At 39.1% G+C, this 288358-nt stretch overlaps 2 protein-coding genes across 15 annotated transcripts in view; both read left to right on the top strand.

The window, feature by feature from the left end:
* The window catches only part of LOC139449330 (microtubule-associated tumor suppressor candidate 2 homolog), a 167510-nt gene extending 86224 nt beyond the window's left edge, over positions 1-81286 (top strand). For 4 of the 5 annotated variants that reach the window (XM_071230641.1, XM_071230639.1, XM_071230638.1 and 1 more), the window contains exons 7-19: positions 5427-5506; positions 6271-6379; positions 8069-8164; positions 49780-50018; positions 54487-54568; positions 55494-55715; positions 56097-56152; positions 56929-57034; positions 69185-69258; positions 73985-74083; positions 75089-75208; positions 76090-76187; positions 77138-81286. In XM_071230641.1, the coding sequence (XP_071086742.1) occupies positions 5427-5506; positions 6271-6379; positions 8069-8164; positions 49780-50018; positions 54487-54568; positions 55494-55715; positions 56097-56152; positions 56929-57034; positions 69185-69258; positions 73985-74083; positions 75089-75208; positions 76090-76187; positions 77138-77867 (2111 nt within the window). In that variant the 3' untranslated portion in view covers positions 77868-81286. The remainder of the gene's footprint in view (positions 1-5426; positions 5507-6270; positions 6380-8068; positions 8165-49779; positions 50019-54486; positions 54569-55493; positions 55716-56096; positions 56153-56928; positions 57035-69184; positions 69259-73984; positions 74084-75088; positions 75209-76089; positions 76188-77137) is intronic. The other variant, XM_071230642.1, reaches the window with a different exon arrangement.
* Positions 81287-117417: 36131 nt separating this feature from the next.
* LOC139450021 (protocadherin-9-like) lies at positions 117418-286376 on the top strand. 10 transcript variants are annotated; one of them, XM_071231651.1, is made up of 9 exons: positions 117418-117491; positions 123631-123766; positions 195791-195878; positions 225162-225194; positions 272918-275878; positions 279569-279736; positions 280177-280300; positions 281553-281618; positions 285007-285097. In XM_071231651.1, the coding sequence occupies exons 5-8, from the start codon at positions 273152-273154 to the stop codon at positions 281579-281581; spliced, it is 3048 nt and encodes a 1015-aa protein (XP_071087752.1). In that variant the 5' UTR covers positions 117418-117491; positions 123631-123766; positions 195791-195878; positions 225162-225194; positions 272918-273151; the 3' UTR covers positions 281582-281618; positions 285007-285097. The 10 variants fall into 10 exon arrangements, with proteins under 10 accessions (XP_071087752.1, XP_071087742.1, XP_071087751.1 ...); XM_071231641.1 differs by lacking the exon at positions 281553-281618 and having other exon boundaries at positions 285007-286376; XM_071231643.1 differs by lacking the exon at positions 281553-281618 and having other exon boundaries at positions 117443-117487; positions 285007-286376.
* The last annotated feature ends 1982 nt before the right edge of the window (positions 286377-288358 follow it).

The following is a 288358-nucleotide window of genomic DNA, read 5'->3' as shown; positions in this document are numbered from 1 at the left end:
TACAATGAAATGGCTCAGGCACCACAGTCTTGACAAATTTAAATTTCTGGGGTGCCCAAGGGACTCAACTCTGCATACCGAGTCGCGGCATCTTGGACGACTTTTTCCTGTCTGTAGTCTGTACTTGTGAACAAAGTGTGGCAAGGTGTTTTCTGTGGAGGCAGATTTGTATGAAAATATAACAATTAATTTATTACGGCCTTAATGTAGGTTAAAGATATGCTTAGCCTGCAGCAAATTTGCAGCGTAAGTTGCCCTCCATCATGACAACTACACTTGGTGTCTGCTGAGTCAGCTTTATGAACTAGATCAATCAAGCAGTAACTGATTACCTAATTACATGGAGACATTGCCTTGTGTCAGTGTCCCACATTAACTGTGACATAGACATAATCTACGTGCATGGGCACCAGGACGTTAATGAAACCTTGTGGTTCAGTCTGTGTGAAGTCATGACACCAGACCTTGTTGTTAAGCTTGTTTGAAGTCACATGACACCATGTGTTTCAGTTTGTATGAAATCACATGACACCTTGTGTTTCAGTTTTAATGAAGTCATGTGATACCTTGTTCAGTTTGTATGAAGTCACATGACACCTTGTCGTTCTGCTTGAATGAGGTCACATGACACCTTGTACATGAATTTGTAACACACCCCAGACATTGTACTATGGGTCTTTGGTCTCATCAGTACCAGGAATAAAGATTGATTGACACCTTGTTCAGCTTGAATGAGGTCACATGACACCTTGTACATGAATTTGTAACACACCCCAGACATTGTACTATAGGCCTTTGGTCTCATCAGTACCATGAATAAAGATTGATTGACACCTTGTTCAGCTTGAATGAGGTCACATGACACCTTGTACATGAATTTGTAACACACCCCAGACATTGTACTATAGGCCTTTGGTCTCATCAGTACCAGGAATAAAGATTGATTGACACCTTGTTCAGCTTGAATGAGGTCACATGACACCTTGTACATGAATTTGTAACACACCCCAGACATTGTACTATAGGCCTTTGGTCTCATCAGTACCATGAATAAAGATTGATTGACACCTTGTTCAGCTTGAATGAGGTCACATGACACCTTGTACATGAATTTGTAACACACCCCAGACATTGTACTATAGGCCTTTGGTCTCATCAGTACCAGGAATAAAGATTGATTGACACCTTGTTCAGCTTGAATGAGGTCACATGACACCTTGTACATGAATTTGTAACACACCCCAGACATTGTACTATAGGCCTTTGGTCTCATCAGTACCAGGAATAAAGATTGATTGACACCTTGTTCAGCTTGAATGAGGTCACATGACACCTTGTACATGAATTTGTAACACACCCCAGACATTGTACTATAGGCCTTTGGTCTCATCAGTACCAGGAATAAAGATTGATTGACACCTTGTTCAGCTTGAATGAGGTCACATGACACCTTGTACATGAATTTGTAACACACCCCAGACATTGTACTATAGGCCTTTGGTCTCATCAGTACCAGGAATAAAGATTGATTGACACCTTGTTCAGCTTGAATGAGGTCACATGACACCTTGTACATGAATTTGTAACACACCCCAGACATTGTACTATAGGCCTTTGGTCTCATCAGTACCATGAATAAAGATTGATTGACACCTTGTTCAGCTTGAATGAGGTCACATGACACCTTGTACATGAATTTGTAACACACCCCAGACATTGTACTATAGGCCTTTGGTCTCATCAGTACCAGGAATAAAGATTGATTGACACCTTGTTCAGCTTGAATGAGGTCACATGACACCTTGTACATGAATTTGTAACACACCCCAGACATTGTACTATAGGCCTTTGGTCTCATCAGTACCAGGAATAAAGATTGATTGACACCTTGTTCAGCTTGAATGAGGTCACATGACACCTTGTACATGAATTTGTAACACACCCCAGACATTGTACTATAGGCCTTTGGTCTCATCAGTACCAGGAATAAAGATTGATTGACACCTTGTTCAGCTTGAATGAGGTCACATGACACCTTGTACATGAATTTGTAACACACCCCAGACATTGTACTATAGGCCTTTGGTCTCATCAGTACCAGGAATAAAGATTGATTGACACCTTGTTCAGCTTGAATGAGGTCACATGACACCTTGTACATGAATTTGTAACACACCCCAGACATTGTACTATAGGCCTTTGGTCTCATCAGTACCAGGAATAAAGATTGATTGACACCTTGTTCAGCTTGAATGAGGTCACATGACACCTTGTACATGAATTTGTAACACACCCCAGACATTGTACTATAGGCCTTTGGTCTCATCAGTACCAGGAATAAAGATTGATTGACACCTTGTTCAGCTTGAATGAGGTCACATGACACCTTGTACATGAATTTGTAACACACCCCAGACATTGTACTATAGGCCTTTGGTCTCATCAGTACCATGAATAAAGATTGATTGACACCTTGTTCAGCTTGAATGAGGTCACATGACACCTTGTACATGAATTTGTAACACACCCCAGACATTGTACTATAGGCCTTTGGTCTCATCAGTACCAGGAATAAAGATTGATTGACACCTTGTTCAGCTTGAATGAGGTCACATGACACCTTGTACATGAATTTGTAACACACCCCAGACATTGTACTATAGGCCTTTGGTCTCATCAGTACCAGGAATAAAGATTGATTGACACCTTGTTCAGCTTGAATGAGGTCACATGACACCTTGTACATGAATTTGTAACACACCCCAGACATTGTACTATAGGCCTTTGGTCTCATCAGTACCAGGAATAAAGATTGATTGACACCTTGTTCAGCTTGAATGAGGTCACATGACACCTTGTACATGAATTTGTAACACACCCCAGACATTGTACTATAGGCCTTTGGTCTCATCAGTACCAGGAATAAAGATTGATTGACACCTTGTTCAGCTTGAATGAGGTCACATGACACCTTGTACATGAATTTGTAACACACCCCAGACATTGTACTATAGGCCTTTGGTCTCATCAGTACCATGAATAAAGATTGATTGACACCTTGTTCAGCTTGAATGAGGTCACATGACACCTTGTACATGAATTTGTAACACACCCCAGACATTGTACTATAGGCCTTTGGTCTCATCAGTACCAGGAATAAAGATTGATTGACACCTTGTTCAGCTTGAATGAGGTCACATGACACCTTGTACATGAATTTGTAACACACCCCAGACATTGTACTATAGGCCTTTGGTCTCATCAGTACCAGGAATAAAGATTGATTGACACCTTGTTCAGCTTGAATGAGGTCACATGACACCTTGTACATGAATTTGTAACACACCCCAGACATTGTACTATAGGCCTTTGGTCTCATCAGTACCAGGAATAAAGATTGATTGACACCTTGTTCAGCTTGAATGAGGTCACATGACACCTTGTACATGAATTTGTAACACACCCCAGACATTGTACTATAGGCCTTTGGTCTCATCAGTACCATGAATAAAGATTGATTGACACCTTGTTCAGCTTGAATGAGGTCACATGACACCTTGTACATGAATTTGTAACACACCCCAGACATTGTACTATAGGCCTTTGGTCTCATCAGTACCAGGAATAAAGATTGATTGACACCTTGTTCAGCTTGAATGAGGTCACATGACACCTTGTACATGAATTTGTAACACACCCCAGACATTGTACTATAGGCCTTTGGTCTCATCAGTACCAGGAATAAAGATTGATTGACACCTTGTTCAGCTTGAATGAGGTCACATGACACCTTGTACATGAATTTGTAACACACCCCAGACATTGTACTATAGGCCTTTGGTCTCATCAGTACCAGGAATAAAGATTGATTGACACCTTGTTCAGCTTGAATGAGGTCACATGACACCTTGTACATGAATTTGTAACACACCCCAGACATTGTACTATAGGCCTTTGGTCTCATCAGTACCAGGAATAAAGATTGATTGACACCTTGTTCAGCTTGAATGAGGTCACATGACACCTTGTACATGAATTTGTAACACACCCCAGACATTGTACTATAGGCCTTTGGTCTCATCAGTACCATGAATAAAGATTGATTGACACCTTGTTCAGCTTGAATGAGGTCACATGACACCTTGTACATGAATTTGTAACACACCCCAGACATTGTACTATAGGCCTTTGGTCTCATCAGTACCAGGAATAAAGATTGATTGACACCTTGTTCAGCTTGAATGAGGTCACATGACACCTTGTACATGAATTTGTAACACACCCCAGACATTGTACTATAGGCCTTTGGTCTCATCAGTACCAGGAATAAAGATTGATTGACACCTTGTTCAGCTTGAATGAGGTCACATGACACCTTGTACATGAATTTGTAACACACCCCAGACATTGTACTATAGGCCTTTGGTCTCATCAGTACCAGGAATAAAGATTGATTGACACCTTGTTCAGCTTGAATGAGGTCACATGACACCTTGTACATGAATTTGTAACACACCCCAGACATTGTACTATAGGCCTTTGGTCTCATCAGTACCAGGAATAAAGATTGATTGACACCTTGTTCAGCTTGTATGAAGTCACATGTCACCTTGTGGTTCATTGATGTCTAATGACACTTATTTGGCTTCTTACGACAACCACTGTGCCGAGTTGCATCCCTTGGGCACGCCAGAAACCTATGATTGTTGGTTTGAATCCCAGTTTGCCCCGATTATGTTTCTAGGTTTGTCAGCACCATACCCGTGCTCATGGGTTTCACAGTGTGGTAAACGTCTGAAACCTGCATCACTTCGGGTTTTCCTCTCACATCAGGCTGACACGACGTGATATAACTGAAATACTGTTAAAAGCTGCTTTAAACCCAACTCACTCACTCTTACGACACCCATAAGATCTGTCATGACAAATGTATAACCTCTCATGTGACCTGTAAAGCTTTCATGACATCTGCATGCTATATAACAGGGATAGATATTAACCTAGAAAGTCTATCATCCCCAATAGTGATAACATATAGGAACATCCCCAAAATGTTTGAAATTTTACTTGTCCTAAGGGGGCGGTGGGGTAGCCTAGTGGTTAAAGCGTTTGCTCGTCAGGCTGAAGACAAGGGGTCTATTCCCCACATGGATACAATTTGTGAAGCCCATTTCTAGTGTCCCCTGCTCGTGATATTGCTGGAATATTGTTAAAAGCGGCGTGAAATCTTACTCACTCACTCACAAGCCCTAAGGAAACCAATATCAGTAGTTTAAATGGCTCGGGCAAGCGGACTAGTGCTTATTTCTATCCCTGTATCATGACAACTGTTTGACCCATCATGATGCACTTAATGTTTCACATGACATTGGTTTGATCTCTTTTGACATCGACATGACTTCTCATGACAGCTGTCTGTGTTTCAGGGAATTCTACAAATCGTGTATCCAGCATTAAGACAGATCGGCCACCCAGCGTTGACAGCACACTGTCCGACACCTCTCAGGTGAGGGTTTCACTTTCTGGTATTCTCCAGCTTCACCCTGACTTGTTATATATTATAGTTTTGCAGTACCATATCTATATTAATGGATTCACCAGAGTGGTAAACGTCTTGGACCTGCATCACTGCAGACTTTCCTCCCTCATGAGACTGAAGTGGTGATATAACTGAAATAGAGCTTATTCTAATATTCTGTTATCATATGTTTCACTCATCATTCAAGGGGGCACGGGTGGCCCAGTCATCTAAGATGCCACAATTTGCTGTGCAGAGATCGGGCATGACCTATGATTGTGGGTTCGAATCCTGGTTTGACCCAATTAGGTTTCTAGGTTTGTCAGCACCATACCTGTGCTTGTGGGTTTCACCAAAGTGGTTAACATCACAGGCCTGCATCACATAACTGGAAAACTGTTGAAGGTGGCATTAAACCCAACTGGTGTCATAATATTTTGCTGAACTGTACTGTCTGTACTGAACGATGTGGCTAAAGGGGAATAACTCTGCATGATCAGCAGCCTTGTTCATTGGCCTTCAAGCTCATACTTTCTAAACTTATTTTTTACAGCAAATGTGTGAGAAAACAGTGTGACAATTAAATCGACTGCCTTAACTGCAAATTGCCGGAGTGTTTTTAAAAAAAAATCTCAGTCACAGCAAAGACACAAAAGTTAAGTTGACAATGATTTGAAGAAATAATATACGGAAAGCTGGATTGTAGTTCCTATACACAAATATGACATTTTTGGATATTAATCTGTTTTCAGGGATCTGTTAAGGTTAAAAATGCCAAGAATAAGAAGACCGACCTGCCGAAACCGGAAACTCCTCGTATCAAGAAGTACAGTAATGTCAAGAGCTCCATACCACCTCCAGGTAACCCCCACAAACTTGTACCTGATATACCTGTGTGTACCTGATATACCTGTGTACTGTATACATATATACCTATATACCTATATACCTACACCTAACGTCACTGTCAATATCCTTACGTTCATTCCTATATAGTTCAGTACATATTGTAACTAATATCATATTATTTATTCTATGTATTTATTATTTATTATATATATTTATTATAATGTATGACAAATACAACTATTATACCCTCCTGTTATGCATGATGCCGTGTAGGATGCAAAGCAGTTGTTACGAGAATTTTATGACATATGCATGTCAACCCAGATGAAGAAATGCTACATGCGCAACCTGCATGGCAAATTAACATTTAATCACGTTGCAATTATCATTTTTGTATGTGCAAAAACTGCAATCTGTTCTGAATCTTTGAAATCCAATTTATGTAAGTCATAATGTATGGTTTTAAGAGTGTCTTCATCAAAACTGTTAAAAATACTCTATTATTCATTATCATGACCTCCTCCCCCGTGGAGTTTCTGGGTTAGAACTTACCCTTTGTCTTAAGAGTCAAGGTCAGGCACAGTCACTTGGTTGATGGCATGACATCGTACCCGACGGAGTGGATCGATGCTTACAAAAATAATCACTGAATTGTCTGGTCCAGACTTAAGTATTTACAAGCCACTATCATAAAGCTGGAATATTGCTGAGCGTGGCGTTTAACAAAAAGCAAACTAACGAGTAAAGCCCTGTTGGGATTCGAGGGCAGAATATGTCCCCAATACTCATACTTGTCTGATGAGCCACTGAAATAGGTGGGGGCACGGGTGGCCCAGTTGTCTAAGGCGCCGCGATTCGCTGTGCAGAGTTGCGTCCCGTGGGCACGCCAGAAACCTATGATTTTGGGTTCGAATCCCGGTTCGCCCCGATTATGTTTCAGGTTTGTCAGCACCATACCCGTGCTCGTGGGTTTCACCGAAGTGGTAAACGTCTGAGACCTGAATCACTTGGGGCTTTCCTCCCACATTAAGCTGACACGCCGTGATATGACTGGAATACTGTTAAAAGCGGCGTTAAACCCAACTCACTCACTCACTCACTCACTCTGAAATAGGTATTGAGAGGTCACAATGGCAGCACAATATGAGAAGCACGTGGATCTGTGACATTGGGAAAGTCCAACTCAAAGCACGATTTAGTATGATCTGTGCTCACACGATCATAGTCTGCTGCTCATTTTGGACAAGTGGTTGATGTAAAATAACTAGATTTGGGGATAAAACAACTGGATTTAGATTGTTACAAACGGACTAATGGCTGTGTTTAATCCCAGTGTACAGAGCCAAGCATGACTGCGACAGTCTGAATGGATATTGCTGGTTATGGCTTTCAACTTAATGCATTCACTTTCAGCTGCAGCGAGGAAGCAAACTTTATGTCGCTTTAGCAATATATAGGACATTTAGGATTTCTCGGCTACAATAATAGGAGGAAATTAGACTCTAAGATGAGGATATCATGCATGTATCTATCGTACACCTCTCTCATCCTCTATTTCATATCTTTAAACAATGTAATAAAATACTCTTTCATTACGTTGTGGAAGTTTTTTTACCTTCAGTCAGCACATGAAGGTGGAGTCATGGAGAAACACGCGTCTAATGTCAACCACAATTTCATATGTTATAACTTTTAATTTAGCACCCAGGAAACCAGCTCCATCTAAAACATCTCAGAAAAAATCACCGGAAACATCTCACAAAGATGTTTCTAAAACATCCCCTAAGAAAAGTCTGAGTAAGTTTGACTAACAGGCTTATTACCCAGTAACCTGCATGGTTGTTTGAAAACACATCTGTGAGTCACATACATTGGGGTCATTTTCTGATTGAATTATGTAACAAACATCATTAAAAAAATTCTTTTTGTAAGGCTTGACCAATTTGGAAGCAAATTTACCAAGATGCAGAAGGCTAAATAAGAACATATGCTTGTTCTTTGTTGATTTTAAAACAATTTAATTGCTCAAGAGTATAATTTGGTTGATATTTCCTAAAATATATCTTTAAATAAACTTAAAACAAAGAAATATGCAATTTTCCAATTGTGTCAGTTGCTCCTAATTAACTCACGTAAGATATTGGCACACTCATAGAAACACAAGAAAATGTATTGGTCTGGCCTTCCCTTCAAAACTGAAAAGAAATATGAACTGTATGTGACTCAGGAAGCATGCTTTGTATAGTCTTTCAACCTGATTCAACAAGCCTCCTTCTCGCAGTGATATAAGGGAGACAACTCTTCCTGGCTTACAAGCTTTTGCCTATGCTGTCAGGAGAAGTTATCCTGAAGACATTCATATGTGTATTATTGCTTGGACAGTTTCTTTCATTTCAGTATTGTATTGTTGTTTAACTTTGTTGTGATTTTGAATAGTCTTTCAGCATGAAGTGTAAGCCTCAATATTTATTCTGATTCATATATGCCTGGTTTAATTTTGTCCATGTCATGTGTCGTCCAAATTATTTGTTTTCTTCAAAAATATAATCTTGCATGACAGTATGCATGATTGTTTTGTTTCAATTAAAATAAGATCAATATCATTTTTTCTGTAATTTTTCTTATATATGATTAATTCTTTATGAATAATAATTGCATATTGCAGTTAGAACTAGAAGGTGCCAAAAGTTTTGCCATAATCTGCCCAATCCTTTTAAGAACCCAAGCTTTGCTTAATGACCATCCAGCATTTCATTCCTGCGACAGCTTTGACAAATGACAGTCTCTAATCATTGCTAAATTCATTTGCTGCTTAAAAATAAAGGAATCTGTAATGTCCCATATATTTAACATTGGTTGGCAAACAAGACCAATTTCTTTAGTCTAGTCTTAGAATAGTAGTTTTGGTGCTTTATTTGACTTTGCAGTTTTGTATCATGTAGTATGTGATAGTCAAAGTGCCATGTGTTCATTGTTGATGCACAGTGATGAAAGGATACAGATGGAGACAATGTATAAGCTATATAGGCATGCGTTGTCCAAATACTATAACCATCTCGGATGAAAGCACAGTAACGTCTTGCTGAACTATCAACCAGGACCCTGTAGGGGTTCCAGATTGGAATAGGTCTCCAGCAACATGTGCTGGTTGTAATCCTGTGGGGTTCCAGGTTAGAATAGGTCCCCAGCAACCTCTGACTCAGTTGATTGCATGTCTTTGTACCAGACAGCCTGGATAGTTGCTCACGGTATTGATCAATGGATTGTGTGGTCCAGACTTGATTCTTTACAGACCATCATCAAAGAGCTGGATTATTGCAGCATTAAACAAGAACAAACTATAGACCAGGTTAATACAGGCTTGAAAAACTCTTGAATATGGATAACTGGTCTTGATAAGGTTTTAAATGTTGCAGTATTTTGAAAAGGCCTTACAAATTGGAGATGTAGTCTCATAAGGGCTTTGAATTTTGTGTTTTCATATATTTTCAAGTATAACAAAGACACATCAGTAGGATATGCAAACACTCAGATCGCTAACAGTGTATACGTAGAAAGTCAGATGATATTTTCACAGATTTTGTTCATAAGATAATAAGTTTATCTGATAAGGTCATGTTGTTAAAGGCTATACACCCAACTGGTGTTACAAAATATTTTTTTATAAATGAAAAAGAATTGGCATATGCTACAATCTAAACTATCCCATATACCAAGCAAGTCTAGATTTCTTCAATTTCAGAAAATAACAAGATTCTCTTGGTTCCTTTCTATTACCGGTACATATTAAAAGACAATTGAAAAAGCAATATCTTGAAATAATTTCTTTTGAGGGACTATATTTTGTTTTTAATCTAACAATTTTATATTTTCTTTTTAATATTGAAAATGCAAATTATGGCTTTGAAAAGTGCCAAGGTCTTTGGCTGAATTTCTGTTTGAACCAAGATCAAGCAGCTGACTGTTTCTGACATTGATATGCCTTATGAAAGAATGCTACAAATGTCATAACACCAGTGACCAGTTGTTGGAAAGAAGTACTCGATATGCTTAACATAGTAAATGAGGCAGTGAACTACCGGTATCTTGGATTTAAAACTGTGTTTACACTGATCCTTCTTGGTGAGTATGTATCTGCAGTATTGTTTATACCTGCTGTAAATACTCTTAGCATGTTTGCTGGACATGACAAGGGTGAAGGTCACCACATGTTTGTCATCACTGACAAGTGGATGAAAGTTGAGAACTCTCCTGTTTAGAAGTCAGATTGTATATCATAACATTCAGCCAATTAGATTGCCGGATAGACTCTATTTTATTTCTATTCTCTGTAGAGAAAAAAATCTTGAAATTAAATCTAATTTCAGTAGTATTTGTGTACACTTATCCTATAATATAATTATTTGAGGTTTAAAAAAATATTGTTGGATTATTAAAATGAAAAAGTCATTGTTGACAAATATGTTTATGTATTTACTACTTTTCACTTGTTTATGCCATTTCATATTAAAATCAAGTTAATTTGAATAAATGTTGCAGTATCACGAAAAAGCGGGTAATAAGCATATATTAATATATATATAGTATTAATAAATTAATATTTCTTTTATGAGTAACTATTATTTAACAAAGCATCAACTGTTTTATAACCATTCCCAGCTGCAATTTATGATTTTTAACCTACTTTTTATGCTGAAAATTTGTGTTTGAAAACTGATATCTTGGCTTCAATTGGCAAATTTAAACAAATGAGGAGCATATGACTGCAGCAGGTCAACTGGGGACAGCCCTGGAACACACGTGGTGGGGAGATTCATTATTTGGCCCCACAGGAAGTAGGAGATGAGTTTAGATAAGATTCTTCAGCAGTGGGAAGGAGGCCCATGTATGTCTAGTCCTGCCATTAACAGATGGGGCTTTGCTCCAACTGGTGCAATTAAAAAGACATTACAGGATAGGTCGGTGTGGTTTGAACTGTCAAATTAGGAGAGAGGGGTGCTAATTCCTTAGTCTCAGATATATTTTTGCAAGAATGAATCATTCTAAAAATAAGACGATACATAAAGAGATGTGATTTTTTCACAAATAATTATCTCTTTCAGTATATCACAAGATATATGATTATGATGTGATCATTCATTCATAGCCAATGAGACAAATTCATATCTTTACTATGAAATATACTCTGACATGTAATATACACGTTTTTGCCCATGTATCCATTGAATACACTCAATTAGAGGAGTAAAGTAAGAATCAGTGTAATTTTCTTTTCTTGGGTGTAGTGATATGTGTATTTGTAATATCAGTATCAGAACTGACCATTTTATGACAGCGTATAATCACACTAAGAAACAGTTCTTGAGATTTCCAAACACACCATCCTGCATAGTTTATCCTGAACTGGGCATTGGGAAGGCTTGAGTGATGGTTGCTGTTCATTCCAGAGGGCTGAGTTGGAATCCTTATGACAGTGAAGCTTCTAAAGTCTATTCTTAACATTCCAATAAAGTATCACATTGTTGCAGTATTGTTTTAATAAACCTATCATCCACACATGGCTTTCCACATAATTGTAGGTTTGAATCTCTATACCACAATAAATGGTTTGTGTGGGTAAGAATCCACATGAAATATGCATGAAGAATTCGGGAAATTTTTCCATGCATACCGTATATGACCGCAGATAAGCCGACCTCATAAATAAGCCGAGGTATTAAGTTGACCATTGAAATATGAAAGAACATGATATGACCTGTAGATAAGCCGAACGAGGAATTGAAAGGCAAAGACACACCGTGAGATGACTGCATGAATAAAGGTAGATACTTGTTCACTATCAATTTATGAACTTTGCAAAATGTATGTTATAGCTATTGGCGATTTCATCTGTGGATTATATATCATATCTGTGGATTATATTATCTGTAAAGATCGTGGAGTTTAGGAAGAATGATAAACCTTCAACATTCAATTGAAAACTTATGATCGGAAATAGTAACATGCATACAAAATTTTAATAATTGGTGTATAATATTAACTGTATTGATAATCTAGAACAATAATGGCTGTAGTCGTGGCAACTTCCAAACCTTTGGGAAGTTGTAATCTATCGGACCGTCATTCAGGCGATGTTTCTGACAGATAGCGATCTGAAAAATATTATCATGAAAGTGTATACCATTGATAAGCCAACCTCTTTCTACAGAATCTTTTTTCGGGTCCTCAATATTCAGCTTATCTGCAGACATATATGGTATATGCATATTATTCTATTATAACTGTTAACCCATCTTAATCTGTTTTACCAAAATGGCGCCAATGGTGCAATGAAGGGGATGAACACTTTGTATACTTCAACTGTACACATACATTATGGGATAACACTGCTTAATGATACCAGGCTCAAGATTTGGGTTCGGAATATAAACATCAGCTAATTGAGGTATCACTGCCCATAAAACAACCACAAATAGAATCATGGATAATGCTGGCGTCTTATTTCAAGATGGATAGGCACAAGACCAACAGCCTCTGTTGGAGTTTTTCATTGATGTCAATCTGCATTCATAAGATTGTCAGAAGTTTTGTTCCTAAAACAATCTTAGGAAGATTTTGTTGTGTGTGGACAGAGGTGAAGTTTTATTTCAACACCTGCACTTTCTTTGTGTTGGTGCCAACTTGGGTAGATTGGCATTATGGATAGATGGATTAATGTTTGTTGATTTTTGAGGATTACTTATCTACACCTATCATAAGCTGAAGAATGTATCATGTCTACAAAGATCTGATGGTGTACGCATATGTATGTATACATATACATATACGAGAAAATTTATATAGGGATTGGATAGTCAAAATGTCTGCTGATTACAAATTATCCTTTGCATGAAACGACCACTCTCAGCTGAGACATTGCTGTCAGAGGATCCATGGGCAGATCCAGAGGGGTGTCCAGGGTTGTACGGGGGGTCTGGACACCCCTTTTGAAAACCAAATGTAATATGTTGTGGGCAATAAAATTGACTGAGAGAGGATTTTGGTATTTTGGATCTCTTCCTGTTAAAAATGCTTGATCTGCCCATGGCATAGTACCCTGAAGTGAATCATTGGTCACACTGTTAACCACTGTTTTTTCTGTCACAAGTTTGGACAAGCAGGCACAGTGAAGTATCAATATTTCTGATTGGCTCAATCATGCCTCATGTCGGTGAGCTGGTTTTTAAGAAGGTAAAAACTGGATTTTACTGATCTTTTTGGTTTACACCACTTTGAACAATATTCAGTTACATCCTGGTGTTATCAGATTAGGTACGTGAGTGAGTATGGTTTTATGCCGCTTTAGCAATGTTCTAGCAATATCATGGCGGGGGACACCAGAAATGGGCTTCACACATTGTATCTATGTGTGGAATCGAACCTGGGTCTTCAGCTTAATGAGTGAATGCTTTAACCACAAGGCAACCCCATTGCTCTTATCAGATTAAGATAAGAACAAGAAGGTGGTAGCAGATAACTTATATACAGGTTTGCAGTAAACTGTGAAATAATGGTTACAAAGTTCTGGGGAATTTCCTTCCATGAAAGCTGATAAAAGAGAATTGGGCGGTTACAGTGTCTGGCTTTGAAGTGTTTGCTGATGGCCTGGATTAATGCTCATGCTGTCAACCCTTGGTTTATGTGGGCCAGATTCAATAATGTAGAAGCCATTGTGATAATATATAATGTTCCTGACGACAGCATTGAAGAACTTTCATTCACTCACTCACTCACGCACTCTACATCATTCAAAGTTATTCCCTATTAGGAAAGGGTTTTTCTGAAATACTGATTTTATCTTTCGGTCTGTTGCTAAGACAATATTAGTAATAGCTGCCTAGTGTTTTATTTGGCAGTAGTTTGTGTTCGTGACACCATTCTGAAGACCTGAATGTTTTCAGATATTTACTGGGTGTGGTGGAGAAACGGAGATCCCAGAAAGAAAGTGTTGACATTGCAAAGAGTTTCTGCATTTCCTCAACAATAGCCCTCGAGGCATGGAATCATGTATATTTGTAAACTGGAAAAAAAATCCATTTTATTTTTTTTCTGGTCGTTAAAGATAGTAAAAGGGAATGATAACATTCCTTGTAGAAATATCTGAAATATGAAGATATGTTTTTTAAGGCGCTGAAGATTGAAATGTTAAAACTGACAAGTTATTAAATAAATCTGTCATTGTTTTTTTTTTCATGTTGAACAAACTAAACATAAATGTAAGAGATGGCTAATTTTATGTAACTTTAACTCAGCTCTGTAATGCGATTAAAGATAACTAGCGACATCAATTTCAGGGGGCAATTTTACAAATTACCAAAATGGCAGCTATTTCCCATCTGGCACAAAAGAAATATGCTAATTTAAATTAAAAAAGTCAAAAATTGTTTTGATGAGATTGAATTTGTCACACAAAAAACAAGACAATAATTGAAGTCCCCTGTGTGCAGTGTTTAGTTTGTGCAGGGATGAATATTTTCAGACAATAAATGGACTCTATTTTGTCAATGTGATTAGCTTTCTGTCACAGAATATGATTTATCCTCAAGATGGATTGGGACACTGAGAATTATTGGAACATGTCTGTGTTGATGTATTGGAATGTGTGTCAAGAAGCCACTGAATCATGAATCGATGAAGAGGGCAATCCTGCATGATTCACTGTGAATCATCACCACCACGGCTAGAATCAGGGTGTCGGTGATCATTAGCGCTGTTGGTTTAGAGTAAGGAATCAAACAATTGGTTCAAGTATTCTGATATCTTGCTCTTCATTTTGGACTTAAACATTTGAATTAAGTTTTCATGATGTTTGTTATTACATTTATAGGTAAGTTGATTTTATGTTTTTAACTTAAAGTCATGTTTTGTTTGTTTGTTTGTTTAACGCCACACTATTACAGCTTCATGACGGCAACCTGTAAATTACTGAGTGAGTGAGTGAGTTGGGTTTAACGCCCCTTAAACAGTATTCCAGTTATATCGCGGCGTGTCAGCTTAATGTGGGAGGAAAGCCCGAAGTGATGTCGGTCTTAGACATTTACCACTTCGGTGAAACCCACGAGCACGGGTATGGTGCTGACAAACCTAGAAACATAATCGGGGTGAACCAGGATTTGAACCTACAATCATAGGTTTCTGGCGTGCCCAAGGGTTGCAACTCTGCGAATCGCGGCGCCTTAGACGACCGGGCCACCTGTGCCCCCTGTAAATTACTGAGTCTGGAACAGACAAGTCTGACCAACCGATCCATTTAGTGATGCCTTATGACTGTATGGGTCACTTTGGACCTATTCTAACTTGGACACCCAACAGGGTTAAAGATATGTGCATAATGACAGCTACTGAATGCTGATCCGTGTTGCTGTTGCTATTTAAAACAAAAACAGTGAAAATGGATTTTTTTAATGTTATTTTTTTTCTATCAGTAATCCTAGTTGTTATAATGATTACCAGTGATTGAGACCTGTGAATAGGTCTTCAGCAACCCATGCTTGCCCTAAAAGGCGACTATGCTTGTCGTGAGAGGTGACTAACAGGATTGGGTGGTCAGGCTGGCTGACCAGGTTGATGCATGTCATCGTATCTCAATTGTGTGGATCGATGCACATGATATCAGTCACTGGATTGTCTGGACCAGACTGGATTATTTACAGACTGCCGTCATATAGCTAAAATATTGCTGAGAGAGGCGTTAAACAACAAACAAACCAGTGATTGAAATATGATTCAAGGTCCTTTACATCAAACCTTTAAGTATAAGAATCAGTGAGTACAGGTTTAGTATTATTACATATGTATTTTATATCTATATATGTACAGTAAACATTGGTTATAACGAACTCAAAGTGACCACCAATTTTAGTTCGTTATAGCCATATATACAGCAAATGGACGGGACCAAAAACACAGTTAATTTTATCTGTCAGTTTGTTATAAGTGTGTTATACTCCGTGAAAGAGAAGGACCTCAGATTCCCATGCTTGTCTGAAGAACTGACTGAAGAGATTTGTTTGGTCCAGCTCTGACACTGGACTGAATGTCTTTCGCTGTGTGCCGATTGTTGCTCTTGCCAGAGACCATATACCGATATACCGGTATATGGTCTCTGCTCTTGCATTTGTCTGGTTGCCAATACTTGCCTTGTCCAAACTCCATTATTTATAGGCCACTGTTATATAACTTGAATTTTGTTGACTCCAGCTTTAAACAGCATTCGCTCACTCGCTCTATCTAATATCTCATGGTAACAAGACATGCTCTTTCCATTTAACTATCACCAAAAGTATTTGATATACACGTGAACTAGAGCTCAAGATGATATGCCATATATCAAATAGTCGGGTGATATGTTTTGGGAGGGAGAATATTTAAGAGCAGATAACAAGAACTCAGATCTATTGTAATTAGTTTGCACTTTTCATCTGTACTTGTTTTTTCTGCACGTATGTAACTTATTATCACACATTTTCCTCAAATGAATACAGACTAATCTACATATGTTGTTGATAATAACAAAGTTGCCAGAAAGGTAGCCGTGTTTTCTTTCCAATGTGGAGTTTGCTATAGGTGATCAGTAATTACTCCCAGATTGCGGAGCTTGAGGGAGTCCGGGTTTATTTTGATTAGTGAGGAAATCTGATTGGATTTCACATTGCCTTTGAGTTGAGAAAGGAAACTTTACATTTTCGGCAGTTTTGCTGTCTGGCTAATTGGTATTCCTGAACAGTTTTGGAGGTTTATGTTGGTGTCACATCCTTTGGTTTATTGTACCAGCTGGTTGATTTTACGTGTAATGTTTTTGTTCTTCGTGGAATACGTTTTTTGATTGTTGTAAAGGTGAACAAAAGGTTTATTTATGTGAAAGAATAAGAGAATGAGTGTTTTCAAGTTCACATGAGTCCGTGAAATGTCACAGGTAATTGTGGTTTGAAAGTTTTAGGAGGAGATAGTTTTACAGTTTGTTCTACACAATACACATGAAAGTTTTGTTGTCTTGACAGAGGATAACAGGTTATTATGAATTACCTGGAAAAATTGTCATTCATGTATGGTAGGTTTATTTCTGCAGTAAATGAAACAAGATGGGAATTACTTTTAATCATGTTTTTTTTAAATTTGAAGATGATTGAATGAGAATTGTTTTATGCTGCTCTTAGCAATATTCCAGCAATATTCCAGCAATATCAGTCCACTTTTTAGTCCACTACTCCTTATAATGATAACATGTAGCAAAACACTTAAAAATGGCAAATTTCTTCTCGTCCTTATGATACCTTAACTATTGGGCAGTTTGGCAAGGACTACAGGACAAGTGTCAATTTCTAATGCTGTATCATGACGGAGTATACCAAAAATTGGCTTCAAATATTTTGTACGCATGTGTGGAATCGAACCCGTGTCTGCTGCGTGACAAGCGAACCACTAGTCTACCCCACAGCCCCTATTTGAAGATGATATGGTACTTGTGGAAATCATTGAGTTCATATCCAAATGTCATATCTTTTTATATCTAAGATCTTTATAACTTTTACAAGTGACATTTAGTATTCATTTCACAGTAAATCAGTCTAAAATATTCTAAACTTTATTTGCATTCATAAAAAGATCACTGCATTTAGGTTAAATGAATGAAAGGAACTTGTTAAACTTATAAATATTTGTTGCAGATAATTCCAGGAAATGAATTTCACCATTTCCTTTAAATACTCTGTGCTCTAAGCCATTACAAATATCCTCTTGATTCCTGTTGAAGATACAGGCAAGATGAAACCCATCAGACACGTGCATTTGTTTTTGATAACTCCCGCGGGGATAGATATCCCCCAATTCCCAGAGGCTCTGTCTCACAAGATGAGTCTTGATCGAGTTACAATCGGCTGACATCATAACCTTACATACTGTCTCTGTGGTTGTGAAAATTTATACCTTGTGCATACAATTTGTCGAGATAGAAATGCATTGGAATAAATGGGGTCCTCAATGGGTGGAACAAGAAAGTTTGCTATCTTTTTTCAGGGTACAAGATGTTTCTATTCACTGACATTACCAAATCAATCATTGCAATAGAACAGTTCTTAGAAATAGGAATGTTTTGTGTGTGGTTTTTAATAATCATTACTGCATTCTCTGTGTGTTGCAAAACTGTGGTATCATATGATATGATATTTTTTAAATTAATTTTATACTTGCATACTTGGCTATGGTCAGTCATGTCTGAGATATTTCATGATTTTAAAATATTGTAGGAATTTTAAAAGTGTACACATGGATGTTGAGATCGCGGACAGATGCTAGTTGATGTTCGTTGTTTATGTTATCCTTGTCGGAGCCTCAGCATGAGGCCAGCCGTTTGGATAGAAAGTGATATAAGGATCCTATCAAACCTGAAAAGAACTACTGAAAGGTCAGAGTTTCCGAATAGATATATACAACCAACCCTTGCCAAATTTTCATCAGATCGCTCCTCATTTTCGTCAAACACTACCCCTCGTTTTCCTCCTCATTGGGTGTCTAAAAGCTCTTGAAAAACTGGAGTAGATAGGACGCACCTTGTCCATCTGGCTGATGATCTGCCGAGGATATTTTGGATTTTGTGAAAGACATTTCTGGAGGTAGTTGAAAGGAAAGTAGCCTTGTCTGTTGTTTTACATTTCTGGGTATATTTTCATTTGAATATTTGCATTTTCTTGAAAATTATTTAAGAATATTTAAATTTTGATGTAGTTTGCATCATCAAATTGACCAAATTGTTTGAACATTTTTCATTGACAAATTCTCTGCATCAATGTTGAGAAAAGATGTCATTTGAGTCGACTTTGGTTTAATGTGATATAAAATCAGTGAACCTGATCTTCGTATTTTCTTTTGTGATAGACCTTCATTTTACATTTAATCCCTGAGGGTTGATTCCAGGAATTCCATGTCGCATGTTGAAAAGAAAATATACCCCGATAGATAACAGAGGATATAGTAATTGAAGAGCAGAATACAAAGACGGTATTGGAGCTCTCTAGGCTGTGAAGTTAGTGAAGTGTGTCTTGCAGGACATCAATGGGCCACCCCTTCACCACCCGCCACATCAGGGGAATGTCAGTGTTGGCAACAGGCCTCACCATATTTGCAACGTTTATCGAGGGAATTGTCTACTTTTCTATGAGTTCCTTGGTGCTCACTTTTATGTGGATTGTTTTCGGAGATCGAACTCTTTCGTTTTGGAATTCAAGCAAGAAGCCCAAGCCTGTCATTCAGAATGGAATCTATGAGGGTAGGTGAAGCAGTGCCATGAACTTTCTCTATGTAAACAATCAAACTGTAGTTTTGACACATCCTGTTTCACTGTACAATTTCAAAAATATAAAAATATTAAAACCATGACTCACACACAATATTGGAAATGACTTGGCAACAAATCTGTTATTTTTTTATTATTTGTTTCTTAAAGTTGTGCATTTGACACTTGGGAATTTGACTGCCTGTTTTTACCTGTTTTGTTTACAGCAATATTGATTTATGTAAACAGGTATTCCGATCTAGATGTTTAACGTAGAAGTGTTTTGTATTACAATATGGGAGATGTTATCAGTACAGGGACGTATGTACACCTGAAAATTGAACTCTTCATAGGTATCGGCTAAACTTTGGGGAAACCAGGTCAGGTGTTTACAAACTAGATAAAGCCATAGATCATTTAGCGACACACTTTTTCCATTAGGGTTTGTGAATTGGTATGGCTGTATATATCAATGGGTTGTTTTCATCATGTTTTACAGTACATATATAGTTGATGTTGGAAGATTTTGCTGCATGAGATAGGGTTGTGAAAGAGAAAGTTAATGATTATTAGTTTTCATATTATCATTATTCAGGTTTTGGGTGGTCCTTGTACTATTATACATTTTATACATATGTATTCCACACTTATTCAGATGTCTTTACTCAAATGCTGTTTATTTGTTCTCAGATCAGTGGATCTGTATGCATTCCAATTATCATTGTCAACTCCCTGGGGAGTATACAACCCAAGCTGCCTACGGGCGCTAGAGGGTTTATACATCCACCTCACATTTTGGGTACCCACTCCCTGCTGTGTGAAAAGAGGCACATTTGAACTCCACCCTCCACACACATCACATTCCACTCCACTCCACACACCACACAGTCTACATCACACACACCACACACACCACACATCATATTCCATATCACACACACCGCCATCTTCCCGAGGCAAGTGAGTTCACTGACTATAAAAGCCCAGTTTCCACCCTTGCCGAACTAGGCTGGTATTATGGAGTAACATTTTGGCTGGACTAACGAGTCTATGCATAGTCCAATCAAAATCGCGCTCCAAAATCGAAATCCGGTTTGTAAACTGTCATACAGATTTCGGTCAATTGCAGGATTTGCAAAGCATGTGCACTGCTAACTCGTTGTCAACAGATATTTGTGAATCTTTTCATGTTTTTAATCAAGGTGCTCACGTGATTTGATGCACTTCGCGATGTAAGATTTGTTTTATCACAATATATAGCTCTTGATTGTCAATCAGATTGTCTTGACTGGGCGACGCAGTTTTGTTTGAAGCAAGTGCAAGTGACGCGAGAGGTGGAATCTGATTGGTCCATAGGAGAGACATAGAAGGGACATAACTGGTAATAGCCACTGGTGGCGCTACTATCGAGCCCAGGAATTTCAGCATAGTTCAGCAAGGGTGGAAACTGGACTTTTAAAGTCAGTTAACTCTCTTGCCTCGGGAAGATGACACACCACACACACCACACACACCACACACACCACATTCCACTCCACACACCACACACCTCATACCACACACTCCACACACCACACACTCCACACACCACACACCTCATACCACACACTACAAACCACACACTCAACACTCCATTCTCCACACACACACGCCTCATCCCCATAACATGAAATGGTGATCCTCTCTCACTTCAGAAATTGTTGTCCAATTGACAATTTACAGGCGTATTATTATAAATAATAATTAAAGCACACATTTCACTGTTATCTCATACATTATCTCAAATATTTACTCACCAGTGTCTACTTCATAATTACAGAATGTCTAGTAACAAATAAGTCATTATAATATAATTAATATTCAGTGAATAAGTCTTTTTAATGTACTTCTTTGTGCTATAGGGATTATACAGTATGCAAGATGCATTTGTCAATAGTCATGTACTGCTTTACAAGCAGTTGTAGGGGTTAGTTAATAAGAGGAGAATAAATTTATATACTCCAACAGTAGTATTGAATAACTATTCATTAACTACCTGCACTGTTGAGGCTTAATGGATCATATCAAATTTTTACAATCCGCAGTCTTAAGTATAAATGACACACTGACGCCCTGTTCATGATGCATTCTGGGTATGTGCATAGGTATTGTATGTGTTGAAAGGTGTGGAGTGTACTGCTCAAGACTCAGTTGAAACAGAATAAAGGCCTTTGTGTGGCTTTATCGTGGCATGACTTGGTAAATAACATTTGGCCATGATGCAGTGTGTTATACAGTCTAAATACATGCGGTAGAATACGGCGTCAAAGCGCAGGAACAGAAATTGTACATTGTTTCCATAAAAGGCACAAAACCTACAGCAAGAACTTAATTTGGATGAAGAATAACTGTTTCAGCTTCAATATGGGAATATAATGTCTGAAAGATTTTGCTTGAAGTTTGAACTTATCTGTGAATATTTTTTTATGAAAACATAATTTTCATATTTATAAAATATTTACGTTAACCTTAGCTGATGTCATTAAAAGTTTTTTGAAATGAATATGTTTGAAAAAGAATCTTGTAAATGTTCTTCATATACACTAAGGTATTCACAACATGTATGATTTAAATATGCTACAATGGATGGAATGTTATATACTTCAGTTGAACTGAAAAGAATATTCATTTAAAGCTATTCTGTGAGTGTGCCCTTTGTTAACAATTACTCGTGCAGAAATGATTAACTGCAGAGAAAGCTAGGATGTTAAAAGATAAACGAGGTGTTGAAGTGAAATTCATTTGTTGAGAAGTTTGTGTGTTACTGATTAAATCTGTCCATGTCCTTCAACTTCATGCATATTCTGATGTACACTATTTTGATTTGTTTCTGAGTTTCTCCTTGCTATATTTTTTTTATATGATTTTGTTTTGAAATGAAAAGTGCAGCAGATGTGAAGTATACATGAAAAAATGGTCCATGTGGTTTTTTGCTCATCATGCAAAAAATTGTGTTCAGTTTTCTGGTTTTGCAATACTCAAGAGACTTTAACAAATAGATGAATGTTAAAATTGTCAGGGTTTTATACATAATTGATAACACTTTATTCAGGAACATTATCAGTTTTGAAAACAATATTTAGCTTTCATAATTTTTTTTTATAAGAATCACTCATGCTGGACGATACAGTCTGTAACCCAGCAGTTCTAGCAACTAATTTTGGAAAGAGCTTCATTCAAACACGGTTCTACATTTTCCATTACCGATCAGTCACATAGATTGAGGGGTCAGGGTAGCCTGTTGGTTCATGTGTTTGCTTTGTAAGACCTCCACTGTTCAGTTCCCTGGCAACACAATATTGGAAGGAGTGTTACGAAACAGGTCTTTGCAACTTACAATGCCCCATGTTAATCTAGATAATATCAACAATCTCAAGGAACTGCTAAACAGCTAGTAAAACAACTAAAGCCTATGGTATTCAAGGGAGGCAACTTGTCTCTGCTAGTTAGCCAGAAAGACCCGTGTTATAATGCCGCGTAATGCACTCTGTTACTGTGATGCAAGGGGATATGTACTGTTACATAACAGCCTCTTTCTGATAGAGTACAAGCCTGGCACATTGACAGAATCTCTTTATATACCAGTGTCATCATGGGCTGTCATTGTACTCGTGCAATATACACCTGTCATTGGATACATACAATATACACTTGTCATTGCATACATCCCATGTACGCCTGTCAGTGACACTAAGTGGGATGTATGTGTTTTGTCATATCACAGTCTATGCAATGAAAGCTATAGGACAGGAGAACAACATTGTATGGATATTGGTAATGCATGGAGTTATTTTGTGTGGAATATATACAATATAACTGCTAATAGGAGAAATATGCACTATATTAATATGAAAGAGAAGATATATACTGGATACATATGGTTTCAGGGTCAGTTATTGCAGTATGGATATTACTTACAACATGTTTAATGTGTATCACAATATTGAAATAACACACTCAATAAGATTTCAAACAGCATTTATATTCAAGACAGGAAAGTAGTTTCCTTGATTAACATAAATAAGTTTTGAAAGTAATTTCTTTGACTGTGAGGTGTAAATTATGAATTCAATACAGTTGTACCTTGGTTTGTGAACACAATAGCTGTGAACTCCAGTTGTCCATCCCCAATATACCAGTTCAAATAGCTGAACTTCTTCAAATATTCCAAATAAGGACAAATATTGAAAGATGTTTCTATGGTTATTTTGGCATTTGACACCGAAACTTTCAAACTTTGATTTATGTTTTTTTTAGAAAAAGGAAGTTATGTCAAGAATTGCCTTAAAGCCTCTGGTAGTTAACATTTTCCACTGCTCAAATACAGGCAACATTTTTTTAATGCTAGCTATTCAGGCTTTAAAAGAATGATTTTCCTGTTTCCCGGTTCAGCCCAACATCATGTAACCTGATTCATCAAAGGAACCTTCTAAAGGTTGGACTTTGATTGATAATATTTCTGAAATTCTAAATCATTCATCAACACAACACTATTGATTTGGTGGGCTTTAGGTAGCATTGTTAGCCCAGTAGGTATAGCTGTTTAAGAAGCTAATCCTTGTTTATACTCGGCATTACGTCCAAATGTTAAAGATTAGGTTATTCCACTTCCATAGCAGGATCAGTCTATTGTTTTGTAGGGGGTGTAGGTTTGAGGGTTATGGAACAATTCCAAACTTTGGATGCAATTATGTTTTGGCAACCTGTCAATGTTGTCTAAGCAGCAACGAAAGCAGGCATTCCTTTTCAATCTGTGATTTCTGGTGGTAATAAAACCATTTCTCCGTCATCTCTCATCCCAACATCATTGAATCAGGGACATGAAGTAAAACTGGTTAGTGTGAGCAAGGATAACCTCAGATGTGGTCCAGTAATATGGGTCACTTGTATTTACAATCTACCACAACCTGTTCCCCTCTCAACTGAGATGGTATGACCCACAGGAGACAGAGAGCAGACGCAGTTTGGTCCAGCGACAGTTGTCGTCTGCAACTTGCCACAAGACAAATTTTTTTCTTGGTGACACTTTGTGACAAAGCTTTTGGAAGAATATTTTTGAGAAAATTTCAAGAAAAGTTATCAAGAGCATCCTTGAAAGGACATTGTGTTGTTTGTAAGTTGGATGAAGTTGTGAGGCAGTGGTTGTCATTGCTGAAGAGCATCAGATTTTTTTGTCGTGTCAAGTAACAGGTACCATGGCTGCTATTCCTTGTTCTCAGAAAGTGGAAGTTTCATCGATGGAGGGATTGTGCCATTTCTAATTGAAAAGTTTTATTGTTTGATATCAAACTGCCAATAGGAGTATTTGATATTTGTTGTGGATCTTAATTACCTTGAACAATGTCAACATCACGATATTCATCATCCCTTCGCAACCGACATTCATGGTATTTACCATATTCATCTTCAATAGATTATAATCGCCTGGATTATAATAAATTCATGCTTGATGGTAAGTGTACATTCCTATCTACTAAATATATATTTGGCCAATAATTTCCATTTATGCCGTTTGGATTCCTGGTGAGAATAGTTCCCACCATGTTGCAGCGTCTAAGTGGGTTGGGTGGTCAGACTTGGTTGATTCCATGTCATTGTACTCTGGTGGGTCATAGGACGTTGCTCATAATGTCATTCATTGGTTTGCCACTCACATATATTCATGCTGCCATGATACAACTGGAATCGTGCTGACTGTGGTGTTAAACATCAAACAAACATCAGTATGTATGTATGTATGTATGTATGTATGTATGTATGTATGTATGTATGTATGTATGTATGTATGTATGTATGTAAATAAGGTTTCAATACATTGTTTCAATTTTAATTTCCAGCCTCGTGCTAACTAGGACAATTTATTGGATGTTATTATATAATTATTCAAAAACATAAAATTCCAGGCAAGGCGTACAAATTCCATCCTTTATACGGTAATGTTTCCTCCTCCATAACTATATGGTACCGGTACTCTTCATACTACTGCTCCAAAATACATTAACTTTTGATAAATATCCTGGTAGTTCTAACAGTTACAGCCTTCTATCAAATTATGATTAAAATAGATATCATCATTGCATGCAGAACTGTTTGTTGGTTGACAATTATCCAATTTTCTGGTGTAAACTAGGAACAACGCTTAAACAATCTTTTGCAAATTCTCTAAGAATTGAGTAATCAACAGGTAGCGAGGAAGGCAATAGTGTCTATTTGTGTGTGGAATGCCATCAGCTATTTATGTGAAACATGCGAGTGGTAACAGTCTTCCTCTGTCTCTCCTGTGCTGAAGTGCCATTCTCTATGGCTTGTATACAAAGCAGCTTCTCTTCCTCGGCAATCTTCACAAATGCAGATGATAATTTATCTTAAACTGGTAATTGCATTTGGCAAATAGCAACATTGTTGGATTCATCCCGAACATTAGAGAGCATTCTTGTCTGGATGTGTATGCATTTTTTATTTTAATTAATTTAGTTGAAAACACCAGTGTCTTGAATGTGATAGATTTTTAAAAAATCTTTTCAGGAACTATCTTTTAAATCATTTGAAGGAGTGACTTCATACAACAATAATTTTGATTAACTTTACTCTGATAAACTATTTTTAGATTAACTGTAAATGATCTCAAGTAATACAACATTCAAGTTACATTTTTTTCTGGTTTATTCTTGTGGAATGCCTTTTCAAGTGCAGTCATTAATGCTGAAGACAAATCACTTTATTGCTCAAGCACAAGATAAAAAATATGTGCAAATTGCTGTTATTTATGCCATTGGCTTTCAAAGACCCTGAGCTATATTTAGTGGTCATTATTTGCTAATTTGATACCATGACATTTTGACATGTAATTGGCTAAAGCATTTTTACATAGTTTACCTTACTTCAACATTTACCCATGGAATATGGGTTTTTTATTGCCCAGCAATCATTCTTGGCCTTTATCTCCTGGATAGTGTACATTTATACAAGAGGGAGGAATCACAGAGGGTTTCATTTATCTGGGTGTGGGTTGGAGAAATGTTGCGCTGTATCCTGTTACTATCTATTAGCCAGATTGCCTTGGCAGTTGGTTGGGACTTCTACCAGGGGAGATAATCCTTGAAGAATACTAGGTGGCCCTTCACCCAAATCATGTTACAACTCTGTGGAATTACATACAGCTGACATTTCAAATGTAAATTTGTTGGAGCTTATTATTTATATTGCTATTTTGGTGCATTGGAATATTACTTTCATAGAACTAGATTTCAGGTAAAATATTTGAAAAATATATTGAAAATATTGAATAGTTTGATAGGCATTACTTAAAAGTTGACGGATGACAAAGTAGACACAATTTATGGATAACAACTTCTTTATTTACTGTAAACGATGTTTCAGTAAAGATCCTTATACCGAAACATATTGAGTACCAATATGAATGATACCTAGGTGAAAGTAAGACCAAGCAAATTTCTTTTCTTATGTCACTTTTACTGATTACCATATTCGATGTAATAAGCGCCCCACTCTAATAAGCACCCTCGGTGATATTTGATAATATATTGGCTAGTGAACAAACCCAATTAGCACCTCTTCCGATTGATCAATGTACACAAGACATATTTATTATGTTTAAGCTAATTTGCAAACCTATTCCCAATAATGTTTCAACCCATGCTTGCCGTAAATGGCAACTATGCTTGTCGTAATAGGTGACTAATGGGAACGGGTGGTAAGGCTCGTTGACTTGGTTGATGCATATCATCGATGCTCATAATGTCAAACACTTGAATATCTGGTCGAGACTCAATATATTTACAGATCACTGTCATATCGTTGGAATATTGCTGAGTGTGGCGCTAGCAAAAAACAAACAATCCAATAATGTTTGGGATGAATTGTCATCACAAATAAATTTGTTATAGTGAGTACTCAAGTGTTATTTTGAGGGATGTTTTATACCCGGGGAAGTGTTATGTTGAGGCATCCAGCATCACACAAACAATCACAAACTATGTATAAGCATTTGTAGTCATCTCGTCATGTTTCCTTTGAACTTTGGATTGGATGATAATACTTTTGTTCTTTGACCCTGCAGTTGGTTGGGAAATGTCAGTGGAAATGGTTCTTGGTAATTGTTTGCACCGGTTTGCATGTTGGCTGTCTGCCTGCTCCCCAGGCCGATAATTAGTTGTATGCCAAACAGTCATAAGGGGAGTAGTATTTACTTTGTCGATGCCAAGAATAAGACTTTATTCACTTGAGCTGCATAGAATCTTCAACATACTTGAGATGGTGTTTCATACTTAAAACAGTGATAAGACAATGGTAATACAATGGTAAGTCAATGGTAGGAGAATGGTAAGACAATGATAATACAATGGTAATACAGTTGTAGGAGAATGGTAAGACAATAATAGGACAAAGGTAAAACAATGCTTTTTTGTTTTGTTTGTTGTTTAACGCCGCAATTACAATATTCCAGCTATATGGCAGCGGTGTAAGACATTGCTAGAACCATGGGATGTTTCTTACCATAACATGACATATGAGTAAAGATTGATATAATTACATTGTATTTCTTGGACGCTGGATCACTAGATTTGTTTTAAAAGTTCTTGGAGTTCTTAAGGAGACTTCATTGTATATCATTGAATTTCCATGGTTAACACAAAATTCTTTCAGACCTGTTTCCAGCTACCCCCCCCAACCCTCTTCAGCCTGACCGTTGGTGTAACGTGTAAACAGGTAGACAAGGTCCTTGATCTTGTTAATGAGAATATACCTGTGTTTGAGCAGCAGGTGATTAAAGGATCACTTACCTTCGAGCTCCTGTTAAACTAGAAATTCTATACCAAGGTTCAGCAACCACCAGATTCTTGAGTGGGTTCGTGTAATTCCCATGCAGCATGGCTATAAATCTTGATTAATTTGTTTTCAGGTAAATAGCTTTGCAGATTTTTGTTGCTTCCATTTCTGTCAAAATTCATTAAGACAACCTAGGTTTTATACATAAAAGTAATTATGTGTGTTTAATCTTGAAATGTTTCAGATGAATATAATTAATTTATGATAGTATAGAATGTTTTCAGTGTTACATGAAATAGGAAGATATCTATATATAATAATTTGATTAATCACAAATTAAATACTACTATCCTAAAGCAACGACTTAATTAACAATTTATCAGGGTGGAAAATATAATTCTTCATAATTTTTAATGAGGTAACACAAGTAGACAGGTTATTACTTTCAAGTGTTAAGGAATTTTGTATCAGAGCTAGGATCAATTTATATCCCTGGCATTTGCTGGCAAAGCTTGTTACTCTTAAGCATGGAATTTGTGTGGGTGAGGAGCAAACTGGTTTCCTTGCAAATGTATAAATTCTGTGACATGTGCCCATCAACAACCCCTTTGATGCTAAATGCTGCGTGATAGGAAGTGATTCTACCACAAGGTGGTAAAAGTCAAAAAGAAGGTGGGGTTTAACGTCTTGTCCAAGATTATTGCACTTATATAGCGATGTGCCTGCATGTATGTGTGTGGCTGCTTTTACTAGTCTGGACTGATGCCGAATTTATAGTGCTAGCCCACTGAAATACCATGCCATGGTTTAACATGAATACCCCAGTCAGACACATTATACTGACTCCGAGCTGACCAGTCCTTGTTTTAGCCCCTTAATGCTGAGCACCAGGCAGGGTTAACAACAAGCATCATCTTTTAACGTCTTTTGGTATGATGCGAATGGGGATCGAATTCCGGACCTTTTGCTCTCCTGGTGGACGCTCAACCACTAGACCATGGAAGGGGTCAGAAAGCCTTCTATTTGATGTATATGGATATGAATCGATTTGTGTATGAATCTGTTTACTTATATCTGGAGTTTTTGTGTCTTTTCTTTTTCAAACAAACCTGATAAAAGTTTTGTAAATATTATCAATGTGAGCAAGGGGCAGTGGGGTAGGCCTGTGGATAAAGCTATAACTTGTCATGCTTAAGTCACAGGTTCTATTCCCTACATGGTACGCCGTAATGTAATGTGATCTGTTTTGGTACAGCTGGAATATTGCTTAAGATAGAATAAGACCAAACTCACTCACGCAATATGGTCATGTTAACAAATGATATATACATCATGGCTAAATTCTTGTCATTTTTCAAATGTCAAAGAAAATGCATCATCATCCCAATTAATTAACAGTAACGAGTAACCAAGCTTTAAGTACACCCTTCAACAAGTCGTAAATGTCAGAGAGGTGATCAACACGTAGAGAAGATTGTCACGAATGCTGGTGTGTATACCCTTCGAAGTGACTGGGAGGACACTCTGGTGAGGTGTTACACTCCACTGATAATACCTGTAAAACACTGACGGTCAGCACGTCCCTAGGGTGACCTATCACATGACCTGGTCAGAAGTCTCACCTTTCATTCTGTCCTTCTCAAGGTTGTTTGAAGAGTTATTATATATAGTTTTGGTGGGAACTTTGTGAAATTGGAAACAAATTATTATTTTATTTTTTATTATTTTTTGTTTCTTTTATATCATTTAGAACATAAGGAACAGGCATAAGTAATTACAGGAGTAATAATATGAAAAGAGAGTGTTTTGTTTGAAATGGCAATTTAACACTCCACCAAAAGTATCTTTTGTTTTTTACGCAAGCAAAATATACAGATTGAGGAAAATAAAGGAACAGCATCAATCAGAATACTTTTTCCTGTTGCTTTCAGTTTTAGATGCTTTATACTATAAAATCAAGAATAGGATGTCTTGTCTTTATTTGTCCCAACATTCTCCAAACATTCTTCAAGACCACTTCTCACCTTTGCCAGACCGTCTTCGTGGTCTGTATAGAGCAACTGCCCAGAGGGTGGAAGATTGGTGGTTTGATCTCCAGCCACATCAAACCAAAAAGATGGTACTTGTTTTTACCCTGTTTGGAATTATGGGGATAAAAGAAGAACTGATCGGCTCAGAAGTAATGCAGTGTGTCTGAGCAGGGCAGCATGGTATCTTAGTGGGCTAGCACTATAATACCAGTCATGACTTGGACAAGCAGCCCCACACACATACAGATGCACAAGACATGCACATTGCTATAAGTGCAGTAATGTTGAACATGATGTTAAACCCAGTTTCACTTCACCTCTCATCTTTGCAAGAGACATGGAATGAGATTTCAAACATACACTTCCCTTTATATCTGTTTCTTATTTCAATGCCATCAGTGTATATGCATGCTAGATGACCGACGGGTTAATTGATATCATTATGATAAGCAGTAGGCATATATAAGAAGGGAAGTCGCCCCATTGTTAATACAGATATAAGACAGTGTGATAGACAATCGGCACGGGCTACTGTTTGCTCTGTCAGTATTTCAGTGCGTCTTGCTGTATAAGTAAACAGTCCACTCTCCTCAGGATATTAGTGTGTTGTATTATTCACTGGTAGAAGAATATTCCCTTGTATTGTTCGCTGGTTGAAGAATATTCCCTTGTATTATTCACTAGTAGAAGAATATTCCCTTGTATTATTCACTGGTTGAAGAATATTCCCTTGTAATAAAGATACCCAGGAAAGGAGAGAGTTTGAAGATTATAACAGAAGTGTAATGTGTTTGTTGGTAATAACTGTTTCATTTAATTGGGTATCACTTTTTTAATACATTTCCTGTGAAGACCCTGGTTAGAAGTAATCTTCAACAACCCATGCTTGTCTCATGAGGTGACTAACAAGATCAGGTGTTCAGGCTCGCTGACTTGGTTGATGCGTGTCGATGCTCATGTTGTCAGTCACTGGATTGGCAGATTTGATTATTTACAGACCACTGTTATGACTATGTCACTGAGTGCAACAAGCGAACAATTTTGAGTATATTTTATGATTGACCTGAAGTATCAACTTTGTAGATATAGTTCAAGTGAACAATTTTGGGTATATTTGATCACTGACTTTAAGTATCGACTTTATAGGCATAGTTCATTACACACTGTTGCTGTTGGTAGAGACTAGCTGTTGTATTCCAATAGCTTTGATATAGCTGGAATATTTCTAAGTGTGAGATTAATCAACAAACATACAATAAGTATGGAAATAATACTGAATTTAATTTCCAGGTAGGGATTCTAGGTCAGGATGCACCCATTCTTCACAGACTGCTGTGACATAGCTGGTTTATTTTTAGCTGGCTAAGCTACAGACTGACATTTCCTTGTGGATGACCACTTCCACTATTAGGTAGATTGCACTCTGTAAAAGACTAGTAAAATATATAATTATTTCTAACTCCACAACAAGGTTTTCAGGTTCAATATATTTTTGAATTGTAACAAAACAAAATTTTGTTTGTTTACCTGAAAACTTTGTTTTAAACAAAGGAGATGACAAGATGTAGCTTGGTTTCTAATGAGAAATCTTTTTGGGGTTGTATGTACCATTTGTGTCAAACACACTTACTCATCTTCCCTCAACTTATCCCGTGGAATCCTTCTCGCCACATAATTCACTCTTTAACCGGAAGGCCCCCCCAAGCCTGTTTCAGGGCTCGGACAAGAGTTTGAGATGTACACAGATGTTTTAAACCCAAGTATGCACTGAGCAATACTTTCAAAGGCTTCGCTGGGTGAAGCTTCCTATCAATTTCATTCCCTTGTCATGGTTTTGACAGTGTGCAATGATACCACAGAACGTCATGCCATGACCTCCAGAACTATAGAATTGTATATACTTGTAGGAATGTCTCTCCGTGCTGACAGTCGACAGAGCGGATTATCATTAGCTCTGGTTCATGCTGTAACCTTTTGCGGAACACCGAACTTGAAAGCCATGAACCGACTGACACTTACGATTTATCTCTTCCTATCCAATGAGTTTGAATAGCCAGTCTTGATTAGGGTCCTGTTGTGTATATTGTGTAGGTAAACACTACGTAAGGTAAAAGGCTCAATATGGGTCAAATGTAGCATTGTAACGTTTGTGTTACTGAAGACGATTGAGTTTACTTTGAGGTCTTTTGGAAAAATAGCTTTCACTCAGTTGGTATAAGCAAAGAAGTACACATATATATGTCTGTGATATAAGTACTTTTATTTATAGGTTCCTTTTGAGTCGAGGAATAATTATGGGCTCTCTTTGGTCTCCTTTCATAGAGCATCATAATTCTACGACTAAGAGACAACAGTTGTCGCCATGATTATTAAATTATCTCTCTCTCTGTCTACCCTTCCTTTTTCTTTCGTACGATAGCTGTAGTAGTAAGATCACTTTGTAGAACTTGGCACGGGCAGGGTCAATCACCTTTTGGCCTGTCAAATTAGTTATATGTGGTTAATATACGGGGACTGTGTTCCCAATGGATACAGAGTATGAATAATGTGTTAGAAATACTTGTATGGTTATTAACTTTTTTTCAGATCTATATTAGGTGGTGGGGAGATTAAAGCATTCACTCATCATGCTGAAGGTCTGGGTTTGATTCTGAAATATTTTAACTCCCATTCTGGTGTCCCCCCCTCCCCATTGTGATTTGGTTTGACTATACCAATTTCTTACTTTTTAAAAAAAAAATCAATTAAGCAGTTTTTATTGCCCACTCTTTATTAAACACTGTTTTCAGATCTGTTTCCAAACCCATATATCAGAAGGGTCATTACAGTCCTATAAGGAGGGTCTTGTCTCCAGATTGTTTGAATGTCTATACTTAATGTATTTGTAAATCCATATAAGGTGTCTCGGTAGAAGAGAGCAAGTTAACTCAACAAGACAAACAGCTTTGACTTGACACAAACTGTTTTCATGTAGATGTTTACAGTTTTATCCGTTGTGACGTTCCATGCTCTGATTGTTTTGTTATTACTTTCCACACTTTAGCTTATCTCGCCTTGTGAAGAACGTTGCTCAATAACACACTGCTACCATAGTTGCCTCTCAGCCCCCTGAAACATCTCGGTTTGTTCTTGACGAGACTACAGGTGGGAGAACACAGCCTGACTGAATCTACAGCTGTGTTGTTGATGAAGCAAATAACTGATGGTCATGTAAACTGGATAGAAGATATGCAATCCTGTAAAAATCAGTGTCCTCCCAAAAGAGATTAAAAGATGGTACTTTTTGTTTCCCTGCCTAGTGCTCAGAATGTGTCTGGGTGGGGTATCCTTGTGAAACTGTGACATGGAATTATTTACAGACTGCCGTCATATAGCTGGAATATTGCTGAGCGCAGCGTTAAACAACAAACAAACATTGTTATATAAGTGCAATAATCTTAAATGTGACATTACATCTCACCTCAACAGAAATATCAACACAAACAGGAAACCATTCTGTCTCTTAATGAAGACGTTTATTGTATATCTCTTCTTTGTAGTCGCCCTATCTCTTCTTTGTAGTCGCCCTCTTTCAGTGTTCTACAACAGATGTTGACCATATTCACTGCCAGTAGATATACGAGACCATTCATTGTTTCCCTTTGAATATGGCTATATATATCCTCTTCCGTTTGTGGGTCAACAACTGATTTTATGGCCGTGACCTCCTTCCAGTGCTCTATTTTACCTATATACCTGGGTTTCATATAAAGTCCGTGAAAGGCTTAGGATTCTTTGTGAATGATATCTGATGGTTGGATTTATGGTTTTTTAAGATGAGTCACAAATTGTAGGCTCATTACTGTCTTCTCTGACAGAATCTTGTATTTGGGGTCCTTGTAACTCACTGACTATGTATATTACTTATAAAAGAGATGATGCATTGTGAAAACAGATAGCAATGTGATTTGACATGAATAATAATTCTGTCATGACTCTTGAATATTGTCTATATTGAATTTCTGCCTGTTTTCCTACTTGAAGGAAACAGTTCTTCCCTATAAAAATTGGAGTACAAGTGGTCCAGTCGTCTAAATCGAAGAACTTCACTGTGAAGAGTTCCCATATATTGTGGGTTCCAGCCTGGGTTCACCCCAGCACCATACCCTTGCTCGTGGGTACCACCATTGTGGTAAACGTCTGTGACCTGCGTCACCTCAGGCTTTCCTCTCATATTAAACTGACATGCAGTGACATAACTGGAATACTGTTGAAGCTGCATGAAACCCAACTCACTCACTCACTCACTGTAAGAACTGTATCAAGTCATATCAAAATTAGTTTTCCCCTTAGTAGTACTACTGTAAGAAGAACATGATTTCCTGAAAACTGTTTATTAAACCAACTCAACAACTAAATTTTACTGCTGTTGATTTTAATACTTTTCCTCTCTGGTACTTGTTTACGTAGTAGCATGGAAACAAACAATAAGAAACCTATGTTCTGGATCATTACACAGATTTCATTCCTATCTGTAGTGTTTGAAGAAAACGTCTTTGATTGATGTCAACAATTAAAACAAATGCAACATCATCATTTATTTTCGTAATGATTGGATTTGAAGATGGGCCTTGCATGGCATGGCTATGTTGGTAACTTCTAAAACAGACTCATAAACAACTTAAAATGTCTGCTTCTTTAATTTGTTCTTTAATATCAAAACCATTCCTAATTGCTTATAGCTAACAGACATTTGCAGTTTATGGAGTAAGTGAAAATCATGGTTTACTGGAGAACTCTTACAAGTGAAGTCCAGTGCTTTTCAGTCTGCCTCTCCAGTGCTGGCAGAGAGAAGCATATGGACACACAAACGGGGTAACTATCTGCTCTCTTGACCATGAATGGGGGAGGGGGGTACACAATGTGAAGAGCTTAACTCCACAGGCAGGAGCGACACCTCAAGTACCTATCTCCCCCTAGTGGTAGAACCTAACTAAAACTTTTATTTACACTTCTTCAAAGAGATTTGGGTGGGTCTATTTTTTTTCAAGGGGTCATTGTATACAGGTGGCGGCTGTGTGGATATTGGTTTGAGGTGTGCATTACGATATATATTCACACATGGTTAACTATCTGTATATAGTATCAAGCTGTAGTATAGCAGTCAATAATTACCGAGCTCACGTAACGCAGTGACATATCGCAGGAATAATAGGTCCTCCTTGTGGTCGGAATAGGTTTTGTGAAAGAATTCTCTCAGCGTCTATGAATGACGGCCAACTCTTCAGTCACCCAGGAGGGTTTACCTGGACGGAAACACCTGTTTGTTTTTCACCTGTTTATTGACGAGATTGCATAGCTGTAATTGACCTAATGGGGGAGGTGAATGAGGAAATGTATCAGACCAAGTACGTGCTACATTATTTGGATTTACTGGTTCGATCGAATGGCATACGTGTGCCTCTTTGTGAAAGGAAGGAATACTACACTGTGAGCGTGGGTAAGTCATTAAGTCTTGCTTAATTAACACACATAGTAGTTGATTGTTTTGGGAACATAATTAAGACTAATTGTTAGAAGTGTGATTGGTTGTCACTTCTCTGTTTGTGTCTACAGTTTAATGTCCTAATAAGCCAAGTTTTTTAATTTTTACTGTTTCAAGGACAATTGATCTAATGAAATTGAACATTTTCAATGGTGGTTATGATTTTTGTATTTTACAGATATACTGAAGAGAAAAAATTTGGGGTCATGACTAATTTAGGGTTATTTTTTTGTAGTGGAGATAGCACAAGATTACATAAAAATATCCACCCAAAATATACATGATCCGTAACTATTTTTGTTCAGTGTATTTGAAAAAGATCATTTATAAATAATCCGCAATTTCATAATGCAGCATGTTGACATAATGCATTTGTCAATTACAGCTGTATTTGTACATACTGTTCTGGACTCTAAGCTCTTTATTGGACTGATAAGACTATTGTTATATCTAAAAGGAAACAAAGTTACATTGTTATGTTAGGAAAACAAAATCTCACAAAATCTCCCTGAAAAGCTACCAAGGTGACGATAAATGCCAATTAGTTGATAGTTTGCCTCCAACAATGCCCACTTTGTACAGCCTGGCGATGTACTCAGGGTTGAATACAGGGCTTCTTCAACACACCCTGTTATATGAAGAAAAGAATGTAGCACTATTCACACATATCAACTGAAGCATGTGATAGTCTGTTGGGGATCAGTGCTTCCTATTCTTTCTAATTATAAGGAATTACGCCATTTGTGCTACTCACAGACACTCAAAGACAGATTCAGTTTGACAACAAGGTTCATTTGAATAGAATGTAAGGTATTTTGGAAAGAAATGTGCAGTGGTTGCACATTGCCCCGAACGTGTTTGTCCGATCTGTTTTCTGAAGGATTGTGGTTCTAACTTTTGCAACTCCGGGATGAAACTGAATTAAATTTTGTACGTTTTGGATTGTTTTTAATTATTTTGCTTGTGAAATAACTAAATGTCAGTTTGAACCTTTATACACAATTTCTTCACAGGTTTTACAGTGCTGTGTGAACACAATGTCGCAGACACCATGAACGTTTGTTATTTACAGTGTAAATTACTTTACAAGCCAACCCAAACATGAACTGTTTTTGAGTCATTTCATTGTGAAAATGTTTGAGTTTCCATTTCTGTTTTTACTTTTATCATTTATTTTACAATTCAGGTGATAATCATTTTGATATTTGTAAATTTGGATTTTGAGATTTCATATTGTATCTTATAGGTGTGGATAGTTAAAAAAAATAATAGATATTCAAATTTGGACTGAAAAAGGAATATTGATAATATTGAAAATTCTGAAAATTCTGAATCATTGAAAATCTTTTAAAATCTTTGAAAATCTTTGAAAATCATCACCATCATCACCACCACCACCATCGTCATCATCATCATTGTCATCATTGTTATCATTGTTATTCAGGGTTCATTGTGAAGGTTTCAGTCTTGAAAATTAATCTATATAATGTTCATTTTCAAAATGTCATCAACATAGCCAGTTTTTTGTATATATTTGATTTAAAGATAACTTATAAGTACCCTTCAATGTGATATGAAGTGAATCAGTTAGAAAAGTATTGCTGTACAACTTTCACATCATGCCCAGAAGAAGGTTTACAGTACAGAAATAGGGACATAACAGCTGGCTACTGGAAGTGTTCTATCATCACTCAAGAGCCTCTTTAAGACATGTACTTTACAACATGACATCATGAAAGGGCACTGACTCTTCCCTAAAAAACGTTTCATATACTGATATTTCCCGGACTACTTCACAGTATTGTTATACAGCATGTGCTTTATACAAGCACTCCACAACGTATTTGCTGTACGTGTGACACATGAAATGCTAAGTGTCTCCGTTTGTCTGAGTTGTTATTGTCATACAGTAAATAGCAACAGGTAGATTTTGAGTGCAGTCGGGGCGGGGCAGGTGACACTTACCGTGTTTCTGCCCTGGCTATACCAGAAATATCAGTGTTTGGTATGGGAACTGTTGCTGTCTTGTTTAGAAGTATTTGGTTAAGATTTTCCAATATTCTCCAAGGTACAGTTACAAAATATTGCTTTAAGTAGCTTAGTGGATGCTTATGCTTAAAGATGTAATTAGAAACTTTCAAGCATAGTCTTTCATCAATATTCATCTGTATAAACAGTCGGGGCGGTGGGTTAGCCTAGTGATGAAAGTGTTTGCTTGTCATTCTGAAGACCCGGGTTCGATTCCCCACATGGGTGCAATGTGTAGAGCTCATTTCTGGCGTCCCCTGCTGTGATATTGCTGGAATATTGCTAAAACCATACACACTCAAAGGCAAATCATGGGGGACTGGGTTATCACAATAGCTCAATGTTTCAGTATGATTTGATTTATAACCTAGCTGGCTAATTTTGTCTGTTTATTTTTCCTTATGATTTTCATTCATTCGACTGGTCCTTGACAGAATATGATATGCAGACTGTCCTTTTGTCAATCGGATACTGCCGAGTATGGTATACAACCCTTCACAGATTTAGGGTTGTATTTATTTACATGAATGCGTATCAAGCAGGGAATTGGTTTGTTTGAAAGTTTTGAACTATGAAACATCTGAATGTTATTACATGCTGTATGTTTCTCATGAGGATTTCATTTTGCAATTTTATTTCTTTAGTAGGTTACCAAAGTTTCAAACTAGACTTGCTTCTAATGTTCGACAATACCTGTGGCTTGAAGTGTGAATAAACATCGGGCATCAGACTAGGGGCTGAAGTCGCAGACTGCATTTGTAGCTATAACATGATTAATTACATGTATAATTTCAAATATTTCTTTTAAGATAGTAAAATAAATATTTGGTTTTTGAATTTGGTTGAAGAAGGGATGGATAAAGCATTATCACATGATTTATTGTCATCATTTACCGTTTCCTGACAAGAGATTCTAATACTGGAATACCTCCCCTTGTACAAATAAATAACAGCTGATTGACAAGGTGCTATAAATATCTATATCCTTTACCTGTTGGGCTTTTGGCAAGCTGCCATATGAAGCGTGAACAGGTCATGTCTGATCTGGCACTGATCAGGTCGATACAATCAATATATCCAGCGTGCTATATGAAGATTATACCATGTCTCAGTGATGTGTAGATTAACTGCTGATATATAGATATAGGGGTATGTCTGTATGTCAATGGGAACATTGTTGAACACTGTTTGATACTGGTGTCCAATGATTGTAAGGAAAGGAGTGACTATTTCTCATGAGCTACCAGGGCAACAATTAAAAAATACGCTATTGGGCACTGTGCTGCATGTGCTTGATAGTTAACTTCATTAGCTCTAGCTGTTGAAGAGGATATGTATTAAACATATATGTTATTGTGCTTATGAAGTATTTGGCCCTCAACATGGAGAATTAATGAATGGCTTTATTTCTAATTTATGAAGCTAAGACATGATGTATTATGAGTTGAATGTAAAAAGGCATATGTAATTAATTTGTTATTCCTAAATATGATATTTACGATATAGAAACCCACTTGACTAATGATAACTTTTTTGCAAAAGAAAACACAATTTACACAGCAGGAACTAAACAGTTGCTCCATTAGGTTTACGATATATACCCGACAAAACCTGGATACATCAAAATGATATTATGTTTGGTGTGGACATTCCTGCAATGTAACCATATATCAGTATATACTGGTTCCACAGTGCTGACTGTTCCTGATTACCCTGGTGTATAATGACTCATTATAGGCAATTGTGAGGAAGAATTGCCATAAATGCTTTGATTAATATCCTGTAGGGTCAGAATTGTGTTATCAGCTAGTTTTCACATTCTTAACAAGATAGTTTTCACATTCTTAACAAGATGTTTTCATCCCTCAATCACAGTTTTATGAATAACAAACATGACTCTTTCCACCTTCCTGTGTATCACATCAACACAAACATCAACCCTTAAGGGACCATCTCAAACATTTAAGTTTATTCTAAATTATCTCCATATTGGATTATCTTAGGCTATGTGTCAAAATGAATTCAGTTTACTATGGAAATATGGAAGGTCAGTCTGGATGAAAAAGGTTCAAGTAAATTGTTTTTACATCTTTGTGGTTTAAAATTTGTCAAGTAAATTTGTATTCTGAATCCTGAAATGTCCCCTCTTATGAGATAGGTGACTGCCTTCCCTTGTGAGGTTGTTGACATAAGGTTAAGATAAGGTAAACATGAGGGATTAGGACACTGTGTATAGAGAATGTAGCAGTCACAGACCACCTAGGCCCTTCTAAGTGTGATATTCCATTGGAGGCTTCATAGTTTCATATGGCCATTAAATTAAGGGGAGGTAGTTAATGAACAGTTACCTCCCTTGGCTGTATGACCCAGTTTGAATCTCAATTTAATATTTTCTTTATGGTTCAGGGGGTATGGGGGCCCAGTCGTCTAAGGCGCAGTGATTTGCTGTGCAGAGTTGCGTCCCTTGAGCACGCCAGAAACCTATGATTGTGGATTCGAATCCCGGTTCGCCCCGATTATGTTTCTAGGTTTGTCAGCAACATACCTGTGCTCATGGGTTTCACTGAAGTGGTAAACGTCTGAAACCTGCATCACTTCGGGCTTTCCTCCCACATTAAGCTGACACACCGTGATATAACTGGAATACTGATAAAAGCGGTGTTAAACCCAACTCACTCATTCTTAATGGGGGGCGGTAGGGTAGCCTAGTGGTTAAAGCGTTCGCTCGTCATGCCGAAGACCCAGGTTTGACTCCCCACATGGGTACAATGTGGGAAGCCCGTTTCTGGTGTCCCCGCTGTGATATTGCTGGAATAATGTTTAATGCGGAGTAAACCCATACTCACTCACTCACTCACTCATTATGGTTCATCTGTAATAGGACCTGGTTAGCATTTTGGCTCAGTATTGGTCCCTTGTACCCTCTTGTAAGAGACAACAGAAATGTTAAATGTGTGGTTACAGTGTCTGATCTGACTGTGTGTCTGATCTGACTGTGTAGATCGTTGCTCCTGCTCTCAACCACTTTTTTTGCCTGTCCCAGACTTATGATTTTACCAAGTCATATGGGAAGTTGGCTGTGTTGAGGTTTGGCTACCTGGTTGATTGCTTGTCAGATTGTAACCCAGTACTGTGGGACATTACTCATAATATCAGTCACTGGTTTGTCAGGGCCGTTGATATTTTTGGTCTCTCGATATTTCTCTCAGGACCTCATAAATCTCTTCTTGAAAGTAAATATGTTTTGATTATATTTCGAACTTAGCCTTTTATGTAGATGAATACGTAAATGAATATTGGTTGAATAAATATCTGAAATCAGTTATAATATATCATATTTTATGTAGATTGCTTTTGTTTCAATATTATTTGTATATTTTTATCAAGTTCTGGGTCTGTTTGATTCTGTAGTGCAGATGCCACTGGAATGCATACTAGGAAGTTTCCAGTGACCAAAATAGCCTTTAAATTAGGTTCTGACAGTCAAGGGCAGCTCCGCCTTGCTATAACTGACAGATTTAATCTCCTCCCTGTAAGTGACCATGGCCGAATCACCCAGGAGGGTAATGAAGTATACTTTCAGACAGGTGCTTTCTTGTTGTCGTGGTAACAGTAATGCACTGTCAAGATCGTTCAGTTCAATCTTGTACTTAATGTCTGCTTTAGCCTAGCAGCAGAACCGTTATGCAGAACCCAAGATAATTTGTCTTGAATGGTACTGACATTCCACCTGTATAGATCGTATGTTGTGGAAGTTTTTGAGTGGTTTTGATCATTCGATTATCATGCTTGTATTATAAATATAATTATGTTTATATTTGATTGAAATTAGATGTCTTGACATGGCTATGACAGTCCATCCAAGAAAATGTATACAATTCACCTTTCTCCTCTTTTCCTAGATTTTACTTTTTGCAAATGGGCTGTCATAAAAACAATTTAGACTGAAAGAAATTAGTCTTTGGAATAGCATCTGAAGTCACAAACTGCTTTATGTTTAAATCTTGTTATGTCAAACTCAAGCTTGCTGATGATAGGGGATAGCGTTGGAAGTTTCTCGAACCAACTGATACATTTGGAATCCTCATATAACTACCCAGTATATCCAGTTGCCTCTTACAATCAGCAAAGGTTGCTGGGGACCAATTCTAACCCAGAATCCCCACAAGTGATTTTACTTGTAAGAGCTGCCTAATAGGGATGAGAGGCTAGAATGTGTGACCTGGTTGACAGTGTGAATTGTTGCTCATACTATCAACCACTGGTCTGTCATGCCCAGGCTTGATGCTTCTCAGGTTGCTGTGAAAAAGTTGCTTTATTACTGACTATGTCGTAAAATAACACTCTCTCACTCTAAGTTCATGTACTGTCACAAGTACACGATGCGTCAACTTTCTCTCAACCATATAACCCCTGGAACCCAGAGTATGAGTAGGGAGGCATTCCTGCAACAGGCAGTTGTCCATTGTCTACACGTCTACATCAACAAAACAGTTGTTGATTGAAGATGGAAATACCTCATCTAGACAGACAAGCTGAGAACCAGGATTTGTAAGTTTGCCAGATTCTGCAAGCCGTTGATGTTTGTCTTGCCATCAACTTACGAGGGTTACTGTAGCTTTCCGTCTTCACCTGGTGGAGAATGCTTAGTCAGCATTAAATGTAGCTGGGTACATATGCACCAACATTTAGTCTCTGAAATGGAGGTTTTTTGGTTGTTGTTTTTTTCAAATTGTCTTTTTATATCTAATAGATTGGAGTCCAGAGAATCTCTTCATTTTCAGAAACTGAAAAAGACTTGCTCGACTTCCAAAGTGTGCTTGGCTAGCTTGGGAGTTTTCACATATTTTTGTTTCAGGGCCTGTATAAGGGACTAAGGTGCACAGAAATCTTGTGGTTACATGTATGGGTAATTTGGATATGTTCCTTTACCTTGACTGATATATTACAATTCAGAAAACGAAATGTGATCATGTTCTGTTTTAAACTTTAAACTTTTAAATCAAGGAGCACGTGCAAGGGACCAGCTTCTAATCAAAATCCTCTTTGGAGAGGGAGTTCTAATCCTGGTTCACCCTGATTATGTTTCTAGGTTTGTCAGCACCATACCCGTGCTTGCGGGTTTCACTGAGGTGGTAAATGTCTGAGACCTGCATCACTTCGGGGTTTCCTCACACATAAAGCTGACATGCCGTGATATAACTGGAATACTGTTAAAAGCAACTTTAAACACAGCTCACTCACTTTGGAGAGGGAAGATAGCTATAAAGATTTGTCTTTCTTCAAACTTAGGTTTGAACCACAAACCACCAGGTGAAATTATTCTGTGCAGCTTTTGACTCATCCCCTTTCATATTGGGACAGGAAGTCCGGGTATTGTAAGGCTACTGGGTCCCAGAGGTCGTGAGAAACTATTCACCTGGGGGAAAAGTCAAGCACCGCCCCGTACTTATTTTCATATATAGGGAACATCTATGTATCTGTGGGAATGCCCACATATGACATTAATCTAAATTGATGGGGAAGACTCTACCAATACCTAGTGAAGCACACAATACCTACACAAACACTGGATGACTTTTTCCAGACGTTTGCAGGTACAGATACAGTGTCATATATCATGCAAGGAAGCAGAGCAAGCAATTGAAAAGGTGTTTAAAATACACGAACCCGTGTCTTCGGCGTGACGAGCGAACGCTTTAACCACTAGGCTACCCGACCGCCCCTTATAGAACATGTGTCCAATAGGGATTCCAGGGTTTGAATTGGTTTCCAGCAAACTATGCTGGCTGTAAAAGGTGACAATGGATTGGGTGGTCAGGTTCGGGGACTTTGTTGACGGCATGTCGTCGTACCCCGACTGTGTGGATCGATGCTAATGATGTCAGTCACTGGATTTTTCTGGTCCAGACTCAATTAATTACGTGATGCTGTCATGTAGCTGGAATACTGCCGATTGGTGTTAAACAACAAACACATTCACAGACAAAACATGTTAGAAGATGGTCACTCTGTAAACGTACAAAATACAGGATATGATTTTAGACAATGGCAGTTTCATTTGGGAACATTAAATTTGCAGTGCTTAAGTATTTTCCAGGTGCATATGTGATGAAGTATTAGACAAACATCTAGTCTTTGAAATGTACATATCTTACAGAAAAAAACAGTTGTTAAATTATCTTAATAAAAATATAATAAAAAGGACCCCAGAGGCTTTCTTAGACTTTCCAAACATTATAGACTTGCATGGGCTGTATTGGATATATTTGTATCTGGGTCTGTATGACAGACTAGGGGAAGTATATGTGAAACTGATCTGTATGTCTCCTCTACGAATTTTCACCTTTTGAAATTTTGCCTTTATAACTTGGGGTTACCTGTTGTTCTATATTTAGTCTATAATTATATATATTTTTTCATCCATTTTATTTTGACAGTCTCAGTGTGATATGGAAATGTTCCAATACTAACGCAACATTCAACATTAACAATCCATGCAAATAATTATCAAAATCTGATAGGATAAACATTTCAATACATCACTTGTAAGCAACATAAACAGTGATTTGACATTTCAAGTATTTTTGCATCTAACCATATCAAATGTCAGATTGATCACAGCCACCACAGTTTGGGAAATGGTAAGGGAAATATTATCAAGTGTACGCTATCTATGTATACATGTTTTATGCACTGGTATGTCTGTTTACACAGATGTCAACAGCGGGAAATACGAAACATAATGCCTCATCAGTATCTAGAACATCACCAGAAGAGGGATTCTGTTGGTTCTGAGGCTCTGACAGCCCTCTTTGTTTGATTCAACACACATCTTTGGTTCAAGATGTAATACTTTGTTACTACACCTTTTCATAGTTAAAGAAGGGAATGTGCCAAGTTGTAAAACGTCATTCTGAGAACTAATTATATTTTCTCGATCTTTTAAATTCTTAAAAATTTTAAGCATAATTGTCTCAAAATATGAATGAGAAAAGAAAATCTCAACTGAAGATGACCACGGTGTAGTATACATCGATGTGATATTGAATACACAAAAGGAAACCAGGAAGTGCAAACCAGTTTCTATGTTTGTAGAAAAATACTTTGATGAAAAAAAACCTGTTTTGACATGATCTGTTGTGAGGTGTAGTCCACAGGGATCTCATGTCTTACATTCAGCTGATGTTATCTATGTGGTAAGATATTTCTCCCATCTCTTTCGACTCCTGGTGTTCTCCGAGGTGATTCACAATGAGTCACTGGCCCTGTAATCACCGTCAGTGGCTCCCATCGACCATACACTCACTATCATAACAAACAACAAACAAGCACCTGCTGCTGGGTTCTGGACCACAGAGTCCTTCTTTATACACAATAGACACGCATGATCAAGGCGGTAGACTTCTGTTAGACTTCATGTCACCGATAAATGTAGAGATGAACACTATAATTATTTGGTACACAGACGAAGTGAAGTCATAGGCCTTAAATTTGGACTTATAAATGCATATTATTCTATATTTAGATGTTCCAAATTTAGAGATAGTTGATCACTTCAGGGATAGATTTATGATTTTTCAATCTGATAATATCATGATAACATTTTTATGTTCTGATTGGACTATAGGCTAATTATGCTTAGGGAAATACTGTATTTTTACTTCCTTTTGTTGTCTGACAAAGACAAGATAATGCATGAATTTCTGGTGCACTTGTACCCCAGCTTACATAGCCAGTAACTCCAGGGACAGTTGTACAGTAGAAATATGGTTCGCTTGGCATGTGCATTCATGAAGTATATTTTTATATTTTTATGACCCTCCCCAGCTTTAATTTCCTTCGAAATCTACCACTTGTTAATTCAGGCTTGTACATACCTTAGGCATGAGGTGTGTGTGAATCACTGTTATATTATTGTTTCCTTCAGACTTGACTATTTTTGGTTTTGCCTTGGTGGCTTCGGTTTGCTCCTAGTTTTAACTTGACACTAAACAGTGAAAATAAAGAATACACTATGGTCAATATTAATAATATTGCATGGGTATTCCACTAAAGGACAAAAGAAAATTTGGTAGAAAATACAAACAGTTGTTGATTACTTAATGGGCTGTGGGGTATCCTTCTGATGCAAGCATCGATCCTGACACAAAAGGTGTCTATTCCCCACGATGGGTACAGTGTGAAGCCCTTGTAGTGTACCCCTGCTGGGATGCTGTTAAATCCAGCTGATTCTCTCACTGATAGCTACATAATAGTTACATTACCCTCCGGGGATTTTTTGTTTAAATTGGTCTCAAGCAACCTGTGTTTGTTGTATGTGGTGACTTAATGGATTGGGTAGTCAGGGACTGCTGTTTGGTTGATTTATGCCGATGACGTGGCATATTGCTTATAATATCAATCACTAGTTTCTCTTGTGCATTCTTGACTTTTCACATGCGTCATCTGTGTGAAAAACCAACCAACAAACAAAAGAAATACCTAGTTTACAGGTACGTCATGACTGATCACCAAGGAGACCAGCAATGCTTATTATTCTATAAGAAGTAAGTGGTGATATAAGACTCATAATACCTCTCTATTGTGGTATAAAGGCAAGGGAGATAATCAGGCAGATGGTGCAGGGATATTGTTGTGTGTGAGAATGCTAATGGATGTTTTTAAAGTCATTCCACACTGCCGACACTTTTCGTCCAATATTTTTGTTTTTGGCAAGACGTACTCGGATAGTACAGCATAACCTGTTAAACTTGTAATATTGGATTGTGGCCAGGGCTTCCATCATCTTGTATCATTTCAAGGCAGAGTTTAAAACTTGGATGATCTTCAAAATATACAAGCAGGCATGATATGGAGCCACCTCTACACCTACCCAGCCAGCATCTTGGCAGCTGTTTAAATATATCACCATTTCTATCTGTTTATCAAGCTCATAAATTATTCATTATGTCATGAATTTTATTTTTATCGGTTGAATGTGAATCATATAACACAAAACCACACTTGTGAAAAAAGAGATCTAATATGGAGAAGTAGTGTTTTTTAGATCATTTACTAACCTAATATTATTTCAACCAGTATCTCGTAAGAAGTTCACCCACGGGGATTCAAGGTTATAATAGACCCGAAGAACCTATGCTGGATGTAAGTTGCGACTAAAAGGATTGGCTGGTCAGGGTTGGTGACTTAGTCGATATTGCATGTCATTGTTCCCCCACTGTGTGGGTTGTTGCTCATAATATCGGTCACTAGCTGATGTCATATACCTGGACTGTTACTGAGTGAGGCTTTAAACAAACATACATCAGAAGTTCTTTTGTGCAATTGCATAGATAGATGCTCATGATGTCAATCACTGGATTGTCTGGTCCAGACTGGATTATTTACAGACCACTGTAATATAGCTGGAATATTGCTGAGTGTGTTGTTAAACAACAAGCAAGCAAACAAACAAACAAACAAACATAGCAGAAATAGAATTCCGTGCTTGTCACAAGAGCTGACAAATGAGCATTGACTAATTTTGGGGCATTGGACAGTACGGATTGGTGCTCATGCTATCAACCACCAGATTTGAATATTTACAGTGTGAGGTTGTGTAACTGAAATATACAACAGCCTAAAACAAAGATCATTCTCACCAGCATTTCTGATGAAGTGGTTGTGTTTTGTTTATCGGGCATCTTTATCTACAGACTATTTACTCAGCGTCGCTGTTGAGATACGTTGACGTTATGATACGTATGCAAACAACAACATACCAGTTTCCCCCCCGACACTTCTCCTAATGGCTTATTTCAGCCCCAGTGCCCTTCAAGGCATGTTTTTGTATAATGTTCTTCTAAACAGGTGTCTGCTTCACTGGCATTCCCTGTACAGTCTGGAAACATTCCTTACAAGACTAAATTAGAACCCTAATTGCTCGCTGTCCTAACGAGAGGAGAGGAGAGAAGCAGCAGAGAGGTAGTTAGAAACAGCTCCACCAGATGTAAGAAGGTAGTTGGTGGAGCTCTGCTAAACGTTACGATACCGTATTCACCATAAATTGTGCTGTATAGGACTGTAATCAACAATAAGCAATCATTATTACATAGATCACTGGATATTATCTTATCTGACGACCTTTTATTTAAGGGCGTGAAATGATTATTTGTTGGAAATACCAAACTGGAACTGTTTTCAAAATGTTCTCATAGTCCTAAGTGGTATTGGAGACTGTCTTTTTTATCATGACATCGTGACACCAGTTATTGAGTAAGTGGTGGCTGAAATATTGTCAGTGTGACGTTAAATATTGACTCACTCAACCACTATGAAGTGAGTGAGTTAGTGAGTGATTTTACGTATAATTTTAGCAATATTCCAGCAATTAAGATCTTAATTAGTGGGGACACCAGAAAGTCAGTTTGAAAACATGCAGTATAGATCAAGTCAAAGAAAGTAGGAGTGTTATTATTGCTTTTATGTATTACCTAAGAAATAGTATCATTAATTGCGGCAAATCTAAAATGGCCAACTGAATTAAGAAGCTGCTGAAGTGAAAACTAATTGTTATGGCTGTACGTGTTTTTACATCCATGCGTTTCTGTACCTCCATTACGGTAGCGGCTATAATGGTAGTGTGGGGTGAAGAAGGGCACTGATCGTCGTGATGTTTCTCCTTAGTATTCATGACTGGTTTAAAGGATTACCGAAGGTTTATGGTCTTGTTGTGGTCTTTGTTGGAGATGCCATCCATACAGAATAGTAATGTAAATGAGGGGATAGGAAGTGCTACTTTTGCACACAAGCATGATCCTTCGCTGAGTAAAACATGTGTTTTTTTAGTCATTGTTGTTTTTGTGTTGTACATAAGGATTCTGCATTATCATTGTTTTTGAGTACTGAGCTAGGCACTTTTTATTGACTACCTGTGTTATCGAGAAGAAAGGATATAAATTAGTGTTACATGCATTTGAAATCAAAGCAATTCTAATGACTAAAACATCTTTGTCTCCCTTTGAGTACAAATATTGTATTGATACTTCTGTAAATTATACAGTTGATATGGTTGCAAAGCTTATTATTTTATATCAACAACAGATCCTGTCAGTGGGAGTTGTGCAATGTGCATCATTCTGAGGACACTCATGATAAGATCAATAGTAATAAATATGGCTTGTCATCTGATAGTGTAGCAGTGGATATTGATAAATACTAATGAATAAAAATCACATTGCAAAACATTGTTTCAATTTCTGATTCAGCTGTGGAATTTTCTGTCACAGTCTTGTCTCCCCAAGTAATTGATATGTCAATGCCTGTAACATTCTAATAGGAATGCTTTTATTGTCTAATAATTGCTGACACAGCATAAGATGTGTTGGGTAATTTTGGAAACTGACATGTTATTATATGATGAAAAATGATAAATTTAAAAATGTTGCACATACACATATTTTTAGATTGATTGGCTATATTTTATCAAATGGTTATAAGGTTCCCCAGCACTATGCAATCAACCTCTATAAAGATCTGCAAATCTGTCAGTAAGCCAACAAACATGTTACATGTACTAATCTATTAGCAGCAAGAGTCAATATTATGACCCTGTTTTCCAACAGATTTGAATTGTGTAGAAATATATCTGATTGGAGATGACTGTTCAATATATACCCTTGCATTATTTTGGATTATTTTGTTCTTTCAGATCAAAATCGCAATCGTACAGTTCGGACCCCAAGTAAGACCAGCAACCATCTTAAAGGCAGTCATCAGCCAGATCTCGTCTCCAACTCACTACGGTCCAGTTCGGAGAAGGAAATCAGTCGTCTGGAAACATTATGCGAGTCTCGAACCAAGGAACTCAGTATCATCAGTATGCAACTCAAAAACAGCACACAAGCTTTCGACGCCATGTCCTGTCTTGTGAAATACTTAACCCAGGAAGTAAGTTGAAGACATGATCAGATAATGATAGAATACATGATCAGAATACATGATAGAATACATGATAGAATACATGATGGAATACATGATGGAATAAATGTTATCATGGCTCTACAATAAGAAAGGTGATGTTTTCAAGGAGTGCTAAGATAATGTCAGAGAGAATAAGATTATGAGAAAATTATTTCCTGCTCTTACCAAATTTTGATCAGACATTTTTATGGATTATTTCAAATTTTGAATAGATCTTTATGACATTTTGGATAACAATCATCATAGTCCTAAAATATGAATCAATCTGAAAACATGGGAGCAATTCATCAGGTAACCTTTTGAAAATAAGCAATGAAGACATTTGGAATGTACTTTTTATGCCTAATGACCAGGATTTTTTTAGAAATGATAAGTACAGAAATTAAAGAACATTACATTATTCTAGCTTTTTAGCAGCTTGGTTATCACATTAATAATGCTGATCCTTTTCTTATTGAAGAGAGAGAGATGTCTTTTACTAAAAGCCTAAGCTTGTCTAGATAAAACTGAACCAAGTCTAGTTTCCTTGATTCCATGGGGCGGTCAGGTAGCCTTGTGATTAAAGCGTTCGCTTGTCATGCCAAAGACCTGGGTTCGATTGACATGGGTACAATGTGTGAAGCCCATTACTGGTGTCCCCCGCTGTGATATTGATGGAATATTGCTAAAAGCGGCGTAAAACATCACTCACTCACTCCTTGATTCCACAGCAGAAGAAGAAAGGTTCTTTTGAAAAACATTACAATCATTTTAAAGAATTGTTTTCATAGATTACGTGTCATTCTCTCTTACAGACCCATGAGCAATTATTTTAGTAAACATTCACCTCTATCATATTTTCAACCCCTTTTCATTGCACTTTATGGAGTTAGTTCATTGAACCTTATACATTTGTAAATTTTGTTGTTGTTTAACACCTTATTCACTAAGTATTTAAGCTTTATGAAGGTAATCTGTAAATAATCAAGTGTAGATTAGACAATCCAGTGATTGTCATGGGCATTGTTCCAGGCAGTTGAGATGAGATGACATGCATCAACCAAGTCAATGAGCCTGACGACCGCCTACGTGGTCTAGTGGTAGAGCATCAGCCCGGAGAGCGGAAGGTCCGGGGTTCGATCCCTGGACTCGTCATACCAAAAGACGTTAAAATATGGTACTTGTTGTTACCCTGCCTGGCGCTCGGCATTAAGGGGCTAAAACAAGGACTGGTCGGCTCGGAGTCAGTATACTGTGTCTGAGTGGGGTATTCATGTTAAACTGCGGCATGGTAACTCAGTGTGCTAGCACTATAAATCGGCATCAGTCCGGACTAGCACAAGCAGCCATACACACACACGTACATACACGTCGCTATATAAGTGCAATAATCTTGGACGCGACGTTAAACACAATTTCACCTCAACTCACCAATGAGCCTGACCACTCTGTCCATTTAGTTGCCTCATACTACAAGCATAGGTTGTTGGGGACCGATATTCTTACATGGCGTCCCTACAGGTTGAACATTACTTTAATTTAGACAAACAAACAGTCCCCTATATATAAGGCCACACTTTTTTAATTTTATGTTTCACGGATTTATTCCAGCTTTTCCACACAAGGTCTGTCGAAATGAAAATAAAAATAGATAGCGATGTCAGTCATTTGTTTGTATGAAAGTGATGAAGACATTGAATTAATATAAAACACTTTCTATTGTATAGTAGGATCTATAATATTAGTGGGAGACATGATAAAAATAAATATTTTTATGTTTAATTTATTTCTTATAGAGCTGCTTGTCAGTGGGTCAGTTGAACGAAAAATAAAATATGTGTGGCCTTTGTATATTTTGTGGACTGTGTTAGTCAAACAGTAGAGTTTAAGGTGCCCTCAACATTATTAGGCCTTACCCTTTGACAGAGTGCTCTCAACGATTTAGTAACATTGTTGCATGTTTTCTTCAGCCTCTGATCACAATAGCCCTACCGTTTTAACCACAGGCATTTGCCTGACCTGAACAAAAAAATTCTCAAAATCCTTGCTGGCGAATCCTCCAAAAGTTAACTCACACTTTAATCAAAATCAAACAAAAACTCTCTCTTGCAACACCTGCACTAAACCCTGAACAAACAACCATTTTTTCCCATGTGTGACTTTCTTTCCCAACTCTTTAGAAGAAGTCCAAAGCAACAAGTGATAGGGGAGAAGAATGTACTTAGCTGACTGGGGAGTGAGAACGTGTTCCTAGTGTTCACAAGATGTTGTCTACTTTCACACTATTTCTGCGCGTCTTCTCAGTCCTTGAGATATGTGACAAACAATAGACATCTTGTACTGAAATTACAAAGCGAGAAATAATGAAAAAATTTCGGAAATTGATCTGGTCATTGGAGATCACGCCACCTGTCTCGTCTCAAATTGTTATGTGTGTGTGACAGGAAATCTGTGGAAGCATTCATCCTGTTTTTAATGTGAAATTGGATACTCTTTGAGGGAGGGGGAATAAAAGAGCAAATCAGCTGTTTTTCTTTCAGCTTTGGAATGAATTTGACCTTGATGAATGAAATCTGTTGCTCATGAAAAATAGATAGATATGTCAAACATGGCATCAGAAAGGATTTGTTTTGTGAAGTTTTATGATTTCAGGCAATAGAGGCTGGAGGTGTTTATATAATAAATGTATGAATAACTAAATATACAGAATTCGAATGAAGTGAGTAAAACCATTATGTAGTAAATTCAATTGCTTATCACATCCATACATTTTCATAACACATTGATTTATTGAAACAGTAGAAGGGAATGGTTATAGAAAATTAATATAATTAATGTAAACATTTAATGTACTCTAAAGACAATTAAAAGTTGTTTTTCAATGTTATTTACCAAATAATATCATTTTGCTCGGTGATATTTTGGTGGCATTAATTATTTTTGCTTTATTTATTTCTGGCAATAATATGTTCCTTTACCTGAATAGCCAGAATTATCATTATAATGTGTCCCCAGCAATCTTATTTTGGTCGTGAAAGATGACTTAATGGATTGAATGATTAAAAGTGGTGACTTGGTTGATTGCATGTCATTGTACCCTGACAGTGTGGATCTTTGCTCTAATATGAATCACTGGATTGTCTGGTCCAGCCTGGATTATCTACAATATGAAACACTGGATTGTCTGGTCCAGCCTGGATTATCTACAATATGAATCACTGGATTGTCTGGTCCAGTCTGGATTATCTACAATATGAATCACTGGATTGTCTGGTCCAGCCTGGATTATCTACAACTAGAATAATGCTGATGACTGCATCAAACAACAAACAATAACACTTAATAACCTTTCCTGTCCTTTGTGGAATCAATCCCATGTGTATATTCGAATTTAAACTTTTTTCTTTTACTTCCAAGAACCCAAAAAGGAATATGAGGTAGAGTTCATCCAAAGATACATATGTCTTTGGGGGCACGGGTGGCCCAGTCGTCTAAAGCGCTGCGATTCGCTGTGCAGAGTTGTGTCCCTTGGGCACGCCAGATACCTATGATTGTGGGTTTGAATCCTGGTTCGCCCCAATTATGTTTCAAGGTTTTTCAGCACCCGTGCTCGTGGGTTTCACCGAAGTGGTAAACGTCTGAGACCTGCATCACTTTGGGCTTTCCTTCCACATTAAGCTGACATGCCGCGATATAACTGGAATACTGTTAAAAGCGGCTTTGAACCCAACTCACTCACACTCATACACTCCCCCCAAGTCTAATGTACTTGTTGATTAAACGTATTGGGTTTGGGTGGGCACAATGGGGCTATTGATAGTACTTGCTGTGAGGCATGTATTGTTGGATTAAAGGTTTTGGGACATCATATGTTTTCAGACGGTTGCGATTATTCACGTTATTGTGTGTGTGAGTGAGTGAGATAATACAGACATTGTAAATACTCAGATGATGGCTTGTTTCTAAGAGAAAGTTGTCTTTTATAAGTGAATGAGATGTTTTACAGTTGTTAAAGATAGAAAACTACACATGTATATAATCGTCCGAAACCGTATAACACAGGGATATGCAACACCAACTCTTATTCTTGACTTGAGTCTTCTTTCACAACAGGAGTTAAGTGCTGGGACTGGTGTTAGAGTAGTTGTTGCACTTTGTGACACGGGCTCATGTAGTGTGTCATCACCCAGCGAAGGAATGGGTCAGGTGGTCAGGCTTGGGGATGTGTTTCGTGGTGTGTCATCGCAGCCTGACAGCATGGTTCACTGCTCACAACATCAATCACTTGATTGTCTGGTCCCGACTCGATTGTTTACATGCCACTGTCATATAGCTTGTACATTGAACAGCATTAAACACCGACACAAGAAGTGTGACATCATTCTTCCAGGTTGTCGATCAGTCAGTTACACCCTCTATTACTGTTTCTGTATGGTACTTTGATGCATATTTTCAGCTCGATGCCTTCTCGTGTCCATTCCTGGCTGAGGAACTGCAGAAAGCCAAGGAACAGCTTACAGAGGCAGAGGGACATATCGGTAAGGAGTCAGGCCCACTTAGTCGCAGTAAAAAACATTATCTTTCCGCTAATATTCACCTATTTAGGTGGAAAGATTTGAGAAAATGAAATTAATCATCAGGAAATATACAAATTGATGTTCTATTTTCTTGACAAGAAATGATACAAGCAAACACAGGCAGTATTCCTTCAGTGACAAGCATTCCTATATAGTCCTCTCTGCTGGAGTAGCAAACGAAAAGCAGGTTTAAATTCCCTATTTGCTCAACCCCTACATCATTCGAGTGTATATGAGGGTCCTTGTGGATTCTAGGTCAGATAAGTTTCTGTTTTATTGTTTTCTAAAATGAGGATTGGTTGGTCATGTTTTATGACCTATCCGTTCGGAATAGCTCTTTAGCAACCCATGCTTGCCGTAAAAGGCGACTGTGCATGTTGTAAGGGGGCGGTTGGGTAGCCTAGTGCTTTTAATGTTTTCGCTCGTTACACCGAACACACGTGTTCAATTCCCGAAATGGGTACAATGTGTGAAGCCCATTTCCGCCTTGATATTGCTGAAATATTGCTAAAAGTGGCATAAAACCAAACTCACTCACTCACTCGCTTGTCGTAAGAGGCGACTAACAGGATCAGGTGGTCAGGCTCACTGACTAGGTTGATGCATGTCATCGTATCCCAATTGCGTAGATCGATGCTCATGATATCGATCACTGGATTGTCTGGTCCAGACTCAATTATTTACAGACCGCTGGTATATAGCCGGAATATTCCATGGCGTTAATGAACAGATAAATAAACTTTGTGACAGTGTTGGATGTTGCTCATGCTATCAACCACAGGTTTGAAAAAGCTGAAATATGTCAGACAACAGCAACAAAAGAATATGAATGAAAATATTTGAAACATCTAGGATATATTGGTTATTGTGAAAATGTCTTGTGCAGCGGAGTTGGAAAGCCACAAGTCCAGGCTAGAGCAGGAGATCTCTGCTCTTACTCAAACCCAGGGTGAATCTGCAGAGGAAGTAAGCAAACTACAGCAGGAGATTATCTCACTGAATGAAGCCCACGAAAAGGCCATAGCACTGCTCAAAGAGGAGCATGAAACGGCTATTAAGGACATGTCTGAGGCGAACGAGAAAGCAACGACTGAGTACAAGGCAAAGGGTAAATAAAATTCTGTAATTATTTCACTAAACAATAAATTTGGAAATAAACACTTTTGAACAATAAATTAAGAATTCATGAATATTGTTTTATGCCGCATCAGCAATTTTTCAGCTATTCACGGCGAATATATTAAGAAAAGATATGATAAATTAGCCAGAATCTCGAATCTCGAATTTTGTTGATGGTTTCAACAGTAAGTAGTTGTCCAGGAGTTACCTCCCCTTAAGTATGTTTGCATTTCGCTTGTTGAGTGATATCAGACTTATCTTTCTTGACTGAACTAAAGTCTTTGATTAATATCATTTCCTTTTATTGTATTTACTTTTAATGTGTTCATTGTATTTGATTGTATCTGAAGTGTTTTATTTTTACTTGCAGCCATGGACCACCATGAGCACGTCATCTCGTACATGAAGGACTGTCATGACAGAAACGTAGGTGACCATTAGACAGTTTTGGAAATAAAAACAAGCGGGCAAACAGCAAATAGCAAGATTCTTATGGACAATGAGAATGTTAGAAATAAGTACTTGATCATTGCCAAGTGGTCTAATGCACCATAGCTCTGTGAGCAGACCCCTGTCTTTGTCCAGGAACCACTACCCTGTGGGGATTCTGGGTTAGAATTGGTCCCCAGCAACCTATCCTGGTCGTAAGAGGCGACTTAATGGTTAGGGTCGTCTGTGACTTGCTTGATAGCTGTCATTGTACCCTGATTGTTGTTCACAATATCAATTTTCTGGTCCAGACTCGATTATTTACATGCCACCGTCATATAGCTGAGTGAAGCATTTAATGAGAAACAGATACACACACACACCAGAAACACTAATTGTGAGTTTGAATCTAGGATTAGCCCTTACTGGCCATGCTGGTCCATTAGTAATTGAGGGCTCTCCTCCCACATGAAACTGATATGTTATGATGTATTTCTTTCTTTCTTTCTTTATTATCCCCCGCCCAACAAAGTTGGTGTGGGATATAGAAACGGGCTCTGTCCATCCATCCGTACGTCCGTCCGTCCGTCATGTTTCGTTTCCAGAGCACAATTCAGAAACCGTTCAATATTTTTTCATGAAACTTTGCAGGTCTGTCAGGTACATGCTGAACTGGTGCCTTTTGCTATTTAGAAATTTTAGAAATTTGTATTTTTTACGTTTCCATGGCAACAAGATGGACTCACTCACTCACTCCTTCTCCTTCTGTTCAGGTGTCGGACATCAACCTTGACCACCAGCGAGCGATCGACTCCTTGAGGCTGTCCCACTTGGAGGACATCGAGAAACTGAGGACCAAACATGACAATCAGATGGAAGGTAGGACGCACACTGACAAAAATATAACATTGTAATGATGGAGAATCTTTTTTGTTCTTTTCGTTTTGAGACATACTTCTCACATCCTAAAGGGGCGGCGGGTAGCCTAATGGTTAAAGCGGTAGCTAGTCACGCCGAAGACCCAGGTTCGATTCCCGACATGGGTACAATGTGTGAAGCCCATTTCTGGTGTCCCCCACCATGATATTGCTTTAATATTGTTAAAAGCAACGTAAAACCATACTCACTCACTCACTCACTCACTCACTCACTCACTCACTCACTCACTCACTCACTCACTCACTCACTCACTCACTCACTCACTCACTCACTCACTCACTCACTCACTCACATCCTAAAACTGAATTGTCAAAGTATTTACATCCTTAAATAGATTTTACAAAAAAAAACCCAACAGAATCATTGTATAGTACCACTTCGAAAATATTAAGAAAACAGAAGGTGTGGAGCAGCAGCATCACCTACATACCACATTATGCCAGGAAGGCTTTTGAACTGGAACAATCTTTCGTTTATTCCCTTTACCAATATGACAGTGATGCTGTTCATTTTCAGGGTAATTATATGATGATTGGAACTGTTGTTTATTGAGTTGAACTGTAAAACCTGTCAATTTTGGATGGAAATTTGCAGATTTTTGAACCTCCCTATTTTTATCTGACATCAAAGTTTTGAACCACCATGAGGGCAGACAAGCAAAAGCAAGATCCTCATGAACAATGAGAATGTTAGAGATAAGTACTTGATCAATGCCAAGTGGTCTGATGCACCCTAGCTCTACCAGGAACCACTACTCTGTGGGTCTCAATGGTAATTTGGATGTCATTGCATCCTGATGTTCCTCTTATCATCCACTGTTCTAGTGGCCCAGACTGAGCCCATAGCATACTCATAGCGTATATATCTTGAGTGTAAATAGGTAGACCTCATTACTTCTCTGTAAAAGATAACAATAGTGTGTACTTGGCAACAATGTCTTCCATGTGGTATAAGGGAGATAACTCTTCATGATCTAGGAAGTTGGTAATTGTTTGGATCCATGTATACAGTATAGAATTATTATTGGGTACAGCTGAGATTTAATAATCATGAACTTGTTGATACATATTCCATATTAAGGCCAAGTTAAGGAAATATTTGGACAAAAAACAATTCTTTTGTAATAAACAACAGGTTTCTCAGCTGAGGATAAAGATATTCAAAAAGAGTATATCCCACATGAATTCATCACTACGTCAAATTGATAATACCTTATATTTCTGAACTGTGAAGAGAAAACTGTGGTATTTCCTGGTATCTATTACTTTTGTAATATTGATCCATAGGTGTTTTGGTGGACTGCATGAAGTGGGTTGGCAGAAAGATGTGGAGAAACACCCTACTGTGGTTTCTATTGTTATGTGATGGATTTGGAAAATAAATCTTAAAAAGTATTATTAGTTATTATTCGATGTAGGGCTATGTGTTAGCTGTAGAATTGAGAGTGCTAACTTTACCCAGTTGTCTAATTGACTCTTGTGATTTGAAACTGATGGTCCGGTCAGATCATTCCACAAAGTCAGGATAGAATTTTGATTTAGTTTATTCAATAAGATGTGGAGAATCACACCCTCATGGGTGTGTTTCCCTAGTTATTGACAGAAGGAACTGCAAAAGTAATTTATGAAAGTGTTATGATTTATACGATGTAAAGTTGTAGATTTGAGAGAGCTAAAGTGATTAAGTTGTCTAGTTGATTTTATTGTGATTTGAAATTGATGGACCGATTATATTTGAGCATCCAAAGTCATTATTCATTCATTTAGGCAGTGGAGATTCCTGGCTTGAATATGTAATTCCCCTGCAATGTATTTTGGATGTTACTATATGGAATTAGTTGATTGAATGTCATCTCCTATACTCTCTCCCCCCTTCCCTCCCTCTCCCCCCCTCCCGCCTTGAAAACCACATATGTTGTTGGCAGTAAAGTTACCGGGTATCTGAGAGAGGATTTTGATTTTTGGCCCACTCCCTTTTGAAATATATGCTCCATCCGCCATTGCACCCCAGACTTGTGGTCAGACAAGAATATTTTTGAATGGGTCTCTAAAGAACAACATTCACTTTCGTGTATCATCATAGGGTTTTATTCCACAACGTGATCTTAATCCAGGGTTCCATTGCACAAGCCAATCTTATTGTTACCAATATCGTCGTAAGCCCATGTATGAGAGTTACGATCATCCTCGCGCTGAGATCACTATGTGGAACGGGATCTGGACTTTAGCTTGGCCAGCCAACACTTTAGCCACTAGGCCACCTCGCCGCCCTTTTCATATTATAATGGCAGTAAGAGACACTTGTCTACCAACTGCTGGACATGTTTGGACCAGCTGTCTCCCTTGACTGACTTTATAAGCATGTCTATTATAACCCAGCACTTCTGTGCCAAGCTGTTATCTCCACTTTAATTATAGGATATCAAGATCATGACACCAGCCACTCTAACCCTTTCTCCACTGTTTGGGTAGGGTACTTATTTTTATGACTGTACTTAGGACTGTGACAAGATGTAAGTCAATATTGCCCTTTGTTGAAGTTATATTGTACTGCAGTTGTTTTATTTACATACTGGGTGGCCCAGTTGTGTATCAGGCTCCAGAATTCGCAATGCAGAGTTGCGTCCCTTAGGCATGCCAGGAACCAATAATCATATGTTTGAAATTATATTCATTGTGTTGTGTATGTCTGTACATATTCTTTATAGATAGGATCATACTTTAACAAATATACAAAAATGACCTATGAGGTCCCCTTGGGCCAATCAGTGTGAAGCACACTAGCCCTTGGCATATGAGGATCATAGCTCTGCGTCTGCATGGGCTTCATCTCAGGTTTCGGGGCGGTCGGGTAGCCTAGTGGTTAAAGCGTTCGCTCGTCACGCCGAAGACCCGGGTTCGATTCCCGACATGGGTACAATGTGTGAAGCCCATTTCTGGTGTCCCCCGCCGTGATATTGCTGGAATATTGCTAAAAGCGGCGTAAAACCATACTCACTCACTCACTCATCTCAGGTTTCTCTTGTCTGCTGAATTTCTTTGAAATATCTTATATGAAATGTATTAATATGTTGTGATTAGTACAGAATATTTCATATCATATCAAGTCATATTGTAAAATCTGTTACTGTACACACAGTACACTTTCCGATATATTAATTAAGGCTTAGATGTGCATTTCATAGATTTTTACAATGGTCAGACCTGTGAAAATATGGTTTAGAATTAGTCTTCAGCAACCCATGCTTGTTGTAATAGGCGACTAACAGGATCGGGTGGTTAGACTCACTGACTTGGTTCATACATGTCATTGTATCCCAATTGCATAGATTGACGCTCGTGATGTCAACCACTGGAATGTCTTTCCCAGACTCGATTATTTACAGATGGACATCATATATCACGTATATTGCTAGGTGTGGCATTAAACAACATTAAACAAACAAAGGTCAATTGTCTGTTTGTGAACATTTTGTTTTCTTGTCTGATAAACATAAAGTTAGTTGTTTACATTGCTTAAATGCCTGTTATTTATCTCTCTGAAATTTACTCAGTTGGCAACTGTTCAGAATCGATATGTCTGACCTGCAGATAGCTCCCTCAAATTTTCTCTGCGTGAATAAAATATACACATGCTGACTTCGCATGTCTCATTCTGATTATCGTCTGCTAACCTTTGACAATATCAATATTTGATCATCCGGAGATATTGTTGTTATTACACCTTAAATCACAAAGTATACATAACCCTCTTATAACACCTCATTCTAAATCTGTATCACACAGTGCATCAGTGCCAGAGATTACTATGATAGACAGATCTCATCCCAATCTTGCCCCTTTGTTGAATGGTGTAAATTATTCAACCACTTAATTACAGCCAACTCAACAATGATATAGCCCATCCTAATCCCATATGAAAAGAGTCACCAACGAAGCCCATTCTGTGTTGTATACTTATGTTCTTTACTTTTAACATGATCAAATTCTTTTAATACACAGTGAAGGAATGTAGGTGATTGTTCAGTCAATTCAAAGGAACAGGGTAGAGTAGATATAGACATGAATAGCGGCAGTGTGTATAGACCCGTATTGAGCCCAGGAGATATAGACCTATATTGAAGGTGGTGGATAAAGCTCGTATCACTCAGTAGTTTCGCTGACAGGGGGGCAGTGAAGGTACTCCCAGGTGAAACGAGATCTTCTACAGACTGAGCTTTCCTTCAAAGAGGAAACTGTATCTTCTGCCTTCCAATTGGAAAGATTGACGTCTGCTTCTTGCGTCTGCTTATATGACAGTGTGTGGAGTTTGGGAAATGCAGACTGTTTGGATTGACTACAGTTTGACATATGGAGGTTTGGATTTGACAGCAAGATGGTGATTCTGTTTGGAATCCAGAGGTATTTTTGGTGTAATGTAGAGTTATATAATTCAGTAGATGTGCGGAGGAATGTGTGTTTGTTTGCTGTGGCTTGGACTGTATACAGTGTGATATTGGAGCAGTGCAGAGCTTTGGGACTGTTGTCGGCTTTGCCTTGCTGGACGAAGTCACATCTGGATTATCATATATTTGTGAATCAGTACAGTTCTCACGGTTCAACTGAGTAGTGCAGCTTACAGTTTCTTATATTTTAGTCACAATTTGAAAAAGAATTTCCGTGGAATTTCATATTACATAACTGATCATATTCTTCTTAGTAATCTAGTGGTATATTAAACCTTTCTCACACAGTCTTTTGTATTACGAACAGCTTTAAAGAAAAAAGAAAGTATTTGTTTATTATCTGGCTTCTTGAATCCAATTTCTTGCCAGTCAATTTTCCCTTACATATGACATTTCATGTTCAATGTTATCGCAACAAAGTCATTCAGTAATTGTTTTTTAAAAATCATACCAGTTGATAAAGATCACACCAGGACTCAATCAACAGCAGATTCAGGAAAAGACTAATAATAGAGTTGATGATTATCAGTTTAATGGTGATATTGAAAAAATTAAGGCTCTGCTCATCTGATGTAGGAAGTCAACTGGTTCATGGTTATATCACTTGAATAACACATGCTGCTTTGGTGGTGTATCCCAGATAACTTACATCCCATCTTGAAGAAGTTTTCGCTGAAAGCTTGTATACTTGATAGCCAGTAAAACAGCTGCAGTGAAGATTCACCCTCTGAGTTGTTAAAAATGCATTCAAGAAAGAGCAGACGACCAGATAGCTCTAAAAACAGACACTGATATCAAAGAAAAACAGAAGGATTGTTTGAACAGGAGGATTCTCAAAGACACGTATTTCCAGGAAAAGATTCACCAAAGTGTTTTCTGACTCTCTGAATGCCACATCTTGCATGTGGGTCACGGGGTCAGTGGAAGAGGATGCTTTTAAAAAGTAGTTCCAGATTGTCTTGAAAGTAGTGCTGTGACCTCTGCTTCTGTGTGATTTCTGGGATTCAAAGCAGGAAGTGCGAGAGATTTCTGTGTTTGGGAGACAGTTGTAAGAGGTGGAATGGCTGCAGCCAATGGGAAGCCCTTCTTTCGGGATGTCATTCGTGTTATGAAAGGTAGTTGACAATTCTTTTAAAAGTATTGTCACATAGTGGCACCTGAACAAGTAGGACTAATTAAAAAATTCACACACCCCTCCAGTCACAAATAAAAAAGGCCTTAGACTAAGACTTTTATCTACTTTTTACCATTTTTTAACCCATAACAATACTGGTCATTATCATCTAGTAATTAAACCATAGAAATAATAATGATTATAAGTCAGAAACTGTTGTAACAGATTATATACTTCGACGTAATAAGCGCCCAGGGCGCTCTCAAAATAAGAAATAGGGGGTTCTTATTAGTTGAAAGATAAATATCGCGGTTTATGCTGACAGCCTGAAATGTTTATGTACGACAGATATATTTTTCCAGAATTTTATTGCCCATAATTAAGGGTGCATATAACACAAGAATGCGTATTATTCGCGAAAAAATAAGTCTTGTGTACATTGATCAATCGGAAGGGGTGCAAATTGGGATTGTTCATTTGCCAATATATTAGCAAATATCGCCGTGGGCGCTTATTAGAGCGGGGCCCTTATTACGTCGAATACGTATTTTTCATTTATAAAATCATAAATTTTCTCAATACACACTTGATATGAAACTTGAAACATCAATGGCTGAACATGTAGCCTGTTTGGATGTGAAGGGAAAAAAATCAAGCTCAATCAAAAAGAAATCGAGAAAATCAAACACAACTGTATGTTGGTTAAAAAGATTCCTTAGTTTATACAGATGTCACCCTATGACAAATGACTGAAATGAGCTATGTCTGATATCAAACACATGAATAGTTTAAACCTGTTCTGTAATCCTGACTCCTGTAATCAGACTCCTGTCAGTAATCATCTGTATCCATGGTAACTATCAGATTCCTTTACAATAACAATAACAATAACAACACATGGCAACTAGCCAGTTAATAATTAATTGTCAATTAACAGCTACTTCTTGTGCCAACCTAATGATGTAGTAACGGTTTATGTAATGTCACAAATATAAACCACGTCTTTAAAGCCCTGCTAGTTTATCTGAAATTTGAACTCAAGCCATGTCAGTGTGTTTGGTTACAATTATTTCATGACAATGCAGGCTGCAAAATGTGATTATAAGGCTTCTGTTAAACCAACATTGACTTCCCGGGTTTGTAATGATTGTGTGGGCTGGCTAACTTGGAATATCTAAGTTGTATCAGGTGTGACTTTGCAGGGAGAACAAGAGACGACATGTTTATATTCTAGAACCTTCTTAATCTGAGCATCTCAGGTAAATCACACCTGTGTGTAGCAGGCTCTAGTCTTTCAAGACATGGCTTGGTAAAAAAGAACAAGTTGTAATAAGCTGGAGTCAAATATGATGATATGTCAAAGTTAACGTCACATCTGGGGGGTGGGGTAGTCTGATGGTTAAAGCGTTCGCTCGTCATGCTGACGGCCCAGGTTCGATTCCCGACATGAGTAAAATGTGTGAATCCCATTTCTGGTGTCCCCCGCCGTGATATTGCTTGGAATATTGCTAAAAGAGGTGTAAAACCATATTCACTCACTCACTAACATCACATCTGCATGACCACAAATAAAAGGACAGTAAAACATTTAGATGATGTATCACATTTTTTGGCTTGATATTACATCTAATCCCTTTTATATTTAACCAAGTTTGGTGGTTTGCAGAATCAATATCAGCAGTGTGGCATTATATTGGCAATACATTTAAGAAATGAACGACAAGTGGGAGTGTTTTATTTTTGATAAACAACAACCATGAGTCTTTTATTTCTTATATGAGATATCAACATTATGTAAGCCTCTTTAAGGATGTTGATAAAATGTACAAGCTTTAAAAATAGCTACCTTAAATTTTAATAATGATGATGGGCAATGTCAGACAAGTCCATTTTATGAACAAGTGGGTTTTTCCCACATATTCTCACAATCCTCATGTCTATTATCTGTACTGTTTCTCTTCATACCGATTGTCATATCTCTACCACTTTTGGATGCGATAGTTCGGCCAATGCATTCATCTGTGTAGCCCAGCTACATCTATGGGGAACAACTCACCAGACACTTCCCTCTAAAAAGTAACTTTGTCCAAGTTGTGAGCACATTTTCAAACCTCCAGAAATAAGCCATGCTTCTTTCTTCATTGCTCTTTGCGATTTATCACGTAGCTATGTTATAGGACATAATATAAGCATTATGTGGCCTAACACTGGCAGTCCATGGCCTTATTTAGGCAATATATATATGACCTAATATGGCCAAATGTTGCCACATTGCTTGTCTTGAAATGAACTTTACCTGTTTTATGGTTCTGTGCAGTAAAGCACAGATAACTGGGATGGTACAGATCACAGTTAAAATGTCCAGATTAACAAATATCCAGGTTAAAAAATCATTGGTACTAGGGCTGGGACGATACACCAACTGTGCGATCCAATACGTATCATGATATCTTGCTCACAATCCGATATGTATCACGATACTTGCATGTGCTGTTATCAGTGGTGCGTAAGCCACCTTTTTCATAGACAGGATGACCAAATACCTGGCGCACTGATGATTTGTAGTTGGGAGTGTCAAGTACGGCACAATGGATGAAAATATGTATGTTTTCACTTCTCATTTTCACTTGTAATTAGTGTTTGATGTAACATTTATTAAAGATTACATTTTAGTAAGAATCGATTTACTTAGTGTGTAATTGTGATCGATACTTGTATCGAGAAGTAAAATATCACATCCACCGATCCACTGATGCATTGTCCCACTACTAACTGGTACTGAGTTCTATTCCATCTGTTTATGAACACATTCCAAACAGTAATAAAACAGCCCAGAATATTAGGGTTCCGTCCTAACAGGCATTTTGCTGTCTGTGAGTGTATATCCTGGGAAGTGCTCGATACTGGAGACATATTTGTGTTGTGCTTGCCTGACTAGGTTGGCAATATATTCTAATCAAGGACTTGATGACACATTTGTGGCTGTACTTCTGGTGGGAGGAGTGAACAAACAGTAAGTTTTGGCAGCCGAGTGTGCTGGCTAGACTAACCTGAAAACAAACAGTTGATTGTTTTTTTTATTTTATGAAGTCCTTCTTTAGTGAAGGGGAAAAAAAACTTAAATGTATTGAGTGTATAACTGCTTTAAGCACCTTACTCTCAAAGATTTTTTGAAGTAAGAATTTCAAACATTCGCTATCATCCGTGACACACCTTTGTAAAACAGTGCCACTATTCATATGAATAAAAACAAGATGTAAACATCCCATTGAATAATCCCCACTGTCAAAGTTATATAATGACTTCTCCCTTAATTTGAAACCTCTCGGCCACTCTGTCAGTGTTGTGTTACCCGCAATTATGGGGGCCTATTCTACTTGCTATGGTTGCTTTGCTGTTGTGTATGAATAGAGGTTGATCGGAGGTAAACAATATTCAGACTGAGTGATCGCCTCCCAAGAGATTTTCTCCCATGCTGAGCACAGGTATAAGGTGGAAAAACTTGTTTAAGTTTATTCATAGAGCATGAAAGTTGGTCTACTGGTTAAGTAGGGATATATGTTGTGTCCTAGTTAACCCAGTGTCCTAGAATGTGTTTGAAATAGTAAATAAATTCCTGTTTATGTCTTTCTCTTGGTGACCGCCTCCGTGGTCAAGTGATAGTGAGTCTGCCTTGAGAGCAGAAGGTTCGGGGTTCAGTCCCCGGACGCATCGTACCAAAAGACGTTATAAGATGGCACTTGTTGTAACCCTGTCTGGCTCTTGGCATTAGGGGGCTAAAACAAGGACTGGTCGGCTCGGAGTCTATACACTGTGTCTGAGTGGGGTATTCATGCTAAACTGCAGCATGGTATCTCTGTGGGCTAGCACTTTAAAATTGGCATTAGTCACGACTAATTCAAGCAGCTGAACACACACACACATGCACGTTGCAATAGAAGAGCGAAAATCTTCAAGCGTTATTAAATCCCATTTCACTTCACCTTACCTTGATCCTGTTGTTTTTCATGGGGCACGGGTGGCCCAGTCGTCTAAGGCGCTGCGATTCGCTGTGCAGAGTTGCGTCCCTTGGTCACGCCAGAAACCTATGATTATGGGTTCGAATGTTTCTAGGTTTGTCAGCACCATACCCGTGCTCGTGGGTTTCACCGAAGTGGTAAACGTCTGAGACCTGCATCACTTCGGGCTTTCCTCTCACATTAAGCTGACACACTGTGATATAACTGGAATACTGTTAAAAGCGGCGTTAAACCCCAACTCACTCACTGTTGTTTTGAAGTTCTGAGGGTCAGTTGGAAGCCTTAGTGGTCAAGGCGTTCACTCGTCACACCCTATACTCATGGTCAATTCCCCACATGGATACAATGTGTGCAGCCCATTTCTGGTGTCCCCTACCTTAATATTCCTAGAATGTTGCTGAAAATGGTGTGAAACCATACTCATTCACTCCCACATTGTAGTCATGATCGCTCCGTTCCATTAAAAATGTCTTTGTCCAAGTCATGGGTTGCCCAGTTGTTGGCAACATAGCTGTATAGAATTTTGTCTCAGATAGTCTCAGTTCTGGGTTCAAATCCCAAATTCATCTCTATAATAATCTTGTCAGCACTATTTGGTTACTCTTTGGACAACCTCACCATTTTGACTTTGAGTTGGTGAAGGATGGCTCACTGGCCTAAGAAGCTGCAGTGTGCTGTGCAGAGTTGTGCCCCTTAGCCACACCAGGATCAACTGATTGTTGGTCAGTTGCCCTGATTTGACCTGATTATGATCCTTGGTTTGTTAATGACCAGTTGGCTGTCACCAAAGTGGTGAACATCTATGATCTTTGGACCTTTGACCTGTAATGATTGTAATAATCATTGTTTACCCAAACTCACTCACACAGGGGTGTTGAGCATGGGGGGGGGGGGGCAGCTGTCTGTGGCACCACAATTTACTGTGGAGAGTTACATCCCTAAAGCCTAATACCAGAAACGTATGATCATGGATTCCAATCTCAGAGTTGCCCAGATATTGTTTCCAGTCTGCATCATAACCATGTTTGAGGGTTTTCATAAGTTGTAAATCTCAAAGACTTGCATCAATTCAGTCTCTCTTTCTGCTTCAAGCTGCAATGCATGTGAACAGCTGAAATACTGATCAAAACGGAATAAAATCAACTCACTCACTCACTCTTGGAGTCATTTGCTTCCTTGCTGCAATTAATACATTAGGTGTGCACGACAGCTGAAAAGCCACTAGCATTATCAGGATTTTGTCTTTATTTTTAAGTTTTGTAACACAATTTAAAGCAGCAGTATTGCATTTTTCACTTCAAAACTAATTCAGTAAATACCAGATACTTGGTTTGAAGGATGATAATGGTAAAAATAGTGGAATTTGAAAACCCGGTAATAAATTTAGGCTATTAACAGCTTTGGTCGTTACACCATGAACATATCAATCTTATCATACATGAACTTTCCACTTGATCATACAAGTAAACCTTCCATAACTAGCTAGAGCCTAGAGACCAATTAGGTGCCATGTTCCTGGTATCGCCCAGGTGGGGTGTTGTATAACAAGCAGATAGCTGACATTTGCTGTGTGTTTATATCCCTGTGAAGATAGACATCTGGTTGATAGGTAGGATATCATCGGAAATGTCAGGATGATGTGGCGGCTGAATATACACTGGTACTGATTCAAGTGCATAAACTGGGAAATTTGGGGGCCCTGCATAGGATGATTTAGCCAGACATGGAATGATATATCCCAACAAAGGGTGATAATATCCCAACACAGGGTGGTATATCCATACACATGATGGTATAACCAAACACAGGGTGATATATCCACACACAGGGTGATATATCCCAACACAGGGTGGTATATCTATCTATACACCGGGTGGTATATCCATACACAGGGCGAACTATCCCCAAACAGGGCAATATATCCCAACAGGGGCAATATATCCCAACACAGGGCGGTATATACCAACACAGGGTGGTATATCCTAACACAGGGTGGTATTTCCTAACACACAGACTGATATTATATTTTCCCAACATAGGGTGATATAGCCCAACACATGGTGATATATTACAAAGTAGGTTGTTATGTCCCAATACACAGTGAAATGACTCAGCATAGTGTGATATATTCCAAAGTAGGGTGATATAATCCAATGTAGGGTGATATATCTCAACGTACGTGGAAATGTTCTTACATAGGGGACACCTTGCTGTACACCCCAAAATGAGGGTGTAGCAGGACTCCAGATTGTCAGCAGCATCTTTTCAGCTTGCCCAGCTTCTTTGGTGATGTGGACAAGGTGTCTGATCTCAGAAAAGAAGCACTGAAGTTGAATCCCATCTTAAATCTCTTGCATGGCTGCTTCAGTAGGTCGTTCGATCCCCCTCCATTTCATACCAAAAGACGTTAAAAGATGGTACTTGTTTTACCCTGGCTGGCACTCAGCATTAAAGGGATAACAATAATATATGTGTCATATTATTGACTAAGAATATATCTTTTGTCGTTTCAGAGTTGCACAAGCAACACAGGGACAAGCTTGAGGATATCACACACCGCTTTGAGAGCATCAAGATGACACTTGGGGTAAGAACTTTTTTCTCTCTTATTCTGAGGGATATGGGATCATTCTTTTAGCAATCATTTTGATGTCATATAGTCCAGATAAACATTCTCTATCATGGTGTATAGGAAACAACAACAGCATCTGTGTATCACAATAAAACTCACTGTTGCATTCATGGTTTCAGTAATAATACCAGATATTGTTATAGATATACAGTTCGAAGCAAATCGAAGCTATCAAACACCAAAAAAATCCCTGCAACTCAGAATCTGCTGAAGTATTGCTGTGACTGCTTTAAACTAGATTCACTCACTCACTCATGAACGTGACGTATATGACTGGAATTCTTGGCATTTGTTCCTGGAAGTTTGCCCACTTGTAAGAATAAACTATTATCTCTCGGACACATTCTCATGCTTTACTGCAAATTAATGACGAAAATATCTTATCTGTAAGCCTGCTGATTATAAAGTGGCCACACCTGAAGTTTGTCTCAAGGAATACAGTACTTGTGTGATAAGCGCTTACTTTAACCATTGTTTTATTACTGTTATATCTCATGTACTTTAGTGTGTGACAAATTTGGTATGTGATAAATAATGTATCGCTCCTCTAGTCTTTAGTGTTGTGATGCATCAGGACATTTTATGAAACTGTTGTCAATTAATGCTTTTATTTTCAGAATAAAGTATGGTGATTTTAAGTATATGGATAAAACAATATACAGCATACTAACAAACATAGACAGTACTCTAATAGTAATATCCTATACTGAATAAAAAAAGTTAGGGGATCATGAATATTTTGGTTGATATTTTGTTGTAGTGAACACTGAGCAATTTTATAAAATATCCCCCAAAATATTCAAGATCCGTAACATTGTTTGTTCAGTATATTTCACCACACTAGTATCAACAAACTAGGCAGTTAGAAGCAGATGGAATAAGATTTTTTTCAAATTAGAGGCAAACAAATGCAGTCAACTAAACTACAGAAGCTTTTCATACAAGTTCTGATATTTATCAAAATGTTTGTAATAATAGTACATACCACTCAGCATTCATAGGGATACTGACATATTTTGACCCATTACATAACTCACTTTAAGGTAACAGCTTCTGGAACTATTATATTTGAACAAACCCTTTAAATATGTGAGTTCTATGACAAAACTGGTTGGTATGACAACACCACTCTCCGCTGCCAGTTACATTCAGTCCTTGCCTGGACTGACAGGAAAGACCCTATCTAATGTTGAATAGTACTGCCTCTGTGGTGTAGTGGTAAGTGTGTCGGCACGAAAAGCCGGTCTGTTAAATGTAAAATATGGTACTTGTTACTTTGCCTGGAGCTCGGCATTTAGAGGCTTAAACAAGGACAAACATAACACTGGTACAAGCAGGCATACTATCTAGACTAACATCTTGCCTCATGTTGGATGGAATATTTCCTTAAAGGATACCAAAATTTCTTTTTCTCTCTCCTTTAAAATCTCATTGTTCAACATACTTAAACATGAAATAATAGATACCTCATTCTCTGCCCTCAATAAATGATAACCTTTTTCAGTGAGCCCCTTGTTTGAAACTTTATTATTATGTTCCATGATTAACTTTGGTATACATATAGCTATTAACAGTCATGGTTACTTGTACAGCTATCAACAGTCAAGGTTACTTGTACGAGATACAAAATATCTTTGCTGATTTGCCAACATCTGGCGGCAATGAAGACAACTCTCATCCCGGCCCATTACAGGGATAGTCCCCACCGGTCATATCTATCTAGTCTGCAGATAATATCAGACAAGTAGTTTGTTTCATAACTAGAATGGGGAGGAAACACCATGTACCTCTAAATTAACAGACTAGTGGCTGTGTCTATGTGTTGGAGATGCTACGGTGCTTACTATAAATATCTCACTTAGCAAATCTGTAAGTCCCTAATTTTATTTCGTAAACTGAAATAAGGTCTAAATACAATGTTTCTCTAACTTCCGGAAGTATAAGCCTTTTAACGTTATCTCGCGAGAGAAAACGAGATCTCGTCCTCATTTCTCTGGCTTCGAAAAGCAACACACGTGTTTAACTTACACTCAATACTTAGTGTTTTTATTATAACTTACTGTGGGTTTATGTTAGAGCGTAGTACTTTTATTCGGACCTAGGAAGCAGTCCGGCAACTAGAGGAACTCCATGTCCCTTAATTTTTTCTTTTTCTGGAAGTCCCTAATTGTTGCGAATAGCATGAGTGTGTACTTGCATGGAACAACTGGTGCTATGTAAATGTTCTGACACTTTAATGGACTGATATTATGAGATATATCAGTGTGTAAACACACAGCCGTCAGGGGAGATGTACACCTGATTTATTGCTCATTATGTACCAGATGCTGTGAAATATCACAAGATTACCCTTGTCACATAGAGGCAATTATATAAGTTGGACTGAAAATGAGGGTAGTGTTCCTTTCTGGAGCAGATCAAACTCCGAAACTGTTAAATATTTCTAGATGAAACTTGGTATACAGATCAGTCTTGTGGTGAATTGGTGCCTTTTGATGATTTGGGATGATGAAACAACATTATTTCTTAACTGAACAGAAGTTATCCAATGACAATGAACCAAAAGTGGATAGAAGTAGGCAAACTCCATTTCTGAGTTGCACCAGAACAGGGGATATGTCATCTCCTTATGACTCTTTTTATCTTTTAATCCAATCATTTTCAGTCACTTGGTGATGCAATTCAACGTCAAAATATTTGGAATTTGTTATCATTATAAAATGAATGGACATATTTTTCAATCAATTTGTAAAATGACTGAAATATTTTTAACGCATTTGTAAATTGTGAAAGTAAGTATTTCAGTTATTTTACACATGGACCTTAACATTTATACCATATATGCTGATGCTTTTACAATAACCCTATTGGTCATTAGAGGCAGTTAAATGGATCAGGTGGTCAGGCTCAGTGACTTGGTTGATTGCATGTCATCGTACCCTAAAGCCATGGATCGTTGCTCACAATATCAATCTCATAACATGCCGCTGTCATACAGCTGGAATACTGCTGAGATCAGCTATAAACAACAAACTAACTGAAGCTTATGCCATATGCTGACTCATAGATCACATAAGGGGATGCTTGTCATCTAAGGTGCCATGTCAGGTCTGCTGGTCATGGGTTTGAATCCCAAGATTAGCCCTGATTATGATCTTTGGTCTGTCAGCATAACACCTGTATTCTTGTGGTGAACTAGTAATATATGCTGATACAACAAAGATGCTAGTTAAAGTGACATAAAACCTAACTTACTCACTCATGTATTTATCATTATGTAATATATTTATAACATCATAGACCTGCTTTTATACCATAGGCTAATAGCGAATACGGTGAACTAACATCTACAGACTTCATCTTAAAAGATCCGGGGTAGAATAGGTCTTCAGCAACCCATGCTTGCTGTAAAAGGCGACTATGCTTGTCGTAAAAGGCGACTATGCTTGTCGTAAAAGGCAACTAACAGGATCGGGTGGTCAGGCTCGATGCATGTCATCAATCCCAATTGTGTGGATCGATGTTCATGATGTCAATCACTGGATTGTCTGGTCCAGACTCGATCATTTGCAGACCGCCGTCATATAGCTGTCATATAGCTGGAATATTGCTGAGTGCGGCGTTAAACAACAAACCAACCAAATCATCTTAATAATTCAGAAATGCCATTGGAACCCTTTTGTATTTAAGACAGTATTTTTCCTTCCTCACTTAACCTGACTTTGCAGCAAACTTGTCATTAAACAAAATGGAGTAAAGTGCTGTCACTGACTGTTGGATATGGTTGGATTGATAAATGCCAGGGAGACATATTGTCAACTGTTCCCATGCTCAACTGCACCATTGTAACGTTATGTGAGTTGGTCACATAAACATTGCTCACACTATCAACCACTGGTTTGTTTAGTGAAGTGTTCACTACTTCACCATCAGATTTGGTCAATGATAAGTCGCTGAAATAATGCAGGTGTCTAGTACCTGGTTCAGTCACTCATTCAATTTCCTCTGTCTTTCTTGATCATGTCCAAATTCAACATGCATCAACCAATGTCAAAGGTTGCATGAGCTGCTCAAATATGAAATTTTTGGATGACTGTTAAATAAACTCTTATAAGATATTATGAATGAATTGTAAGAGTTTAGTAAGAGGCGACTAACAGGATTGAATGGTCAGGCTCGCTGACTTGGTTGATGCATGTTATCATATCCCAATTGTGTGGATTGAGGCTCATGATGTCAACCACTGGATTGTCTGGTCTGGACCGCAGTCATATAACTGGAATTTTGCTGAGTGCAGCGTTTAACAACAAACAAACAAACAAACAAATAAACAAAAAGTTTTGAGGATATGTTGTGGTGGCTTCCTGGTTAATGCATTTGCTTTTCAAGCTGGAGACCTGGGTTTGATTCCCCATATGGGTATAATGTGTTAACCCACCCCCAACACACATACACCCTTGACTACTGTTCAAAGTGGTGTTAAACTCGCATTTGTTTTAAATGTTTGTTCCCTTCTTGAGTGTTGGTAAACCTAGACATAAAAAAGCGTGACATGATAAGTAAAATTTTCAAGTTGTTTTTGTTCATGAATATTAGGACTATTTATCCATTTAGTTATGTTATGTAACTTATATTAGTGCCTACTGATGACATTTTACCCTGACGATCCTCCTTGTTCCAGGAGAAGGTTGAGACTCTGAGGGGTGAGTGTGAGGACTTCCGACTGAGAGCCAAGATAAGTGAGGAGGCCCTGCTCCGAGACTCAGATGTCAAACTCCAGGTACAACCTGCCCCATCATCATGTTGTGAACAAACCAAACCTTCCCCATGCTTGGGGATTCTGGGTCAGAATAAATCCCCAGTTCCCCATGCTTGTCTCCCTATTTGGATTCTGGGTCAGAATAGGTCCCCAGTTCCCCATGCTTGTCTCCCTATTTGGATTCTGGGTCAGAATAGGTCCCCAGTTCCCCATGCTTGTCTCCCTATTGGGATTCTGGGTCAGAATAGATCCCCAGTAGCCATGCTGGAGTCCCTATTGGGATTCTGGGTCAGAAAAGGTCTCCAGTACCCATGCTGGAGTCCCTATTGGGATTGGGGGTCAGAATAGATCCCCAGTTCCCCATGCTTGTCTCTCTATTGGGATTCTGGATAAGAATAGATCCCCGGTTCCCCATGCTTGTCTCCCTATTGGGATTCTGTGTCAGAATAGATCCTCAGTTCCCCATCCTTAATTGTCTTCCTGTGGTGATTCTGGGTCAGAATAGGTCCCCGGTTCCCTATGCTGGTTTCCCTATTGGGATTCTGGGTCAGAATAGATCCCCAGTTCCCCATGCTTGGCTTCCTGTAGGGATTCTGGGTCAGAATAGGTCCCCAGTTCCCCATGCTTGTCTTCCTGTAGGGATTCTGGGTCAGAATAGGTCCCCAGTTCCCCATGCTTGTCTCCCTATTGAGATTCTGGGTCAGAATAGATCCTCAGTTCCCCATCCTTAATTGTCTTCCTGTGGTGATTCTGGGTCAGAATAGGTCCCCAGTTCCCCATGCTTGTCTCCCTATTGGTATTCTGGGTCAGAATAGATCCCAAGTTCACGATGCTTGTCTCCCTGTGGTAATTCTGGGTCAGAATAGGTCTCCAGTACCCATGCTGGTTTCACTATTGGGATTCTGGGTCAGAATGGGTGCCCAGTTATCACTCACTTTCTACTTTTGATCACAATTTTCCCAGTGCCTTTTATTTTTAATCAAGTACTTACAGTGTAGTAAGCTTGTGTTTCGTATTTGTTACTAGCTTGCCCTACAGCCATTCCGCAACCTGCCAGCAGAGATCGAGAGTCTAAAGCTGGTGATTGAGATGCGAAACCAAGAGGTCCAAAAACTTCGCAAACAGAACATGGAGCTGGAGAAACAGGTAGGGTGGGATGAACAGGGACCTGGGCTTAACATAATATGACAAGGTTTGGAGTTGAGCAGGTGCTTGCTCAGGGACTAGTGACATGGGTGGGAGGGGACCAGAGGCTGTCTCAGGGATGGAAGGGTACATTGGTGGGAGGGGAGCAGGTGCTTGCTCAGGGATGGAAGGGTACATTGGTGGGAGGGGAGCAGGTGCTTGCTCGGGGATGGAAGGGTACTTGGGTGGGAGGGGAGCAGGTGCTTGCTCAGGGATGGAAGGGTACATTGGTGGGAGGGGAGCTGGTGCTTGCTCAGGGATGGAAGGGTACATTGGTGGGAGGGGAGCAAGGGCTTTCGCAGGGATGGAAGGTAGTCCTGCACCATGACATACATCTAGATATGTATACAAAAGCAAATCTAGCCAGCTCTAGCTAGCTCTCTTCCACATGAAATCAGCAGGAACATCATTTGTTTAATTTTAGAGGCGAGAAGAATATTGTGCAATATAAGATTTCATCGACTAAATGTTAGTGGAGTGGATTGAAGGGTACATGGGTGGGAGGGGAGATGGTGTTTGCTCAGGGATGGAAGGGTACATGGGTGGGAGGGGAGCAGGGGCTTTCTCACGGACACTGGGGACATGTGTGGGAGGGGAGCAGGTGCTTGCTCAGGGATGGAAGGGTACATGGGTGGGAGGGTAACAGAGGCTTTCTCACGGACACTAGGGACATGAGTGGGAGGGAGGGGAGCAGGTGCTTGCTCATGGATGGTAGGGAACTTGAGTGGGAGGGGAGCAGGTGATTGCTCAGGGATGGAAGGGTACGCAGATTGGAGAGAGAAAGTACAAGTACTGATCACAATGGCATTAAACCTAAACCCCTCACTTACTCTGTGTTCCAGCTGGAGGAGCTCCCGATCGCCAAAGAGAGGATAGACTCACTTCAAAAGAAGTCTGAGAACCTCGAGGCCATCATCAATATCAAGACAGACCATGAAAAGTAACTCCATTTGAAGAATTTCAAACCTTTGTATCCTCTGTAGGAGTGCCGTCTCAACCTGGTTGTTTTCTTTATGATTGAATCGCTATTCACAGTGACACTAAACCCACTAAAACTAATTTTGCAAAATGCTGTGCAGAGCTGCTTCATTTACCTGCGAGAAGTTGTGTGGGTTTCATTCCCAGATATCCCTATTTTGAGAGGCGATGGGGTAGCCTAGTGGTTAAAGCGTTCGCTTGTCACGCTTGAAGGCCTAGTTTTGATTCCCCACATGGGTACAATGTGTAAACCTTTTTCTGGTTACCCCTGCCATTATATATAGCTGGAATATTGCTTAAAATGGTGTTAAACCCAACTCACTCCCTCGTTCCTTATTATGATCTTGGTTCAGTCAGCACCATTGTATCACTCAGTGATTTGACTTCCTTCCAACATTGAGCTGATATATCGTGACAGAGCTGAGGTACTGTTAAAGCATCATAAAGTCCCAACTCATTCATTCATGGGCATCATAGGCACACATAAGCTTTAGACACTTTAATATCTTGATACGATAATGTTGATGTGGCATATTTTCACAATATTGATCTGTGAAACGATCATTTATAGCCATGTAAACTGTTGACTCTGACCCCATGAAGATCCAGGGTAGAATAGGTCTTCAGCAACCCATGCCTGCCGTTAAAGGCGACTATGCTTGCCATAAAAGGCAACTAACGGGATCGTTTGGTGAGGCTCGCAGACTTGGTTCATGCATCCCAATTGCGTTGATCGATGATGTCAATCTCTGGATTGTCTGGTCCAGACTTGACTATTTACAGACTGCCGTCATATCGCTGGAATATTGCTGAGTGAGGCGTTAAAAAACCCCAAACAAACAAACAAACAAGCAAAACTGTTGACTCTGAAACTACTCTCCTTGTGACTATAACAACGTATTTGTTTGGCAGACAACTCCATGAGAAATGCCAGAACCTGATGCGGAAGTATGACAAGGAGAGCAAGGCCAACAAGCGGCTGTCCATGGACTATGAACAGCTTATGTGGAAGGTGGACCAGCAAGACTTTGGCTCCACCGAGAGCTTGTATCGCCGCCAGCTGAGTAGGTCGCCGCCTCGCAGCGAGTGCAGCTCACCTGATCCAATAAGGAAAGGCTTGTCACCGATTACCAGCGAGAATGACTCACCATGTCGTCGGTCACACAAATCTGCATCATCCATGGGAGACGATTCCTTCGATCGAAAATTGAAACGCCGCTCAGCAACATTTTTGTTAGAGAAGGAGAAGTCTTCCCCATCAGCTAGCCCACAAGCTAAGCGTCTTTCTCCGAGTAGTTTTGAAAATTCGCCCCCGAAAGTTATGACTCAATCTGCCCCAGGGGAACTTTCGTATACTGTCTCCCCAGCGACAAGTTCACCAGCTGACTCAAGTTCCTATTCTGTCTCACAGTCTATGTCTCATTCTATGACTCAGTCAATGACACAATCTATGACACAATCTATGACAGATTCAGACATTTTTGGCGATTTTGAATCTTCCGGAATAGTTACAAATGGACATGAAATCTCAGTGTCAGTCGTGTTGCCACCAGAATCAGAAGTTGAACCCGAAGTTTTCGCTGTGATTGAAGAGAAAGAGAAGAATGAAGCAGTAAAGGATGAGGTGGAATCGAATGCGTGAGCAAGGGGAGATAACTGTGTTCATTGAGAGGTGCTTCAGTGAATGAATGAAATCCTGAAATATAAGTCTTTCAACTGTTGATATTTCTCAGTCTCGTGTCAATGTCGTGATTATGAATTATGAAAACCACTTATTAAGACCACTTTTGCCTGAAAACTCTGATCATGTCAAGGCAAGGAAAGGGAGGTAACTCTTAGACATCAGCTGAATGTCAAATTTGAAATGATTTACGAATGGCTCCTAAATATTGGAAGTCTTAGAAATAAAGGTGTTTGTTTGATATATCCAGTGTGCAAAGTATTTGAAAATATCCAACGATGGCCATAGGATTGTGAGTTTGTCTTCAATGAAATTCGAATGGAATATGTCAGTATGTCTCTAGAGTGTTGAAGTACAGATTTTATGTCATTCCATCTATTCGAATATTTAAATTACAACTACTAATTGTATAATATCTATTTGACTATTGTACTGTATGTACGTGATTTGTGCAATATTTGATGTAGTGATAGCAGCTTACTGTGGTTCAGATTAAAATAAGCTATGTAGAAGAAGATATAAAAGTTAATCTGTAGAATATTACTGTGGTGTAAACTTTGTATTTATGAAACCTTGACCATGTTAACATGTTTTGGTGTCTCTTAAAGTGCAGTCTTGTTTTCAAATTGCCCATGTTTGGGGCGCATGGCTGTTCAAAACTCTAAATGTTACCATGTTCTTTTTCATAATACCTTGTCATGAAAATCGATGTACAATTTGAAAATTGATTTGAGCATATTTCAAACTTTCTTATGATTCTGATGTATTTGCCTTTGCCTTAATGAAATTCAACTTTTCCGTATACTACCATGTATTAATTGTCAATGAACCATGAAAGTTCTGAAAGATATGATTTGGGTAAACTCATGGTTGGATTGTGCTGATGCATTGAAATTAGGGGATGAAGCATTTCTATTCAATTGGCATATTTTACCTTCTTGCATTTAACAACCTCTTTCTAGTACTTTCTCCCCATCTCTACCTCATATTGGATGTGTTTACCAGCTAAGTGATAGAGTTCTGTTGAATATTGTCACACACCTGCTTTTGTCAATATGTTACAGAGGAAATCATGGTAAATTCATATAAATTATTTGTCATGATTTTTTTCATTAATTCAAACATTGTGTGCTGAATGTGACAAAAATCACTAGTCAGTGTAGTTTTTAAAATGACATGATCTAAGGGAGTTAACTCCACATGGGACGTAGGACAGTAGGGTCAGTGAAGTGCATAGTGAATCTATTCAGCAATAGATTTGAGAAATTAAATTTGTATTGAGCTCTACTGTTGTAATGTGTCGGTAAATTCAGACTCTTTATATTCATATCATAATATTGTATAGGTCACTACGTTTCCACTTTTTCGTTGACATATCAATTTCCTGTGTTTGATGGGTGTGTGTAGAATAGGCCATTTATGCGATTGTTAATACAATCTCAAACTTGTAATAAGTTTTCATAACTTGTTCATATGCAAATTAATGTGTTGACAAATAGTTTCAAAATTGATATGAATTTAAAATTGTATGCAAAATTAATTGGTTTTCAGTGTTAGTTGTAAATAAGTTGATTACACTGCCACCAAATTTCATATTGCGGGTCATGGCAACTACTTGATAAATTTAAGTGATCATGATTTGCTGTAGTTCATTTGCAATTAAATTGCAGTTTTCATCCATGGTGTATTAATACAGCGTACAAGTTGTAGACACGTTTGATTTGATGTATGTATTTGTGTGCGACATGAAGGTTACAGTCAGGTTGTTTGTTTGTTCATTAAACCATTGTTTACAAATATGTAAGTGCTAAGACAATTTTGTGTTAGGGGGTCCTGTTATTATCCTCTTCAAGACGAGGCAGTAGCAGAGTCTGAGAGAGCATTAGAGTGAAGTTGTAGTTGTAATTCTATTTGTTTAATAGAATGAGAACCATCTTCAATCATTAAGCCCGCACAATGAATTTGCTTGTTCAACAGTTTTCTTTGGTCAATATGCACACATTTAAGGGTAGGAGGCAAGAATAAATATGTATGGACACACCACAACTTTTAACAAAAAATAAAAAGCAAAAATATGTTTTGAAGAAATACCAATATTTTGAATTACAACATTTTAATTCATTTTATCATACTTTAGCAAAATTAGGAGATTACTTGTTTGAAAATAAGAAAATTAATTGTATTGGCCTACCAGGGTTTTCCCTTAGCCAGCAAACAAGCTATTTATCCTAAATTTCCCCAAAATTGTCCAAGACAGATTATTCATAATGATAATGAAATTTTCCTTTTACAAATCCTATTTCAAAATATTGTATGGCACAGATTTTTGTGACATATTGGAATCATGTGCTATTTATATTCTGTTTTACATGAACTGATAATCAAAATTTGTTTGTCAATATTTGTACATTCTTCAACAATTTCTAAGTAAATAAAAGTGGCATTTTATGACGACACATTCTCTTGATGGAAAGTACTGAAATGAGTGGTTGGTAACAAATGTTTTATGGCTATAGTTCAATCAATATATCATATGTCTGTTATTGAAATTGAGATATAAAGTGATATGGCAGATCCATGGAATATGGCTTACACATTAGTCCATGGTTAAAGAGGATGAACCACACATTGTATGAGCACGGTGTTATTTCCTTTTTTTATAAAACATTGAAGTTGATTATATCAACATGGTCTTTCAGTGTTCAGAAAAATCAGGATTTCTCACCTTAGTATTATGTGAGAGCTAGAATACCCTTCTCTGATGTGAGTGCAGGATCCTCATCATTCCACTGGGGTGGAGGGGTAGCCTAGTGGTTAAAGCGTTCTCTTGTCACGTCCAAGACCAGGGTTTGATTCCCCACATGGTTAAAATGTGTGAAGCCCATTTCTGGTATCCCCTGCCATGGTATTGCTGGGATATTGCTAAAAGCGGCATTAAACCATACTTACTCACTCTACTCCTATTGTTTGTTTTAACAGACATTTGCTGTATTGATAAGAATTATGATTTTCGATTTTCAATTTATTGCTGATTGTCAGTTGTGATTTGTCTAAACTATTTGGGCTGTTGTGTAAACCACACATCTGATGTAAAACTAACAAGTAATTGGTCCAGATTCTGCAATGACCATTGGTTAAGAATTTAGACTGACCTGATTGGTGGAAAGCTTATTGAATGTTTAGATCTGCCTCACTTGATTGGTCAGATATCAGTCCTGCTATGACCTGTTTGGTCAAATGTTAGTGATGCACAAATCTGATTGGTTGTAAATGTTAGCACTGTCACAAGCATCATCTTTGTCTGGTGTTGTGCATGATAATATGAGTATGAAGATGTAATAATATGATCTCTAGCCAGCAGGCAGCATTCTGTCGATTAAACATTATGACATAATATTCATCTTGTTATGTCTGTTCATATAAACATTGGAGGTATTGGTTGTTGCATGTAGTGGTCTATGGAGAATCGCACAAGTGTGCAGAGTTGTGCCCCTTACTTCTGCAAGGATCTGCTGACCATGGGCTTAGATAACATATCCTCACTAATTGTCATCACCACACTCACTCTGAACAAGGGGGGCATGGATGGCCAAGTCGTCTAAAGTGCTGTGATTTGCTGTGCAGAGTTTTGTCCCTTGGGCACGCCAGAAACCTATGATTGTGGGTTCGAATCCCCATTTGCCCTTATTATGTTTCTAGGTTTGTCAGCACCAAACCCGTGGGTTTCACCGAAGTGGCAAACGTTTGAGACCAGAATCACTTGAGGCTTTCCTCCCACATTAAGCTGACACGCCGTGATGTAACTGGAATACTGTTAAAAGCAGCGTTAAATCCAACTCGCTCACCCACTCACACACTCACTCTGAACAAACCTAGGCCATGGTTTGGTAGAAGATTGTCTGCCTGGAGAGTGGAAGTTCTGGGGTTCAATCCACAGGTGCTTCAAACCAAAAGATGTTAAAAGATGGTACTTGTTGTTGCCCTGTCTGGTGTTCGGCATCAAGGGGATAAAACAAGGACTTGTTGGCTCGAGACAGTATACTGTGTCTGAGTGGGGTATTCATGTTAAACTGTGGCATGGTATCTCAGTAGGCTAGTGCTAATACAAGCAGACACCCAAATGCAAGCACACACGTCTCAAAATAAGTGCAATAATCTTGACCACGACATTAAACCTCATTTCACCCCATGTCATCGTCAGATATGGACACGGATGACCCAGTGATGCCACGACTGATATGCCCTGACTGTAACCTTGATCTGACAGCTCCTTACTCATTCTAGTGACTCACATCAGTTGTAATCATCTACTAATTGCGTCTCTTTGGAAATTCCTGACACATTGAGCATGTCGCTATATAAGTGCAATAATCTTGGTCACAACGTTAAACCCCATTTCACCTCGCCTAAACTAAACTGCTCACATTGTGTTACATATTTCTAGTGACAATGGAAGCACCCAAGGAAGGAGGTTCTGAACATTTTATTCCCTCTTTAATGGAAGAAATCATATCACACTGAAAACAAATACCACATTTTACTATCATTAATTTTGTATATGAATAAACAGTACGTACTAAGCGATATGGCTTGATCTTAGCTGAGCGATATCTCCTGAAGAGGAGATTAATAACGTGTGATCCAATCATGACAGTCCATGGGATTTTATAACACTTCTCTCGTCAGTGTAAAGGGGGGTAACTCGTGTTATCCTGCAACTGGATCATAGAGCACGAGTATGAACTTTTTGGGTTTCAATCCCACCACACACACACACACCCATCCGCACCACACACCTACTACTACGACAACTACAACATGCAATATTTCAACCATACAACGACCCAATATTTTTTTGTTAGTGATACGTGATACCTATGCTTCTTGTTTTTAAATCTCTGGAAATAATTTCACAATTTCTTTGATAAGATTTCATCCACCCCTGTATTGCCTGACCAAGAGTTGCGTTGCCAGTTCCAGATTAGCTCCGATTGGTTTGTCAGTACCATGCCCGTGCGCATAGATTTCATCAAAGTGGTAAACATTTACGACTCGCGTCGCTTTTCTTCCACAAGCTGCCATCCTGTAATATCACTGAATAAAAATGGTGTGTGCGCGTGCGCGTGCGTTTGTATGTTTTGCGCCGCATACAGTTATATTTCAGCCATATGACAGCGGCCTGTAGATAATCGAATCTGGACCAGACAATCGAATGATTGATATTGAGTGCAACGATCACGATCTGGTGACGATGACATGCCATCAACCAATTCACCGAGCCTGACCACCGCATCAGTCGCCTCTTAAGACCAGCATAGGTTGCTGTGGACCAAATCTATTCCCGGAATCCCCACGGAGTTATTTGTTAAAGGTACGACACCCAGCAATAGCATTCCTTGTCAATGTAAGTATCTACCGAAGATATACTGTCATCCTACATGTCTTTTGCATTAGTTAAGGATAGCTTCAGGAAATTATTCAACCCTGCACAAACTTCTGAAGCTATCTGGGCGGTATGGTAGCCTAGTGGTTAAAGCGTTTGGTCGTCACGCCGAAGGTCGGGTTCGATTCCCTGCATGGGTACAATGTGTGATATTGCTGGAATACTGCTAAAAGCGTCGTAAAATGCTAAAGCCATATTCACTCGCTCTAAAGACATCTGAATTTTATGGTTCCTGAGTCGGTTCCTTGGGTGATAACTCCGCGTCTTAAGGGAGGGCGGAAGGTCGGTGGTTTGATCCCCGGCCGCGTCATAACGAGAAAACGTTTAAATATGGTACTTTATGTTACCCTGCCTGGCGCTAGGCTTTAAGGGATCAAAACAAGGACTGGTCGACTCGGAGTCAGTATACTGAGCCTGGGTATTAATTTTAAACTGCGGCATGGCACATTAAAACTGTCAATTGTCCCCGATTAGTACACACACACGCACGCACGCACACACACACGTGCATGCACGTCACTATAGAAGTACAATAGCCTTGAACGTGACATAAAAACCCCATTTCGCCTCATCTCACCTTTAATGATACCACTATTAAATTAGTTTAGGTAATTTCATCCCACGGGTATCATTTACTCCTGATCAGCACTGTACATGTCCTAGTAACCGCACTCGTGTGTGGGAATGCACACTAACCCCATTTTGGAACAGAGTAAACATTTATATACTTGAGAGGTTCACAGGTAATCAGGTACACACTTAATGTAAACACATTGCAACTGGTGATATTTTCAACGAAAATAACTCGACTACCAAACCCAAATTGCTTTTTTGAACGCAATTTCCCAAACAACTGTATCCGCTCTTGCTACTTTGTAGATGTATACATCAAACAATTGTGTTCTACCATCCCGCGTTACACTATTAATGAGCACCTGTGAAGATCTGGGTTCGAATTAGTCTTCTGCAAACAATGCAACCGATAAGAGACGACTGACGGGATCGGGTGGTCAGATTTGCTGACTTGGTTGATGCAGGTCATCGTATGCAAAACGCGTAAATCGATGCTCATGATGTCAATCCCTGCATTGTCTGTTCCAGACTCGATTATCTACAGACCACCGTCACATAGCTAGTATATTGCTGATTGCGGCGTTAGTCAAGAAACAAAAAAACAAAAAAAACAAAGTATTTATGAGATGAAGCTGAACGTTCCTTAACGGTTTTACTCATGAGCTCTTCAACTGAAGGGTCGATATGTCGGAGCCTTGTTGCTCGTCACATCGATGACCCGGATTTGATTCACCAAAGAGACACAAGGTTTGAGGTCAAATGTAGGTGTCTTATGATACAAAATTGCTAAAAGGGGCGTTAAAACCATTCTCACGAATTTCACTACTGAAGCTGGTCTCCCTGCTTACGTTTCTAGGTCTATCAAAACCATAGCCCCGCTTGTGGACTTCATGTCGGGTTCCTCCTCTCTCCCCCCCTCCCCCCACACACAAACATCAAACTCACTTACTGAATCTTAAACCCGTGCAGACCCGGGTTAGAACAGGTCTTCAGCAACCCATGCTCAGGCGACTATGCTTGTCGTGAGAAGCGACTAACGGGATCGGGTGGTTAGGCTCACTGACTTGGTTGATGCATGTCATCGTATCCTAATTGCGTAGACCGATGCTCATGATATCAATCACTTGCATGTCTGGTCCAGACTCGATTATTTACCGACCGCCAACCAACCAACCAAACAAATACTGAATCATAAATGCCTGATTGTCATTGACCCCATGTCGCCCAAACTTTACGAAGCGCCTGTAAAAGACTTGATAAAGCCCTTCTGTGCATCACGGTTCAGACCATGAGTACATTTACAAAACACGGGCTCCACTAAAAGCGGATAATGAGTTTTTAAAACCATCACATAACCGAACAAAGCAGTCGCTCTGCGAAGTACAGATGAGTTGAGGACACGACTCCGCATGTAGTCCCTGGCATTTCGGCTGCCCCCAATCCCCTAACATTAATAACGACTTACGTTAATGACCAAGTAATGTCAGCCCAAAGTCCCTCGTATGTCCCTGCTATTCACTCGGGAGTCTTCATAAAGTCGTTGCCGAAGAACGACCCACATAGTAAGCTGATTCCACAGAGGATTAATTTTCTTGTGCGTTTTTAGTATCGCGCGATGTAACAATGTATATTAAGCTATTAGCGTCTGAAGCAAGACAAGCGGCCATTATCTTTGTTTGTGACATTTGTACAGAAGATCTTTCTTAACTGTGTATGCATGTGTCCGGTTTCTGATGGTATGTAGTGGTAGAGATATGACTATGTGTTTTGGTAGGCTTGGTGGTTGAAGCCGTGGAGCTCCCTCACTCACTCACTCACTCACTCACTCACTCACTCCCTCCCTCCCTCCCTCCCTCCCTCCCTCACTCACTCACTCACTCACTTCCTCACTCACTACCTCACTCACTCACTCACTCACTCACTCACTCACTCACTCACTCGAAATTCCACTCACTCAACCAAATCCATCCCATTCACTCACGCACTCCTATGATAGGGTTAAGCATAGCTATTACCGTGTTCTGAGTGAGTGAGTAAGTTGCCTTTCACACCGCTTTTGAACAGTATTCTAGTTATATCAGGGCAAGTCAGCTTAATGTAGAAGGCAATGCAAAAGGATACAGGTCTGACGTTTACCACTCTGGCGAAACCCACTAGCACGATATAGTAGTTGAAACATTATCAGGACGAAGCAGGATTCAAACCCACAAAGTTTCTGGCATGCCCAAGGGACGCAACTCTGCTCAGCGAACTGCGGCGCCTAAGACGACTGGCCCACCCGTACCCCTCTGATCATTCTGTGATATCGATAAGTGTATGTAACAGGCGTGGTCATCCGGTAATAGTGAGGATTGTAGATGTGCTCAGTCTGTGACAGGTGAGGGTGTCGGTGTGATCCCTCCGTGAGAGGTGAGATTGTAGGTGTGATCCCTCCGTGAGAGGTGAGGGTGTAGATGTGATATCTCTGTGACAGGTGAGGGAGGGTGTCGGTGTGATCGTTCTGTGAGAGGTAAGGGTGTAGGTGTAGGTGTGATCGTTCTTTGAGAAGTGAAGGTGTGTGTGTGACCACTCTGTGGGAGGTGAGGGTGTAGTTGGATCGTTCTGTTTGAGGTGAGGGTGTCGGTGTGACCACTCTGTGAGAGGTGAGGGTGTAGGTGTGACCACTCCGTGAGAGGTGAGGGTGTAGGTGTGATATCTCTGTGAGAGGTGAGGGTGTAGATGTCCTCAGTCTGTGACAGGTGAGGGTGTCGGTGTGACCACTCCTTGAGAGGTGAGGGTGTAGGTGTGACCACTCCGTGAGAGGTGAGGGTGTAGGTGTGATGTCTCTGTGAGAGGTGAGGGTGTAGATGTGCTCAGTCTGTGACAGGTGAGGGTGTCGGTGTGACCACTCCTTGAGAGGTGAGGGTGTAGGTGTGACCACTCCGTGAGAGGTGAGGGTGTAGGTGTGATATCTCCGTGAGAGGTGAGGGTGTAGATGTGCTCAGTCTGTGACAGGTGAAGATGTCGATGTGACCACTCCTTGAGAGGTGAGGGTGTAGGTGTGACCACTCCGTGAGAGGTGAGGGTGTAGGTGTGATATCTCTGTGAGAGGTGAGGGTGTAGATATCCTCAGTCTGTGACAGGTGAGGATGTCGGTGTGACCACTCCGTGAGAGGTGAGGGTGTAGGTGTGACCACTCCGTGAGAGGTGAGGGTGTAGGTGTGATCGTTTCGTGAGAGGTGAGGTTGTAGATGTGATTGCCTGTTTGAGGTGAGGGTGGTGATGTGATCCCTCTGTGAGAGGTGAGGGTGTACGTGTGATCGTTCTGTGAGAGGTGAGGGTGTAGGTGTGATCCCTCTGTGAGAGGTGAGGGTGTAGGTGTGATCCCTCTGTGAGAGGTGAGGGTGTAGGTGTGATCACTCTGTGATAGGTGTGGGTGTAGGTGTGATCCCTCCGTGAGAGGTGAGGGTGTAGGTGTGATCCCTCTGTGAGAGGTGAGGGTGTAGGTGTGATCGTTCTGTGTGAGGAGAGGGTGTAGGTGTGATCGTTTCGTGAGAGGTGAGGTTGTAGATGTGATTGCCTGTTTGAGGTGAGGGTGGTGATGTGATCCCTCTGTGAGAGGTGAGGGTGTACGTGTGATCGTTCTGTTTGAGGTGAGGGTGTAGGTGTGATCTTTCTGTGAGAAGTGAGGATGTGTGTGACCACTCTGTGGGAGGTGAGGGTGTAGTTGGATCGTTCTTTGAGAGGTGTGGGTGTAGGTGTGATCGTTCTGTGAGAGGTGAGGGTGTATGTGTTTTGGCGACGTGAGTAGCCCGCCTCGCTCTGTGATAGGGATGGGTGCAGGTGTCCTCGCTCTGTGATAGGGGTGGGTATAGCCCTCCTAGCTCTGCGATAAGAGTGGGTATAACTCTCATTGACCTGTGATAGGGGTGGGTATAGCTCTCCTCGTTCTGTGATAGGGGTTGGTGTAGCTCTTCTCGCTCTGCAATAAATGTTGGTATACCTCTCCTCGCTCTGTGATGGGGATATGCGCACCTCTCCTCGCCCCTGTGATAAAGGTGGGTGCTTCATTCCTCGCTCTGAGGATGTATGGCCATAGACTAATGGTATAACTGCCCTCTGGGTTTCCTGTGTGTTTTGTTTGTCTCTGCTATGTTATGTCCATTCTATATCTGCGTCTCGCCTACGTAAATCTACTTTCACACGAACAGGTGACTGTGTACTGCTTTAGTCCCACACAAATAACGCTAATTCAACTTTTTGCCATCTAAATCAAGCCTCCGGCCTAATTAGGTCTCGTTAGGATCGCCATTATGACCTTTTGTCAGAGAGTAGTTCATTGTATCCACATATTTGCTCACGTTCACTTGTTGCAATGTTCCTTGAAGGTTTGGGTTAAAACAGGTCTCCAGCAACCCGTGCTTGCCGTAAAAGACGACAAACGGATTCGCGTGGTCAGGCTTGCTGACGCACGTGGATGCATGTCATCATATCCCAATTGCGTACATCAAATGCTCATGATCTGGATCATCACTGGATTGTCAGGTCCAGATTCGATTATTTACAGACCGACGTGAAAAATCTGGAACATTGTTGAGTGCGGCGTAAAACAACAAACAATGCAATCGCCCTCCAAAGTTTTATTTCAACACAATTGATCAATGCCTCGCATCATGATATATCATCAAATTAATTAGTGTCATATTTGTATGTTTTTGCTTTTCTCATTTTTTTCTAATCATAGTCTGATTCAGATTCCATTTCATCCTAATCACTGTGTATTTTTTTCACGAACGTATTAGCTGATTCCTTCGTAACATCAGCGTGTGTGGTGAAGTTTTCATACACTGCATGTGTAATATTAAGCTGATAAATTCGTAGACGGACTTTCGGAGGACTGTGAAGATGATTTCTCTATGTAAAAATGATCGCGTTATTGGAATACCCCCCAGACATAGAGCTCTCAGGTTGCAGCTAGCCGTCGGCGCACTGTCTTATCAGCCTTGCCATTGTCCTTCCTACTTAGTTCAAAGGTACCTAGCGTTGTGTTCCACAGAGCGATCTTCGCGCCGACATGGTCGTAACAACCATCCCTTGAGAAAGACGTACGGCAGTCGTAGCGCAAAGATGCCTCATTCCACAGAGCGATCTTCGCGCCAACATGATCGTAGCAACCATACCTTGAGAAATGTTTAAGACAGTCGTAGCGCAAAGATGTCTCATTCCAAAGAGCGATCTTCGCGCCAACATGATCGTAGCAACCATACCTTGAGAAAAGCTTAAGACAGTTGTAGCGCAAAGATGCCTCGTTCCAAAGAGCGATCTTCGCGCCGACATGGTCGTAACAACCATACCTTGAGAAAGACGTACGGCAGTCGTAGCGCAAAGATGCCTCGTTCCAAAGAGCGATCTTCGCGCCAACATGATCGTAGCAACCATACCTTGAGAAATGTTTAAGACAGTCGTAGCGCAAAGATGTCTCATTCCAAAGAGCGATCTTCGCGCCAACATGATCGTAGCAACCATACCTTGAGAAAAGCTTAAGACAGTTGTAGCGCAAAGATGCCTCGTTCCAAAGAGCGATCTTCGCGCCGACATGGTCGTAACAACCATACCTTGAGAAAGTCGTACGGCAGTCGTAGCGCAAAGATGCCTCGTTCCAAAGAGCGATCTTCGCGCCAACACGATCGTAACAACCATACCTTAGCACAGAAGCCCGACAGGCAGCAATACCACAAATGACCACAGTATCGAGATGTCGCGTTTTGGTTAATTACGATACGTTTTGTTTGATTTGTTAGGGCGACAACGCGACAATGTCCCTTCTAGTATTACATAATCAGCCCTTGCGACATTGTCGCGTTGTCGCGGTTTGTTTTATCATGACAACGCGACAATGTCTTGTTACAGTTCTATCGTCACCCCAGTGGCGATTCCGGGTTGACCAATAGACCCCAGTGAGCAGTACTTGGCGTACGAGGGGAATGGATTTGTTGGTCAGGTTCGGTTGAGCTTGATTGCGTGTCTTTTCCAAACTCGATCGAACAGTCTTCCGTCACAAAGCTTGAATATTGCTCAAACAACTAACAAACATACGTAAACACTGTCACGATTTAGAAGGTGCGTCGGGGTAGCCTAGTGGTAAAGCTTTAGCCCGTCATACCGAAAACCCGGGTTCAATTTCCAGCATGCATTTTAAGCCCATTCTTGGTTTTCAGACTTCCACAGCAAATTCATTACTGTGCTCAAGAGAGGTGGTGGGGTAGACTCGTGGTTAAAGCGTACGCCGAAGACTCGGTTTCGATTCCCACATGGGTACAGTGTGTAAGGCCCATGTCTGGTGTTCCCCGCCGTGATATTGCTAGAATATTGCTAAAAGCGACGTAAGAACAAACTCACTCACTCACTCAGTTCAAGGTAAAAGCTTGGTCATCACACCGTGTTGCTGTTCCTAGAAAATTAACATTTGTGGTTAGACTAAGATAATTTTCTAATTGAATAATTTAGTGAATGACGCCCAGAACGGACACTGCTTCCCCCGGTGGACCAAGGATTTTATCATCTGGCAGGGAGTAGCTGTTGATGGAATAACTAACAAGCTCGTGAGCCCAGTGGAGGCCGTGAGACCGTAGCGTATTCACTGTGGAACATAGAATATTGGTTCCGGGCTATGAAGCCTACGTTCTCGTGTTTGCTTATGGAATAATCCGGCTTAGGATAAAAACATTAATAATGATGCTGGTCTACTTTGGATAAAATACGTAGGTAGAGGTAAAAACAATGATTCTCAATGCATGGCGGACGTCATGTCCGCCACTTCCATTGGATGAAAACTTACACATGTTGAATAAATAACGAAAAAACATCGTTTTTATCACGCTAACAAGTCGCCATGTTGTTCCAGAGTTGTCTTATTGCTTTCAGTGAGGTTCATAAGGTACATGGTGTATCATCCATTTGAACAAGCGAGACAACATATAGACAGAACCCAGTGTGGGAACAGGGGTGTCCTTGAGGTCTGTGTCACCGCAAGAGTTACATCCCTTGGACGTGCCAGGAGCGTGGGTTTGAATCAAAGTGTAGCCTTGATGAGACCATTGGTTTTTCAGCTCCATGTTCTTGCTGGAGTAGTTCACACAGTGTAAACGTCCATGACTTGCGTCACTTCGGGCGTGACTCTCGCCGCCTGATGTAGCTGAACTACACCATGATAAAACCCAGCTTATTCGCCGCTCATTCCAATTATAACGACTTTCTAAAAGTTAGTGGGGCGGTCGGGTAGCCTAGTAGTTAAAGCGTTCGCTCGTCACGCCAAAGACCCGGGTTCGATTCCCGACATGGGTACAATGTGTGAAGTCCATTTCTGGTGTCCCCCGCCGTGATATTGCTGGAATATTGCTAAAAGCGGCGTAAAACCATACTCACTCACTCACTCACTCACTCTAATAGTTTGTTTGTTGTTTAACTCAGCAATATTCCAGCTGTATGACGGCGGTCTGTAATAATCAAGTATGGACAAAACACTCCAGTGATTGACAAGAGCATCGATCTACGCAATTAGGATACGATGAAATGCATCAACCAAGTCAGCGAGCCTGACCACCCGATCCCCTTAGTCGCCTTTTACTGCAAGCATGGGTTGCTGAAGACCTATTCTAACCCGGATCTTCACGGGTAACTTTCTTATAGTCGTTAGCCAGGTGTGAAAGTCAAGATGCTTCGTGCCTATATGTGTACGCTCCTGAAATAAATGAAGAATATACTACAAATTGTTAATACATATCGTAGATAGAATTGCAAAGACAATAAGCCTTATCAAACCTGGCTTTAATTACCTAATTCGTGAATGGTTGATACATAACCTGACATATTGTGAATCTATGTATCTTAAGCACATGTGAGATATAGTACCTAACCAAAGATCTGAGGACATCCCATTTCGGGGCGCGTCAGAACGACGTTTCATCCGACCAATCAAAGCATCGCTTACCAGATCATGAAAGTGACAGTCGGAATGTGTTTTCTAATCATGCAACCTCGACAACGTTAACACGGGGTTTTCCGAACGACTGTTACGTCCTGTTCGACTGATTCCGTCAAAATTATCGTCTATCTCTCACTTCCGTTGCACAGTACGTGGGAAGCAATGCCATACAATCTCAACCATATATTAGATATTCCGGTTAATGTTGGTTTGTTCAGTTTTCAAAATTTTAATCAAGAACTGTGTCAACATATTTTTCAAGCGTAGTCTGAAATGGAAGTCGCCATGTTGAAACGAGTGCCGTAAAGCTCGAGAAAGCTGCTTTCTAATTGGCTGATGTCGACTTCTTGTTAATCATTTCAGTGGTCGGTCAAAGTTTGCGAAAGGTCGTTCTGACGTGACCCGTAATGGGATGCCCTCAGATCTTTGTTTTGCGGCAGCGAGAACTTAGATCTGATTTTAATGAGATTGGGTCTAGTACCAACCTATGTACGGTTCCAGTCGGAAGTTTATGGACATTGGGTTTGCACACACCAGCTATACAAGTAGATTTGGTTCTGAAACTGGCTGATTACTGTAAAAAGATGTGGTAAGTGAGTGGGCTGGGTTTAAAGCCACTTTGAACACTATTCCCGTCATATCACAGCGTGTCATCTTGATAGTGGAGGAAGACGTTTACCACTTTGGTGAGACCGGCGAGCGATGTGTGACGCTGAAATACCAAAGGTCATAATCAGAGCGGATCTGGGGTTCAAACCAACGATCATAGGATCCTAGCACGCCCTAATGGACGCAGTTCTCCATAACCCTAGAATGATGTAATACTACAAAGGAACCAATAAAAATCACTGTCTCTGGACACATTCAACCACGATTAATGATTTAAAGAAACTTTGAAAACAAATAATATCAAATGCCACTTCAGAATCCAAAAGGTCAGAATAACCACTCCTAAAGACTTTCGTATGCAATATCAATGCAAGAAAATGAAACATAACAACGCTCTTTTTGATTTTAAAAATAGTTTATTTGAATCTGGTGTAGACTTTCCAAGTTATTACCTGTCTGGTTTTTAAAGAGCAAACATATTCAACACTAGACTACGTCATTTCTGAAGCTAATGGCATACTGACCTTCACAGAGATAGTCTTAATAATGAGTCTGCGGGAAAATATGGCGACGCACATGAGAATGCGTTTCTTTATGATCAATCATACTCAAAATGAAATATAAATGGACTGCATTTACAAGTAACACAACCTTTTACGTGGTTCGAAATTATGTTTCTAGGTTTGTCAGCACCATACAGCGCCCGTGGATTTCACCGAAGTGGTAAACGTATGAGACTTGCATCACTTCGGACTTTCCTCCCACATTAAACAGACACGCCGTTATATAACTGGAATATTGTATAAAGGGGCGTTAAAACCAACTCACTCACTCACTCCGAGTTAGAATTGGCCCCCTGCAACCAATGCTGGTCTTGAGTATCGGGTGGTTAGGCTCGATTTGTGGCATATCATGACTGTCATCTCACCTTAATTGATGCTCCTGATTGTATGGTTCAGACTCGCTTATTTACATACTTATATCTGGAATATTGGGGGGCACGGGTGGCCCAGTCGTATAAGGCGCCGCGATTCACTGTGCAGAGTTGCGTCCCTTGGGCACGCCAGAAACCTATGATTGTGGGTTCAAATCCCGGTTCGCCCCGATTATGTTTCTAGGTTTGTCAGCACCATACCAGTGCTCGTTGGTTTCCCCTAAGTGGTAAACGTTTGAGACGTGCATCACTTGGGGCTTTCCTCCCACATTAAGCTGACACGCCGTGATATAACTGTAATACTGTTAAAAGCGGCGTTAAACCCAACTCACTCACTCACTCACTCACTGGAATATTGAGGCGTGTAGAGTTATAACAACAAGCCGATCTCATTAAAACCAGATCTTACATGAGTGTTTCATACCACTACACAAAGATCCTTTGTGTAACGCTAGCGAGCACCAAGTTCTGATTGCAATCAGCTTGACAACAAGTAAGCCAACAAGAAGTTCTGAAAGTTTCATGGATTTATTATGTCCACCAAGCCGTTTCCATAAAACTACGCTACTCAAAAGAAGTTAAAGAACACCTAATTCTTTCATATTACTATAGTTAATCTCAGATGCCAAGACAGATTAACTATAGTAATATGAAAGATTTGGGTGTTCTTTAACTTATTTTGAGTAGTATATATTTCTTAACAGCAATGTTAATGTTAAGAAATACCTTGGTTCTGATCACTTCCAATGACCTATCCCCACATCATCACGCTTGTCCAACAGGAAGTCATCGAGCGATACGCAAAGGCTGGAAGACCTAAAGAAACACGTGGCCTTGATATCGGATTCTGAGCAAGACATTTAGTTAAATTAAACTATGTTAAACAAAGCGATATTGCTGTGAAATACCTACACAAAAACCTACATATCCGTGTTGAAATAATAGCCGGGGAAATCTATGCAATGTTATTCCAAACTTCCAGCAATGGATACTTTAAATGCACATGACATGTATTTTGTACCTCAGGTCGAAGCCTTCTACCCCAATTATATCCCGGGGTGTAATGTATAACGAGTGGTTAACAAAAAATCTCACTGAAAAATATTACAAGGTAAGGCCTGGGCTCGAGGCCTTGTTTCAAATAAAGTGAGTAAGTTGATTTTCAACTCCGCTTTGATCAGCATTTCACCACGATGTGTCCGCTTGATGTGAGAGCAAGACGAGGTGATCCAGGTCGTATGCGATTATTACGTTAGTCCAAGGAGTGAGTGAGTGAGTGAGTGAGTGAGTTTGGTTTAACGCCGTTTTTAACAGTATTCCAGTTATATCACGGCGTGTCAGCGTAAGGGAGGAAAGACCGAAGTGATGCAGGTCTCAAACGTTTACCACTTCGGTGAAACCCACGAGAACAGGTATGGTGCTGACAAACCTAGAAACATAATCGGGGCGAACCGGGACTCGAACTCACAATCATAGGTTTCTGGCGTGCACAAGGGACGCAACTCTGCACATCGAATCGCGGCGCCTTAGACAACAGGGCCACCAGCGCACCCTAGTCCAAGGATCATAACAAGGGACGCACATTACATTGCGGGGTCTTAGAAGGGTTTGAATCTGTAATGTTTTTGGTTTGTTTGTTTGATGTTTAACGTCGCAGTCAGCTATATATTGCAGCTATATGACAGAGGCCTTTAAATAAACGAAACTGGACCAGACAATCTAGTGACCACCCGACCCCGTTAGTCGCCTCTTACGACAAGGATAGTCGCCTTTTAGGGCAAGCATGGGTTGCTGAAGACCTATTCTAACCCGGAATCTTCACGTGGTGAGGATCAGCGACTTGGTTGATTGTGTGTCATCGCACCGCGACCGTAATTGTTGCTCATGATGTCAATCACTGGATTGTCTAGTACGGTTGGTTACCTGTATCCTTACTCGGGGTTCTCATGGTTCTACCCTAAATGTGTTGCTACATCCCAGTACCACTACCCTAACCGTTGACCTAAAAGCGTGGGCGAATGTGGAAAGCTGTCAGTATCAATGTCAGTTTCGATTACGGTTGTTGACGGTGTTGCTCTCGGGAGATAGCGACGGCGACGGCGATGGTGATAGTCAATACGGCGTCGATGACAGTTGTGGTATCGGTGATGGTGGTAGCATAGTGATGGTGACGGTGAGGATTGTGTCGGTGACGATGATAATGTAGATGTCAGTGTTTGTGTCGATGGCGATGATGGATTTTGTTAGTTTTGGGGTAGAAGGACGGTAATGGTGATGGCTGTGTTAATGATGACGGCGTCGTCGGTGGTTTTGTAGTCGATGGTGTCTGGTGCTGTCAGTGTCAACAACTAGTGCTGAAGAGAGAGCGTTAGTGTCCGTAACGGTCGTGGTGGTGTAGTTGATAGTGCCGAGTGTGTGTTGTCGGTGTCGATGTAGTTTTGCCATTGTCGGTGTCAGTAACGTGGGGAACGTGGAGTTGACCGGCGTAGAGTCAATATCGTTGTAGTCGATAGTGTTGGTGTTGGTGACGTTGACATTATCGATGGTTTTGACTGTGTCGGTTACAGTGTGGTGTCGTTGTAGTTCACGACAGTAGTGGTGGGGGCCGTGCTACTGACGTAGACGGTGATGTTGATGGTGTTTGTGACGGTATCTGTAACGGCAGTGGTAGCGGGAACCGCGCTTCTGGCGGTGACGGTGATGTTAATGGTGTATCTGTAACGGCAGTGGTAGAGGGAGCCGTGCTACTGGCGGTGACGGTGATGTTGAGGGTGTTTGTGACGGTATCTGTAACGGCAGTGGTGGCGGGAACCGTGCTACTGGCGGTGACGGTGACAATCAAGATGGTTTTCGTGTCGGTGTCCCTCACGCCAGCGTTGGCGGGCACGGTGATGCTTGTGATAAAGCGACGTTGCGATGGGGCGGCGACTTTGTGTATGGTGGATGTGTCGATTCACTCTATATAACTGTTGATGTTCGTGTTGTTTTACACGAATGTCAAGGAACCGTGCCAACCAACCAAACAGTCGATCCGTTAAGATTCCGGGGTAGAGCAGGTCTTCAGCAACCCATGCCTGCTGTAAAAGGTGACTATACTTGTCGTTAGAGGCGACTAACGGGATCGGATGGTCAGGCTCGCTGACTTGGTTGATGCATGTCATCGATGCCAATTGCGTGGATCGATGCTCATGTTGTCAATCACTGGATTGTCTGGCCCAGACTCGATTATTTAAAGACTGCCGTCATATAGCTGGAATATTGCTGAGTGCGGCGTTAAACAACAAACAAAACAACCCAACAACCAAACAGTCACAAAGTACAAACACGCTGAGAAAGAGATTATGTCGCAAAGTAATCATAAAATCCCAATATGTTCTCTGAGGCTAATCTTACAAATCAATAAAACAAATCTTACGTAAAAATATTAATTAATTTCATATAACCTTGTGTGTATCGAACGTCTTCCCAAGACGCTTTTTCCTTATTATGTGTAAGTATCAATCGCTGTATCGAACATCATAACCGACAGGGTGTCCTGTTTCTTATGTTGTTTCAGTATATTTACATTACAAAGGTGTTTTGCAGGTTTCACTGACAACGCTGATGCTTTCCTCGTGATTAATTCCCGTTGCTATAGTTTTATCGCGTATAGTAATGACTGCAAACGAACTGAATGTGACATTTCCAGGCGAGTGTTTACCATGTAGACGTGGTGTTGCCTGTTTGTGGTCCGCATTGCATAAAATGACAAACCGCTTCGATATTTCCTCGACGTTTCATCGCCACAGTTTCCTATAACAAAGGATCCATCAATATTTTGACACCTTGGAGATGATTATAAAGCCACACATTCCTTGTCACCATCGTCAAGGAGAGTGTTGACACATGTAGGTCATTATGGGAAACATCGATCAAAATGTCCTAAATTATCAACTTTTGAAAACAACTGACTCGGCCAAATAAAATATGGAGCTTAGAAATCAATACATCTTCATTCCATGCATGTTTCCTAGCAACAATAAATATTATGAAAATTTTGGGTAACTTGGTTACCGTCTTCAACAATCCTAGAGTTAATACGGCTAAACACTGTCTTATAGTTTTGACTACAGACCACATATACTACTCGAAAGAAGTTAAGTGATTTAGTGAGTGATAACATACTCCCCTTATTGGCATGAACGTTAACAAAGTTGACAGTTAATCAGTAAGTAAACACCGTAAGACAATCATAATCAAGTTTTACATTACATGAACATTGAGAAATTATATAAATTCTAGTGTAAAGTCCCCCTTCAAAGACGCCTAAACATATTCCTTTAAACGTTTATTTATCTAAACGATCATTTTCAAAGTGCGCATAAACGGAACTTTAGAAAACGCCTGCTGGTCAATTAGAGAGAACGGCCGCCGCGTTAGAGAAAACTGGCTTTGTACTTAGTGAAAACGTCCGATATGTTTAGGGAAAACGTCCTCTGGTCAACTTTTTTTCTTGTATATTTTTTATGGAATATGATAAAGTAACATTAAGTGAATGATATGATACTTAATGATTTGTACACTGGGCTTTGATGTTGTTTTAAGAGATTAAATAAAATAGGATTATCAAAAAGACTCACTTTATGACCAGAGGACGTTTTTTGTAAACATATCGGACGTTTTCTCTAAGTACAAAGGCCGTTTTCTCTAACACGACGGCCGTTCTCTCTAATTGACCAGGGGCGGTCGGGTAGCCTTGTGGTCAAAGCGTTCGCTCGTCACGCCAAAGACCCGAGTTCGATTCCCGACATGGTTACAATGTGTGAAGCTCATTTCTGGTGTCCCCCGCCGTTATATTGCTGGAATATTGCTAAAAGCGGCGTAAAACCATACTCACTCACGCGATCTAATTGACCAGCGGACGTTTTCGCAGGCGGACGTTTTCTCTAATTGGCCAGCGGACGTTATCGCAGGCTGACGTTTTCTCTAATTGGCCAGCGGACGTTATCGCGGGCGGACGTTTTCTCTATAACCCGCGCATAAATCGGACAAAAAACGTTCCCGTGATCTTTGGACAGGGTTGCAGTTTGTGATGAAAGGGCAACCCTCTGTGGGTATTCTCGCAAAACAGATATCCTTCAGTCCGTCACCTTAACAGGGTATTCGTTTGTATTTCCTTACTTGTGGCAACAGTACAGCAGGACACGGAGAAAGGGTTTTCTGTATGGAAGCCGTGTTTTGTACAGCGCGTGTAAAGGTACGTTTGAATAAACAAAGATTTGTCGTAAACATCTGGCGCATGCCCACACAAAGATGAGGAAGTGTTTAGAGAAAACGATTCAATCAAATGTCAATATATTGGCATAACATTGTGTTGGTGGACACCGCGTCGCGCCCATGTTCGTTGTTTGTCGGGTCAGCCATATCCCTTTATGAAAGCTTCGTTGTCATGCATTTGAAAAGCTAAAAGCTAATAAAACGTTTGAAAAATAGACCTAAAAAGAAAAAGGGGATATAAAATCTGCTGAATTGATTCCAACCCTGGCGCAGGCTCAGATGTATACCAGTGGAAACAAATTCCTGTGCACCATAAAAGATTACATCAAAATAAAATTTCCATGGATTTTTTCAGAATCATGCCTGATGAAATATGCGGAGGATGTTCAATAAGTTCAAAGCCACAGTCATGTGCATAGGTGCATTGCCATAGTGGAACACACCTTTAGTGAGTTTTCCACGACGTTTTGCCTTGATGGCCTCGCGCAGTTGTCTAAGCAGATTAGCATAATATTGGCCATTAATGGTCTGCCCTTTCGAGGGGTAGTCTACCAGGACTCCTGTGGAATCCCAGTCAATCGAAGCCATCACCAGCTGATGGAACAGACTTTTCCTTCATCGATGAAGGAGATGTCATATGTTTTCAGCCATGGTTACATATCCATCAACAAATTCAGTTGGGTTTGCTTCAAAACAACTGGAGATGATAAACCTGTAGTGAGTGAGTCTGTGAGTTGGGTTTAATGCCGCTTTTAACAGTATTCCAGTTATATCGCGGCGTGTCAGCTTAATGTGGGAGGAAAGCCCGAAGTGATGCAGGTTTTAGACGTTTACCACTTCGGGGAAACCAACGAGCACGGGTATGGCGCTGACAAACCTAAAAACATAATCAAGGCGAACCGGGATTCGAACCCACAATCATAGGTTTTTGACATGCCCAAGGGACGCAACAGCGAATCGCGGCGCCCTAGACGACTGGGCCACCGGTGGGGTATATGATACGCTCGCGAACACCTGGTGTTTTCACTATATGATAATGATTCATAAATAGATGCCCATATGGTTGGACTCTTCAACAGAGAATTCCTTGTCACTTTGATACCTGCAGAAATATGGTTCAAATGCAGCATGTAAGTATTTTAGTTAATAGATGCAAATTGTTATGGCTCAGAATGTTTCAGCCACCCATTATATAAATAGTCCTCGTTGCCATACACGAGGCGGTCGTTGTTACTGATAAAAACGGTCTTGGAATTTTTCTGGCTTTTTTCTTGGCTTTGCAGACATGTACCATGATTACTGTAGTTCCTTGTCCGCCGGGGAGACATAGAAAGCTTTGCCCTTTCTCTCGTGTCAGAAGGTACGTCAGTATAACTTCAGCAAGGATTTCGCTTCATTGTAATCCCGACAATTGTTCCTCAGACAGTCTCAACTCTTCAAATGAATGTGGCAAAGAATTCCGACTGAATGATAAAACTGTTGATTCATCTTTTTCGAAGTTGAATCGAATCTTGAACGCGATGACACGTGTTTGTGCTTGTGTGCTCGTAAGCTGGGGAGAGCGTATGTGTACGTTCGTGGTCTGGAGCAACTCACGTGTTTGGTCTGTTGATAGAGGGTGGTGGTCTGGAGCAACTCACGTGTATTGTCTGTTGATAGAGGGTAGTGGTCTGGAGCGACTCACGTGTTTGGTATGTTAATAGAGGGGGGTAGTCTGGAGCAACTCACGAGTGTGGTCTGTTGATAGAGGGTGGTAGTCTGGAGCGACTCATGTGTGTGGTCTGTTGATAGAGGGTGGTAGTCTGGAGCGACTCATGTGTCTGATCTGTTAATAGAGGGTGGTGGTCTGGAGCGACTCATGTGTGTGGTCTGTTGATAGAGGGTGGTGGTCTGGAGCAACTCACGTGTAAGGTCTGTTGGTAGAGGGTAGTGGTCTGGAGCAACTCACGTGTGTGGTCTGTTGATAGTGTGTGGTCTGGTGATAGAGGGTAGTGGTCTGGAGCAACTCATGTGTGTGGTCTGTTGATAGTGTGTGGTCTGTTGATAGAGGGTAGTGGTCTGGAGCAACTCGTGTGTGGTCTGGTTTTAGAGGGTGTTGATCTGGCGCAACTCATGTGTCTGGTCTGTTGTTAGAGGGAGGTGGTCTAGAGCAACTCATGTATGGAGGTCTGCTGATAGAGGGTGGTTGTCTGCAGCAATTCATGTGTGTGGTCTGTTGATAGAGGGTAGTGGTCTGGAGCAACTCGTGTGTGGTCTGGTGTTAGAGGGTGTTGATCTGGCGCAACTCATGTATGGAGGTCAACCCTCTAACAACAGACCACACACGTGAGTTGCTCCAACAAACCGCCATACATGATTTGCTCCAGACCACCACCCTCTATCAACAGACCACACACATGAGTCATGATAGAGGGTGGTTGTCTGCAGCAATTCATGTGTGTGGTCTGTTGATAGAGCGTAGTGGTCTGGAGCAACTCATGTGTGTGGTCTGTTGATAGTGTGTGGTCTGTTGATAGAGGGTAGTGGTCTGGAGCAACTCACGTGTGTGGTCTGGTGATAGAGGGTGTTGATCTGGAGCAACTCATTTATGGAGGTCTGCTGATAGAGCGTAGTGGTCTGGAGTAACTCACGTGTGTGGTCTGTTGATAGTGTGTGGTCTGTTGATAGAGGGTAGTGATCTGGAGCAACTCGTGTGTGGTCTGTTAATAGAGGGTGGTAGTCTGGAGCGACTCATGTGTGTGGTCCGTTGATAGTCTGTGGTCTGTTGATAGAGGGTAGTGGTCTGGAGCAACTCACGTGTGCGGTCTGTTGATAGAGGGTGGTGGTCTGGAGCAAATCATGTATGGCGGTCTGTTGGAGCAACTCACGAGTGTGGTCTGTTGATAGAGGGTGGTAGTCTGAAGCAACTCACGTGTATGGTCTGGTGATAGAGCGTAGTGGTCTGGAGTAACTCACGTGTGTGGTCTGTTGATAGTGTGTGGTCTGTTGATAGAGGGTGGTGGTCTGGAGCACCTCGTGTGTGGTCTGGTGATAGAGGGTGTTGATCTGGAGCAACACATTTATTGAGGTCTGCTGATAGAGGGTAGTAGTCTGGAGCAACTCATGTGTGTGGTCTGTTGATAGAGGGTAGTGATCTGGAGCAACTCATGTGTGTGGTCTGTTGATAGAGGGTGTTGATCTGGAGCAACTCATGTATGGCCGTCTGCTGATAGAGGGTTTTGGTTTGGAGCAACTCATATATGGCGAACTGCAGAAGTAACTCACATTTCGCTGGGGATAGGAATGCGATACCTTGTCGCCGTCTCAGACACTCTCAAATGTGTGCAATGTTAATATTAATCAAAATTCACCATTCCACAATCACAACATAAAACGTCAACGCCAGAAAACCAGTCTCGATTATCCACCCAAATAGACGTCAAAACTGCATGAATGGATCATTGAAAATCAGTGATGGCAGCAGCTGTTCGTGAAGAGGGTACTGTCCTGCCCTGCTGCTGTTCGTGAAGAGGGTATTGTCCTGCCCTGCTGCTGTTCGTGAAGAGGGTACTGTCCTGCCCTGCTGCTGTTCGTGAAGAGGGTACTGTCCTGCCCTGCTGGTGTTCGTGAAGAGGGTCGTGTCCTGCCCTGCTGCTGTTCGTGAAGAGGGTACTGTCCTGCCCTGCTGCTGTTCGTGAAGAGGGTATTGTCCTGCCCTGCTGCTGTTCGTGAAGAGGGTCGTGTCCTGCCCTGCCCTGCTGCTGTTCGTGAAGAGGGTAGTGTCCTGCCCTGCTGGTGTTCGTGAAGAGGGTCGTGTCCTGCCCTGCTGCTGTTCGTGAAGAGGGTAGTGTCCTGCCCTGCTGCTGTTCGTGAAGAGGGTAGTGTCCTGCCCTGCTGCTGTTTTCCTGCCATATGAAATCTCCATTGTATACGGGACCGACCACATCATGAGGTGTGTCTATGCATCACTATCAAATAGTGATGATACTACGAGTTCGCGGTAAGGTGACCGTATCCTGTCCCACCGGTGAAACCCGTCTCTAACACATACAAAGACAAGTCAATAATCTAAACTCAAATAATCTTCGTTGAATCTTTGCCAAGACATCTACGGTCCTGCTGCATTTGGAGATCGTATCTTTTAGTTTAAAACTTCCATGTACAAATATTATCTATCGATCTATCAGCAAAGAAATCGATTTGGTCTAAGACGTTTGATTTGCGAGAAAACATTACAGTATTTGTTAAATATCTCGTAAAGGGACTGCAGTATAAATGTACATTTGGAAAACTTAAAATATTCAATATTGACAAACGTGGGTCAAACGATGGCTCCATGCACTATATCATGCCAACATATTATCTCCGATGAGACAATATTGTTGAACGTGTGTCAAACCTTGAAGACGATGATCTTGTCAGGTGCTGGTGTTACTTTGTCTCACATTACAGACAGAAAGACAGACAGTTTATTCAGTATTGTGGCCATATGGCCTCAAGTACAAATGATATGATCTCACGTGAATATACAGAAATTGCATCTTCTTGAATCTGATATTAAAAACGTTCATAATTCAAGTTGCCACTGAAAGGATAACATGTTTGGTTTTTGAGTTGATAACATTTATCATTAACATTTCAGATGTATAGCCATTATTAATAAAAGGGAGATATGTAGATCTTAACCTGGTATACTTGTTACGCTTAAAGAAGACGTGGAATTCATCTTTTAAGTTCACCTGGTACAAACACTTATAACAACATCAATATATTTCGATTTACGACTCATTTTACATTTTACATTACGACACATTTACGATTTACATTGAAATTATGTAATGAGATGCTAAATTTACAAAAATGATCTTATTTAGACTCGTCTGGTAAGACAGATAGCTACATTTCCTGTTGAAGATGTGACTTTAATTTACTACAATTTCTAAAATAATGCGAAGATGAAACAGTTTCGTATCAGTCTTGTGCAGCACATGTTTTGTCTCACGTTAGTAACTATCATCACAAAGAACGCAAGCTGACTATTTGTATTGTGAACGATGGCTGCTGAAGTGGGAACCCATCAGGGATGATGAGGATATACGTGCGTCCCTTCAGCAAGAAGGTTTGGTGGTATCGATTTAGCTTCTCGCCAGTTTTATCAACCTCACAACTGTCGTGAGAATGACATACTGGTGACGGTGTTAGAATCAAACTTTTCAGCAGTTCGACTAACGAGCAAACACTGACAGGATAAGGAAGGTGTCGGTTTGTACAAGCCTTCCTGGAAAATGGTATTGAACTCCCAACAACGTGTTGTTTCTTGGAATAAGTCGGTTAGTGAGATGTATCGCAGCTTTTAGCAATATTCCAGCAATATAACGGCAGGTGATACCACAAACAGGCTTCACACATTATACCTCTTTGGGGAATTGAACCCGGGTCGTTTTAGTGACGAGCGAACGCTTTAACCACTCGGCTACCACACGGCCCCTCATGGAATGAATATATTAAAACAAGATATAGATATGAAAATGTATACATAAAGTGGACGAAAACATAAATGGAAATTTTGCGGAGTCGGTTGCACTACCTAAATTTCGCGTAATTACATATACTAACGGCAAATAGTAACCGTGATTCATATAAACTTCAATAAAAATAGATTCATTCTGAAATAATGCATCCTTCAATACATATTCATGAAGGTGGTGAGGTGAGGTGAAATGGGGTTTAACGTCGCGTCCAAGATTATTGTACTTATATAGCGACGTGCATGTACGTGTGTGTGTTTGTGTGGCTGCTTGTAGTCCGGACTGATGCCGATTTATAGTGCTAGCACACTGAGATACCATGCCGCAGTTTAACATGAATACCCCACTCAGACACAGTATACTGACTCCGAGCCGACCAGTCCTTGTTTTAGCCCCTTCATGCCGAGCGCCAGACAGGGTAACAACAAGTACCATCTTTTAACGTCTTTTGGTATGACGCGGTCGGACATCGAACCCCGGACCTTCCGCTCTCCGGGCGGACGCTCTACCACTAGACCACGGAGGCGGTCTATTCATGAAGGTATCTCCTTGACTCTAATGTCGTGATTCACAGTGTGCACGTGCATATTCATGCACGGCGCACAGTCTGGATGTTTGCGTGCTTGTTGCGAGCATGATACGTAAATACCTGTTTTCTTTTCATTCTGAACAGCACACAATGATTATCTTGCTATCAGGGGATCACACTCTAGTTTAACCATAAATAACGCTTACACAATGCCACGGCTTGCTGAAAATGCTGCAGACATTTTACTGTGCATTGACACAGAACATCATCTTTTGGGAGACGTTATTAACGGGGCAGGAAGACGTATGATGTCATGTCAAAAGATAACCATATTCTGTTGGTGGATCTACGGTTTCGATACGCGATACTTTGCTTCCACGCCACATCCAGGCGCGCATATCTTGGTGTAGACAGCAAATGATGTTTAGAAGACAATACTGGGACAGTATACGGTTCACAGCGTCCATGTTTCATCTGGACAGCTGTGATGGTCATGCAAGGGTCTACATGCGTCCTGGAGAGCGTTTTAGCGACGCTTTCGTTTCTCAACGTCGTCAGTTTGTTAGTGGACTAGGATCGGAGCTCCTGGGTAACACAACTTATCACTGTTAATGTCAGTGTGAACGGCGTACGCTACTAGGACTGCGTCGTTCGAGATTATGTCCTAACCCTTTGTGGAAATGTGGGGACGTAACGTCATATTGCAGCACGATGCCCGCCCGTGACTGTTTCTCCAGACACCCCCCCCCCCCCCCCCCCCAGAACATGTTTTGGATTAGATAGACCGACGCCTACGATAGGATCAGAACCAACCGGTAACGCCAGTTCATTTGGGCCAATCATTGGTTGACATTTGGAACAACATCCTCAGGCTATTTTCAGTCATCTGGTGTCGTCAATGCGCCGAGGCTGCTTCGCCTGCATCAACACAAATGGTGGTCACACCCAATATTGGCAAAGATGATTGAGTTGTTACACAACCCCTCTGTTGTGCGCGTCTCTGCAGCTGTCTCCTGTTTCCAGGTATGGACTTTGTCACTGAATTAGTTACGATAAAACATTGATCACTCGCATGACCACATATAATGTCGTTATTTTCAGTAGCATAACATTTACACAACTTAATATGAAGCACAGACACTTTTTTCCCGTTAGTGTACAATAACGCCTGTCTAAGAGATCGACTTTCGCGAATGAACAAGATACGACTTAAATTGTCTGTCTGTGTCGTACAATAAATCTAATCGTACTTGTGAGACATGTTAGTGGATCTCCTGTTATTCTACAAACAAACTCCCTACGATCTTCTATGTATATGGAAGAACCTGATCGGAGAAATAGTCTAGTATGTGTAGATACAGCTGCCGGAGTTTGTACAAAACCAACAAGGGACAGTCGGGTAGCCTAGTGGTTAAAGCGTTCGCTCGTCACGCCGAAGACCCGGGTTCGATTCCCCACATGGGTACAATGTGTGAAGCCCATTTCTGGTGTCCCCCGCCGTGATATTGCTAGCATATTGCTAAAAGCGGCGTAAGAACAAACTCACCCACTCACAAAACCAACATTGCATAGCTTATCAGCGTCCCTTGTAAACTGGTTCCCTTGTTGGTACACGGTGTCAAAAACGACAGTTGAGTTGTAGGTGTGTGTGTGTGTCCTTATTACCGTTGCCGAGTTATTTATTAACGCACATTTCACCTCTAAGTTTTGTTTCGAGCCCAATTAAGTAAAACAAACTGCCCTGCTAATGTTAATTTTGTCGAGGGCACTTTTACTTCTCAAACAAACTTCACTTAGTCCGCTATGCGTGTTCATTTGATACCAATTATTAATGTTTTCAAGTTTATGTTTGAAGTTCAGATTTTCGTAATGGGAATAGCCTGGTCAATAGTATTTCGCTGTCTAGGGCATTTATAACTGTGACGATATTTATCGTGTTGACCCACCTCACAAAGTAACGACACTCGAACGTCAGAGATTATTTTTTTGTAGCTTTGGTGGATCATTGCTTCTGGATGAGGTTGTTCTTGCTGTTGCCATCTTGGTGATACTAGGTGTTTGTTGTAATAACATTCAAAAGACATTTCACTTAGGGATATTATTTCTCAGCAGTAAACAAAGTAACTAATTAATACCTACCTTGGTATATATATATGTAAGGGGTTGTAGTCAAAACGGCCTTTTGTCGGCATGGCCTCCAAACTCAAAACGCCACAAAAAAATAAAATGGCCACAAATCCATAGTCAAAACGGCCACACAAAAAGGTCATAACGGCCACAACATAAAAGTCAAAATGTCCATGATCAAAAGGAATGAATATCCAATGTTGGTTTGTTGGTTGGTTTGTTGTTTAACGCCATACTCAGCAATATTCCAGCTATATGACGGCGGTCTGTAAATAATCGAATCTGGACCAGGCAATCCAGTGATTAATATCATGACCATCGATCCACGCAATTGGTATCGATGACATGCATCAACCAAGTCAGCGAGCCTGACCACCCGATCCCGTTAGCCGCCTTTTACGACAAGCATAGTCACCTTTTACGGCAAACATGGGTTGCTGAAGACCTATTCTCTCCCGGGTCTTCACGGGTAGAATATCCAATGTGTTTACAGAGTATACATGTAAGATGCTGTTATTACAATGTAATATCTTCCAGTAGAGTTCAGTGTTGTTTTGACCAGTCTCATCAATTTACTTTGATCTCTGTACTGACCAGTGTACAAATCCGTTGTGAAAACATGAATAAACTTTTATCCTAGTGATGAAACCCTTTAGTGTCTTTTATTTCAAACTAATCCCTTCGTGATCTGTGGGACAGAAATGACAAGACAGATATGTGCTACTGGTAGCAAGTGATGAAGAATTTTCATTTGTCTGTCCGCCATGTTTGGCTTCCTCCGACCTAGCAGCAGGCAGACAGATGGCAACATGATGGATAATATGTGACGGGGATGTGTGATATGTGATGTATAGTGCTGAGTTAGTGCTGAATAAAGACCTTTGTATGTGGTGTTAGACAACCGTTATACAGCCGTTATACAATATTTATAATACATTAAATGTGAGACAACACTCGAGTTTGCCTTTTTTATTTTCTGTTTGGCCGTTATGACTATGGGTTGTGGGCGTTTTGATTTTTTTCTGTGGCCGTTTAGACTTAACCTTTTAAGGTCGTTCTGACATGAGGTCATTTTGACCCGCTCCCTGTGTTTATTTATTGTTTAACGCCGCACTCAGCAATATTCCAGCTATATTACGGAGGCCTGTACATTATCGAATCTGGACCAGACAATCCAGTGATTGACATCATGAGCATCTATCTACGCAATTGGGATACGATGACATACATCAACCAAGTCAGCGAGCCTGACCACCCGATCCCGTTATAGTCGCCTCTTACAACAAGCATAATTTTTGTCTTGTCGACAAGCATGGATTGCTGAAGACCTAATCTACCCCGGATCTTTACGGGTCGTAATTCATATGAAGGCACGCCCTTCCGACATATTCGTCATGTATGAGGTGGATCTGAAAAGGTCTGAACCCAACTACAAGTTGCGTCCCTTGGGTACGCCAGAAACCTATGATTGTGGGTTCGAATCCAGGTTCGCCCCAATTTTGTTTCTAGGTTTGTCAGCATCATACCCGTGCTCGTGGGTTTCACCGAAGTGGTAAACGTCTGAGACCTGCACTTCTGGCTTTCCTCCCACATTAAGCTAACACGCCGCGATATAACTGGAATACTGTTAAAAGCGGCGTTAAACCCAACTCACTCACTCGCTCCATGATTACTCTCTTCTGATGAAAATGGACAAAAATGGACAAACAATGGCTTCCGTCCTGTTGTCAGGCCTCAGACAACAATTATTTTCCTTCTTTGCTATCTACAGTGGTATGACAGCACACGATAACTAATATCGTTCGTAGGCTGTTCTCCTGTTGCATCCTGCCCAACTTGCCACTTGTCACAAAATATCGGCATTGATCGACCACCTGGATTTCGCAGTAACCACTGTCAACAATGCTCACCGGATGCTTTGACCCGATACACACAAGACCTTGATGTTGGGGTCAAGTCATGGAAGTTAGAGTTGAATACCTTGAACAGATTGTGGCGAAAACAAAGTACTATTTCTAATCTTTCATTTAAGCTATCACAAGTCACTGGCACAGACTGAACAACCCACAGGGCACTAAATTCTCCTATTTTCCTTCCGGGTCATAGCAAAACTTTGTAAAAGTAAGAGGTAATTCAAAAAGACGTCAGTGCGGATTCGGCGTCAACCTTTAGGCATGATTCTCCTTCTGTTGTTACTGTTAAGAGGTTGGCAGCGGAGGACAAGATGGGAAGAGAGAGCCTCGAAGATGATCTCAGTTCAGGAAGACCTTTTATTGCCACCACAAAGAAACACATCTAGAAACGTATACAAAAGCAAGTCTAACCAGCTCTAGCTAGCTCTATGAAATCAGCATCGGGAAAATTATTTTTTAGAGTCAAGAAGGGTATTGTGTAATAAAAGATTTCATAGACTAAATGTTAATCTAGTTTCCATAGTCATAGGAACTATCTGCTGAAGGCATAAAAGGAAAGATGACCTTTGGAAAGTGTTTTCATCTTGCCATACAGTCTTGTGGAGAGTGTTATGTCACTCTGGATCTTTATGCACAAATCTAAATATGAAACAGATGAGGCGGTCTTACCCGTCTCCTTTATTTCTAGTTCAGGTGGGTAAATCAATGGAAGTGAAGTGGCTACTGATGATTATTGAACGATATAAGATCATCGATATAAACTTCTTGGCCAAACTACCTTAATGTTTTGACTACGCCAATCAGGGCAGAAATTCCGATTCATATGCGTTAAGAAACAGATCAGCAAGAATTGAAGGACAATTGGTGCCATGGTGATGGCTACTTCTTGCCTCAATGTCTTACCCCCCAATTTTACCCCCCGATGTTATCAATGAGGAAGTCCAGCATTTCACATATTGTTTTCTCGGTAAACTTCAGCCTCATACCATTCGTTAGAATGACCATCTTGTGAAGATGCCCGTGCATAGCGCTGGTGAGAAGTACCACAAACGAAGTAATATAGACATGGTCTTTGAAAATGGCATGGAACCCAAATGACGTGTCTGTAGAATCGGGGAATGTACATTTCCAACAAAGAAATAGATCAGATACGTAAACATATATATCAACTAGAAATACTAAGCCTACTTTCCAATAAGGCAAAGAGGCTTTTACTGTGGAATAAAACATTCCCGTTGCCAATATACGTTCGCTTGTACACAGGCTTCGAAATGTGTTTGTCTGCATCTAAAAGGGCGCCTCAATCAATATAATGTAGGTAGCATACACGTCTCCACAGAATCAGGACAGTTTACAAGAGGTAGGAATCGTATGTTCGTTACACATCTCCTAGGCATTAATTAAAGCGACCCGGTTTCCTGTAGGGCGAAGAACACGTTTCAGCGCCACTCTCGATTGATGACTGTCTTTTTTCGCAGTCTTGTTTTTGGAAAAAAAACACATCTCCGCCCCTCTTTTCGCAAGATTTCGTGCTGGTGGAAAAGTTGAAGAAGCTTTGCCGTAGAAGACTACGTGATCTCACGGGGGGGTCAAAAGACGTTGTGATAGAGGTTTGGGGGATAGGAACGCCGGAGGTGGGTATCGACGTCTCCTACAACGGTAGAACATCACCTACTTCCACCGGTATGCCCGCCATTGGCTAAGACCGACCTTCACAACCACACTTTGGTTTTTAACTGCAATTCCACTCTGTCTCTGTTGGAGACCTTTGATTTGTGAGCCTTCTTGAGCCTATGCATGCTACGGTCATGCTACTTTCTACATCTTATTTTAACTTTAAAGGTTCCATGTACAAATAATATCTATCGATCTGTCAGTGCAAAAATCGATTTTTGCCGCGACACCTTTGACTGGCGAGAAAACATAGTATATTTGTTCAGTATCTCGCAAAGGCGACTGTGGTATAAAAGTCTATTTAGTAATGTGGAAATATGAAATATTGACAAAGATGTGTCAAACGATGGCTCCAAGCTAAATAACATTCCCCGATGATGGTTGACCTTGAAGACAATTATCTTTTCAGGTGCTGGTGTTAGTCTCTCACCTTGGTAACCGTCATCACAAAGAAGGAAAGATGACTATTTGTATTGTGAACGATGGGTGCAAATGTGACAGCCCTTCATGGGTGATCAAGATGTACGTGGATGCCTTCTTCACAAAGATTTGGCAGTACTGAGTTAGCTTCTCACCTGTGTTATCAACATCACACCAGTCGTTGGAATGACCAACTTGTGAAGGTGTCAGAATCAGGCTGAGAACTGTTGGGGAGCAGTACCACTAACGTAGTGATGAAGGCAGTGTCTTGGGAAGCAAATGGTGTAGGACTCAAACGACATGTAGTCTGTAGGTTCGGGGAATGTACATATCAAGCAAAGAAATAGATAAGATACGTAAACACATATATAAACTGGTAACTGCTTAAACTGAGCCTCTTGTACAATGTAACGAGAGTTTTATTGTGGAATAAAACATTACCGTGTTTAAAATTTTATAATATTTGCCTCGGAGATCGAATTTCGCGTGTGAACAGGAAGCGGCTCTGGAATTGTCTGCTTCTTAAAGGGTCGTGCCGTATATTGATGTCAGCTCTTACTGGTAACAGACATACAATGTATAAAACATCTCTTATTATTCATACACACGCGACTTCAGGACCTGTCTATGCATTTTGAAGACAATGATCAGAAAAAATAAAATACATGTAGTATGTGTGTTGATGGATACAGCCGCAAGGGTTAACTGTTTGATTGGCGTTCTAGAAGTTGGTAAATAAATAAAACAACATACAACTTTATGGATAACAACTTCTGTTTTTTTATTACACGTGGCAACGTTTCTATGTAGATGTGTACACGGTTATCGAGTTTGGGTGACAACAACAAAGTAATGAGAGGTATATATGCATATGTTTGGATAAGCAGCAGAATAACATTAATAACAACAGGTAATAGACAACAAGTAGCACACAGAGAACTGGATGAAGCCAGATGTACACAGTAAGGATAACACACAGCACACAGGTATGAAGCCAGATGTACAGTAAGGATAACACACAGCACACAAGTATGAAGCCAGATGTACACAGTAAGGATAACACACAGCACACAGGTATGAAGCCAGATGTACAGTAAGGATAACACACAGCACACAAGTATGAAGCCAGATGTACACAGTAAGGATAACACACAGCACACAGGTATGAAGCCAGATGTACACAGTAAGGATAACATACAGCACACAGGTATGAAGCCAGATGTACAGTAAGGATTACAAAGTTGTAACAATCTGACTGGATACTAATTAAATCGAGTCTATTGTTTGATTACATGTTTATAGTCTGCCCGTGTGTAATACCCTTGATCTCTCTTGATCAAAGGTTTGTGACGGTGGATGTCGGTGGTTTCTGAGAGTTTTCTTTTTGTGAAATCCTAATGTTTGCGCTGACACAAGGACTCCATTAGATCGCCTTTTGGGCGTACAATATATATGCAGTGTGGTCTCGCTGATCTGGACCTCGATACTGCAGACGCTAACTTTACATGTGGGAACTGGACTCCATGTCTTCAGAGTATGAGATCCGTTGGAAGATTTTGATGATGGGAATTGTATGGGTCAAGTCGCAGTGTCGCTGTGTAATGTTTCGATGGATTAGTTAATATACATGAAACTGACCCAATGTTTCCCCTACGACATTCTGGTGATGACATTGCTCTTGATTAGAGTAACCTGGTCAAAGTTATGCTTGGCGTTGGCTGTAATTACATTCAAGTGGCATTTCTCTTGGAGCAACGTATAACGTTTCTATTTCTGATCAGTAAACTATGGAATCCTAGAAGGGACATTGTCGCGTTGTCGCATTGTCACCTTGCAAAAACAAGCAAAAAGTGTCAAAATTAACCAAAGCGCGACAATGCTAGACATTTTGGCCATTTGTCGCATTGTCGCCCTTTGGTAAGGCAAAAATGATTATTCAAAGCGCGACAATGCGATAACGCGACACTATCCCTTCTAGGATTCCATAGCAAACAAAGAAACAAATTATTACCAACCTTTGCATGTTTGTTACTTAAAGTATTACAGTGTTGTACGTTTCGGTAATTTGTTATGCTTGTTACTGTAGATGCTAGGAAACTGTTATTACCGCTACTAATGTGTCTAGAACACCAGGCCTTGGATCGATATAATGTAGACAGCAAACCCATCTCTACAGAATCAGGGCGGTTGTCCAGTAGAGGTGGGAATCGCATGTTTGTTACATATCTCCTAGCCAGTGATTAATACATTTCGACTTCCAGCAAGGCGAAGAACACGTTTCAGTGCGGCTTTCGACGATACCCGCTAGTGATTTCTATCTTATAAAATCAGTTTGGGTTTTGAAAGAATATCTACTTGGTCATATCTCACGATTTCAAGCTGGGTGAACAGTTGAAGAAGCTGGAGAAGTCTGTGAGATCTCGCGGGGGTTCAAAAGATGTTGTCACGGAGGTTTGGGGGATAGGAATGCCGGAGGTGGGTATCGACGTCTCCTACAACGGTAGAACATCACCTACTTCCACCGGTATGCCCGCCATTGGCTAAGACCGACCTTTACAACCACACTTTGGTTTTTAACCGCAATTCCACTCTCTCTTTGTTGGAGACCTTTGATTTGTGAGCCTTCGTGAGCCTATGCATGCTACGGTCATGCTACTTTCTACATCTTATTTTAACTTTAAAGGTTCCATGTACAAACAATATCTATCGATCTTTCAGTGAAGAAATTGATTTTTTGCCTCGACCCCTTTGACTGGCGAGAAAACATAGTATATTTGTTCAGTATCTCGCAAAAGGGACGTTTGTATAAAAGCCTATTTAGTAATGTGGAAATATGAAATATTGACAAAGATGTGTCAAACGATGGCTCCAAGCTAAATAACATTCCCCGATGATGGTTGACCTTGAAGACAATTATCTTGTCAGGTGCTGGTGTTAGTCTCTCACCTTGGTAACCGTCATCACAAAGAAGGAAAGATGACTATTTGTATTGTGAACGATGGGTGCAAATGTGACAGCCCTTCATGGGTGATCAAGATGTACGTGGATGCCTTCTTCATGAAGATTTGGTAGTACTGAGTTAGCTTCTCACCTGTGTTATCAACATCACACCAGTCGTTGGAATGACCAACTTGTGATTTGGTTGGTTGGTTTGTTGTTTAACGCCATACTCAGCAATATTCCAGCAATGTGAAGGCGGTCTGTAAATAATCGTGTCTGGACCAGACAATACAGTGATTAATATCATGACCATCGATCCACGCAATTGGGATCGATGACATGAAGCAACCAAGTCAGCGAGTCTGACCACCCGATCCCGTTAGCCGCCTTTTTACGACAAGCATAGTCACTTTTTACGGCAAACATGAGTTGCTGAAGACCTATTCTACCCCGGATCTTCACGGGTCACCAACATGTGAAGGTGTCAGAATCAAGTTGAGCACTGTTGAGGAGCAGTACCACTAACGAGCTGATATAGACAGGGCCATGGAAAATAGTTTTGAATTCAAATGACATGTAGTCTGTAGGTTCTGGGAAGGTCTGTAGGTACATATGGAGCTAAGAGGTAAATTAGATAATATGTAAAAAAAAACCTGGAAATAAAGAGGTTCTTTGCAGTGCTTATCCTGAGCCTCTTGTACAAGGTAAGGAGAGATTTATTGCGCAATAAAACATTGCCGTGTTTAAAACTTTATAATGTTTGTCTGGGAGATCGACTTTCGCGTATGAATAGGAAGCGGCTCTGGAATTGTCTGCCTCTTAAAGGGTCGTGTCGGATATTAATGTCAACGCTTACTTGCGAAAGACATGTTGATGCGTCTATTATTATTCATCCAAAAACTTATTTAGGCGTTTTCTATGCATTTGATGGGAGAAATAGTCTAGTGTGTCGATTCAGATTCAGGGGTTAATACAAGAACAACGTTAGATGGCTGTTTGTCATACAATAGATATGTAGAGCATCACACCATCAGTCCGGCGTCGATACTCGAGACTCCCACGTTACATCCGGGACCTTGATCCCCATGGCGTCTGAATCAAGCCCCTTTACGCCGACTCAAACCGACTCAGTTGTGTAGTTGATAGAACGTCTGCCCGGAGGGTCATAGGTCGGTGGTTCGATCCCATGGCAACGTCATACCAAACGATGATAAAAGGCGGTAATTGTTGTCACCCTGCCTTGTGCTCGGCATTAAGGGGAGAAAACAAGGACTGGACTATCTCCAAAGGACAGACGCCACACGCTCATCTCTCAGCTCATATGCTTCTGTTTCACACTCATTAGGCAACCCGCACGACGCACGCACGCACGCACGCACGACGCGCACACACCCACACACACACACACCCCCACCCCCCCACCCCCACCCCCACACACATCAGGCAACCGGCACACACATCAGGCAACCCGCACACACACCTGGCAATCCACCTTCACATCAGGCAGCCCCAACACCTATCAGTGAATTAAGTCATTAACTTTACTTTGGATACGCAGATTTGTGTTTTCCGCGTAATATGTGCCATGTAGCTACTAGAACTATCTGACCTTGTAAAGAGACGGTGGCCCAGTGGGCAGAGGCGTCGACATTTCCTGTGCAGAGTTACGTGCCTCAGCCGGGCACCATCCCCGTGATCCGCTAGTCGTGGATACAAACGCCGGAGTCATCGACTTCAGCACCTTACCAGTGCTTGTGCGTGGGCTTCACTTTCGTCAGAGGTAAACGTCTCAGAAATGCGCAGTGTTGACTTTTCTTACCACACCAAGCCCACACGCCGAGACAGATCCGAACCCCTGTTTACTGCAAGAACTATTATTTTAATTCTAGCGACTATGTCAAGGATTGGGTCGATACCTGTGTGATATGTGATATACATAAGAGACACATTAGATCCTCATGAACGAGGAATATCGTTGGAATACTTTTATAGTCATAATAGAAATAATGCGTCTTGTACTTTTAAGCTTCTATGCATTCCTCTATGAACCAGGAATATCGTTGGAATATAATACTTATATAGTCATAATAGCAAAATAATGCGTCTTGTACTTTTAAGCTTCTGTGCATTTATACGTTTGTTTAAGTTTAAAAATTAGGTACTCGGAATGGCCATAAACATATAAGGTTCAAGAAGTGTCAAGGGAGGGGGCATATCCTTGTGGCAAAGGTGTTTCTTCATCACACAGAGGGGCGGTCGGGTAGCCTAGTGGTTAAAGCGTTTGCTCGTCACGCCGAAGACCCGGGTTCGATTCCAGACATGAGTACAATGTGTTAAGCCCATTTCCGGTGTCCCCCGCTGTGATAGTGCTGGAAATTTTCTAAAAGTGGCGTAAAACCATACTAACTCACTCACTCACTCACTCACTCACTCACTGCTATGGCTGGAAAACTCTCTGGAAATATATAGTTGACAAATAAAAAGTGTTCCTTGGAACAAAAAACACCCAACTCATTTGCTCACACGGTCACATTAATATGTGTACAATTATTTTTTTCCAAGCGTTTCTTCCAGAAGTAACTTTCAGAAGTCAGGTAATAACATTCTTTAATACCAGAGGCAGGTTTTTTTTTTCAAATCTAGATATTGAAAATGTCAAATAATAATCCCATGTACAATGAACAAAGCCATGATACCCTGGAGGGAGGGGGAATTTAATAACTAACAATATTACCCCACTGAATATATTTTTGTTTCCAATTATTTAAAACGTAGAGAGATCCCATTCTTATCAGTCATGACAAGAGGAATAGGCATGTTCTAAAAACATATAAAACATACTTACAATTGCGAGGAGGATCCATGATGTCACGGTGGAGTCAATGCCATTAAACTTTTGACAAATCTTGAAACTTCAGTGAAAGGGCTAGACATTTAAAAGAATTATTTGTACAGCCATATTTGTGTTTCCCCTTATAGTGGCTTATCAGGGACAGGGGCACGGTGGCCCAGTCGTGTAAGGCGCCGCGATTCTCTGTGCAGAGATACGTTCCTTGGGCACGCCAGAAACCTATGATTGTGGGTTCGTATCCCCAATTATGTTTCTAGGTTTGTCAGCACCATACCCGTGCTCATGGGTTTCACCGAAGTGGTAAACGTCTGAGACCTGCATCTCTTCGGGCTTCCCTCCCACACTAAGCTGACACGCCGTGATATAACTGCAATAATGATAAAAGCGGCGTTAAACCCAATTCACTCACTCACTTGGGACAAAAAATAATTGATCTTCAGTAATTATGTTTCTACGGTATCACTACGTAACTCAGGATTTAGCTATTACTTCAGAAACCTAGCATGCTAAGCGCAATAAAAACACAGTAAGGTTTTCCCTATGGAGGATTCGTGTCAATAGGCACACGACTACGATGACAAAAAATAGTTCTTACATAACAGAAGTGAAAAAGAAACTCTAATATCACGGAGCACCACTACCTGTCAGCCATCTTGAAGTCATACGATGCAACCGCTTTAGTTAAAAAGTATTCCCAGGCGAACATGCTTCCCACAGACTGAATGCTAAGTATGTTAACTTGTTGCAACTATTTAAAGTACAGTACTGCTACGGAGGACTTATTGGAGTGGTCTGGAGTGTTTTCAACAAGGTCTGGGGAATACATAAGACGAAGCTTTAGTGTAGGTAAGGTGATATTGGATGTCGGTCAGTGTGGCACTGTTTGGTATCTATGTTAGGCTTGAAATTGGTTTTGTTTAAGATGAATGAAAACTTAACTGTGTGCTCGTGGGGGAATAATCTTGTGGTAGAATAGTTCCCCAGGACTGAATGCATGTTTACCCTGAGTATACTGTGGTAGAATAGTTCCCCAGTACTGAATGCATGTTTACACTGAGTATACTGTGGTAGAATAGTTCCCCAGTACTGAATGCATGTTTGCCCTATAAATACTGTGGTAGAATAGTTCCCCAGTACTGAATGCATGTTTGCCCTATAAATACTGTGGTAGAATAGTTCCCCAGTAGTGAATGCATGTTTACCTTATAAATACTGTGGTAGAATAGTTCCTCAGTACTGAATGCATGTTTACCCTGAGTATATTGTGGTAGAATAGTTCCCCAGTACTGAATGCATGTTTGCCCAGTAAATACTGTGGTAGAATAGTTCTCCAGTACTGAATGCATGTTTACCCTGAGTATATTGTGGTAGAATAGTTCCCCAGTACTGAATGCATGTTCACCCTGAGTATACTGTGGTAGAATAGTTCCCCAGTACTGAATGCATGTTTACCCTGAGTATATTGTGGTAGAATAGTTCTCCAGTACTGAATGCATGTTTACCCTGAGTATATTGTGGTAGAATAGTTCTCCAGTACTGAATGCATGTTTGCCCTGAGTATATTGTGGTAGAATAGTTCCCCAGTACTGAATGCATGTTTGCTCTGAGTATACTGTGGTAGAATAGTTCCCCAGTACTGAATGCATGTTTGCCCTGAGTTTATTGTGGTAGAATAGTTCCCCAGTACTGAATGCATGTTCACCCTGAGTATACTGTGGTAGAATAGTTCTCCAGTAAAGAATGCATGTTTACCCTGAGTATACTGTGGTAGAATAGTTCTCCAGTACTGAATGCATGTTTGCCCTGAGTATATTGTGGTAGAATAGTTCCCCAGTACTGAATGCATGTTTGCTCTGAGTATACTGTGGTAGAATAGTTCCCCAGTACTGAATGCATGTTCACCCTGAGTATACCGTGGTAGAATAGTTCTCCAGTACTGAATGCATGTTTACACTGAGTATACTGTGGTAGAATAGTTCCCCAGTACTGAATGCATGTTTGCCCTGAGTATATTGTGGTAGAATAGTTCCCCAGTAGTGAATGCATGTTTAACCTGAGTATATTGTGGTAGAATAGTTCCCCAGTACTGAATGCATGTTCACCCTGAGTATACTGTGGTAGAATAGTTCTCCAGTACTGAATGCATGTTTACACTGAGTATACTGTGGTAGAATAGTTCCCCAGTACTGAATGCATGTTTGCCCTGAGTATATTGTGGTAGAATAGTTCCCCAGTACTGAATGCATGTTTGCACTGAGTATATTGTGGTAGAATAGTTCCCCAGTACTGAATGCATGTTTACACTGAGTATATTGTGTTAGAATAGTTCCCCAGTACTGAATGCATGTTTACCCTGAGTATATTGTGGTAGAATACTAGTAGTTCCCCAGCTCTGAATGCATGTTTACCCTGAGTATATTGTGGTAGAATAGTTCCCCAGTAGTGAATGCATGTTTGCCCTGAGTATATTGTGGTAGAATAGTTCCCCAGTACTGAATGTATGTTTACCCTGAGTATATTGTGGTAGAATAGTTCCCCAGTAGTGAATACATGTTTACCCTGAGTATATTGTGGTAGAATAGTTCCCCAGTAGTGAATGCATGTTTGCCCTGAGTATATTGTGGTAGAATAGTTCCCCAGTACTGAATGCATGTTTACCCTGAGTATATTGTGGTAGAATACTAGTAGTTCCCCAGCTCTGAATGCATGTTTACCCTGAGTATATTGTGGTAGAATAGTTCCCCAGTAGTGAATACATGTTTACCCTGAGTATATTGTGGTAGAATAGTTCCCCAGTACTGAATGTATGTTCACCCTGAGTATATTGTGGTAGAATAGTTCCCCAGTAGTGAATGCATGTTTACCCTGAGTATATTGTGTTAGAATAGTTCCCCAGTACTGAATGCATGTTTACCCTGAGTATATTGTGGTAGAATACTAGTAGTTCCCCAGCTCTGAATGCATGTTTACCCTGAGTATATTGTGGTAGAATAGTTCCCCAGTACTGAATGCATGTTCACCCTGAGTATATTGTGGTAGAATAGTTCCCCAGTACTGAATGAACGTTTAAGCTTCTCGGTTTCTGTTGTTTCTTCAAACAATATCTTTATCTTAAAAACCTATATATTTTGGCATCTGATTATAGGTTAACGTCGACAGAACTGTTTAAATGACTTGATTTGCTTTTTTGGTTTTTATTATCTCGTTTAGGATTTTGATATATGACTATGCCCATTTGAATACATTAGAAACAGTAGTATACATTGCAGATACATACATAACGTGTAAATCACTAGCTCACCAAATGAAATTCACGTTGGCGTATGTACTACGACCAATGCTATACAATACAATACATATTACCCGCTGTCAATTATGAAACACTGAGGACATTCTAGCTGTTTGTCTCGTATTTGTTCATGTGTACTGCAAACATTGGAACACAGATGCCGGCAGCAAATTAGCTTTAGTGGCTGCTTTGAAAAGATTTAAAGCTATTGAATATATATCTATATATATATCTATATATATATATATATATATATATCCAGGTGAGCTACAGTGCCTTTAGGGGCACTAGTTGTGTTAATTGTATCTCGCTAAGTCAATTCTTCAGCTCATCTGATTCTGCTTGCATGTGCGTCGACTTTTTATGTTGAGGTGAAAAGAGTATCTAATGTTTGATATTTTATAACAGTAAACCTAGGTTATAACGAACTCAAAAGGACTACTATTTTTAGTTCGTTATAACCGTTGTTCGTTATAACCATATATACAGTATAACTACAGCACATAGTCGGGACTAAAAAGTTAGTTCGTTATATCCGCCAGTTCGTTATAAGCGTGTTCGTTATAACCGTAGTTTACTGTATTTAAACATTTTCAATAAACTGTACATGTACAAAAGAAAATATACCGTTGAAAATTGGATTTGACCAAAGAATTACAAACCTTATGAAAACGTTACTTGGCTGAAACCGGTAGCCGAAACACAGCCCGAAACCACACTATGATTCCCGTATCAAATACATCACCATCAAATAACCATGTTTTATTTTAGCCATTATCAAACATTGGTGTATATTTTCCATTGCTCGGCAGTTTTCTATTAGATATGATTGTAATTGCTTTATTTTAATACATACTGTAATCAGGTGGTAATAAATACACATTTTAGCGTTCATGTGCTACAACTGACACACCTGCACTGTAAATAATGTATTCGGGTATTAAACACGTGCTGGACAGTTTAAGCTCTGGGTGTGTTCCTAGTATTGAGGTGTTTAGAATATTTCCACTCAAAAGTGGAGAAATAGTTTATGGTGGCCTTCAAAGTTACCGCCTTTCGCGAGTCGTCTGCTGAAGCGTTCTGAGCCTCACTGTGATGGCCTGCATTGATGGAGTTGCTGATGTTTCGACATAATCCCCTCCGAGGTCCTCACGCTTCCTTTACGGTGGTGCAAAAAGTCACCCACAGCAGAAATGACGTCATCATCATTTCAATAATGCTTTTCAGACAGTTCTTTCATGTTTGGGAAGAGGTGGAAATATGACGGTGCCAAATCTGGTTAATATGGAGGCTGTTCAATGCGTTCAAAACAACAGTCGTGCATTGCCACCATGGCGACAATAGACTTGTGTCCATGTGCATTGTCCAGGTGGAATAACACCTTTAAGTGAGTTTTCCACTACGTTTATCCTTGATATTATCAGGCAGGTGCCCCAGGTGATTAACATAATATTGGCCATTAATGGTTTGACGTTTTGGGAGGTAGTCGTATCCTTTGGAATCCCAGAAATTCGCCTGCTAGCTGATGGAACAGACTTTACCTTCTTCAGAAGGGGGGACAATTTGATGTTTTCACTGCTTGAATTGTTGTTTAGCGTCTGGCTGATAGGGGTGAACTCAATTCTCACTATGGGTACAAAGCGCTAAACCAAATCAGCTGGTCCACTTGAAAACGACAGAAATTCTTACAAGAAATGATGTACCGGGAGCGTTTCTGATCATGAGTGAGAAGCCTTGGAACCCAGCGTTCTGAAACCTTTGTCGTGTCCAGTACATTCCTCACAATGTTCTCAACTCTCACGGGAGTTGCCTACTGTATTGGCTATAGGGCGTGTGGTGAGTCGTCGATCATCCATAATCATATCATGTATTTTCAACATCTTCCTTAGTGGTGTCAGTTGAGGGTCTTCCTGACCCTGGATCATCTCCGAGGCTCTCTCTTCCCCTCTTGAGCCCCTCTTAACAGTGGCACCACGTCCGTCCGCATGGGTGGCTGCTGGCGTTATATTTGGAGGTACTTGATGACAGCGCGGTAGCCAGTTTTGTCCACATTAAAAAACCTTGTGACTTTCGTGCCTGCAGCGAATATGCAGCCTGGTTGTGTATTTGGTTCAGTCAGTGTGTGTGTGTGTGTGTGTGTGCGTGCGTGCGTGCGTGCGTGCGTGCGTGTGCGTGTGTGTGTGTGTGTGTGTGTGTGCGTGCGTGCGTGCGTGCGTGCGTGTCTGTGTCCGAATGTGTGTGTGTGTGTGTGTGCGTGCGTGCGTGCGTGTTTGTGTGCTCTCTTGTTCTACTCCGGACTTACGCCAGTTTATTACTGCAAGCCGCTCCCCCACTGAAATACCATGACACAGTTTAACATCGATACTCAACTCAGACACAGTATGCTGATTCAGAGCCGACCAGCCCTTGTTTTATCCATTCGTGACGAGCGCTAGACAGGGTAACAAAAAGTGTCACCTTTAACGTCTTTTTGTATGCCGCGGCCAGGGGATCGAGCTACCAAGCTACCGTTCTCCGGACAGACACTATAAAACTCAACAGATGCGGTGATGATCAGGCTCTGTGACTTACGTGTCACCGTACCCCGATGACGCGGGTCATTGGTTCATTGCTCACGTTATCAACAACTGGTTCGGGAACATAGGGTATATTTTGGCTAAAAAGAATCTAAAACGGTAGCCATATCAGTATCGATGCTTGCCAAATCAACACATACGATCACCCGTGAAGATCCAGGTCAGAATTGGTCTTCAGCAACCCATGCTTGTTTTAAGAGGCGACTAACGTGATTGGGTGGTCATAGACGCTAACTTGGTTGATTCATGTCACCGTATCACAATTGCGATGATCATCGATGCTTATGATGTCAATCATTGGATTGCTTGGTTGGGGCTCGATTATTTACAGACCGCCGTCACATATCTGGAGTCTGGCATTAAACAACTAACAAACAAACACGTCTGATATCAAATTGCTAAATTTGACATGAAAGGTGCTTCTATTGACTATCAGAATAGATTGTGGACAGCTACGGGGATCATTGATGTCCTTATCTTCGTCAAACGCTGCTCGTTAACAATTAAATAATTGAGCTTCCTTATATACACAAATCTAAACATGGCAGTCAAAGTAAATGCAGTAAACTACGTTTATAACTAACACGTTTATAACGAACTGACGGATATAACGAACTTACTTTTTTGTCCCGACAGTTTGCTGTAGTTATGCTTTATCTCGTAAGCTTATAACGAACTGCGGTTATAACGAACTAAAATTAGAGGTTCCTTTGAGTTCGTTATAACCGTAGTTTACTGTAGTTGGGTGACGAACTCTGATGACAAAAATGATGTCTGATGCAATTCCCTATTTTGACTTGTACCATACGTTCCAGTGTTTTTCAGGTGAACAATTGACTTGCCTTTGTATGCGTTTGTGATAGGTGCCAGCGGTGGTATCATCACTATTTGATAATGATTTAAAAACACATGCCCGTGGTATAGTCGGAATCGTACAATCGACACTGCTTTTGGCCGATATTTCTTATGATTATCGAAAGGGTTTTGTGGCTCATATTCCCTGTGTTCCGATGCAGACCGCTATTGTTTAAGTTCGCATTTTGAACGCTGTCGTTTATACTGCTTATTACTTTGCCAACATTGACATGTTTTACATATTCTGTTGTGGTATTTCAAATAGATCCAGCGGACTTTGTTTCTCCTGCTCAAGACGCGACCGTCCACAGGATTCCATCTCTGTTGAGGCCCGGAATGTGAGAAGACGAAAGACAACGACGAACAAGATCGCTGCTCTGAAAGAGATGTAAACTACAGATGTAAATATTCACTTTCTTGTTCACATGACTGAAAACATGACAATACAACATTATTATTTTGTATTTCTATCCAAAACTATAAATCTGCTCGGATTCTGGTGTACAATTTCAATTAACTAGAACTGTAACGTCATATATTTTCATCATCCTTGCATATAGTACTAATACCGAAAGATGATAGTACAACAGACTGACTGTACAAGTCATGGGAAGAACTAAAAGTCGAGGGTCCAAGATCCTAGCGCTACCACTTGACTAACATTTAGTCTCTGAAATGAACATATCGTACAGAAAAAAACCAGTTGTTCAAATGTCTTGATAAAAATATAATAAAAGGGAGCCCGGAGACTCTTCATTTTCAGATACTGCAGTAATCTAGACTTGCCAAACATTATAGAAATGCATGGGCTGTATTGGATATATTTGTATCAGAATCTGTAAGACAGACTACGCTAACACTATCGTAACTCTAGCCTGTCTCACAGTCCCTGAACCATATTATTTTCCCTTCTACTAAAATAAGCAAGTCTAGGTTTTCCGAACCTCCCATCTCCCTGAGGCTCCTTTTCAATATAAAGGGAGTTGAGCGTTTTTATCAAAATTATATATTTTCATAGGGTTCATTTTCAGAGACTGAGCTTTATTCTTTCGTAACTCCTACACTTAAGCAAAGGCTTACTACAGTAGTAGTGCTGCGATCGCTTTGCGAACAAGCATGACATATTCGATTCATATCCCCCGCCAATGTCCGGTTGTGTGCAATGCATTAGCTCCTGTGAACTATGTGCACTGGGCTTTTTTGTAAATGGCCTAATTGCAGCACTTAAAACAGTTATTACTGGTGTTGTTTTGCCATCTGCAGTTTAATATGTAACTGTATTTGTAATGAGTAAGGATGAGACATATGGACAAACAACTTTATTACAATTAGGATCGATGGTTTCGGTGTAGGTTCTAACACCGTTATCAAGCAAGTGAAGTACAGAGTATGGTTGACAAGAATATATACAGGGCAGGAGGCAGTGTTTATACAGTTGAGTAGGTTTAAGATCAGTTACACTGTTGTATTTGTAATGAGTTGTGTTTCTACATGAAGTTAGTCAGTGAATGCAAAAACCGTGTCCATGACACTTTTGGGGGAGGTGAGGTGAAATGGGGTTTAACGTCGCGTCCAAGATTATTGCACTAATATAGCGACGTGTATGTACGTGTGTGTGTTTGTGTGGCTGCTTGTACTAGTCCGGACTGATGCCGATTTATAGTGCTAGCTCACTGAGATACCATGCCGCAGTTTAACATGAATACCCCACTCAGACACAGTATATTTACTCCGAGCCGACCACTCCTTGTTTTAGCCCGTTAATGCCGAGCGCCAGACAGGGTAATAACAAGTACCATCTTTTAACGTCTTTTGGTATAACGAGGAGAGGAATCGAACCCCGGACCTTCTGCTCTCTGGGCGGACGCTCTACCACTAGACTTTTGGAGGAACATACACACAAGCAATGCAGAACTTACCAACAAGAAAGGAAATGTTTTCAATACTACGAGATGACGAGATGAAAGTCGTTTCCATGGAAACTTGAAAAACATTTTTTGTTAAAATCCAAAACTATCAAAAGGCGACAGTTCATCACTAGACCTATCTATGTGCCAAAATTGGTGAAGAAATATGGTACGGTTTTCAAGGTCTGCTCCGGAAACGAATGTGACGGACGAACGGACGGAAGGACGGACGGACGGCACCCATTCCTATATCCCCCCTTTAACTTCGTTTCCATACCCCACAGAAATCTCTGCATTAAGCAGAGTCGACTGTACGATTCCGACTATGTCTTGAGCATGTGTTTATGAATCACTATCAAATAGTAATGATACCATGTGTTCTCGAAAAGGTGAGCGTTCCCTGCCCCACCGGTGGCACTAATCACAAACACATGCAAAGGAAAATCAAACTGAAATAAATACGGGAACATTTGGTACAAGTCAAAATACGGAACTGCATCGTCATCATTTTTGTCACTGATGCGTCAAATTTGGAAATGTCCTCCACGTGTCTACCATAAACATTTTTGAAAGCTTTACATAGGCCTTGAATGTTGTAACCTTGATCAATCATCTTCTGAGCAAGAGTCGTATGACCCTCTTTAAAATCTTGGTAGAAAGAACAGGCTCAATTGTATCTCAAAGGTCGTGAAATGTAAACACCAAAGGCTGGAGCTGCTGGAATATTGCTCGACATGAAGGGAAAGTTGACTATTGGAAAGTTGAAGTCACCCCTCGTCATAAAGTCTTTTGCGAGTGTTTTGCCACTTTGAATCTTTATGCAAAGATCCAAATATGAAACAGATGAGGTGGTCTCACTGGTCTCCTATATTTCTAGTTCAGGTAGGTAGATCAGTGGAAGGGAATTGGCTATTTGATTCTTAATGAACGATATCAGATCATCGATATACCTGAAGCTCACGTTACACTTCTTGATTACCTTGAAATTCCGATTCATATGCATACAGAAACAGATCCGCAAGAAGGGAAGCACAATTGGTGCCAATGGGGATCCAGGTCCCAGTGTCTTCTTACAAACTAACATGTAGTCTCTGAATTCAAAACATTGTATAGAAGAAAGAATGTAATAAAAAGGAGCCCAGAAACTCTCTGCATTATCACAAACTGCTGTAATCTAGACTTGTCTGTATGATAGACTAGTCTTCCTGCACAAAGCGATCTTATAGCTCTTGTCACCCCTATAATTTAACATAGACTTGTGCTGTAGTCGTTTCGTGCAGATTGACGCTTGAAGCAAGCGGCCGATTGCCACATATACAGAAAGTATTGTTATCGTCAGCGATGAAACACAATACCAATCTTCTTTCTGGAAACAAAAGAAAGCAAGCTCGTGTAACAACGTCGCGGATAACGGCTGTCGTTTCGGATACATTTACTAATTAATCATCAACAATTGCTTCTCAGTTTCGCAAATCAGTGGAATTGAAATCACACCCAATCTGGAACGAAAGCACGTAAGGCAGAAAAAAGAAATCTCGCGCGGGAAATGTTGATAGAATAATTCCGGAGTTTCAGTTACTGAAACGTGATAGCGAGAGTCGCTCCAGTTGAATTGTTGATATAAACACGGTAGCACACAACTGCGTTTATCCGAAAGTGTTCACGAAATCACTGAAAGCAGGCTATATGAAGAATTTGTGAAATTCAATATTTCAAAGCATTTTTTTAATACACGCAAGTTAATATTAGTCTATGATGAAAAGAAAAAAAGACCAAAGGAAAATAAATAGCACCTAGTTAATGAAAATTGTATATCAAATTTGTTTTTATAAGGGCTGGTCAAAAAGTCCTCAGCCTGACTAACTTTCAACTATTGGCCATAACAAAGTGAACTAGTCAATAGGAATACATTGTTTGAATAGTTCATTGCAAGTGTATTTTTTCTGTTGATGTTGAGAACGAGTACCGAGAATGTCACAAGTGTATGGGGATAAGTACCCTAGCTATTCCCATTCCGTATTACCATTGCTGAACTTGAGGAAGACACAGGTCTAAGCTTTGGATCCACTGAAACTATTATTCATGAACACGTCTAGATGAATAGAATACCTGCTCGTTGGGTGCCAAAGTTTCTAAATCCTGCTATTAAGGACAAAAGATTTTTTTAGAGCGAATTGAGGAGGATTTCGTCAAATTCAGAAAAGAGGTTGGTAACGGGTGATGAAACATGGGTCAACCACTATGATCCCGAGTCAAAACGTCAATCCATGGATTGGCACCATTCCACTTCTCCGGCACCAAAGCAATTCCAGTCTTCAAGATCAGTGAAGAAAGTTATGGTCACTGTGTTCTGGGATGAAATATGTGTAATCCTTGTTGATTCCTTAGATCACCGTTGCCTACTATGCTGATTTGCTTCATCGCCTGAGAGATTCTATAAAAGAAAAGCGGCGGGGAATGATGGCTGCTGGAGTTCTTCTACTTCATGACAATGCCTCTTCTCACACCCCTCGTCCTGCAAAGGCTGTTGTGCTACAGTGTTGATTCGAAGAGCTTCCTCGTCCTCCATACTCGCCAGACCTGGCACCAATTGATTTCCACCTGTTTCCTAAACTGAAAGAACACCTTCGCGGAAAGCGCTATGACGACAACGATGACCTCAAAGCTGACGTGAATGGGTTGGTTTTCCAGGGTGACTTCAGAAAACTCCTTCCTGACTGTAATTGAGAATCTTCACTATCGATATAAGAAGTGCATTGAAAAGCAGGTAGACTGTGTTGCAAAATGAAATTAAAAATACTTTCACAATATTTTGTTGCTTTTGTTTGTTAGGTTTAGAACATGATCAGCCCTTGTATATATGAAGTTATTGGCCTTTTCCACAGAAAACATCATCTTCGGGCACTCTTCTGGAAAAAAAAACGCCATTGAAATCAGACAGCTATAAAATCGTGGATGCAAATATAGAAACAGACGCCATTATGGGAGTAATAAAACCTCATAACGCAAACTGAAATTATGTTAAACCTTTTGAGAGTAATAAAGTTGAATTACTGTAATCTTTCAAGAAGGTAAGGAGTTAACTAAACCACCAGGCAAAATAAACTTTACTCTTGCAACTTGCATTTGATCTAAAAATTACAAACGTTATCAATACGTTCCTTGGCTGAAAACGGGGCGGTCGGGTAGCCTAGTGGTTAAAGCATTCGCTCGTCACGCCGAAGACCCGGGTTCGATTCCCGACATGGGTACAATGTGTGAAGCCCATTTCTGGTGTCCCCCGCCGTGATATTGCTGGAATATTGCTAAAAGCGGCGTAAAATCAAACTCACTCACTCACTTGGCTGAAAACAGTCGCCGAAAACGTGCAAGCCTGAAGTCCCAACACAACTATGATACCAGTATCAAATACATCACCATCGGATAACCATTTTTTCTTTCCGTTTTAGTTACAATCGAACACGGGTGTTACTTTCTTTTGCCCCACAGTTTATATCCTATGTACATCAGGTCTTTGCCATTACTAATAACTCCTTTTCAGATCCAAATGATTTTAACCATTTAAACACTTTAGTCTACAATTTCCGCATCATATTTAACTGACAGACGTCTCATTTTCAACATAGGAACTACTGCTTGACGACCGGCTTTTGCCATCTGACGGTGGATACATCGGTGTATATAGAGTAAGGAGGTAATGTTACAGTGTCGATGGCATCTGACCTATACGCTATGAAGTATATGTAACCCCATGGTATGCTGTTCATACTGACCGACAAAAATAAAGAATGAAGGTCATTTTGAGAATCGATATATTTTATCTATCATTTAGATACAAACCAATTCATTGGGTCACTTACCCTAATAGATTATTATATTTTTTTTAGTTTAACACAGCAATAGTCCTGCTATGTTTCTGTAACTAATCGAGTCTGGACAAGACAATCAAGTAATTGATATGATGAGCATGGGATATCATGACATGAGTCAACCAAGTCAGCGAGCCTGACCACCTGATCCTGTCAGTCGCCACTTACGACAAGCATGGGTTGCTGAAGACCACCGGTACTTCACAGGGCCCAAGCATCCAGCATAAACTCGTGTGAACACCTGGTGCCATCACTGGTTATCAGTGATCCATTCATATAATTTTCACCGCTATTTTGCCTTCTACACTCAATGGAATCCGTTTTGGCGAATAATCGAGATTGGATGTTGGCGTTTTATATTGACATCGCTTATGGTTTTCCATTCATGCCTTCGAAATTGATTGCGAACGGACGTAAAGACAAACAGACTAACGGACCGACGACAATTTGACGCACAGAGGACTGACAAAACGCCATATCATAAGCTTACTTTGCACTTCCTCCAACAATATAACCGAAAGTGAAAGTCAGCACAGATGGCAACTCAGATATAAACCCTGTGAGTCCCAAGACCATACTCTAATCGTCGAGCTGCGGATCCCGTCACGACAAAGGGACGCAAGTCTGATCAGATGTTTGCGGCATGGATATCACTAAGCTTTCCAAGTTCTTATTAAAGGGGGTTATTCCGAAACAATAAATGCGCTATCCTGTTTAATATGATTGTGTAAGAATTTAGTGTAATAGTGTTATACACGGATTTATTTCCCAAAATAGTGTATAATGTTTGTCTTTATTACTCGAAGAAACTGCTTTAAGTACCTTATACATGTGACAGCTTTGACAGTAGGAGTAGGTGAGTGAGTGAGTTGGGTTTAACGCCGCTTTTAACAGTATTCCAGCTATATTACGGCGTGTAAACTTAATGTGGGAGGAAAGCCCGAAGTCACGGAGGTCTCAGATCTATACCACTTTGGTGAAACCCACCAGCACGGGTATGGTGCTGATATACCGAGAAACATAATCAGGGCAAACTGGGATTCGAATCTACTATCTAGGTTCCTTGTGTGCTCAAGGGACGGAACTCTGCACAGCGAACTACGGCGCCTTAGACGACTGGGCCACGCGTGCCCCCCTTGAAAGTAGGAGCATTGTTTTAAGAACCGACTATGGTGTTCTCATTTGGGATGATAAAATTAGATCAAACAGTTAGCATTCCATACACTGGACCGAGGTAGTGTGTTTGTCTTAAAATAAAACGCCTGACAGGTGCCAGACATCTGTATCATTGGACTGTATCATAGATTCCTCCAACAATTCACGGAGACTGTATCATAGATTCCTCCAACAATTCACGGGGACTGTATCATAGATTCCTCCAACAATTCACGGGGACTGTATCATAGATTCCTCCAACAATTCACGGGGACTGTATCATAGATTCCTCCAACAATTCACGGAGACTGTATCATAGATTCCTCCAACAATTCACGGGGACTGTATCATTGATTCCTCCAACAATTCACGGGGACTGTATCATAGATTCCTCCAACAATTCACGGGGACTATCATAGATTCTTCCAACAATTCACGGGGACTGTATCATAGATTCCTCGAACAATTCACGGGGACTGTATCATAGATTCCTCCAACAATTCACGGGGACTGTATCATAGATTCCTCCAACAATTCACGGGGACTGTATCATAGATTCCTCCAACAATTCACGGGGACTGTATCATAGCTTCTTCCAACAATTCACGGGGACTGTATCATAGCTTCTTCCAACAATTCACGGAGACGGTATCATAGATTCTTCCCACAATTCACGGGGACTGTATCTAGGATGAGTCACACAATTCACGACGACTGTAGGATAGATTCTTCACACAATTTATTATATATATCACTGGTTTGTGTACACCAGATTCGATCACCCTTTACACTAACCCTTGATGAAGTATGCAAACAGCAAGGTGAAATATGTCGTTCACCTTAGCATTCGGTCGTTTACGAAACCATATTATATAAATGTCGATGTGTAAAGTGACAAATGTTATAATTCAAAATGGAATATAATTGTTTGAGACTTTCCACGAAATCGACCAGCTGTGACTATGTATTGAGCTCATGGGAATGATTTATCACCTATAAACAGCTGATCAGAGTACATTTTCCTAGTTGCACAGATCTGTTATATATATTTACCGGGACATGGTCATTTATGATAAATATTGATTACCGACATTGCAAGCGAACAATGATTGTTCAAACATACTCTCTTGCAGCTGTGAGATCTTTTCATGTCATAACCAATACAGCAGAACCTAGCTGGCACCAGATCCGTGTTGAATATTCTGCAAGAAACGTCAAGTTGTGTTGACATTTGATGTTGTAATCTTGCAAATTTACATATACATGATAGTTTATCACGTCATATCGAACACTTGTCGCTATCATATGTTAATATATCCTATATGCATGTGTCATACTGTATCATGACGTTGTATATCAGTCTCCACCTTGCTGTACAATGCTATGTCCTGTGTGTCTGCGTCATAATGAATCATAACGTTGTATATCCGTCTTCATCTTGTATAATGCTATGTCCTGTGTGCCTGTGTCATACTGAATCATAACGTTGTATACCAGTCTTCATCTTGTATAATGCTATGTCCTGTGTGCCTGTGTCATACTGAATCATAACGTTGTATATCAGTCTTCATCTTGTATAATGCTATGTCCTGTGTGCCTGTATCGTACTGAATCATGAGGTTGTATATCAGTCTTCATCCTGTATAATGCTATGTCCTGTGTGCCTGTATCGTACTGAATCATGAGGTTGTATATCAGTCTTCATCCTGTATAATGCTATGTCCTGTGTGCCTGTATCGTACTGAATCATGAGGTTGTATATCAGTCTTCATCCTGTATAATGCTATGTCCTGTGTGCCTGTATCATACTGAATAATGAATCAATATTGTATCGCTATATTTATGATAATATACAATATTTCCTCTTCTAGAATATGACGTCAGTTTGTGGCATATCATAACATATTCTAAGTATATTGATGTTTCACATCATTGTAGTAGATAAGTATCCGTTTATCCCCTTTCAAACAACCTTCCCAAGAAGATAATCGACCAGGAAAAAGAAAGTATACACCTATGTTTGATATGGCTGCAAAGAATGAAACGGTTAAAATGAAATGGTTATTCGATGGTGACGTATTTGATACGGGTATCATAGTTGTGTGTTGGAAGTTGAAGTTTACCTCCGTGGAGAGCGGAAGGTCCGGGGCACGATCCCCGGCCGCGTCATACATAAAAGATGGTACTTGTTGTAACCACTCCTGGCACTCGGCATCAAACAAGGACTGGTCGGCTCGGAGTCAGTATACTGTCTCTGAGTGGAGTATTCATGTTAAATTGCGGCATAGTATCTCAGTGGGCTCGCACTAAAAATCGGCATCAGTTCGGACTAGTACAAGCAGCCACACACACACGCACGCACGCACGCACGCACGCACGCACGCACGCACGCACGCACGCACACACATACACACACGTGTATGTACGCCGCTATATAAGTGCAATAATCTTGGACGTGACGTTAAAACCTATTTCATCTCACCTCACATTACTAGCACAGTTTCGGCGAATGTTTTAGCCTAGTATCGTTTTGATAATGTTTGGGTCAGATCCAATTTTTTAGTGTAAACTTTCTTTTTCCCATTTCTATATATGGAGATGATGAAATATACTCCATCAGAATGAAACATGGAGACGAGAAACTGATATCGGACCAATATTATCATATCACCACTACCATGTCACTTCTTGTTATTTCGGGGGCACGGGTGGCCCAGTCGTTGAGTGGCCCCAATTCGCTGTACAGAGTCGCGTCCCTTTGGCACACCACAATCCTATGATCGTGGATGGGAATCCCGGTTCGTCCCGAATATGTCACAAGGTCTGTCAGCACCAGACCCGCACTCGAGGTTTCACCAAAGTGGTAAACGTATGAGACCTGCATCACTTCGGATTTTCCTCCCACGTGAAGATGTTACGCCGTGATATAACTGGAATGCTGTTCAAAGCGGCGTTTAACCCAACTCACTCACTCACTCACCCTTACTGATTAAGTAACTTAATATGTATTTCTGTGCAGTAATTAAACGTCCTATTTGCCATTCCGAGATATGGAAATAGAATAGTCAGAAACATATAGTGGTACTTTCAGGTGTATAGATCGTGGAACTTTTTTATTTCCTTCATTTATTTATTGTGTCAAAAATATTTCCATGTCACATGAGCTATATAATTCCAAACAATAATGCAAAAAATCCAACTTCGCTGGATGCCGTGTCAGATTCCATCACTGGTTCTGCCTGAATTCACATATGAACATTCGCATCAGAACAACATATCGCAAATAGCTGGTTCCGCGCACAACACCCTACTTGTTGTCAGGGAAACTTTTAAGTACAGATGCTTATTCAAGTGTCACAAATATAATTGATTTATTTCCTAATTCATAAATGTCACCAAATACCACAAGGCATGCTTTCTTAATTGAGTCTAAATGGCAACATTTTACCTGAAGGAAAAGGTCATATTCCCATGTTCGTTATTGCCACCATTGACGCCATTTTGACGCATAATATGTCCATGTACAGTGGAACCTCGTTAACCTGGACACCAGTGTTTCCAGTAATAATTTCGGAGCAACGCTTATCTGGATTAACTATTACGGCCTAATGGCCATAAAGCCTTTGTATTCAGCGAAACCCCGTTAATCCGGAATGTAGTGTTGTTTGTGAAACTATTTGAAGACCCGTTAATCCGGACTGAGGGGTTCTTGGTGAAACTATTTTAAATCCCGTTAATCCGGACAGTATCGTTCTTGGTGAATCTATTTGAAACCCGTTAATTCGGACAGCAGTGTTGTTTGTGAAACTATTTGAAATCGCGTTAATCTGGACAGTATTGTTCTTGGTGAAACTATTTGAAACCCTACAATACCGACAGCAGTGTTCTTGGTGAAACTATTTGAAACCCCGTTAATCCGGACAATAGTGTTCTTGGTGAAACTGTTTGAAACCCGTTAATCCGGACAGCATTGGTGTTTGTGAAACTATTTGAAACCCCGTTAATTCGGAAAGTAGTATTCTTTGTGAAACTATTTGAAACACCGGTTTATCCGGACACTAGTGTCTTTGGTGAAACTATTTGAAACCCCGTTAATCCGGGCAGTAGTGTTTTTGGTGAAACTATTTGAAACCCCGTTAATCCGGACAGCAGTGTTGTTTGTGAAACTGTTTGAAACCCCGTTAATCCGGACATTACTGTTCTTGGTGAAACTATTCGGATTAACATTTTTAGATTGACAACGAGCTGGGTCCGACTAACAAATCTTCACTGACATCGTGATATTGTTCAAAATCTAAGTATCGTTGCCGTGTATATTATTGAATGAACGTTCACTATATTTTCGATTATTATTGAAATATGGTCCGGTTTCAACCTTTCTCCATTTTGCCAATATGTTTTTGCCATTTCAGTTGTTTTAATAATTGATATCTAACCGTATTTGGCTATCGCAGTTACTTGCTAGGTATTGACATTTTATATGTTATAAAACGAGAAGTCTATATGGGAATTTCAAAAGGTATCGGTTTGCACCATAAAAATAATTTCTTCATCACATTTTAATGACGATAAGTACAATACTTGTTCCAAACATGTGTATCAAGCTTCCATGGTTATCTTCATTGTGAGGGGATTGCCTCCGTGGTCTAGTGGTAGAGCGTCCGTCCAGAGAGCGGAAGGTTCGGGGCTCGATCCCCGGCCGTCATACAAATGACGTTAAAAGACGGTACTTATTGTTACCCTGTCTGTCGCTCGGCATTAAGGGGCTAAAACAAGGACTGGTCGGCTCGGAGTCAGTATACTGTGTCTGAGTGGGTTATTCATGTTACACTGCGGCATGGTATCTCAGTGTGCTCGCACTATAAATCGGCATCAGTCCGGATAAGTACAAGCAACCACACACGTGCATGCACGTCGCTATATAAGTGCAATAATCTTGGACGCGATGTAAAACCCCATTTCACCTCACCTCATTGTCAGGGGGCACGGGTGACCCAGTCGTCTAATGCGCCGCGATTGCTGTGCAGAGTTGAATCCCTAGGACATGCCAGAAACCTATGATTGGGGGTTCTAATCCCGGTTCGCCCCGATTATGTTTCTAGGTTTGTCAGCACCATACCCGTGCTCATGAGTTTCACCGAAGTGGTAAACGTCTGAGACCTGCATCACTTCGGGCTTTCCTCCCACATTAAGCAGACACGCCGTGATATAACTGGAATACTGTTAAAAGCGGCGTTAAACCCAACTCAATAAATCACTCACTTCATTGTCACCGTCTCTGTGGTCTAGTGGACAGAGCCCGGAGGTCATTAGTGCAATCAGCTTGCCGCGTGTTAATGACCAGATTTTTTTCAGTCGGGTCAAGAAAACCAGTGGTTGATAGGATGAACAACGATGTACGTCATAGGGACGCGATGACGCATACTTAGTACCGCCATATACTGTAATCGCTTGATCCTCGTCAGTCGGTGCTGGGAACTAGTTCTACTCCAGAATCGCTATGGGGTCAGACATACGAACTTCTGATTGAAGTATTGTGCAGAGTTGCGCCCCTTTGGCACACCAGAGAGCTATGAACGTGGGTTCGAATCCCGGCACATCCCAAATATCTTTCTAGGTTTGTCAGCACCATACCCGTGCTCGTGAGATTCAACAAAGTGGTAAACGTTTGATAACTGCATTACTTCGGGTTTTCCTCCCACATTAAGCTGATACGCCGTAATATAACTGGAATACTGTTAAAAGCGGCGTTAAACCCAACTCACTCACTCACTCACTCATTCCTACTCTCAAAGCTGTCTCAAGTATAAGGTACTTAAAGCAGTTCTTCGAGCAATAAAGACACACATCATATACTATTTTAGGGATTAAATCCGTGCTCTACAATATACACTTCCACATGTTAATGAAATTATACAGTATTGTGCATTTAACAATTTGACATATCACCCTTTCATGCGAGCACGGTAGCTTAGTGATATATATGCCGCAAATATCTGATCCGAGTTGCGTCTCTTAGTCGTAACAGGATCCGCAGCTCGTTGGTTGGAGTTTGATCCTTGGACTGACAGCTGCGGTACTGCTCGCTCCAATTCCGTTTCTAGGTTTGTCAGCACCATACCCGTGCTCGTGGGTTTTAACCAAAGTGGTAAACGTCTGAGACCTGCATCACTTCGGGCTTTCCTCCCACATTAAGCAGACACGCCGTGATATAACTCGAATGCTGTTTATATCGGTGTTAAACCCAACTCACTCACTTACTCTAAAAATCAAGTTTCTTTACGACCAGTAATTTATTGCCTTTTTCCATGTCCATTTTTGAGACTATCCCATTTTCTTCCTTTCTATAACCCTCCCCTTTCATTAGTAAATCATATGACAGTAACATTTTACATATTACCAAAGATTCCCGAAAATTACATCAGTACTCCAAACTAAACTCACTAATAAGGCTCAGAAGGAAACCACACTAAATCTAGATTCGGTATCTAAACACTGACATTCAGGTAACGAAATGCAGTTTAAAGCGACTTTAAACCTTCTACGAATTTACTCATTTTAAAACATTCGCCATTTACAGATATACAGATATTCGTCGTTTATTCATATAAGAACCGAATCAACAAATATATTCGATCCTAATTATTCTGTCATTGTGACATTTAAGATAAATTTCGATATATTTCTCTGTGGTTGGTTTTTTTTCCTAATGGAATCCGTACGTGCCATTTTACCTACACTACAGTAACTAGCATCCATTGTTCTGTTGAATCTACTTATAGCGCACTAACGTCCTCGGTTATCGTATTTCCTAGACGACTGTCACCAAGTGATTACCCCAAATACAGAGTTCAAGACAGTCATCGTCTTATAAAAGATCATTTACGCGGATCTCACATTTCAAATCCCAGAACATAAACCAGGCTTACATTTCACATCAGCCTGTTCGTAATTCGAGTTTTCTCATCAGTGTATATTTTATGACAGCCCTATAAAGGTTTAGGCAGACACTGTACATTGGTGTATATTAGACATGCCAATGCTATTCCAAATCCCGACTGCATATGTATGCAATTTCGCTCCAAAGATCATGAATCCTTTAATGTTGTTCAAAGAGTGCACAGATTAAATCAGATGTTGACATTTCACCCACTTGGAATAACGTGTGTTTACTTTAATGTCAGCACCATTCAAACAGCTTGTTATGTTATGGTACCGTTCGGAATGATGACCATTTTTATATCAATGCTTGATGACCGAGACGACATTCTGTCTCCTGCTGATTGATTGTGACTATGTATATCTCGACATACCAATTAACTATGGCGACAGTTCCATAAGAATGTCTTGAAGTTTTCCCACATACATTGTCTTATATTAGGGAGATAGTGGTGCTATTTTCCGTTGTTCAGTTTGATGGTGGTGTTAAGATTAGTAATCCGAGAGCTCGGAGTCCAAGGCTGGTGTTATAATATGTCCATATGTCACATAGTTATGGAACATTATGGAACATCTGCCAGTGACATTGTGTATATGTCTAGATATGACAATAATCTAGCCTGACACAATTATTCATATTAGTATAATTATTATTGTTTTTAATACTCAAGATGATGACGTGATTTTGCATCAAAATGTCAGTATGAAATGCAGATTATGCGATAAATTTGATGAGACTGTCCAACACATTGTCAGTAGATGGCCAGCTTTGTCACAAACACAGTATCTTAAGCGACATGATGGAGTGGCTCGGTCCTTTTATTACCGTCTTCGCCATGCTTGTGGTTTTGACACAGAGGTCCACCCATGGTACGACCCAGAATATGTTGAGGGCGCCATGGAAAATGATTAATACAAAATTCTTTGGAATAGGCCCGTATACAGCTTCAGACATGTCCAGGCCAACAAACCTGATCTTGTCCTTTTTGATAAATCCAATGAGATCATTTATATCATTGAATTTACTGCCCATTTTGGCGCTAATGTGATTAACAAGATTCAGGAAAACCATGGCAAATATGCGGACCCCGCTTTCGAAATGTCACGCTTGCATCCCGAGTTCCAAGTTGTCCAACCCCCCATTGTTCTCGGTACCTTAGGTTTGGTACCTCCCAATCTGTTGACTGACGTGGGAGAGTACCCGGGTTTGCTACCAGGAATACAGCCCTTCTGACAATCTGGTTATGCAGAAGGCTGCAATGTTGGGGAGTCTTTACATTCTCCGAAAGGTTCTGGGTGGGTTCGACATGGCAGCGCTTCCTGGGAGAAGTCTCATTTGCTGTCTGGGCAGCGTGTAGAGGGGCAAAGCCCCTAAGCTGATGATGGGCCTAACCAGCCTGACTGTGCCAGGATAACCCAAACCCTCTTTGTTCCATTTATTTATTTTTATCTGTAAATAATAATGATGATGATCCGCTTGAGTCAGTGCTTACATATCTATACCTCACCCATCCCACTTAACATAAAATAGTCGAACATGAGTCGATTTTGTAGAAAATACACAACAAAACAACACATGTTTTCCCTGTACGTGCACGCATGTCAGTGTACATAAGAACAAGCCTCAAGACTTTACATGCAAACATAAGACTGTAAACACTAATCGCCCACCGACACGACCCTGGCCCTACATGCTTTATATAATCCAAACTGTCACTGACATTCGTAGACAAACATAACCAAAGTCTGTCAACTCTGGGAGATATGTTTTATTTGCTGAAAACGGACAAGATACAACCGACCTTCGGTGTGCTGCAAGGTTGAGCGCTCTGTCCTATCCTGTTTACATATTTCGTTTACATGATCTTGCGTTCAAGAGGTACAACTCGTGGCGCTAAGGTGTTGTTTGTTGTGGCGTGTGTTGATTTACATGTTAAATTGACACACGTAGAAATCATATGGTGTAAATATCAAATACCTGCGAGACGGTATTGACAATATGTGTTTGTCGGCTTGTCTGTGCACATGTATGTGTCGTTCCTTAGTTATAAAGTTAATAATGTCCAGCGAAGGCTTGAGGAAGCACTGGTGGGATATGATATGTAGTAAACTACGCATATATCGAACACCCTTATAACGAACTGTTTATAACGAATTACGATTATAACGAATTAAAATTATTGATCCCTTTGAGTTCGTTATAACCGTAGTGTACTGTATTAGGCTTTAAGTAATTCAATCTGTTCAATTATTTTATTTGGGTGTGATTTTTCTTTATAATCTACTATCGTTTGTCCTTGACGTCAAAATAAAAGAGTACATTTTAAAAGTATATTATAATAATTGCTTTAAAGGTTTGTAGATATGTTCGTAAATAGAAGCAAAAACAAAAAAAACTGCTAAAAGTACGATTCCGCCTCTATCATAAACATGTGTTTACGAATCACCATCAAATAGTGATGATACCAGGTGTTCACGAAAAGGTGAGCATATCCTGTCCCACCGGTGGCACCCGTCACAAACACATGCAGAGGCAAGTCAATAGTTCACCTGAATACAACAACACGGGAACATTGGTACCAGTCAAAACAGGGTATTGCATCAGACATAACTTTTGTCACTAATGTGGAAATGGAAATGTCATGTCCACCATGAAACCATTTAAAAGTCTTTATTAAGACCTTGCTCGTTGTAACCCTTGAACACACTTTGACCAAGAGTCGTATGACGGTCTTTACAACATAGAAAGAGCATAATTAATTGCAGCTCAAATGTTGTGAAATATAGACACCAAAGGCCGGAGCTGCTGGACTATTGCTTGACGTGACCGCCTCCGTAGTCTAGTGGTAGAGCGTCTGCCCGGAGAGCGGAAGGTCCGGAGTTCGATCCCCGGCCGCGTCATACAAAAATACGTTAAAAGATGGTACTTGTTGTTACCCTGTCTGGTGCTCGGCATCAAGGGGCTAAAACAAGGGCTGGTCGACTCGGAGTCAGTATACTGTGTCTGAGTGGGGTATTCATGTTAAACTGCGGCATGGTATCTCAGTGAGCTAGCACTATAAATCGGCATCAGTTCGGACTAGTTCAAGCAGCCACACACACACACGTGCATGCACATCGCTATAGAAGTGCAATAATCTTGGACGCGACGTTAAACACCATTTCACCTCACCTATTGCTTGACTTAACAAATTGTTGTAGCTTTAGTGACCGCTCTCTAATTTCGAATTATCGAGTTAACAAAAGTTTGAGAAAACCGTGAATTTATCAGTTTGATCTGGATGTGTAGGAATGTTTTGTTCACAACTGTCCGTCTTAGCTTGAGTAATCCATCATTTAGCTTCACTCCTTAATTTTAATTTTCCTTCCAGATGTCACTATAGTCCTATAGGATAAGACTCATTAGGATTCTACTCTAATTTAAACCTCACCAGAGTTGACAGCCTTGACACTGTCACTTTAATAAGATTTCTTATCAGCTCCTTATTAACGGCACTCGAACCTTGTCACTCACACAGTCACGTGATATGACCCCCAGGGCACACGAGGGAGGGGTTGGTGTCATGTGTCCCCCGAGGCTCATTAAATGCTCATCAGCACGCGCTGATCAACAATGGATGTCCAGTACTTGTGTTTACCTGTCGGAAGTGGTCAGTTTCCTTTCATGGTGACCATATGTCAGCAATGACTACACTCGACAGTCAGAAACATGCAATGTACGGTGTGGAGACTGTTGTACACCTTAAGGTGTGGGGCTGTTGGACACGTGGGAATACACTGCGAGTGACATGCAATGAGTGATCAATACATGCCGGGTTTGCCTTGTCATTTCGCTTATGGCTCTAGGATTGACCTCTGTCAACACTTCAAAAGTTCAAAATTAACAATTAGCGTTATGTATTGAAGTCAGAATTGATTGACAGGCGACCATGTGCTTTTATAAAAAAAAATAGAGAGAAAATGAAGGTGCGTGTATGCACGTGTTAGATAGACCCTTGGGACCAGCAATCATTCATTGACAACCGGGTAGATGTGCTTTTCATAAAGGGTTCGCGCCCGTTGGATACATCCCTGTGACCCGGGTCTCCAAATATTCTTTGACAGATGTAGAGGTATATATTTCAAAAAGGTGATTGTGGAAAGTTGTGGGATTGTGCGTATATTGAATGGACGACCCTTGGGCTATGTGTACATTCATGATCAATTGCGGGGTTTAGTACCAGTTTTCATTGTTGTCTCCGAGATTCTAGGGGTAAATTGTAATAGGTTTCCACTACCTGACTGATCGTCTACCGATTTCCAGCTTCACGGTCTGAGGCCAATTTCCATGTAAAAAAACTGATAGGTATTTTGAGTGAGATATTGCCTCTATGTATAAGAGTAACTGCTAGTTTTGTGAGCATTTATGAGTTACTAGGCAGCTGAAATGTGGTTTGATTGATTTGAATCATATTGTCTTGGACTGTCAATTCAGACAAGCGTCGATCCCATTTAAAATCACTCATTTCACTCACTCACACACACTCACACACACTCACACACATCTTATCTAAGGCGCTCTCACAAACAACGTCGCATTTTTATAGCGCATGTTTAAAGGGAAAATATATTTTTTTAAAACAAATGCAGTATAATGCCCCAAAAGGCCTTTCCAGAATATTACAGTTGTTTTAAAGACAAGCTGCAGATTACATATTTACTGATGGCAGTCATGAAAAACACACACAGAAATCATCGTTTGATTCGTTAATACCCTTGTTTGAATCGTCAGTCTCCAGTATTTGATTAAAGGTTATTCAAATTCGACGGAAATGATCGTCCAATGTCCATTTCATCGCATGTCCAAAACAATACGTGATGGAGTAGTGTGGCTGTCCTTGAGTTTAGAGGATACCGGGGGAGGATTCGAATCAGGTTATCATCAAAATAATATATGGGATTATTTCCAGAAGGTTGAGCGCACTAAAGATAACTCTCCAGAACACAAATAGATGGTGTTGCACGTCAAGACGCAATAAAGTCACTAAACCTATAGGTTGTGCAGTTCACCCGTGAATGTATGTTAACATTATCTTGAATATTGAATAAGCATAGGTCCTGGATCAGGTCACAGAAAAATTCAGCTGCAGAAATAATCCTCGTGTCGATTTCAGCAGGTTTGAAAAAATGAAACCTCAAAAGCTTTTCGGTTGTACAAATGGCGACCAACACGAAATAGTTTCTGCTTCACGTCCTTTTTCTCCTGAAATGCGTTATTTATTTCAATCGAATATAATGAATATAACCGCAAATAGGTTCACTTGTATAACCTTCATGTTGTTGAGGAGGTTTGTGGGTAGCCTTATGGGTAAGTCGTTTGCTCGCCAAGACAAATGCCCAGGTTCGATTCTGTACATGAGCACAATGTGTGAACCCATTTCTGAACCCGTCTTAACCATATTCATGGAAGATTGCGTAAAACCATACTTAACTGTGAAGATCCGGGTTAGAATAGGTGTTCAGCAAACAATATTTACCGTAAAAGGCGACTAACTGGAACATGTGGTCAGACTCGCTGACTTGATTGATGCATGTCAGCGTATCCCAATGTCGTGTGTCGATGCTCATGATGTCAATCACTGGATTGTTTGGTCCAGACTCGATTATTTACAAATCGCCATCATGTAGCTGGAATATTGATGAGTGCGGCGTTAAACAACAAACAAACACTGAGTCATCCAAGTAGGAAAATATACATAAATACATTCACCATTAAGTGTGGAATCGTATATTTGTTTTGTACAACACTGTTTAGCACTTCTTGGAAAGGACCTCCTCCGTGGTCTTGTCGTGGAGCGACCGCCCGGAGAGCGGAAGGTCCGAGGTTCGATCCCCTGCCGCGTCATACAAAAAGACGTTAAAAGATTGTACTTGTTGTTACCCTGTCTGGCGCTCGGCATCAAGGGGCTAATACAAGGACTGGTCGGCTCGGAGTCAGTATACTGTGCCTGGGTGGGGTATTCATGTTAAACTGCGGCATGGTATCTCAGTGAGCTAGCACTATAAATCGGCATCAGTCCGAACTAGTACAAGCAGCCACGCACACACATACACGTGCATACACGTCCCTTTATAAGTGCAATAATCTTGGACGCGACGTAAAACCCCATTTCACCTCACCTCACTTCTTGAAAAGCTAGTACGACTGACCACGTCGTCGTCTAACAACTCCTCGAGCAGCGTTGAATACAGAATCCAAGATACATCCTCATTGTGACTTTTAGTGTCTGAGAACCATACCAGTTCTTTGACTTTCACCTAAGTTGTATAAGACCTGGAACACTTCAGTCTTTCCTTCCATATCAAGCAGCCGTGATATAACAGAGTTACTGTTCAAAGCGACGCTACATCTAGTCTGTCACACAGAGCCTGAAACAAATACAGCCCATGCAAGTCTAGAATGTTTGGCAAGTCTAGATTACTGCAGTATCAGGAACGGCTCTGGTCTCTTTTTAATTAACTTTTATAATTATAATTTATCTTTTTTTTCTGTAAAATGTGTTCATTTCAGAAACTAGATGTCAGTCTACGCTAAACCCAACTCGCTCACTTTATGCATGCACAAAAAAGCCAGGTGAGCTTAGATTGTAGGTTGTAGACTACCAGTCTAGAGGGATGGGTTAACCTCTATGCGCTCTTGAAACGCGATCCGAATGATATTGAGTCAATCAATTGCGAAAGAACCTTGCAAATTAAGAAACTTAAAAACATATATTATCTCCGAGACATTTCGTGGCCTTTAGAAGGACGACAGAATTACGTGATTAGTAGAACTTAGCTAATGTTAACTAAAAATGACAAATAGTTTATTTCTGTCTGGGCAAATTGACGGATGCTGTTTTGCCAGAGTTATCAAGTAGCCAATCTTTATCTGCTTCCAGTACATTTGGTCAATGCAGTGGAGCGTCATTAATTAAAGAGCTTCTTAATCATCAAACAGTTCGTTTAGCTGTTTATTTACGTACTTTAAAGTAAATTACATATTACTTCAATACATTAACCTTTCTTTATTTGAACCTCTTTTATCCGAATAAGTTTAAAGGTTGAATCATTCAGGTGTGCGTTAACGAGGTTGCGTGGTTTTTGAGAGTTGCGTCAATATATCCCCAAAGGTTGTTTCGTTTTATTTTCATCAATGACTAACAGCAGACTGCAAGATTCCTTGAACAGTAGCCAATGTGAGTGGAAGTTTGGCATCTGTCCATACATTACCGTTCCAATATTTTCCAGACAGCAAGTTGAAATTCTTAAATCATAGGTGTTACCGAGCGCTAGGCATTAGACGTTACACGTAGGATTTACATGCATGTACATATGCTTAACGGTAAGACGTAATAAACTGGAACACTACCGAGGTTAACTTGTTCAACTCCGTTAGCTGCGAATGTTGATGAAGATTAAGTTTGGTGAATTAAACTTATATCCGAGGACACAATCCGCAGCAATGGGATTCCGACTGATCTCTATTTCCGGAAAAACTGTACTCAACGGAAACTCCAAGTCGTGCTGTCAGCCGACCGGAAGATGTCTACGATTACAGCTCCTTCATTACAGCAGCATCTACAGCCACTGCGACTACATCCACAGACTACAGCCAGGCTAACATACGACGTTGTTGCCCAGATAGCGACTACTGAAGATGTGGGAAAAACTTGCAAGGCGTTTTGTAGTAATGAGAAAAGACGGCAAAATGTGTTTGAGTGTGCGCGTGCTTGTGTGTGTGTGTGTGTGTGTGTGTGTGTGTGTGTGTGTGTGTTCTGTCGTGTGGTGTTTCAGTGTGTGTGTGGGGGGGGGGGGGGGGTGGGGGGGGGTGCAAATATAGTTCGGTGGACTAGGGTAAGCTTTTTTTGTCGAGATGTTGTGGAGTAGGATTGGTTGAGAGACGAGTTGTTTGATTTGGGGTTGGGGTTGGGGTTAGGGTTAGGGATGACTTAGGATTATATCTAGGTATTTTGTTTTTATTTTGGTTTGAGTTGATTGTGGGGTTGAGTTTGGAGTTGAATTTCGAGTTGCGTTTGAGGTTGAATTTTGGGTTCAGTTTGAGTTTTGGTTTGGAGTTGAGATTGGAGTTGAGTTTGGGGTTAAGGTTGGAGTTGAATTTGAAGTTGAGATTGATGTTGAGATAGAAGTTGATTTGAGTTCATGGTTGAGTGTGGGGTTGAGATTGGAGTTGATCTTGTTTTTTTGTTTTTTTGTTTTTTTATTTGTGTTGAGTTCGGAGGTTAGATTAAATTTGGAGTTGAGGTTTAGTTTAAGTTTGAGTTTTGGTTTAGGTTGATTTAGGACTTTCAGTTTGGTCGGGGTATTGCTGGAGTGTAAGGTGTAAGTTGTAGTTCCTGATAACGAAAGATTGTTAGTTATCAATTATATGTTGGTCGATTGCAAAACCCCAAAATAGAAAAAAAGTAACAGCTTCGTTTTGTTCGGCAGTAGGGTGGGTGTGTGGGTAGGGATTGTATACTCAAACGGTTATATTGCAGAAGATTCCACAACCTAAACATCCATTTTCGTCATATTTTGTATCCGATATAATCCAGAGATTTCTTGTAGGTGTAATTGAGTGGCGGGCTCGGCATCACCTGTTTCAATACCTGGTCAACGTTTCTTAACACGACTTTCCAAAGTTGGCAAAATCTCACGAACAAACTCGCAACAGACGACTGCCATTTATTCTCAGTGAGTGTCTATATTTGAACTTTAATCGGAAGTCGAAGGACGTTCCTTGGCCGTTTATCGATTTACCAAAGAAGCCATTTGTTGTTCATTCACTGATGGGTTATTTCTACTATATGTAGATTCTTCACCAAGACGGCCAAATCTAAAAAGCATGTAGTTGCGTCTGGCGTGATCAACGTTTGTTCCACTCAAAAACACGATGAACAGACTGAAAATGTGATTAACAAATTTATTCATGTACGAAACAATATTAAATTTGAGTATTTCAGGAGTCTAGATCTCATTTCTGATCAGTGCTTCAGTATGAAACCCAACGGCAATAATTCAATTTTTGAACCTGATTTCAACAAGAATCTCTCGCGAGATTTCACTTTGACATCTCGCTTCACAGAAACCATGTAATCAGGATCAAATCAGTGGACCTGTCCACTCTGTCGTTGTGAAATGTTTTAATCCAATTGCCGAGGGAACAAGAATGGGTGAAAATTAGTGTGTGAGGGTTACGTGAGATGTGTGATGCTGTTTTACGGGGTGGACTTCAGTTCTAAATGAGTTGTCTGCCTATTTTATACCATTGAATTGCGCCATGTATGTGTAAAATAACCGCTATTTCCTACATATTATATTTTAAGCCAAGGCAAAGCGGTATCAATTGAAAATCTTTTGCTTCAAATCTGCATTTAATTCTCACAAATATTTCTACAAATAGCACATAAATGTCAAATTCTATGTGATAGTGGTTGATAAACTGGATTCTGTCTCTGGTGTCAGAGTCAACATTTGTGCTAGGGCGATTAGCCAACGTAGTTCATATTGCTGTCCAAATAGGCGGCGTTGTTCGATTCCCCTCAATAAATGAGGGTATCTTGAGGGACCAATGTCTGTTGGTGCCATAACTCTTTGGTTCTAACTACAAATCAGTGAGTCAATTACCCTTATATAATGTTCAATATGGGTTAGAAGGATTCGCCATGAAATATTACCGCTGAAATAGGAAACGTTTCAGAAGTTATAAACTGGTTTTAGGGAGATGATACGCCAGCGTTGGTCGTTAGGAGGACATACGACGTGTTTAATTTGTGTTGAAAGGATAAATAAATTCAGTTGCGTTCATGCCTTAGTGTACGTCACCACTGGGTCGCGAATTGGAGACCCAGTAATTGATAAACCGGATTTCCTCTGATAGACGCCATGTATTTTTTTTGGTTATTGGAGACGGGGCGTTTATTCTTCACGGCTCCATTGTGGACAGATCAGTCATCCTTCTGTAACTGTTTTAATGGGCCTTGCGTGTAGTGAGTGAGTGAGTTTGGGTTAACGTCGATTTGAACAGTATTCCATGTATAAGCAATCTCATTAAAATCATATCTTTGTTCTCGCTATCGCTAAACAAAGATATGAGGACATCCCATTACGGGTCACGTCAGAACGACCATTCATCCGACCAATCAAAGCGTCGCTTACCATATCAGGAAATGACAGTCGGAATATGTTTTCTAATCATGCAACTTCGAAAACGTTAACAAGACGTATTCCGAACGACAGTTAAGGCCCGTACGACAGATTCCGTCAAAATTATCGTCTATCTCTCACTTTCGTAGGGTAAACGTTTGAACGGAGGAGGCGTAGCACAGTACGTGGGAAGCACTGCCATACAATCTCAACCATATATTAGACATTCCGGAATGTTCGTTTGTTCAGTTTTCAAAATTTTAATCGAGAACTGTGTCAACATATTTTTCAAGCGTAGTCTGAAATGGAAGTCGGCATGTTGAAACGAGTGCCGTAAAGCTCGAAGAGATGCTTTCTAATTGTCTGATGTCGACTTCTTGTTACTAAAATAGTCATTTCAGTGGTCAGTCAAAGTTCGCGAAAGGTTGTTTTGGGATGTCCTCAGATCTGATTTTAATGAGATTGGGAGTGTCAGCTTTATGATGGAGGAAAGCCCGAAGTGATGCAGGTCTCAGACGTTTACCACTTTGGTGAAACCAGCGAGCACGTGTATGGTCCTGACAAACCTAGAAACATGATCGGGTCGACCCGGGATTCGAACCCATAATCATAGGTCTCTGGTGTGCCCAAAGGACGCAACTCTGCACAACGAATCGTGGGACCTTAGACGACTGGGCCACCTGTGCCCAAGTAGAGACTCGCGGGTGCTACGTTCCAATGTTGGGCTTCGACAGTCTATGTTAGTCTGTGTTAGGGTGTGGGAGTTACGATTGATGTAGCAAAAAAAGTCACTTTGCGGAATGCCGCCGCACCTATGGATTATTGGTCAAAGCGGCGTTAAACAAAACTCACTCACTCACTTCAATTTGGTTTTGACCCATTGTCACTTATAGGTAAAAACGATTTTATTGGAAACCTTTCCATACAGTATGATGTTCAACCAACTATCCCTTTTGAATACACTATGCCATTTAGAAAAGGGTCAAATAGAACATGTTTTATTTGGGATAACACCTTCTTAGAAAAGTTCAGATTCAGAAATACAGATTTTGGGGTTAAGTCTTATGAGGGATTCGAACAGACACTGCCAGAGTGAGGAACGTAATCGCCAACACACAAAGTCAGCGATCTAACCCACTCAGCCACTGAGTCCCGGATGGGACGCAATCCCCTCAAAAGCACTAGAATCTGTACATGACTAAGAAAGTTTTATCCCAAATATAACATTTGTTACACTTTCCCTTTTCCCTACCTACTTTCCCTCTTCCCTAATCACTATATGCCCTTTTGCCATTCACGATCCTATTTTTCTATGTCCTTACCCATTATCCCCCTCCTGCATAGGCCCTTTTTTCCATATCCTCTATCCCACTTCCATATCCTCTATCCCACTTCCATATCCTCTATCCCACTTCCATATCCTCTAGCCCACTTCCATATCCTCTAGCCCACTTCCATGACCTCTAGCCCACTTCCATGTCCTCTATCCCACTACAATGACCTCAAGCCCACTTCCATATCCTCTATCCCACTTCCATGACCTCAAGCCCACTTCCATGACCTCAAGCCCACTTCCATATCCTCTAGCCCACTTCCATGACCTCAAGCCCACTTCCATGACCTCTATCCCACTTCCATATCCTCTATCCCACTTCCATATCCTCTATCCCACTTCCATATCCTCTATCCCACTTCCATATCCCCTATCCCACTTCCATATCCTCTATCCCACTTCCATATCCTCTATCCCACTTCCATATCCCCTATCCCACTTCCATATCCTCTAGCCCACTTCCATGACCTCTAGCCCACTTCCATATCCTCTATCCCACTTCCATGACCTCTAGCCCACTTCCATGACCTCTAGCCACTTTTTCCATTTACTATCCTATTTCCTTGTGCACTAGCCACTCTTCCCATTTACTGTCCTATTTCCTTGTGCACTAGCCACTTTTTCCATTTACTATCCTATTTCCTTGTGCACTAGCCACTCTTCCCATTTACTATCCTATTTCCTTGTGCACTAGCCACTCTTCCCATTTACTACCCTATTTCCTTGTGCACTAGCCACTCTTCCCATTTACTGTCCCATTTCCGTGTGCACTAGCCACTCTTCCCATCTACTATCCTATTTCCTTGTGCACTAGCCACTTTTCCCATTTACTATCCTATGTCCGTGTGCACTAGCAACTCTTCCCATTTACTGTCTTATTTCCTTGTGCACTAGCCACTCTTCCCATTTACTACCCTATTTCCTTGTGCACTAGCCACTTTTCCCATTTACTATCCTATGTCCGTGTGCACTAGCAACTCTTCCCATTTACTGTCTTATTTCCTTGTGCACTAACCACTCTTCCCATTTACTACCCTATTTCCTTGTGCACTAGCCACTCTTCCCATTTACTGTCCCATTTCCGTGTGCACTAGCCACTCTTCCCATCTACTATCCTATTTCCTTGTGCACTAGCCACTTTTCCCATTTACTATCCTATGTCCGTGTGCACTAGCAACTCTTCCCATTTACTGTCTTATTTCCTTGTGCACTAGCCACTCTTCCCATTTACTACCCTATTTCCTTGTGCACTAGCCACTTTTCCCATTTACTATCCTATGTCCGTGTGCACTAGCAACTCTTCCCATTTACTGTCTTATTTCCTTGTGCACTAACCACTTTTCCCATTTACTACCCTATTTCCTTGTGCACTAGCCACTCTTCCCATTTACTACCCTATTTCCTTGTGCACTAGCCACTCTTCCCATTTACTATCCTATTTCCTTGTGCACTAGCCACTTTTCCCATTTACTATCCTATTTCCTTGTGCACTAGCCACTTTTCCCATTTACTATCCTATTTCCTTGTGCACTAGTCACTCTTCCCATTTACTATCCTATTTCCTTGTGCACTAGCCACTTTTCCCATTTACTATCCTATTTCCGTGTGCACTAGCCACTCTTCCCATTTACTATCCTATGTCCGTGTGCACTAGTCACTCTTCCCATTTACTATCCTATTTCCTTGTGCACTAGCCACTTTTCCCATTTACTATCCTATTTCCTTGTGCACTAGCCACTCTTCCCATTTACTATCTTATTTCTTTGTGCACTAGCCACTCTTCCCATTTACTACCCTATTTCCTTGTGCACTAGCCACTTTTCCCATTTACTATCCTATGTCCGTGTGCACTAGCAACTCTTCCCATTTACTGTCCTATTTCCTTGTGCACTAACCACTTTTCCCATTTACTACCCTATTTCCTTGTGCACTAGCCACTCTTCCCATTTACTATCCTATTTCCTTGTGCACTAGCCACTCTTCCCATTTACTACCCTATTTCCTTGTGCACTAGCCACTTTTCCCATTTACTATCCTATGTCCGTGTGCACTAGCAACTCTTCCCATTTACTGTCCTATTTCCTTGTGCACTAGCCACTCTTCCCATTTACTATCCTATGTCCGTGTGCACTAGCAACTCTTCCCATTTACTGTCCTATTTCCTTGTGCACTAGCCACTCTTCCCATTTACTATCCTATTTCCTTGTGCACTAGCAACTCTTCCCATTTACTACCCTATTTCCTTGTGCACTAGCCACTTTTCCCATTTACTATCCTATGTCCGTGTGCACTAGCAACTCTTCCCATTTACTATCCTATTTCCTTGTGCACAAGCTCCTCTTCCAATTTACTGTCCTATTTCCTTGTGCACTAGCCACTTTTCCCATTTACTATCCTATTTCCTTGTTCACTAGCCACTCTTTCCATTAACTATCCTATTTCCTTGTGCACTAGCAACTCTTCCCATTTACTATCCTATTTCCTTGTGCACAAGCCACTCTTCCAATTTACTGTCCTATTTCCTTGTGCAATAGCCACTTTTCCCATTTACTATCCTATTTCCTTCTGCACTAGAAACTCTTCCCATCTACTATCCTATTTCGTGTGCACTAGCCACTCTTCCCATTTACTATCCTATTTCCTTGTGCACTAGCCACTTTTCCCATTTACTGTCCTATTTCCTTGTGCACTAGCCACTCTTCCCATTTACTATCCTATTTCCTTTCTGCACGAACAACTCTTCCCATCTACTATCCTATTTCCTTGTGCACTAGCCGCTCTTCCCATTTACTATCCTATTTCCTTTCTGCACTAGCAACTCTTCCCATTTACTATCCTATGTCCTTGTGCACTAGCCACTTTTCCCATTTACTACCCTATTTCCTTGTGCACTAGCCACTCTTCCCATTTACTATCCTATTTCCTTTCTGCACTAGCAACTTTTCCCATTTACTATCCTATGTCCTTGTGCACTAGCCACTTTTCCCATTTACTATCCTATGTCCGTGTGCACTAGCCACTTTTCCCATTTACTATCCTATTTCCTTGTGCACTAGTCACTTTTCCCATTTACTATCCTATGTCCGTGTGCACTAGCCACTTTTCCCATTTACTATCCTATTTCCGTGTGCACCAGCCACTTTTCCCATTTACTATCCTATTTCCTTGTGCACTAGCCACTGTTCCCTTTTACTGTTCTATTTCCTTGTGCACTAGCCACTGTTCCCATTTACTATCCTATTTCCTTTCTGCACTAGCAACTCTTCCCATTTACTTTCCTATTTCCTTGTGCACTAGCCACTCTTCCCATTTACTATCCTATTTCCTTGTGCACTAGCCACCTTTCCCATTTACTATCCTATTTCCTTGTGCACTAGCCACTTTTCCCATTTACTATCCCATTTCCTTGTGCACTAGCCACTTTTCCCATTTACTATCCTATGTCCGTGTGCACTAGCCACTTTTCCCATTTACTGTCCTATTTCCGTGTGCACTAGCCACTTTTCCCATTTACTATCCTATTTCCTTGTGCACTAGCCACTGTTCCCATTTACTGTTCTATTTCCTTGTGCACTAGCCACTCTTCCCATTTACTATCCCATTTCCGTGTGCACTAGCCACTTTTCCCATTTACTATCCTATGTCCGTGTGCACTAGCCACTTTTCCCAACTACTATCCTATTTCCGTGTCCACTAGCCACCTTTCCCAACTACTATTCAATTCATCTCCCCACTATACTTTTTCCCCGTTCAGTATCTTTTTTAACTTTCTCCCATTCCAGTTTCCCTTTTCGAAGTTACTATCCTATGTCCCTTATCCACTTTCCCCATTCACTATCTCCATCTCCTTTTCTTATTTACTATCCGTTTCCCCTTACCACTATTCCCTTCACTGTCACATTTACCTACCCAGTACCCTACAGCCCATGCCATTTCTCCATCAGCCGTTTTACGTCTCACTTTGGGTGGTGGGGTAGCCTAGTGGTTAAAGTGTTCGCTCGTCACGCCGAAGACCCGGGTTCGATTCCCCACTTGGGTACAATGTGTGAAGCTCATTTCTGGGCCGTGATATTGCTGGAATATTGCTAAAAGCGGCGTAAAACCATACCCACTTCCCTGCAAAATAGGCCCTTGTCTGATTCACTATCAATTTTCCCTTCTCACTACCCTTTTTTCTCCTTCATTATCTCTTTCCCTTACCACTGTCACCTTTCCCATCACTCTCCTATTTACCCAGTGTCCTCCAGACTATCAGTTTCACCACCCGTCATACACCAATGAAGATCCGGGGTAGAATAGGTCTTCAGCAATCCATGCTTGCCCTAAAAGGCGACTAAGGGGATCGGGTGGTCAGGTTCTCTGACTTGGTTGATGCATGTCATCGTATCCCAATTGTGTGGATCGATGCACATGATGTCAATCACTGGATTGTCTGGTCCAGACTCGATTATTTACAGATCGCCGTCTTATAGCTGGAATATTGCTGAGTGGGGCGTTAAACAACAAACAAACAAAACTTCACAACCCACTATTCTCTTTCACCAGGTATCTCTTCCCCCCTACCCACTACCTCTTTCTCGTTCACTATCCCTTTGCCGTAACCACTATCCCCTTCTCCATTCACCGGGGTCCGGGGATTGATCCCCGACCGCGTCATACCAAAAGACGTTAAAAGATGGTACTTGTTGTTACCCTGTCTGGCGCTCGGCATTAAGGGGCTAAAACAAGGACTGGTCGGCTCGGAGTCAGTATATTGTGTCTGAGTGGGATATTCATGTTAAAACTGCGCTATGGTATCTCAGTGAGCTAACACTATAACTCGGCATCAGTCCGGACTAGTACAAGCAGCCACACATACATACACACGTACATGCACGTCGCTATATAAGTGCAATAATCTTGGACGCGACGTTAAACCCAATTTCACCTCACTAACAAAGTAGACCCAATTTATGGATAACAACTTCATTGATTACTGTGAAAGAGACGTTTCGGTATAGATCCTTATACCGCTGTTGCTTGGCAATGTCTATACCGAAACGTCCCCTTTACAGTAATTAAAGAAAGTGATATCCGTACATTGTGTCTACTTTGTAAACCGTCAACTTCTTCGTAATGCCTATCAAAATTTTCATTATCTTTACTTGCTTTCTTATTATATTCCCATTGTCCCATTCCCCTCCTACTTGCGCTAAACGTTAACTATAATATATATCTTGCGCATTTCGCATATCATCGCGTTTCATGAAAGAGTGTATATAGGACAAGGTCTGCGATAGATACCATTATAAACCCCTGCGCAGCAGAATAGAATTCCTACAATCGGTCAAGGTGTTTCCCCAATGTCACGAGCCAGACTAATAGGGAGTGATATGAAATATATCTATTTGATTAATCCAGATGGAATTGGAGAATTGGGGAATATGTAACACCATTTTGAGACTAACGTCATCCTGGGAGAGATTTTATAGGATTTCCAAGTTGAACAACCCTGACAGCACGTTTCTTGTCCGGTAATGTCAATGTTTTGAGTGCATGACGTTGAGAAATAGTGCTGATGCTTTTATTACAATAAATATAAATATATTACCTAAGGTAACGCACTTTAAACATTAACAAACGCATACATTCCTAACATTCCTTCAATACCAATAATTGGAAAGAAACTGGTTCAACGTAAAGGTCGCGACAGCGCCTGTGTGTATACAGACTGATCCCAGTCCAGACATACTTCATGTTGTTTCACACGCTGCCAGAGTTCTCTCGGCAGTGTTATCGAAGCGAGATGATCCCCCTTTTCGGCCGTCTCGCACCTCTGGCCGTTGTCTCTTGATTTATTCAGGCCATTTATTTTTCTTATTCTATTTCTAGTATCACATGAATTACGCAATTCGAGGGGCATTGTGAATCTGCCCGCGGTTCCACCCTTGGTGCTGAAACCGAAAACATTACCATTGTCTGAATCAATTAGCGTACCCCGCTATAACGCGCATTTTCGGGCACGTGTTGATGACTCAATTTTGTTTAGTTTCGCCTACAGTAATCAAAACAGTTAGGTTCTCTATCTCTAACTGAAACAATGGGGCCACTATGTTAAGAAAGCGAAAAGTCGAAATCCTTTGATAATACACTCTTCAAAAAAGGAAACGCACAGGTAGATTTTTAATAAATTTATTGTACCTAATGAAGTCGATATATTTAATTTAATATCATAGATACAAATATGAAATTTTGGAGCTCGATCGTCACATGTTGTCGTTGTACAAAGGCATTGAAAACTGTTCATTGTTATGTCACATAAGGCCACAAGGTTGCGCTGAACTCTCGGTGACCGCCCCGGGCAGCAATCAGGGCTCTGCATCTCCTCGGCATTGACTTGATAAGAGCACGAATTCTGTCCTGCGGAATTCTGCGCCATTCTGCTTGTAAGGCGTTGGCCAGTTGTGGGGGTGTCTGCGACGGGTTCTGACGTTGACGTACACGTCGATCGAGTTCATCCGTTGGTGTTCGATTGGGTTGAGATCTGGAAATCTCGACGGCCAGGGCAAATGGTTGATGTTGACATTATGAAGGTAGTCTACCGTGACACGAGCTGTGTGCGGTTGAGCGTTGTCCTGTTGAAACAGCTCCCTCTGGCGGTCAATGATTGGAAGAAGGTGGGGTTGAAGAAATTGATTCATGTAGCGATTTGCTGTCATTTTTTCCCGAACCACAACCTAATCAGATCTCGTGAGGTAGGATATGGCCCCCCACACCATGACACTACCGCCATCGAAATTGTCGAATTTACATACACAATGTAGGGCAACGCTCATTTGGACGACAATAAACACGCTGTCTTCCATCTCGCCGTTGAAGAAGAAATCGTGATTCATCGCTAAACCACACTCGTCTCCAGTTTCTCAAATCCCAAGGCTGTAAGGTATGGCACCAACGCAAGCGTCGCTCTCGATTGCAAAACAGGGACGATATATGGTCTTTTAGGTCGGATTCCAGCCTCGCGAAGATGGTTGCTGACAGTCTGGTCCGATATCCTCCTCAAACCTCCTCCTGCAGTCCCATAGCTGTGGCATTGCGATGACGTAGGTGGAGCAGTGGAATGTAGCAGCCTGTGCAGGGGTGGTAACTCTTGGTCGGCCGGTTCTCGAACGGTCTGCAACGGAATTGAACTACCTGTATCGGTGGCAAAGGCGGCAATTGACGCTGTGGTGGACGCTGAAGTGGCGTGCACCAGAAGACTGCGATTCACCTTGGATACGGACTATGGCCATGTCCGATCGGCAGCGGTGAGTCTCGGCATTTTCGAACTTGGAAAATGTTGACAATTGAATGACAAATTAATGGCTTATGCTTGCCTTTTTCATAGCCACTACCATTAGTTACGAACGCCATAACTTGCACGAGTATTTTGCTTTACTGTTTTCCTCCATGACATTTATGAACAAGTGTGAAAACAATGCAGTCTAAGATATTGCAAATCGATAAGGGCTACCTGTTTGATGGAGTCTGTTTAACGCCGCACTCAGCAATATTCCAGCTATATGACGGCGGTTTGTAAATAATCGAGTCTGGACGAGACAATCCATTGATGGACATCATGAGCATCGATCCACGCCATCGGGATACCATGACATGCATCAACCACATCAGCGAGTCTGACCACGTGCACCCGATCCAATTTGTCGCCTCTTACGACAAGCAAGGGTTGCTGAAGACCAATTCTACCCCGGATCTTCACGGGTGGCGCATTTGTAAGAGGTTTGACATTTCCCGGGGGAGCATATGAGAAAGAAATGTCCAGTAAAAATTCACGGTATTCTATATGGCACTAGGTATACATAGTCCAAATGTTGCCAATGCGAGGTTAACGCTCTCATCTCTAAAAGATTTCAAAAATAGAACCCGAATCAGGTAAACCAACGATGATGGCGTGCATCAGAGTACTGGCAAACCATGTCCTGTCATCCATTCTCACAACGTTATTGTCGGGACTGGGGACAAAATCTGGTCCACATTCGTACCGCCACGGGGTAGGTGAGGTGAGGTGATATGGGGTTTAGCGTGGCGTTATTGCACTTGTATAGCGACGTGCATGCACGTGTGTGTATGTGTGGCTGCTTGTACTAGTCCGGACTAATGCCGATTTTATAGTGCCAGCCCACTGAGATACCATGCCGCAGTTTAACATGAATAGCCCACTCAGAAACAGTATACTGACTCCGAGCCCATCAGTTCTTGTTTAGCCCCTTAATGCCGAACGCCAGGCAGGGTAACAACAAGTACCAATTAACTTCTTTATGTATGATGCGGATGGGGATCGAACCCCTGACCTTCCGCTTTCCGGGAAGACGCTATACCACAAGACCACGGAGGAGGTCCGGTTATGATAGAACGCCACGCCGATGACCAAGGTTCGAATCCCAGCGTCTCCTCCATATTATTGCTGGAATATTGCCAAAAGCGGTGCAAAACCCCACTCGCTCACTCCAGAGAGCCGATGACGGCAAACTTCATCACTTGACTACCTTCGCTAAATCATCTTCATTTGCCGACAACCAAATAAGGCTTTGCCTGAAATTTGAGCTCACTCTCTCAAATATGTCATTTCTCAGACAGTCTGATGACACAGAGCTAAACAAGGAATGTTGTGTCCATATGGCATTTTAATTTTGCAAACATGTTTTCGATGTTACATAAAACGTCTTTCAAACAGGAAGTTATTTGAGTTGGCGACATAATAAACCATGTCTTCTTGTATTAGAACGTGACTTGTTACAACATATATGAACATTATATCCCAAGTGTGTTGGAGGAGGTTGGTGCCAATGCTTCTTTCTATTCGACATTAAAAAAACATTCGATTTTCTTTGCTTGTTTGTTGTTTAACGCCGCACTCGGCAATATTCCATCTATATGATTGCGGTCTGTAAATAATCGCGTCTCGACCAGACAATCTAGTGATTGATATCATGAGAATCGACTCACGCAATTGGGAAGCGATGAAATGCATCTACCCAGTCATCGAGTCTGATCACCCGATCCCCTTAGTCGTCACTTACAACAAGCATCGTCGCCTCGTACGAATCATGGGTTGCTGAAGACTAACCTAACACACTCATCCATACATGATATCTGGTCTACCAATACCTTATCTAATATAAGGTTTTCGTGATTTTATATTTCGTAGAAGATATTTGGCGATCATATCTAGGGAAAGGTCTTATAACGTTATATTCCATATGTGTGATATCCCATCTTCCCTTACGATTACGCAATCACTGACGGGTACCCCCGCCCCTACGGGTATCCCTTCTCATAACAGGACCCGTTTACACAGGTTGAAATGGCAGAATTCAACCATACATCACACCTATGCAATATCACGATGCCATCTGACTATAAACCGCAAATTAAATATCCAATAACTATTTAACTACGGTTCCATGATAATTTCAGCAGTGGATAAGTGTGTTATTTGCAACACATCTAAACAAATCGGGCAATATGTGTCAGATTACTAAATACCCTGTACGATATCATCCCCTTTGAACTGAACAACGATATCCCCTAAGGTTTTTCTTGATAAAGCTTCATTTCAGCAGCCAGTAAGCCGACATAATTGCTCTTTTACTATGTAATGAAACATGCGTGCGTCTAAAGGGGGGGACACAAAAGCAATCATTCGATTATAGTAGACTGATCATGTCTACTCCGTCTAGCGCGTCTATAGGGACCAGTCATTGATCAAAGCTACTGATCTATATCGAAGTACTTTCAATGAGTTAGGGCTTAATTCTCTTGAGGGAGAAATCATTCACATCAATTTGATCGATCTTCTTTCAAGTAATGGACGGTTTTGTCAGAGGAATTGTTATGATTAACGAAAACATGTGCCATAAGGGACCGGTCTCTTTATCCCTTCCTGTAGTTTTACCTATGTCGGAATTAATACAGGCCCTTTGAAGCTCACCTGTGCGTTTTTGGTCGGCGTGTCAAAGATATGATATATTGGATATTTATAGGGCGGGTTTTGTTATTGTATAGTCAGCTACCGACATGGCATTGCAGATTATCGTTATCAAATATTCAATATTTTGATTCGATGGCCATTATCTATGGATTTTGCGCGGAAACGCATGGGTAAAAAATAAAATCATTTTAGAAATGGATGGATTAGCGTTGTTGATTTCATCGACGCTCTGCCTGCTTATCTTATATAAACACTGCATTATTGATATGGCAAACTAAAGGTGAAAATGGAGTGTTGGAGACATTTACGGTTATACGGTGTTTATGAGTAATTACAGGAATTATACCAAGTTGACTTTCCAGCTAAAATGGTTAATAAAGGTTTGTCATGACCCTGTATGGTGGAAAATCGACATGAATGACGTTGATTGAAACTCAATAAAACCATGGACTCAGTAATAATGTGACCAGACGGAATGGGTTGGCAGGCAGTCTGTCGGTCCGTACTCACTGTGTATGTATATAGCAAATAGCCACTTTTTATTACCTCGGGGTATATATGGGTCATAGGTCACACGGGGGGGGGGGGGGGGGGGGGGGGGGGGGGGGGGCAGTCGTCTAAGGCGCCGCGATTCGCTGTGCAGAGTTGCGTCCCTTTGGCACGTCAGAAACCTATGATTGTGGGTTCGAATCCCGGTTCGCCCCGATTATGTTTCTAGGTTTGTCAGCACCATACCCGTGCTCGTGGGTTTCACCGAAGTGGTAAACGTCTGAGACCTGCATCACTTTGGGCTTTAACTGGAATACTGTTAAAAGCGGCGTTAAACCCAACTCACTCACACTCATAGGTCACACAGTGTGCTTGTGACATCATCGCTCATTGACGTCTTTGACGTCCCAAGCCATTGACTAGCGAATTGCTGCAACGATCATTCATTGGTTTTCCGTTGTGTTACAAAGAATGATGGGTAACAGTGGAGAAATGTTTATCAGTACTAGTGTTTAAAACATGCACATGGGCGTTTCCAGGAGCAACGAGAGTGACCAGCGGTTACCGCAGTCGCTCGTCACGCCGAAGGGCCGGGTTCGATACGCTGACTTTTCCACGAATACCTGGTATCATCACTATTTAATAATGAATCCCACAGTCGGAATCGTACAACTGACGCTGCTTGTAACTATGTTTTTCTAATGTTTGTGGAAAGGGCTTTGCTGCTTATATTTACTATGTGTGAAGCCAATTTCTGGTGACCCGGGCGTGATTTTGATGGGCTATATTGCTAGAAGCGGCGTAAAACCATACTCACTCACTCTAAATGGATAATTACAGGTCTCGTTGGGCAAAGTGACTTTAGCGCTACGTCTCTCATAATCTCCGTACTTCTTACCCTGGCCTAGACGAGCATTTAGTCTCGGAAATAAAGTTATCTTCTGGTATAGGTATACAACTCGTTAGAATAAGATCTTAGTGCTCCTTACCGCTACACGTAGGATCTTTGTTTACCTGTAACTAACATCTGATGTTAATGACATTGGAAAATACATATCTTCAAAATATATAATAAAATCCTAATGGGGCCCAAAGCATTTACGTTCAGAGCTGGAGCTGAGGCAATCTAGACTTGAGTTGGGTTCCTTCTTAATTCCTCTGAAATGAACATGTTTTACAGAAGAAAAAAAGTTGTGAAAGTATAGTTAAAAAATATACTGAACTGCAAAAGAAACGTTAACATCGATAGATATGAGAAACCTTATTTGTCCAAACACTGTAAACATACTTCGAGACATATCAAAAAGATGAAACTTGACAAAACTGATCATCAAGGTTTAAATTAAAGTGTCAGATGTTCTTGAAGTGAAACACAACACTAGTCTCTGAGAAAATCGCATCATAAGTCAGTATCTCGTGTGTCCGACATGTGCATTGATGACTGCCGTGCAACGTCGATACATGGAATGGATGAGTGAGTGAGTGAGTGAGTGAGTGAGTGAGTGAGTGAGTGAGGTTTTACACCGCTTTTAGCAATATTCCAGCAATATCACGGCGGGGGACACCAGAAATGGGCTTGACACATTGTACCCATGTCGGGAATCGAACTCGGGTCTTCGGCGTGACGAGCGAACGCTTTAACCACTAGGCTACCCGACCGCCCCTGGAATGGATGAGGCGGTTGATGAAGGCCATAGGGACTTGAGCCCACAGTCTGAGGAACACCTGACGCAGTTCAGCTGCAGTTGTCGGCCTTGGTCGGACGTCAATTCAGCCGTCTTTGAATCTCCTCCAACAGGTGCTCAGTGGGATTTAAACCGGGACTGAGGGCAGGCCACGGCATGGTTCTGATGCCATTCTGCTGGGGGAAGTCTCTTGTTGCTCTCGCAGTGTGGACACGGGCTTTACCATGCTGAAACTCGTGGTTGCGGCGGCGTGCCAAATGAAGTATGGCGTGTGTCTCAATACTTGATCAATGTATCGAACTGCTGTGACACCATTGCCTCTCCCTGGACCGATGTTATCGAAGACCACAGGGCCGACCCTCTGTGCAAGACCAATTCCACCCAACACCATGATGCTCGGACCACCCCACGCGTCTCTCTTAACAACACAAGCATCCGAATAACGTTTCCCACGGCGTCGCCAGACTCTCTCTGTGTTAACTGCTGTTGAGATACAGTAACGGCTCTCGTCTTAGAAGAGGACTCTTCTCCACTGCTGGTGGCGCCAATGCTGGTGCTGTGTTGCCCACTGAAGACGGTCCCGGCGATGACATGGTGTCAGAAAGGGTCCTCGGTGTGGCCTGTGACAGTGGATGTGTCTGCTCGTCAATCGTTGACGCACAGCGTCCGCACTAATGTGTCGCTGGTGTGTCCCCGTGGTTCGTCGAGCAGTTTCCGCAGCAATAACAAAGCGATCTTGAAGATGCTGTCGCACAATCTGACGATCCTGACGTCGGGTGGTGACCCTTGGTCTTCCACTACGTGGTCGGTCATCTGTAGTGTTGGTGGTCTGGTACCGTTGCTGGAGCCTGTATATGGTCCTTACGTGGACTTGAAATGCATTGGCCACTTGCTGGGCTGTTTGTTCAGCTTGCAATCGTCAAAGGGATTGGTGTTGCTAATTTCGTGTTAATCTTGGCATGTGGTAGCAATTAAATAACGAATGAATGTTATCCGATCTGGGTGGATTTTCATAGGGCAACAAATGGGGGAACGCATTTCATTTTTCCGGACAAGGTAATGTTGAATTTTAGAATCTTTGACAAAAAATACCCAGATATTTAAATGACAACTTTTCATGCAATGTTACTTGGGGTGACGTTTCTTTTGCGGTTCAGTATATAATAAAAAAAAGGAGTTCAGATACGTTCTTCATGTTCAGATACTGATACTGCACTAATCTAGACTTGCCAAACATTATAGACTTGCGTGGGCTGTATTGGATATATTTGTTTCAGGATCTGTACGACAGACTTGGACTAACCATAGCCCTACTATAGTCGTAACGCTCAGATTCGTGGGAACCTCGAGTGAGCGGGGCCAAAAGCATAAAGGAGATGCTGGTGATAAAAATGGACGATCATTTGGGGTGGTCGATAGAAGATGATGTCCATCATCAGGCGCATCTTTCATGTTACAGTCACGGATGGCACTGGTCGTTGTGGGTCACCATTGATTAATAGAAAATCTTTGTAAAAACAATTGAGGTTGAGCCAACCAAATCCATCAGTAGTTTGTGGGTCGTGGAACACTAGAAAATGGGGGTTCGTCACGGCTTGTGTATTACCACTTAGTTGCAACAGGCAGCGTTCGCTGGCCAAAACAGGTCCATTAGATAGTTGAATATATAGGTTACGCCCAATAGCAGAAACATTCGCAGTTCGATATTAACAAAAATTGTCAAGTTTAGTAGACCGGAATAGATTAAGTCAGATAGTCGAAGAGGTTGATGTCGATAGCTGAAAAGGGGTAACTTAAACAGCAGATAATTTTTTCGAATTGGTCCAGAAAGAAATCTAGTTCGAGAACCGAAACAAGTCTAGTTCGATAGTCGAATTGGTCCAGAAGGAGCTCAAGCTCGTTCGTCGAAACAGGTCCAGTTGATAGTCCATTTGGTCTAGATTGAGAAAAAGTCTGATAATCGAAACATGTAGAGGTTGGTAGACGTCCTCATCAAATACAATTGGCCACGTTCAAAAGCAGAAATGAATCGAAAATGAAAAATTCCATTGTCGGAAGGGTCTAATTCGATAATCGGAGCTGGTCAAATTCGACAGTTTTCTTTATCACATTCGATTGCCAAATCAATAAATGTTGGCCGAAACGATCAAGTCCCATGGGCGAGCAAGTAACCAGATTAGTCAGTATCAAACAGGCGAAACGTGGCATTATTGACATATTTATAACTAGACATTTGACTTGGTTCTATTCTAACCGACCCGTGAAGATCTTCAGCAACCCATGCTTATCGTAAGCGGTGACTGTGCTTTTGAGAGGCGACTAACGGGACTAACTACGATGCTCATGATATCAGTCACTGGATTGACTGGTCCAGACTAGATGCAGAGATGTGTCCCTTGGGCAGGCCAGAAACTTATAATTGTGGGTTTCGATTCCATGTTCGCCCCGATAATGTTTCAAGGTTTGCCAGCACCATACCCAAGCTTGTAGGTTTAGCCATAGTGATAAACGTCTGAGACATGCATCACATTTTCCAACATCAAGCTGACACGCCGTGATATAACTGGAATACTGTTAAAAATAGCTTTAAACCCAACTCATCACACACTCCCAAGAAGAGCAGGAGGGCTGAACAAAACGGAATCGAACTATTCATAGAAATCTACACTCACTGTTAAAATGTCTAGTATAGGAGTTCTTGTAAAATTGTAATCCCTCACTGAAGTCACTCTGAATACATGTCATGTAACTACAGTCGTAAGTTCGATAAGCTTTCAGTGTAATCCTAATGACAACGCATTTGTTGGTAAAATATGCGTTAATCAACGTTCGTGGAAATGGTAAGAACCAAGAAAGAAACGTCATTGCATTTAATACCCATACTCCCGGTTATTGCGGGCTTGACTGCTGCGCATACGTCCAGCCTGCGGTCACCGGAAACCAGTTCCAGTAGTCAGTCTTTTTGTGCCCTTCAGCGATTCCGGGGAAGAACGGGTACACATGCTTGTCGTAAGAGACTGAATTGCAAATCTTGGGGTTTTCCTCATTTGTCATCAATCGCCTCATTCGGTAATCTGGATTCTGCCATTTATAAGCACTCGTGTCACTCCGGGACAATCCTCTTCAGTGTCCGGAAAGGGGCGAGGGATGACGAATGGCATTCGGCTTGTCCCGGAATGAGTCATTCAGTGCGGATAGCTGTTCATGCCATCTAACCTTGGTTTGTCTGGCCAAGACTTTACGTACCGTCGTAGTGAAGGTGTGATATTGCCGACAGCGGCGTCAGTTCACTAACTCCGTTTATCAAGGCAACACATTTGCGGTAGTATAGATGGCCCAGACACAAAAGAAATATTTCTTTTCGACCTCAAATATTGGTTCCGTCAACATAACCTGCATTGAGAGTTTTGGGCGCCTTGTCACACAACGAAACCTCCATCTTTTAATATGTTATGTACACCTTCTGTTTTAATCATAAAGAAAGTTTCCCATGGTATATATATATTCCAATATCAGGGTCGTGGTTACAATCTACGACATAACACTACAATTCGCGCTTACTTATAGGTGTGAATCTATAACCAGATGATAATTTGATACCATTAGATCGGCGCTGATGAAAAATCACACCATATTGGATGCTGGCTACAGGGGGCGAGATCAGAAGGTCAATAGATCGGTTGATGAACAGAAAAATACAATATTTTGCGGAAAATAATTCCAACTGCCGGCTCAGATACCATCGTTTTACTCTGAACTAGATATGTGACTGTTGCAAATTTCATTTAGCGCCATGACGGATGCTCATGCAAGTAACCAGTTCCACAAAGCGGTCTTGACACTGAAGCTACAGACCCTGAAACAAATATAGGCAATACAGTCCATGCAAGTCTATAATATCGCGGGGAGCACCGGTGGCACGCCAGAAACCTATGATTGTGCGTTCGAATCCCGGTTCGCCCCGATTATGTTTCTAGGTTTGACAGTACCCAACCTGTGCTCGTGGGTTTCACCGAAGTGGTAAACGTCTCAGGCCTCAATCACGTCGGGCTTTCCTCCCACACTAAGCTGACACGCCGTGATACAACTGTTATAATGTTAAAAGCGGCGTTTAACCCCACTCACTCACTACATGTTTAATATTTGACAAGTCTAGAAAACTACCGTTTCAGTTTCTGAAAATGAAGAAAGTCGCTTGGCTTTAACAGTTGCTAAATTACCTTAATAAAATATAATAACTATTTTATTAAGATAATTAAACAGCTGTTTTTGTCTGCAAATATGTTCATTTCTGAGATTAGATATTAGTCCATACTCTAAGGCGGCCGTTACTCCTGACTTAGTCGTGTACGACAGTCGTGACTACAGCTGTATGGAACGGATCCCTGGGTGCCGTTTTACAAAACAACCTCTACGACTGTCGTAATAAAATCAGTGTTAAGGTATGGGAGTTGCTATCACCTTAGCGCTAAGACCGCTTAGTACAGCGGCACCCTGGTCTAAGAGGGGCGTTGGTTGGCCAAGTATGTCGTGGGTTTGTTTGTCTCCTCCTAAGATGGTGGTTGGTGATGGTTTGTTGTTTAACGCCGCAATCAGCAATATCCCAGCTGTATGACGGCGGTCTGCAAATAATTGAGTCTGGACCAGACAATCCAGTGATTGATATTAGGGGCATCGATCCACGCAATTGGGATTGGCGACATGCATCAACGATGTCATCGAGCCTGAGAACCCGATCCCGTTAATTGCATCTTACCACAAGCAAAGTCGCCTTTTATGGCAAGCATGGGGTGGTGAAGACCTATTGTACCCCGGATCTTCACGGATCCTCACACTGTGCCCATGTGGGGAATCGAACCTGAGTCTTCAGCGTGCCAAGCAAATGCTTAAACTATAACATCTGAAAGGTCAGAACATCTGAAATCATTAACTACTGGAAGTAAATGTAATACGAATGAAACACATTTAACTTCGTATACACACCTGCACCCAATATGATAACGCCTATACCGTACAACCATATGAATTACACATATAGATATATAATTGAGGCGACATATCAATTTGGGGCGCGTGGTGCATATGTATAAAACTCATATTTTGTCAACTGCACGTGGGTATAATTAGAGCAGCCGGCAGGGGTCCATCTTTTCAAGCAATATACAAGAGAAACTCAGAGACCACAGCCGACCCCTTTCAAACGCATCTATGTGTGGGCAAGTTGATTGTATTTACAGTGTCATCGAGTTTAATTATCACAATTTACCAACCCTTATTTTACCCTCACAACAAAAATGCAAACAATTAGATAGGGCAGCTTTGTAAAGTAGTCGACGCTTTCGATTTGCATGAGTGACATCAATACTATTAAAGTAATTTTTTTATTCAAAGTAAAGAATTTACTGTTTCATAGACTGTTCGATCGGAATAATGGGTGTAGAAATTTTATTCAACTATTGGTATTGAAAGTTTCTATAACATTGTACAAATGGAGGATTTCAATGGTTGTCTGTTTTAAAATCCTTTAGCAACTTTTCTATGAGAAGCCTTCTCACAAATGCAAAGAAACATTCTAAATTATTTAAAGGCAGTAACAGGATTTATCTCTTAAGGTACAAGCCTGACTTATCGCGAGAGAAACGGGATTAACCTTTCGTTAGAGAGACAGATTAGGACTCATAAGTCAAATCTAATAGTGTTTCGGTTCTAACCAAGAGTGTTATTGTCTCGTATATTAAAATTTATACTTCACAAAAAAGAATAGCTCGTTTGCCCCTACTACAGATAATACCAATTACAATATTTATCGCATTTGGTAAAGTTATTCTAATCCAAATTATCTTAATAGTTGTTAATAGGAGCTGAGTGTAAATTTTTAACAGGAAGTAGTCTTTATAAATGACATAAAATTCAAATTATTAGTAATCTGCACTGAATTAATAGCTTTACGTTTTGACAGGCATTATCTGTCGGTTAATATTACTGAAACTAATATACGAGCTAAGTTTTCAAGAACCAAACTTTTAAAACAATACTAAATGTTGGGAAGACAGCAATAATTTAAATGTTTTATTCTTGCGTGAGGCTTGTCTGGATCTACAGTTTCAATGAATTATAATTTAATATGTGCTATCTTGTGGAAACATTGACTTTTATTTTACCTCACGAATCTCATGCAGATATCGAAACTTGATCACGAAACTCCTCAGCCCGTGGAATACCTCAATCTTAATGACTTCAGTTTTATTCAACGGATTAAAAATGTAAATTCTTTCGTCACGGCAGATATATGTTTCCTTCAATATGTGCCTGATAAGAAACGTTTGCAGCCGAAAGGAAATCTGGAGGAATTAAACCATAGAACGTCACGGTACATTAACTATATACTCCACGATCAGATGTTTTCTTTTATGTTAATATTTGATGCTAAGCAGCAACTTCGAAAATTTCAGTAGAAAATCAATCGTCGTGTTCGCCTCGAGCCCGGAGCAGACGACAGTAAGCTTGGCTCGTGTAGCACGTGCGATTTGTGACAGCGCGTGGCAGACACGCTCAGATCAGTTGAGTTGGACATTTAGCCGGAAGGCGCCAATTGCATAGGGACATATTGGTTTGGTAAGTACATTTTGGAAATTCTGCTGGAATATTTTGTGATTGTGACACTAACAAATGTGAGATTGGGTATACCTGGATTAGAGGGGTGGAAGTTGCGCTTTACTGAGGAGCGTCACTGAAAAAGACGAAATATTTCTTTTACGAGTGATGATTTTGAAAGCGCATAAACATATTACTCCCTGTCTGGCGATCTGTTTGTGCCTCGCGTATTTCGTAATTGACATGATAGTTGGTCGTTTGATACGAGTTATTTATTTCACTCCTTTATTACAATGATCCCGTTCGTGCTGCATATCACCAAAGACTTTCAAGATTTTGACGACCACAATTACCAGTGATAGAGTAGTACGCTACATTTATTACCTCTCGGAATACTATGTGTGATTAAGTCATTCAATAGTACGTCTTGATTAAAAGTGAATGTTCGGTAGACGTGATTCAGGGGAGTGGTATATTGGACGCTAGACTGATCAACGTCAGTGCTCTAAATGTCGCTTTCGTTCTGAAGAGAAGTTACACAAAGTGTTCATTAGTATCTAAGAAAAGGTGGGTCTCTGGTTGAGTGGGGACGGGGGTTTAAGATGCGTGATCCTGTGGGGTCTCGGAGGGGGAGGGGAGAGGATGCGATAGAAGAGCTTGGGGGTTGATTAAAGTCGGGGGCCAAGAATACTTGTCTGATGCTGGAATTGCCGAACCAGCTGGTAACCATTTTTCGACTTGTCTAATGCAACACGTTAGCAGTGTAGAAGGCGAGAAGGGGGATTTGAGAGATACCTGGTGAGTGTGGGGTGTGTTGATGTTTGGAGAGAAGGCCTAGGGTCTTACGACTTGGTGCTCTGCTTGAATTGACGGAGACGTTTCTCTCTACTACTGGTGGTGGGGTATATTAAAGGTCGGGAGGGGAATGTATGTTAGGGAGAGGTTTTTTAGTGATGGGTGGCATGTCAGTATAGAGCTAAGGGGTGGTAGTGTGAAGAGAGTGTTCTTAGTGTGGGTGGGGTTAGGGGATGAGGTCCTGGGGGAGCGGGGGGAAGAGGGGATTGTTGGGTGGGGAGGGAGTTCTTGGTGTTGGTGTATGGGATGAGATCCTGGGGGAGAGGGGATTGTAGGGAGGGGAGAGGGTTCTTAGTGTGGGTGGGGGTAGGGGATGAGGGGGCGGGGGGGAGAGGGGATTTTTGGGTGGGGAGGCAGTTTTTGGTGTGGGTGTATGGGATGAGATCCTGGGGAGAGGGGATTGTAGGAAGGGGAGAGGGTTCTTAGTGTGGGTGGGGGTAGGGGATGAGATCGTGGGAAGAGTGGATTGTAGGGAGGGTAGATGGTTCTTATAATAGTATGGGTGGGGGTAGGGGATGAGATCGTGGGAAGAGTGGATTGTAGGGAGGGTAGATGGTTCTTATAATAGTATGGGTGGGGGTAGGGGATGAGATCGTGGGAAGAGTGGATTGTAGGGAGGGTAGATGGTTCTTATAATAGTATGGGTGGGGGTAGGGGATGAGATCGTGGGAAGAGTGGATTGTAGGGAGGGTAGATGGTTCTTATAATAGTATGGGTGGGGGTAGGGGATGAGATCCTGGAGAGATGGGATTGTAGGGAGGGGAGAGGGTTCTTAGTGTGGGTGTGGGTAGGGGATGAGGTCCTGGGGGAGAGGGGATTTTAATGAGGGGAGAGGGTTCTTAGTGTGGGTGTGGGTAGGGGATTAGATCCTGGGGGAGAGGGGATTTTAAGGAGGGGAGAGGGTTCTTAGTGTGGGTGGGTGGGTGTAGGGGATGAGGTCCTGGGGGAGAGGGGATTGTTGGGTGGGGAGGGAGTTCTTGGTGTTGGTGTATGGGATGAGATCCTGGGGGAGAGGGGATTGTAGGGAGGGGAGAGGGTTCTTAGTGTGGGTGGGGGGGGGGGAGAGGGGATTTTTGGGTGGGGAGGCAGTTTTTGGTGTGGGTGTATGGGATGAGATCCTTGGGAGAGGGGATTGTAGGAAGGGGAGAGGGTTCTTAGTGTGGGTGGGGGTAGGGGATGAGATCGTGGGAAGAGTGGATTGTAGAGAGAGTAGAGGGTTCTTATATTAGTATGGGTTGGTGTAGGGGATGAGATCCTGGGGGAGAGGGGATTTTAGGGAGGGGAAAGGGTTCTTAGTATAGGTGGGAGGGTTTAGGGGATGAGATCCTGAGGGAGTGAGAGGGCAAGGTAGGGGAGAGGTTCTTTATAGGGTGTTATTTGAGGAGATAGTGTTTAGGTGACAGGGGAAGGTAGTTGGAAAGAGGTCGGTAGTGCTGGTAAAGAGGTTGGTAGTGCTGGTAAAGAGGTTGGTAGTGCTGGTAAAGAGGTCGGTAGTGCTGGTAGAGAGGAACGTGAATGCATGTATGTCTGGTTGGTTGTAGGAGGGATGGATGGATTGATGGATGTTTTTAGTGTGGGTTGGGATGGGGGTGGGGGGGGGGGGGGGTGGGGTGGAAGAGTGTTAAAAAGAGTGAAGTGTGACCCAATAATAAATTGTAACAATGTGTTAAGCATGACTGCTCTGTATTACCAATGACCAGAGGCACATAACATGTCTGCCTTCTTTTGAAATTAAATAGATTTACGTTAACACTTTGTATTGTTGGGAGAGTCTACATAATATATTGGAATATTACTGAGTACTCATCATATGTTGATAGGCGGTCGGGTAGCCTAGTGGATAAGGCGTATGCTTGTCATGCAGAAGACTCAGGTTCAATTCCTGACATGGGTACAGTGTGTGAAGCCCATTTCAGGTGTCCCCCGCCGTGATATTGCTGGAATATTGCTAAAAGCGGCGTAAAACACTCACTCACTCATCCTTTGTTTCAATTTGAATGTGTTTTTTTTGGATAAAGAAAGTTTGTAAATAATAAAAGAAAATTGAAAAAAGAGGTTTTGTACATACTTGTTCATGAGAAGTCAGTTGTTTTTTTTAAAGGATAAGAATAAGTTAAGTTTTAATTTGTTTATTTGTAAATTGTGCTATATATGCTGAATAAAAAACATTAGAACATGAATATTTTTGGGGGATATTTTTATGAAGTCTTCACTACATAGATCCCTACTCTTTTTTTTGTTCAATATGTATGTTTTTGTTTACTTTCTTTTTAAATTATATGACATCAACAACAATGTTAAAATAGACTACTCAAATATTGAGTCACATGCTTTAGAATTGAAGCCTTTGGGGCTCTGCATTTACATTGATACCAAATCTGCTTGTTAATATTCTAGTACTTCGTTCCACTTTTAGAGCTTCAAATTTATATGATTACCTACAGGTCAAATGACCCATGACCTGTGGCAAAGATCATCCAGGTGTTTGAAACATATGGCAAAGGGATCCCATTAATGGAGGGTCATTTGAATTTTTTCTTTGGACACTGAGACAGAATCCTGATCAGTACCTGCGACAATATGTGCTTGGCGACAATATGTGCTGTGAACAATATGTATGGCAACAATATGTATAATATATTAATAATTAACAAACCATGTCAAATATTTTGTTGCTTTTGTTTCACTGAATATAACAAATAATACATCAACTGCTAACTTGTTATTGTTGTCGTGAATTAATATTCCTATTCTTTACACTATATATTTGTGATACAAATTGTATTCGCCTCATAGTGTATTCGTTGCAACTCTAGTGCCACCGGTGTGTTACGATACAGTCAATGTTTTGGAAACGCCTATCATCACTATTTGATACTGATTTATAAACACATGCTCATGATACAGTTGTAATTGTACAATGGACTCTTTCAGCTGTGTAAGGGGCGGTCGGGTAGCCTAGTGGTTAAAGCGTTCGATCGTCACGCCGAAGACCCGGGTTCGATTCCCGACATGGGTACAATGTGTGAAGCCCATTTCTGGTGTCCCCGCCGTGATATTGCTGGAATATTGCTAAAAGCGGCGTAAAACCATACTCACTTTCAGCTGTGATTTCTTATCATTATGAAAATATTTTTTTATCACTTTTATTTACCTTTACAATTGCATTGACGTTTTTTATCATTTAATGTTCCTTTCAGTGATGAACACTCATAAATAATTGACATAATTTAACAATTGTCCCACCTGTGTAATTGGAGCCAGCAATGTTTTTTAGATGTAGATAACCAAATCATCAGTTTTTGTTTCAATCACCTCAAGTATCTTGTCTATGGTTTTAGAACAGTGTTATTTTTTTGTCATTTGGGCAGAATCATGAATGTAAGAAATGTTGCAGTCTCAAATGACACTTGAATTGTCTTGACATGGCTGTCAATGTAATTTTTTGTTTTCTTACTTTGTATGTCGTATGACATATATTGGTGTGAATATGTGTTTTGCACCGTTATAAATGACTTGACTAATAATCAAATAGCACACTGGGTTTTTTTGGTGTCAATTAAGGTACAGATTCCCTGTTACAAAGTATATAAAGTATCTAAACTTCGAAAATCGTAGACTCATCTTCTCAGAAACCACAAAACTGAGAGACCTGAAACTTGTTGAGGATTTTTAAGATGATTTTATGACTTAGATTTGTTCATGACCAGTTTCATTAGCTTCTGTTGTGGAAAATTTAAAGCATTACCTTATTTTGAGTCCTGGTGAGAGGCTGATATTCGTCCCCAAGACTGCAGCACATGGAATGTGAAAATTCAAGGGTGACTATTGGAGCTATTTTCACTTTTGTGATTGTATTGCATTAGCAGTAAATCAACTTTTGAAAAGGCTTGTATTAATCAATATAATAAAAATGAATTAAGTATTGCTGACAATCTCAAAGATTTACATTTTTCTCTTCCTGTTGCTACTCAAACTCAAGGAAAGGAACTCTCATCTGAAGTTGACCAATCCTTTCCAACCAAACACACGGGCAATTGAAATTTGTATAGTTTATTTTATTTATAACTAATTGCACCTGTTGATTGTTATGCTTAGTATCAAAGATACTATTGGCATTTTTAGGGCGGTCGGGTAGCCTAGTGGTAAAAGCGTGTGCTCATCATGCCGAAGACCCGGGTTCGATTCCCAACATGGGTACAATGTGTGAAGCCCATTTCTGGTGTCCCTCGCCGTGATATTGCAGGAATATTGCTAAAAGTGCCATAAAAAAAAAAGCTCATTCACTGTTGGCATTTTAAAATTCCTATTGATATAGTACTATTGAGAGCAAACAGTGGTGATAGTTCGATAGATTGTTACACTCTTGAAACATTCCCAGTTCATGTTGATGTAATGGTCCAGACTCGATTATTAACAGACTGCTGTCATATAGCTGGAATATTGCTGAGTGCAGCTTTAAACAACCAACCAACTAACCAACTTAAAATTCAAAGAAACAATTCATGGATAACAGCTTCCTGATTATACTGCAGCATTGCTACTACAATTAAGGCTGAATTTACGAAAACTTTCAAAAGGTTCCAGCTTTGAACAAAATGACAATTTTTCCCAATTTGTTATCTAAGGGCTCAGTTTGGAATCCTAGATAAATCTGTTGATTCTTGTCATATTGACCAAGACCATATCTGTAAAGCAAGAAATGAAATGAATGTTACTTTTACCATTTTTTTTTTGGATTTATGGTATTTTCAATTATGTTGATTAAATGTAAGGAAAGTTAGAAATAGTCAGGTCTTTGTGTTCTAAATGTCATATAAGTTAAAGAAAAAGTGGGAATGTATTAAATGTGTATTAATGTCCCGATTTCTTAAAAAGTAGATGATTAGTTGTATTTATAGTATGTCTGTTTGGAGGGATATTTTGTTAAATTGCTGTTCCAAATTGTTACATGTCCAATTTTGAATTTTATGTTCAAGTTTATTATTAATGAGCTAATATTAAATGGTCACTTCGCAAGTTGACCGTTTGATCCTTATTTCAAAAAGCCTTTTAACTCTAGAATGATCCTTTAGTGTCAATGTAAAGGCATTTGCCATCTGTTGAGTTACTTGTCAACCATTTTGTGGAAATTATCTTAAAGATGATCTGGAGAGATAAATGGATGAGTAAAAATGCAGTTCAATAGAGCTGTTTGATGATTTATATTCTGAACTGGTCATTGAGTGGTCAAGTTGAATTGGGATATACGACAGAATAAAGGCTTGTTAAATGGTAGCGGCAGCCAGCCCTGGGTCTAGTGAGGTACCTAGCGCTGTTAGGAATATCGCTACCTCACAACTTGACTTGTCAGAAACAAGGGAGGGTTTATTGTAACGATGCACATTTATCATTGATACCACAAGAGGAGCAGGGAATAGTCATTTATCTCCTGTCTTGAGCGGCTGGAACAAGGGAGTGTTCATTGTATTGATGTCCTTTTAGCATCGATACCACTGTGAAGGACCAGGATAGGACATTATTTTTGGAATTGTGTTTCACTTCAGAGTTACAATACATTAATTACAGGTTGGGGACCAATGATTATCCTCAGTGTTGGTCATTTGATCATTGTAAACCAGTATGGAATTTAACAGAGTAATACTTTAAGAAAAGCTTGATCCATTGCCAACATCAAGTCAGGGATTTGTGACTGTCTGTTTGGAATCTTGCCTTTTTATGACCTAGCACAATGTTGTTGGAGAGGATTTGAAAACCATTAGTGGAAAACAACGGTAAGAAAGGATCTAAGACGATTCAGAGGATTTGTTGCAACACAAGATTTTTGTAATCTTTTATCACAGCTTTTCGTCAGTGTCAGTACTTGAAGCCTTAAACCTGTTTTTCGTGAATCACCATTAAACATTTCTTTCTGTTCAAGGTTGTACAGTTAATAAGACATCACAAATACCAACCCAGTAATGAGTAACACTATACAAAGAACCTTTACAGGCTTCAACAGCATTTCTTGATTGATACAATATCGTAAGAAGAGAACACACATACGCTAATATTAGTCTGACCTTTGTTGGATACTCACAACAGGTTTATCATTAACACTTCAAAGCACAGTGATGCCATTTATCCCCAAGTCAAAAAGGTTTAGTACTTAACTTTCTTACTTAATTGTCTGTAATGCAGTTATTTTGACAGAAGGTGGATAACCCTATAACCCACTCTTGTATACCATGGCATTGAGCAATTATCGCTGATAACCCATGGCCACCCATGTGATATTACTCCCTGCTCCTTAACCCATTTATGAGTCTTACATTTACAAGAGCATTGTTAGGGGACAATGTGTGACATGTTGATGCATTTGGTGTTGGGGTATTTGCTATTTTAACTGATATGAAGAACAATTTACATGCATCACTAAACCCATTTTGAAGGGTATGTGTAAACAGCTGTTTGAATGGTTTTGAAATACTGTTGACACAAGATATCAGTTGTTGATGAAACATGGTTTTGACATGTGAAAGACGTCATTTCCTCCATGTCTGTTTTGGTTATGATGAAACAAATTGATAAATTTATTGAGTATTTTTTAAGCATCTGTTGAAGGGTGCTGATCAAATAACATTTTGCTCTTGATGGATGAATTTGGTGATATTTTTTCATAGATTATATGATTGTCAAAAGAGAAATATATTGATTTTTGTTTCAAGATCCCAGCTCGTAAATGTGATGTATTTATGGGTCACACGAAGTAATATGCAGCATGCCAATGTTCTACTAATCAGCTCTGCATTATCTTACAGATGCACAAATGTGTTTTGAGTTGTGTGGTGTTGTGTTTCGGCATGGTATTAGTTGAGCAAGGCAGATGAGGGGAATCTATAGTAGTTAACAAGGATTTCTTTCGCCATTATTAGGGTAACTTGATTTTGTGTTTCTGAAAAATAAATCTTTATCATAGAGAAGTCAAACATTACTTTGATACATCTGTTTAAATTGGAAAATAATTTTAATGGTTTTTTCTATGATATACAAGAAATGGACTCGGTTCAAGCTGAACTGGATGTATATTGATATAAAACTGTAAACTAAGGTCATGAAGCTGTTCTTGTGCTAATACAATCTATTGCAAAGCAACAACTGCCATCTACAAAACATCTTATAGATTTTTAGAATATTTATTAGAAAGGAACCACCTACTTTTTTTCAGAAAGTCTCTAGCTTTAAAATCTGATGAAATTGATTGTACTTTCGAAACCGTCGTCCATCATTCAGTCCCTTTTTAAAAGTCAGACAGTTGTGATATATGCAACACTCGGATATAGGGAATATAATGGAAAACAGGAATAGAACATCCAAGCATACTGCTGTCATGAGTGACAAGCACTACACAAAGCCTGTCTTCAGTCCCTTAAACGCTGCCAACCGCAGGGATGTTGGGATGGTCCCGAGATGAATCGGTAAATGCATCAGGAAATGGAATGACAATTATACTGAAACGCCAAGTCTAGACACGACAAGCAGGCTGGTCAGAGTGGGTGCGTTTATCAGAAACACCCAGGCACTGGCTTTTGTCTTGCTGAAGGAATCTACCATACTAGGTACCTCTGTCCACATAAACAAGTTACTGGTCATTGTCCTATAGCTGTACAAATAAACATTTCTTTATCTTGAGGGACTTCACCTTGGAAGATATTTTAGTGAGTGTCAACTTTGTTGAATACTGCTTATTTATTGAGTTAGGGGATGGTTGAATGGTGTTAACTCATTGTCCTGATCTGTATCATGACTTATTACCTAAATTTATGGCTTTAGGTTCTGGTTCAACTTGCCATCCTTGGGTGATGTATATGTTTTGCCAAACTTCAATGTGAAATAGTTTGGGCAAGACGTGTGTAAACAGATCAAATACCATTGGATACCTGGCTGTCGACTTCTAAAAAATGACCTTGTTCTTAATAAAGATAAGATCTATCCCAAAAGCACAACTGCCTTTGTATTTGAGGAACCTTTCTAATATTGTCATGTAAACAGCCAGCCACAAATAGACAAAGTTCAGTACTTGATCTATTGAATCTGGTAGGTCTTGTTGCCCACATTGTGTTCTGCATTCGATTATGGTGATAAGGTACTGCCATGTGATGTGCCATGGATTTACAATGTCTGTAGACACATTCCTGCTCTTTTTAACCAATTCCTTTAGAATGTTACAGTCTTGTATTTTTTCAAATGCACATAGATATCTGATACTTTTGACCAAAAAAACACCGCCATACAACCACAGTTATCTTGAAAAAGTGTTTTTCCAACTGTGATTTTTCTTTTGATACAGGGCCCCGTTCCACAAAGTAATCTTAGTGCTTGGATCATAAAAACTCTCACACTTCAACACAAACCTATAATTGTAGCACTAATAATGTTTTCTGGAAACAGGCCCAGCCTCCGATCTCTGATCTGGCTTGAAATACATGCCCTTGTTTTAGTATGCTACTCAAAAATGTTAAGGACCAGGCCCAGCCTCCGATCGCACTTGAAATATATGCCTTTGTCTCAGAATACTTCTCAAAAAAGGACCTCCTATCCATAGTTAATGTCATTGCATGACAGATTCACTACAGCAGTATGAAAGAATTGGGTGGTTTCGTAAAGTTGAGAAATGTATAAGAACACTTTGTACAGAAAGTCCCCTGACTTTTAGTACTTACTTTGATTTAAGCTTTATTTTTTATTGCCTTTTGTTAGTTTTGTAGCCAAGTAGTTTCAAGTACAGAACTTCACTTTGCAGAGTTGCATCCCTTATGTATGCAAGGATTCTGTGATGGTGTGTTTCTATGCCGGATGACTGCCTCTATGGTCTAGTGGTAGAGTGTCTGCCCAGAGAACGGAAGGTCAGGGTTTCGATCCCTGGGCTTGAAGACATTCTGCTGAATCTGAGTGAGGTATTCATGTTAAACTGCGACATGGTATCTCAGTGGGCTAGCACTGTAAAACCGACTACTACAAGCAGCCACACACACCAGAGGTTTATCTAGACATGCTTAGAGGCCAACATTCGGCCTCCAAATTTGCATCAAATGTCAGTACAAATTACCAAATTGAAATTCGAAATTGTCAAACTTGCGTTCATGTAGTTATAACTAATGTTGTTGTAAATTGTATATTACCTTTTACAGGACCATTAATGATGGAATAGGCTTTAAAGCTAAGTTGTACTGAATGCAATGTTAAAGAACCTTAAAATTAAGGTAAACAAGAACTTAATTTTTTTCTTCTTCTGATTTTCTGATATATTTCCAATGCTTGCCAAGGGCACTTTTTAGAATCCTAGATAAACTCTGCACACACATCTGCATGCCTATGAGAGCCAAAACCTGCAATGCGATGTTAAACCCCATTTCACCTCGCCTCACTTAAGTTTTCAGAGCTCCAGATAAGCTTTTGGTGTTGTGGGTATTTTACCCATGCATTTTAAAATCATTGGGTATCAGTATTTCAATCTGCGTATTCAAATTTCTGTTACCCACTAGTTTTTACAGATGTGGGTATTTAAGTTAAATATTTAAAAACACTATTCATCTAGTCCACGAATACCACGAATACTTCCACAAGAAAGTGTGATGGCAAAAGATCATGATGTAACTGTCATCGTGGAGTTTGGCAAGGTTTGACGGAATGCCCGTTTATAATTCAAAATAAGTTGCTGATTTGGTAATCGAATACGCAGGGTTACTTCACAATATTTTGATGATATGCAAAAGTTTTATTTTTGTAGCGTATCTGTAATGTTCGTTGCGTATTTGATACGCTTGGATTATATTTTACTGCGTATTTCTGCATTTCTGATGCGTATTTCACGCAGATACGCAGCTTATCTGGAGCTCTGGTTTTTCTTGACGGCTCTGTGTAGTCAAATAGTGTAAATGACAACACTCTGCTGTGCAAATTTGTTTCCTTTACTCATGCCAGGATCTTCTGATCATTGGTTCAAATCCCAGATGTGCATGATTATGATTAATGGTTTGTCTGCACCATACCCATGCCAGGGATTTATCTAGACCTGCTCTGAAGCCAATATTTTGTAAATGTAAATGCAAATGTAAGTAAAAATTCCCCAATGAGCAGTAACAATGTCTCAATTCATAATACATTATAGGCCAAAAGAATAAGAGGCATTACATTCAAATTCTAAAATTATTGCATTAAATACATTATTAAAATTCCTCTAAATTTAAGGAATATGAATTTTGAACAACAAATGTTTTCATATTTGCCTGACAAGGGCAGATAATATCCCAGATAAATTCCTGCCTGCTCATGTGTTTCACTAATGTGATAAACAACTCAAACCAGCTTTGGGCTTTCGTTCCTCATTAAGTAGGCGCTCAGTGATATGACTGAAATGCTGTTCAAAGTAGCATAAATCCAACCCACACTCACTCACTCTTGTTAGTAAGGAAAATTGCCTCGGTTTGGGATCTCAAACTGCTGAATCAGTAAAACACCTGCAGGACCAAAATTTATTTTGCTGTAAGACAAGAAATTAAAATTTAATTCCTTGGTAAACCCATTTCCACATAGAAGAAAGAGTCCACACACACTATTTTCAAAAGTCATTACCGGATAGCAAATTGTTTTCAGTTTTTTCTCAAGCAAATAAGGTTACTTTACATTGGTGTTATATGCCTTAGAAACAAAACTCCTTCTGGAGCTAGTCAAAATGAATTTAGCATTTAAATATCTTTCCTTATGTTTTATACAATGTGCAGCCATTAGCATCTATATTTCTTTAAATGAGACTGCTTTTCAAAGTTTAGAGAAGACAAGAATATGTGTCGTCCTATTACTGAGTCTTGTCGTCCATCACTGTCTTTATCAAGACGTTAAGATATGTAGTCAAGTTAAGGAAGACATCAAGATTGGACTTGCCTGGTCAAGGCACTAATTAGTCCAGAATAGATGTGTCTACAGTCCTGTGTTGGTCACTCCATGCTGTTAACAACCTATTAAATCTGGACATAGCTAATGTTTATAGGTTATTTATGATCATTAGAGCCATTTCGAGATAATAAAATCTTCGTCACCAGGGGAAGGTGGTAGAAATCGAGCTAATGGTTGTCAGGAGAACTTTGGCAATGCTTACACAGATAAATTATTGTTGCCATAATGCTTGGACACAAGCTTTTGTGTCTTAGAGGAAATATGGCCATTTGTGAACCTTTTATATAGAGGTACAATGTCCTCTTATGGTTAAATGGCCATAAATATGGTGACACCTGGGGTTTAATCACTTTCTGTTTCAGAGGTTTCACCATCCAGAATAAAGTGCTTATTGGAACTATATTGCATTTTAGATATGTGTCATATTAAGTTGATATTTGATCAATGCGGATATGGTTCATGTATCAAGTTAAAATTGATTGAATTAGTAATCAAGTTCAAGCAGAGTGTAAGAGTATCAAATATGTAAAGCAATTGTTGGGGTAGGCTAGTAGTTACGGCATTTGCTTGTCTGGGATAGATTCCCCACATGGGTGTAATGTGTAAAGCCTAAATCTGGTGTTCCCTTGGGTGGTGGAAGAGCCTAGTGGTGAAAGTGTTCCCTTGGCATGCCGAAGACCTGGGTTCGATTCCCCACAGGTTGCAATTGGTAAAGCCCATTTCTGGTGTCCCCCGCCGTGATATTGCTGGAATATTGCTAAAATATTGCTAAAATATTGCTAAAATATTGCTAAAATATTGCTGGAATATTGCTAAAATATTGCTAAAATATTGCTGGAATATTGCTAAAATATTGCTAAAATATTGCTGGAATATTGCTAAAATATTGCTAAAATATTGCTGGAATATTGCTAAAATATTGCTAAAATATTGCTAAAATATTGCTAAAAGCAGTGTAAAGCCTTACTTACTCATTTAATGTATTGATACCTGATTCTTTGTTCGCATATTATACTTACTTAATATGCCTTAAACATTTGAAACTTTATCAATTCTTACTAGAGAAAGTGACCCATAGATTTTGTTCATCGATTCTGAGTGAGTGACATTTTGAATTTGCGGTGTAATATCGATTGATGTATCATACTACCTAAAAAACATTCAAGAACATTTATGTGGAGGAAGTGCTCTTAAAAGCTTGCAGTTTTGATTATTTGATCAACCACTTTATTTGCTTATTAATCCTAGTAGGGGGTATGAGTGGCTCATTCGTCTAAGGCACTGTGCTCATTTACATCACTTGAGCACCCAAGAAACCTGCGATTGTCTGGGTCGGAATCCCAGTTCATCCCGATTTTGTTTCTAGTGTCAGCACCATAGCCTTGTTCGTGGGTTTCACCAAAGTGGTAAACGTCTAAGATCTGTATTAGGGCTGGGACGGGTAACTCGGGTCGGATGGGTACTGAGTAGGACCCGGGTACCCACAGGACTACCCGGACCCGTGGTTAGTCATATAATATATATCGAGAATGTCACCCGAGTGTCTTTTTGATATCAAATATATCAACACGAGTTGATAAAAGTGGGAAAACTCCGAGGCTTGCCAAGGATCTTTCACTTTTATCAACGAGTGTTGATATGTTTGATACCAAAAGACAAGAGGGTGAGATTTTATTTATCATCCAACATCATTCTTCCAACTTTTTCAGTTTGTATACAGTAATAAGCAGTGTCTTAAGTGTAAAAAGTACTGCTAACAGCTTCAGTAGCAGAGCGTTGTGATGCAATTTCATCGCAGCGATATCTACAGTGTAGATATCGCTTGATCTCACCCAAGCCATATCTCCTGTGAAAGCCAGTTTTGGATGATAAAGTTTAATGACAAAAAATTAAAGAACTCTATGGTTACACTACAAGTCACAAATCTTTGCATTTCTTTCTGACTATGCACACATTCCTATTGACTTATCATATGATTGAATAACGATATAACTTAAGTTAACTTCAGTGTATGCATGACCAGATTGTTTACTACATGTATCTAAATATGTTTTGCAAGTGCTGTGGTAAAAGAAAATTCCAAATCAGGCATTTTGTATATCTTGAGACCTACAGTGGGTAACCGGGTAGGGTCGGGTAATAGGAGGTGGGTACCCAGACCTAAACTGTATCACTAGGGACTTTCCTCCCACAGTAAGTCCACATGCTGTCATATAGCTGGAATATTGCTGAGTGCGGCTTTAAACAACAAACTCACTCACTATTTATTAAGTGGTTGACTATTAAACTACTCTGTTAGGGAACAACTAACGTGGAAAAGCATGCACTAGGTGATAGGCATGTTTGATTGATAAAGATGTTGAAAACTTAAAACCAAAGAAAAAGATTCAGTATTCAATTTTCAATATTATCGCAACTTATGTTCTCTTAATGAGGAAACTGGATTAAAACTTGCACATGGCACTTCAGGTGCTCGTTCAATGACATCTGTTCTTGAAGGTGATGGATAACATTTCCGTTTTTAACGATTAAAATCAGCTATTGTAGGAATTGTTCATTTAAGGCATGTGCATTGCTGAGCTGAAGGTAGGGGATGTTTTTGATCCTGCTGGGCAGAAAAATCAAGTTTGGTTCCTGTAATTATCGCTGTTTGTAAAACTCATAATCAGTCTTTCTGCCGTCTTATAATTTTGAATTATTGATGGAATTAGCATAAAGTCCTGATATCTCACTCTTTGATTTTTGCAGTTTATAAAACTGCCATTTGTCAAAGGTGAAACATGTAATATTTTCTTGAAATAGCATGCATTGGTTTCTGTGGACTTAATTTGATAATAATATAGTTACAATATGACTGTTATCAAGATTTATGTGAAACATTATAAAGCATGTGATCCTACTTTTTGTAAATACAGTAAACTATGGTTATTACAAACATGAAAAGACCACTAATTTTAGTTCATTATAACCGTAGTTCGTTAGAAGCATATATACAGCAAATGGCCGGGACTAAGAAATAAGTGTGTTATATCTGTCAGTTCGTTACGTAGACATAAACATTGGTTACTGTACAATTTATATAACGTAGAAATGCAAGTTTAATTTTATTTCTGGTGACATATTTATATAATGTGAAGATATTATTTGATATTTCCGGAAGTTATTTGAAACGTTTTCTTACTCTAACCTGATTACTACTTATCAACCACATCATCGTCTACCCCCCCTCCCCCAATGGCTTCATGTAAAGTTTTAGAATGTCCATGTCTCTTCATCTTGTCTTTTGAGGCAGGATCAGGTTTCTAAATTGTAGCAATTCTAACAAAACCCTTTTGGCAAGGAGTTAAAAGGACTGGGTTAAAAATTATATCTTTAGGGAAAAAATGTCTGCCATAATTGCAGTGATGGATTTGACTGGGTGAAACAGGAGATGCATTTAAAAGACATAAATTTAGTTTTCGTAGAGATTTTCCCATTTCCGATTCATCCTATTGTGTGTGGGAAGTTGACTTTTCATTGTAGAAAGCGGAGACTTGATCAGATGAGGTGATTTCTCTGTGGATCTTCCCTTCAGGAAGTATCATTTCTCCCCGTCTCCGTCAGTTGGAAGCGTATATCTGATACAATTGTCCTACCACGAGAGCCAGGTTTGGAATAAGCAGCAGAAGACAGACTGGATTAGAAGAGCAGACGTGACTTAAGTCCAAGGTGTTCTACCAGGAGTGTATCAAGTTTTGTTGGTGTTATTGTAATTCATGGATTATTACGGATGAATGCTACCTCAGGTAATTAGATAATGGTAACATTTACAGTGTGTGAAGTTTAATTATCGATGTGGCAGGGTTTTGTTATTGATTGATGAGAAGGTCAGGTGACACACGGCTATTCTTCGTCTTCACACCAACAGGACGGGACCTAATGAATGTTTATGTATTGGTTCACTTAATTTACATGTCTTTGTGCGTGGTATGTGTGATCATAATGATACAGGCAGAATTTGTAATGGTTCAGTAAGTTTGATGAGCTAAAAGCATGATTGCTGGCTGGAATTACCATGGCTCTTCTGTTGAATTACAAGCTCCATAGATGATGGATAATCACATCCGATAGGTTCATATAGTGCCAAGATACTAAATCATCTCCAGGTTGAATAGGGCTGTGGATATTGAAAAATGTTTCAGTCTCATCAAAAGATGTGTAGATTTATTATTTGTGATCTTGATTGTACATCTGTGATCACACTTAATTCCATATTTACTCAATTTCTTGTATCAACTTCTTAAAATCGTGCATCGTTGCAAATACATTTTGAGCTATAAACAATTAAACATCCATAAAGGTATAAACTTTAAATAAAGCAACAAAATCATTTCCACAATCTTAAGAAATGTCCACCAAAAGGATTATCCATTGTATTATTACTACCGTAATCAGTCCATAGATTGTAATTAGTAACATTTTAATGAGTGGTTTAATTTAGAGCCCAAACAAAACAAATTACAATTGAAAGGTCTATTATAAATTGTAACATTTGTTTTTACAGTGTAACACCTTCGAACACACAAATAGCAGAAAAGACGATAACAGGTATCACAGCCATATTAATATTTGATTAAAGGTACAGCATGTCATAGTATTACAATACATAACCACAATCACTCGACACTGCCTATAAAATAATAATGAGTGTCTCTTTCACTAAACTCTACCAACCAGTAAAGTGTTTCAATATAACACAATTTAAAGTCAGTTTTGATTAAAAATCTCTGGAGATAATTAGATGTGGTTTAAGAATCTTTTTGGTGTAAGTTTTTAACATTGTAGCAACATAGGTTTCAGTGGATTTGCATTGATTTTTCTATTGGTTTTGGTATAACGAGGGTGAGGAAAATAGACGAAGCATTTCCAGGAATCCGAATTTGGTGTTCTGTGGCGTGAAAAATTATTTGCAGATTGTAGGTCAAGAGTTTGTTTTTCTTGTTAGTCTGTCATTGGAGTTTTCCATAATGATATAAAATTTCAGATGATTGGATGAAACCTGGCTCCATTTGCCCAAATTTGCTTTAAAGGCAAAGATTATGAGAGCTGAGGTCACCACAATACATGGCTACAGAATTTCAGGTTAAATTTTGTCATGTAACTATTTCACGAATGTTGCAAATGACTAACTTGCATCACTTCGGGGCATCCCTTCAGTAACATATGGTGATGTTACTGAAATACCTTTCACGTACGGGTTAACCCTAGCTCACTTACTCCCTCACTGCAACAAACAATACACAAATTCTATTTTGAGACAATATAGTTTGATTGAAATAGTCTCTGGTATGTTGAACTATACTACTCAAAAATAAGTTAAGGATCACCGGATATTTCATATTATTGTTGTTAATCTGTCATGTAATATGAAAGAACTGGTTGATCCTTACCTTGTTTGGAGTAGTATACACCATAGAATGATCACCTGGTTGTCTGGGACCTTGCATCAAGTTTAAGGAGGTAGGGTAGCTGAGTGGTTAAAGCGTTTGCTTGTCTCACCGAAGACATGTTTGCTTCCCTACATAGGAACAATATATGAAATCGATTCCAGGCACACTGCTGGTATAGTCTTTGAATATTGCTATAGATAAGAGCTGCAGTTTGTAACCCTGAAATATACTACTCAAAACAGTTAAAACAATTCTTTCATATTACTATGATTAATCTGCTATGTCATGCCAGATTAATCATAGTGATATAAATGAATCAGGTGATCTTTAACTTCTTTTGAGTAGTATATAACACTTAATCAGTACTTGCTTAGAGAGAAAAACAGAAGATGTGGGTAGATTGCATGAAAATCGATTCTTAATTTAAATATTTTTAGAACTTGTTCAGGCAATCGTGATATTTTCACTGTAAGGACACGACCATCAAATGATGTTTCATGGAAACCAAATGAAAACTATTAGCGACCTGCATCACCAGTGAGTGCAGCAGCAGAACGATTTATGGCTTCACAAGTAGGACGGCTAAGCAAATATTTTGAAATTCCTCCAGTCACATTGAGATACTATCAGTCTGTTTTAAAGCCTGTTGAGAGAGAAGCGATACCAAAAGAATGGTTTAAGCATTAGATATGAGAAGCTGCCTCAAGGAGCCCCCTTTTAGCTTATCTCATATGTATACAGATACTGGCTTTCACTGCAGAGTCCTCCTCTGGCCCCTGTTCCTCCACTGCCTTCATCTAAATGATGCTATCTTGGAGTTATTTTATTTAAGCCTGCTGATAGATTCAGCATTACATTCCAAAGAGTGATCTACCAGGATTCCAGGTTAAATAGGCCCCCACCAACCTATGCTCTCAAAAGAGGCAAATTTATATATACCGTATTCGACATAACAATTTAAGTGCCCACGGCGATATTTGCTTATATAATGGCTAGTAGGGCTGCAATGATACAGGAAGGTCACCATACGATACGCATCTCGATATTCTGGTCACAATACGATACGTATCTCGATACGCAATGATAAATAAAACAAGACATAAGGCATGTCAAGATTGAACCGTTCTTGATTTTGGAACAGTCAAAATTATTTTATAATAACAAGACTACTGAAGTGTTCAGCTTCAAAGTGGAACTTTCTCTAACTTTCCTTAAAAACAATTCAAAGTTCAAACACCAGAAAATAATAAATGTACTCCACCAGTGATACAACTGGTAGAATTTTGATGCAATGGTCGAAGAATTTGTATCTTAAATTATTGTTTTATCAGGAATAATATATTCCAATGTCATGTTACCTTAGATGCAGCTTTTACTATATATGTATTTCAAATAATCAGAACCATAAGTGTAGCATTTTGGTACTGGTGATTGCTGTTGCAGGATATTTTTTACGTATGGAACAATTTGACCAGTCACCCTAGGGACTTCCCGTGCTACATGTATTTCGATTGCGAAAACGTTATGTTGACATATATTTGCCAAATTGCCACAAATATGACTTTTAACGAGTCAAATTATGGCATTTTTAATATATGTATCCATTCTCTAGCAACTAAAGTTTGTTTCAATGCGTCAAAAGCGGTAATCTGACCGTGGTTGCTGTATCTCTTCACACACGATCTCACATAATATAACTTAATGAAAACAATATTAAATGAAATTTTGAATATGTATTATATATTACAAACACAAGTCCAGATATATAATGAACACGTTTTAATAACAAGATAGTAACTATAATAATGGTATTGAATTGCGTACTTCAGTTCGGATTTGCTGACAGGTATTTCCGGTGTTATGTACTTGCGGGGATCAGCTGATAATGTTTTTTGAGATGGGGAAAGACCTTTCGGTGTAAAACCTGAGCTTATTAAAAATAAAATTGTAAGTACGTTTTTGGGAGCCATGCATTACCGCGCGCAAATGCAAGTTAGCGGTTTATTGAAAGGCACAATAGTGAGGAAACGCTGTACTTGAGATTTGCGCTCTGTATCTAATAAATGCCCCCTATTTCTAATTTTGAGAGCACCCTGGGCGCTTATTATATAGAATACGGTAATAACGTTACTGAAATACAGCACCAGAGCGTGTAAAACACAATTCGCTGGAACATTCACTCTACTTAATTTGCATGAACAATGTTTTTGTTTTTGATGACTAATTTGCCTGATCGAAGCCCATTGTCTTTTGTGTTTGATTTTATCCCTGTATTGGTCATTGGGGTAGCTCAGAGGTTCAAGTGTTTGCTTGTTACACCAAAGACGTGTTCTATTCAAGTATGTCTATTCCAAGGGTCCAATGAATGCCTTAACATTGTTTAAAGTGACATAGATTCCTACTTATTCAGCCTGCATCATACCAACCATATGATTAGATCCTTGTTCAAAAATTTCAACCTGCCATTTGAGGCACATTTTTTGTACCCCTTTCCTTTTGAGCAGATTGCTGTTACTGAATTTTCCTCTCCAAATTTCAGCAAATTAGAAGCGACAGTTAAACGTTGTCAGCCATCCTCACCCTACAGTCTCTTGGGATTAATACATTCATCTATGGTTTTCAAAGAAAGAAACATTTTAAATTAAATGCCAAAGATTTTTGACACTGAATGGCTAACAAATTGATGTGCAAAATACCACTTTGCATAACCTAATTGCTCAATCCCACATTCACATTGACACCCTTCAGCTTCAATCTTTCCCGTAGTGCATTTACCCACTGTGTCTCTTCACTAAGCATCTTGTGCCATTGATGTGGGACAGTTTTCCTTCTTATACTGATAAAACTAAAGAAAATCTTGCATTTTATAGGTTTATTCAAGAATTATTTGTTAATCCTTCTGAAATTGAGGTCTTTAGAGCTTGATCTTTGAAAGTGATCTTTGTAGCCCACTCAGTCTTTTGAATTGCAAATTTGTGAATATTTCAAGTGTTGTAAATTTTAATTACGAGAAGCAGTAACCTTTCCCTCCCTAAATTGCGTAAAGGGTTAAAAGATCGGATCAGTCATGCTTTCTCCTGAGTACACAGTACATCAACCTTATCAAAATGACAGAACTGAAAACAGTAGGACAGTGTGAGCATGTTTGATGTATCCTGTATCGTAAATCAAGCTCACAATGTCATCAAAGTACATTAAATTATTGATCAGAGAGGGAGGAACAGTACACATTGATCACCGTCAGAGGCGTGTGTATTCATTGGCATGTACTTTCTGTTCTCTTTGCTGATCCTTCGCGCAAGGATGACAGCGCAATTAATTGCATGTTTATATGCACACAAGATGGAAAATGCTATAAATTGAAGATTTTATTCATGGCCTGCTAGTTAACCCTTCCGTTTAGGCTATTAATTGTTCCCTGCCATTAATAAAGGAGGTTACAGAGGATGTTTGCTGACGGGATCATGATTGGGAAAGAGCTTGTGAGGATTGTTCGATTTCTTCTTCCGGAGGTAATATTACTTCGTGTATATAAAGGCTGAGTTTATAGAATGGCATTAAGTGGCTGTAAAACATGCTAAAAACACTGGGGTAGGTGGAGGGCCGATGAGTTACTTTGTCAGCATATGACCTTCGTTATATTATTTACTAAATCGGGGCATGTTTTGAAGCCCATCTGATTAGGTATTTATGCCACAGTCAGCTATATCCCAGCTTGTGTTGAATCATGTCAGGACCAGACAAACCAGTGTTTTTTTGTAGCTTAAGCAGCAATTGACTGCCTCTGTGGTCTAGTGGTTTGTTTGTTGTTTAATGCTGCTCTCAGCAATATTCCAGCTATATGACGGCGGTCCGTGAATAATCTGGTGGTCCGTGAATAGTCTTGACCAAACAATCCAGGGATTGACATCATGAGCATTGATCCATGCAATTTGTATTATATATTGTGCTGAAAAATGTCAGATTTCGTATTGTCTACAGTTGTTTTTTAATGATAAAAATAAGCTGTCTGTGAAGTAACTATCGTTGACGTATTTATTTGTTAGAATTGACTTCAATTACCGTATTCGACGTAATAAGCGCCCCGCTCTAATAAGCGCCCACGGCGACATTTGCTAAGATATTGGCTAGTGAACAATCCCAATTAGCACCCCTTCCGATTGATCAATGTACACAAGACTTATTTATTCGCGTATAATACGCACTTGTGTGTTACACGCATCCTTAATTATGGGCATTTAATTTTGGAAAAATATATCTGTCGTACATAAACATTTCAGGCCACAAATATTATCTTTCAACTCAACTTTCAACTTTTTTTTCACCAAAATAATATTCTAATAAGAGCCCCCTATTTCTAATTTTGAGAGAGCCCTGGGCGCTTATTACGTCGAATATGGTGAATACGGTATTATTTTTTTGTGTTGGTCAAATATACATTGTATGCACTATGGTTTTAACTTTAAATAATACAAATAATATAAATAATATTGAAGTCAGTTCTTAATTAAACTAACTGGCTATTATTCTAATAGCCTGAGTTCTGAATTTATTTGGGGGGGGGACAGGTGGCCCAGTCGTCTAAGGCGCCGCAATTCGATTGTGGGTTGGAATCCCGGTTCGCCCTGATTATGTTTCTAGGTTTGTCAGCACCATACCCGTGCTCGTGGGTTTCACCGTAGTGGGCTTTCCTCCTACATTAAGCTGACACGCCGCAATATAACTGGAATATTGTTAAAAGCGGCGTTAAACCCCACTCACTCACTGAATTTATTTATTCAAATCTGGGTATTTTTACTGACATTTGCTAAAGATCTCCACCAAATGTCACCCTCTGAAAAGCCTCTAAAAGTTCTGATACTGCAGCTGTGTGTAAAATAGGGGGCACAGGTGTCCCAGTCAGCTGAGGTGAGCACTTTACTGTGCAAAGTTGCATCCCTTGGTCATGCCAGAAACCTGTGGGTTTGAATCCAGGCTTGCCCCAATTATGTTTCTAGGTTTGTCTACACCATAACCAACCTTGTGGGTTTCACCAAAGTGGTAAACATCTAACACCTGCATCACGTCGGGCTTTCCTCCCACATTAAGCTGACACACCGTGACATAACTGGAATACTGTTCAAAGTAGCACCAAACCTAACTCACTCACGCATTGTGTAAAATGTTGCCCTTATGCAGAGAAAAATATGTTTTTGTTTATAAAATAGCTTTTTACTGTAGTGTCCCATTACCCAATTTGCTTGCCAAATTCATTTTCCTCACTTCAAGGTTTAAAAAAGTTGCCATGTGTGGGTGGCTTCCATTAATGAATTGATGCCATTTTCTGTTGCTTTCCCTAATTTGTTTTATCAAATACATGATTTTCCCCATGTTTTAGGCCATACATTCCAAACGAATAATGTCAAAACTGAAAGATTACTGAACAATGCTGTTGGTTTTGAAATTCATGAAATGAAAACCACATTTGGTGTTTTTTGCGTCTTACCAGTAATTGGGATTCATGACTCACTCATTTCAAACGCAAAGGATGAACATGTCTCTGTCAGACCAATTGTATCCAAACACATTAATTATTTGTTCCTTGGAAAATCGCCCGTTTTTTTAAAAAGAATCTATCAGGAACATGTTGCTATGTGTAGCTAGTGAATTTCTATCCATTCCTTAAAATGTGTAAAACAAATGCAGCCAATATGAACTCTCCTAATGAAGAACACTAAAGAAGCAAAAATATTTCAAAATCAATACCATCTTATCATTGAAATTTTATCAGCTAATGAAATATTAATAAACACTTCCCAAGAGAAAATATCGATATATTCCATTCTTGAAAACTGTTGCCAATTCATAATCTTCACTTCTTGGAAAACAAATAGGAAAAACAATTCTTTCTATGATGGTTACATTTTGGTGACATTTTTTGTGTTCAAAGGTACCTTTTGTGTTACTCATAACGTAACTGAAATAATGTTAACTCAATAAACGTCACAAACAAAACTGTGTAATAACTCAGTTTCTTGTTTGTATTTTCACAATTTGATAATAAGCTTTGATTTTTGAGAGCATTTTAGAATTGCAAATTATGCAACCCAACCCTTTTATGAAGTGAATGTCAAGAGGACATAGAATTTCATCTCCTTGACATTTAATGTTGCAGTTTAAATGGACTTATTTTCCTGACCTTTTGAATGTTTGTGAATCAGTTTTGGGGTAATGTGCCACTATAACACTATATACAGTGTGACTTGAAAATTAAACTTGTCTGGCACAGGGATTTATCATTATTGGAAAATCTGTGGAAGGCCCCCAAGGGCATACTGGTGTTAAACAGGCTGAGTATCTCATACAAGCAGGATTGGGATCAGGTGAACACAATGGGTGAATTACCTGATGTGTCATGAATAGAGTGGATCACTACTGATGGTCTCCGCTAACTCACTCACTCGCCCAAATCCCACTCACTCACTCACTTCACCTGACTCACTACACTCACTCGTTCATTCATTTACTCACTCACTCACTCACTCACTCACTCACTCACTCACTCACTCTCTCAAATCCCACTCACCCACCAAAATCCCACTCACCTCACTCACTACTCACTATATTGGTCAGTTCATTTTAAGTGTGTTCATTATAAACATAGTTTACTGTATTGCACATCAAGAGCAGTTATGTCATCATATCAGTCATGACCACATTCCATGTTATCATTGATTCATTCCAGGCTCGGAAGTAATTATTAAAATATACAGTACACTACACCATATCACTACTTTACAGGAACCTCACATTGACTGAGAGGACATTAAAATTTATTATTTGGGGTACCCTTGACTCCTATTTTTGTTAGTCAAGGTTAAAACAAATCCCTGAACCCTGATGACTTGTCCAGGCCCTGACTGATTATGCCACAAATCACAGTAAAGCAGCAATGATATAACTTAAGTTAAGAGAAACTGCATTCACTCACTTTGGGTATGGCTGGCCCAGTTGTCACTGTGCTGGTTTTGGCCTGTGAGGCGTGCCAGAACCTTCAATCATTGGTGACCCGTGAAGATCCGGCATAGAATAGGTCTTCAGCAACCCATGCTTGTTTTAAATGGCGACTATGCTTGTCATAAGAGGTCATGCAAGATCGCTGACTTGGTCGATGCATGTCATCGTATCCCAAGTGCGTAGAGTGCTCATGTTGTCAATCACTGGATTGTCTTGTCCAGACTCAATTATTTACAGATCACCATAATATAGTTAGAATATTGCTGAGTGCAGCATTAAACAACAAAACAGATCACTCACTCACTCACACGGGGTTGCCAATGTGACTTTAAATCTGACCTCACTCACTCACTCGGGATAGCCTGGTGTTTGCTTGTCACGCCAAAGACCTGGGTTCAATTCCCCACATGGGTACAATATGTGAAGCCAATTTCTGGTGTTCCCTGCTATGATATTGCTGGAATACTGCTGACTCACTAAATGCTCCATTTCATTTCTATGCTGAAGCATTGCAGACCTATGTGGCAAGATTGACCTCACAATTCCATTAACTGGCAAAAATATTTCTTGGAAACTTTCCAACAAGTTAATTAAGCCATATTGAAATTTGATGCCAAATACATCAGCATATAACAGACTTTCAAGAGAATTCCATATCAATTATGTAACTCCTGTAATCATAAAGGTATCCATATTGTACAAGGGAACTCAAGGGAAAGCCGTTGTCTTATCAATAACTCAACTAAAAGCATTACAATATCATTGTCTAATGGAAAATCTTTGATAATAGTCCACCGATAATAGTTTGGCAATTTTGTCAAACAATATGTTAGTTTATACCATGATAATCTGTGGCGCCAATTACCGGCAGTGCTATACCATGGTGCACCATGGTCTGTGGACCATAGTATACCATGGATTGCCATGTTATATCATGGTTATTCTATCACTATTTAAGCTGGGTACTGTCTTCAAGGCTATCATGCTATCTTGTAGTTTTCTACAATGATGTCAGCTGTACTGGACTTTGTTTTTCTAGCTTCTTAAATATCCTTAATCTAATATAACCAAAATGGCAACTGACAGCCTTGATCTGAAGTAACCATGATCCTGTGTGTTGTGAGGTATGAAATTAATTTCACAACCTTCTAACCCATGAGAACCCAAGCACCAACATATAGAATTCAATTTGGCCTTTACTGAATACAAGAAGTGGGAATAACAGAGTGTATTTTTCCCTGGGTCTCGTCTAGAGCTTTGGATTTGTTTAAAACCATCCACTGTTAATCCTCCACGGTTGTTCTGGTGTATTATTATGAATTGTGGAAGGTATTAATGCATTGGTTTTGGTGAAGACAGTCCTCTGATAAATTTGCATGGTGTCTGTTGCAATGATGGCAGTCCCATAGTGCTCATACTAAAACTAACGTGATTCATGTGGCTTAGGAATAATTGAAAATTGATGTGTTATACATTTTATTTCTACCAAGAGAGCATTTTTATGAAACTAGACCACAGTGCAGATTATCTGAAGTGAAATTGAAGTTAATGCTCTTCATGGTAAAACTTTCATGCATATTAGATGGAGGTGATGTCAGGATGCAAACATGTCCAATTTTGGAAGAATTCTGATCAAAATAACAGATAAAATCTTGTTTACTATCAGAAGTTGATGTCAGATTTATTTCGGATAAAATGACTTACTGGTGCAAATCAATACCATTAACTTGAAAGACTGCTGTCAAGTAAATTTATGCATAAGATGAAGGATTCTTGTGGGGAATCCAGAATCTCCAGAGACCATTGTAGTGCTATGAAACTATGAAATGGATCATATGACACTTGCACATATAATATATTCCCTGTAATGATCCAGCTTGGATGATGGCTATGAAATATTTGATTTGTGTTTTTTGCTTATTTTTGCTCATGTGTTGTAAAATGTCTTGTGATAAACATGCGGAGGACATTTCCAAATTTGACGCATCACTGACTAAGTTCCTTATTTTGACCTGTACCATATGTTTTCCTGTTTGTTCAAGATGAACACTTGACATGATTTTGCATGTGTTTGTGAGAGGTACCACCAGTGGGCACAATAGCATTTTCTACCCTTGCCATTTCAAGCTTACGTTTCTTGGATTGATTGTGGTGCCAGAACATGAGTTGTCCCTTGTGATGAAAACACGATATCCAATCAGATCACTGTTCCTTTTTTGGAATGGTTTCAGAATGACTATATTAGATGACCTGGTTAATCAGATAATGAAAAGATTTGAGAATTCATCCCTGCCAGACAAAATGACTAATTACCTCTGTAAAGATATATATTACTGCCACATTTTGCTCTTACAATAATAGAGGAATACAGACTACCCTGTATTAAGTAACGCTGAACCGCTCAGCAGGGGTTGTCTAAAAATAGATAAGAGTATTTGGGCGAATCCATTCACATCACCATAAAAGTGCAATAATCTTGAACGTTAAGTTCATCCCCATTTCACCTCACCTCACCTTTAGAGGTCCATGGGTGGCCCAGTAGTCTGAGGCACTGCATGTAACTGTGCAGACTCCCTCAGCTGCAACAGCCACCTATGATCATGGGTTTGAATCCCAGTTTGTCCTGATTTTGTTTCTAGGTTTGTCGGCACCATGAAAAGTCTAGTGGTTTCACCCAAGCGGTAATTATCTTCCATCTGCATAGTAGCTATCCTCCCACTTCAAGTAGACACTGATATCACTGATTATGTTTCTAGGTTTGTCAGCACCATACCAATGCTCGTGGGTTTCACGGAAATGGTAAACGTCCGAGACCTGCATCACTTTGGGCTTTCCTCCCACATTAAGCTGACACGCCGTGATATAACTGAAAACAGTGTTAAACTCAACTTACTCACTCAAGCAGTATAAAACCATATTCTCCCTCAAATCCACATCAAACTATTTCATACTACTGTGATACAGCTATTATTGCACCCCATTTTGCCAATCTGCTAGTGGAAATTCTTTTTTTTCTTTTTACATTTCCTAAGCACTTTGGATAGAAAAAAATTATAATCGACCTATACCAAACATAATTTAATGATTTGTTTTTTTAACCTAAATGTGACACCTATGTGGAAAGATGTATGATAGATACACTGGGTAACTGATGTTGACGTACCTATCTTCCAGTCTGCCCTACTCGACCAGTTGCCAAGTTCTGAGAGGATCCTGACAATAAAATATTCATTCCTAAACATGTACTCTACAGGAACATGTGAAAATGGACCAGATCGTATTATTTTTGACATTCTTTGAAGTAATATGTTCTGACACTGCCAATCTGATTGTAAATACATACAGCTAGTGGAAGAGAACTGCTATGAAACTTGAATGAGGATGAGAGTGCGTAGCCATTTGCCCCATCTGTTGATTTTGAGTTTGTAGATGTTATCCCTGGCTGCTGAAAAATTTTCATTTCATCAATTTGCAGACCAACTACTGTCAGCATGTTCGCCAATAGCCCATGTGTCATTCTAATGAAAACAAAAACAGGAGGCAGATTAATTGGAAAAAATGGACTTGTGAGAGTGAATTCAAATTAGGCATTCATTGAAAGGTGGAAAGTGGCAAATGTACCTCTGAATGCAACGATTTCCAGCTTTCGAACTCCAAATTGGACTAATTTTGTAATTGGTGCCATCGGTCTCTGATAGGGTAAGTAGTGTCATGTGTTCACCTATGTTCGACGAAGCAGAAGATTAACTATGGACGTGTTTACCCAGAAGCTCTCTGTAATGGCCTGGTGATGGTTTGTGAAACTTTATCCAACCCTCTTACCTGTGTAGGAGAGATACTCGTTACAGGTAAACAAACAGAACAATGCCTCCATCTCCAGGCCATGTGTACCGGTCAACGCTTAAGCCACTGGACATTTTCGCAATGGTTCTGACTAATTCTACGTTTGTCTGTCCACTTGTTGGTTTTTGTTGTCTTAATTGTTTGACTATGATCGATGTCTGGATCACATTACCAGAAATAATTTTGGGGAAGTTTACCTATGCGATGTTTTTGTGGATTTTGTTTCCCATATCTGATGGGTGTGATTTTGATTTGACAGGTCGTGCCTAGCTGAAAATTGATGCAGCCTTTCCCATTTAACAATGGCTTCACTGACATCATAGAACATCTATTCTGAAGAGGGTCAGGTAAGATTTGATTGTTTTGCTGTTAATTGCAATTTAGGTACAAAGCAGTGACTGAATTTTGACAAATGTGCAATTCATAAATTTCCATAAAATACAGAAAATAGAAATGTCTTTATGTGTCAGCAAACCTAAAATGCTGTTCCAGTTATTCATGGCTGAGACAAATGTTTGAATTTATAAACAAGCAAGATCATTAATGCCAGGTGGAATTGATACTTGTCAAACATTTGTTTTAAACTGGAATGACCAATAGACAATAGTAATGTATATGAGTTGAATTTGAAAAAAAGTGCACTGTGCAAAATTTCACGAATTTATCATTATAAATTCTATCATGGTTCTAGGTGAGACCAAAGGCACCACTCATCATCTAATAAGCAACAGCTGGTACAGTGTGTTGTTGCGTGATCTATTCCGTTCTGTAACAGCGTTTGTAATAACGTTAGATCACTCGGGCATCAAACTGTAACACATTTTTCTTTGACACATGATCTAACTATCACATTCAGTGCAACCATCACCTAATGGACAACAGATGTCTTGACACAGTTTACGTCTTAGCTAAGGTCTGAGTGGCTCAAACCTGTTTGAAATTCAATGAAAAAAACACCTAGTATGGTTATGAGCTGTTAATACCAGGCTATGTTTTGATATTTTTCAAATTGAACTTCCTTATGTATGCTAATTATTATGTGAAGAATTACCAGGTGCCAGAGAACAATTGTCAAAATCATTTTCTAATTACAGAATCAAATGTAACTCCAATTCATGTTGATGGAACTGTTGTCTGTGGCATAAAACTCATGAACTCACCCCATTATAGTGATTGGACAATTCTTGTATATCCCATGGGGTAATAAATGATTTATTTTTCTATGGATCACAGGATTCTGCAGAAACTTCTTTTATTTGGAAAAGGTCTCTATTGCATATTGGATGATAGTATTGTCCACTAATTGTTATGTTTAGACCATATATGAGCAAAAGCCAGAGTATGATATTATTACACTTAATGTACATTACACCTACTAGATGATGCTTATATAGACATACATTGTTTCACTAACTTACTGGTATTATTCTGCTATAGCCATGAGGAGATATAGTGTCTTCATGGTGCAGGGGCACGTGTAGCCAAGCTGTCTAAGGTGCTGCAATTTGCAGTGCAGAGTTGCAGCCCTTTGGCATGCCAGAAACCGGTGATCATGGGTTCAAATCCTGGTTCACATGAATTATGTATCTAGGTTTGTCAGCTCCATACTTGACTTGAGAAAGTCTACAAACCCTGTAATATGCCTTACTGAATTTTTACTGTAATGAAGTAAAATAATAGACAATTAATATTATATACAACATGGCTTTATGCATGTAACTAATATGTATGTTATCCAATGTTATTACAGTGAACACTCACTAACTCAAAATGTTCCATATATGGCTGATAATGGTATGAACAATGTTCTTGCTAGAATCAGGGGTACGCGTGGCCCAGTCGTCTAAGGCGCCGCGATTTGCTGTTGCGTCTCTAGGACATGCCAGACACCTATGATTGTGGGTTCGAATCCCGGTTCGCCCCGATTATGTTTCTAGGTTTGTCAGCACCATACTTATGCTCGTGGGTTTCACCAAAGCGGTAAACGTCTGAGACCTGCATCACTTTCCACCATCATGCTGACATGCCTTGATCAAACTGGAATACTGTTCAGAACGGCATTGAAACCAACCAACTCACTCACTCATATAATGCTATTTGAAATATTTATTTGCTTTTTTCATTCTATAGAAAACTTGAAGATTTAATTTCTAGGAACATGCATGAAACCTATATGAAATAAAAACCTAAATTATTTATTTCTGCATGGCCACACAATAAAATCATTCAGACGAACGAAATATGTCTGTATTACAGAAACCATAGATTTTCTTCAAACTGCCATAGCCAGACATTTCAATCAAAATAATCGAGCACCGGCGTCAAGATGAAACGCCACAAACTGACGATATAATTGAATTATTCTATATACAAAGACAGAGGGCAGAATTAGCGCTTGTGATTGTCATCATGGTGAAATTGATTAGAATGTCCCGTTATTTTGATATTTGTTCCCAGGACCTTGATTCTGTGCTTTGGGTGTCTGCAACAGTTTAAGCCAACTATTCATAGCAAGAACGATGTTCTGTGACAACTGGTGTGTTGTGTATTAGAAGAAAAACAGAACACTGTTGCTCTTTGACTGTTTGAACATAGGAAAATAAAAAAAAAAGATTCATGGTCATTGTGTTTGTCTGACTGGTGTCAAAAGTTAACCACGCCAATGAAACGGATAATACCATTTTGTTGTGGAAACTTTCATTAATTTTCATTTCACGGATATGTTACTGAATGTGATCATGTATTATTAATGTAAAGAATCTTTCGCGGGTGAAATATGGAACTGATAGTGAAACTCTTTTTTACTCTGTTCTGTTAGGTACACCATGATTCTGTTAAAGGTGATCTTGGGCAGAGTTGGTGATATTGCTGGAATATTGCTAAAGCGGCGTAAAACCATACTCACTCACTGGTCACCAGTGCTTTGTCATGAGAGTTGACCGCCGCCATGGTCTAGTGGTAGAGCGTCTGCCTGGAGAGCAGAAGGTGGGGGGTTCTTAGTCAGTATACTCTGTCTGAGTGGGGTATTCATGGTACACTGCGGCATGGTATCTCAGTGGGCTAGCACTATGAAAACGGCATCAGTCCTGACTAGTACATATGCACGCACTATATGAATGAAATAATCTTGGACGCGAAGATAAACCCCATTTCACCTCACCTCATTAGAGCTGCTGAAATGAACAGTATAGATTGCTCCTCAAGATGGGGATTATCATCAATTATAACACATCAATGCCTATATTCCATTGGGTGCAATAGTAAAGAAAACAGTGAAAATAATGAATGGATCACTGAAAATCAGTGACACCAAGAATTCATGGAAGGGGTTAATCAAACTATTCCACTAATTCAGACTAGTCCAAAGTTAACCAAACTAGTCCACAGATGATATATGATTGGTTGTAAACATTTTTAAATTACTGGACTCATGAAAAAATGGGCAGTCCTTCATATTTTTAATAATTAGCACTCTGGCCATGTTTAACCCTCATCCACTAGCTTTCCATGTTTGCTCTACCACAATATCGCTGTAATTTGAAGGCTGCTGTGTAAAACAATATTCACTCACTCACATGTATTTAGAAGTTATTTTTTTGTAAAGACTAGTCCAGAGGATGCATTTTGTTCAAGTCCTCAGTTTGTAGATAGGCCTGCGTGAAACCGACAAATATGTTTTCTATGTTTACATTTTAGGTCAGTTTAATTCAGTTCCAATTTGGGGCAAAAGTGAAGCCTTGTGGCCTGGTTTAAAATTATTGCCATCAAATGCAAACAAGTTCATTGCAAATGTAGGGATTGTGTATGCGCAGGTGATGTGCTTCTTTCTTATTTGCTTTATAGATGAGGGTATATAAATTAGCATTGATTTTGATTTTGTATAGGTGGGTCGCTTTATAGATGGCGATATATGGTACATCAATGAGGACTACCATCATTGGACCCGTGAAGATTCCAGGGTAGTATAGGTCTTCAGCAACCCATGCTTGCCGTAAAAGGTGACTATGCTTGTCTTAAAAGGCGCCTAACCTGATCGGGTGGTCCGGCTCGCTGACTTGGTTGATGCATGTCATCGATCCCAATTGCGTGGACCGATGCTCATGATATTAATCACAGGATTGTCTGGTCCAGACTTTATTATTTACAGACCGCCGCCATATAGCTGGAATATTGCTGAGTGCAGTGTTAAACAACAAACAAACAAACTACCATCATTGGATTTTTTTCTTGTCCTCAGCACAAGTTAGTCATTCATTTTAATATTGTTTTTACTTTATTCATTTATATACTGCAGGTATCCAGGTACTAGTATCTGCTCATAAAGGTGATCATAACAGATCCCACTTTTGAAAAAACCCATCTAAACGATGATGACATTATTTTCAAAAAGTATGTGAAAATTGAATGTTCTTTAAAGCTCTGCACGCTAACGTCGAACCCATTCGACAGAGGTGTCCATCCCCGTGCATCTGATGTCGAACCCATTCGACAGGCGAATAGCATAACAACACCCCAAAATAAAACTCGCCATATCTCTTTACCAAGAAGGCTTTGCGTAACATTTAAATTACGTATGACATGCATAAATGCTCAGCTTGCTCAATATCAAAACGTTCAGTCATTTATTTACCTCAAAAAGAAAATATCGCGAGTTAAAAAAGTTTCGGCCAAACTTCTCGGCACACATCTACCAGGAACGGCCATTGTTGACTTTTGGCACTTCACGTTGAGCGGCATGCAGTCCGATATTTTCTTTATAATTTCATCATTTTTCCTATTCGATCATAATTTTTTGTTTGCTGACGAAAGGAAAACACTCATGTTCCATTATTTCTAAAAATTAGCAACTTTCGGTGTAATTAATTGTAAACAAAAACAATCTGAATCGTAACATCATCGATTGGATGGAACTTGTACGATCATGGCAACGGCGGTAAACAAACAACTCCACATGCATAGTTATCCCGTTAGACTATTTCAATCATTTTGTTACATCTAACTTAATTTTCTAGAATTATTGACACGCATGTATAAATCTTTGTAAAAAGAATTTCATTTTTAAAGAGTTTGCAAATGATTTCGTTTGATAAACTTTCCGACACATTGCCAAGCCGACAAACGTCAGCGATACGTTTGGGCGTGGCCTAACTCGCGATTTGTTGAGTCGAACAAAGTCAACAAACACTGCGAAAAATGACAAATATTGGATGATACGCAAAATCTGAACTGATATACATTCTAGGTGAACCATTCAATAGCAAAATAATGCATTTTACGAGAAATAATCAAAATACTTGCAATTTTAGCTATCATTTCTGAAACCGGAAGCACGTACCGCATGTGACACATGGAAGCAAAATATGCAAAAGTTGGTAAGCTATCATAAAGAAATTCCGAAATAGATTCCAATTCAAAAGAAAATACATAATTTACTATTTTTCGTCAACTATTTACTATTTATTGATCTGGAGAGCAGTCTTCACTCTTATTTGTTTCATATTTCTTCGTGATTGTCGCCATAAAATGTGTAAGTCTAAATCCGAAACCGTAATGGATTTCACGCTCGATGATTTTAATTTTAAAATATTTTCTATAAACGAGCGCAACGGAGAGCGATCCAACGTATTGATATGCCATAATAACATAATATTGTTATTGGTCTAACATTACAAAAAGAACAATTTAAATATTAAAGATGTTGTTGAAAACTTTCTGAGAACCTCCCGTCCTCTGAACCGATAACATTTTGGTACACAACGAGGTAGTGTAAATATATATAGATTCTAGGCTCCTATTTATATATGTGTGTGATTTTGTACCCAAAACAAATTAAATTGTACCCAAAATACTTTGTGAATTTGTACCTAAGAAAATAAGACAATAGATCTATAATTATATTTATGTTTTAATGTAGATGAACAGAACACATAATAAAATATTTCATCAAGTTCCAAATATGATTATGACTGTGATCCTTGAAATTGATTGTTTAGTTTTGAGAGAAAACTGACGTATTGTCACTGAAGGAGAGGCCAGTTAAGTTGGTTAAACCTAAGTTAGAATGAATTGTTTTGATAGGAAAGTGATATTATGTTAAGTTTAAGACACCAAATTAATGTATATCTTTGAAATAATTCTAGGTAGATCTACAAAATCACATACCCATTTGGGTAACAAATTACTAGAAATTTTGGGTACAAAAGTCACCACTGTACATTTCAACTGATTTTCGTGAATCAATGGGATAAAAAAAATTCGTCTGAATGATTCCTTTTCTCATTTTTTAAGACAAGAAATTGTTTTACATAACAAAACAGGCAGATCTACACGGATCACGTTTAGTCCTAAAAATGTGAAAAATATGGACACCTCAGAAATGAGGGCTTATAAGGTTATAATTCTACCTAACTAGTCACATGGTTTGACTTAGATCTAGGTCTATCTAAGAAAAGTCCTTATGAAAAAAAATTTTTAATTTTTTTTATGACACTTACATTTCTGGCACTTAGACAAAGAGTATTCAAGGAAAGACAGATATGTTTTTGAATGAAAATATGACTTTCCTTTATAATTCTTTTTTCATGATGACAGGGGAACTTTTATACACACCAGCTGAGGAAGTTGTGATACTGTGATTGCATACAAAGAAAAAACAGTTTGGAAGCAGTACCTGTATGTATAAAATAGACCATATAAGGTGAACAAAAGTAATGGATTGGCTGACTGGAAAAAATACACCTGGCAAGGGTAAACATGTACACAGGCATGTTTCTTTTCATTCCAACCAGAAGACTGAGATAGCATTTTCTAAGAAACCTATGGCAAACTTACCAGCTTATGTGCCACCATGGTTCTTGTGATTAAACAAACAAAAATGTCATGTACTGTTACTGTATTTAAATTAAATTAATTCCTATTAAATTATATTTCAGAATTGTTTTATTTGGAAACAAACCACATAATGCACAAAATTAATGTCCATATGAGTTTAGTATGTATATGTTAAGGATCTGATTTAATCATTATTCATGGAATACTAAAATTAAAATGATGACATCAGAGAGTTACTTATTCACATAGTTGATTTTCAGAGTGCAAGATAATAATTGTTGAATAAATATGTTTAAACTAAAGATAATAATTGAAGTTTGATCAGTTACACTGTGTTGATGCAAAGACTAATATTTACTGTCCCCACACACCATCATTGTGGGAAAAATAACTATTAAATATAACTTAAAATTTTAAAACCTGTAAAAAGCTGTAAATAATTAAACAATTACAAATCTATCATCAATGCGCAATCATGGTGGTCTTCATTTTTTGGGAATAAATTTAGAAATCCTTCGTGAAACTGTTCTAAAATCATGCTAGAATCTATGAATGTATTCCCGAAAGGAAAACTATCCTAAATGTAATGTGGAACTAACACCGAAAATATGTACGTAGAATTTTATTGCTTATATATACCCTATCATTTTCAGCAACGCGGGGATGTTATTTTGAAACACGTTTTGTCAAGCCCATTTTCGCGCACCTGTTGTTGAGGGTGATCTTGCTGATCGACGATATCCATAGACGTATTACGTGGGATACACTTGTTGTAGTGAAACTTATCAGCATGTACATCGCAGAAATATGAATCATGTCCCATTTATATTCACAACATTGAATGGTGATTCTTAGATATCAACAGAAGTTCAAATAAAAGATACCGAGAAACTTGCATGTGGCATGTTGATTTATCGTCTACCGTTTCCGGGTCACGGGAGCATGCAAGGTAAAACGGATTAACTAATACGCGAATTATATCGTCAAAGTCACATTTATATTTCATGTTAGTGGTGATTACTGATACTGTGTATCGACTTATATTTTTGCTGTATGTGATAGGCGAACTATTTCAAAATTTACTGTAATTGTTTTGTTTCGAAAGCTTATCAGCAGACTACCCCTGTCTGTGACATCACATCCGGTGACCTTTGCACTAATTGAAATAGTGCTGTCAGAATTCACGATCTTTATTTTCATTTTTCTCTCGTCATATTTATTGGAATATGACGAATAAAACATTCTTCGATTGAGAAGATCGTCAACTTTCGCCAAGTTATATTTATAAAGGCAATGTAAACTTTGTTGATATTAAAATAGCAATAAGTTATGCGGAGGTCGGGCGAAGCGCGCCATGTTTGATTTTAGGACGTCTACTAGCATCATGACACGGGTTGTTTATTTTTGTATATCGTAAATATTCAACCAAAACGCTTGAAATTAGGATTAGTGAATATTTATAAGTCATTTAATGTTTCCTGCAAATTTTATAACATGACACGTCAGATTAACCCGAATATTCGTATTTCTGCAACCGACATGATGACCTCGAAAATTAAGTTATTTTTCTGTTTAACGTTTAGATAATAAATTCACTGAAATGGTTCATAATTTACCATCGCGCTGATATATGCCGATTATAAATCCCGAATTTTTACTCAATTAAAATTATGATATCGGAGATATGATTATTGAAATCAATTTGCAAAAATGTTACGATATTAGAGGGTTCCTAGCATGAAATGCAAACCACCTTCAATAACGCAATTCAGGTAAGTTCAAGAAAATTAACAAATTTTGTGTTCGCTTTGGTCTTAACCTTGGTATGATTGAAAACACCAGGATATTTTTATATAGAATTGTGTAGTTTTCTATCAGGAATAAATGTGCAAAATATTTCTTCAATTGGCCCTTGTTTAATGAGGCACTGACTGTTTGAAATCACCCACCCTCTTTAGAGCGCCTTATGCTAAAATTAATCCAGCAGGCAGGGGTAAGAAGTGTGAAAATAATTCAGCAGGCTAAAGGTTAATGGATCTATCGTAAAAATCAAATGGGATTTGCGTCTGTGGTTAGTTTGTGGAGGTTGTTTTGTTATCAAACATTTGACCATCTAATAATTCCACACCTTGGCAAACTGTGGAAGGAAAAACGCTTCCTGTTTATTAAGACAGCTCTTTTTGTTTGGGAGGAATGAAGTTATATTTGGTAAAATTTTGATCACACACTAGCGAATGTCTGATTTGTTTTGCTCAAACAAGTTTTTCCCCCTTTGAATGCCACGTGTGCTGAAACAATTTTTATAGTATTTATAAAAGTACTCACAAATGGGATTGATATTTTTCTTAAAGGGCCGACAAAGGAATTCTATACATATTTCAAGTACAATAACATTTGAACCTGTGAAATCCATTTATCTACGGTAGAATATCCAACATTCTTCCAGTTTATCTAGGAACTTGAAATTGAGAATTAAAAACATTCTATCCTTAGGGAAATATATATCACATGAAAAAGGAAAAAATTCTTACAATTACATGACTTGACCGGATATTAAAATGGCAATAATCAATCTAGTTTCAATTCTAAAGATTTTTCTGGCCGACTCTAGGGAAAATTTAATTATTTGCTGTGATCTGCTATGTCTATTAACTCTGCTTACAACATAGGATTAGTCAAGTATTAAGTGCATTTTCATTGTGTTCAGGAACACGAGTGCTATGCTGTATGGCTGTGGCTACTAATGTCTATGTTAGTGTAAGGAATCACAATTATTATAGATTCGATGGAATCGGTGCCGCCGACTCGACTTACCAAAACTAATTACAGTGTGATCTGACTGTGATAGTACTGAATTTGTGTAAAAAAAATACCCCAGCATGGACAGAGGCACTGAAACCTGTATGAAAAAGATTGCCCATTTGCAAGCAGCCGACCTGATACCACCTTATCAAAATAGTTCTTTTCCAAAATGTTTTTTTTTAAACTATTCAGATTGGTGCAAGTTGACAATAACCAATAATGTGTCTGACTTTGATTACCTGTGAGAACTAAGTTACATGTATATACTAATTGGGTTTCTGTATTAGAAAATTAATAATAATATGTTTGTTTGGTGTTTAATGCTGCACTCAGAAATATTTTAGCTAGATGATGGCGGTCTGTAAATATTCGAGTCTGGACCAGACAATCCAGTGATTGACATCATGAGCATAGATCCATGCAATTGGGATACGATGACATGCATCAACCAAGTCAGCGAGCCTGACCACCAGATGCCATTAGTCGCTTTTTACGGCAAGCATGGGTTGCTGAAGTCCTATTCTATCCCGGGTCTTCACAGGTCTAATGATATGTATACTCATCAACATTTGCTGAGCACCAAAAGGGTCATCTGTTGTCAGAAACTATGGTTGTGGGTTTGAATCCGGTTTTGTGTCAATTATGTGGTTTGTTGGCACCATAACCCATGTTCATGGGTGTCACCAAATTGGTGAACGTCTGTGACCTGCATTACTTTGGACTTTCCTCCCACATCAAGCTGAAACGCTATGATAACTGGAATACTGTTAACAGAGGCATATTAAAGCGACACAGTAAACTTCACCTCCACATCGATTCCCCAAATGAGTGCTATATGTCAAGCTTATTGCTTGTATCTTCGTTATATACTACTCAAAAGAAGTTAAGGATCACCTGATTCTTTCATATTACAATAGTTAATCTCTCATGCCATGACAGAATAACATTACCAATATGAAAGAAACGGGTGATCCTTAACTTCTTTTGAGTAGTATAATATTGCTGCAATATTGCTGCAAGCAGCATGAAACAATACTCACATCACTCTCATTAAACAATTAATATTAATAGAACCTGACCTGTACAAATAGTTTTTCATTTGTTCTTGTTTTTAACATTGCCAACTCATCATGACCTCAGTTCAGTTGCAGATAATTGGCTTACCTAGATAGCTGATAAATCTATAGTACTTCAACATCAATTCAGTAATGTGATTAACTCGTAGAGGATCAATTACACCTATCCTCTAGGTGTCTTTCCTGCAGCCATCATCCCCGATCTACCTTAAACACATTGATTTCATCGTCCTATGATTCAGTTATGGAGGGCCTTTTCATTGCCAGGTGACCGGTTCACAGTATTGTGAATTGCTTGTATCAATTTGCATTGTCCCATGTCACTTTCGCTAAGATTAAGGGGTTTTAGTACACTTTGGAAAGGCGTTTACAGCTGAAAAAGCATTGTACCCGCTAACTTGACTGACCTGAATTGACCCTTCACTCTTGGATGTTATAGAATTAAGGCAAACTGGCTGACTTTCTAAAGATTCATTTGATCATGCTGAGAATTGGGTCATATAATTGAACCCCTTTGAATCTTCTCAGTGGGTTTTATATTTTCTTCTGGTTTTTTGATGCTGTGAAAAAAATCAAATTATAGGGTTGTGACACATGAAGATTGACATTTGAAAGAGAAAAAAAAAGGGAATCATCCAATTCATTGTAAATACAGGCATATTTGTCTACAATTTATGTAAATACATTCCATATTCTGTGAGTTAAAAATGAAATGCACAATGATTCAGATTAAAATGTCATGTTAATAAACCAATGAAGAATTTTGAAATCAGTTGAAAGGATTGTAACCTTTCGACATTGATTCTTAGATGGGCAAGTGTATCGGAATTATGCACAAAAATACATATTTTATCCCAATTTTTATTAAACTTGATCCATAACCTTACTGTTTTGTCTTCCAAGAATGCATTTGTCATTTTCCCCACCAAGTTTCAGATAAGATATGTGAATCTCATACAGCAGAAGTTAAATGACGCATGAAATGACCATTTTATGCATTTCATAACCCATACACTGCAACTTCAATAAATTTTCTTCCCATTCCAGCATACAGCCTCTCACATCATTTATCGTTAATGAAATTCAACCTCTTTACATCGATGCTATTGACAAAAAGTCTCACAAAAGATGTACTTGATCTGATTCTCCAGTTACTAAATTTGATTTGCCCGCTTATAAATGAAATTATGATTCATAACTTCTCGAATCACCAACTTCACTGAAGCAAGATGGTTCTAATCCAGTGGAAAGAATGATCTGAAAGTCAAATCAGCCGGAATTCTTATTTTAGACTTAATCTTTCTACAAGGGGTCCTGAGCCCTATAGGTACAAGGCCTATTCTTATCATGCAGATGTCTGCACGTCTGTCGTAAAGTCTACCATTGATAGGTATAAAGCTCTAAAAATCCTAAGTGAGGATAACTAGATGTCTCTATACTGCCTCAATCTACGCTGTCGGCATACTTGTCGACAAATTCGGCACGGATGAAGAGCAGATTAGAAAACTTTATTGTACACAACGGACATGGCCAGGTGGGTTTGTTTTGGAGAACCGATCGTCTTCAAATCATAGCCAACACACTTTTGTTGATGCGTACATTGCGACAGCAGACTTGAAAAGTGAATTGAAAGTCTGATCAGCTCATGGTCTATTCAGAGTTGGCGACTGTGCGAATGTTGTGTCCCAATTGTATGAGGCCCATGTCACGACCTCTTCTTGGCTGGACACCACGCTGTGTCACCCAGCATTGACAATGATCTTTTGACCAGCGACAAAGTGGGAGGCTTCAAAGCAGAAATAATGTCTTTATTGGCAGATGATGCGATAAGCAGCACACTGGGTCGAAGATCGCGACAATATGGATGATGTTCATTTTGGTCGTCATGCTGGGTTGAGTTGGCAATGGCGATGGTCTGCCGATAATGTCATGGTTACAAAAGCTGACCAACACTTGAGTTTTTACTACAATGTTAACCTCCAGACATGAATTGGAAAAGTTGTCACTTTTTTGCACAGTCAGGAGTCAAACTGATTGGTTCGTTATCATAAGCAGCTAAGTGAAAGTCGAACCCATTATTCCTTGTGGTTAATCTTATCTCTTCGACAGCTTGGTCCACCAGTTTTGTTAGGCTGTTTTGCATCTGACTGTTGGGGCTTGATAAGTCAGGCCATGGCATCAGTTTCCTTAAACATATCTTTTTTTGCCCTCCCGCAATTATTTGTGGTACGTCTCACCCCTGTCACTGTTATCAAAGCAGGGGTAGTCAGTACTCTGAACCCCTTCGGTACAAGAAACTTGTTTACAAGCATCAGATTCAGCTTTGCTCTTCTTGAACATAAAAATATGATATTGATCGTTCCTTTTCTCTTTCTCCTTCCCTCATTTCTTTCTCTCTCATTACCAACATTGCACTTTCATTTTCTTTTTTAGGGTCTTGGTTACTTTTAATGATAAGATGTATTTTGGTTCATCAAGGACAAGAAAAAACTAAAATTTCTGCATTTCTTTATTCAGATGGGCTTAGCTCTCCTTCTTATCCTTGATCAATCTACCAAGATCTTTTTCTTTCTACCTTCCATTCTTTTCATATTGGGGGGCACGGGTGGCCCAGTCGTCTGAGGCGCCGCGATTCGCTGTGCAGAGTTGCGTCCCTTGGGCACGCCAGAAACCTATGTTTGTTGGTTCGAATCCCAGTTCGCCCTGGTTAATGTTTCTAGGTTTGTCAGCACCATACCCATGCTCGTGGGTTTCACCGAAGTGATAAACGTCTGAGACCTGCATCACTTCAGGCTTTCCTCCCACGTACATTAAGCATGTTAAGCTGACACGCCGCGATATAACTGGAATACTGTTAAAAGCGGCGTTAACCCTCATTCACTCACTCACTCTTTTCATATTGGTTTGGAGGGGGTGGTGGGTGGTGGGCACGAATGCCTAGTTGGCTAAGGTGCCGTGATTCGTTGTAGAGAGTTGCATCCCTTGGGCATGCCAGAAACCTATGATTGTGGGTTCGAATTGCGGTTTGCCCCGATTATGTTCACCGTGGGTTTCACCGAAGTGGTAAACAGCTTTCCTCCTACAATAAGCTGACACGCCGTGATATAACTGGAATACTGGTAAAAGCGGCGTTAAACCCAACTCACTCACTCATATTGGACTGCCTCCGTGGTCGAGTGATAGAGCATCCGCCTGGAGAGCAGAAGGTCCGGGGTTCGATCGCCGGCTGCGTCATACAAAAAGACAATAAATGATGGTACTTGTTGGTATCCTGAGTTCCGCTTGACATTAAGGGGCTAAAACAAGGACTGGACGGCTCGGAGTCAGTATACTGTGTCTGAGTGGGGTATTCACGTAAACTACGGCATGGTATCTCAGCCTAACACTATAATTCAGCTTCAGTCCACACACACATAATCTTGGACACAACGTTAAACCTCAATTTCACCTCACCACTTTTCATATTGCAGTGGGGTAGCCTTGTTATTGAAGCATTTGCCCATCACACTTAGGTCTGGTTTTGATTACCCACAAGTTTAAAGTAGCATAAAAGCACATTAAAATTTGCTCTCTCGTATGTGAGGCGTACAGGTAGCCTGATGGTTAAAGTGTTCATCTGGGTGAAAAATATCTGGTTTAATTCCCAACCTTGGTAAAATATGTGAAGCTCATTTATGGTGCCCTGTACCATAATATGGCAGGAATGGCACTAATGGCATGAAACTCAACTAAGTCTACCCTCGTCCTTTTTTTCTTCAGGATTATTGTAATTTCTATTTCTTCAGGATATTACTTTTTAATATAGTTAAGATAAGATCTTTGGACGTTAATACATGCTTCTATGTTAATGAGATTAGATAAGATAATATTTAATGCAGAAACTTTCCATTACGGAACAGATGTCTACATACATCCCTGTAAATACAAAAAAACAATCTATATTACATATTATCTTATACATAAAATGTCACCGGTTGATTAAGATCAAGGGGTATTTTATTGCTTGAAATGATAGACATGAAACAAATGCAATTGATATTGATGGCTTCATTATTTGAGAAGATGTAGTGAAATAATTTGTTTTCATGATTGTGGACATTTACATTTTGTGTGGATAATTTTCCAAAGAGTATATTTCTTTCTTGAGTGTTTGGTACAGTGAAGTAGGTAGTGTTTTTCATCAATGTGATTATGATACCGTGGGGAATCTGAGTTAGAATAGGTCCCCAACAACCTATGGTTGTCATCAGAAGCAACTAAATGGATCAGGTTATCAGGCTTGGTGACGTGGTTGATTGTGGTTCATAATACTCTGATCATTGTTCGCAGTATCAATCACTGGATTGTCGGGTACAGATTTGATTATTTACATGCTGCCATCATATAGCTGGAAGATTGTTGATGAGTGTGGTATTAAACAAAATAAAGTGATAACAAGAAATCTCTATGCAGATTGGTTATGCTCTTTCTTCTCTTTCCCTATCTCGGTGGACCCATGAAGATCCAGGTTAGAATAGGTCTTCAGCAACCTTGCTTTCCATATGAGGCGACTATGCTGTCGTATGAGGTGACTAACGGGTTGTGTGGTCAGGCTCACTGACTTGGTTGATGATTCATGTCATGGTATCCCAGTTGTGTAGTTCGATGCTCATGGTGTCAATCACTGGATTGTCTGGTCCCAACTTGATTATTTATGGATTGCCATCATATAGTTGGAATATTCCTGAGTGTGGCATTACCTATCTGGATGTTCAGTCGCCACAAATTGTTGTGAATTGAATTCCAGTTCACCCAGATTGTTTGTCCATACCAAGCTTGTGAGTTAGCATAACATTTCACTTGTGCACTGGTTTCCTTGCCCCAGACTTGATTATATACAGGCCGCTGTGACATAAATAGAATATTGCAGACTGGGTCATAAATATAAAACATCAACGCCAGAGAGTAATCAGTCTCGATTATCTGCTGAAAAAGATTCCATTGGGTGTTAAAGGCAAAATAGAGGTGAAAAATTATATGAATGGATCACTTAAAACCAGTGACACCAGATGTTCGCGAACATTCATTCCAAACTCAATCCTTGCTTTTTCTTTTACAGATTGTATTCATTTCTTATGATATAGTTGAGACACATCTTTGGGTATTAATTACATGCTTCAAATGCAAAGTTGTCCACTTTCCACTTGTTGTTCACTCTGAGGCTGGAAATCAATACAGGAAAGTGCCATATGTATTCATTTAGCTCATAATACTAACTCAAAACGTTCCTATAAAATAGTAAAAAAAAATTGAAATGATTAAAACAGTTTCTTTCAATCTGTCGATTTTCTATCTTTACTTGGCCTGCCACAAGTGAATGGGTGCAGAATGGATTTGGCATGTATAAAACCCATCCCATATTGTTAACAGATTTGAATGTTGATTGCAAACACTAAACAAGAATTTGTTTACTTTAGAAAATTCCTCCGAGTTGAGTGATACACTAGGCAGATTCCTTCAAAGACAAACACATTTAACTTCTCTGAAATAGTTCATCTTTCAAGACGAAATGAGTTTTGCAGAATACCGTAAATCTTTGCTTTAACTATCTTTGATATAATGGAAATTTTGGTGAAACAAGCACCTGTCAAAGTTTCAGCTTGATGTCCTTGCTTGTGAAGGCTAAATGACAGATGTAACATGTTTTAATGGTGCCACATGCTTTCCCATAATCAATTTACAGTATCGGTGTTGCTTCAAACCTTTAAATGAAACTATATGGACAGTCTTTGCATTTTGTGAAACATACTGAAAGAAATTCTTTTGCAAGGTGATCTTGTTAAGCTTTGTAGCTGACAATTACATAACACATTGCCATCAGTTGGGTTTCAAGCTATGTGTTTAATTTAGGTACTAACCTTGTGCTGATGAAATTTTAATTTTAATCAAGCACTGCAAGTCATAAAAGGGTTGTCCCAGATTTGTAATTTCAATGAATTACGAGCTGTTGTGTTCATAGGAGTAGTCATGAATTCGGTGGATGCTCTCGACTGCCTTTTATAGGATGTTTTTACAACCATGCAATGGCAGTATTTCATGTTTTTCAGTTTGGAGAAGGAGGGCCATAATGGCGGCATAACATTTCTAACTAGAATCAGTTTGAGCTGCTTCAGCTGTCGGGGGGGTGGTCGGGTAGCCTCGTGGTTAAAGCATACGCTCGTCACGCCGAAGACCCGGGTACGATTCCCGACATAGGTACAATGTGTGAAGCCCATTTCTGGTGTCCCCCTGTGATGTTGCTGGAATATTGCTAAAAGTGGCGTAAAACCAAACTCACTCACTCACCCACTGCTTCACTTGTCGGCATTTGCTAGTCATGAGTTTGATTCCAAGATTCATTCTCAGGGGTTTACACGAAGCACTTGTGTGGATCCGTTGGGCACAATGTAGAAAATGGGCACACACAAAATATATACACTAAACTACGGTTATAACGAACTCTAAGGGACCACTTATTTCAGTTTGTTATAACCGCAGCATATACAGCATATATACAACAAATGGTCGGGACTAAAAAATAAGTTATGTCGGTCAGTTCATTTTAAGTGTGTTCATTATAAACGAAGTTTACTGTACTGCATATCAAGAGCAGTTACATCATTCATCAATCATGACCACATTCCATGTTATCATTGATTCATTCCAGGCTTGGAAGTAATTATTAAAATATACAGTACACTACACCATATCACTACTTTACAGGAACCTCACATTGACTGAGAGGACATTAAAATTTATTATTTGGGGTACCCTTGACTCCTATTTTTGTAAGTCAAGGTTAAAACAAATCCCTGAACCCTGATGACGTGTCCAGGCCCTGACTGATTATGCCACAAATCACAGTAAAGCAGCAATGATATAACTTAAGTTTGAGAGAAACTGCATTCACTCACTTTGGGTATGGCTGGCCCAGTTGTCACTGTGCTGGTTTTGGCCTGTGTGGTGTGCCAGAACCTTCAATCATTGGTGACCCGCCAAAAATCCGGCATAGAATAGGTCTTCAGCAACCCATGCTTGTCGTAAGAGGCGACGAACGGGATCGGGTGGCCAGGCTCGCTGACTTGGTTCATGCATGTCATCGTATCCCAATGGCTTGGATCAATGCTCATGTCAATCACTTGTTTGTCTGGTCCAGACTTGATTATTTACAGCCTGCCATCATATAGCTGGAATGTTGCTGAGTGTGACGTCAAACACTAAACAATCAATCATGGGTTCTAATCACTATGTTTCTAGATTCTTGATTTGTCAACAGTTTACCTGTGCTTGTGAGTTTCACCACAGTGATGTGCCCCGTGAAAATCCAGGGTAGAATAGGCGACTATGGTTGTCGTAAGAGGCGATCAATCACTGGATTGTCTGGTCCAGACTCAATTATTTACAGATCACCATCATATAGTTAGAATATTGCTGAGTGCAGCATTAAACAACAAAACAGATCACTCACTCACTCACTCACTCACTCAAAAACCACCCACCCACCCCTTGAATCAAGGTCTAAAACATTTGTCATATAGGTGGGCATCTACGTTAGTCACGTCACTGTTTTTAATGACGGAGGTAATTATTACTAAGTTATAATTAAGTTAAAGGAGATGAACACCCCTATCTCCATTATGTTGTCCCACCTGCCAAGCAAATGGTTCTGATTGCATGTGTGCACCTGTTGACTAAACTTGTCAAGGTGGAATCAAACCCTAGGTAATACCAAAAAAACCCATTGATTATGTTTAAATGAGAAATTATTCTGTGTGATCAGTCATGTGTTCATTGTTTGTTGTGCAACCAGGCTAGTGATCAGTGTTAGCTGTAGTGATATCTATGATTTTTCAGAGTTCATTAATAGTTAATCTAAAGTAATTAAAGACTACATTTTATTCCCGATGCAGGGTAGACTAATTTGAATGATCCAAATTAATTTCCAGTGAAGAAAGACTGAGTGGGTTTTGTTAAGTCGAGAAAAATTGCAGACATTTGGGGAAGGATGAGTGAATGTCTCTTTTAGTGAAAATATATGAAAATGAATATGATGTCAACATGATGTCAACATGGTGTTTTGTGATGAACCATTGTATGGCCTTGCTGATGAAGTATCTAAGGGAAGCCTGTGAAGATCCGGGTTGTCAGCAACCCATGCTTGTTATAAGAGGCAATTAACAGGATTGGGTGGTGATTAACTTGCTGACTTGGTTGATGTATGTCATTGTATCCCAATTGCTTGGGTCGATGCTCATGATGTCAATCACTGGATTGTCTGATCCAGACTCAATTATTTACAGACCGCTCTCATATAGCTGGAATTTTGCTGAGTGTGGCGTAACCTAACCTAACCTAACCTAAGGGGAGTTTACTCCTTTTTTTTGTCTACTTTCAAAACATGACCATTTTTTCTGATTGTAATGTTTAATTTGAATTTATTTTTTTTGTCCACACATTGTGTTTTAACAATATTATCAGTAGAGTTTAAAAAAAGATAAAAGACCACAGACAAATGTTAATTTGTCTTCTAAACAGAAAGATTGTGCATGCTAAAAAGAAACATTGATTTTCATTTTGTTAAAAAAATATTTTTTTTAATCCTCTTTTAATGTTTTTAGCTAAAAGGTCAAATCAAAAGGATGGATTTTGTTGAAGGGTCAACGAGGTGATAGTAGAGCTGGTCGAGTGCTGACAACAGTGATTAAATTGAGGTAGTGATTATGGGTAGGATTGTTTGGCTGGAGAGATGTTTTGTTAGGCGGCCAGGTTAATTAGGGAGAGACTCGCAATACAGACGTGACCAAAGACTAGGCCAGCAAAGACGGACAGCAGATTGATTGAAGATCTAGCTTTCTGCCGCTCAAATACTCTCTATACTTAACCACTGAGCCGCTTTCACTAGCATACGCAAGCTGCAGCGTTTATAGGTGAATAGACCGCGCGGTTCCCCAAGTCATGCTACATGGGTTTTCTTTGTGATGCATTTTGCTATTTTTATACGCACTAGCAAGAGATGAAACCATCGATCAGTGTTTATCAAATGTGAGTTGAAACACGACCTGTGTGACAGAATGCTCTGGACTTATGTCCTCTTGCCAATGTTTGTGATTTAGTGACATTTATATATGGAGCTTTTGGGATGTTTGGATTGATTCAGGTGTGGGACAGGTAAGTTAACGACTGATGCTGTCAGTTGGGTGTTTATGTGCTCTGGGTGGGTGTAATCAGTGTGATTGCTGAATTCAGTTGGATATTGCTTAGATCGAGATGTATGATTGTCCTTCTGTACTCTCTGAATGAATGTCTTATCAGTCCATTCAACAGTGTGTATTCAGGTGATAACATTCATGTGTTACGAACCTTTTAATTTTGATCATATTTTCCTTACTGATACAGTAGTAATGGATATTTTCTAAATCTAATCTTATATGACAGGAATTATTCAAATAAGCATTCAAATACTTCTTTATGAATTTTAAAATGAATTCAAATGTTAAATTTAAAATTATTCTCACATTTTTTAGTTTTCCTCAAACAATGCAAAACGCGGCATGATATGAGATTGAAGACTGAGATTTTGATGCATCTTTCATATGCTAATAGCAGCAGGTGGCACAACTCCGTTTTTCCCTCTCACATGCAATACATAAACCACGGTGAATGTAGCTCCTGTCATGGATTTGTCAGGTCACATTGAGTAGTTCAGTTTCCCATGATCCCATCGGCTTTGTAAGTGTACGGCTGCGATGGAATATGGTTTGAGGTGACGTTATCTCTTAATGTAGGTATAATGTACATATCTCCCTTTGGGTGACTATTCAGGTCTGTAAATAACCCTTACCGGTCTATTCAGGTGTTAGCACAAGTATAACAAACTGTGATTGGCCTTAATGGGTAGTCTGCAAGTAATCATGTGTTACATTGTGCATGTTGATATGTGTGAATTCATACTGGTGAAATGCTTTCAGGGGTACGTTATATAGAGAATACTACACTCATTCTCGTTAGATACCATTTTTACGAAACGAGTGGACTTTCTATGGTATCTGACCGAGCGAAAGCGAGGTCAGATACCATAGAAAGTTCACGAGTTTCGTAAAAATTGTATCTAACGAGAATGAGTGTGGTATTTTATTTATTACCCACGTTAAATATATATTTAAGTGTAAATACATAACAACTTTCGTTCGTTGACAGACCAAACTGAAACCGGTTGCAAAATCTGGTTGCGCATGAATATTGATATATGACCAAATATGGGCATTGTTGACATGTTTATGCATACCCATTAACAACATGCGCCTGCTGTTCTGTTTGCAAACAAACCAGCACCGACGCTCAAGATCCTTTTGGAAGAAAGTCTTCAACTTATGGCAATTCAAGCGCCATGTTGTTAGTACGCAGGACACCGATAAGAAAATTTGAAATGTCACATTAGCGCCGCGCTTTGAATATCGGACCAACAGTCGGTCACACTGCCGGGGTCCTGTCTGTGCAATCAAAATGGTTCGGTTTCCTTGATCTATCAGCTGAATTTATATCATGTCCGTACCATTTTGGAAGAGGGAAATCAGACTGTTCGCCAAAGACATTCATGTTAACTGTACCACCCTTCACTGAAGACGTGAAAATCAACAAACTCAAGTCTGCTTGCATGTCAGTGACAGCTTCGAACGATCGAAGGGCAAGGTCGCCACCGTAATAAGAAAAGACAACCGCGATCCACTCACAGCATTTTACGCTAGAGATAGGGAATGTTACTGTTCACATTTGGGATGTTCGGGGCCACAAAATCAGAAGTCAGGCACACTTCCACGGAGTTTTCGAATGATTTTTATCGGAACTGTGAACTTTAAGTGATCTGGTCGTGCTGTCGTGTTCGTTCATTCATGAACAACACCTACCGAAACAGCGCCACAAAATACGCTTCAAAGGGGACACCGATGGCACAACCGGATCATCGCAAGTAAGTCTAGATATCTGTCCAGATAGTTTAAACAGACTTCATTTCACCACGCTTATCCTTTTACGTTAAATCAAATTGAAAGTTGCGAAAATGGTCGGGTGCGTCACGCTCAAGGGACGCGCCCGATCGGCAGTCGTACATTGTAAATCGATTTATAGATCTAGCTCGATTATACGTCTGTAGGAGCTCTATGCATAACTTATATTGAATGCAAACCGAATTTGATGCGTGTGACTATCTTGTTTGGTTTAATAAAGTGTTTGTAAATATCTCTCGTTCTCATGAATTTCTTCAGTTCTGCCTTGTAATCGCAAAATGAATGACGTCTCGCGATTTTTGATGAATGAAAAAAGTAGTCCCGGTGTGACAGAGGTCACGGTTATCCAATCAAAACGAATAAAACAAGGTCAACCTTGTACGACACACGTGTGACGTACGGATTTAGTATCTTACCACCTGTATCTTCACCACGTGGGTAATAATGTGTTTTATCTACCATTGTATAACTGAGTAATGAACATGGTTATATATTTCTTGCTTAGGTCATGTACTGGTAAATATATTTCTATATATGTATATTATAAGTATAAATGTTACTCTTGAGAATATTACTTTGGAAGTGCTGTCTTATTTCATTTTAAAATGCAATTTACCAATGTTGAGAGATCTTGCAGTTTTTCATGGCTATGGGTAAGATTCTAAACTATACTCACCATCTAAAGAATCCCGAACCAAAGAAACGCGAACCAAAGAAACAGAAGTATTTACGTAAAGATATGTTTCCTATGGGTACAACTTAATGAAAAAACTAATGATCAGTCAAGTGTTACCACAGAATGTCTGTATTCTTATTATGATATGCTCCACGTGATTTCCAAACTTGTGCAGGATAGTGGGCCGAGACAAATGGTGCATCTCTAATCTTGAATCTATGTCACATGTGATGCGTTCGTTATCGTCTGTTCAACAACAAAACAGTATGTTTGTTTGTGCATCGAATCAATCTAATATATTTTAAATATGAGAAATTTTTCATATATTAACCAACATGTATGGTATTCAAGTTTCTTTTTGCAGAGAGTATATATTCATTTGATATTACTGAAACTTTCAGTAATGGGAGAGACCCGTGTAAAGTGTGATTGAGAAGGGTTTTACACCGCTTTTGACAATATTCCAGCAGGGGACACAAGTAATGGGCTCCACATAATGTACATTTGTGGGGAATTGAATAATCAGCTATTACTTTAACTATTAGGCTACCCAGCTGCCCATATTTGATGGTGGTGTTAAATAGCACAAATTGTACAGCTCCCCCTGTGAAGTATTATTTATTTGTATTATCAAAACAAACAGACCACCTCCGTGGTCTAGTGGTACAGCATCCACCCTGAGAGCAGAAGGTCTGGGGTTCGATCCCTGGCTGCATCATACCAAAAGACACTATGGGATGGTACTTGTTGTTACCCTGTCTTGCGCTCGGCATTAAGTGGCTAAAACAAGGACTGGCCGGCTTGGAGTCAGTATACTGTGTCTGAGTGGGGTATTCATGTTAAACTGCGGCATGGTATCTCAGTGGGCTAGCACTATAAATCAGCATCAGTCCAGACTAACACACATGCACACACACGTGCCTGCACGCTGCTGTATAAATGCAATAATCTTGGACGCGATGTTAAACTCCATTTCACCTCACCTCAAAACATATTCCTGAAGATAGGTTTCAAGAAGTCTTTTGTTAGATCTGAACAGAATTTAATTATTATTGTACAATGCCTATGTTTCAAAGTAATTTATTTTATACCAGGAATATTCAGTACATAGTTAAGATGAAATTCATGGCAGTTGTTTAAAAAATATATGCAAGTAATATAAATTAAAGAATATTCTGGTTTTTGTAATGCTGTGACACAAGGTAAAATGTTCCCATACAGCTCAGGTGATTTTTCTGGCATAGCTTGTGTACATGTTTATTGTTCTGACTATCTTCTTACAATAATACAGTAATATCATTCTTTGCTGGTGCATATCAATTTTCCACCTGTTTTGATGATAGTCTTGGCAGATTTTGTGTATCCATGGCAGCCATATTAGATTTCAGGTCAAACAGTTAAAATTTCAGCTCATTCAACCATATAATGCTGTGTTTACATGCAATCACTTATCCATCCCCCAAACATACCCGATGTGAGAAATATGGCACCCTGGGAATTACTGCTGTATTTTCCGGTTTACAAATATTTAAAGAACTGTTCTGTTACTATTTTGACTCTGATACTTTATTTATTTTTGTTTTTGTTTATTTGTTTGTTTTAACATCGCACTCAGCAATCTTATACTTTAAACAGTGAAGTCTTGATTATGATATCAATTGGTGGAGAGCTGGTTAATTTATGCCCGAAGTCCTAATGGGTTAGTGACCATAAACACAGCTAGCCCTCAAAATATTTCTCTTCCCCTTTAAATGAGGTACCAGTCCACATCAGCCCAACTGCTTTAAACAGAATATGGATTTCTAGAACGTGTTTGGAAATGTTGTTTTTGTGATGAAAAACTATTAGAACTGCTTTAAAAATATTCAAGTTGCTTGAAGGGTGGAATGAAATTGATGAAAATTACAACTTGCCAGCTGGGATAGTGTCTGACAGCTTTTTTGAGGTCTTTATGAATTTTCACTAGCCTTGTGCTAACCTGGTGTTGCATGCTGATATCTGCAGTGCTGTATCTTGTCAAAAAGTGTAATCATTAACTAAAGGTGAAGGTAAGGTTTAGACAGGTATCCTCGGGTACTCAGGTCGGGTGGGTCCTGAGTAGGACCCGGGTAGCCATGCATGCACAGTACAGCCCCGCCCATGGTTAGTCACGTGATATATTGTTTAATGACAAAAAACTCACTATTACTCAGTGGTTACACTACAAGTCGCTAATGTTTACAATTCTTTCTGATGATGCACGCATGTTCCTTATACTTGTGTGTTTGAAATTCGGCGTACACATGATCTGATTGTTTGATACATGTATCTAAATAGTTTTTGCCAGGGCATTCAGTGGGTACCCTGGTTGGATCGGGTAATAGGGGGCCGAGTACCCGGGCAGTAAATTAGGAATCATCCCAACTCTAGCTGGGACAATCCATATTTACTACCTGACCTGACCCCCCTGTTGCCAAGAGTTGGGTTCAAAATGTCGAATCGGAATTGTTTTACAGGATCATTGGCAAAAGGTTTGTCCCTGGCAACATGTTTAAATTGATTGGTCATGCATACACTGAAGCTAGCTGAAGCTTTGTCTTTATTCACACATATTAAAGTCAGAAGGAATGCCAACATCAGTGACTTGCAGTGTAACCATGGAGTACAAGTGAAATTTTGGTCATTTAACATTATACCGCGTGACAAACCATAGGCCCGGGTAGTCCTGTGGGAACCCGGGTCCTTCTCAGTACCTACCTGAATGAGTACCCAAGGTGTCCGTCTCAGCTGAAGGTACAGCACAAAAAGCTGACTAAAATGGGGATCAGATGGACAAAATGGTCACAGAATGAAATGCACCAGGAAAAATACTCAGCTGTGAATCTTGTAGAGATACGAAACATTACAAGTTATATTGGTATAAACAAGTGCATAATAACAGAAAACTGTTCAACAACAAGAATGCAGAATTTTTTTTTATATTTTCCAGTTGGCTATAAATAGCATTACATTCACTGTGCCCACTAGCCTAAGTTTCTGCCCTTCAATATCCAATCTTCGATCTCTGAAATTTAAAAACAAATTATTCCTGGTTGTGATTCTCACTCTTCATCAGTGTTTGTTGACACGGCTTGCCTTGTCATCTAGAACCCCATAATTCACTGCGTGGAGTTGACCTGTGAAGATCCGGGGTAGAATAGGTCTTCACCAACCCATGCTTGCCATGACAAGTGACTAATAGGATCGGGTGATCAGCCTCGCTGGCTTGGTTGATGCATGCTATTGTATCACAGTTGCGTGGTTCGATGCTCATGATGTCAATCACTGGATTATCTGGCCCCAGACTTGATTATATATAGACAGCCGTCATATAGCTGGAATATTGCTGAGTGCGGCATTAAGCAACGAGCCACACTCTGTATGGTATGGCCCTTGACTGGTTGCAACATATGACCTCACCATAAATTACCATTAAAGTACAGCTTCCAGTGTTTTTCCATTAATTTTCATGTTCATGCTTGAAAGCTTGCATTAGTTAAATTCCACTGTCTTAACAAGAAATGGCTTAAATCTGAGATCTCATGATGTTTATGGTATTCCTTTACGAGACAAATCCTAAAATCTTAACATTTTTTACCTAACATCATTTTCTCCAAATTAGATTTTCATATTTATGTTGTGTTCTTGATGGTATTACCCTATGGAGATTAATGTGGGTTTCCGTAACTTAATCAAGGAAATTGAATATTATAGCAAAAGTAGAGATTTTTATATTGACATTTAAGGTTTCTCACTAACTCATGGTGAGGATGTTTAGAGAAACAGAACTTCTCATATTCTGCTTCCTGTCTGTAAAGGATGGCATACCTCTTATATACACCAGTTATGTAGATAATGTATTAATCAATACCTGGTTGCCATTGCTGCCAGACCATATTTGTATTCCAAGACTTGTTTGGGCGTCATCAAACTACCATTGATTTTCTATCAATGTTGCATTATATAATCAGTACCTCATAAACTGATAGAAGCCGAGCTCCTAACTTTGTCTCACATCGATTTGTATTTCTCAAAAATCAATGTGATCGTTTACATATTTTATGTTATTGATGGCATTGCTCGGCACACAGGTTTTAGCTTCAAACTGCTATTGATGAGAATGGATGTTTCAATGAAATCCATAATCAAATCTTTAATGGAATCTGGAGAAACGTTATATTGATTCATGACTATTTGCAAGTCTAACAAATGTCAAAAGTTTTAAAGATTTCCATTGCCAATTAGACTGCTGCCTTTTGCATTTCTCTTCACAAAGCATGTACGTATGCTATCTTTTATATACCACTTTGCATTTGATAGTAATAGTCTGTGTTCAGGTAGGGAGAGACTGATACTCATTGTTTGTCAGACACATAGTATTCAACATTTTCACAAAACTGTCTATTTTTCTGCTTCAAATGTTCACATTTTGATAAAATATTGTCTTAGATTTGTTATACCAACACACCTAAGGACCAAAATAATGGTTATTTAGGTGCGTGGTCACACCAGGCCTGATCTTGGTATCCTTATCTTAAGTTGAGTAGTATACTATTAATGGACTATACTTGCCAACTGGCAGTCCCTGCAAGTTTGATTCAAGTTGTTGAAACTGGACTTTAACTCACTGTTTTATCCATGAATTGCGTAATGCATAAAGGATTCATCACGAGTGCTTTTTAAATTTTGGGAATATCAACCAAGTCTTAGTTAATTGGTATTTGCAGAACCTTTGGCGAGTATTTTTTGTGTATTTAGTGCATTTTAGCTTGCTTAAATTTATTACAAACTAGTACTATAATATCAAATGTTCAGGTGAGCTGTAGAGCCAGACAGCCATATTTTTAATTGCATATAGTGTGACACCATTTTGCATCTGTAATCCTTTAAGCCAATTTAAAACAATCTGACAATCAGGACCCAGATACAGCCTTCCTCAAATTAGTACCTTGTTAAAAAACACATAGTGGCATAGATGGATTGTTTCCCTCAGGTAGACGTTCTAATGAAATTGTCAGATTTCTTTACAACATTAGGATGTGGGGAAAGTAAGTTAATTCAATTCTGCAGTTTATTGTGTTGATCCCTAATTAAAATTCTCCTCAGGGTTCTAATATGCTAACATCCCCACCAATTCAGACTCTGTTAGACATGTTCAGTGATGTGCCAAACAGCTATTCTGTACTTGATACTTGTATATAAACTTGTTTGCCATTGTGAAAATTTCCCATAAACCCCAGCAGTCCAATCCTCCGGAAATCTTTTATTGCGCTGAATAGATGGCTTACGCCAAAAGGTTGCGACTCGTCTTTTGAAAGGACAGAGCTTAGTGCTGTTTCTCATGCTCCGATCTATTTATGTTTTTCATTTTGCAAACACATTGCTTGGTTTGAAAGAACCAAGACCTGTCTGACATTATATATGTAGGTCAACGGCAAGTTTTTCTTCAAATAAGACTACACCTACCTGAATATGTAAACATTGTATAACTTAATCAATAAAGGTGTATGGTCTTGCATATGATCTTTGATGGATGCACACTGTTGTACACGTTTCCCAGAGTTAGACTAAAGGATTCTGGGATCCTTGATGTTTTCAGCTAAATTTGAATCTATTGACCTTAAATCTTTACCTTTAACATTAGCGTTAACATATCAAATACCCACCTTCAATAAGCATCAAATGTCCATCAAGATAGCAATTAGATCTTTTCTTCCCGTCTGTATTATATTTTAATTGTAATCAAATATTTAGAAGCTTAAGTTGCAAATCACAGTTGGTAAAGTTGGCTAGTCTTTAGTAAGTATCCATTATTGGAAACTTCAATCACCTGGAAGCTTAATACATTGAATTTTGAATTACCACTCTGACATCAAGTAAGTCATAATTTGAGAAATAGACACACCCAAATATTTTATTAATCTCATTTGTACAACTTTTCATACACTTTAAAACACAGATAACAGTACACAAGTCATTACCTATGGAACTACCAGAGACTATGAATATACTATATCATGTAAATTATTTACCATGAAACTAAACGACCTCACTCATGAACAAAACATGGGCATTGAAAGCGTTGTCATAAGCAGTTACCAAATCATGTCTTATACATACATATTGACGCTGCGTACATGGCCTCATTGTCTGGAACAAAAATAAAAGTGAGAAATTTGATCATATGTATTGCTTAGCTGAAGTAAGACCATCTACGGTAGCCAGACAGCTATTTGTGTCATAGTAATGTTTCAATTATTTAAGACTATTCTCTTGCTGACAGAAGCATAAGCTATGAAATTGATCATACAAGATATGAACATAAAGAAACAACTTCGCACAAAGCAACAAACATCTGCTCGTTAAATTCACCTGTTCAGGTAATAAGCTTATGGAGATAAGGCTTGTCTTTCATGCCTCAACTGATGCGATATCTGCTCCAAAGGGTTTGAAAGATAAGAACCAGTCTCTAATAAGATAGCTGTATCTTTGAATTTGGGGGATGCCACTAACTTCTTTTCAGGTGAGCTTGTGCCATCCATAAATATGTTTTGTGGAACTTCTAATGTATTGCCTGGGAATCTAATATATTGCCTATGTATATGTACAATTAAGAAAGTTTAATTGCTGGAGATGTCTGAGATGCTATGCCATTGGCTAAAATAATAGACATGATCCTACCTTTATTTATTTGATACTATGTAAATAGACAACTTCTATATTCAAATCTTTGTGCATCATGTCCAATAAGTAGGTAATAATGAAGATGTATATTGTAAATTTGTTTAATTATAAGTATCCCAAGGTCTCTGGACTTTTAGAATGTCAACATTACTCCTATGCTAATGACAATTAAAGAAACTATTTGCTGTTGATTCATCACCAGTTTGCAGATATTTAATTACATTACATTACATCTTTAAGTGTTAGTGTGTTGGTGGGGTGGTCGGTTGGCCTAGTGGTTAAAGCGTTTGCTCATCATGCCGAAGACCCAGGTTCGATTCCCGACGTGTACAATGTGTGAAGCCCATTTCTGGTGTCCCCGCCGTGACATTGCTGGAATATTGCTAAAAGCGGTGTAAAACCATACTCACTCATTATGGTATTTTGGGGATATATAAGATTTTTAAATATCAAATGGGGAAAATTGTATTTTGTGAGTGAACTCTGAACAAAGTCCAAAACTATTTTCTCTTCTGTTTGCAGGTTCTTCATTGATTGGCTGGCAGGATTGAGCAAGTAGGTTATTCCTTTATACAACTCACGTGCAACCACATGGGGGTTCAATATTCTGGCCAGCTGAATCAATCACCATGTTTTGTGATCTTGACAATTATTGATTTAACCAATGGCTCTTAACTAGTTTTATGTCTTGTCAAAAGAAAATTTGTAACTTAATGTAGTTAGACAGTTTCAGAACTGATGCTTTGAAACAAGCTCTTCTTGAACTTGAGGTGGTCTGGATTAGATTTTAATAATTTTGAATACCAAATTTGCTTTGTGTTTTTGTTATGAAACCCCTCCAGAGGCATTATCACTTGGTTGTAATTGAGATCTAATGATATATGTGTTGTGCATAATGTACCCCCTTTTTATTAGCTGATGTGGCTGAATACGAAACAGGTTGACATCACTTCTGATTTGATTACTTGAGAATTTTTTACTTGTATCAAGTTAAGCATGTTTATGATTACAGTGCTGAAGACTTCTGACAAGAAACAATGTTTTTATAATGATAGTGGTGTTTGATCTTGTGGAATCTCAAATCTAGACCTCTTGACCTCAGAGCCTCCAGGCGGTCTCCGAGTAAGGAAACCCAATTGTCTGATTTAAGTGGAGAGGGGTAGAATAACTGAAAAGATGTTTTCATGCCACAGACAATATTGAACTACTTTTTATGATGCCAACAGTAATGACATTTGTTGCCACATGTTGACTTGTAGAAACTTTCAACAATGCTATTTCCATACGAATATTAAACAACCTGTCTTAAGTCGTTCTATTACTCTTTGCCATCTTATGAATATCCTGTAGAGTATGTAAGCATATCTGTAAGCCTTCTATATGACTCCGGGGGCACGGGTAGCCCAGTCGTATAAGGCGTGGTGATTCGCTGTGCAGAGTTACGTCCCTTGGGCACGACAGAAACCTATCATTGTGGGTTCGAATCCCAGGTTCGCCCCGATTATGTTTCTAGATTTGTCAGCACCATACCCATGCTCGTGGGTTTCACCAAAGTGGTAAACGTCTGAGACCTGCATCACTTCGGTCTTTCCTCCCACATTAAGCTGACACACCGTGATATAACTGGAATAATGTTAAAAGCGGCGTTAAACCCAACTCACTCACTCACTCACTCACTCACTCACTCACTCACTCACTCACTCACTCACTCACTCACTCACTCACTCACTCACTCACTCACTCACTCACTCACTCACTCACTCACTCACTCACTCACTCACTCACTCACTCTATGAATCCACTTTTGATAGATATATTCCTGTTATTCCACTTGAAGACTGAATGTGACTAATAGCCAGATGAGGAAAGGAACGATATTTCATGTTGTGGAACCAACATTTGAAATTCATTTAAAGTTGAAAAACGGGGTTTTCGTGACAGTATGAAATATCTGGGTTACCTATCACAATTTGAGTAGTATTTGTGTCTGTATATTATAGATAGACCATACCTTAATAGCCTTTATAGCCAAGTGGAAATTGACATGTTTAATAACTGCTATATATATTTTTTAATTTTATCTCATATAATGTTCATACTTTCCTTATTACTATATTTTTCCCAAGATATGAAACAGGATAGAGTTGTTGCCTCGAGAAAGTTTCACGCCACTGAGTTTTCCTTATGTTACTATAGTATAACTGGAGACCAGACAGTCACACCTAACAACACAGATGACGTGTAAAACCAATTAACAAGAAAAACACATTTTATCCAAAACGTTTCACACTTGAATAGCTTGCGCTTCATCACCAGCAAACCTTTAACTTGCTTAATGTTACATATCAAATTATCCTGGCTGTTTGGGTATTCTTAACTTGTTCTGATAGGACTTAATCGGAGAAATGATAGCTCCCATGACGCCATGTTTGTGTAAAATGTGGACATTCTGGTGATGTAATGGCCAGGTAAATGATGTTGTGAAAGAGTTTGCGGATTCCCTATTCCATCAGCTGTATTCCAGCTATGTCTTTATAACGTGTTGGGGCGGTCGGGTAACCTAGTGGTTAATGTGTTCGCTCGTCACGCCAAAGACCCGGGTTCGATTCACGACATAAGTGCAATGTGTGAAGCCCATTTCTGGTGTCCCCGCCGTGACATTGCTGGAATATTGCTAAAAGGGGCGTAAAACCATACTCACTCACTATAGTGTTTTGGGGATATATAAGATTGTTTAAATATCAAATGGGGAAAATTGTATTTTATGAGTGAACTCTGAACATTGACAAAAGCAGTGTAAAACCATGATCACTCACTATAACCTGTAAATAATGAAGTCTGGGCCAGACCAACCAGTGGTTGATATCATGAGCAAATATCAATGATGGGGGTACAGTCAGTTAAATAATCACCAGTTCATATTAGCTCTTACAAGGAAGTGGTGCTGTCAACCTATGGTGTCCTGGAATGTTTGTGAATGTTTGTGTTTGTGACAACCTTGGAGCACCGATACTGAGCTCGCTTTATCAGATGCAAAATGATATGGTACCTATCAAAATATCAGACCAATATATAATATAAAGTGAAATGTACAGAGTTCCTGAAAAACTCAAACACTGTTTGAAAATGGCTGCATTGACAGTCGTGCAAGGATGAATATTATATACTCTGTGGGGATTTCTGGTTCAGATAAGTCCTGAGCACCCACCCTATGCTTGCTGTACGATGTGACTAAATGGATCAGAGGATCAGGCTCTGTCACTTGGTTGATTGAATGTCATTTGATCTCGATGACATGGGACAGTGCTCATAATATCAATCATTAGTTTGTTTGCTCTACACTTGATAATTTCATACCGTCATCACCCGTGAAGATTCCGGGGCAGAATAGGTCTTCAGCAATCCATGCTTGCCATAAAAGGCGATTATGCTTTTCGTAAAAGGCGACTAACGGGATCAGGTAGTCAAGCTCGCTGACTTGATTAATGCATGTCATTGATCCCAATTGCGTGGATCGATGCTCATGATAAGTATCACTTGATTGTCTGGTCCACACTCGATTATATACAGACAGCCATCATATAGCTGGAATATTGCTGAGTGCGGCATTAAGCAACAACAAAAATCATACCGTCATCATGTACCGGGAATATTGTGTTATTGCAGAACATTGAGTGGTTTATTAAACAATAAACAGGATTATTAATGTTTAAAAAGGAATTGCTGTGTTAAATGTAAAGCCATTGCAATTGATTGAGTCTTGTCTATGTATAGCCCTTGCATTACCGTTAGAATTACCCCTGTTAACAGATAGATTAAATCATTTAGGCTGTCTCCGTGCAGTCTAAATACTGATAGTTATCCAAATTAGCCCTTAGGTTAGAACAAAGAAATGGGTCATTGAAAATGTAGGGGCAGTCGGGTAGCCTAGTGGTTAAAGCGTTCACGGTTACAATGTGTGGAGCCCATTTCTTGTGTCCCCTGCCGTGGAATATTGCTAAAAGCAGCGTAAAACCAAACTCACTCACTCAATGGAGCTCATTTCAGGTTTAAATAGTGAACTCATTGACTTGACCCTGCTAAGATTCAAAGGCTGAATGTTTTAATACTGCATACCTATACCAATATCAAACTGTTACTTATTTAAAATGGTGATTATTGACTGCGGTGGTGTTAATACTTGGATGATTGACCAATTAAGCGCATTCACCTATATTTATGATGATAGGGTGTTACGTTCCGCCATTTGTGTTCTGCTGGTCCAGATCGTGGCTCTCATGGTGTGCTATAAGGTGACTGATTCTTATCTACTGTATATTGTTATGGCTTCAGTTATAAGTACATTAAGCAATGAAGTGTTGAATGAATGGACTAATTAATGCAGGACATGTTTACCCCCTTCATGAACACCTGTTGTCATCAATGATTTTCAGTGATCCATCCATGTAATTTTTTACAGCTATTTTGCCTTTGTTTCGGCAAATAATCAAGATTAGTTATTCTCTAATGTTGATGATTTGTTTTAGATATAGGTCAATACGTTCCATATAGTGTCATGTAACAATTTTTTATTGGAGGCAGTGCAATTCTGTGTGCAGAGTTGCGTCCCTTGGCTATTCCAGGATCTGATGATCATGGGTTTGAATACCACCTTCCTCGAGGATTAGATCATTCATTTGGGAGCTCAATACCCATGCTCACAGATTTCACTGATTTGGGAAACATGTAGGACTGGCATCATAATAGGCTGATCACACAACTGGAATACTGTTGAAAACAACATAAAACTCAATTTTATACACAAACGTTTCGTGTTAATAGCTCCTGTTTCCAGACAATCAATATTTACAACCAACCTGACTGTATGGTCCATTTGAAAAGCATAATACTATTGTCATTCATTTGCTGTGTTGATAGAAGCTTTCACAAAAGGTTGCGCACAACTTGACAAAGAGGCAGAATATGTTAGTAACTACTGAACAAGCACTATCTGAAGTGTGTACATGAGTACAGGACAGAAAGGCACCATGCTCTAATGATTACAACTAAAGATGTATTCATACTTCTGAAAATAGTCAAGTCATTAACTCTGTTTAAAAGCTGCTTTCAAGACCAGATTTCCTTAGAAATCAATTTTGATTTTTGTCAGAAAGGTATTTAAAATGCAAGTTTATAAAGGAAATGTTCTCTTTATGATGTGAAGCCTTTTCTTGAATGGTTTTAAGTTCTTTTAAGTTCTTTTAATGCTTTTCATGTTGAACAAAAGAGAAATTATTCTTGGCTGAAGAGTTTAAGATCTTTGTGTCTACTTTTAATGACTTTAATGAAAGGTACTGCATTATTTTACAAGGAAAATAATGTTTCGATAAAAGGTAAAGTATGCTGTCAACGAATCAAGGCCAGTTTATACTTCATCATATCCAATAAATATTGTCATAAATCAGTAGAATTGAAAATATATTTTTAAAGCCGTTTTGGATATTTGAAAGTCATTCTAAAATACTTTGCTTGTTTTGTAAGATCTTTGAGTAAATGTAACTAATGGTATGCGAGTATGGATGATCTGCTTTTTTATTACTATTGTTTTGTAGCTTACATAATATTAAAAGTCATCTTTGATAGTTGAAAAAGATCAACTGTACATTGTTTGAAATTAATAAACAGAAAAATATGAAGAGGTCTTTGCGAAACAGGAGACCAGACATTGAATTCAGCTGAGTAGCTACTTGTAAGATATTAGATATTTTTGTATTCACTGAGATCGGGAAAGCTATTGTTTGCCTTGACACGGATCAGAAGCGGGGAGAAGTGTTTGGTGTGTCATTTCTAGGATGTCCTCAGGTAATTCTATTGATTGATGGTGCTCTTAATCCATACTTGACTATAAAAACATAGCAATTATTGTTACAGTACGGATCATTTCTGTTTAACATCAAGAAACCATAGAGACGGATGTGAAAATTAATGATTTCTCCTCCTGGTTCCTTCTGAGCTTAAATTTTTTTGTTTAGATTTCAAAGAGCCTGAAAAAAGGCATTGTTGTTCAAGTGGTAGTGCAATATCATACAGAGAATATTATCTGACCAAGGAAGATGCTTTTGAGGTATACATTGATTCCGCAAACAATGAGGAGTAGGTTACATATCCTTATTAGGGTACGGTCAGTGCCTACCTTGTTTCCCTACACTATTGAATTAGTTGGATGGAAGATAGGTTAGAATAATAGACGACCACAAGAGGAACAAATCAATGTGTAATCGGCCATCAGACGTGGAGATGTAATTATTCTTGTCTTTACATATTCAGCATCACACTAGGGACTTGATTCAAGCCTATGGATTTTTCCTTTGCAAAAGTTTATTTAGAGCAGTGCAATTGGTCATGGACTAAGGCATCAGTAGTTCTTAAGATGGACAACACATATTTAAATTGAACACTTGATAGAGAATTTGAGCATAACCATCTGGAGTCAATGTTGTTGATTGTTGCTACTGACAACATAAAACATAATTTTTATGTGGCTTTGTTTTTAGAAAATCTTATTATGTTTCATCAGTTGTAATAGCCCTTTTGATTGAGGCAAAGGAAAATGTTTTAAAAGCTGTCTAAATTTGATAGGATGTTGGGCTTGATATTTCCTGTATTTCAGCTTTTCATGTTGTTCATATTCATTCAATTTAGGAGTTAAAAAGTTGTTTCTAAAAATGTCATTTTGCCTTCCGCTGGAATATTTGATTGATCAAAGTACTCCATTTTTATGATCAATATGGAAGCTTGGACCTCCTGCAAGAAGATTGCAATTAAGACATGTTCACCCTGCAGATGTTACCATTTCCTTGCAATTACTTTAGTACAGTTTGGGGGCTATTTTTATGTGTTATTTTAGCGATTACAGAATAAATATTTTGCAATTTATTTATAGGATTAAAGCTTTATTTCCCAAATCAAAATGATTCCTCTGAAACTGCACTTATTTTCATAGTGTGGATGAAATTGAACTTCCTAAGAAATGAGTTTTCCATTAAACTTGGACAATCGTTTTACAAAAACATTTATGGACCAGGTGTGAATGACACTTTATTTCTTTGTCTTTAATATAGGGTTGATGAGGATATGAAATACATCCGAACTTTACAAGTGACAGCAAAATGATTTTCTGTTTAACTTCAAACATGTTTTAAACATTATGGTGTTTTTGTTAATCTAAATTTGTCAGTGTAAATGGCACATGTGTATATAACCCTGACACATGACCCAGACACACAGATATATACTGTAGTTTCTAAGCAACAAATTACCATTTGTCAGTATCAACTGTCGTAGAAGCAGTGCCAGTAGTTTCCCGGCCTGTGCCCCCCAAGATGAATCATTCATAGTGGTATTGCCATGAAGTAACCTACAAGTTCACAGCCGTAGTAGTCGTAAAATTGCTTTGTGCAAGTGGGCCATTCTTGTTAAGAAGACAATCTAGAATTCTGTTTGTACACTTTTTAGACAGTATCCTTGTCAATGATTGGTAGTAAAGGCTATTCTGGTAGTCAACTGGTTCACTTTTTGATGTAGGTGATCTGATTTTCCACATAGGCACATTGATACTGATATGTTTTGATCATGCAATATGGAAATTCATACACAACCAAAACAATCCTATGAAAGCATTATTTTTATTTTATTAATGCAGACAATTTATCTTTTGACAGCAAAGATAAGATTAATTCTAAGCCTTGACACAGCATGAATTTTAGTGTTAACCTGTAAGGACAGCAAGTCGCAACATCAGCGGAACAACAATTTGTCAAATGACATGAACGATCTTCAGCTATGACATCGTTTCTACTGTGACGTCATTCCGACCTCACGTCACAATAAGATTCAAATGACGTCATAAATGCCTTCCGGATGACGGAAACAATACACTGTTGTCGCATATGTGATATGACCGAAGGGCACATATGATTTTTATGAACCCCAATATGTTTGCCCTCATAGGTAATAAGTACCTGTATTGCACTCTTTTGTTCAATTCTGGATGTAAGGGTGAATTGCCTGTATCCTATGAGAGCCAACTAAAGTAAATATAAAACATCAATGCCAGAGAATAACCAGTCTAGATTATCTGCTGAAAGATTCCATTGGGTGTAAAAGGCAAAATAGCAGTGAAAGGTATATGAATGGATTGCTGAAAATCAGTGTCGCCAGATGTTTGTAGTGGAGTCATAAAACATATTGTAATTTATTTCAGCAAGTGAATAATCGTGTATCAACACAGAAAAAAACATGTATAGTATCGTCATATGAAAGCTCACAATGCACTGATATACCCATATAAATAGTCACTACTACCAACCAGCTGCTATTAAATATATCCCATGTTGCCATAAGTGCATATATTTTCCAAGTACAATAAGTATATACTACGTAATATTCAGCTTTTATTTTGAAATTTGAGACTTTCATTTACTGTTTGTAAGTCTTCCCATCTTGTGATAGAATTATAGCATAAAATAGTATACTGGTACACTAAGATGCACCAAATTGATTTTTGAACATTTATTTGCATTTAAATTTGACAATTTTAGAATTTAAAATACATCTTGGTGCTATCTCAATTAAAACTGATAAAGAACTGAGTCTCAGATAGCACTTTAAAGATACCTTTGAACAGATTTTAAACTTTAATACCTCTGTTTCATACTAAATAGTTATCTTTATTGTATGTTTTGAAGAAAATTAATTATTCAACAATATAAAGTTGAAGCCATGGTTGATTTCTTTAACATTTTTGAAACATTAATGCATTAAACTGATAATGTGGTAAAACTTTCACTGATAATATGGTGTGTGCTTGTGCTCCGGTCCATGTGATATCAATATCGTCATAAATTCAGGGAAGATATCCTTCTTCATTAAACTTTCATCACAGATGATTGCAAATATCGTAAAGTGATAGGGATTATTTTCATGGTATCTTGGCTGCTACTTGACTGAGTACAACTTGGATATAAAATTGAAGTTTAACGCGCAGAAGGTTCTTAGATGTTGGCTCAATGCCAATTTGATAGGTGTTGGGCATTCAGTTATGGCAATTTAAGTGATTTGTGATGTATATGTTAAACACCATCAGCCACCTTGTCCAAAACTTTTGCAATAATTGTTCTCATCCTTGTGTAGAAAAAATGTTATGATGGTGTATATAAAGAATTTATTAGAATTAGCTTGATCAATACCCTGCAGTAGCCAATAATGTTGTGGACTAAGTTTAACAATCCATTAGCAACTGATTTACTGAAAATCAAGTCACATTTTAGCAACAAAAACAACTTTGGTAATAAATAATCATGATTCATTGTTTCCTTATTGGGAAATGTTACAATATATTCCAGTGGATGTCAATAGAAATTCCTCATGTTCCACATTACCAGATGACGCAAGGCGTGAGAAGAGTTTCACTATTCTCAGAACTGCCTATTTGCCATGTTAAACTTCGATATTTTAATAGTTTATCTTATTCAGTATACAACTACCACATGGACCTCGCCCACTCATACTATGCAGACCCACCCCCATACCACCCCCCATACCATGCACCCCCACCCCCCATACCTCCCAACATACCACGCACACCCAACCACCCCATACCAAGCACACCCACCTACCATACCATACACATTCATTATGGACACTTACTCCAAATATGTTTTGTGAAAATCAATGAAAAATTTGTTTTCAAATTTTATTTTCAAATCATTCATGGAATAAACTATAGATAGTGGGCGGAGCCATGCTTTAAGTTCCAGTGTATTCTATGTCTTTTGGCATTTTCAGTAATTGTTCCCAGATAAGGTTGCCAAGGAAGCAACAAGGTGATAAGAGGCCTCCATACCATTAAGGCACTTATCATTGCACCCATCAATGATAAAATCAGCGAAGCTCCACAAAGTCATAAATTCATGTATGAATATTTGATTTCTGTAATATTATTGGCTGTGTGCAAAGGAGTTTTTTTACATGAAAATTGACAGTTTTTACAGTCATTTGACATTTGACATTTTCAAAAGCGTTTCCCATCACATTATGCAAAAAGTCCACAGCTATGCATGGTAGTGTTTTTGAAAATGCTGTTTGTAATGTTATTCTGTAACATATAATTAACATAGTTGTATTGATGTTGTCATTAACTAGCAGACCCATGAAGATCCGGGTAGAATTGGTCCTCAGCAACCCATGCTTGCCATTAAAGGCGACCATGGATTGTTTGGTCCAGACTCGATTATTTACAGACCGCCATCATATAGCTGGAATATTGCTGAGTGCGGCGTTAAACAACAAACAAACATTAACTGGCACCCTCCAATTCAAACGAGGCTATAGCCATTAAAAGGGTTAACTAAAGGTTTGGGTATCAGTGCTTTCATTATGATTAGCTGAACAAAAATGACGTCCTATCCAATCTTTTTGAATCTCTTCAAGTGAGGGGCGGTCGGGTAGCCCCGTGGTTAAGGAATTCGCTCGTCACGCCAAAGACACGGGTTCGATTCCCGACATGGGTACAATGTGTGAAACCCATTTCTGGTGTCCCCCACTGTGATATTGCTGGAATATTGCTAAAAGCGGCGTAAAACCATACTCACTCACTCACTCACTCTCTCACTATTCAAGTGAATTGGAAATAAAATATGATGTGAAGTCCATGCTTTCCTTTAGCCTTAAGACAATATTAAAACATGTCGCTGTTGTGTACATAAAATAATCTCAAATAAATGATGCATCTTTCATGAATAAAGACACACTGCCTGCATCTTGCCACAGTGTATATCCCTTCTGCCTCCTTCCATGGAAATTGATGAAGACTTGGATAGGCTTGAGTCTGCAACTTTAATGGCAGAGTGTATGTTTAATTGATAAGAAATACTAGCATTGGCCCTGCTGATTAAGGCTTATTATATATTTATAACTGATATTCACAGAGCTTGAAAACTGAACGTTAGTGGAACAATGGAAAGGTGCTAGATAGCTTGTGTGGTTTCTTATCAGGTGTAAATTACTGAAGTTTTATCGAGCATTTCCTTCTCAAATGGACCGACCCTGAATACTCCTAGAAATAGAATTGAAATGATAGAAGAAATACTTTCAAATTGATTGTAAAACGTCTTTCTAGAATCACACAGTAGGTGATGGGATTTCATTAATTCAGAAAAAAATTCAGTATATGTTTGAACCTGATGAATAAAAACAGTGTTTCTATTGATCCCACGTTTCCACTGAGAATTTGGGTGGAAGATGGGGATCCTGATGGTACTTCCCAATAAATTGACCTCTCAAAGGTAGTCTGCCATATTGCATAATTTAACTTATGTGCCTCTTGAGACTTAAATAGCATGTCATGTCTAGCCAACAGCCAGGATTCATAATGGTTTAATGATTGAGCTGAAGGGGCATAGATTTGCGAAAGACTGTGGTGACCCTTCTGTTGAAGAGAGCCACGGCATTGTCCAGTGATTAGTTCATCTCTGTCCTGCTCAACAATCTTTAATCATGCAGAGAGTTCCATCCCATCATTGGAACATCCATCATTGCTTTATCTTTGTATTTTTCCATTGGTCTCTGCACCTTTTGTACTGATGTGTTCAGTGATCTTTTTTCTGCTGGCCATGGGATCAAAACTGTCCATTTGTCATGGTGGTTATGGAGGACAGGACTCAATGGCGCAGGAGAGAACCACAACAATGACTGTCAAATCAGAAGCCAATGACGTCTGCTCACAGGATGTGGGGTTAAAGGGCTTACAGGTCACCGTTGGTGGCTATGGTCAAATGAATGAATTGAATTTGGTAGCAGCAGTTGCATGTATGGACAGAATTTAGACACGCCGCTCAATTGTTTATACAAATTTGAGAGCAAGGTCGTGTTATTGGAAAGTCACCTCTGGATGGTGGTGTATTATTTGGTCAAGATTAACAGCTGAAACCATTGCAAGGACAGGTCACCCGTATACTGTAATTAAGGTCATCCAATTGGACTTCACTGATTGGTCATGTGGTCGTCCATCTGGCAGATTATAGTCCATTTCCCGACCAGTTACAATCAAAACCTGTGAAAATCTTGAAAAGAGAGAGATTTGACAGTCATAATGATAGGTTTGGGTTCTTAAGCTGTTGATAGGGTAACATAAATGCAGCTATTAGTATTTTGTTGTAAACAAGATCATATTTCTTTCACTTAAAGTGTAACTTGATATTTCCGAACAATACCTTCTGGACAAACACCTTTTAATCTAGACCTTTATCTATGATTTTTTTTGTTTTGTAAATAAACTCTAACAGCATGCCAGATCAATATCTCAGTTTGTTTCCACTGTCCTTTTAATTTAGCGGGGCCCAAAATGATTACATTCAATGTGCATTATTGATGAGATTTGACCTGCGTTCTGCCCATTGTTACTGGGGCCTCATTAATCATGGATTTACCTGTAGTAGCAATCGACGACAGGTAAAGTGTTACCTCTACAGATACACACATGAATGGCTTTTCATCTTGGCTGATGGTTAATGTGGTGAATTGCTTGTCTGCAAACTTGTTTACTTTGAGTACTCCATAAAAGCCAAATTTGTTCGTGAAGATTGTTGTTTGTAACATGTATCAGTATAATGAAATGTTGCAATTTCACTCCCTCGCACTTACGAATAAACCAACACAAATGTAATGTCTATCTTATTAAATCCTTATGCTTGTATAAAAAGAGTCTTGGCTCTGCAACAAATCTGTATTATCTGGCTCTCCTTAGCATTCAGGGGGGCGGTCGGGTAGCCTGGTGGTTAAAGCATTCGCACGTCACGCCAAAGACCCGGGTTCGATTCCCAACATGGGTACAATGTGTGAAGCCATTTCTGGTGTCCCCGCCATGATATTGCTGGAATATTGCTAAAAGCGACGTAAAACCCTACTCACTCAGTCACTCGGGATTATTCACTTCCAGGATCAGGTTGTGTTGTTTTCATATCCCCAAATGATGCCCCTGATTGTGGGTTTGAATTATGGTTCTAGTTTCATCAGCAGAAATGGTACATAAGACCTTTACCATTTCAAGCTTAAACCCCCATCAAACTGACACATCATAATTTAAATGTAATATTTTTCAAAGCAGGATTAAACCAAACTAAATTGCTGATTTCTAGGATGACACAGGTGTATACACTACACAAAGGCGTTAGAAGGCTAAATATCTAATAGTACTTAAAAATGAATTCCAATGATATACACAAGACGTTGATTGTATACATTGTACATCTATGCTCCTCCACAATGGCTGCATGTGTAACAATATACACTAGCCCAAGATGCTGCTCTGTCTCCAAGTTCCGCCATCAATATTAGTATAATGAAGTACAAACCTTGGTAAAAACAATTTGATCGATCTTTACTGTCCAGGATTCAAGGTAATTTCTGTGCTTTAAGCCTTTTTAAGCGCCTTTAAATGGTTTGTTTTTTTAATCTCGGGCGTAAATAAGGATGAGGAAGCTGCTAAACCAATGCATCATCTTAATTGCCCTAATTACACTAATTTGTGACAGTGTATGTGGGCGTTGCCAAACGAGTGTTCTATATTATCGAGCAGAATGGACATGACAATTTCTATGAGAAATCCATGTCACCGCAAGGACATAAAAATTGATCATATTGTCATGTCATGGGTTACATGATTATTGGCAGATGTTTGTTGAGTTGCCATGGTGATAAGTTGCATCAGGTTTTGTGGATTGAGACATAAAAGGAATTACTTGGGTTTTAACTGGAATCGATACTGACTCAAGTGTACATTAGTGTTTTTCGTTTAGACGCTCCACTATGTTCCACATCAATAGTAAACAGGTAGACAATTAAGTACTTAATGAATTGGATTTCTCACAACGTGAGGAAGATTCATAGCAAGCATGGAATAGACTCTGTTAACCCTCAGAGCTAAATTGGTGTTTGGTTGCTTGAAAAATTGAAGTCTTGATGATCTGATTGAGATAAATACTATCTTTAGGACTTTAATTTTCACCTGGTGACAGACTTAAAGGTTTGTAAAGTAGCAATCTCATTGTCTTTTTTTTTCATTTGGTTGAAATTACTTTGAAGTAAAACATTTTTATTACTAGCTAAAAGGGAAATGGTGCCATTCAGTGATATTTTCAATGTGCTTGCTGAAATCTGCTTGAACTTTTGGTAACAGGCCAGAAATGTTCTAACAAAGTTTTTTTTATCTACCATGAAGCTCATTTTAAGCCTACAATGTAAACTTTCAAACCTTAAAAGGTCAGAGCAACAATGGCTTCAATGTCCTTTAGGAGACACACAGTTGAAGGTGTATTGATTCTCGGGACAGAGTTGTTGCCCTTTGTTTCCTTGTGTAATTTGAATCCTAGATTCTCCTAGATTATGATCCTTGGTCTGGTTGGCACCATCCCCTGATTCATTGGTTTCACCAAGGTTTGTTTGTTGTGTAACACCGCACTAAGCAATATATCCCTGACTGAAAACAAACTGTAATTCCCTGTAGATCTATTTCATTCGGAAAATACCGTAATACCTGGAAAATAGCTTCTTACATCATTAATTTGAGATACATTTGTAACATACCAACCACAATTTGTAACTCCCAGTAGTTTGACAGGGAACATAAGAAATGTACTTTACATGTTTATTGCATACATTGAAAATAATAGAATGGGCCTCAGCCAACCAGAATCCGATATTCATGTGTAAGGTAAGATAAACACTTATTTCCTACTTCATTTTCATATTTCCTTCACACTGATATAACTGAATTAATGTGTTGAGCAGCATTTTATCTCAAAATCTCCCACCATGCACTTACTGTCAGTTTTTAATTCTAAAAATAATTATTCTTTAATCTCATATCAAGACATGAATACCTTCTGTTTATTTATTTGTTTTTCTGGAAACAAATTTCCAGTTTGTGATTAACCGTTATTATCACCCAGGTTCATTGTTCTTATATTACGCAGCGCTAACATTTGTTTCACAACTAAATGAACAAAGATGTGAGAGAGAAAAACACAAAACACCTGCTAGTGACCTGACATTTGAATAAATAGCATCCCTTGAAACTACAGTGATAAACATTAATAACAGTGGACATTTACAAGTTGTGGGTAGGGGGATCCGTGTGTCAGACTCATCCACGCCTCAAGGGACACATTAACCCTTCACCATTCACCATCTGTGAAGACTGGGACTACCTCAATAATTAATTTGACCAATCAAGTAATTAATCCCACCCATAAAACACCCAGGACTTACAGGAGCCTGAATTAAGAGTGATAAGAATATAGGTTGACAAATGTTGTTTGTTTGTGGTTGGTATATATTTTTAGTATTATTCCTGCTGTTAGTAAACATAGCACATCAATGCCAACACCAGTCTCAATCATCCTACAAACAGGATCCATTAGGTGTAAAGGGCAAAACTGTGGTAAAAATTATATAAATGGATAGCTGAAAATCTGGGACACCAGGTGTTTGCGGAAAGAAATGTTATGAAATTATAACCATAAACATACAGGAGTTGTTTATCTCAAGCTCTTGGCTAAAGCTAATCTTGATATATTTTGGCAGTTGAATAGTATTGAAAAGAATACCTTTACAATATATTTAGCTGTGGTAAGACAGCGTTAGAAATTGTCACTGGTCCTGTAGTCCTTACCAAACTGCCCAATAGTTAAGGTATCATAAGGACTAGTAGAAATTTACCGTTTTTAAGGGTTTTGCTATTTGTTATCATTATAAGGACTAGTGGACAAAAACTATTAGTTTCTACTGCTGCAAGGTATCCAAGTGGTCAAATTGTTCACTTAATTGTCATACCCATTGTGGTGTGGGTGTGGGTGTTGGTGTTGGTGTTGGTGTTGGGATGTCGGTGTGTTGGTGTTGGTGTTGGTGTGTGTGTTGGTGTTGGTGTGTGTGTTGGTGTGATGGTGTCCTTACCTATACTATTCAAAAGAAGTAAAGGACCATCCTGTTCTTTCATATTACTGTAGTTAATCTGTCATGCCAGGACACATTTACTTTAGTAATAAGAATGAATAGGGTGGTCCTTTACTTCTTTTGGGTAGTATATGTTGATACTGTGATGTTACACAATGGCCTCTGCTTTTAGCAGGTATATCTTATGAGAATGTTTAATTTACACAATGGCCTCTGCTTTTAGCAGGTATTTCTTATGAGAATGGAAAAGGGGGTGTCAGTTTAATTTATGAAAAAACAACAACAGTGACTTGAGCTGTTTTTTTCTCATTTTATTAATATTTAATAGGAGCTTACTAACAAAACAGAACATTTAATATTTAATTTAATATTTGATCGAAAATGTAATTTAAAAAATTTAATATTTTGTTAACCTTTATCCCAAGTGTTAACAGTATTTAATCCATTATTTAATAAATTAAAACCTCCGATTCTTATAGACAATGAAATTGAAATTGAAAATATGAATTTAGAATTGAAATTTCTCTGGTTACTTTAACTGAATTGATTGAATTTGTTTACTGATTGTTGTATGTATATTAATGGCAGCCATTGTAGTTTTCAACATACGGGTCCCAAAAACGTAATCAGCTACCGGTATATGCTATTATAATAATTAGCATATTGGAGTAACTAGTGCATGTAAATTTTAGTTGTGAACAAGATCTGCTTGATTACCCAACAGTGAAAATTCACAGTTACATATAGCATTATTGTATTGATAAACACCATCTGGAAACATAGGAATCAATATGTTAACCTTCACTCCTTGCTGCCACATAATATCATGAGGTGTGATACTTAAGAAGAAATATTGCATCTCTGGTCGATTTCTAAACAGGACTATTTTCATTCTTTGAACAATAGATATGAATTTTTGATGATCCAGCCAGCGGTACAGAAAGAGTGGCGTAACTAATTGTAGTGACTCGGCCAGTGTGTTCATGCCTGCAATACATATGTCTTCTGTATAGGTTGGAAATGTGATCTATTCAAGAAGAAAATTTCCGTTCTGCACTGTTACACCGTTCGAAGTTCAGTGTGACATGAGAATAGTTTGTTTTTCATGCTAGGTTTGTTCTGAGGCTTGTCGGATTTCCCTCATTATAAGGATGTGTCAAAAAAGACTAATTATTCATGAGATAGGTATTGTTTACCTCAGGGAATGACTAAGACAGTTGCACGGATACTTGCTTTAGTAAGGGTTGGGTCCTGTTTCTTATTCATAATTAACTGCCACAATTAGATCATTCATGTTTTTTTAAAGTATCTTAGCATGGAACTCCTATTTGATGTACAGAAAAGAACAGAAGAATAAGTTACAGTATCAACTAATACAATACCATCTAGAAAGGACTGCCTCCATGATCTAGTCGAAGAGTGTCTGCCCAGAAAGCGAAAGATCTGGGGTTCGATCCCTGGCCGCGTCACACCAAAAGACCTTAAAAGATGGTACTTGTTGTTACCCTGCCTGGCGCTCGACATTAAGGGACTAAAACAAGGACTGGTCAGCTTGGAATCAGTATACTGTGTCTCATTAGGGTATCCATGTTAAACTTAAGCATGATATCTCAGTGGGCTAGCACTTCAAAGTCAGCATTAGTACTCACTCACTCACTCACTCACTCAGACCCTGTTTCACCATGCCTCATGGATCAGGTGATCAGGCTTTGTAACTTGGTTCATTACATGTCATTGTACCCAGATGGCATGAGTAGTTGCTTGCAATATCAATCACTGGTCAATTATTTGCAAGCCGCAGTCATAAAGCTGAAATATTGGGTGTTGAGATGAAGAACAAACCATGCACAAGGTGCATACTCTTCACAACACTGCTATCTTTTGGAAAGGTAGTTTAGTTTGGTCCAACCATTTGTTTTATGCTGAGGGGCGGTCGGGTAGCCTAGTGGTTAAAGCGTTAGCTCGTCACGCCGAAGACCCGGGTTCGATTCCCGACATGGGTACAATGTGTGAAGCCCATTTCTGGTGTTCCCCGCCGTGATATTGCTGGAATATTGCTAAAAGCGGCGTAAAACCTCACTCACTCACTCACTGTTTTATGCTGAAGTCAACAATATTCCATCTGGATCACGGCTTGTTTGTTTGTTGTTTAACGCCACACTCGGCAATATTCCAGCTTTATGACAGTGGTCTGTAAATAATCAAATCTGGAAATCATGAGCATTGACCCAAGCAATTGGGATACGATGACATATATCAACCAAGTCAGCAAGCTTGACCACTTGATCCCTTTAGTCACCACTTATGACAAGCATGGGTTGCTGAAGACCAATTCTAACCCAGAATCTTCACGAGTCTCTGCATCATGGCTTCTTGTCGAAGGTATGTGCCAGGCCAACCAGTGGTTGATAGTATGATCAATAACCCATAGGTGTTTGGTTGGACACATGATCAAAGTCACAGACCCCTGACCACCCAATCCCAATTTAAGATGTCTTTTACAACAAACATCACTTTCTGGGGCCTATTCTGCCCCAGAATTATCAGTGAGAAAGCATTGTACAATCATTTGATTTTTAATATGTAATATGAGAAATAGTTACAAGGTTTGCACATATTCCACCTCAAGAAGCAACCAGTCCTTTGTGACCTTTTTCTCTGATGCTGGGACATATCTTTAAGGATTAGGGATCAAATAAAGATTTGAAGTCAAATCATTTACTTCATCTTTGATCATTTAGTAAATGAAATACTGTCAATAAAACAGAAAATATCAATGTTGTCAATGATTCAGGTTGCGGGAAACTTCAGACATGACTGTCAAGGTTTGAAGAAGTGAAGTCTTTGCATCTTCAAATTACTTATTCCTGTGGGCATTCTGGGATGGATATAGCTCCCCAGTGCTCGCATAAACTCTGACTAAATAGAGATTGGTATGTTGCAGTGGGTGACTGGATGATTGAAGGTCTTTGTACCATGATTATTTGGATCATCAATTTCTTGTTCTTGAAACTCTTGTTCTTGTCCTTGTTGATTATTTAGGGCAGATGGGCTAGTCTAGTGGGGAAGTCATTTGCCTGGTATGCTGGAGATATGTGTTCCATTCTTCACATTGGTTACACCTTTATCAGTAACCTAACTGTCTGTGTGTCTTCTGTCATGACATTGTTTGAATATTGTCAAAATGGTGTGAAACCACACTCACTCACTCACTCACTATTTATTGGTAGGAAGCTGTGTAGAAACTGTAATGGCCAAGAATTGCATAACCGGTGAGGACCCGGGTAAATTTATTGAGCAACTCATCCTTGTAAGAAGTTACTAATAGGGATCAGGTGGTCAGGCTTGCTGACTTGGTTGATGCATGTAATCGTATACTTATTGTGTAGCTTGATGCTCATGATGTCAATCACTGAATTGTTTTGTCCAGATTCAATTATGTACAGACTGCCATCGTATAGCTGAGCTGGAATATTGCTGAGTGCAGCCTTTAACAACAAACGCATCTTCATAAACGTCATCCAGACGTGTAATAGTAATGTAATGTAAATTTTGAAGGTTAAGACATGTTTCATATACACACAATTCCTCTGGTAACAATAGTGATCATTACCAAAAGAAAAGCTTATGTGAAAACTGCAGGTAGATATGAGATCATTGAAACTTTTAAAAACACATCTACACAAAACTGCTGTCATATAAGCTTCGTGACTGGTAAATGATATATTCTGCTTTCAACTTTGGAGGTAAATGATATATTCCATTTTAAGTGAGCAGAAATTATCCTGAAAAGTGTTTAGCCATTTGGAAAGCCCTATAGGCATTTAAGGTTTATAAATGGGTACTTGGTTGGCAGTAATATTTATGTTCTATGTTCTGTGTGGGTTGAGATGATTTGAAGTTGTACCTCACTGAACATGCAATTGCGTTTGGATTAAGTAGGGAATAGATATGTTATGATCCATGACCAAAGGGAATATGCTAGGACTTGTTAAGTTTGGGTTATTCTTATTCTCATTCAGGGCCTGTATATTCTTCTGCCTAGCCCTGTCTCAGCCAAGTCAAGATACAGATACAGTAGTTCGAACTTGTGTCAGATTGGTCTTTATAAACGAACAAAGTGTTCCAGTTTGAATATCATTTAAAACAGAATAGATATTTGGGTTCACTCATTTTTTAAACCTGACTACAATGGCAGTCAATATGTAAAGACTTATACAGCTGTTACAAGCTGTACTGTGTGACCCAGTGTATATAATCATATAGTGCTCGGGTAATATAGATATTACACTATGAGAAGTATCTGAACATGATGAAGCAGTTTCATCAATGCCGTCTCAACATTGCCACATACATAATTCACATGGATATTGGTGGAAATGAACGTGCAAAGGTTAGTAAATAGGTCTGATTTAATTTACTGATATTTTTTACGTCTGCTGTCATGGTGGCACATTCAATTGATTGAATACAGACACCATGACCTCAAATTCATAGATGATGGATGCCATATTAGTTCACGAAAATATTGCATGGAATTATTATTTATGACCACAAATATCATATTGAGTTTTCTGTATTGATACAACAGTTTAGGGTTTTATCCGGGCCTGCTCAGAAGCTGATATTCTACGCCAAGTCTGATACAAATGTAAAAATTACAAATTGGAATGAACTTTTCCCTGTCATGCTGTTATAGTTATAACTAGTGTTATGTTTTGTAGATGTGACCTGTACTTTACTGATAGCGGGACCCAAAAAAGGGAAGAGGCGTTGATGCTTCACTTAACATTATTGCATTCAATGCAATATCAAAATTCAATATTAAAATACATCTGAATTTATGAAAATAAGAACTTTATAAGAAATCCCAATTTAGAAAAAAAATAACAACACTTTTCCCCAATGTGCCTGCGAAGGACACTTAGTTTGGAGTTCTTGATAAATCTCTGCAGTTCTGTTATACATGAGGAAGATTGTTCCATGGTATGGAAATGTTGCCATAATAACAAATTTCAGGTACAAACAACGATTCTCGATGAAGTTTGGTCTCTGATCCTTTAATGACATCCTGTTGCAGAATGCCCCATATACATATCAAGTTTTTATGTACTGTTTGTTGTATAAGGACCTAAGTGTAGTGTAACCTGTTATATTATAATATTATTATATAGCCTTGAGCACACTTATGGGTTTTAGTTTCATGTCTTTTGGAGAGAACAGCCAATGTTTATGAACATCTTGCCTCAAAATATGAATAAATTGGAATATAAAGGGCATGAGAGACACTCTGCGATGGGACCAGGCTGACTCTCTTTGTTAACTGATAATATTCCTTATCAAGGGCAAAGGCGCCCACTCTTCTATTAAAGGCACTAAAAATTGTTGTTCAGAGTTGTCCTTTTGGCATTCCAGAAACCTATGATCAGAGTTTGAATCCCATAATCACACTTATTGTTTCTAGGGTTGTCAGCACCATACCTATGCTCATCTGTTTACCAATGTGGAAAACATGTTAAGATCTGCATTAATACAGGCTTTCATCAGACAACCACTGCTTCTCTTAAGAGGTGACTATGCTTGTTGTGACAGACTAACGGGATTGGGTGGTAAGGCTTGCTGACTTGGTTGATGCATGGCATCATATCCCAAAGGTAAAGATCAATGCTCATGTCAATCACTGGATTGTCTAGACTTGATTATTTACAGACCGCTGTCATATATAGCTGGAATATTGCTGAGCATGGTGTTAAACAACAAACAAATAAAATGATAGTCATTGCGCTCAGATGCAAATGGGCCCTGGCTGATAAGGTGTCATTACCAATTGACAGTTTGTGCTCATACTGTCGGCCTCTAGTTATTCAGTATGTCATGATTTAGCTGGAATATTGTGAGAAACTTTTCCTTTCACCATCATGAAGAAAATCTTTCTTTCTCAAAGTCAGAAAAATCATACAGGATTTGTTTTGTAACTGTTCTGTCATCTGAAACAATAATATGATAATCACAAACTCCCGTTTCTTGATATTTAGTTTTAATTGTTTCCTTGTGCTGGATCGAGTATCATCAGATTTGCCTGAATCAACATCCGTACATATTTATAGTCAATTCCAGCTCCTCAATAAAATATTGTCCAGAAACACTTCAAAGATGCTGAATTGGTATTTTATGCCTCTTTTCTTTTGCTTGATGGTTGAATTATCAGTTAGTGCCAAATTGTCCTAACTTTCTTAATGAAATGGAATAAAAGTCACCGTGGAGAGCAATTTATATCACCATGAAAGGTATATGCTAGGATTTCATATGAACATTCTTTATTGGAACATAACTCCATAATGAAAAGATATTTGAAACCTGTATCATTTTGTTGATCCAGTGCTGATTATGCCTCATTCCTTCTTCATAACTCTTTCAGTGTAAAAAATGTCCTTCTTCACATGTAAAGGGAAAGGGATTCAATTCTTTCACAATCAGACATTGGAATTATTTCTTCATTTGATGTTTGGCATTTTGGGAACATTTTGTTTTAATACATGTTAGCCTTTTAACAGCATTGTTTTGAAGATCAAAGGGTGCTAGTTCTTTCACAGCAAGGGAAGTTGTTACTTCTCAAGGACATTCTGATGCAGATAAGGTTTACAGTGAAAACAAGATATTTTTAAGGATGACGACTTCTTTATTTTATTATGTTGCGATGTTTTGGTATAGGTAAATATGAAAATCTTGTATTTATTGTTACTTACCACCTTCAAAAATGCCAGTCAAACAGTCCAGAATAGATTACCCATGCCATGCAGCTCTCGAAATTCATGCTAGTTATCCATGCCATGCAGCTCTCGAAATTCATGCTAGTTACCCATGCCATGCAGCTCTCAATTCATGCTAGTTATCCATGCCATGCAGCTCTTGAAATTTATGCTAGTTATCCATGCCATGCAGCTCTCAATTCATGCTAGTTATCCATGCCATGCAGCTCTTGAAATTCATGCTAGTTACCCATGCCATGCAGCTCTCAATTCATGCTAGTTATCCATGCCATGCAGCTCTCAATTCATGCGACTTATCCATGCCATGCAGCTCTCGAAATTCATGCTAGTTATCCATGCCATGCAGCTCTCAATTCATGCTAGTTATCCATGCCATGCAGCTCTTGAAATTCATGCTAGTTATCCATGCCATGCAGCTCTCAATTCATGCTAGTTATCCATGCCATGCAGCTCTTGAAATTCATGCTAGTTACCCATGCCATGCAGCTCTCGAAATTCATGCTAGTTACCCATGCCATGCAGCTCTCAATTCATGCTAGTTATCCATGCCATGCAGCTCTCAATTCATGCTAGTTATCCATGCCATGCAGCTCTTGAAATTCATGCTAGTTACCCATGCCATGCAGCTCTCAATTCATGCTAGTTATCCATGCCATGCAGCTCTCAATTCATGCGACTTATCCATGCCATGCAGCTCTTGAAATTCATGCTAGTTATCCATGCCATGCAGCTCTCAATTCATGCTAGTTATCCATGCCATGCAGCTCTTGAAATTCATGCTAGTTATCCATGCCATGCAGCTCTTGAAATTCATGCTAGTTATCCATGCCATGCAGCTCTCAATTCATGCTAGTCTGTCAGCCCGAAACTACGAATTGTGCTATGGTCAAGTGAAAATTTAGTGATGGTAGCCCTCATTGACTAGTAGCATTTGAGGGCTATAATTCTGAACCAGTTCTTAATGCTTACATTTTGCTACAAATTGGAACTGAATGACACTGACAACAGTTTTGTCTTGTTCAAGCAGAACTTTGTGCAATCTGATGACTAGACTAGACTTTAAAAAAAAGAAGATGTATTTTAAAGGCTGCCATGTATGACGGGTTGTTTTTATGTCATATGCTATGGTGTAGATCATGGTCTGCCAGTAGTCATGTTATTAGCTCACCGGGTCCGAAGGACCAAGGTGAGCTTATGCCATACCGTAGTATCCGTCCGTCGTCCGTCCGTCATCCGTCCGTCATATGTCCATCAATTTATTCAAACGACTTCTTCTTCTGAACCACTAATTGGAAATTAACGAAAATTGACTGAAAGCATCCCTAGGTGGTGGGGATTAAAAACTTTACAAATGGTGGAGCTGACCCCCCAAGGGGCTAAGGGGCGAGGCCAAAATAGGGGTAATTTGACTATATTGTGTCAAACGACTTCTTCTCTGGAACTAAGAGATAGATATCAACCATATATGGTTGGAAGCATTCTCTCGTGGTGAGAATTCAAAACTGTACAAATGTAAGGGCTGATCACCCCCCAAGGGGCTGAGGGGCAGGGTGAAATAGGGGTAATTTGGCATTATTGCTTTAAACGACTTCCTCTCTGGAACTAAGAGATAGTTATCAACCATATTTGGTTGGTAGCATTGTCCAATGGTGGGGATTCAAATTGGGGAAAAGGAGGGGCTGAACCCCACCCTCACACCCACCTCCACCCCTGTGGACTGAGGGTTGGGGCTAAAAAGGTAGTATTGCAATAATGTTTTAAACGACTTTTTCTCTGGAACCAAGAGATAGACATCAACCATATTTGGTTGGAAGTATTCTCAGGTGGTGGGAATTTTACAAATGGAGGGGCTGAGGGGTGGGGCCAAAAAGAGTTTATAACTTGGACACAGTTAAGATCCCCACTGTATACCAAGATGTACAATTGCTGAGTATAATGAGAGGAATGCACATATGGTACCAGGACAGGCCCTTCTGTTCATCTGGCCAGCACTCACAAAGGTGTTAGAACCTTGACCATAACATGCAAACCGATATTATCCCCATCCTATAATAAACAGATACATTGTATACATTTGTTTGTTATGAAGAGAATAATGCATTTATGACAATAGGATTCACCCTGGGGTTCAGCCTTGCCTGTGGAAACTTAGATTCTTGATCATCTTGATGCTACATTTGTATCTAGAGAAATACACGTTCATGCTGTCGGATTTGCCATCCACCTCTTTTAAGTCCTGACAGTCAAAATTACGAAATATTTGCAGTATTATATACATGTACAATGCAAATGTATGTTTTGTCATGATTGCGTAAGTATCCAGATGAGCCATACAGGCCCTATGGGCCTCTTGTTTCACTAACTGCTGTCATAATACATAAAGAATCTGTAATAAATGTACCACTACATAGGTATGCGTGTATTTATGTAAAACATACAACTTGGTGGATAACTACTTCTGGTTTAATGCATATAGCCACGTTTCGGTATATTACACCGTTATCAACCTGGAGTCGTACTCTTCAGATCGATAACAGTGTAAGAATCTACATCAAAATAAAGTATACTACTCAAAAGAAGTTAAAGAACACCCAATTCTTTCATATTACTACGGTTAACCTCACATGCCAAGACAGATAAACTGTAGTAATATGAAAGAATCGGGTGTTCTTTAACTTCTTTTGAGTAGTATATGTTTTCTGACTTATTCATCAAATTCTAGTATGCCAGTCAAACAGTTTGTATATTATATATTATTTTTCTGCACCATACATATCATGCACAATCATTATTCGCAAATGTACAGTATTTATTATAAATGTGTGTGTGGCGAGAGCGCGGCACCAAAATGTCATAACATGTATGTAGGAGATGGCCTCACTTGTGCCTAATACATTTAATTTTTTCATAAACAAATATGTTTTCAAAAACATGAAAAATCAGACTGGTTAAAAACAACACTCACCACTTGCAGGCTAAGGCCAATTTCCAGGGGCTGATCTTTATTCAGCTTTCATATCTCCTGTTTTAAGGTAGACTGATGACAGTCTCACCACCGGCATTATATACTATATAAAAAAAGGGGAGTCTCGACAAAAGTCTGTTTCAAGAATTTGCTATCTTTGTGAAGACCGTGTAGAACAAATGCGTAACTCTTCGGGACCCTTCTACAGGAAGTACATACACTAGAAGCGGCCTATAAACAAAAGCTGTAAAAGTAATTAATTTGATTGACCTGTCAAGCTTAATTACGACCGATTAATGTAAACAATAGTATCGTTACAAAAACAACATCATCTATTCTGAAGATTCACCTTGGGTTGTAAACCTATCATTATCATTAGTACTGACCTAAATTCAAAGCTAACCCAAACAATCATTCCAAGACACTTTTATTGCAGCAAGTCTTCAAGCATAAATCACACTGCAGTTCACCCATGGATGAGCATGTCCTGGAGTACAACCATGACTCTTTGTTGGTTTAAGGGATTTGACGAGCTCTAACTAATGAAGCTAATTGGGATAGTGTAGTTAGGGTGCTTTTGTGGTTCACTTTAATAGCTGGTGAAGTTGGAGTGGAGTTTATAGTCCCTAGAACCCCAAGGGCATGTACATGTGCCCAATTTCAATTGTATCCCCTTAGGTCTGTTTTGAATCTGGGTTCTTGACCCTTGTTCCTCCTGTGCATTTACCATCCAGACAATATACGAGATAAAGTACTTGGGGAAATATTTAAAGAGTGTCAGTGTGAATAAGATGTTCTATTTGATTTCATATATAATATTTATCATCATGTTGGATTTGTATGGCATGTATGTTTATGTATTTAATGTTTTTGTGCTATGAGTAAATCAGTGGCTGCCCAATTACAAAATGATATGAACCTACTGATCTTACTACTAACATATACTACTCAACTGTTGCTAAGGATCACACCTTTGACCAAAGATGACTATTTTGGTCCTAACCAAATGTTGAGTTGTATGTTATGCGTACATATATAGATTTTTAAGTATAACCAAGGTTGTGTGATTTGATATAAACTGAAAGTTTCACATAGTTTGTTGAGGAAACTTGTCGTCCTTTAAGTTGATTAAAAGGTAATTCTCTTTTAACTCTCTAACACTATTGATATGAAATGTAAAAGTTTAGATTTTCTTTATTAGGATTACCAGTATAATCGAGAATGTTTTTTTCCATGGAGATTCCCAAGACCCATGTCATGTGGCAGTTGCTCGAAAGTTGTTTGATCAAGTTTACAACATTTAAGGCCTCTAGTTTTCATTGTATGATCATGACAATCAGTACGAAAACACATGATAAAACAGAACATTTGCTTTGCCTTGTCAAATAACATGCCTTGTTAATCTAATTTCGTGACCTGAAAAAGGTGACATTTTTGTCCATGAGATAAACATGTTATTCACGGTCTCAGTGGTATATATATATATATATATATATATATATATATATATATATATGTATATGTATGTATATGTATATGGAGAACGTTTCCAGATTTGTTGCAGCAGTGACCCATATGTCCCATGCAATTACCTACCATATGCTCCATGTCTTCTAAACAATTGACTTATCTTTGCATGTATTTGTGATGGGTCCCACCAGTGGGGCAGGATACACTGACTTAACACCTGGTATCATTTCTATTTGAAAGTGATTCATAAACACATGCTTATGATACAGTCTGCTTCTTAGCAGAGATTTCTTGTGTCTATGGAGAGGGTTTGTCGCTCTTTGTATTTTTTATAAAAAAATATTTAACTTTCTGATAGTGACGAAAATGCATAATATCATTTTGATGTCTTCACTCACAAGTGATCGTTCATTTATCGCTTCTATACTACTGAGCTTGGTTTTTATGTGTCTGTATTTTTCTGGATGAATGTAATTATTATGATTCTTTCAGCAGCATTATAAAATGCTGAGATAATTATTAGGTTTGATAATTAAAGAATAAAGTTTTCACTTAATAACTTTGGTTTCCCTATATTTTGAATGTCTGTTGATTACCAAACCCTTTGGGGTTTCTCCAAAAGGAAAACAGTGAAAGCAAGCAGTTGTAATTGGCATACTTTTAATGGAACATAGTTTTTCTTATCTTTCTGTCACTTTTCATAGCTGTAAGACAGATTTATGGCTAGAAAATGTTAAATGAGTTATCCTGGCCTTTCTGAGAAACTGACATTTTGTTATGATTGCAATAACGCCTACTTGCCCGGCACAGCAACAGATTGTTACAGTTCAACCATGGGAATACTCCAGAGTTTCCCAATAGCTTGCATTTCTTAATAAATCAATTTGTCTCAAAGTTGTTTGAAAATGATTAATCTACTTGGTTTTACCATGGGATTTAATACATATAAGTTTTCTTTATGCGAACACCTGTTGTCACTATTTGATAGTGATTCATATATACATGCTTATGATATAGTCACACCCATACTATGGACTCGAGCAGAGATTTCTTATGATTATTGAAATGTTTTATGTCTATTTATTTACAGGGGTGGTCGGATCGCCTAGTGGGTAAACCACGCCAAAGACCCGGGTTTGATTCCCGACATGGGTACAATGCGTGAAGCCCATTTCTTGTGTCCCCCGCCGTGATATTTCTGGAATATTGCTAAAAGCGGTGTAAAATCATACTCACTCGCTCACTTACTTTATTTACATGTTATTGTCGTATAAAGAAGTGTAGCATACATATACATGATATTCCATTCAGGATGTTTTTTGCCATCAAAGTTGCAGCACAAAATTACCTCAATCTGTATTTATGAATGGGAATGGAGATCAGCTTTAGACATAAACAGGATCTGTTCAGATGATATTGGACATGGGACTTTGGCAATGAGAGGCTATGTGGGAGGTTAATGAATTTTGTTAATTAAGGTACAACAAATGGTCACTACCATATGACATTCTATGAATGCAATTACTGCCAAAAAATGTCATGTTCCAAATAAATCTCCATACAGATGTGCAACTGTATAAAAGAGTAAAAACCAATTTCAGTTTATTAACATTTGATGCTGAACAACAATATTTGAAGTTTCTTCAAACATGGAAAATAATTTGAATTATTTTTCAAAGGTGAAAATCAATGGATTTTCATTTCAAACATATTTCACTTTAGAAATGTCTTCCTTAGATGATAGTACCCAAGGCTATACTTTTCATTATTACTTTGCCAGTCATAGAATTGAGACCAGGCATTCCTCAAAATCCCTTTCAGGGCAAGACCACCATGATTTTTAGGCCAACCTTGTGTTAGGCAACTTTATGACACCAAAATTATGATTCCTGCAAAATATATGAAGCTAATTTCCATGTCAGCATGAGCGTGCATAAAAGTTGTCTTTGATTTATTATGACAAAGCTAATTATGATTTCTTCTGAACTCTGCAGGTTTCTTCAAATGCCATCAAAAAGAAACTGCTGTCTAATTACATGTGCTCGTAGCTTTTGTTGGAAGCCGTCCTAATGGTCCAATCCCAAACATGAGCAAAATCGCTCTCGATTATGTGTTTTTTATGGAAAACCCTTAGAGGAAGGTATTGATTGTTTTGGACTTGGCCTTGAAAGAGCGCAAGGTGCTTCCTCGTGTTGCTTAATAATAGTGATGAACTTAATCATTACAGTGTCTCATGGGATTTGGATCTGTTGATAATTAATAAGCCGATGTTCAATGTTAACATTGTAAGCTGTTGAAAATCTTAACTGAACATGGAAAAAAACATTTTCAAAGCAGAGTTGATTGTGCAGTTCGGACTGTCATGTGCATGTGTTTATGAATCACTATCAAATAGTGATGATACCAGGTGTTCATGAAAAGGTTAGAATATCCTGCCCCACGGGTGGCAACAGTATCATTTCAAATGTTATTGCGGGAGGTTGGGTACCTGTAGGTTTTTGGTTTGCTCGTCACACTGAAGACCCGGGTTTGGTTCACATGGGTTCGATGTGTGAAGCCAATTTTCGGCTTATCCTGCCCCACCAGTGACACCCATCACAAACACATGCAAAGGCAAGTAAATTATTCACCTAAACAACAACACGGGAACACATGGTACATAAAAGGGAATATCATCAGACATGATTTGTGTCACTGATGTCCTCCATGTGTCTACCATCAAACTTTTTGAAAGTTTGAAAGCTTTACCGATTTCTTGAATCTTGTAACCTTGATCAAACAACTTTTGAACAAGAGTTGTATGATACTCTTCGGAATCTCTGTAGAAATAGCATGTTCAATTGTACTTCAGAAGTTGTGAAATGTAAACACCAAAGGCTGGAGCTGCAGGAATAATGCTCGACATAAAGATATCTAATATCTCATGAACATAATACAAATTTGAATTTTTATGGATTTCTTTTAGTCCAAGCTTTGATGACAAATGTATTATAATATTGAGGAAACCAAGTTCCTATGTTGCATAGAATGAAAATGAGCTATCAAAGTCTCAGCCAATTGTAGCCATTGCTTCACTTTAAGATGCTTTCAGATGTGAGGGAATCATCTGTCATGTCATTTGAAGCACACAACAAATCTCCAACACAGACAGAACATATTGACATTTTGCAGTCACAAATATATCTCATTTCTTTTTAATCTTCTTAAAAAGGACTCTTTTGTAAAAGTGGACGACTGAAATCTCTCATGTCCATCACAGATGCCAGCCAGACAGAAGGCTCAAATGTTATGACATCACTGACAACTTCACTTCTCCTATTACAATACCTGATCCTCTTCTAAAATCATGAGTGTGGCAGAAGTGAAAGATGTTAGAAAAATCACATATTCCTAAACACTTGATAGAAATAATCAAAGACAATGGCAGGTTTAAATCACACCTGTACAGAATCCATTGTCTACCTGTAAGCTAATCCAAGCATGAATCATTACTGTCACAGGTAAGACCTCAGGCCTAGTCTCCACAAGTAATCAGCAAGTCTAGGTTTCTCTTCTCCCCTCTTCATTATAAGTTGTTATTGAATTAAATATTTAATGGCCATTAACACAGACATAAGTCAATTTGCTCACCTGCTGACCGAGGACTTAATTGCTTAGATGACTTTATTAATGAATTACCTTGATTGCGCATTGGAGTAGATAATAGTTGGAGGTTTGCAAAGGAAAAGGTCACTTGTCAGAGAATCTTGGAACTGTGTGGATCGACTGCCAGCTTTCTTGGATTTCACTTGCTGTGGTAGTTGGATATAACTGGATTGTGATTTTACACTGGTTCAAATAAGCCTAGGTAATCTGATAGACACCCGCTGCAGTTTGAGAAGGTATGTCTGTAAAATTGTGGTTGTCATCAGCTAGCAAAAGGTGACAACAATGTTCTTTAACTATGTTCATATTTTATGACGTTGTTCTACATTGCTGCAATATTGTAGCAATCAGTAAGTGAGATAAACTATGCTTAGACACATCATATTTATTTCTTGTTTCATGATACAATATAAAGCGACAACACAGAGAATAATCAGTGTTGATTTTAGAATCCATAAAAAGCAAAATAGCAGTCAAAATAATGTTAATGAATCAGAGGAAATATCATTCACACCATGTGTTCGTGAAAAAGATAAGCATGTCCTGCATTGCCGGTAGCATCTGCCACTCATTCAATTTGCATAAAAGATGTGATCTGCCCTACATTTTGCATATGCAGAGAAAAACTGTACATGCTCTTTCTGATTGAAAGTCTGCATATTTTGAAATCTTTTGTTCTGTTATCGTATTTCTGTAGTCTGTAGCCTCATAGCAAACTGGCCAAGACAATCCTTGAAATAGGAAAGCAAAGTGATCTGATTGTTGGTATTGAATGCAGTGTAGACCTTATCCATCTTAAAAAATGAGTAAATGTAGCTAACAAGATTTTGTTTTTTAAATTTCCTTTTCACTGGTTCATTATTTATGCCCTTACTCTTACCCCATATTCTGTACTCAAAGGGGAAAACATTTGCTAGATGGAAATGTATTTGTTACGTAGGTCATTGTTTTGTTTAAATATACATGTTTACTCATTTTCAAACAATGATGACAAAGATTTGTCACTAGGTTCCTATTAATTTGTGCTTCCATTTTGTGTGAGTTTCTTCTTATCGTGTGACAGATATAGGGATTTAAGCATTGATGTTTTAGTATATATGGCAGGTTTTCTATAACTTTCAATCAACTGGACTTTCTATTTTGAATTATTTTCCATATACCTTTCTTAGAGGTTCAAGATTTACATTGGCATTGTCCGTTAGTCGTTAATGCAATATTTAAAATCATAGTGTTAGATTGAAGAGCCTCATTCAAGTGCCTGATCCTTACACGACATCTGTATGTCTAGTAAACTGAGAAAGTTAGGGCAATCATTGACAGGAATGCTTCCATGGGGATTCAGGTTAGAACAGGTCCCCAGCAACCTATGCTGGTCGTAAAAGGTGACCAAATCGATCGGGTGGTCAGCCTTAGTGACTTTGTAAATTGCATGTTATCATACACTGACTGCTTGGATTGTTGCTCACAATATCAATCACTGGATTGTCTGGTTTAGGCTTGAGTCCTTACAGGCATCTGTGGTATAGCTGAATATGGCATTAAACAGCATTAAACAGCAAACACACACATTGCTAGGATTGAGTATCATCAGAAATGTGTTTTTATTTAAAAAGAGAGTGACAAACCTTTTCCATACCCACAAGAAAGTTTCTGCCAAAATCAGAGTTGACTATAACTCTGTTCAAACTGTAAGCATGTGCCCATGAACCATTTCTCAAACAGCGATGACACCAGGTGTTCGTGAATAGATGAGCATATCCTGCCCCACCGGCAGCACCTGCTACAAACACATGCAAAGGCAAGTCAGTCACATAAGCTCAACCATGGGTGTATTAGTTGAAGCCCTTTTCTGGTGTCATCTGGGCATGATATTGCTGGCATATTGCTAAAACCAGCTGAATACCCTACTCACTTATCTTTATATATTGGAAACATTGCTAATTTGATTTGTGAGAGGGATTTTAGGTCCATTAGTTCCATACCTTCAACTGAACCTGTGAAGATCCTGATTAGAATTGCTCTTAAGCAACCCATGCTTGACACGAGAAGCGACCAACAGGATCGGATAGTCAGGCTCACTTACTTGGTAGATGCATGTCATTGTATCCCAATTGCGTAGATCAATGCTTATGATGTCAATCGCTGGATTGTCTGGTCCAGATTGGATTATTTACAGACCACTGTCATATAGCTGGAGTATTGCTGAGTGCAGCGTTAAACAACAAACAAACAAAACCTTTAACTGAAGTAGTGATTTTGTGATGTGTTGTACTCACATGAGCAGGATGCGACATGACCAGGATGACTGTTGGCAGGGCTACTTTGTTCACATTACGAAACTTTTGCTTTCCTTTTTCGTACTCTGTGCATCCAGTTAAAAAAATGTTTCTAAACAAATACAGCAAGATTTTATCTTTATGTATCTAATGGACAAAGGGTATTGTAATTAACCAATGCATGTGTGGAATGAGACCCTGGACACTATTCTTCTTCATGAATTCCTTCAACTTGTCGCTCAATCCCTGATGGAAAACTCCAAAGTACTGAATGTCCTTCGTACATTTTTAAATCCCTTTAAAAGTCAGATACTTTTGTATCAATTTTGTCCTACATGTAAATTTCATTAACAATTTAAACCTTAGTGTTAGATTTTTGTTTTTTCTTTTAGTTGATTGATTTGACAGTTTGGGTTTCTTTCAGAAGACAAATCCATTTCCTCTGTATAATTGAACCAGCTGAGAATAAAGTGGATAAGGTCCCTAAAAAGATTTTGAAAATTCTTTGAAGAAGTACCCAAATACGTTTTTGGTTGGTTTAGGTGCTGTGATTGTCAAAATGACATTGAAAACTTTCTTTGATTTCAGTTTAATAATTCATGAATTGAAAAAATAAAAATAAATTGAACTTATTCTGAAATTTATATCCTGAATTTTACTTATCAGCATTACAGTGCACAAGCTTGTTGAGTCATTTAGATCTGAATTATTGAGAATCAATATTTGATTTACAAAACGAGACACACCCATTGAATTGTCACTAAAACTAGCAACTGTCCTGACATATGGGATTATAACAACAATATGTTACCAAATATAAAACCACAATAGCCTTTGATGCTGTCATTTAATGGATATTGATTATGGACTTAAGGCAAAAGCAGCTCTTTGTGGTTCATAGGCAATGTACAACTCAGGTGAAATAGCAACATAATATATCACATTTATGTTGATTATATCCATATATTTTATCGTCTAAACTGAATAGGTTTAAGTGAGCTAATTCCATGGCATTTTGTCAGTCATCCATTATCTTAAACTTTACAAACTGCATGTTTCCCCTTTTCTGACCTGACTTGTATTTACAATTTTGTCACCAATATTGACAATATCAAATTGTTTAAATGGGCTGTGTGACCTGGGACATGCCAATGTGCTGTGAAGAGATGCATCCCTTTGTCATGCCAGGATCATCAAATCATCATTTCAAACAGTCCACAGCTTCATAGTGTGTCCTTTTTCAGTGAACACATCACCCATTCTTGTGCCCCTCTGAAGATCCAGGTTAGAATGGGTCTTACGCAATCCATGCATATCATAAGAGGCAAGTAAGAGGATTGGGTGGTCAAACTCGCAGGCTTGGTTGATGCATGTTATTGCATCCCAGTTGCTATTGATCAATACTCATATGTCCCTGGATTGTCTGGTCAAGACTTGATTATTTACTGACGGCCATCATATAGCTGGAATATTGCTGAGTGCAGCACAAAACGAAGACCCGGGTTTGATTCCCCACATGGGTACAATGTGCGAAGATCATTTCTGGTGTCCCCCGCCATGATATTGCTGGAATAATGCTAAAAGCAGCGTAAAACCATACGCACTCTCTCTCTCCCTTACTAGGGGGCACAGGTGGCTCAGTCGTCTAAGGCGCCGCGATTCGCTGTGCAGAGTTGCGTCCCTTGGGCATGTCAGAAACCTATGATTATGGGTTCGAATCCCGGTTCGCCTTGATTATGTTTCTAGGTTATGTTTCTGATTATGTGTCAGCACCATACCCGTGCTCGTGGGTTTCACCGAAGTGGTAAACGTCTGAGACCTGCATCACTTCGGGCTTTCCTCCCACATTAAGCTGACACGCTGCGATATAACTGGAATACTATTAAAAGCGGCATAAAACCCAACTTACTCACTCACTCACTCACTACTAGGGCCAAGCACTACCCTGGGTTTGTTGTCTCATCTGTAACAGGGACTCAGAAAAAAATATCCATTACCACAAAAAGCCTGTTTGCAGATACTGCACAAAGGAAATCTTCCTTGTGTTAAGATAGGTTCTTTTCATTTGTTTTGTAACTATTATTTTTTTATGACATTTTCTTGAATCCAGCCTTATCTGTTTCAGTTGTTGTAAAGGGTATGCCCAGTCAACTGTAAAGATATGACAATTATTTTTTTGGAAAGATGTTTTTCTTTTAATCCTTTACTCTTAGACCATCAAAAAAATATATTTTGAGTTTACGCATTTGACTGCAAACTTTTAAAGCAATGCTTTTGCTCAACATTCAAAACTGATATTGAAGAGACAATTTCTAGATCAGACATATTGTGGAGAATTAGTCTTTCACTTATCAATTGTTTGACAAATATGTCTCAAAACTAGCAAAACTATTGCATTATTTGACTTGCCTTGGCATGTTTGTGATGGGTGCCATCGGTAGGGCAGGATACGCTCACCTTTTCGAGAACACGTGGTATCATTACTATTTGATAGTGATTCATAAACACATGCTCATGCACAATTGACTCTGCTTTATGCAGACATTTCTTTTGGATATGGAAAAGATTTTGTCGCTTAATTTTCAAATGCGATACTTGTCACAATACAATATTGCAGAATAAAGCTGTATCCGTTTATACTTATGATAAGCTGATTACACAGTTATAAACTATTTCTGGTTCTGAATGATGGGTTTGAATCTCGGTTTGCCCCAATTATGTTTCTGTTCGTCAGCACCATTTCCCTTGCTTGTGGGTTTCACCAAACTGTTAAATATGAGACATGTCTCACTTTGGGCTTTCCTACCACATAAAGCTACTGTTCAAATCAGCATTAAACTCAGCTCTCTCACTCATTCTTCTGAATATATTAGGAACAAATTATCTCCTTTGACAGACTTTTCCCTGTGAACTTTTTCTCATGTGGAAAGAATTCTCATTTACATACAAAACGATATGTCAAATCTGCTTAGGAAAGCAACATTTTATCAGCATTGAGAAGGCTGAACAACATCTGACATTAAAATCCACAATAACAATAAACCCACTTGATCTATTTCCAGAGATTCATGAAGACCTAAGGATATTTTCTTCATACACCTTAAGGTATTTTTAATGGAATGGTAATCCTGAACTCACACGAACATGAGAAAAAGATGCACAATTTTAAACAATCTTAGAAAAGATTGCAATTATTTGTTTAAAAGATTTCTATTAATTGGACTTAAGACAGACAGGGCTTTCTTCTCAGGTGAGGAAAACTGATCAGGAGGGTGCAAGGTTTAGAGACACTTTGTTTGGTATTGTTCTTTGAGTGTTGGGTTGGTGGATATTTAATCAAGTGTTTAAGTGATGTGGGAGGGCCATTGTTTCCTAATAGCCTAGGTCAGCATAAGAAGGAGGGGAACCTGGAGCTCCATCCATTAATGACTTTGTATGTGACTCCATAATACCCCTGCTTCTATATTGGCCGGGAGTTGCAGCCAGCATATCAGTTCCAGCCCTAATTTGCCAGACGTGAGTTTTCCAACTTGGTAAGGATAGTCACTTCCTGTATGTCAAGGAATTATGATAAATTCTATGTTTAGACACAGACATGATTCTGGCTGCCATGTCTAATCCTCATTTGGTGTCATCCCTGTAAATTTGTTGGAATTTGGCAGATGGAGAGAGCAGGGGCTGAATTACCTTATTTGATTTTTTTATTAGAGAGAGCAAGATTATCTTCATGTCCCTTTGCTTGGCACGTTAGACTGATTCTGTTCAGTTCAAGTGTCAAAGTGTATCTTGTTACTCTTATCTGTCAAACACAGTGCCCAAAATCATAACTGGCGAAATTGAAAATTTAATTTGAATGAGATAAACGGAAATACAGATTCTCAACGGTGGAGTTCTTGTATTATTCATTAATGGTTGTAGATTGTCTTTTTAATAAGCTGTTTAAATAAATGATTGAACCTAAAGAGAATTGTATGAAACACCAGATAAAATGTGTTATCATATTTGAGCTTTGTGGAACAGTATTTTTTAAAGGTTATCATTTGAATTATTGATTAATGATTCAAGTCCTAGGGTCTTTTTATGTATATAACATTTGTAAGGAAACCCAAATATCTAACTTAAATTATGTTGGTTCATATTCAACAACTTGTATGTTTATTCAGGAATGATGATATCACTTAATCCAAGAAGAATATGCTTATTTTACAATTATCAATGTGTTGCTGGATTCTAAAGTTCCTCACTTTACACCCTTTCTGTAACAGTATTGCTGCCAATGTTTCTAAAAACATCAAAAGCAATTCCATGTTGGATCATCAATGTTATATGTTCTGCCAGAATTTAATGAAATTTTGCATGCTTGGAGAACATTAAATTGTACAATTGTGTTGGCGAGATTTCCATTCTACCTTCTTTGATGTAGGCTGCCGAATACTTGATAACTTAGGCAAATTGTCAGCATCAAAGAGAGGCTGTGCTTGATCTGGATTTCAACTACAGTATTAGAACTGATTAGCAAACTGTTAATCCAGTTAGGCAGCATGTTTGGGATTAGTTGTATTCATCAATTTGTGCATCCTTACTAATTATAAAATGTAAGCTCCTTTTAGTTTGAATTTAAGTGTGTTATGGGGTTCTTTTCAGACAAAATCAGAAGAAGCTGTTTTAATACATTTAGGCAGTTATTTGCATATCACTGCTAATTTATAAATATAATCTCTTTTGATTTGACTGTAAATTTGCAAGTATTATGTTTCTGACATTATCAGAAAGTGTTTTGATATTTATCTGCTCCATGTAGTCTATGTACTTAGATGCCTTTCGTGCTTTTATTCCAAGAAACTGTTCTTCAACTCCATAAATTTCCATTTCAGTTCTCGTAAACAGGGATAATGGTAAATATAATGAGTTTTAGCAGACAAATAAATTGTGGATTTTTCTCCTGCACTGAATTTTCCGGCTGAGCCATCGACTTCTTTCATCAACCAGCTTTAGTAATACTTTCACAATGAGAAATTGTGCATGCATCGCTATCTAAATATGCCATAAAGAAATATATTAAGATCCACAAAGTCAGTATGAATCGATATCCTTTTCTTTTGTTAAACGCTCTTGTTAAGACCCATGTGTTTCCTATTTGCTCATTTAAGTCCTCATAATAATGCTAACTGCGACAAGTACCACTAATTCTGAACAAGCTGTTGCACCATTGACAAATGTCACGCTTTTGTTCACAATTGAAAACATGAAAATATCAAAAAGAATAATGTTAACATCAAAGTATCCCATGGGATATTCGTATTTTGAGACAGATGTAAAGAAAATACTATGGAACCTCCGACTGTGCACGTTTGTAGGGGTTAAGTTATCAAGTTTAGTCCATTTATCAATAAAATGAAGTATTGACGAATTGGAAGCATTATGCCACATGTTGCCTCATGCATAATTACGTGAGGACAGCACGACCACAGGCTTCTGGTGGAATAGCTGCATAAACATTGACAGGAGGGCTAATCTGGTTGGGAACTAATTAGGTGTTGATGTACCTGTACCTACATGTTAATCAGGGTATTCACACCTACCTGGATCATATATAGGAAATCTATGGTTACCTGTTGGTACACAGTGCCCTTGAGAAGATAGAGCCTTGTGGATCTATACTGCTTCTGTTATGGTAGTGTGTGTGCTAGCATAAAGTGGAGTACTTGCTCACATCTTGACGTTTGGATGAACAGAAACTGGCAAGGTTAGGCTTCGCAATCAGAGTAAGTAAACACATTGTGAAAGTACTTATCTTATAACAGGGCTGTAATGAAGTGTTTAAAGGACTTTATATGATGTTTAGCTTAACTATAGAATGTTTATTTGTGAATCAATTTTGATAAACAAGACATGCAATTGTTACAATAATTTGAGTGTGCATTTCATTTTCTTTGAACAGTGATAGATGTATGAATTTGGTTTATTTCTAATTATGTTCCAAGACTTAGCTCCATAGAAACTAGTTGCTGTTATATCCATTGTGATAAAGATCTCCTTCACCCCATAAAATCTTGTGTAAAAGTTGGTTGAGATGATTTAGGTAGCGGTTGTTTACCTAATTAGGAAATTTGATTTAAATAATCCCAAAAGTTCTAAAATTTGGTACAGACTGGAATAAGTTTAACCTTTTTAATAATTTGTGTCTTTTGATACAAACGTGGTAGTTGAAGAATGGTTTGCAATATTTTTAATAAGACTAGAATTCTTTCTGTACCTAAATATTTTAGAGTATTTCAATGATGTGAAATTGAACTAGAATACATAATTATTGATCTGTTTGAATGCTTCTATATAGCCTCTGCAGTCACACCCACATGTCACGGCAAATATTGTACAGGTATACACCAGTTTGAGACATATGGTTAATTGTGTATCTAATAATGGCCTTCATGGTACATGGGCAGAACGCACAATGAACTAGGTCACTTTCAATGACATATTTCACATCTGTGCATACGGATGTAATTAAAAACAATATTCATAGTATAAAATGTCTGCTACAACATTCAGTGCTGTTGCCACCATACCCCATCTTCACATGGGAGGAGATCATGAATAGTTTGCATAAAATTAGAAAAAAAGAACTCATTATTTTTTACATGTTTATGTATCTGTTACATCTACTTTGATATAAACAGATGATTTCAGCCTTTTTAAGTCTACTTTTGCAATGAAGCAGTGTTTATAGAATAAACTTTATCTGAAGCTAAACTCAACAGTGACATTAACAATTTTAAATTTCTCAGGTTTTCCTCCCACATTAGGCTGACAGTGTTATAACTGGAATACTGTTAGAAGCGACATTAAACACAAGTCACCCACTGTTACTCAGGTACTCTATTTAATGGGTGAAGTATTTTTTGTGCTTTTGTGAAAAAGCTGGCAATAAAGTGTTCATGGTGGTTACTCCTGGAGATGGGTCACGACTAAAAGACAGTATAGACAGATTTTTGGGACCCCATGTGACTCATGACTCGTGTTTCATAGATTGCTAGCTGATATTACTAATATATACTGTATCACCTCAAGGTGTCTCAACTTGCTGTAACATTGTAGCTTATACATATCACAAAGAAGCAAAACATTCAACACCTGTTCTGGTTATCTCAACATGTAGTTATGTCTCTTTCTGTTGAAACTTGAGTTCAATCTCCTGTACCTGTAACAGTGTAAATAAACAGTATATCATGTTATGATTAATTAAATATGGACTGTCCGTTTGTATTGAATATTATTCTATGTGTCTGTTGTTCTCTTTAGAAGTGTTCAAGGTTGGTGGGAGTATTAAGTTTCATAATGTGTACCCATGTCATTCCAGCCATTTAGTCTAAGTGTAGGTACTAGACTCCTGTCTGTCAGTGAATATCCAATGTCACCCCTGCTCAACACTAGGGGTTTGTGTGATGTGCCTACAAGCATGTCATACAGCATTCACAGAGATGTGTGTATACAAGCGTATGTTCCAGCCTCTATCCTTTATTCACCGGATGTTATACGGATATATTGCAGGGAGGGTATAGACACTGTTGCAGGCTTGTATTGACCAGCTAGCTGGTGTGTATACATGCGTATCCCCAGTTGTGTCTGGAAGGGATAGACAGACTATGGAGGGTGTGAGTCGTATTTGGGTTATATACTGTATATCATCCTTTCTGGATCCATATTGACCTCTATGGTTGAAGATAGCATTGTTCAATACTGCCAAGGTGAGCTGTTTGATACGTTGTATTTACATAATTCCTCACCTGCCATCATTTTGGAAAGGTGGGATGCCATCAGATTCTAATGGTTGCAACTACTGTCTGTTACAATGCTCTTGTATTCTAATCCTTCAATCATCAGAAGTTGCAGTTCAGCTGAATTCAAAAGGTTTATACCATTAATCTTTTATCTGATCATAAAGTCACAATTTCATCATTTATTCTATCTTGTCTGACATCATTGAATGAGTGAGTCACATTATATCTAGATGTTAATAGTGATATGAATATTCCATGGCTCTGTCATGACAGATGGTTGCTTATGTGGGTGATAATAGATGTGGTGTTGTCACACAATGTGTACGCTAGTAAGTATGTAAGTAGCAAGTGTGTGTTAATTACCTGTAACCAGCTCTAATTTAACGATGTTGTGATTTAATTAGCCTAATATCAAGACATCAAACAAGTAAGCCAACAATGGACAGGTGGCTGCAAAACAAGACAGATGAATTTGTTTTTATAGGTCTTGTTTGTGAACAAAGACAACCATTAAACTAGCAATGGACCCCATGGTAGGCTGATGAAAGAAGTCGAGCAAATCCATGTATTCAGGAAAGGTGAGATAAATCTCTGAATTCTATAGACAAGGTTTTTCGCCGCAACTGTTGCTCTTCTTTAGAAGTTCATTTTCATCACCTTTGAGGCTCTGTTAATCTCAAACATTGCCATCAGCAATTGCTGAGGGCACGCTGCACATATAGTACTCGCAGGAAACCTGGATCTTTTACAAGCCGGTGAACATTAGGTAGTATTTTGATCCACTTTGTGTGGACTTTTAGCTCATTAGAAGCTAGCAGAGCTGTTTGTAGTAGGAGTTTGTTGGTTTCATTGTACAAAAGTACCTCCCTGGGGTATTTTCATCCTGTGGGTCGAAGGAAGGACAGGAAATTCTATTGATGAGGATATGAAAAGTATTTGTGGAGCAGTTCATGTTTTGCTTGTGTGTTGATATTTTGCATTTATATATGTTATTTTGGTTATGGCTTATAGATCGTTATTGACTAGGATTGGTTTGAAAGCCCCTTAGCTTTTCAAAACATTGCCTTGTTTAGTTAGGCATTGAATTAAAGAATTATGCCATGATAAGTAGTTTACAATTGTATAAAATTGTTACGACATCCTAGTATTTAGATTGTGTGTTGAAAAACTTATTTGTCAACAAACAGAATACAAATAATATTTGAACTTTGAACATGTAAAAGTATATATTTGGGAATCTTATTAGTTTTCTGTAGGTAAAATGGTTTGTATAAAGACCTCATAAAATGACAACCAAACTGTCTTCATTTGATGAATCTGTTAACACTTTACACCCTCTTCCTCATTTTCCTCATCCTGTTCATTAATTCACCTTTGTGAAGTCTTTAGCTCACCTGTACTGATGAGATTTTCTCACCTGTCCATTGTTAAAGCCTTCAGAGGTCCCTCTATGATATCCCTGCAGGGGTTTATAAGTAGGGAAGCTAAAAGCCTTCCAAATTAGACAACAGGTTTAGACCAGAAGAATGCTGGAGTTGTCTTTGATGTCCCTAATATGGCCATATGTCCTCTCCACTTAAAGTTCTTAACATCTTCATTAAAGGTCTTTAAAATTGATTTTCACTGATTTCTAATTGTAGTAGATACTTTGATATCCGGCTTTTAAGTCAGTGCTACTTAGAGTATTTCCTGACCAGTTTTAACATGAAATGGACTGTGATTGAAGAAAGTATGATCTTTGTGAGTGTATACGGGCAAACCTCATTCTTAAGTCTTTCTCATTTGTCTGTTCTAAATATATAAAAATCATCTCTTAGACATATTACTTCCAGATTAAATCAATATTAATAATGGGTTATTCAAAGTAAAAACTTTTTAGGTCTGCCCCAAAAATATTCAGGAGGTAGGTACATAATGTATTTGACTTTCTTTTTTCTTTTTGTTGTTGCTATGACCCTTTAAAAAATCATGTCATCAGTGAAATGGTGGTCAAAATTATCTGAACAATATTATTTTTCACCCCAAAAATTCTTTACCCATCCCCAAAAATAAAAAACAACATATTTTTAAAAATTATTCTCGTCTGTGCCCCAGCTCTGCTTTTTGCTTGACTTGAGCCTGTTAACAGAAGCTAGGGGTGCAATGCGATCCAGAGACATTGCCAAAGTACCCTGTACAGCCTGCAGGTAACCCTACCACCTGATAATGTCTGTCTTCCTAGGGGTTAATCAAATGGAACCCATTACCATTATACATTTGATGTAACACTATTCGACTCTTTAGAAAAGTATACCTGATCTCTTGCCAAAATTCATGAGGCACAAGCGTTGACATGTTACACAGACACCACCTTTGTGGAACAATATTATCAGTCGATTAATCTAGTTGTGGCTTTTTCAGGCGTAATTGTTGACAGTCATAAATCTAAATTGCCATATACAGTGTATGTTGAATAGACAATCATTCATGTGTGTAGTTGATAATATTTGTGAGATGTTTGAACTTGGAGGTATTTTGTGTTTCAATGAACATGGTTTGCTGCTGCATTAAATTATGAGCTATCTCAATGCAACTGGAATAGGCCAATTGGACAAACAGCTTTAGGTTTAATTGTAACTTCAAAACTGTAAAAGTCACTACCTGGGCTAAATATCATTAATTGTTAAGTATTCCAGAAGAAGCACTTGGGCTGTTTTTGAAAGACATTCAGGTTCTAGAATGAGTGCTCATGGTCCTCTTGAACTGTTTTGAAACCAGTCAAGAGAGGTGTTAGTCTTCGTACAACCACGCAGGTGCCCTTATGTGGTGAAGAATGAACAAGTGTCCTCTGACCACAACAAATAAAGATTTGTGCTGCATTATCCCAGAAGAATTTGCCCCAAGAATGCTTGAAGTAACCCAATACATTCAGGCAAATTTACTTTCACCCTGTCCATAGAAATACTTTCAAATCCCTAGCGCCTACTAATGTAGTCATATTGTCATTATCAGGTTTGATTTCCTTTGCAAGAGGTACTTGATATTTTCTGCTAATGGATTTAGTTCTATTCTTTCTTCTAAATGATAATGAACATCTTCGTTGTTGTTTTAAGGTTTGAGAATTGAGATTGTGTTTGTGGAGCTGGTTTCAATTAGAGAGAGACCTTAAGATATCTGATGTTCTTGAGAAATTTAGATACTTCAATCATTTCCAATCACTGGGACATTAAATGTAGATAGATTATATTGTACATTTCATTGAGGATTCTGTACTTATATTCAGAAGTAATTTAATAAAGTTCAATATTAGAAATTCATTGCTTACTTATTGTTAGATGTTATGAACAGTCTTTCATTAACTTCAGTTCTTGGTGGAAACAGGGGCATTCATTTCTGTGTTGTTAACAACTAGTTAGGCTGATGGAATTTAATTTCACCATGACAAATTAAACTGATTTTATTATTTACTTGGCATCACAAAGAAAATATAGTGTTACAATTTCTCAAAGTTCTTCTCAACTTTCAACACCTTTCCAAAGACATTAATCAAATCTACCTGTCCTTGTGCAGATTATTTATCTTACCTGTGAAACTCGTTTCAGGTATGTGTAGATTGTTCTTCTGCAGCATAGTACAGTGTCTGGTACGCGAGTTATGCAGGAGATAAAAACGTCACATCATTTACAGTCGAGTATGTCAACAGAATCAACAAGATAATGGTGTCCATGATATGGTGTAATGTAATAAAACTTCAAGATACCAGATACCCTTATGTAGGATACAAGGAGGCTTTAAGAGTATCTTTCTTCAAAACCCGGGGTCACAAGTCAAGTGATATTTACTAAAGATATAAAATATGTCTCGATGTTATCAGTCCTGTATTAGATTATGTTTATAGCTCCAGAAGTGTCTGATCACAATGGCCAATGCTTCTGTATTTCTACATAAATGAGACAATTTAAAGCTATCCAAAGGCTATTTATATGATAGGAGTGGGGATAGTTAACTTTTTTGTACTCTCATATTTATGGTTAAAAGTATTCATGTATAAGGGGGATCATTGGTGACCCAGTGATCAGAACATGCTGTGGAGAGTTATGTCCCTTACCTGTAGGATCTGCAGATTGTGGGTTTGAATCCCAGGTTTGCGAAATGAATGGATTTTAAAATTAGTGGAAAGCTTGTATATTCTTTGTCATTTTGGCTTTAATACCTCTGACTAACAGTGATGTAGGTGAACTACTGTTTCAAGCATATAACCTCAGTTCTATACCTCTTAGTCAATTGTTCTACAGGATTAATGACAGTTATAATATTGGATTATTATTTTTTGCCTCATTTTTACAAATATATAGTGTCAGTTCATAGATAATTGAATTTGGACCAGACAAACCTGGTATGAATTGAAAAACCATAAGTAGGTAAATTTGTATCTGAACTGAAAGCATCTTCAGTTGTCTTCAGATAACATTCAAATCCAACTACTCTGAAAGAAATTCTCTGCTAGATTAGTGATAGGTGTGATGGAAATGACGTCACTTCTGAACGATGGTATGGTGGCGAATGCGTTCAGGGTATTTATCAAACATAAAGATCTAAAACGCTGGATAATCAAGGAGAAACCGGATTGCACTTGACAGATGTGTCCATATCCATTTTTTATTGCTACATTGCAGTATAATATGCAGTGTTTATGTGATTATTGTGGACATCTCACAGCTATCATTTTCACACTTGGTTCCAAATGCCACAGGTGTCAAACTAAAGTGTGAACCAATACTTTTTGTTTTCTATTTCTTTAAAACTGATCCTTTAACAAATAGCTAAATCTTCTTCAGTGTTGAGAAAATCGAAGGTACAATTTATCAGGTGTTGAATACAAAGACCCCCAACCCAAAAGATCCTGGTTCCATCTACCCCATAACACTTCCATAAGTAGGTATTGTGTGGAGGTGGTCAGGGGTAAGTCAGATTTGGAGATTATGTAGATCGTTGTAAGGGGGCTGTCCCCTTTAATCACTATCTTTCCCCATCTCCATGTGGTGTACATCCCTTGCCTTAGGGGTCTCAATCAGGGAACAGACCCTGACTCAAATTAATTGAAATCATGAGATAACTTTTGTGTCTATTACTGGTTAACCTAGCCTAGGGTTAGGAAAGAGGCTGGGAGTCTAGGTTGATTGTTGTTGTGAATTTATACAGAGATGTGAGATAATTGGTGGTAGAGCCCAGTAGCTATTATGGAACTCGGGGACTGCTGTGCCCCCAGTGAAGACTGGTCAGTACCAATTTGAATGCTAACAGTGAGGGAAAATGTAACACTTTGTAGTGAAGAGTTACTCCACTCTAGTGTAAAACATTGCGGCCTGTCTTCTGAAGGGCTGATTGGGTCAATTGCCATGGTTTTACTGATCCTGTTTGCGGGAGATGGGAAAGTCGATAGTCAGTGGAGTCTTAATTAGACGATAATTACATATGAAGACACTTGGCTAATGATGCTGAAAATTGTCTCGCTTCGTCAACTGTTCACCTCAGGGAATGAACTTGAAACTGTCTCGTCTCAAGGTATTTCTTACATTAGTGTGGAAAATAAGTGCAGAATTGTGTGAAATATGTCCTGGCTTGTTGGTTTGAGTTCAAGGTCAGCTAGTTGCAGAAGATTATCATATTTATATGATGATGAGTTCCTACTGGTAAATAGTTTCCTTAATATTAGATTAGATTTTTTTGCAATTTGGGAGGAAAATAGCTGATAAACTTTAAAGAGGATGTACCAGATGATTTACATAATGAGACTGACGATGGGGTTATATAAAAAAAACCTGATAGTATTTAAAGCTTCCTGCAATGTTATTTGTACAATTTGGGCTGATTTTCCAATAAAAGGTAGCTTAGTGGGTAACCCAGGTTTGATTCCCCTCATGGGTACAATGGAATATTCCATTTCGGAATATTACTGAAAGCGGAGTAAAACCACACACAATCATAACCCTAGCCTGATACATCACTTACAAAATATATGCTGAGTTAGCATTAAATTGCAAGCAATACATAGCATTGATGACTGAATGGGAGAACTAGTGGCATATGATATGTAACTGATGACAAGATCTGTCTAGGTTTGTTACACCTGTTGTGACATAATTTTAATGGCCATGCACTATCACCTTGTGTAGCTGATGAGAAAGTGAAAACAGGTACATGTACACCTAACTCATATTCCCCCCTTCAGATTCCTGCATCAGGTTTCAGGTAATATCTGTCAAATTTAATCCTCTGAAAAGGTAAAATAAGCAGGCAATGTTACATGAGGGAAATTCTCCCCTTCATCAATCTTGAGGCATTAGTTCTTGACAGGTAGGAAGGACAAGGTGTATGAATTTCTCCTGATTGTCTCACGATTACCTTTTAATTCACACAAACAGGAGGGGAGACGGGGTGTCTTAACCCCAAGTGAAATGTAATGAAGGATTTTAAAGGCAGAGAAATGCTACGTTTTGTTAATGCACTTTTGATGGCTAATGTGTTTGTGAAGTTGACAATGAGATTATCAGTGACCAGTGGTTTGAATGGGCTATTGTCCAATCCTCACTGACCAGCCTATTACCATATCAATAGAGGCTTGTGCCATTCTCACTGACCAGAGGTGTGTTAAATTGACAGCCTGGGCTACCATTGGTCAGTGGGAACAGCTATAGGGAGATAACATATAGTACATGACCTTCCATGTGTTAAGTTAGTTCATAGGAGGCACTGGACTTTAAGACTCTAGCAGTAATGTAATTCAGTAAGTAGACACGATGTTTTCATCTAATGCATGAATGTCCATAAATAATATTTATACAATTTTGGTCTTACAACAAAGTAAATAAAATTTTAGTTCTGAATTCAGTCAGTCTTTGTATTTAAAATGATTACCCGATAATAGTATCAGGTCAGTATAAATGGATTACAAAACACATTCTGGTATGAAAACAACTTTATGTGGGTCAAATTTGCAATGAGTATTGTATGATGCTTCTGTGTTTAAATCTTTTGTACTTACTGTCACCTATACAAATGAGATTAATGTATTTTTAAAGTAAATTGAGCAATCCCTGCACTGAACTGGCAGAGCAGTGTATCATATATGAAAGAAAGACTGTTAAAAACTTGCTGTCAGGGCAGGTTTGTTAATTTTTAATAGCCATTATTTCTAGCCAGGTTTCCAGTTACAAGTGAAAGGGATACCCAAGTGTGTTTTATAGATATGTCTTTTTTGCAGGTGAGCATTTTAGGAATCGATGAACCTGCTAGCTTCATTAGCAACGAGTTGGCCTTACGGCAGACGTGAAATGTATCTCCATGTCAGGATAGTCAACAGTGAGACCTGTTGTTGACAATTGTATCTTTATGTTTGCAGACCAGCCCACATGTAGCCTCCCCCTTGTGTTGGACAGCAAAGCAGACGGCTTAAGACACCAGCAGACAACACTTGTAGCAGAACACTGGTTGTAGCAGACGACACTACTAGCAGAGTTTGCTAAGGAGAAAATGTGGAGTTGAAAGGAGTTATTAAGCCGTGGATAGACATAATTACTGAGTGGAAGTAAAAGGTCATATTACTCTGGAGAAAGTACCACTTCAATTTTTTAAGATGGGTTTTTTGTGGTGTTATATTTTGGTCCATGTGACTTTGATTCAGACTGTGTTTTGTAAAGAGTTGACATTGAACTATGACCTTCAAGAGGAGCAAAATCCAGATACATTTGTTGGAAATATTGCAAGGGATAGTAAGTTGTATACCTCCTACAGCCCTTCAGATTTCCAACTTTTGAGATATTCTTTATTCACTCAAGCTAGCAAGGTTGCTAAAAAGTTTAGTATTGATGCATCATCCAGTACCATAAGAACAACTGAGCGTTTGGACCGAGAAGACGAATGCCGTGGCAAGAAGTTGTGCACTCTCAGCATCGATGTGGAAGTTTACATGGTCAAAGGCAACACAGAAACTCCTGATTTGAAGACGATTATTCGTGTCAATATCAATTTACTCGATATCAACGATAATGCTCCGACTTTCCCCAAAAATGTGGTGACACTAACTGTGCCGGAGTCTGTGGCTGTGAATCAAGAGTTGCTTACCAGTGGTGCTGTGGACCTGGACACTGGTGAAAACAATTCCGTTGAGTCTTACGAACTCATCCCAAGTGATGGCATGTTTGGACTCAAAGTAATTGAAAACTCGTATGGTCCAGCAGACCTTGGACTTGTAGTTAAACAGTCTCTGGATCGTGAAACACGGAGTTCTTTCAGCATGGCAGTGGTTGCCAAAGATGGTGGCTATCCACAAAGGTCAGGATCTGTGACTATCAATGTGGTGGTTGCCGATGTTAATGACAATCGACCACTGTTTGTGAAAGAGGAGTTCAATGTCACTGTACCTGAGGATACACCAATGCGTACAGTCATCCTAATTCTCACCGCTACTGATCCTGATTCTGATGAAAATGGGCAACTAGCTTACAAATTCAGTGACCGCACAAGCGAAAATGTTAAAAATGTTTTTACAATTGATAAAGACAGTGGTGAACTCTCCCCTAGGAAAAAGTTAGATTACGAGGAAGAAAAAGAATATCGTTTTCGAGTTGAAGTGAGTGATCTTGGAAACCCATCCCGATCTTCACAGGCTACAGTCACTGTTCACATTGCAGATGTTGATGATAATGCCCCACAAATTATTATCAATATGCCCCCCAGTAGCAAGGATATTTCTGAAGACACAGAACGTGGTACCTTCATAGCTCATGTATCTGTTTTTGATGCTGATAGTGGTAATAATGGCAAAGTGTCTTGTCAAATCCATGACAATCATTTTGTCCTTCAAAAGTTTTCAGATTTTGACTACTACAAAATTCTACTGAATAGGTCACTGGATTATGAAGAATCCCCAACTCATACTGTAAATATCACATGTGAAGATGGCGGAATTGTTCCTCGTAAAAATTCATCTTCATTCACAGTAAAGGTGAAGGACGTTAATGACAATCCGCCCTCTTTCAACAGTGACAGAATAAATGCCCACATAAGGGAAAATAACCGCTACAGTGATATTGTCACCATTTTGACTGCAACTGATCCAGACGGCCCAGGCAACAATGAAGTTCTTTATTCCATCATAAGTGATCCGAGGGACTTGGTAAACCTAGATTCAAGATCAGGAGAGGTCCGTGCAGCAAAGATCTATGATCGTGAATCGATGCCATCATTTACAATAACTGTGAAAGCTGAAGATGCGAAGGACAGTCGCTTATCATCTACAGCAGTTCTCAGTGTGTTCATTGATGATGACAACGACAAACCTCCACGGTTCACATTACCCCATTTCCGTTTTTATGTGTCGGAGAGCCAACATGCCAATTCTGTCATTGGCAAATTGAACGCCACAGATCGTGATGTCGACCAAAATTTCTCCTTTTCTTTTTCTGAAAGATCCAATGTTTCAAAATATTTCTCCATCGATAGCAACACTGGAATAATTAGAAACAAAGAGAGACTTGACCGAGAAGATCATCTCAGATTTGACTTTGGTGTTGTCGTAAGCGACCCGAATAATTCACAGTTTAAAGACAAAGCTAACGTGACAGTATTCATTAAGGACTGGAATGATAATACTCCGATTGTCGTGTTTCCAAGTGACATCAACAACACTGTGTATGTCCCTTACCACCGAGCTGTCGGAAGTATTATTCTTGTCATCCAAGCTTTTGACAACGACACCGAAGACAACGCTAAACTGACCTATACAATTGAACAGGGCAATGACAAGGAACTCTTCTTCTTAAATCTACATTCTGGGGAGATGTATATCGCGAAGGAAATGCATTCAACAGACACTGGTACATACAAACTTGTTGTAGCCGCTCATGATTCAGGCGAACCTCAGTTGACGTCTTATGCTAATCTCAATATCATCATAACTGCATCAAACGCCTCTCTTCCGTTTATTATTGATAATGATGCACACCAATATATTGCCATTGTAATAACATTAGTGTGTGTTACCTCCGTGCTATGTGTAGCTGTCATCATAACAATTTGCATTATCAAGAAAATTGACAAAGAACGTCGACAGACATTGAAGGAGAAGATGCAGACCCAAGCTGCTTACACTGTGGACAATGTTGAAACCATGGAAACAGGAGTTTCACCAAATAAACCTTATGAAAATGAAATAGATAAACTGAAAAGGAAGATTAAACGAGAACTTAGTTTTACTGTTGACGACTCCCATGCAATGGATACCACAGCAGTCACGGGAGCATCTTTTGCAACATTCAAAAATATGACATCATACTCATCAATAGACCAGAAAACCTTGGCTGTAAGTATACATTTATTATGTTCCTAATAAGTAGTTATTAACCATAGCTTGTGAATGATATATAGCCTTCTTTATTATATCTATTAGTGTAGAATACAGTGGTGATGGAGTAGCCTAGTGGGTAAAGTGTTTACTGCTGTCACTAAGGATCAGGGTTCTATTCTTCATGTACTCTATGTGCAGTGCAATGTTGGTGTCCCCTGCTGTGATATTGCTTGAATATTGCTAAATGTTGCATAAAAGCTCACTTAAAGATATTAACAATAGTTGTCAGAATGAATCTTTCTTTATGTTCCTCTGTTGCCTTATCACTCTGTCGGATGACAGGGCAGGACTTAAACAGCAATTTATAATGCATTAACAGTGAGAGTGAGTTTCTAAATCATCAAATGATTTAATAGATTTGGAAAGTGCTAATAGCCAGGCAAGAAAGGAACCAGCAGTAAAATGAGATCCTAGGCATCTTTACTCCTTACTCTATTTTCTCTCGTTTCATCCTCTACCACTTCACATATTGCTTCCTTTAATTGCGCCTAATCAGCCTTTTCCATTTCTTTCACGATTCCTCAATCAATGGTAGTTATTTGTCAGTTCTCTCATAGCCTGGAGTATATATCAGTGTTGAATAATACCGTTGGGTCATCCTCCCCATTTGGCTCAATTGGACCCCTGTAAAATGACACGTTGTGATGAGCAAACTCCAATTGTTCCCAAAGACAAATTACCTGACACCAGGCAACAAAATAATTTAAATTGTGATAACTACTCTATTTTGGTCCATTTCATCTGAATTTTATCAAGCAGGACTAATTTGAGGCCCACCTTTCAACAATCAGATACCAGTCCCCTTCAACTCGATGTGACAAGTGATATGCCCTTAAGGGCCAGTAGGGATTGCTGGCTTACCATGGAGGGAAACGATGACGCCAAATTTGAAAGCCATTTAACTTCATACTGGATTAATCCCCTGTGCTTGGGTTACGTGGAGGCTTAGGAATGTTTACTTATGGTTCAATCAAGTGTTGATACAAAGTATCATAGATCCCGGTGACAAATAATTTGCTTTTGTTCATCTGTGAACTTAAGCAGTCTCTCTTCAGACCATGCTCCTTTGGTTTGGTTGTTAGTCCACCCTTCCAAGGGATAAAGATTATGTACCGATTCTTATTAAAAATATTGACATAGTTTCTATCAATTTCCATTCTGTTGATACAGAGAATAAAAGTAAACATGTTGTGGTGATTCCACCTGTGTATGCTAATATGTTTGTCATTGTAATGGTTTCAGATATATAATAAATGATACGACGTCAAGGTTGGAATTGTTGATAAATGGCTTTTAGTCTTGTGACATTTTCGTAATATTAATCCCTCACTCTATGGTAGGCTATGCTGGATAACCTATTCCAAATACTAACATAATCATAAAGGAGACATTCAGATAAAACCGTATCCAATAAGTATATATTCAATTAACGATTTATTCAGTATTATTTTAACCGATTCGAATGTGAAATGGCATTGCATCATATTTATTTCATATTTTATTTCATCAGTCAAGATTTCCATGATATTTGTTTAATACTGTCCACTGTCAACAACATCTCTCTTGCCTCCCTGTTATGTTTGTATTTCTTGTTGAGGACAAATCACAATCCAAATTCTACACAAATTTAGTTAACTGCGAAAAACCTAGTAATAGTGGCATCAAAGCGTTTCCCGCGTAAAATCAACCTGACTGAAATTCATCGAATGTCCTCTAGTGTGCCGACTTAACGTGGTATTTCCTTCAGGGGGGCACTATGTTTGGAAAGATGCTGTAGCCCCTTAGCCTCTGTCATGATATAATTGCCCTAAATTTTGAGTTTAAAGACAGCTGGAAGCTAACATTTTGTAAATATTTACCACTGACCATGAAGCACACAAGGCTATGTGACAGACTACTGACAGGGGTTTGAAGGCAAAACGAAGGCAAACATTTGGACTTCCTTACAGACAAACAAGCTTCAGTCTGGTTCATGGGGGTGGATTTGAGAGTAAATCATATTCAAACAAAATAAAGGTGCAACATTCATCCATAACTGGGGGGAAAGGTTTGAAGGAAATCTATACAAAGTCCATTGTCCATTGGGGATAATCCAAAAAGTGTGAAAGAATTTCACCAGCTGGTAATCTTTTCATGTTTCCTGCGTAAATTGCTTTTAGATTTTGAACTGTTACAGGTTCAGATATTTTTAAACATTTTGTTCATCCTTGATTGAAAATACATTATATTGTCAACTGAGTAAATATATTAATTTAAGTCAAATAACAAATGTTCATAGATATTGGATATTAACTTATAGGATTTCTTTTATAAGTTTGGATATAATAAAATTTGAAAATGAAATTGAATTTGATTAAAATTGGAAAAAATTGGAAAACTGATGCATAGCAAATAAAAAGATTGCTAACTGCTCTGTGAAATGTCAGTGCGTCTAATCTTTATCATTAATATCAATATTTGATCACGCCAATGTTAATGTGCATGTATCAGTGTCGATAGGAGAGGTCAAATGGCTATATTATGAGATTAATTTCTTGACAAACTGTTTCACTCCTTGCCACTATGATAAGCACATAAATCATACATTGATAATAGCTCTCGGATTGTCATTTTCTGAAAGGTGGAAATACCTAGCTTCACATCATACCTACATGCTTCATTTGACCACCTCATGTGTCTCCTATTTTGAGCTGTGCATGACATTACTGGTAACACTTTCTGAGCATGTGAATTTGAGGAGGAATCTGATAGCATTTCCCATCTATTTCACTGAATAAATGATTTTCAGAAGCTTCGTGTGTGTAGGTACTTGAGTTTTTTTCAGTATGTCTAACTATTCTGAAATCTCCAGATGTAATTTGCAAACTTTTCTCCATTATATGAAACTTATTATGTAGGAATACTTCTGAAGGCTTCTAGATTGTTCATTGCTTATATACTGATGGAAGAAAATAAGGGAATAACTATATTGGGAAGTATGAGTTTGAAATGTACCAAAACAATTCTAGGTAATGTTCAACAATGTAGTGAACACAAACTAGCTTTATTTTGTGTTCTAAAAATTGTAGTAAATGTTATACTGTAATATTGCCTTGTGTTCCTGTATTTATTTCCTTTAGTATATCAAAAGGCTTTAAACATGCTTTCAATGTTTAAATACTGACGTGAAGTAAAACAAATTACAGGTCTCACATTCGCCTAAATAATTGTTTAAACGTGTCATTTGGTATAAAGTGATTTCTATTAATGAAACTAAATTAGATTGCTATAACTTTTAGTTTGACATTAATGAATATAGATTGCAGTTGAGCAGCAACTTCTAAATATCTATCAAGTCAACTAGCGTTACACAACAAAATTGGATTCTGTAATGTGAGCCAGTTCCCTAACAGTCTGAGGACACCATAATGCTTTTCTAGGTCTTATTAAAACCTGATGTGTCTACCAGCCAGTGAATGCTGACAAAAAGAAAATGGAGCCAGCCTTATTGAGCCCCAATCGAAATTCTGTCTATATTTCATTGCCATAATAGTGGTCTGACTCGCCTGCTCAGAGCCCGACAGTACTCACAATGAACATTTCTAAGATCCTTTTTCTCCTCTCGTGTAAAAAATTTACAATTTCCTTTAATAATTGATCTTTCAGAATCCACAAGCCTGTAGCTCTGTGCTAACTAACAACACACATACGCCTGAACACACTAACTTGAAGATGGCACATTATGCTGAAAAGAAGAGGGAAATACATAGATTAGCATCGGAAAGAATACAAGAGCTTGACTGTGATACTGCTCATTGGCTGTCTGAAACTGAGGTTCGAAAAAAATAAATCTTATTTTTCCAAAATAAATTTAAGTTGCAAGCTAGGAATTAGTTTCACATTTTGCAAAGTTGCAAAATGTGAAAAAATGGTTACTGATCCGTGTCTTGGAACACTTGTCAGTTTTTAAGATGAAACCCAAAAAGATTTAGCCTTTAATTGACATTGTTGGCATGTGAAGGATGGTAATTGTTTCTTTCCTAATCACTAACAAAATTAAATCTTTTTCTGCTTACATAGATAGAAACACTAATGATGACGTTTTGTACTAGATACATTTTGTCAGAATTTAATTTGGAAATGTTTTCTTTTTTTATGAACAATTGTTTTTCAGCTATTTATCATTTCAAAGAATTAATAATTTGATTTGTCTTTTAAGTTTGTATTTGAAATTTGAGAAGTTTTTTCAGGGTGTCCTGTGTTTGGTGTTATAGGTTAAAAAGGCTGATGATGTAACAAGCGAGTTGTCTCAGGGGGCAGAAACAGATAGTGGGAGGGGATGTAGTGAGGAAGACTCCCAGAGTAACCGTGGATCAGCTGTGCCTCATAGTGACTCTGGTAAGTCGACATGATGTTTGAAGCAAACCTAACAGTTTCAGTTTCCCATAATCATACAAAGCTAACATTTTAGTTTCTAATGAATGTTGATTTCCTCTGAAGAATGCGTTTCAGATATTTTACTAATTTCATACTGATGTATTTTGGTTGCGAAAATAAGATTTTAGTAACATGCATGGAATTAGAATTAATTCAGTTTTCCTATGATAAACTTTGCACTGGAGTTGTTTATCCATCTCTTGTGACATAGCATGAGCTTTAGAGTGAGTGTTTTGTCTGAGTTAGTCTTGTATATCATTGCATGCATACAAATAACAAATTAAGATGGAAGACAAACATGTATGAAATCCTAACAGGATTTTTTTGGAGCAAAAAGCTGAAGAACAAATACTTGAGATGCGAAGTGTAGGATCAGTTTCCCAGTAACCATTCAAGTAATTCAAATAATACATCTAATAAATTCATCTAAATAGGAACATCTGCAGGGGAATAGTCCCTAAAATTAAAACTGGACTGACCGATCCATGGAACTGTAATTAACAAATAATCACGAAAGTCCGAGGATGATTGACATTTGGCATTGGAAGGTCAGTCAGCTATGAAAAGTAGCTTCTGACCACTCATGCAAGATTGTGGCCAGGGCTCTCTTGCACATGGACATAATTAAATCGGTACTTGTCATCAATACTTCATTTAGCTAGGATTAATATTTCAGAAATTAATTTAACCGACTCGAGAATGCTACTCGAAGATGATTAAGGCTGACGAACAAAGAGATCTCCCCATTATGGCTACTCTGAAATTGTTTGGCGTAGATTTCCCTCATTAGCAGGTAGATACTTCTATGGGTATTAATTACTGTTTCCTGCTGGTTAATCATTGTCCCTAGAATTATCTTGATGGAACAATTGGTGAATCGATGAGTTTGTCGTGTGTGTAGATGTGTATGCATTGCCTGTACAGCACAAGCATGACCATACCACACTAGAACTGCATAGTAATATGATAATCCGTCACCTACAAAAGCACTCTTAGATGGTAGAACTCACAATTACGTTATTTTTTGTACCTTTGTATTTAAAAAATGCCTTGAAGGAAATTTTTTTGCAATCGTTTCTTCATATATTTAACATTTCGAAATTGCTTTATTAACAGATTAGAAACATCTTGCCTTAAAACATCTGCTTTTGTAGATAGATATTTCACACCAAATTGCAATCATATACATACAAATCATGTCTGCCTATTTCAGCGATAGTCCGTCATGCTAGCTATGTATAGCTAAGATGGAATCCTGGTCACGATAACCTGCTTAGTTGTAAGTCATCACAAATTTCATCACATCTTTCATCGTAACCTTGACCTTTTGCTTGGCTCTTGTGGTAGCAGTTGCATATGTTTGTTTATTCCTTCTGAGTGTTGTAACCCTCTTAGCTGCTTTAGCAACTTCCTTGCCTGGTCTTTGTTCCAATGCATTACTTGGTATGTTTCCGCCCCTGCTTGTTCTCTGTTCCATATCAATTCTATTTCAGCTGTCCAAGCAACTCGGTGACATAAGGTCATCAATGTCACTTCCACTTTGGGCGTAATTTTCATTATTGTGGATTATAGTCCCAGGGTTCGCATTAATTGATGAATGCAACTTTGATTAATAAGTGCACGTGGGACCAAATTTCATTTGTAGTTTTAATTCATTCTAATTTTTCATTGCAGAGGAAATTACTAAGATAGTTTGTAATTCAGAAACTCTGTGATGACTAATAGTTAAATGTCCTTAGTCCACATGTGACTGTTGAAGGTAATGCATGTTCACTAAAGAAACCCTGTGCTTTTATAGGTTCATCTAAATATAGCTGATGTAATTATCATTTTGTTTTGTAGTGCTGACATATAGAAAATGGACTGTTAAGAGGTATAGATCAAAGTGTTTGCTGTGAGAGTGTATTGCAGAACTAACCAAATGTCAATATATAGTTTGGGTAGGATGTTAGATATAATGCAATGGAACAATTGCAGATCTAACCTTTAAAAAAACAACCCTCATATGTGTGTTTTTATTAATAAGTGTGTGTTTTGAAAGCTTGTACTGTCCAGATGTCATAACCTTTCAAACTCAAGTTTCAATCAACTTTTGCATTTGGTACTGACGACTTACAGAGGGCCTTAAACACAACAGTCCATTTCAACAGAGTTTCTCTTAAAAAGAGACCAGATTAGGGAATAATGCCAGTTGTCCCACAGATTTTCACTTGTCTTGGGACTAGTGTCCGTGATTAAACCTACCTGCCCTTTCTCTCAAGAGTTCAAAGAAGAAAAGAACCCAGAACCTAATGCTTAACCCAAAAGATGACACTAACTGGGGATTAACTATGTCTGAGGACGATAACAACTACATGGAAATAATCCTTGTGTGTAGGGGGCGGTTGGGTAGTCTAGTGGTTAAAGCATTCGCTTGTCACACCAAAGACCCCAGTTCGATTCCCGACATGAATACAGTGTGTGAAGCCCATTTCTGGTGTCCCCCGCCGTGATATTGCTGGAATATTGCTAAAAGTGGCGTAAAATCAAACTCACTCACTTACTCCTTGTGTGTAGGTGTAGAACCTAAACTCATGAGTCCTTCTGATGGTATAGGAGGCAATTTTGGGTTTTTATCAATTTCTGCTTATTCCCATATCTTAACAAGTATGAATTAAAATTAGGACAATTGTATTATTGCTAGTTACTAATGCTGTATCTATTTGGGCTGTTTTTTCTCAATGGATCATCTTCTGTGAATACACCACTAGTTTCTTTGTACCAGTGTCAATATCTTTGTATCACATAGTGGTTAAAGCATTGGCTCCTCACAGTTACTCAAATTGACACAATGTGTGAAAAGCATTGATGTGGCCTGAAATGTATCTTTATAAGCAGCATTTAACCCTCCTCACTCACTCTACAGACTGAAATGATATTACTGAACATATTAAGTCCAAACTCACTCTTTCAATCTGCGAAGAGCAGTAACACCACATAGGCTGTTGAGATTCACCTGTGGAAAATTGGCAGTATTTTGATCCTTTTAACCAGAGCTTAAAGATTGTCAAGTGATATGCGTGTATTTTAAACTTGAGTCAAGTGCCATACATCGAGGCTGGCGCATCTAATCCCAGCATTGCATGAGTATTTCTCGTAAACACTGTGGGCTTAAATTCTTAATCCTTGGTCTCTGTTGCTTTGTAGCAAACCATGGTGGATGAGAGTATACCAGTAAAGATGGCTGTGTGCTGTCAAAGCAGTCGAAAATATAGCCTCAGTCTTACAAAGATTCTTTGTTATTTGTGGCCAGAAAATATGGTCTTTGAACATTCTTTGAGCAAATATAGGAAATGGGTTGTCTTTGGTTGAATGTAACGAATATGGTTGTGGTTTAGTACGAATATGCATGGTCAGCTAGTATGGATTAGGATCATTTTGATTTTCTTGTAATGTTGCTTCTGAGACTTTTTCTTGAGTTTACTTTGAAGAAATCTTTATATTAACTTGATCATTCCATCTGTCTTCCTTCTCAAAGACTGTATGCCAAAGATACACAAAGTGTTTTTATTCCCTTTCTTACCTCCCTTTTGTCACACTGCAGAAGCATGGAAGTTCAATATTGAATTTTTCAGTAAGCGAGAGACTTATCATGACCATCACAAATTTACTGTTATTTATTTATGACATTGATTCTTCTTTTGGGTTCCTTTGTTCTGTGTTTAAAAGACAATCAATGTTTTCACTATATTTTTCATCATTATGTTTGTCTAGCATCTCTTATTCTGCATGTCTTCCTCTGTGTATATTTGTAAATTCATTATGCAAATTTCATCTTTAAAAAACAACATTGCAAATGCGTGTAATGTCATATTTCACATTTAAATAATTTGTTAATCCATTTTTCATCTGGTGAAAAGCTTTAAAACCATTAATTTAATTTAGAGGAGATCTTGTTAAGAATTGGCTGATAAATGATAGCTCTTGTTCGGTGACATGGATGTGACTCTAGCACTTTCAATGTAAAGTTGTAACATAAAATTCCCATAATCCGCAAGGAAGCGGTTACGTCGCTACATTAGGTCCTGTTGAAGCTGTCATGTTAAGTATTATAACCTAGTCTCGATTCAGAGTGCAATTAACTGTCTCAGTGCTAAGTGGAATGTTGACATTTGCTATTACCCTCACCTACATTTGCTTTGTCATCAAGAGGGTTAAGTTGTCGGCCAGGTTGATGAGTTATGTGACAGGTACTTGAAATGACGTTTAAGAGATTTCCATGTTCGTTATTGAGTAAGACATAAAAGCAATTCAAATCATATGGAGAACTTTATTACTGTAGTGATGTGACAAGAGCTGAAGTACAATTTTCTCACAAATTTTGGACAGTATTAAATTCAAATATTAATTGATTTGATTGGATATTATGTATCTAATTTATTGTAACTGTCAAACTGAGTTGTATGTAGAAAGTCGTTGCTGTGTTACTTGCTTTAACAAGTTCGAGCAGATGCTGTTGAAAATAGCTGCAAAATTGCGTATTTAGCATTAAGTAATCTATCACGGACTAGAGAGTGTTAATACTCACTATATCGTACACTTGTGCCTATGTTGTATTGTGGGTTAATATGACTATTTATAAACTATCAGTATGATATTTTGAGTAATGTTTGTATTCTTGTTTTCAGACGATGTGAAAACTTACAGCCCGAGATACCAGCCTGGCCGAGGTACCTACGTCCTGTCTCGTGATACTAGTCATGACACAACACGAAGCACAAATTCGCAACTTAGTCTGAGGTCTGCCATGAGCCCACGTCTTGGAGAAATTCACGGCAACCACTACCCCCGTAATATCAGCTTTAGTGATGATAGTGTGACTGCAAATACCACTGTGGACGCAAAACGTAAAAAAAGGTTACACGGAGACAATATACCAATGCAAACATTTGCTAGGAGTGAAAGAAATGCTTCTCAGACTCCCTATCATCTAAGGGCAATGAATCGTGTTCGATTTACTGGACATACGCCCAATCAGGGAACATTTATTGATGTTACGGAGAGTACACCAGGAATGAGGTACTCTATTGGTGATATGGATGACGTCTTATGCGACAGTGCCATGACAATGCACGAAGACGATGAAAGGACGACCACGTCAGGTAGTTACACGATTAATGCCGAAGAATTGTGCAATGAAATAGACAATTTATTCTTCAAAGACATCATTGTGTAGCCAGAATCGTCCTTGATTGTTCCGTGAATGTGATTTTCCGAGACACCAGGACTGGAATTTTTGCAAGGGCTTTACATTTGATAGCCAGTCCAGTATTACGTGATCCCCGGCAGTTGACCTGTGTAGAGGCATTGACAGCCTTCTTGTGCCCTGCACAGAGTCCAACATACATTATCCATGCATAATTGGTGCTATTTGTATAAATGGGTATGAATGGAGAGTGAAATTGTAAATAGTAAAATTATTTGTTGAATGTATTGAACTTATTGTTTATAGTGTGATATGAGATTATTGTGACTGTACAAATTGATGCTGCTGTTTGTGTTGACTAAACCATTTAAACCATCGTTCAATGTCATGACATATTTTAACCTCTTTGCAAATTTTATTTCCATTTTTACTACTTTTGTAAGGTGAATATCACATTCATAAAATGCTTTTCTTCTGTTTTTGTTCTTTTGACTTATATGTTTGAAGGATTTAGGAGTATTGTATGGTAAATCAAATGAGAAAATCTAATTTGGAAAATGACTTTTTAAAAGGCATAAAGTACAAGGTATAATATATTTGCTCTTTGTTGGCAAAGCATATTAGTTTTAGGTAATGCTATTTTTGTATTGAAAGATGAATTGAAAGAGGAATAAGATGATGCAATAGATGGCTTCTGCCTTGAGGAAGCTGGTGTACTTAACATATTTAACAAGACGTGATATCATTCAAATTGCCACCAATTTGGATACTTTTAATCCAGAGTGCTATTTTATCAGTGTCCAAGTAGTACTGTGTACATAGAAAATGTATATTGTACAAACTGTACAGAATTTCCACCCATTAAAAATATGAAATATACTATTATGTGTGTGTTTTTTTAGTGTGAGGAATCATCATCAAAGATTTCAAGCAAGCAACTTGGAATAATCTTTTTTGTATTTGGGAATGTTATGACCCAACAAAGCTGTATTGTTAAACCTGTACTGACCAAGATGGTTTTAATTGTATGTTTGTTGTTTAACGCTGCACTTCACAATGTTCAAGCTATTCAATGGCAATCTGTAAATAATCAAGTCAGGAAGAGACAATCCAGTGATTGACATCATGAGCATCGATCCACACAATTTGGATATGATGACATGCATCAACCAAGTCAGCAAGCCTGACTACCCTATCCCGTTAGTCGCCTCTTACAAGCATAGTCGCCTTTTACGGCAAGCATGGGTCGCTGAAGATCTGGTCTACCCTGGATCTTCACTGGTCCAAGCTGTGATTTGATAACATGCAATCAACCAAGTGACTGAGCCTTGGCCACCCAATTGATTTAGTCTTCTAAGGCGCTGCAATTCCTTGTGCCGACTTGGGTCCCTTCGACACACCAGAAACCTATGATTATGGGTTCGAATCCCGATTGCCCCCTTTCTGTTTCTAGGTGTCAGCACCATACCCGTGCTTGTGGGTTTCAAAGCTTTCCTCAAGCTGTCACGCCATGATATAACTGAAATACTGTTCAAAGTGGTGTTAAACCCAGCTCACTCACTCACTCTTACGACAAGCATAGGTTGCTGGGATGGATTTGATGTAAATACATCTGTGTACTGGTATATAAATATGGTATAGGCATGATTCTAAGTGTTTTATTCACCTGGCCATTGATGGCCCAGTGGGCTATTGCATCGCAAGTAGCTGTGCAGAGTTTCCTCCCTTCGTCATGCCAGGATCCCCTTGTCATTGACAAATTAAACCAGATTGTTATTTTTGATCTGTCTGCACCATGCTCATGCTTCTTGACCATTATTGTCCCATCTTGAAGTATGAGATGGAATGGATGCTGTCTGTCTTTCCCTCGGTCTTGTTTCTTGAGCATAACTCAATTCAAGACAATTCAATGGAACAATTTTTACACCAATATCAGTCAAGCCATGAACTGGTGCCTTTGGGTAGTTAGGAATTTTGGAAATTCAGGTTTCCATGACAACAAATTGAAATTAGGTTCAAATAAGGGTAATGTTTGTTTCAAGAGCATAACTGAAAGACCGTTCAATATTTGTTCAAAGTTTGCACAGATATGGGTCTCCACTATTAATGAGCCATAGTTACTTCCACACTAATCAATCAAATGGGCAACTGCTTACTTTATGTTGATTTCTTTTAATTATCTTTTTTTTTCCTAATTACAAAAATCTGTATGCAATGTTAACTTTGCCCCTACTGATCTCAAGAAACACTATCCTACCGAGATGGCTAAAGGTACCACTCAGCTAACAGCATATGAAACAGGTTTTTAAAGTCGGTGTCAATGACTCTTTAGAACCAGCCCAAGGGAGCCTTTGTGTTCAGGGTCTTGTCTTGCACTCATTAAAGTATTTAATGCTTGTTCAAAAGAGTTACCCATCTTCATCTTGCATCTCTTTGGGCTTTTTGCATTAGACAATGATATAGGTGAAATGCACTAATCAGGTCAACTCACTCACTTGACATCATTACGCAGACACTCAAGTCCATCAATTTCACATGCACTGTAGAAAACAATTACAGCATGACTTAAGTGTCACAACTTAATACCAGCAAACAAGTTTTCATACATGCCGAGTCATTTTTCAGCAAAGCAATTGAAAGCATTATATTATATTAAGGGTTAAGGGTTCTGGTTGAGTCCAAACCGTTTAACTTTATTCAAAAAGGAATTTCCGTTATTCAAGGTCTGTTCAATCGATTTGTAACATCTTCAATTTTGTTGTGACACAGCAAAAACATTATCTGTAGATTGTTGATCACTATTCAGAGAACAACCTCTGATCTCCGTTCAGAAA

The sequence above is a fragment of the Haliotis cracherodii genome, unplaced genomic scaffold (assembly GCF_022045235.1).
Source record: "Haliotis cracherodii isolate W230 unplaced genomic scaffold, xgHalCrac1.p SCAF_8, whole genome shotgun sequence".
Lineage (NCBI taxonomy): Eukaryota > Metazoa > Mollusca > Gastropoda > Lepetellida > Haliotidae > Haliotis > Haliotis cracherodii.
The sequence above is the reverse complement of the archived record's forward strand: the minus strand, read 5'-3'. Positions and strand labels throughout refer to the sequence as shown.

Excerpts from the sequence above, each read along its gene's own strand:
- LOC139450021 (XM_071231641.1), top strand. The coding sequence starts at position 273,152 with ATGGGTTTTTTGTGGTGTTATATTTTGGTCCATGTGACTTTGATTCAG. Across the intron at positions 279,737-280,176 it reads ATTGGCTGTCTGAAACTGAG|GTTAAAAAGGCTGATGATGT; the intron begins GTTCGAAAAAAA and ends TTGGTGTTATAG. Across the intron at positions 280,301-285,006 it reads TGTGCCTCATAGTGACTCTG|ACGATGTGAAAACTTACAGC; the intron begins GTAAGTCGACAT and ends TCTTGTTTTCAG.